The sequence below is a fragment of the Sciurus carolinensis genome, chromosome 2, assembly GCF_902686445.1.
Source record: "Sciurus carolinensis chromosome 2, mSciCar1.2, whole genome shotgun sequence".
NCBI classification, from domain to species: Eukaryota; Metazoa; Chordata; class Mammalia; order Rodentia; family Sciuridae; genus Sciurus; species Sciurus carolinensis.
The window spans coordinates 9,586,381-9,866,707 of NC_062214.1; the positions used below are offsets into that span (position 1 = coordinate 9,586,381).

Sequence of the window (280,327 nt, forward strand, 5' to 3'; positions counted from 1 at the left end):
AAAGCCCAGAATGCCTCGCCCCTCCCTGATCAATGAGGGCTTATTTAAATGATCTCTGAGGTCTTGGACCCAGGCCAATCAGCTGTCAGGGCTCATGATAAATCGCAATGCATTATTGATAATAATAATTACTGGGACATGCGCGTTCGGGCCTAAGGGGGGTAAATTTCCCAACTCCAGGAATTTGTGGCGGAGAGGGCAAATAACCGCGGCTCTCCCGGCGCCCCGATGCTCGCACCATGTCGAGGCGCAAGCAGGCGAAACCCCAGCACATCAACTCGGAGGAGGACCAGGGCGAGCAGCCGCGGCAGCAAGCGACCCCAGAGTTTGCAGATGCGGCCCCAGCGGCGCCGGCGGCGGGGGAGCCGGGTGAGTGGGGCTGGAGCGCCCGCCGCCGCACTGGAGTTTCCCGGACGTTCGCGGGACCCTCGAGGGCGCGGGCTGCGGGGAGCTGGCGGCTTCCAGCGCAGATTCTGGAACCCGGTTCTGGGGACTCCCTTTCAGGGAAGGGAGGCAGCCTCATTTCCCCCGCCTCCCCCGTCCGTGCAGATTTTACACTTTTTTTCTTCTCGTGTAAGTTTCACCCCCGGCTCTTTCCGCTCTTATTGTGAAGTTGACCCCCACTCTCTGCTGTCGCCCGCTCGCCCCAGAGGTTCTCCTCTCCTGGTCCTCCGCTTCTTTCTTAATTGGTTCCACTCCCCTAACTAGTAACCTCCCCCCCGCGGTAACTTCGGTTCCCCCTCCCTCTCTGGCGCCGCTTTTAAAAGAAAGAGACCCCAAGGCTCTCCTCCCTCTCCGCCACCCCTTGGGGGCCTTTGTAGGAGGCTGGAGGAGGGGCGCACCCCTGAAGACCCCCCGGAGGAGGGCGATCTGTTGCACGCGCCCCTCCCAGGCCAAGTGGGGGAGGGGGCGCGACCTCTGCCCACCCGCAGGGCTTGGGGTGCTGGCCACCCGCGCAGTGGAAGGGGCAGGAGCGCCCTGCGAGTTGGTGGGGAGGAGCACTCTACTGCCCCTTTCGCGTTTTTTCCCTTTTTCGGTGTTCGCCTTTCCCCGAGGCTACGCCGCCTCCGATCTTCGCCCTAACCTTTCGGGGCCTGACCTCCAGCCATCTTTGATTTCCGACTTCCTAAAAATAACCGCGGCAACCCGAGGGGTGCTGGCCCCAGGGGACCGGGCAGCCGGCGCGCGGCAGCCCCGGGTGGTGCACCCGCCTTGCTCCTGGCACGTTTTTTCTGGGGAGCCGGGTTCTCCAAACGTGCGCCCGCGAGGTGAAAGGGGCGAGGTCGGGCCGGGGCTGGGCGGTCGCGGCCGGAGCGAGTTCCCGGGGCTGAGCCGGCCCACGCTTCCGCGGCCAGCGCCTCCGGGGCCAGAGGAGTGCGGGACACCAGTGCGGCCGGGAGCCGGGGGCAAACTCCCCTTCTCCCGGTCACTTAGCCGAGGAGGCTTAGGAGCGAGTCGCTTTCCCACTATCTCCTCTCGGTCGCGGCCCGCCAAATTGTCGCCTGATAAATTTTGAGCCGTATGCGTGGGGGGAGGGGGCACTCCAGCCTTCTCAGCGCCTGCCTTCTAATTTCCCAGCAGTTGATGGGCTGTGCGTGGCAGCCCCGGACACCAAGAGGCCAATTCCGACTCTGGCTGTCCGGAGAAGACGGTGCGACTTCTTGGTTCCCGTACCCTCCTTTTTGTTGGGGAAGGAATGTAATTTTCCAGATTTATAATAGTTAAACTAAGTCACTGCGTCCCCCCACTCCCTAAACAAAATTTCCAGGGTAAATGAAAAATACGGGCTTGCCCAAGGGGGCGGCTGTGAGTTTTCGGGGCTTCTGATGGTCAGGGCAGGGCGCACTCGAGGGCGCAGGAGCCCGGGGTGGACTCCCTTTGTGCCTTGGTTGGGGGCTGGGGGGAGCGTGGAGAGGCTTCGTGGCCTGGCCCACCTGGAACAAAAGGGTTAACCCGCGGCCCGCCTGCTTCCTCCGGAGAGGAGGGGCGAGCTCCTGGCGCTGACCCCTCCCCTGGTCCTGCTCTGACCTCCCCTTCCCCCTTCATTTTGGGTGGGCGCGCACAAGTGGGGCTTTGCACCTTTTCGGGAAAGCTTGTTACCGGAGGGCTTCCGAATTTACGTTGGCTGGAGTTTAAGTTAGCGGAGCTGGGTTAGGATCTCCGGCCTGGCTGTGCGCTCCCACTGCGATTTGGGAGGGAGTTCGCTATTGATCCATAGGGTTGGTGCAAACCAGCCTGGCTGCGTTGCGCGCTGTCGCCCCCTGGAGGCGGGTTCTGAAGCCAAGCCCTCTGCTGGGAGGCGGGTCCCAGCGCAGACACTGGCTCACACCTGGTGAGTGGGGCCGGCCTGGGGGGGCTTTCGGAGAGTGCTGGGTTAGACCCAGGATGGGCACCCCAGGGGGATTTCTGCCAGTGACTTCCGCCAGTGCTGTCTGCCAGCTATTCATCCCCAAGGTTTTAGAATTCTTAGAAAGAATTCCTCCATCCTAGTATGAATTTGCAGAACCTTCGGTTGCCGCTTTGGGACGGTAGTTTTCCCAAGTGGGACTTTTTGGATATTTGCATTTGACCAATCTCATTATAGATGATAGGTATGACTTTAAGAAATTGGACCGGCTTTATTTTGCCACGCTGTTTGAGAATGCTGTTTTTGGGGGAGGAAAATGAAGTCCGGGTAATAATTAGCAGATCAAAAAATCTGCAGGTGGTCGGGGAGGGAGCTAACAGTACTTAGGAAAATTAGCATTTTCTCAAAAGGGTTTCAAATGCCCTTTGTGCTAAACTGGATTACAACCATCAACGATTAAGATTCCCAAGTTTCAAGTAACTTCCTAAAATGACCTACACTGGCTTTAGTGAGGTTTCAGGCCAACTTCAGTTGCCAAAAGGGAGAGGGGACTGCAATTTGGCCCACAACCCTTTTTTATTCATTAAAAATAAATTGCATTGTTAATACATTCCTTAACTGTAAGAACGGAGGCCTAACTCTTGTGCTCAACTCAGTTACACTTGTTTGGTTCATGAGTTTCCCTGTAGGTAGGGGCTGGGGAACCATTTTGGGAGGCCGGAGATGGTTAGCCTTTCCTCTTTTGAGATGTGAAGTGTTGGTGGGTGCCAGGGAAGTTGGTGGTGGTTTTTTTCTTTTAAGGCATTAGCACAGGGGCCATGTTCCTGTCTGGTTGTTTGAGCTTCAGTGGCGTGAACAGGAGGCTACCTTCATTTATTTTCCCCCTGAGCTTTTGGGTTCCTTATACAAGGGTGATAAAATGTTATCTAGACGATTTTAATTGTAGAAGTGTGTTGGGAATGTGATCAGTAATTTTTGTTAAAAATATAATGTTCCTAGTTTTACTATTGTGTCAGGAAGACGTAGTGCTGCTTATTGAAATAATTCCACGGAGACAATAGTCTACTGTGTGGTAGAGCCAGTCTGGACCTCAGTACAGGGTCTTTAATGCTCACAACCAGCTGTGGCTCCAGGTTGAGGTGACTTTGCCCGTGGGGCCTGGCCTGCTTGGTTTTTTAGCCTTGCCTTGCCCTAAATCCAAGGAGTTGCTGTTTGTTGTGATGTTGGAGCAGTTGGTGGTGGATGGGGTTATCTTCTTTCCAAGATGAGAAAGCCATGCCTAGTGTTTGAAGCTGGCTGGGTTTGGTAATCAACCTCTCAATTTTTTGAATATGCCCTTCCAAGCTTTAGCTGAAGAGGCCCTGGGGAAGCAAGTTGGAAAATATGTTGGTGCTTGGTTGGTTTCTCTGGGCCTCACTGCCCTGGAAAAAGTGATGGGGGAAAGAATTCAAGAAATTAGCTCCCTTTCTCAGCACCATTAGCCTGTTGTACTTTTGATTCTGTAAGGAAAAAAAACAAAAAACAAAAAACTCTAAACATGTTTAAAAGCCTCTAAATCCAGACAAGAACTGCCTTGCTAGTCACTGTCATCAAAAAAAAAAAAAAAAAAAAAAATTTTTTTTTTCCCCACACCCACGTCAGGTTTCATTCTGGAAGGATCCCCAGGAGGGGAACAAAGCCCCTGCCCTCATGGAGTTTGCAAATTTCAAAATGGGGCATGTCTCTAACCTCCATGAGCAGATAGATCACACACCTTAACAGCCTTTTTCGATCTTCTTCCTTTTCCACGGAGCCCCCCTGGACTTTGATCCAAGACTGATTGAAACTTTTAAAAATGTTTAATTAAGTAGAAATGTAATTTGGCATCTTATTTGCGATCTACAAGTTTTAAGTATTAAAATTAAACTGGTAGCAGGGTTCTTTCAGCTGACTCAACGCTTGGGGACATAATTTCCTTTTGTTTTTTGGTAAGCTCTTATCTTGGCAGTGGGGGAGGGTAGGCTGAGATGTTGTGTGCCTTAGATAATCTGCTCCTTGTCATTCTTCTAATATAGGAATGAGAAAGCAGATAAGCTCGAGTCATAATGCTTCTATCAAGATACACAGGTTTTAATTTTTAAGCGTTTTAGCGTCTCCAGAATTCGATTGGCCTCTAGCAGATTAACTTTCTTCCTTCACAATACCAGGAGTATTTTCTATCCATTTGGCAGTGATTGAATCTAAGACCCCTGCTGGGTTTACTGCATTCTTCCAACTTATTGGATAACTAGATGCTGAGAGATAACATTCCTAAAATTCGGGGTGGGGGTGGGGTGGAGGGATGGAAGAGTGAGTTGCTGTGTAATCCCTCTGAACTTTGCTTTTTTCCTTTCGGGTTAACTTAAGCATACCCAGCCATTGTTCCTAACAGAGTCCTCTTGCTCCTTGGTAAATACGCTCCAGTATGTTCCAGTGGAGGTGTGGATGCAGAAGTACTTTTTACTGCACAGGCAAACAGAACTGCTGCTGTTTTAAGACTCAAGTGGGATGTTGCCGTGGCTCGGAGGCTGCAGCAGAGCCGGGCTTGTGTATACAGTGAAGGCAGCTGGTTTTCGGGCTGTAAATCACTCTGGGAACCGGTGGATCCTTCCAGCGGAGGAACTTAACCTTTTTTGTGCCGTGGAGGCCTTCTCCACACGTTGAAAATACGTAGGATGCCAAGGAACAAATTAGACTGAAGTGTAGTTCCCCAAATGAAGACATTTGTGACACAGGATGGGCCTTCCATTTCTGCGGGTTCTGCATCTGCAACCACACACAGATTAAAAGTGTTTGGGGGAAAAATTGCCACTGGGTCCGCCATCCACAGGCTTTTGTTTCTTGCCCTTTCTCCCTAAGCAACACTACACAATGATGTCCCCAGCATTTACATTGTACTAGGGGTATTATAAGTCACCTGGAGAGGATTCAAAGTATGCAAAGGGATGTCCAAGTTATGTGCAGATGCTAGGCTACTTTACATAAGGGCTCTAGCATGCATGAGTTTTGGTTCCTGGAACGCATCCCCTGCTTGTACCCAGGGGCCTGTACTCACTAATACAGTAAAGTAACAATTACTAATACAATAAGGAGCAAGATCAGCATCTGGTCAGGTAACCCGCCGAATTGTCAGGTCGGTGCACCAACTGTAAGGCCATGTGAAAATGTGTAGTTTCTGTGACAGTCACAGGTTCTGCTGACACCGCTGTGGCATCTTCTTCACATGCTGAATTAAAACAAATGACCATTTTCAGTTCTTAAGGAAAGTATTTTTTCCTAATTTCATGAATCCCTTCTTAAGAATGCCTACTTTAGGGGCTGGGATCACGACTCAGGGGTAGAGCGCTCGCTCACCTGGCACCTGCGAGGCCCTGGGTTCGATCCTCAGTATGCATAAAAAAAAAAGGTATTGTGTCCATCCACAATTAAAAATTTTTTTTTTAAAAGAAAAAAACGCCTGCTTCAGGAGCTACGGTTTGTGTGGTTCAGTGATAGATCCCGTGCTCAGCCCATACAGGGCCCTGGGTTCAATCCCTGGCACTCTGCCCAACAGCAAAAAATCCTGCTTTGGAATGTACCTTCAGTGAGAGAATATCACTCCCGAAGCTATTAAAATCTTTACCAGGGAGGGGGACAGAAGCATTTATTGATATGTCTGGTTTGTGGTACTCCAAAGAAGCACAGTATGTATATTTATGATATTAAATTTTCATGGCGAGGGTAAATGGGGAAACTATTAAAAAACCTTGAAGTATAAAAAATAAAAATTTAAGAAACTGATCTAGAAGAAATTATAGCAGGGCACGGCGGTACATGTGTGTGATCCCAGTTACTCAGGGGGCTGAGGTAGGAGGATCATGGGTTTGTGGCCAACCTCAGCAATTTATGGAGAACCTGTCTCAGAGGGAATGTGGTAGAGCATTCCTGGGTTCAATCCCCGGTACCATGGTGGGGGTGGGGGACTAAGTCCCTTGTCTTACTGTCCTCCTTGACTAGTATCTAAGAATTCAGTACTTGCTTTTCTGTATGTAGCTTAGCTGTATGTCACCTTGAGCCACTTAATTATTTCTGAGCCTCAGTTTCCACATCTACAAAATGGGAGAGAAGATGCTTGTTTGGTTAAGTGGACTTGAAGATAAATGAGTTTGCTTGGGCCCTAAAGAATAGAGTGGAGAGCTCGACATTTTTGTGGGAGCTTTGGATCTCCAGAAGCAAAAGAACACAGGGAGGCCGACACATGAGGAGTTAGCTTGCCTGAGGAGAGGCTGCAGGTTTTGACTGTGTTTGATGCCCATCTAAAGGAAGCTGTGGGGCAAAGGTGGATACAGTTTAGCATTTTCTCTTCCACCGAGTTCCTGGATCCACCCTCCAGGGGGTGGATACCAGCAACTTTCTCTTGTATCATTTTTACCTTTTCCAGTGTACATATTTGTCTTTCTCTGTCAGCCCAAAGGGGAGCACATTGTATACACATCCTGTTCTCTTCCCTTTACTTCTCTTCCAAAATAACTCTTGGGCAGTCGCTTTATGGAGGAAGGGTCTACTTGGTTTTGGTAGGATACAATGTGTTCGTCTTTTGTATATCCTCATTTAACCAGAAACTTCCTGATGGTCTAGCGCGTGTCCATTTGTGTTGTTGTTAGTAGGAGAAATGCTGCAAGAAATACCCTTGCCTAGGGGAAGTAAATTCCTAACAAAGGAATTGCTGAGTCAAAGGAGAATTACGCTCAAATGAAGATGTGGCCTGATAACTCCCCGAAGAAGCTGCGTCCATTTGTGTGCACTACCTATGGGTGTCTTCTCCCCAGAGAAACTTTTTAAAAAGTTCTTTACACATAGTTCCCCAAATGACTCTTCCAGAAAGATCGTTCCAGTTATCACCCCCCCAACACACACATACACACACACACTACATACCCATAAGCACTGCATTCAAACTCCTGAATTGTACATATGGATACTGTTGATCTGGGAATTAATGAGTTTTTTTTTTTTTTTTTTTTTCCTTTGTTTTTTAACTTGACTCTTGATATGGAACTGAGTTTGAGTGGTATTGAGACCTTAAGTATTTGTGCTGTGTCCACCAAATGGAACCATCCCTGAAGTAGCCCTGTGGCATCACGTCCTAACACTTCCTGAGGCTGAGGGTGTAACTTGCCTGGCAGGCATGAGGCCCTGGGTTCGATTCCCAGGACTGCAGGGAATTGAGTGGGGGAGGAACACACAAAGCCCAGCATGGTGGCACACGTCTAATCCCAGAATTCAGGAGACTGAGGCTGGAGGATTGCAAAGTTCCAGATAAGCATGGGAAAATTAGCAGGCTCTGTCTCCAAGTGAAAAATCAAGAATTGGGGTTATAGCTCAGAGGCAGAGCATCCCTGGGTTCAGTCCCAGTGCCACAAAGAAAGGAAGGGAAGGGGGAATGTATGCATGTTGGAAGGAGGGACACTTTTTGGAGTTTCAGAAGTGATAGTAACAAGTATCCCAGACCCACATTCCTAACCAACACTGTCCCCCAGACTTTCCTGTGAGAGACAAAATAGTTATAAATGGCAGGTCCACAGTACATGCTGTAGGTGGTGAAGCGTGGTTGGTGAGGTGGGCTTGGGTGACCTTGCTCTGCAGTCCTTCCCAACTGAATTCATCACTTCGCTGAATCCAGGTTTCTACTTACCTACCTCACAGACTGCTCTGAAGGACAAGCCCACCACACCAAACCTGTTACACCAGCAAAGCAGACCTGCTGGGCGCTGTTGAGCCTGCCCCTGCCCACCCCTGGCCCCCACACACACCTCGCCAAACTTCACGTTATTACTCAGTCTGAAATTGTAAGAATGAAGTCAGTTTATTAAGGCTGTTCTTCAAGATCCAGCCTTCCTCCAAACTATTGGAAGCCTTTTCAGTCAAAATCCATGGTTTTAAGAAGTATGATCACTAAACGTTTACTAACATAAAAAGTAAGCGTTTATTTGAAAGTGGTGCGGATCCTTGCCTTGCCTGGATTTATGTGTAGGCATCATACCTAGTCTGCATTTTAAACAGATAAGTCATGTTACGTCCTGTTCCGCAGCTTACGTCGCCTGACTCCTGCAGCAAACGGAACTTAGGCCTCTTTTTTGCACTGTGGGTAGACCAGGATTTACCTTTGTCACTGCTGTCAACATTTTCTCTTTAAAAAAGAAAGTACCCGTTCACACTTGATACGTGGATCTTTGTGTGCTTGTGCAAATGTGTGTGTGGGTTAGGTTCACAAGCCCAGAGGTGCTGGGTCTGAAATGTGTCTTTTGTCCCGAGGCCCCAAGCTCTAGGGCCTTCTTAGGGTTGGGCCTGCCTGATGGGGTGGCAGGGAGTTGGTCGGAGACCCCTCCCCAAGTTCCAGATTCCTAGGACCCAGGCCTCTGGCTAGAGCACAGTCCTATAAGGCGAATTAGAATGTGTATGCTCATTCTAACCCTGATCTGGGTAGGATCCACTTACCCCCCAAATCCACAGGTTAGTCGTTTTTAAGAAGATAAGACTTAAACCAGGACTTAGCTTTCGTACACAGATGTTTCTTGACTCCTAGTGGGATTACATCCCGATAAACCCACGGTACCTTGAAGTTATCGGGAGTGGAGAATGCAGTTCCTATACCCAATGGACCGAGCATCCCGGCCTAGCCACGCCACGCTGCGCTGCTGGAGATCTGACTTGCCCCTGGTGATTCTGTGGGTTCCCAGAATTGGAAGAGAGGATTCCCAGGAAAAGGTCACAAATGCAGAATTCCAAGTACTGAATGTGTGTTGCTTTTGCACTGTCATAAGTTGAAAAAATAATGGGCTGAAGGATCCTGGATTGGGAATCGTCTGTTTAATTTCAGAAAATTAGAATTCTAATTCTATTATAACTTCTGTTATAATAGAAGTTGTAAGTGCATGTGTGTGGGGGTCCGTCATTCCTTTCCCCTACTTCCATACTTCTCACTTCTATAATGGCTTCTTTTTCCTTCTAAAGTCCTAAATGTCAAGACACTGCATTGGATTTTTCATAATCTGAGAGATCAGTGAAGTCTTTCTATGTTCATGTCTTCCTTGGGCATTGCAGACTTTTTTAGTGTGTTTCCCTCATTTGAAGATATTCCGGGATTTTCTTGTCTTTCCTATTTCAGTTCACCCAAGTATGCTGTGCTCTGTATTTCAAACAAATTTAGTGTCAGCCATCAGAATTGTTGGTGCCCTTAATTAAGCTTTTGTTGCCCTGGGACGGCAGGTGCTCGGTGTGTTGGTTGAATGAGTCGTTGACTGCCTTTCACTTCCTGTGGTCTGAAGTCAGGTCAGCAGCCATGATTTGAGCAAGTTCAATGTCCTTTTCATGGACCTCGTTGTGTCTGTTTGCGTCTGCAAGCTGACTCGAACAGGTGCAGGGGTTTGGGATGGGGATTATCGAATAAGTTAGAGTCGTTTCCTAGGATTGCCATAACCAGCTACCCCAGACTGGATGATCAAACCAACACATTTATTCTCTCACAGATACAGAGGCCAGGCCAGCCCAAATGTAGGTGATAACAGGTTTGGTTCCTTCTAGAGGCTCTGGGGGAGAGACATCTGCTGACTGCATGGCCACATAATCCACGCCCGCCTTTGCCTTTACAGAGCTGTATTCTCTCTCAACTCTCTCTCTCTGTTCCCAAACAATGATGCCTGCGTGAGGGTTGGGCCCCCTCGTTACAGTTACAGGGACCTTATGTGATAAGGCCCCGTGCACAGGTTGGTGGTGGAGTTGCCACAGGTGCTGGGTTTGGAACCCAAGGCCTCACGTGTGCGAGGCAAGGGCTCTGCCACTGCGCCCTGGGCCACATTTTTTGGGGGAACGTAATTCACCCCACACCTGCCTGGTTTGTTCCTCCCGACTCTGGATGCCTCTGTTTCCTGGACCCAGCCTTCTAGGAACACCCAGGAGTGCCCATCATGGCAAGTCGTGGTTCTTTCCAAGGTGTCACCCCACGTCCTTTTCTTGGGCAGAGTCTAAGCTCTTTCTCTCCTGTCGTCCTTTTCTTGGGCAGAGTCTAAGCTCTTTCTCTCCTGTCACAGGTGCTCCAATGAACCTCCCAGGCAGTGGCGATGAAGCCAGCGGGGACAAGGGCATGGTGAAGCGGCTGCGCCGGGAGGAGACTCACGTCTGCGAGAAGTGCTGTGCCGAGTTCTTCAGCCTCTCTGAGTTCCTGGAACATAAGAAGAATTGCACTAAAATTTCACCCGTCCTCATCATGAGTGACGGCGAGGGGCCAGTGCCTTCCGAGGACTTCTCCAGGGCCGTGCTGAGCCACCAGCCCCCCAGCCCAGGCAGTAAGGATGGTCACAGGGAGAGCAGCGGTGGCAGCTCGGGCGACGTGAAGGAGAAGCCGGGTGCGGAGCCGGTCCTGTACTTGAAGGCAGAGGCTGCCCTGCCGCCCGCACCCCAGGACATAAGCTATTTACCCAAAGGCAAAGTGGCCAACACTAACGTGACTCTGCAGGCCCTCCGGGGCACCAAGGTGGCCGTGAACCAGCGCAGCGCAGATGCGCCGCCTGCCCCGGCGCCGGGCGCCCACGGCATCCCGTGGGTCCTGGAGCAGATCCTGTGCCTGCAGCAGCAGCAGCTCCAGCAGATCCAGCTGACCGAGCAGATCCGCGTGCAGGTGAACATGTGGGCTGCGCATGCCCTGCACTCGGGCGTGGCGGGGGCCGACGCCCTGAAGACTTTGGGCAGCCACGTGTCCCAGCAGGTTTCCGCCACGGTGGCCTTGCTCAGCCAGAAGGCCGGGAGCCAAGGTCTGTCTCTGGATGCCTTGAAACAAGCCAAGCTACCTCATGCCAACGTCCCTTCCACTGCCGGCTCTCTGTCCCCAGGGCTGACACCCTTTGCCCTGAAGCCCGACGGGTCGCGGGTCATCCCGAACGTCATGTCTCGCCTCCCGAGTGCTTTGCTACCTCAGGCCCCAGGTTCTGTGCTCTTCCAGAGTCCTTTCTCTGCTGTGGCACTAGACCCCTCCAAGAAAGGGAAAGGGAAGCCACCGAACATCTCCGCTGTGGATGTCAAACCCAAAGACGAGGCGGTCCTCTACAAGCACAAGTGTAAGTACTGTAGCAAGGTTTTTGGGACTGATAGCTCCTTGCAGATCCACCTCCGCTCCCATACTGGAGAGAGACCCTTCGTGTGCTCTGTCTGTGGACACCGCTTCACTACCAAGGGCAACCTCAAGGTACACTTTCACCGACACCCCCAGGTGAAGGCCAACCCCCAGCTCTTTGCTGAATTCCAGGACAAAATGGCAGCAGGCAATGGCATCCCCTATGCACTCTCTGTCCCTGTCCCTGTAGATGAATCAAGTCTCTCTTTAGACAGCAAACCTGTCCTTGTAACAGGAACCCCTTCCTTAGGGCTACCTCAAAATCTCTCTCCAGGGACTAACCCCAAGGACCTCCTGGGTGGCCCACTGCCCAGCGACCTGCAGCCTGGGCCTTCTCCAGAAAGTGAGGGTGGACCCACACTATCTGGGGTGGGACCAAGCCATAATTCCCCAAGGGTTGGTGGCTTCCAGGGGAGTGGGACCCCTGAGCCAGGGTCCGAGACGCTGAAGTTACAGCAGCTGGTGGAGAACATCGACAAGGCCACCACCGACCCTAACGAATGTCTCATTTGCCACCGAGTCTTAAGCTGCCAAAGCTCTCTGAAGATGCATTACCGCACCCACACTGGGGAGAGGCCTTTCCAGTGCAAGATCTGTGGCCGAGCTTTTTCTACCAAAGGCAACTTGAAGACGCATCTCGGGGTTCACCGGGCCAACACGTCTGTAAAGACCCAGCATTCGTGCCCCATCTGCCAGAAGAAGTTTACCAATGCAGTCATGTTGCAGCAACATATCCGCATGCACATGGGCGGCCAGATCCCCAACACGCCTCTGCCAGATAGCCCCTGTGACTTTGCGGGTCCTGAGCCCGTGATGGTCGGGGAGGGTGGCAATGCAGGTGCCACCTGTCATGAGGAAGTCGAGAGCATCGACGTAGAGGAAGTAACCTCCCAGGATGTCCCCGCTGGCTCCTCAAAGGCCCCCGCACCCCTTCCCAGCTCCCACTTGGCCTCACCCACCCTGGGGTTCGCGGTGATGGCTTCTCTAGATGCCCCAGCGAAAGTGGGTCCTGCCCCTTTGGGCCTGCAGCGCCAGAGCAGCCGAGAAAATGGCTCTGTGGAGAGTGATGGCCTGACCAACGACTCAGCCTCTCTCATGGGCGACCAGGAGTATCAGAGCCGAAGCCCGGATGCCATGGAAACCTTGTCCTTCCAGGCAGTGTCTCCGGCCAATAGCCAAGCAGAAAGCATCAAGTCCAGGTCTCCCGATGCTGGGGGCAAGGCCGAGACCTCCGAGAACAGCCGCCCTGAGATGGAAGGTGATAGAGCTTTGGATTTCACTTATGTCCATTGTGGGCTCAAGGTCATCAAAAAGGAACCTGGGTTGAACTTTGCACACGGAATATGACCCGAAGCAGCTCCTCTGTAGGGCAATTAGCTTTTCTGTACTTTTGGGTAGAGGGACATAATAACCACCTCTGTCCTAGCCATGAACTGGCTTTTTACTAATAGTGGTTTATGCAAATTGGGTATGGACAAGCATCCTTTTTGTTGGTTTTGTTTTTGTCTTTGACCTTAAGGGGACATATGGGTTATCTTAAGCAAATCCCAATAGCAGTGGGCACTCCTTTTTGGCCCCTGAAATGAACTATAGTTCCTTGATTTTGAGGTCCTGATCCCTAATGGAATGGTCACAAGTCACTTATGAATGGGGAAGGTGAACCTGTCTTAAATGTACATATCAATTTGGGGCATGTATTGATGTCATTAATGGTAAGACAGGGTAACAGGTGCATCATAGAATCAAAGAAAGGTAGCGTCTGGGCATGCTTTAAAGGTAACTCTTGATGCAGAAACTTGAACTTGAGTTACGTGTATTCCTGGGTTGCCCACACTTCGATGCATACTGAAACGGTCAATGTTCCATTCATTCTTTGTGCAGATGAACAGTCCACAGGCAAGCTGCTGGTGAGGTGTCGCTTCCTGTAAGCCTTCTCCACTGGTTTAGTGGGCAGTTGTTTTCAGAGGTGTCTTGTTTCCGAGGATGAGTGGGTGCTGGATGATAAAGGTCTGGATTTTCTTCCCCTCACACACTAGGTCGTAGCAGCCTCCCATCAACGTTTATTCGAGCTCAGCCCACCTATGTCAAAGTTGAAGTTCCCGGCACATTTGTAGGACCCTCCACCATGTCCCCAGGCATGACACCTTTGTTAGCGGCCCAGCCACGCCGACAGGCCAAGCAACATGGCTGCACGCGGTGTGGGAAGAACTTCTCATCCGCCAGTGCCCTTCAGATCCACGAGCGCACGCACACTGGAGAGAAGCCTTTCGTGTGCAACATTTGTGGGCGAGCTTTTACCACCAAAGGCAACCTGAAGGTGGGTCTCGCCGCACAGGGTAGGTTCTGATGGGGCTTGGCATCTCCTTATTGGTGTGATTCACGATAAATCCATTGAAGGAATATTTTTTGTGTGTATGTGTGGTACTGGGGATGGAATCCAGGGCCTTACACATGTTAGGCAAATGCTCTACCACTGAGCTACATCCCCAGCCCGATAAATTCCATTTAAGACCTGGGAGGTGCTGGGGGTGTAGCTCAGTGGTAGAGCACTTGGCTTAGCATGGGGAAGGCCCTGGGTTCCGTCCCCTGTACTGCCAAAAAAATAAATTAATTAAAAAGTGAGGGAATGTATAAAGCACATCTCATAGATGATGGCTTTTGAAATATCTTTTTAAAAGAAGTGAATTTTCTGTATAACAACATCTTGAATGAAAAGCTCTTGCATTCTGTGAGACAAGAAAGCTTCATGTCTAATTGGTCTTGGGTTTTTTTTTTTTTTGCATTTCAAAGTGATGAATTTTATAAGGGATGCTACGTGGAAGCCAGACAGGATTTATTGTTACTTTAATGCTCCTGTCTTAATCCAGAATGGGTAGTTTACTTTACCCTCCAGTGTTGGATAGGCCCTAATTTCTTTTGACAATAGTTAAGGGCTGGGGCTGTAGCACTTGACTGGTCATGGGTTTCATCCCCAGTGCAGCCACAAAAAACAAAAAAGAAAAAGCTAAGTAGATCCATAGAATCTGGAAACAAACAGATGTCTTTGTTGTTAGTTGTGTGCTAATAGTGATCATTTACGTGTTGGCATAACCATCCAGGCTTGATGAGCAGTGGACTTCTGTTTCTGGGCCTGATAAGTTGAGATACATGCCGCGATTAAATATGTGTATTATATAGATATGTGTCCGGTAGCACTGGAGTTTAAAACAAACTAACCTCCAGGTTAACAGCCGTGCAGCGGAGCTGAGAAGCTGGGTCCTTGCAGAGGGTGGTCTGTATCACTGCTGTTGGCAGGAGCTGCCCGTGTCAGGGGTGAAGGAGTCCTGCAGGATGGGCAGGGGGTCTGTGGTGTTCCACCTGGCCCCACCTCTGGTTGCTGTCTAACCCTGAGCAAGGTGCATCCCTCTGGATCTTTCTCTCTCACCCCATGGGTAGATGGGTTCACTTCTTTATAGTTAGAATTAAGGTCGAAACTCATCTTAAAGTTGACCTAAGAGACTGCATATCATTTTAAAAATTAAAAGTACATATTGCAAAAGGGATTCTCTTTTAATTTTTTTAAATCTAGTTGGTAAGAGCTTCGTGGTAGCAGCCTCTCACGTCACCTTTTAGAACTAGTAAAAGGTTCATTGGTGTACAAGCTGCTGGTTGTTTGTGCAGGTAGCTTGCTGTGGCTCAGTCTCCCTGGCTACTGGGATGGCGGTAATGACAACTCCAGGGTAGTCCTGGCGCACAACCCAAGTGCTCTGAAAGTAGAGCCTTCCCAGCTACAGCCAGCAGCAGCAGCTAGCAAGGCACAACCAGTCTCTTCCATTCTGCCCCATGGGGTGGCCTGGTCTCTAGGGTGTCAGTAAAGATGTGCCGAGTGCCCGAGAAACCTGCTACCTTGTGCAAGGACTTTTAAACTCTTAAGCGAAGAATGATTTGAAAAGTTGAAATCCAGGTAGGAGAAAAATAATTATGGAAAGCATCCAGGTTGAAGAAAGGATCAGTGAGAGGTAGTAGGGTCTTTTTTTCGGAAATTCTTCATTGAATAGCATCTACTTCTCACCTTCTGTGGCCTTCTGTGGCTTTCCCAGCTGGATTTCTGTTTGTTTGCTTTGATACCAGGAATTGAACCCAGGAACACTTAACCACTGAGCCACAACCCCAACCCTTTTTATTTTTTTATTTTGAGACAGGGTCTTGCTAAATTGCTGAGGGCCTTTTAAATTGTTAAGGCTGACCTCGAACTTGCATTCCTCCTGCCTCAGCCTCCCAATTCCTAAGCTACTGGGATTACAGGTGGAATAGCAGAAATATTGGCCCTGACACTTGGAACAGTGCTTGGCAGGTAGCACGTGTTTGCAGAGTGCACACCGCAGAGACAAGAACACACCCACCGCCTTGGTTGCTCTAGGCGGGAGCGCTAGCCAGACACTGCCAGATCCTCTGCTTCCCCCACCCTGTATTTGATTTTTTTTTTTTTTTTAAACATAATCTACTTTCTAAACACAAAAGCATATTGAGACTCTCTTTGGGTAGAACCAAAGCCACGCACAGGCTGGTTTGGTCTTATGGGGAGCAGTAGAATATTGGCTGAAAACTCTGTCCTGTCCGCAGGTCCACTACATGACACACGGGGCAAACAATAACTCGGCTCGCCGCGGGAGGAAGCTGGCCATCGAGAACACGATGGCCCTGTTGGGTACGGAGGGGAAGAGAGTCTCCGACATGCTTCCCAAGGAGATCCTGGCCCCCTCCGTGCGCGTGGACCCCGTGGCCTGGAACCAGTACACCAGCGTGCTCAATGGCGGCCTGGCCATGAAGAACAACGAGATCTCCGTGATCCAGAGCGGCGGCATTCCCGCCCTGCCCGTTTCCCTGGGGGCCGGCTCTGTGGCGAGTAACGCCACTGTCTCCAAGCTGGATGGCTCCCAGTCGGGCAGCAGTGCCGAGGTGGAAAAGCCGGGAGTTCCTGACAGCGTCGCCAAACACCAGTTCCCTCACTTCCTGGAAGAAAACAAGATCGCGGTCAGCTAAGCGTCAGCTAAGCCCCAGGAGGACCTGCCTGCTAGCAGGAAGTGCCCATCCAGGTGAAATGGCTGGTTCCTGGGCTGGTTCTGGTTTTGGGTTTTCTTCAAGAACCCACCTCCTCTTTTCTTTTTTTCTGATATGCAAATGATGTTTACGGTTGTGACCTCGACCTTGGGCAGTCCTACAATCACGATTGTTGTTGCTATGCTGCTTTGCAAAAAAAGATGAAAACAAAAAAAGGAAAAATTGAAAAACAAAAATAGGTATACCAAAACAGACTAGAATTTTTTTTTTTTTCTTTTGGAAAGAAGCGGGTGTTGCAAAGTAGCTTTGTTACTTGCGACAAACTATATGTATACGTAGAAGCTTTGTACAACCTAGAGTGACTTTCCAAAGACTGTTGCCTCTTTCAAGGTGGAACAGTTGGAACTTACTGCACCCTGGCGGAAGAGACAACTACTTAGCCTAATTGGGTGGGGGGTACACTTGCCTCCAGGGCAACCATATGTGCATGTGCAGGTGGATGGACATGGTCTGCCCTCTACTTAGGGACCTTTTTTACATGACCTCCAATCCTATGCTCATCTTTTTTGTTTTGTTTTGTTTTGTTTTTGAATGTACTTTAAAAAAAAAAGAAAAAGAAAAACAAAAATCCTCAGGTTCTAGAATGAACAAAACCTTAGAACCTTAAGTAGGATGGCCTCGCGTGGACTTACTTTAGTCCTTAGGGAGCCGATGTGTGTGTTGCTGCTTATTTAAAGACAGTTCATTCGAAGCCCCAAGCGTGCCAGCTACTCCCACACGTCCAGATTCCTTCGTCTTCCCTGACACCAGGAGAGGTGGCACCTGTGCGGGGATTCTCAGGGGACGTGATGTAGCTCGCCAGTGCCTACTCTATCGAAGGACTGCATTCTCATTCTCAAGAAGAAACTCATGGAAGGGCGTACTTCCTATCACAGGCTCACATTTTCTTTCTTTTTTTTTCCCCCAATTTCCCCAGTGCAACTTATGCCAAGTAATAATGAAGATTTTTATTTTTCCCTGAGTTGCATGAAGGCCAACGAAGTTGAAACAGGCAAGTCCTGGGTGTGAAAGCTTTAATTTATCTACCTCATTTATTTTTTATTTTAGTAGCCATAGTCTCTATTTTCCTATTTTATGACCGCTGAAGTATTCCCAGGCCCCGTCTTAAACCTAAGAGTTAATTGGTGGGAACAGGTAGACATTCATGATGTCTTTGATTCCTTTTTGAAATCCCCCTTTGTGCATGTGATAATGTAGAGCAAATGCTGAAACATTGCTCTGGTGGTTGAATGAGGAGGGAGAAAGAAGGACCCAATGTTGGGGCTGAGGATTTTTTCCCCCGCTGTGTGGAAGGCCCTTATTAAAACGTGGATCAAGACTGTTACCCAAAGTTTTGTCTTAGTAATTGCACCTGACTTTAGGATCCCAAAAAAAAAAAAAAAAAAAAAAAAAGTTTTTGCCAAGTTGTGCCTTTCCTTCTGGAATTGTACGTGAACACAGTCATAGCGCCTGTTTACACTGTGACGCGATTATTGTTACGGAGAACACACCGGTGGCTCTCACTGCTGAGCTCACAGCGCCTAGTGAATGTGTGATCCATGGAGAAGCCCCTGTAGGACCTGCTGATGCTGTTTGTCTGTTTGAAAATAAATTTTGAATGTCTTTTTCCCCAAGAGGTGTGGATGTTTTTCTGTACCTCGAGCTCTGAACTTGAGAACTTGACCATCATTTTCAGTTGTCTTGTGACCTAAGTTCCTAAAGATACTCCTGGTTATATCCACAGTGGACCTGCTTCCCAGGCATACCTGGTTACCTCTACCTGCTGTTTTTATCCCCGTTTTTTGCACTGGGGACGTACTGTGCACTTAAACATTTATTAAGCGGGGAGGTCTTCTGTTACATGTCCTCACCATAATGAAACTATATTTAAAGGCAACGGAGCCGGGCGTGTTGGTGCACCTCAGGAGGATGAGGCAGGAGGATTGCTAGTTCAAGGCCAGCCTCAGCAATTTAGCAAGGCTCTGAGCAACTTGTGAGAGTCTCAAAAAATTAAAAGGGCTGGGGATGTGACTCAGTAGTAAAGCACCCCTGGGTTCAATCTCCAGTATGAAGGGAAAAAAAAGGGGCAAGAGTCACACTCGAGGGAGCATTTAGTGCCAAGGGAAGGTTCTCGGGTGGTGGAGAAAGTAAATGCACATTGGTGCAAAGGTCAGATCAGGTGGATGCCTCTTGGTAAAGGACCCTCTTGCCCACATTTGCTGCGTCTTCCCAGACCCACTGGTGAGAACCCAGCCTTAGGCCCTAGGAGGGTGTGAGGCATGGATGAGGTCTCTCGATGCCGAGGAAAGGCCTTTCTTTAAGCACAAGATTGTTTTCCCACTCACACATTTTTAGATATCTTTCCCACCTACCACCCGTTTCTGGCTAATTCTTTTAAAAAATATCTGAAATCCCTGCTCAACACGTAGCTGGATGTTCTGGGCAGAATAGCTTGCGTTGTGGAATCTGTTACCTTGTGTGTAACCCTGGGTGCTTGGAGTTAGGGTGAGGTTAGATGAGAAGTATTTAGAATTTGCCCTAGCTCTGAATCAAATGGATTTCTCTGGTATGACCTGTTGATACTGATAGGGGAGGTCACTGGATCAGAAGGCAGCTGGCCATGGACAACACCCTTATCTCCAATGTGATCTGAGCTTGTAAATATCCATTCAATGGTATGTATCACTATCTCCTGATTGTTGGCTTTAAAAATACAAAATTGAGGGCTGAGGGGTGTGGCTTAGTGATAGGACCCTGGCCTAGGTGCACAAGGCCCTGGGTTCAGTCCCTAGTACTGCAATAAAGTAAAATAAAGCTGAAAGTGCTAAAATGAATAAAAGGGTATTGGGCTGGGGTTGTGCCTTAGTGGTAGGGCACTTGCTTGGCATGTGTGAACCACTGGCTTCGATCCTCAGCACCACATATAAGGAAATGAGTAAAATAAAGGTCTATCAACATCTTAAAGTGGGGGGGGGGGTGTTGCATTTTAAGGTGGGCTTTCTGTGGGCCTGAAGCCAGTGAATTTTTCAGCTGGAGTTACTTTTTTTGTTGATTTCCTGCATGTACTTTGACCTCTGTCACTACCAATGGATAGCTTAGAACGTTCAGATGTGAGTGGTTGGAAGTCACAAGATGGCGGAAGCCTGCTAGTTTCAGGACCCTTACCTGTTGGGGAGGCCCACTGAGCCTGCCAAGGAGCTGTATTTTGGGATCTTGTATCATGTCCACAACTAAACACATGGCAGGCAATTCACACCTTGCTTCTTGGCATGCTGTGTTTTATGATCTCTGCCTCTAGAAGACATTCATTTAAAGGGGACACTTTTTCCAGCAAAGAACATCGGCTTCCTGAGTTATTTTCTTAGGTCCAGTCAATCCCTATTGGGGATTGGAAGCAGTTCTATTTTCTGCTTCCAAACAATTGTTAAGCACATAAAATACAGAAAGTCTCTGTTAAAAGAAAGTGAGCTGACTTTCAGAGCTATCTAAGTCATCTAATGTGCTGGGCCCAGCTGTGCATGCCTGTAATCCCAGCGACTCCAGAGAAGAAATTGCTGTAGGTCAAGTTTGGCTGTTGAGGCATGCTTTGGGCTTCTATGAAGATTTACTGAAACTTTATTACTTTGCTTAACTCTGACCAATAGCAACTTTGCATGTATTGCTAGGGATGGAAACCAGGGCCTCACAGACATGCTAGAATTCCAAGTATTTCTAAGAATGAAAATGAGTTTAGTTGGACCAGGACAAAAGGAGCATGAGGTAGTAATTTACCTATCAAGTAAAAGTGGGCCTCACAATTGAGGTATCAAGGTAAGACCTTGCACCGGGCCCAGTGGCGCACACCTGTAATCCCAGCAGTTGAGTGCAAAGCCAGCCTCAGCAATGATGAGGCGCGCTAAGCAACTCAGATCTGTCCTAAATCAAATACGAAAATAGCAGGCTGGGGAGATAGCTCAGTCAGTAGAGTGCTTGCCTTGCAAGCACAGGGCCCTGGGTTCAATCCCCAGCACCAAAAAAAACCCCAAAAAACAAAAGTAGGACTGGGGAGGTGGCCCAGTGGGTAAGTGCCCCCAGGTCAATCACCAGTATTCCAAAAAAAAGGTAAGATCTTGCAAATGTGCTCAAAAAAAGCACCGGCGCCATGCGAGGTGGTGCACACCTGTAATCCCATTGACTCAGGAGGTTGAGGCAGGAGAATCGAAAGTTTGAGGCCAGCCTCAGCAATTTTAGGGAGGTCTTAGGCAATTTAGCAAGACTCTATCCCAAAATAAAAGGGCTGGGGTGTGGCTCAGTGTCCCTGGGTTCAATCCCAAGTAGCAACAACAAAAAACAAAGCAGCATCAAGGATCAGGGTGTGGCTCCGTGGTAAAGGACCAAAGTTCAGGCAACTAAGAATGTTGATTTGAATTTACAAACATGCAAAACATGGGCAAGATCCACAGGGCAAATAATGAGCTATGAAACCCTGGGAAAGCTCATTTGCATTTCTATAAACAATCATTTGCATTACTATCCATTTTCTGCAATTTATACAGCCGCAAAATAGTTCAAAGATAGTGAAGGGCACAGGTAACCTTGAGGGGTATGCCCATCAGGTCCTTGTCACCGTTCAAGGTCTTACAGTTCCTCCATGAAGCAGGGACTGTCGCTTATTAACTGTCTGCAGCACCTGGAACCTCAGTGATGGCCCCTTCTGTTGATTTTTCTCCTCATGCTGAGGCAGCACCCCCATCCCAGCAAAAAAGATTTCCCTCCTGGGCTGGGGAGGTAGCTCAGCTGGTAGAGCGCTTGCCTCGCAAGCACAAGGCCCTGAGTTTGATCCCCAGTACCGCAAAAAAAAAAAAAAAAAAAAAAAAGATTTCCCTCCTAAACTTCTCGGTTCTCCTTTTGGAGATAAAAAGAGAACATTATTAAGCCCTAGCTATATGTTATTGATTGTAGAAAGCTGTTAACCTAAGGTGTTCTTAGTGGGGTGGAGGACAGGATTACTAAGTGTTCAGAGGCAAAGGCATTTAAAAATTCTTTAATGTCACCTTGTGGCTCAGTGGTTCTCAAGCCAGGGACAATTTTGCTCCCACCTTGACATTTCCCAACATTTGAAGACATCTGTGGCCATCACAGTGGCACAGGGCTGCTACTAGCTAGGAGTAGCATCCTTCCAGGGTTCTCTAACAAAGAGGTGTTCAACCCAATGTCAATGCTGCCAAGGCAGGGAAGCCACTCTGGGGAACACCTGGAGTGTCCATTCAGAGAGAATTCATTCAGGCAGAAGATTCTAGGCACCAAGAGGACTTCATGTCCTCTTCCCAGCCTAACTTCACCCAAAGCATTTGTTACTGATTCTGAGTTCCTGTTTTCCCGGCCTTCATCTCTCTACCGCCTGCGCCCTTGACTCCTGGCCGGCTTACCACCAAGCACTGCCTCCTTATTGCAGATGCAAGCAGCTGCCGCTAGCGTGGAGGTCTGAACACAAGGCTTCATGGGGGCAGAACTGAGTGTCTCAGGGATATTCTGGCTATACCTGACATTATGGGGGATGTTGTGTGAAGTCCATGGACCAGTTTCTCTGATTTCTGGAAAGCAAAGCAGAGGATGAACTAGATTGGCTCGTTTGGTTTTTGTTTTGTTTTCCTTCAGTACTGGGGATTGAATCCATGGGTCATCTACCACTGAACCAAATCTCCAGCCCTTTCATTTTTTATTTTGAAACAGGTCTAGCTAAATCGTCCAGTCTGACCTCAAACTCAATCTCCTGAGTAAACTGGGATCCGTGTGCACCACCATGCCTGGCTAGATTGCTCATCTCTCAGTGACCTTTCCAGGAGTCTAGGAGTCAAGGGTTTCTTGCATCCTGGACCTTTGGATGGAGAAAACTGTCACAGACCCCAAAAGGGGCTGTTCCTAAGAAAGCTGAACTATGAGACAGCATGATGGGGCCAGGAAGAGAGCTCTGCACAAGCCATCATGTGTCCCTTGAGGCACACCCAATCTAACCTGCCCATGTTCCATTACTGCCCAGTCCCTGCCTGCCTTGGGTTGCAGGGATTCCGGACAAAATGAGAAGATCTAAGAAGCACTTAATACAGTGCCTGCCACATGATTGATCCTCACCCAAGGTCTGCTCTCAACCACTCCTACTGTTGTGACTGTGTCAGTAGAGCATATACTGTACCATATTAAGTACTGTGACCTCCAGGTCTGCTCTGGAGGACCGCCGGGCCGTTCTCTTGTCTCATGGAAGCATCTAGATCTTTCCTAGATGAGATAAAAAACTTAAGAGGCTCAATTCCTGAGGGCTTGCCTTGCTGAAAGGCAGTTTTTTTAAAAATGCTTCCTCTCTGATTACAAAGTGCACTAAAGAACATTTGGAGAAGCAAAAGCAGTAAAAACCACCTATGATTTCCCCCTCTTTATATGCAGGTGTTACTACCCTTGAAGGGGCTTCGTGGGGTCTTCTTCAGTCTTTAAAAAATTTTGCTTAAGGAAAAAAAGTAAAGAAAAAAATTTTATTTAAAAATTGTATATCAAGAAAAAATTGTTGTGAAAGTAATATATGTTGACTAGAGAAAAAGCATATTCACAAAATGAAAAAAGTATATACTAATACAAAATGTTAATGAGAGAGACTGGGGGTCAAGCCTGGGGGTTGATTATGGAGCATGTAAAAGTCTCTTTACTGTCTGCGCTCATTTTCTGTAAATTGAAAACTACCGATGACTACTAAAACAAAACAAAAGACTATTAATTGAATTATGTTTAAAAATCCATCTGACCAATCACAGTGGCACATGTGTGTACTCCTAGTAACTAGGGACTTTTTGGTGGGGGGTGTGTTGGGGATCGAATGCATAGATTCTTAACACTGAGTACATCGCCAACCCTTTTATATCTTTTATATTTTATTTTGAGTCAGGCTCGCTCTCTAAGTTACTTAGGGCATCACTAAGTTGCCCAGGCTGGCTTCAAACTTGTGGTTCTCCTGCTTTAGTCTCCTGAGTGGCTGGTATTATAGGCATGTGCCACCATGCCCAGTTAATTTCAGAGATTAGGGAGACTGCGTCAGAAGGACCACAAGTTTGAGGCTTCCCTGGGCAACTTAGGGAGGCCCAAACAAAAAAAATCCATCTGGACTATTTTGGCCAGAGACAACCCCTGGTAATACTGTGGCATTTATCCTTGGATTGGGAATAAGTAATATTCATAGCCATAGTAGTAGCGATTGTAATAGGTCACTTCTTACCTGCTCTCCCAGCACTGAATCCTTCCCACACTCTGTCAAGGTGAGCCTCACAGAGCTTCCTCTGTGCCAGGCATCCTCCTTCACACATGATCACTCATGCACGCCTTCCCTGGATCCTATGAGGCTGTTACTGTCATTATCCCATTTTCAGATGAGGAAGCCTAAGCCCTGCATGCCTCCTAACGTGCCCTAGCCGGGAGGTGGTGTAACTGACATTAAGACCCTAGATGAGGGGACCATGTATGGTAGTGCGTGTTTTAGGAAACGGGGCAGTCTGAGGAAGGTGGCCATGGTGGTTCCTCCCTAAGGCCCAGAATTCCAAATCCTGAATGTATTTGGAATCAGGAACAGTTGGTGCCTGGAAGTGTCATGATAACTGTGGGTCAACTTCATGAGAGGTCATTTTTCCTGCTTTCTGCAGCATGGAAGGCCCTGCTTTGAGCCCATCCTAGCTCCTGGCTAACGTGTGGTTTTGTGCAGCTCCTCTGAGCTTCTGTTTCCTCACCTGTGAAGTAGGTTTGATCATTCACACTTGGCCTACACTTGAGGGGGAACACGGAACTCCGCATAGGTTTTAGGTTCTTGATAAAAACAATAACTCATGTTTATTGAATATACCAACTGTGGTTGCAGTTGATCTGAGGAGGGTGGGGATTTAAGGGACTGGCTCAGGGAGCGTTTATGGAGTGTTGGCTGTGTGTTCCACATGTGGAGCATCATTCTAATGCAGGAGAGAGAGCAGGAAGCAAAGGTCTATTGGCTGAAGAATGCTATTTCCTTCTCAAAGTTATATGCGGTATCTTCTAATGACATGCTTCCTTCCTTTGTTTAATGGCAACATTGAGGATTGAACCCAGGGCCTCACGCATGCTTGGCAAGTATGACTGAGCTAACATCCCCAGCCCTGACATACTTCCTTTCTTAAGCAACTTCTTTAGGACATAAGTCACACTTCTTGCTTGGGATTCTTACAGCTCCACTTTTCTTTACCCAGTGCCCCAGAAAATGGGATATTTGGTGGTTCCACCCTATATGGAGGCAAACATACTAAAAGGTGTCCACATCCAACATGAAATATAATTAGGTGTAACTATTTAAAGTTTGCTTTAGGTTGGGCATGGTGAATCATGTCTGTAATCCCAGTGGCTCAGGAGGCTGAGGCAGGAGGATCCATCGTGGGTTCAAAGCCAGCCTCAGCAACTTAGCAAGACCCTAAGCAACTCAGTCAAAAAATAAAATACAAAAAAAGGGCTGGGGATGTGGCTCTGTGGTTAAGTGCCTCTGAGTTCAATCCCTGGTACCAATAAATAAATAAACAAATAACGTAAAAGTTTGCTTTAGTTGGAGATTGGTTTATTATTACACTTGAGTCTTTTTACGTATTGATTTTTAACCTTTTTTCCCAAACATTTTTTTTTTTTTCTGTTCACAAAACTTTATCACCCCTTTGGAAATTTTGCGGGCTGTCGACATTATGTGAGTGCATGCGTGAATGTGGAAGGGGTCAGGTGCGTGCGTGACTGTGAATCACAAGGATAGATGGTACAGCCTGACTTCATGGTCTGAGGACTGAGTGTGGGGCACAAGTGTAAGTCCGCAAAAGTGGCTGGGGGCGTGAACGTGGGAATGAAGGGTGCCATTGGGTGTGATTGTGAATTTCAGAACTACAGGTGGAGAGTGAGGGTGTTGGTAGGACAGGGTGAAGGATGAGGGAGTCTGAAAAGCCGAGTGTGCCAAGGTGCATGTCCCTTTGTGACTGGATTCTTGGGGGCACACGTGTGTGAGATGGAAGGTGTATGGATGAAGTGACCAAAGGTGGGTGAGTGCGGTGGGTTGCGCGCGGGTGTGCAGTGTGTGTGATGGTGGATAGGGATGTTGCTGGGGGGTGAGCGTGGCAGGGTGTGTGTGCATGGGAGGCTTGTGTGAGCGTGAATGTGACTGATGGGGTGAGTTGGAAAGGTGTGCGTGACTGCGACTGCTGGAGATGGGTGGGCGGCGAGCTGGGCGGGCTGCTGGGGGTGCGGCGGCAGGGCGCGCGCGCGTACGGCGGGGCGTGGGCGGGGGGCGCGTGGCCGGGTGGGCGCGCGTGGGGGGCGCGCGGCGCGGGCCGGGGGCGGGGACACTGCGGCTGCCGCGGCGGCGCGGACACGGCCCGGCCGCCCCCCGTGGCAGTCGCGGCGCCGAGCAAGCGGGCGCAGCGCGGAGCTCGGGCCCATGGTGCGCCCGTGTCCGTCGGTCGGGCCGCGCGGGCGGCTCCGCGCGTGGCCCGGCGCTCGCGACCTCGCCCCTTCGCTGCGGGCCCGGCCCGCCCGCTGCCGCCGCCTCCTCCCCCGGGGCGGCGCGGCGCCGGCGGGCGGCGGCGCGGAGGCCGGACCGGGCGGCGGCCCAGGCGGCGCGGGGGGCGCGGCGGCCAAGGCGGGCGGCGCCGCCGACATGACGGACAACATCCCGCTGCAGCCGGTGCGCCAGAAGAAGCGGATGGACAGCAGGCCCCGCGCCGGGTGAGTGGGCCCGGCAGGCCGCCCCTCCTTTGTCCGTGTGCGTCCCGGAGCCCGGGAGCCAGGGAGCCAGGGAGCCAGGGAGCCCGGGAGCCGGCGCTCGGGCCGGCCGGGCCTGACAGGTTGGCTGCGCGCCGCGCCGGGCGCCATGAGTCTGCGGCCGGGCTGGGCCGGGCGGTGGAAAAGGACCCTCTGAAGCCAGGCTCCCAGCCTGAGCCCGTCCCTTTTGGGCCTGAGAGCCTGGCTGCCTGGCTCCCCTGCCCACCTTCCTTTGGAAACCCCAAGAAGCTGGCCCGCCCAGGGCTGTTTACGGGCGTGCGGAATTGGAACCGTCGTGCCTTTTCCTCCTTTTATTGTTTCGAGATTACTCCTGGTAGTTGTAATCTCGATTCTGTATGAAGCCTTGCTCTGCGCGTGGAACGTTGCTCGCCAGCGCAGACATGCTGCCTTATGGGGGAGGGCGCGGCCTTCGCCGCGGGGTCCCCCATCAGCGCCTCCAGGTCCCAGTCCGTAGAGGCTGCGCCGAGACCACCTGCGCTCTCGGCCTTAGGTGGACCGGAACTGGCAGCTGCAAAACGGTGGGAGGGGCTCCTGCTGGCCGATTGACGACACTGTCCCCATCCCCCTCCCCAATCTGGGGGAAGGAGCTCCCTGTTAGGGACGGGATTTGCCAAGTGCCGTACCCTTCCCGCAGCTGCGGACCGCGAGGGCCTCCTAGGTGTGGAAGAGGCGTGGGTTTTCTCTTCCTTAGAGAGACCATGGGTTGCTACTTTGTGCCTTGCCGCTTTCCTGTTCGGTGGAATGGAGGTAACTTGTTGAGGTTTCGAGGGGCCGTGGCATCGTCTGGAATAGACTTGCCTAGGAATGAGGGGTGGGGGAGCTCGTGGAAATGCAGATTCCCTGGCCTCGCCCAGACCCGCCAATCAGAGTTCCTGGGGGTGGGACCTGGAGATGTGCATTTTCACCGGCCGCTCAGGTGAGGGTGATGCCCATTGAAGGCTGAGAACGGCAGCTGGGCGGGGCCTGCGGCCTTCGGTCCCGCCCTCCCTGGGACTTCCCTGTGGCCGCCGCTTCTTGCAGCGTCAGTAGCTCGAGTGCGCAGGAGTGCGATGGGGCGGGTGACACCATAGGGGGTGTCACCCGGGGTCAGTGGAATTTTAAAAAATGTAGAAATATATAATATACATATACACAAGTACAATTATGTGTATAATTATATACACATGTATGTATATGTTATGCTGCCAGCAGCCCGTTGGGTCTTTGTCCCTGGCTTTCCTGAATCTTCCGGTGAGAACGCCTCACCGATGTTATCCCGAAGAAGGAGCAAGCCTGAGGTTAAGGGCCGCAGGGAGGACGCACGAGTGTGCCACCGCAGCGGCTGCTGTTCTGTTTTTTTTTTTTTCCCCACTTGGATTTTTTGTGGTGCTGTGGATCAAACCTGCTGGGAGCCTGCTGGGTGAACTTTCTACTGCTGAGCTACATCCCCAGCCCCCATTCTGTGTTTTAATTTTTACATTCACTTGCGCCCTATACCTGGAACAGTGCCTGGTGCACAGTCTACCCGCAGTAAATCCTTTAACGAGTTAAAATGATAGGCAGACTCTAAAACCGTGTCATGATTAATTGGTGCCACGAACAATTACTCAGCGCCTACTAAGTGCAGGGTCGGTACCAAGTGATTCCAATGCAAAGGGGAGTTAAACCTGCCCAACAGGTGTGGGTGCCCTAACTCTGTGTAATTACCTGGGGATCTTAAGGCCCACCCCAGTCCCCCTTCTAACAGTTGATCTTCTGTGTCCGTGGATTCAATAAACTGCTGGTTGAAAACATTTGAAGGAAAAACAAAAAAACCTGCTTCTGTACCAAACACGTACAGACTTTTTTCTTGTCATTATTCCCTACACAATACAGTAAAATAACAATGTATGTAGTAGCGTTTACATTGTATTAGCTGGTCTGAGTCATTTAGAGATGATTTAGAGGGGCTAGGGAGGATGTGTGTAGATTCTATGCAAATACTTTGCCATTTTATATAAGAGAACTGAGCATCCTCAGATTTTGGTATCTCAGGGGGATTCTGGATCCCACCCCATGCTTACCCAGGGATGACTGTATGTTTTTTGAAAGCCCCCCCATTATTTTAATATGCAGTCATGGTTGAGAACCTCTGATCTAGTGCATGAGAGAAGAATACAAGGAATTATTTTTAATTGATAATAGAAATATGCACTGTTCATGTGGAGGTCCAGAGGTTGTGGTGTACATAACTTTATACTTAAATAAATAAGGTTTCTGGGGCTGGAGTTGTGACTCAGAGGTAGAGCGCTTGCCTAGCATGTGTGAGGCACTGGGTTTGGTTCTCAGCAATAAGGTTTCTGGTTGGGATTGGGATGGAGGGTCACATCCCCTTTAGAATCTGCCAGTTGGAACTGATTTATTTTCTCAACAGTGGTGTGGACTCAGATTCAAATCATGCATCTGGAGTGCTGTGCATTTGCCTTTTTGCGGGGCAGGATTGAGGCCAGGCCTTGAACATGCTAGGCCTGGACTCCTACTGAGCTACATCCCCAGTTCAGTCATAATCTGCATTTGGGGAGTGGCAGTGTCAATGTGGGAATTCTGATGTTTGGAATACCCTGGGAAGCACAGAGAGACGGAAATGTAACCGGCTGGGGAGGGAGGGTATGTTAAAGGAAGAAGAAACTCGGCGTGGCAGTCAGACTCTGCTGGGCACCTGAGGTGAATGGCCCTGTGACTGTCCTCCCAAAAACAATGAGTTATTTTTGTTTTTTTTTGTTTTTTTTGAGGTCAGTTTCCCCATTTTGTAGACAAGGAAACTCAGATTCAATGGTATTAAATGTTCAAATGATCACAGAGATAATCAGTGAGGGGCATAAACTCGGACCCAGTCTACTCATTTGGCCTAATGTCCCATGTAACAAAGCCGTAGGGGGGCTGGCAGCAGTGGCCCAGGCCTGTCCCAGCCGCCTGGGAGGCTAAGGCAAGAGCTACTGTTTCAAAATAAAAAATTAGAAAGGGCTGGGGATGTGGCTCAGTGGCAAAGCACCCCTGGGTTCCATCCCCAGGACCAAAACCGAAAAACAAACAAAGCTGTAGGTAGGGATTTTGGAGAAAAATCAAAAACAAGGCGCCACACGTGCGAGGGGACAGTGTTACTAACACTTCCCGATTTGCTTATTTGCTGGAGGCCCTGTGGCTCCGAAGTTCTTTCCTCTCATGAGGAAGGCTCACATCTGGATACCGAGGAGACTGTCGAAATGGCTGAGTTAGGAAACAGGATTCCTGCGCCACTCTGCTGGGGGCCACTTTATGTCACCGTGTCCTTTGCTGCTGGTAGTGTGGAGTTCCCTTCTGGGTGGAACACCAGGGATTGGGTGTCAGGCACCTGGACTCAGGATTCAAGGAGTGGGGTTCAAGTTCAGGCTCTGCTCCTTACCAGCACTGTGATCTTGGGAAACCTACCTCACCTCTGTGGGTCTAGTCTTTTCATCTGTAAAGTGGGAATAAACTGAGCAATGACCAGGTTGCTTTGAGATGGGATGCGTGTGGAGTGTAGGACAGTAATGTTAATCTGCCTTAGGTATTTACTGGGACTAATGCTAATAATTAGGTGTGGGTGAGGTTTGCCTTTGGGGATCTCCAGAATTCTCTCTGGAGAGGAGGGCCTGCCTTGGATGGTGGGAAATTTAGAAATGTCACAACTTCATTGTTCTTTTCTGATCAAATTCAGGAAAATGAATAACTATGTACAGTATTTCCTCCCAGGTGCATGGAGCCCCGAGCCACCTGGGAGGTGCAGTGAGCTCGGTTCCGGCTGACCTGACACTTCGCCCTGCCATGATGATTCTGGGTTTTGTGGCCAAGTTGGACAGGGGGGATGCTTTGATGTTTGATGTACTTGGGCTTGGGAGATGTGGCAGGCTGCGGTATGGAGTAGGTTGAGAAGGAAGGGCTGATTATTTGGATATATATTCTGTCACTAGGTTTATTGAGGTATACTTTAACATCACATAAAATGTGCCCATTGTGAGGCTGCAGTGCACCGATTTTCTTTTCAAGGAAATCCTTAGAGTGGTACAATCCACGTTTTGAACATTTCCTGGCCCCCAAAGTCCCCTCCTGCCCGTTTTCAGTTAACCCCTTTGGCAAGGTCCAGGCACCACTGACCTGCTTTCCCTTCCGCAGGTTTGTATCACTACGGTCATGCTGTCCGGCTTCTTTCACTGAGCAGCGTCACCGAACTCCCTTTTTGCTGCTCACTAGGGTTGCATTGTGAGGATGTGCCACGCATTTATCCGCTGGCCACCACAGACGCAGGGAGGTTTCCAGCTCCAGCGTTGTCAGTAACCCTGCAGAGAATTTTCTAGTCCTCCATGGGCTGCTTCCTTCATTCCCCCTGTCCACCTGTGTTGTGGAGACCCTGCATGTCCGTCCTTCCCCGTCTTCCCTGCCGGCACCGAGGGTCCCTCCGCGATGTGCAGTTGCCTGTGGTTTGGTCCTGAACCTCCTCCCCCGCTGGCGAGGGCGTCGTGCCCGCGACCCGAATGACCACCTTACTCAGGAACCAACTCCTCCTCTCCTCCTCTGCCTCCTCTCTAGCCGGCCGAGGCCAGACTCACGGCGCGAGAACCTGCCCACGTCGCCCTCAGCACGGCCACCACCCCAGGCATATCCTCGTCCCTGTCCTCCCCGCCACTCCTGTCCCTGCGCCTGTGCTGCTGACTGTTGGTGAGGTGTCACCTGCAGCCGGGACTCTTGGCTCCTGATGCTCGGATCGTGAAGACGTCTGCTCAGAACCACCCTGTGGCTCTGGCCTCCCTGAAGCGCTGCCGTGTTTGACCTTCGCCAGGCAGCCTGTGGCCAGTAGCCCACTGACGACGGAGTGTAAGGGGCTGGGCGTGCAGCCCCGCGTGGAGTCCTTGCCTCGCCTGCGTGAGGCCGTGGGGTCCATCCTCAGCACCACCAACGCCACAAAGTAGCACCAATGAATTCCCAAAGGAACACACTTGAAATTAAATAAAATTAAAAGCTCAGTTCCTCGTGCACTCTCCGCCTGCAGAGTCCCAGCCCCAGGTGTGGCTGGTGCCTTGCGTTGCAGCGCGGCGGTGGCCCTGCCCGCCCCCTGCTCGTCACAGCACGCTCTAGCCCCTCCTTGTCCAGCTGCTCCTCCTGAGCGCCCCTGGGATGCAGGCTCTGTGCACATGCAGGCAGATGTTCTGCCTGGAATGTTCTCTCTGCCCCCTTCCCCTTAGGTTCCATTCGCCTCTCTGGGGTCCCATGTGAGGAGCCTTCTCTGATGTTACCTACTAGAGACCAGATCCCACTCCCGGAACCGCTCAGAGCGCCTGCTGCTCTTCTTTCTCACACAGTTGCGACTTGACATGTGCTGATGTAATCATTCAGCTGGGGACACCACGGGGCACTGCTAGTCAGCATGTTAATCCCTGTTCCACGAAGCTGGCATATAGTAGGAAGAATGACTGGGGCCATCCCCCAGATCACAAAAGGAGAGTGAAACCTCAGCTCCTAGGAATGGAGAGAGGACAGCCCCTTCTGGTGGGAACATGCAGATCTGTCTGCTGGTCTCACACTACTGCTCATTCCCCATCTTGTCTCTTGCTGGCTCAGAAATCTGCTGGTGAGTGGAATCAAGTCTGCCTCTCTCTCTCTCTTTGATTTTTTTATTTTTATTTTTATTTTTATTTTTTGGGTACTGGGGATTGAACTTAGGGGTGCTTAACCACTGAGCCACATCCACAGCCCTTTTCCATATTTTATTTAGAGACAGGGCCTTCAGTTGCTTAGGGCCTGGCTAAGTTGCTGAGGCTAGCCTTGAGCTTGAGATCCTCCTGCATCACCACACTCGGCAAGTCTGCATCTCTTAACGCGCAGTTTGAGAGTGTGGGTCGGCATTTGGGGGTTCTTGGGAATGGCAAAGAGATGACCTGGGGCCCCTTGGTTTGCCTTGTTCTCTTTCCCTCCACTGAAGGACGTGGGCTTAGGAGTGTGTGGTTTCTGAGATGACTTAATATCCTTTAAATATGAGACCCATGTTCTAGTGAAGGCTGTTTTAAGGGGAGAGTTATGTTTCGTGTTCTTGTATGATATGGTCGGTCAGGTGTGGCCATAAGAGGAGGAGAGCAGAGGCTCAGGAAATGTGACTTGTTTTTCTCCCAGGTCCGAGAGGCTGGAGGTAGCCATATGGGGATGGCAGCTGGGTGGTCAGGAGGCAGAAGATGGGCCAGGGGAGCTGCAGGTCATGGCCTTCAGTGGGGGTTCCATGAGGAAGCAAGGGGGGCGAGTGCCCAGCACAGTCTGAGCAGCTTGATTAATTTCAGTGGGCGCTGGCAGCAGGGACGGTCTCTGCGTGCCTGACCCTGGGATGGTCAAGGCCAGGGCCATGTGGGCCAGGTAGAGGAGGTCTGGCTCTTCGTGGGTCAGCCTGCTAATCAGAGCTGTGCTCCCCGTAGGCGCCTTTAGTACCCTGAAGAACCGGTCTGCACCCGGGGCATCTCTGCCCAGCCAGGAAGGTTTCTTAAGATGTCAGAACACCACAGAGAGGAAATGGAAAGAATCCTAGGAAGATGTACCAATGAAGGTGTAAGGAGTCAAGCCTTTAATGGAGAAGAATCATAGCATGAATCTTGGATTCGTCCAGAGGTTACAGCCCGTATGGTGTGGCAGGTAGGGCCTGGTTCCCAGGCTGTCCAGTCACCTGCAAAGGTGTTAGATTACAGGGCAAAGGGACCTTTCAGATGCGATGAAGTTCATGACCTTGAGATGGGACTCATCCCTGATTCTCCCGTGGGCCCATGGTAACCTCAGGGTCTTTAAAAGTCGGGGACAGAGGTAGGAGAGTGTCAGAAGGATTTGAAGGTGCTGTCCTGCTGCTGGAAGGTGAGGAAAGGGCCTGAGGAGGCCCCGGGAGGCTGGCCTCGTGGGCAGCTGGTGCTCTGGGACAGGCGAGGTAACCAGTTCTTCCCGGAAGGAACGCAGCCTGGGACACCTCGACTGTAGCCCCAGGAGCCCACTTTGGATTTTACTCCTAGAGCTGTCCCTCTGCTGGTGCTGGGCTTGCCCCAGGCTTCATGCCTCCTGGGCAGGGGCTCTGTCACTCGGGCACATCCCCAGCCCAGACATGCATTATTTTTAGCTTCTAAATTTGTGGTAGTTTGTTACAGCCACGAGGGGAAGCTGGGAGCGATGGAGAGACCTGGGCACAGGTTCTCACGCCCGTGGGGGTGGCTGGGTATCAACAGGAGCCCTGCCTGGTTGGGTGCCTCAGAGGCATGTCAAGGTCATACTTGGGCTAGGGATGTGGCTCAGTGGTAGACTGCTTGCCTGGCATCACATAAAAAATAAATAAAATAAAGTCATGGTGTCCATCTACAACTAAAAAAAAAAAAAAAAATTAAAAAAAGTCATTCTTACCCCGTATTTGAGAGCCCAGAACGTAAATCAGCGTGTTTGTGTGACTCACTACCTGCCGGTGGAGGAAGAAACAAATATTCACTTAGGACCTGCAGTGCTTTGGCCCTGAGCCAGCAGCTTCTCATTTATAATGCACAGTGGCCCTTGATGTAGGCATTTTAGGTCCTCGTTTTACTGATGAGGAAACTGAGGTTCAGAAAGGCCAGGGTGAGTGGCAGAAACGAATTAGAACCCAGATCAGTCTTGAAAACTGCTGTATTAAAAAAAGAAAAGAAAGATTAAGAATGTTGTTTGGGGCTGGGGCTGGGGCTCAGTGGTGGGGCCCTTGCTTGGCATGTGTGAGGCCCTGGGTTCAATACTCAGCACTGCATATAAATAAATAAAATTAAACAAAAGATCCATTGACAACTAAGAATATATATATTAAAAAATGTTGTAGATTATAATTTTAAAAATGATTTGTGTGTGTGTGTGTGGTTTGATGATAGGGATGGGACCCAGGGGTGCTCTGTAAATGACCTGCACCCCTGTCTTTTTTTTTTTCCTTGGTACTGGGGATTGAACCCAGGGGTGCTACATCCTCAGTCTTTTTATTTTTATTTATTTATTTTTTTTTGCGGTGCTGGGGATTGAACCCAGGGCCTTGTGCTTGCGAGGCAAGCACTCTACCTACTGAGCTATCTCCCCAGCCCTATTTTTTGTTTTTTGAGACAGCATCTCGCCAGGTGGCTGAGGCTGGCCTGGGATTTGTGATCCTCTTCCCCCAGCCTCTGGAGTCAGTGGGATTACAGGTGCGTATCACTGTGCCCAACCAACCAATCGATTTTTCACTGATACCTAAACACATAAAAACCGGGCATGTTAACAAGCTGTAATTCCTGGAACATGATGTGGCTTTGTTGCCTCGTGGCAAAGAGCTGGGCTCTAGGATTGGAGAGACCTAGGTTCATGGGCCAGTTTTGCCATTTTCTTGAGTGTGGTGGATCTGGAATGCTTGGAACTAGAAGTGTTTTAGACTTAAGATTTAAAAATTTTTGAGATATCTTGGGGCTGGGTCCCAAGTCTAAATGCAAAATACCTTGCACACATAACTCAAAGGTGGTTTTGTACAGCACTTTGTTTTTTGAGATGGGGCCTCTGTGTTGCCCAGGCTGGTTTCCAGCTTGTGGACTCAACAGCACTCGTCCTGCCTCCTCCTCCCGGGAGGCTGGGGCTCCAGCTGTTTGCCACCATGCCTGCTTTTCAATGTTCTATTCATCATCATCCTTCATGTCATTATTATTTTACTGGGGATGGAACAAAGGGTACTTAACCATGGAGCCACACTCCCAGCCCTTTTTATTTTTTGAGACTGGGTCCTGCTGAGTTGCTATGGCCTTGCTGCATTGTTGAGGCTCCCTTGAACTTGCAGTCCTCCTAACTCAGCCTCCCAAGCCTCTGGGATTGCAGGTGAGCACCGCCATGCCTGGCTGGGATTTTCCATTTGTTGCATGGTGTTGGTGCTCAGAAACTCTCAGGGTTTGGAGTTTGGCTGTTTAGGTGACAGATGCTCAACTTGTTTTTGTATAACCTCAAGCCACTCTTTCCCTCCCTGTGCCTCAGTTTGCTCTTCTCTAAAGTGGGTGTGGCCTGGGGACTTGGAGAATCTGAATTCCAGAAGTTCTGCAGCCGTAGGGGAGGACTGAGCCTCTTGTGAGTTCTCATCCTGGGTGACATGAAACTCTTTCAAGGACATGCACAGGGTCTTACGGAGCAAGAACTTTGGTCAGCAGTGGCCGCAGAGGATCCAGAGCCACCAGAAGTGGCCTTGGACCCACATCAACACACCTAACATTGCTGAGACTTGAGTGGCAGGGCTGCTGCAGGTAGCCATCCTCAGCGTTGTACCAGGACCAGGGTCTGTAGATGGAGGTTTCACAGTTCATGGGACTAAGAGAAACAATGCCAATGAAGGAGTTCTTTTTACAGATAGGACTGGTTTTTTGTTTGTGGTTTTTTTTTTTTTTTTTTCCAGTACTAAGAATTGAACCCAGGGGTGCTCTACCACTGAGCTAGATTCCCAACCCTTTTTTATTTTTTGTTTTTAGGTAGTATCTTGCTGAGTTGCTGAGGTTGGCCTCAAACTTGTGATCCTCCTGTCCCAGCCTCCCTAATCATTGGGATTACAGGCTGCACCAGCACACCTGGCCCGACAGATAGGTCTGTTCAATTTAATGCTCTGAACGTGTTTGTTTATTTATTTATTTTTCCTAATGGTGCTGAGGCTTGAACCCAGGGCTTTGTGCATGCCAGGTAAGCACTCAATCACCGAGTTACATCTCCAGCCACCAGAAGCTCGAAACATTTTATGGAAGGTGTCCCTTGTAATTTTTGGTGTAAAAATGCCCTTTCTCTTTGACGTGATGGAGGTAGCAGCTGGCATGATTCTCATTATTCACAGGAGTTCCACTCTATGAAGTCACTGTGAGCACAGTTACCGCGTCCCGACCTGTGGCCCCCAGGGGGTGGGGTTTGGTCTTTTCAAGCCTGTGGTCACATTTTCACCGGCGGATGGATACAGAATGCTGTCGGAGGGGTTTGTGTTGGGCTGCGCCCTGAGTGAACCCCGCTGTAGACGCACTGACGCTGTCACGTTCTGCCCAACGCTCGCGCTAGCTCTGCGAGGCCCCGGGTCTTCCTGGTCTTGGGACCGCCGGACAGTTCAGCTCTGCGCTCAGAGGCCGTGTCTTTATTTTGAGACAGGATCTCTCAGAGTTGCCCAGGCTGACCTGGAACTTGCCATCCTCCTGCCTCAGCCTCCTGAATAGCTGGGATCACATATAGGTGCCACTGAGCCCGGGGACCATTTTATTTATTTGGGAGCTGGGGTTGAACCCAGGGACTCACTCGTGCTAGGCAAGTGCTTTAGCACTGAGCTGTATCCCCAGCCCCCTGGGGACCATTTTCAAAGGTAAAGTCACCCAGGAAAAGCACAGAAATAGAGAAAACACAGCACGAAAGGGACCACAAAGACGACTCCCGTCTAGAGCTGAGAACGCAGCCAGGAGGCAGGTGGCCTGCGGACCTGCTGGGAGCCGGGCGCCGGCTGCTGGAGTTCTTTGCCATCGGCGCGTGTCCCGGCATGACCGTGGAGTTCGGAGTCACAAACTTAGGGAGTAGGTCAGTTCGCTGCAGGTTTTGAGGATCAGCAGTGTAGGGTCGTGAGTGCCCCAGGGGTCTTTGAAGGAGGCGCTGGGAAGGAAGTACAAGTGGGGGTTCAGTTTTTCTTTTCTTTTTTATTTTTTTTTGCGGTGCTGGGGATTGAACCCAGGGCCTTGTGTTTGCAAGCCAAGCACGCTACCAACTGAGCTAGCTCCCCAGCCCGGGGGGTGGGTTTTAAAGCCCTTTCTCTGAGGTGCGGCCTCCTCTTGGGTCCACAGGGTGCAGGGTGTGTTTGGGGAGACGCCAGGTCTTTCCTTCCGCGGGGAGATGGACACCTGCGCAGAGGGCGCAGCCCCGCCGACGAGAAGGGGCAGAGGAGCCTTGGCAGTGGGCCATCGGGAAGTGCTCTCTGCGCCCTCTGCCAGCCACCCAGCCCCGGGCCTCTGCTCACGTGGACATTAGGGATGCGTCATTACCAACCCAGGTAGGAGCTGGGTGCAGTGTGGGCCGCGTCCACCGGGCCTGCCCAGCTTTACTGCAGAGCTCTTCCCTGCCCAGGGTCAGCGAGGAGATAGAGGGACCGCTTGAACTTGACCTTGGCCGTATGTGCAACCTGTTGGAAAGAGGAGGCAAGGCTTGGAGCCCTCCTCTCTGGACTTGTGGTTATTGCTCAAAACACAAAGTTCTGGTCTCTTTACTCAGATGTGAGTGGTGAAAGTCAGTGACCCGGCCAGGCGTGAATGTCTGCAGCTTCACTCAGGAAAGTGAGTGAACTTTGTCTTTCAAAAATTATTTTTTATTTTTATTTTTTGTGGTGCTGGGACCACCATGGTCTTGCCTCGAGCTAGGCAAGCGCTGTATCACTGAACAGTCCCTCCAGCCCCCCTGACTTCGGTTTAATTTAGAAAGAAAAAGACTAGTTGTAATTTTTTTTTGGGGGGGGGGGCACTAGGGATTGAACCCGGGGTAAACTTTACTGAGCTACATCCCTACATCCTCCTGCCTCAGCCTCCCGAGTGGTTGGGTGCACCCCTGCACCCTGGTTCGTTATAACACTTTTATCCATGACTTACCTACACAGTTAGGATGGTGCTAATTTCATTCACTCTTGTTTTTGTTCTTTATTGCATGTGGTTTGAAATCTTGACATACAGGTGGAAAGTTTGGCCTGTGGGAAACATCACCAGAGCTCCTTGCAAAAATTTGAAGTTTAGATTAGTCGTTATTCTTAGGGTTCCTTTGGTTTGTGCCAAATGATGCTTGATCTCTTTGTAGTGTGTAGTATGGCAGGCCTTTTCCTTTTAGAATACGTTAAAATAAAAGCAGGGATTCAGTTGAAAGAGAAATAAGCAGTCAGTAACAGTTCCTGAGGCTTCTGGGATGCCTGGAGCCTCGCCTGGTCTTTAGGGGCAGCGACCCATCCCAAGTGGGTCTGTCTGAAATGTAGTATTCTTGCTATGAGGGGAAGAACGGGAGGATGTGGTGGTGCTCGTAGACTAAAAGAACTTTGAGTTTTGCCAACTGATCTATGAAAAGCACGATTTTCAAACAGTGGTTAGTTTTCCAGGTTGCCTGGGGTCTTAGTGCTGCTGCTGTGTTCATCTCAACGCAGTTGGAGGTCAGGACGGTAGGAAGGGAGCCCGTGAGGGAGGAGAGGCTTCCAATGGGAGCTAGAAAGGTGGGCTGGGCCGGAGATGGATGTTCCTCCTTCCCAGTTAAATCTCTGTGGCATTTGCTGAATGCCAGAGGACGGCCCGTTGGCCACCGTCCCTGCAGGAGTAGCAGCAGCAGCAGCAGCATGTAGTGCCAACCCAGACCTGGGAGGGCCTCAGCCTGCTGAGCAGGTTGCAGGGGTGAAGTCAGCCTCGGGCCCTAAGGCCGCCTCGGCCTCCATGCTGCTGACGCTCTGTCCCAGGCCCTGCATGACATCTATAGCATCCTGGGTCTATGCGCTAGATGTGAGTAGCGTCTTCCACGTGTCTCCAGGTGTCATCAAGTGTCCCCTAAGAGAACAAAATTGTCAGCTCTGGGGGCTCCTCTTTTTTTTTTTTTTTTTCCCAGAACTGGGGTTCCGTCCCAGGTACCCTCCACCACTGAGTATATCATTTCTTTTGAGATAGGATCTTGCTAGGTTACCCAGGCTGATCTTGAACTTGGGATCTTTCTGGCTTAGCTCCCAAATAGCTGGAATTACAGGCATGCACCACCATGACTGGCTCTTAGCCTGTCTTTAAAAAAAAAAAAAAAAAAAAAATCCTGTTGGGCCAGAAATTCGTGTTTGGACTATTGTTCTCGACTCTGAGGTCAGCTTTTTAATAAGGAAGCTTTGATATGAGAACATTTGGCAAAAGTGGGCTGCAGGGCACCCCACCCCCAGATCCAGGACCTCCCCGTGTGACTACGTATGGAGGTGAGGCTGTGGGATAGGTGGCGAAGGTGAGGGGAGACCTCAGGGTGGACCCTGGCCCATGTGACTGGTCCTTGGGGGGAATTGGGACACAGACATGAAAGGAGGCATCCGGCAAGGACACAACCCCCTGTGGCCCAGGAGAGAGACCCAGGGGAAAGCAGACCTGCAGACGCCTTGGCCTTGGTCTCCCCCCTCCAGAACCAGGGCAGGGTGGACTTCTGCAGTTGAAGCAGCCTGGTCTATAAAGCCTTGGCGCGCTAACGCAGGGAGCGTCTCCCGTGGGCGTGGTCTCTCTCAGCGCTGTTAACCAACCTCTGTTTTAAACTGACGTGGGTGAGTTCATTGGCAATTCGATTTAGACAGTGTGATCTTGAGAGCTGTCTAAAAACATGTTGTGTCTAAAAACATGTTGTGAAGTCGTGTGGCCTGGAGCTGAGCCCCTTCCCCACCCCTCTCCACCCCTCCCCTTCCCAGGAGCAACCTAGAACTCGCACTGTGTGCTGGGAAGGGCTGGCACCGTCCCCAGATGTTTCCTTGTGCTTAAAGCATTTGCAGCACTCACAATTCCTGACTATGCTTCCTATGGCTGTTGGTATTTCTTGTTACTTTTGTTGTACTAATTAGATGAGAGTAATAATTGCTAACCGCTGTTGCATGCTTATTAGGTAAAGCCAGGTACTATTAAAAGATTTTTTATAGGGATTGTCCCATTTAACCCCGTTGATGACCCCATTTTACAGATGGTAAAACCGAGGAACAGGGGAGTTTTTGGTTTTCATTTTAGAATTGTTTTGGTTTAGAATGATACTCAGGGGGCCGGGGATATAGCTCAGTTGGTAGAGTGCTTGCCTCACAAGCACAAGGCCCTGGGTTCAATCCCCAGCACTGAAAAAAAAAAAATTAGAATGATACTCAGGTCTTTCTTTTGGTTTTGTTTTGTTTTTGGTATCAGGGTATAAACCCAGGGACACTTAACCACTGAGCCACATCCCCAGCCCTTTTTTGATTTTGAGACAGGATCTTACTAAGTCACTTAGGGCCTTGCTGAATTGCTGAGGTTGGCTTTGAACTTGTGATCCTCCTGCCCCCGCCTTCCGTGCTTCAGGATTACAGTTGTGCACCCTCAGGCCCAGCATTCACTTAAAAAAACTCACTGTAATTTGAACCTAGGTAGCAAACACTGTTCCGAGGCCACTCCTATTAGAGATATTTGCAGTGTCCATTTAGAGCTGATGGTGTTTGTTGAGAGAAAGGCATTGGGGATTCTTGAGGCCTCGGGGACTTGGAGATATGTGCACGTGTGCCCTGTTAACCTTGGTGAAGGCTCGTTATTAGCAGAAACCATATGACAGAGGACAGTTCTAGAAATTTCGGATTGTCCCAGCAGCTCTACGTTCTTCAGGAACAGCAGTGACAGACACTCCTGTCTTGTAACAGCGGGCTCAGCTTTGCCTCTTGTCTTTCTGTTTCTCCTTTGCTGTGCTGGCGATGGCACCAGGGCCTTGTGTGTGCGGGGCAAGCTCTGCCACCGAGCTGCTCCCCAGCCCCTGCCTGTTCCTGAACTCTGTACCACTGGGATCGTGCAGGGGGGGCCCAGGAGTGCCTGGGTTTTGGTTCCATGTCAGGTTTGTAAGGCTGAACCCCGTTGCCTGTGGACAGCCCTCATTGTTAGTCCTTTGGGGACGTTATTAACGAAGTGTAGGCCTGGGTGGCTTATAAACACTAGAGATCGCCTTCCTCACCTTTCTGGGGGCCGGAAGTGCAAGATCAGGTTGCAGATGGCAGCTCTGGTGAGGACGTGTGATTCCCGCTCTGTCCTCACCCCGGAAGGGCCAGGGCAGCTCTCTGGGTGTCGTTTATGATTCCATTCAGGAGGCTCCACCCTCAGGACCTTACCAACTCCCAGTGGCCTCGCCTCCTGACCTCGTCACCTTGTTGATTAGGATTTCAGCCCTCGATGTTGGGGAGATGCACACATTCCGATGGTACCATCGGTGCAGGAACATGTGCACGGTCTCTCCGCCCTTCTCCCCTGACGGACAGCCGGCCTGTGTCCGGTTTCCGCTGCCCTGATCTTGGCCTCCGCCAGCAGGTCTCGTTGCTCCCCTCCTCGCCAGCACTTGGCCTTGTCTGTCTCCTTTCATCACCATTCTGATGAGCGCATCGTGGCCCTGCAGGTCTTCATTTGTGATTTGAGAGTGGCTTCCTTTTCCTGACCTGAGTTTACGTTTTAGATAGACAAGGCTGACTCGCGGTCACACCGAATCTCCCCTGGCAAAGCTGTCCCATCCCAGCGGCCTCTGCGCTCTGGGCCGCCAGGTGCCAGGCCCCCATCCAGTTCTCTCTTCTCGAGTAATCTGCAGGAGGAGGGGCACAGGGAAAGCGTATGAATTTACTTTTCTTTAATTGGAGAAATGAGTACGTGTGTGTATAAGAAGAATTGGAGAACAGACAAAAGCAATGGAGGAAATAAGTGTCGCTTTCCCTTCAGAGCCAGCCACAGTCAACACAAACATTTCAGCAGCAGCGTTTGCTTCCTGTTCTGTTTCTGTGTGGACATTGTCTTTTCTTTGTGTTTTTTGTTCTGCTTCTGCCACTTCGCATTTTAATGGTTTGGGGTATCTCAGTGTCTCTGCAGATGATGTTTTACATTTGTTTATTTATTGAGGTCCTGGAGATTGAACCCAGGGGTGCTGAGCCACTGAGCCACCTGCCCAGACCTTTTTATTTTTTATTTTGAGGCAGGGTCTCTAACTTGCTGAGACTGGCCTCAAACTTGCAATCTTTCTACCTCAGCCTCCTGAGTTGCTGGGATTACAGGTGTGCACTACTGTCCCCAGCTGTGAATGACATTTTAAATGACAACCTAGAAGCTGGGTAGCATGTGGGTGGGGGGCATTGGAATTGATCCCTAGCAACACACACACACACACACACACGTATACCCGAGCACAACATATTTGAGAAAACATCTTTCATTTACTTAACCAGTACCTTATATTTTCATCAGCTGATTAGTATTTTCACCTTGAAATAATATTTTCACCCCGAATGGCAGCTCTCCAGTGTAGTCAGTGCAAAAGCAAACAAAGGGAAGATTGGGGTGCCCAGTCCTGAAAGGTTCCTTGTGGTTGGGCTGCTAATCCCAACTACTCTGGAGACTGAGGCAAGAGGATCACAAGTTCAAAGCCAGCCTTTGCAACTTTGACTGTGTCTCAAAATAAAAAATTAAAAGGGCCAGGGGTGTAGCTCAGTGGTAGAGCTCCCTGGGTTCATACCCCAGTACTGAGAAGAAAGAGAAGTCATCTGTCTGGGGTTGTATAAGCCAGAACAGCAAAGTGGCACAAAACAGTTTTGTGCCTGAGTCCACAGAAAACCAGTGCTTGACAATCTTGGACTTGAATTTTGGACATTTCAGAGGATTGCCAGCTATCTGAAAGGGTATTCAGATCTCACAGCTTTATGCATTCACAAAATAGTTAATGGAATTTATAGCAGGAAACTAAAAATAGCGGCTGTTGATTCACCCATTCATCCACTCCTTAAATATTTACTGTGCACTCTTCCTGTGGCGATTTTTTTTCCTTATTTGGTACAGGGAATTGAACCCAGAAGCACTTACCACTGAGCTGCATCCCCAGCCCTTTTTAGTTTTTATTTTGAGACAGCATCCTGCTAAGTTGCCCAGATTGGCCTTGAACTTGGAATCCTCCTATCTCAGCATCCAAGTGGCTGGGATTGCAGGTGTGTGCCTGTGTGCCAGGCTTCCCTGGCAGTTTTAATGTTGGGAATGTAGTACAAACACCAGAGGCACAATTCTGTCAGCATGTTTACGCTCCAGGGACCCATAGGTATTCTTGGAAGAACTGCTTTTTCTTTCTGTACATGAACTTGAACCACAGAGCCTGGCTTCCTCGAAGAACTTAATTAGTTCTGAGGTGCCAGCCCTCCTGTTCTGGGGGTTTATTTTTTGTTTTTCGCAGTACTGGACGTGGAACCCATGGCTTCATGCATGCTAGACAGGCTCTGACCCTGAGCCACATCCCCTGCCCTGTCCTAGGTATCTGAAGTGGATTGCCTGTGGCATTGTTATGTTTCCCAGGAGAATGAGGCTTAGACGTTCAACAACAGCCCAAGACACACAGCTCTTACTTCGCTGCCTTTTGCCTCCCGGGCTTCCTCTGAGGGACTTTTTCAGACCACCTACTCTAAAGGAGCCACCTCCCGCTCAGTGGTGTCTTCCTATTTCTTTGTTTTTTGTTCCTACCCTGCCCACCTACAGAATATAGTCTCCAAGAGCAGTGCCCTTGGTGCTTGGCACAAAGGCTGCCATATAGTAGATGCTCAATAAATGTTCGATTGATTGAATCAGCAAGTGAAGACTAGGAGCTAGGGTTCCAGTCAGGCCTGCTTGCCCCAGCGCCCTCAGCTTCTTCAGCAACATGAATAATCCTAAGGGGCTCTGCGTTCTTGGTTCATGGGGTGGGGGCTTGTGGTGGGCAGTGCACATGGGAGCTTTTGGAGAAGGTGCACTGAGTGTTGGAACCGGGAGGAAAAACAATGGAACCCCCTTCTGCACAGAATAAAAAGGGGAATCTAGACACCTCTCCTCCCTCCTGCCCGCTCCCTTCCTTCCTCCCTGCCTGCTGCCTGGCTGGCCTTTACTTAGGAATGAGCTGCACTTGCAGCCTGCCATCTGCCTCTCCGCAGGCCTGGGTTGCAGGTCACTGAGTGACCAGGCCCGGGGTTATTGATCCCACAGCTGCTGCTTGTCTGAAATGCCCCTGCTCCTGTCCCAGCAGTTTCCCTGGGGCCGCAGGCAGCAGCATCCTAAGGTCAGAGCGCAGTGGCCGTAAGTGGCTGAGCCCTTCTCAGGTATGTCCTTAGTAGCTGTGGGCTGTTTAGTGGTAGAACCAGGGGCTTGTGGGACCAAGGCCTTGCACGGGAAGCCATGAGAGGCTGTGTGGCCGAGGAAGACCCGACACATCCAGCCTCAGAACCCAGCCTGAGCCTCTCACTTGGGACTCCGAACCGGTGTCCCCCTTCCGTGTTAGTGAGCTCCCTGTGGTGGAGAAGTTAAAGACGCAGAACGGGATTGTTTGTTTATGTTGCTGTCCTGGGAATTGGACCAGGGCCTTGTGCCTGCTAGGCAAGCGCTGTGCCCCTCAGCCGCGCCTTGGCCCCGTCACGACTTGAAGCCCAGCTCCCTGGTTACACTTAGGTAAGTTTCCTTTTGGTCCATGTCTTTAGCAGGTGGCTGTTGAGGGACATTTCGGTTCATTTGTGCTGTTGTGAATTATAAGCTAGTCTTCAGAGGATGCCTTGGTGCATAAACTTTCCCCTCCTTTTGAAGACTCTTCGAGGTCTGTGTTCTTAAGTTCCTGGGTTCAATGTCTTCCCAGGGCAGGCGGCCAGGGGTTCAAGGGCTCCAGCTGCATTTCACTAAGTGACTTTCTGAAGGACTCTGCCGTTGACACCTGCAGAAGCCTGGCTTTCCCCATGGTCAAGGGCCAGAACTGGGTGGTGGCTTCCCCGCCTGCCACGTCACACAGTGCCTGCTTTGTAGAGGCGCTGGGAGCCTGGCTCCTGTGGGTGCGGTCAGGTGGGTATTGAAGGTTGGTTGCCTGGTCTGCGAGCGCTTGGCATGTGTGTTTTTTGCATGAATAAAAGGACATCTTTCTGTACAGTCTCTGGTGGTAAAGCTGTTGGGCCTGCAAAACAAAACAAAACAACAAACAAACAAAACAACGGGGTTTGCAGGGCCGCATTGCGGGGCAGGGTGCCTTCCCTGGGCAGGACGCTGGGCAGGGTGTGAGCCCTCTGCCCGGTGAGGGCACTTGTGCAGCTGAGCTGGCGTCTTCCCTCCTCGGCACCTCCACTCCCTGTTTCTAGAGGTAAAGTCCTTCCCGGGAGCAGGAGAGTGACCTCTGGCACTTGCCAAGCACCTGTCTCCCATGGGTTCCGGAGGCTGTCTCGGGGCCACAGCCACGCCCCAGGCGGAGCCGCGGGCAGCCAGGCTGCTGCTCAGGCCTCTCCGGAGCAGGGGAAGGAGAAGCAGTGCCCGTGGAGGTGGCGGTTCCGCGGAGCAAGGACCGGGAGTGTGGACGCAGCAAGGCAGCCTGGGTTCAAGGTTGGGCTCTGCCACCTACAGGCTGCATGACCTTGGGCAAGTGAGTCCCCTCTCTGAAAAAGGAGCGTAAAACACTGCTCAGTGGCTTTGAGACCTGGATGATCCCTGTGCACAGTTCTCAGCCACCACCTCTGGCCGAGGGGAGGCACGGGCAGCGTGGTCACCCTAGTGAGGCTGGAGGGAGCAGCAGGGTGGGTGGGCGGCCTGTTTTGTCCCCATCGTCTGGATTGCTCCCAAAGCTGCCGTCCAGACAATGTAGAGGTGTTTCTCATGTTCCGTAGCAGGATGACCTGGACTCAGCCCGTGGCTGGGAGTGGTGACTCTGGGCCTGCCTTTGACCCTTAGCCTGGCTCCGCCTTTAGCTGCCCTGGGCGTCTCTTGAGAGGCAGTGTCCTCATCTGCAAAAGAGGTAGAATCAAGGCCGCCCTGGGGCCTGGGAGGCTGGGGCGGGAGGCTGGGGCCCCTGGAGGCTGGGGGGCGGGCAGTGCTGCCGAGGGCTTACTTTATGTTTCATGCAGTGCATGCAGTACATGTTTTTGCTTATCGTTCTGGTGTCTGGGGAATTTCCTCCCCTGGATTCTGGCTCTGGCCCGTGCGGGGGGACCACACCTTTTCACAGTTCACGGCCAAATGGTGAGGGGTCAGTGCCCGAGGTGAGGTAGGAGTGTGAGGGGCCGGGGAGTTCCTCAGCCTCCCACTTGAACTGTCGCACCCCGGGCCTGCGGTGGGAGGTGAGCCGAGGCTGCCTGCTGAGAGCGGAGTCACTGGGCAGCAGGGTGAGATTTTATTTTTTAATTTTTTTGTAGTGCTGGGGTCAAACCCAGGACCTTACACATGCCATACAAGTATCTACCACTAAGCCACATCCCCAGCCCTGGGTTTTAAAATTTAATTTTTTTGGTACCAGGGATTGAATCCAGTTTTGCTAAATTGCTGAGGCTGGCTTTGAATTCTAGATCGTCCTGCCACAGCCTCCCGAGCTGCTGGGATTAGAGGTGTGCGCCACCATGCCTGGCTGACATTTTATTTTTAAATACAAAAAATGAAAGTAAAGTTTATCATAGAGTCACATGGTTTATTGTTTAAAATGGCTCAGAACCACATTCACTGCAAAGTCAGTCTCTCCCTTAGCCACCCTGTCTCCCTCCCCAGGTGCTTATCAACTTCTGATTGTCTTTGAGAATTTTTAGGCATTTACCCAAAACCCACATGTGTCTTATATCTCTACACACAGGTTTTTCTTTTTTAGTCAATTGTTAGTCTGACTTACACAGTACATTATTTTTTCCCCACTTAATAATATGCCCTGGGCTCATTCCATACCACTGCGTAATATTCTGTTCCATTTTTAAATTCTTACTTTAATGCTTTTATAGCTTTAAAAAAGTAACATGGAACAGAGACACAGTGCCTTCTTTAGCTAGCCTACCACTGATGGACAGTTAGGTTATTCTAATGATTTTCTGTCCCTAGCAGCACTGTAGTGAATGACCTTGAAGGGGACATTGTGCTCATGTGGGACTATAGGGAGTTTGCAGGGCCAGAGTGATGGTGCATTGGTAATTTCGGTGACTGTCATGAGAGTGCCCTCCCTCGGGTGGTGCTGATTGAGACAGTATGTTTCAATCAGCTTTGGAAAGTACTACCTTTGTCCTTCCTGATCAGAACAGGTGTTAGTAAGCTTGTGACCTTGGTTACCATGATGAATAAAAATAATACCTGTGTGGTTTCAGTTTTGTATCGGTATTTAAAAACTGAGCTGGTGGCGCACACCTTAATCCCAGTGACTTGGGAGGCTGAGGCATGAGGATCCCAAGTTTGAGGCCAGCCTCAGCAACTTAGGCCCTAAGCAACTTAGCAAGACCCAAAATAAAAGATTAAAAAGAGCCAGGGATGTGGCTCAGTGTTTAAGCACCCCTGGGTTCAAACCCCAAGTGCTAAAAAACAAACAAAACTGTGTCAATTTGTGCTCCGGAGTCTGTTTGGTCTTTGTCTGGAAGGGTTGGGTAGCACTGTGTGGGGGGTGAGCCGACCCTGGCGGAGCAGGGGGCGTGCCCGTCCCTCAGCCCCTGGGTTGGGGTGTTCATTCTTTTCTGTTGCTCGCTGGGTCCGTCCTAGGCAAGCGCTCCACCCCAGCTGCAGCCTCAGCCCAGCCAGAGCACGTTTGGAAGGATCCACAGGGGCTGGGCAGAGAGGCCGTGCGGCAGGAGGGCTGGTGCGAGTGGGCCTTACAGGGGCTCGTGTGCTTGGACGATGAGGAACGGCCAGGGAGGCCTGGCGTCTGGTGTCGCTGAGCGCACCCACGGCAGGACGGGACTTGATCAGGAGGAAGGCCGGCAAGGCGAGCCTTGGGTTTGATCCGGTAGTTATGAAATCACGTGGGGTTGGGGCATTTCTAAGGGGAATCGTGTGCCCTGCAGGGCAGCAGAGCCGACCGCCCCTCACCCAGGACGCGCGGTGTAGCGTGCTGTGCGTGTTCCTTAGTACTGTTTCCCATGCTTACTTAACAGATTTTAAAATCAAAATATAGGATGATAAATTACCTTCTTTCACGTTTTTTCCTCCTCCACTTCCTTCCTTGGCTCTTTCCCTGGCACGTCTTTACCTCATTTTTTTTTCCCCCGAGGTGCTGGGGATTGAACCCAGGGCTTGGTGCTTGCGAGGCAAACACTCTCCCTACTGAACTGTCTCCCCAGCCCTTGTTCCTCATTTTAAATTTTTTAAAATTTTTTGTCATGGTGCTGGGGCTCAAACCCAGGGCCTCAGGCGTGCTAGCAAGCGCCTGCCCCTGAGCAGCACCGCGGCTCATGCGTGTGATTGCTGCCGTCCAGCACGTACTGCGATGGCCTTAGAGTTGGTGGCTGTTCATTCTTCTGTGTGGCTCGCTGGGTCCCTGAAGGTTTGGCTTCGACAGGGCTTTGCTCCCTGTCTGGCTGATCTGAGTGCCCTGGACCTCCCCGTCACCCCAGGCCAGTGTAAGCAGCTGGCATCCCTTGGTGACATTGCTTGGTCGGAGGGCCTGAGTTTCACTTGCCGAGAGCGGTCCCCACGACAGCGGCTTTTCTCATCAGGTGACGGGTGTACTCCTGGTTCTTCTCCAGCCCTAAGGTGCTCGCGGCCGTACTTCCTGAAGCAGGGCTTCTGTGCACCCTTCCCGACTGCAGATTTTACATCCTCCTAATTAAAACAAAGCGAGCAAGCAAACAAACTAGCCATTTAGATGTATTTAGAGTAAAGAGTGGAAGTTTCTGCTTGTTCTCTCCCTTGCGGTGCCCCTCACGCCCTGGGTGTCTGTACTTAACAGTTGGGTCACACTCCTGAGAGTGTGCAGTGGGAGCCACCAGGTATGTGCGGCTATTTAATTATAATAATGAAATGAAATGAAGAGTCATATTCAGGGGCTCAGCAGCCTCCCATGGCAATGGCTTGTGCCTTGGATGGCACCAGTGTGGACATGCCTGTCTTCACAGAAGGTTTAGGACAGAGTAGGACTGTCCACCTCAGGGCTATTGACACTGGGTGGATCCGCCTCCCTGGGGGGCTCCCCTGGGCTGTGTGGGATGTTCAGAGGCTTCCCTGGCGCCCCACCCCCCTTTGCCAGAGTCACAGCTGTCTCTAGAAATTTCCGGGGCCAGGGAGGGGCAAAGTCATCCCCTGCTCCTCTGAGAACCATTACTTGGGACAATTTTCTCCATATTGCTTTTAACTTTTCTTTATGCTCTTCCTGGATTTGTTGAATGATAATGCTAATACTATTTCTTTTTTAATTCTCTAGCTTCCAAAAATGTTGGTGTTTTTTGTATTTGTTTTCTTCAGTGCTGAGGATGGACCCCAGGGCCTCCCCCAGGCTAGGCAAGCGCTCCACCACTGAGCCACATCCCTGGCCCGGAGTGGATACTTATTGGGTGCCCGCTATGGCAGGGACGCTGGGAGCTGGTGTGGTCTTTCTGTGGAGGCCAGCTCCTTGGTACACTGGTTACCTTTCTCAGAAACATTGTTTCCTTGGCCCTTCCCCCAGGCTTCTGCTCATCCTTGCTTTGCAGCCAGGTTGCGTGAGACCAGGGCACTGGCCAGCAGGCTCTGCTGTCGTGACCATTATTTGTTTTAGAGTCAAATAATAAGAAAATCCACTTTTATTTTCCTTACAGTAATGGTGGAAGCAAGAAGCACTGTATCTAAGTCAGGCCTGTAATCCCAATGACCCAGAAGGCTGAGGCAGGAGGCTCTTAGGTTCAAGGCCAGCCTCAACAACTCAGCCAGGCCCTAAGCAACTTAGCGAGACCCTGTTTCAAAATAAAAAATAAGAGATCTGGGGATGTAGCTCAGTGTTAAAGTACCCTTGGGTTCAATCCCTGGTACCAAAAACAAACAAACAAACAAAAAACCCAATGTATCTAGCCTGACATCTTAACCTAGTTGTTATGACTGTTGCTACCAATAGATGGGAAAGTTGTTTCATGGTTTTTGTTTTTTAGTTTTTTGTTTTGTTTTTGTTTCTTTGATCTGGAAAGATAGCTTTCAAGAAATAATCTCTTTATTAACCCAATGCCTATGATGTGCTGGGTGCTGCCCCACGTCCTGCAGGTATGAATTCCCTAAGTCTCAAAGTAATTGAGCAAGGCAGGACTCCCTGTGGTTATTTCACAGAGAGGAGAGGCGGGAAAGGAAGATGAGTGGCAAGGCCACCCAGCCGGCGTGGAGCAGGCTGGGGTTTGCACTCCGTAGCCTGGCCACAGGGTCCTGCCGGTATAAAGCTGTGCTCACAGCTTCTCTCTCAAGGACGGAGGCTTGCAGCCCATCTCCCCGCCTGTCTGGAATGTGCAGTAGAGGTTTCCTCATCACAGCAGGTGACAGACAGTTCAGTTGGGTGTTAAGAAACAACAGCAGCACCCAGGATGCCAAGGTGACAGCCGCCACAACACAGCTCTGGGCAGCTGCCCCTCTGGGATGTCCCTCCAGGTGCTGAGCTCCACCGGGGAAGCGGGGTTGGGGCACAGATCCCGTCGACCGTAGGGAGCGGGGCTTCCACCTTTTCTGTTTGGGTCCACGACGTGGTGGACGATCTGATCGCTTGCTGTGTATTTGGCACCAAGCTCAGGGTTTCTACTACAGGACCAAAAATGTGTCAAAATGCGGGCAGGTGATAGTCGTAGTTGCTTTGTGATGGAGTTTGAGTCATTCCTGGATGAGACGCTTCTTTTCCAGGTTTTTTTCAGTCTTCTGCTTATTTTCACGTCTTAGCCCCAAACACTTGCTGACGTCTCTGCAGGGAGGAGGGGAAGCGGAGGGGCGGGCCTGGCTCTCTGTCGTGTTGTTTGACGTTGCCCTTCTAGTTAGGTGAGCGGAGCTGCTTTCCATTACTGGCAGGTGTGAGGTCACCTTCTAAAACAAATGTATGTAAGTGGGGGAGGCAACTTCACCCAGCCTGTTTGCAAATAAAACCTAGAGCCAGAGTTCTCAGCCTTGGCCCTCTTGGCGCTGTGGTCTGGAAACGCAAAACCAACAGGAACGTGTCTTTGAGGATGGTGCAGCCATGTGACAGTCAGAAATCCGAGACAGGAGATGTGGGTAGTAATTAATATACATCCAACTGAAATTGGCCTCATCAAAGTCAAATAAAACAACATATGACTCCCCAAGACGGAGGCGTTCAGACAGCAGACAGATCTGCATGCTCTCCTGAGGGTGTTGGGACACGTCCCGTGGCCCGGCCTGCCTGCCTGGTTGACCTGGTCTTCAGGCTAGCTCTTCCGCAAGTGGGAACCAGGTGACCACTGCCAGGTCCAGACTGGCTTTCGGCTACTTCAGCAGCCCCAGGGTGAAGAGCATTTCCTTCCTGGGATTTATGGCAAAGTCTCAGCCAAGGACCTCTTTGGTCCTTCCTAAGCCCATCACCATGTCCAGAAGGTCAAGGGCTCTGCTTGGCTGAGCCCCGGGTCCATGTTCAGCATCCTGGAGCCCAGAGGTGGGGGCTCCAGCTACACCTTCTTCTTGGGAAGAAGATGGAGGGAAATGGACTTATTGACCCAGAAGGAAAGATTAAGTGTCGGGTAGAAGGAAACTTTTCTAGGGCTCCAGGGGTGCACCGAGGAAGGACACAGGGGAGGGGGGGCCGCTGCTCAAGGTTGGAGTTGGTGGCCTTCAGGATGCTGGATGGCAGGGACATCACTGCTTTGAGGGGCCAGAGCTGGTCTGCACGTGCAGGGCCAGCAGGTGACAGTGACGGTGACGGTGCAGGTGGGGTGGCAAGGCACAGGTGGCAGTTGACATGTGCTGTGCAGTGGGCATGAGACTGCTGGGGTGAACACAGACCTGGAGCTCAGTACAGTGTCCCCATTAGGGGGACCGAAGTGACAGGAGAGCTGGGGAGGCAAACCCGAGGGCGGGCAAACCCGAGGGCGGGTCACCAGCATGGAGACAGTGTCAACGTTCTGGTGTGAGGAGGCCTGGGTGCAGGTGTCGTGTGGAGGGCCACAGGAAGGTGACCACGAGCCACTGGGTCCACGGCCGGGGCTGACTGCGTTGCTTCATGTCCTCATTCCCCTGTTGCTGACCAATGGCACCCATGCCTGGGAACCCCAGGAAGGCCTTTCCTTCCACCAAGGTCCCTCCAGCACCCTCTGCTGAGAAGCTGAGCCCTGAGCTGCAGTAGAACAGAGACAAAAGGAACTCTGTCCATTGTCCCCAGCAGGCGGGTCTCCCTATTTCCACATTTTTGGTGTTAATTTAACTATTTATCAAGATAGTTCTGCAACCCACCTGCCTAAAGTATCCAGTTCTGCAGCTTCCAGCACACCCACGGGGCTGTGCGGCCGTCTCTACAGTCAACAGTGAACGTTTCCTCCCCCCCCCCCCCCCAGGAAACCCCGCGCCCATGACCTGCTTCCACTGCAGCGCCCCCCCCTGCCCGGCAGCCAGGGGACCTTTTCAGAATAGAAGCAGGTCACACCCTTGCTCTGCTTATCACTCAGCGGTCCCTGCTGTGCATGGGGCAGAACCCAGAGTCCTCGCCCTGGTGACAAAGCCTGGTGTCACCTGTCCCCTCTTCTTCCCCAGCCTCGTCCTGTCCTCCCTCCCACTGGACTGGCCTTCAGGTGCTTCCTGTGTGGGAGGCAGCGTCCCACCTTGGATCTTCGCCCTTGCAGTTCTGTCTGCCTGGATTCCACGGCCCTGCATAGTGGCATAGCTATTGCTTCTTCTCATGTGGCTCACTTTGGCCGCCCCTTCTCCCAGAGCCACTCCCCATCCCCACTCTCCCTCTGGCCCAGGGCCTTATTTTCTTCTGGGTAGTCATTGGCTGCCTCCCGCTCCCCGGGGCTACTGACTCCATGGCGGAAGCCCTCGTCTGCGTTGTTCCCGACTGTAGGCCAGTGCCTTGCCAGGTACCGGCCACTGGCCCTCTGAGCGTGCAGGAGACACTCCAGGAACAAATGCCTGATGGGAAAGAAGCCGTGATTGCTTGCTTGTCGTTACTGTGACAGTTCAGAAAACACTGAACGGAAAGTGCAAGTTATATTCAGTGCAGGTGGAAAGCGAATGGGCCAGATGAGATCAGACTGAATGAGCTGGACTTGCAGCTGGTCACACTGGGCTCAGGTACCAGGGGCCATCCTCCAGCACGCAGCCGTGTTTTGCAGAGAGCTGCTACCTTAGGAGAAGGCGAAGGTCTTGTTCCAGCCTTTGGTCTTCACAGGACCCAGAATAGTAGTTTGTATCAGGTGGCACTTCCTAAACAGGCATTTACCACTATGAATTAATTCACCATAAAGCATTGAGTCTCATAGACGATGCATGCATGGAGTGAATGCAAGCGTTACCAAAGGAAGCAGGAAAAGTTTTCCCTACTCCTTCCTTCCCCGGGGGAGCTGGAGGCTTCAGCTTGCCCTGGAGGGTTCTGTACATGGAGAGCAGCCTTCTGTTGCTATATCCTCTTGCTTTTGTGAAAGAATGACATCTCTTGGCTCCTTGCCTTTCAGTTAGCACATCTTAAATGGAGCCATTTCATGAATTTCATTCCTTACCAATTGTTAGGAATTCCATTTTATGGGCAAACCTGTGAATTAACCCAGTCTCCCTTTGAGGACAGCTAGATGCCTTCCCAGTCTCTTGCAGTGCGTGGCTGCAGAGAGCATCCTGGTATGTGGTGCTCGTGCACACACCTGGAGGTTAATAATGGAGAGTGTGGCCAGAAAGTTTGATGTGTGGAAGCTTCTGCCAAAACAAAACAGAGAAAAACAACGTAGTTTAGTCTGATAGTATGCGGTCCTCTCCATTCTTCTCATTTTTCATTGGAAAACTACAGCCGTGAGATCTGTCGTCAGGGTTATCGCAGGAGGCGGAGAGAATGTGACTCTTAGAGGAGTCGGTCTGGCTGTCACTCGGTGTCGGCCTGTGGAGTGGTGTGCAGCTGTCAGATGCCCTCCCTTCCTCCCCCCCCCACCCTCCCCCCTTCCCCGCCTTCCTTCTGCATTCATGCAGCCTGGCTTCAGTGAGTGCCCACTGGTGACCAGTATGGGTGATTTGTGGCCAGGAGCAGGTGGGTGAGGGGCTGGGCTTCTTGAGACTTCTATGTGTGTCTCTGACCTTTGAACAACTTAGAAGGTGGCCGGCAAGACTGAGTCACCAGAAGCAGTACCTGTCCCTCTCTGAGCACACTCCACTCTCAGCCCGGGTTTACTGGAATGAGGATGCTATTTTTAAGAAAGAGCATTGTGTTTCATTGTGGAAATTTTGAGCGTCTGAGCAGGCAGCTTGCCGGCTGGCTTAGCTGTTGGGTCCTGATGCACAAGGACCGTATTGGCTCCGCTCTGTACCCCAGCATCCCACCAGGACTTGGCCCGCAAGAGGAAGGGCAGAAGGAGGGTCCAGAGGACAAGTAATTATGTGAGTCATTGTTGCTGCGTCTAGTCGGTTTCGTTTCAGTTGCCGACATCTTGGGGGTGGCGTGGGCAGGGCTGGTGTGCAGGGTTTTAGGGGGCTCCTGGTTCTCCAGGCACCTGGTTTACCAGCCCTCCTGGGGATGAGCTGCCCTTGATGGAGTGGTCCGGATTCCCAGGCTTTCCTGCACTTTGCCAGGGACTGAGCTGGGAACCAGGTGCCTGTGGGTTCTTGCGGACGTGTGGCCCTCGGGATGGCGGGCTGGGGCGGTGCTTGGGTGGGTGTTCTTCCAGCCCGCGCGCGTCTCCAGGTTCCGCTGGGCCGTGAGACATAGTCTTTCTGGTTTGCACCTCCAGCGTGTTGCTATAAAGGACAGTGGGGGTGGAGGAGATTCCTGCCCCTTTATGTAACACTTCCGGTGTAACCAGCAGCTCTCCCAGCATGGGTGGAGGAGAGACTGTGGGATAAGACCCACACCCGGGCTCAGACTCCATGCTGCCTCACCTCTCTGTAAACTGGGTGCTTTGTTTTGTGCTTCCCTCTCTAGTCTGCAAAATGTAAAATGTCACAGTGCTTTTTCTTTTTAAATGAATCCTGCTTTTTGAAATAGGTAGCATAAGTTTGGAGACAAAGAATACACACAAACACACACACACACACACACACACACACACACACTTTTTTTTTTTTTGGTACCAGAGAGGGATGCTTAACCACTGAGCCACATCCCCTGCCCAGTTTTTTTCTTTTGAGACAGGGTCTCATTAAATTGCTGAGGCTGGTTTTGAACTTTCGATCCTCCTGCCTCAGCCTCCTAAGCCTCTGGAATTACTGGGACAAAGTATCTTTTATCTGGACCATTGTTCTATTTTCCCATCTCTCTTAAGGACAAAACCTCAAATATGACTGTGTTCCTGACCCAGCTAGGACCTGAGAGAAAAGCATTCCGAGGGGAGTAGAGGAAGGCGTCTATTTTGTGGTTGTGACATTGATGTGGACCAGGCCTGGGAGGTCTGGGTGTGCCCTTGGTGTGTGGGCGTGGCCTCGGTGTGGGCCCAGCCTGGGAGGTGTGGGTGTGCCCTTGGTGTGTGGGCGTGGCCTCGGTGTGGGTCCAGCCTGGGAGGTGTGGGTGTGCCCTTGGTGTGTGGGCGTGGCCTCGGTGTGGGTCCAGCCTGGGAGGTGTGGGTGTGCCCTTGGTGTGTGGGCGTGGCCTCGGTGTGGGTCCAGCCTGGGAGGTGTGGGTGTGCCCTTGGTGTGTGGGCGTGGCCTTGATGCCTGGACTTCTCTTTCCAACAGGTGCTGCGAGTGGCTGAGATGCTGTGGTGGAGGAGAGCCCAGGCCGCGCACTGTCTGGCTGGGACACCCCGAGAAGAGAGACCAGCGATATCCTCGAAATGTTATCAACAATCAGAAGTACAATTTCTTCACCTTTCTTCCTGGGGTATGTGCTGGCAGGTCCAAACCCTTTTCTTTCCCCACCATAAATTGACGGGGGTCCCCGGACAGGTTTTGTGAACACCGAGTGTTTTTTTGCTGCCTTAGTCACTGGCCATCCATCTTTCCTGGCCTGAGCACCTGAAGGGAACTTCCTTCTCTCTGCAAGGCAGGGACACTGCCTGGTTGGTTAGAATACCTTCCCATTTATTTGATGTGTTGAACCTGAGAGTGGGAAAGGTATTTGGGGAACCTAGCATTATAATCAAAACATCAAATGAGAATATTGGCCAACTTCATTTTTTCCCCCTTGTCACCAAGAAACCCATGCTCAAGAGTATAGGAATATTGGAAAATAAAAAGTATATATATATAAAAAAAAAAAAAAACAGATAAATTTTAACCCTACCATCTAGAGAGCAACATTCTGTTTACGTTTTTGCTGGTAAATGTTTCTGGAGCCGATACCTGTGCATTGGTTCATGAAGATCCAGGGTGGACTCGCACACCTTTCCCCCAACACTCACCCAAATTCATGGCTGCTTTTATCCAGCATGGCTTTGCGTGTGTGCCTGTGTGAGATTTTGGGGATTGAACCCACTGAATTGCACCCCAGCCTTTTTATTTTTTATTTTGAGACAGAGGCTCACTAAGTTGCTGAGGGCTGACCTTGAACTTGTGATCTTCCTGCCTCAGCCTCCCAAGCCTCTGGGATTATAGGCACGTGTTACCGTGTCTGGCTTCCAGCATGGCTTCTAAATACAAGCCAGCTGCCTTCAGAAGGAGCAGCAGCAATCAGTTCAGATGCAGGAAGGAAAAAGTCTCCAGTGTTAGAAACCAGGCATCAGTAAGGAGGTCTGGGTGTTACAGTGTGGTTCAAGGTTGATTGGAGTGCTTTTAGGGGTGATTTTGACTGTATCCATTACTAGCTGCCACAAACCACAACTTGCCCAGATCTCTGTACCTGAAGACAGGAACAACTGTTCTCTCTCTCGGGAAATCTCACGTGCACTGGGTCACTCTCCTCTGCCTCCTAGCTGTGCCGTGGAACTGGTCAGGGTGTAATAGTTTTTAACTGCCTTAGCCTACAAGAGCCAAGAAACTTCTTGCATGCTCTTTGGTCAGAACTAGTCACATGGGATCAGTCTCAGGTCCAGGGTCGAAGGGAGCAGTCAGAACTCTCCCAGAACTTACCTGACCCAGAATAGGATTCCACCCTATTATTTTGTGGTGGTGAAATCATATTGTGGCCATAACTATTTGCCTTTTTGATTTGACTTTACAACATAAGCATTTCTTACTAAAACTGCTTTTGGAATAACATTTTCAGTTGCCAACCTGGGTTTGCGAAATATATAGTTTAAGAAACAAAACACAACAGAGTTGGCACCCCCTGCATGCCCCTCCCCAGGAACTACTGTCCTGAATTTGTTGTTTACAGTTTTCACTTTTGCAAGTGGAATGTTTGTGGCTCCTGTGTTTTGCCAGATAGCATGTGGAACCGCTTAAGCTGTATGTGAAAGGGGGCATGGACCGCTTACCCTCACGTGGGCGTGTTGTTAAGTGTTCGCTTCCCACTAACCCTTCCAAGCCACACCCACCAGGCGAGCCCTGAACATTTCCCCTCGACTTTCCAGGTGCTGTTCAACCAGTTCAAGTACTTCTTCAACCTCTACTTCTTACTCCTCGCCTGCTCCCAGTTTGTTTCTGAAATGAGGCTTGGCGCCCTGTACACCTACTGGGTCCCCCTGGTGAGTAGATCGGCCTATTCCTTGAGTTGCCACAGAGGTTTGCAGACCGTTCTTGGTCTCCTTCCACCCCTCCCTGCCCCACTCTCAGCAGCTGACCTTGTAAGGGAGACAGAGCCCACCAGTCTCCCAGGGATGTTAAGGTCAGACACCGCAGAGATCAGACTCTAGCAAAGTCCGGACTAGAGTTCATCAGACAGCCAGTCGGTTGGCAAATTCACTATTTCAACAAACCCTTACTGCTTCTATTGTATACGGCACAGTTTTAGACTCTGGGGACACATGACAATTGATAAGACTAATGCTCTGCCCTGGTGAATGGTATTATTTGAATTATTTTCTCAGATCATGGTTTCCTTTCATTCTGTGTGGGTATTACAGCGTGGGGTTGGAAAAGCAACAGAATATCTGCTTGCATTTATCCCAAGTGTAACAGAACCAGCCGGCCACTCCATTCCTTCTCTCACCTCCTTTTCTTTTTCCCCCCTTTTGGAAAATGTTATGGAGCACCTACTGTGTGCTGGGCACCATGCTGGGTGAGGGGTCACAGCAGTGAATGGAATAGGTAAAAGTCTGTTCCCTGGTGAGCCTGGAGTTTGGAGGAGACAGAGGTGAACACGTAAGTGTCACTGTTGCAGCTACTGTGGAGACAGGAGGGTGAGGCCAAGGCGCAGTGGGCGTGGCCTTAGTGCTGCTGTGTCCACGTGGATGGAGGTGGAGGGGCATCCTTACCCAGGACGCTGCCCCCTGAGGCATGATGGGAACAGGGTGAGGATTTTCCAGGGGCTGCAGTACCAGCCCCTGGGGTCAGCATGTGCTTAGGCACCGAGGATCAGAAAAAAGCCCACTGTGACCGAAGCACAGAGAGGGAGGGACTTACACCCCCTTTTCTCCAAACAGAGACATTATGAAATTATTTCTCACCCAGTGGGACTCAAGGGGAACCCTTAGGTTCTCACAAATCTTGTTACATTTTTTAATTAAGAGAAAGTTGTAAAGTTAGAAGACCTCCTTCAAAAAGCCTTGTTGTTAGCAGGTGGGCGACGGTAGGGTTTGGTGCAGAAGTACTTACAGAGTAGAGAGCCATGTGCTGAGCAACGTGGGTGGGTGTCAGGCACAGTGTGTGCCAGGTTATCAGATCTGTGGTGCTCAGAAGAGGAGGAGGAGGCTTCTTCCATAAGCAGCGGAGGAGCTTCTGGGAGGCAAGTACAGTTTTTTCCTGCTGAGTCACTTGTGAGTGAGGTAGGGTGCTGGGAGAACCTTCATCCAAGCATCTGTCTCTGGGGTAACAGATACTCCTGTGCCTGATGCTGTGCCTGATGCTGCACCAATGCCAGGCGCTGCCTGTGCTCCTCAGCCCTCGATGTAACCTCAGGAAGTTTCACCTTATCAGCTGAGATGCCAAAGGCAGCCAGGCTTATAGAATGAAGCCTCGGAATAACAGCGAGCCCGTGTCCCATCCAGATGCAGGCAGGTCAAACCTGACCAGGAGCTGCCAGACCCAAGCGTTAGAAACTTGTTTTACATGAAACACTGTCACTTCACTTGAGTGTTTCAGACCCAGGCATCGCAGTGCCCTTGCATAAAACCAAACCGTAAGTTACTTACTTTTAAAAATCTCTACAGTGTATGTGAAATGTCACTTATCACACTCCCTATGCTGATTATCTTTTTGTGATGCGGTTATTTGAAAGGCAGTACATTGCTGGGGGTGTGACTCAGTGGTGGTGCATTGGCTGGTGTGCTCGAAGTTCTGGGTTCATTTCCCAGCACCGCAAAAATAAAGGTAATACATCCACATGATTCAGGAAACAGACATGTCCATGGAGAAAAATATTCTGCTCCATAAATACCATCGTTTGTTCTTATCCCTCCTTACAGGGTTTCTGTGTGAACAAACCAGTACCAGGAGTAAAAATTCTTATGATTTTTTTCTTTTTTAGAAAAAAAGATAAGATATGCATAGTTCCAGATCCTTTGTTTTTTTCTCTTTAATTTCTAACACATCTTTGTTTTGGTTTTTAAATGTCGACAACTCATCTTCAATAGTAGAAGCACCAGGCATTGCGGGCCTGCCCGTCTCCTGGTGGTCTGTTCAGACCTTGTTGGGATGGGCGAGCTCTTGCTGTTTCGCCCTCATGCCTTCTCACTCGAGCCCCTCACCCACCCCGGCGTGGAGCGCTCAGGACGCCCCTTCAACTTGTCTTTTGGTCTCACCCCCAAACCAGGTCCCGCTGCTTGCTCTGCTGCCCTCAGAGTAGCTTCTGTTCATTTTTTCTTTCCCTTTTTCAAATGGTATTGGAGAAAAAAGCTGAAGAACCAAAAAAATTAAAGACCACATAAGAAGGGGATTAAAAATCACTTGTGTTTGCCTAGCTAGGTGGCACGTCTGTAATTCCAGTGACTCAGGAGGCTGAGGCAGGAGAATCCCAAGTTTAAGGGCAGCCTTAGCAACTTAGCAAGGCCCTAAGCAACTTAGTGAGACCCTGTCTCAAAATAAAAAGGGCTGGGGATGTGGCTCAGTGGTTAACCACCCCTGGCTTTAATCCCCAGTACCCCCACCCTCCCCCCACAAAAAGTCACTCATGCGGTCGCTACCCTTTCGTATGCACGGTAACACATTACATTAAACTGTAGATCCTGAAGAGGCATGTGTTTTAGAAATGGCATCCCGAGGTGACCACAAGGCAGCTGGATGTCCCCTGCACTCTTGCATCTCAGTTGCGCCGTGCACCTGGCCTGTGGCTCTCCTCTCGTGTTATCCATCTGCACAGCGTGCAGTGTGATCCCGTCATCCAGTCAGTTCTTGGGGTGCAAACATGTGAGCATCTCTCCAGCCTCATTTATATTACAGTTGGCACCCGTGGTGGGGAGAAGACTGGCCACGTCTGGCAAAGCTTTGCCCCTCTCTTCCCCTGGATTAACGTAGACGTGGCTGCACTGCGCAGCAGCCTGAACGGCTGAGGATAATTGGGCAGGAAATAAGAGCGGCTCTGCTGAGTTTTTTCAGAGGCAGCTATTGGCAGTTCCTTGCAGAAAGGACTGGAAAAGGGAACAGGACTCCTTGCTTGGCGACAGAGAATGCCAGACTTGTGCTGAGCAAGGTGCTGGCCTGCGTTCAGCCGGGCTGCGCAGTGGTTCAGACTGAACAGGACAGGGACTTACTCTCCATTTCCGTGGAGCGGAACTTGGCTTATCATAAAGGGCTTTGGGATTGTGAGTGTGGTGCTGAGTGTAAAAGGTGCTCTTCCCAGCGGGGGCCCTTCAGTGGCTGCCTAAGTGCAGCTGCACCCTGGCGGGTGGCCCAGGAGTCAGTGGCAATGAAGCAGCTCCTCCGTGCACGTCGGCGTGAGATGTGGACCACGGTTATCGTTACACCAAGAAAGTAAGTTGCAGAGTCACGTGGACCGTATGTTCCAATTTTCGTGATCACCCCCCAGCAAATACTTCTGCTACTACCTGGGTAGCAGCCAGGAGGGATCTTCCCCAGAGCCGGGTCACTGTGAGCTGGGACATGCCTCGTACCCTCTTCAGGGCTCTCGATCTCACCCGCCAGGACTTACACCACAAGTCACCTCAGTGCCTTTCTGGAAGTTGCTGAGTCACCAGAAACTAAGTAGATGACATCCCCGTGGTCCCTGGGGATAGTGGGAGGCCAGATGGCAGCTGGGGCTGGTGAACCAGGAGCAGCGTGTTGCGGGTGACTTTACTGCCGACTGCTGTGCCCTTTCTCCTGGCCGCTCTTGTCCCCAGCGGCAGCGGTGCTGGCGAGCTCCTGGTCCCGTGGCAGCTGATAGGGTGAGACAGGTGGCCTGGGGCCTGGTAGCGGGGCCGGGGTGACCCGGAGGGCACATGTCCTCTGAGGAGAGCCCAGGCTCCACTCCAGGGTTGTCTCCATGCTAAAGCGACACCTTGCGTTTCCAGGAGAAGCTGGGAGCCCCGATTTTCAGCGTGAGCAGTAGTTACCATTTTTCCTTATAGCTGCGGCTTCCCCCACGGCCTCTGCTGGGAGGGGAAGCCAGGCAGGTGAACGGCCTTTCTGCAGGTGCGAGCAGCCTCTGGAGGTCTTGGGCTCCGCGCCTTGGGCCCTTTTATATCCGCTCTTCCACCATGGTTGAGTTGGGGGTGTTCGTCCTGCGTTTCTGTTGTCTTTCCTAGGGACTACAGGAAAGGGGATTCCGATTGAAGACAAATTAGCACCTTTCGCTCAGGTGATGGAGGCTGATTTTGCTTAATAGATTTATTTTAAATTATCTTTTTAGTGGTTGCATTGTATTATAACTGAAAGCGATGAGTTTGTGCATACACATGACAGTTTGGTGACTCTCATTCTGCTGTGTCTCCCTTTCCCATCCCCCTCCCTCTCCTGGTTCCCCTTCCTCTGCTCCTTCCCCCCTTAAGAGATTTTTTACATAGAAGATCAAATGCACAATTCTCAGCTAGAACATATTTTGCGGTGTCTTCTGACCACACCCACAGGGCTCTCAAGTCAAATCTAGCCGTAAGCTCAGTGCTTCTGAGTGAAGGCCGGGGGCCATGTGGTTTGGGCTCAGCTTTTGCTACAGCTGACAAATGGTCTGCTTTGGGGCCAGAGGAGCCACTCCGTGGTGGAGCGCTTGCCCGGCATGCATGAGGAAGTGATCCACTTTAAAACAAGCCTTCTCTCCTTAGCCTGTTTCCTCATCTGTAAAACAGACATGGTCACGTCCACTTCCTGACTTACTAGGAAAATGAAATGAATTCCTGCAAGAAACAATCGTGGGACTGGAGGCCAGGATGGGACACACTACCACTGCGCCCCACCCCAGGGTCCTCGTTTTAATTTTGAACTTATTACTGTATGGACATTGCTGCTTGTTGTCTAGGTTAAGTTTGAGCTTTTAATAGCTCTTTTTCCTTGCTATTAATATATCAGGAAGAGAAATTCTTAGGAGATATCTGGAATTGCTTGTGTGATGACCAGGTAGTAAATCTAGATTTTGTCATTGAGATAAAATGTACAATAGCAAACAGTGCACAGTGGTTGAGTTTTCAAGTCTAAGTTTCGACATTTCTCAACACTGACAAACCACCTCAATCAAGATCCAGAACATTTCCACCACTGCAGAAAATGCTGTCTACCTTTCCTGGTCACCTTCCACCCCGATTGGAGGCAATTACTTCTCTGATTTTTATCCCCCACAGATTACTGTTGCTTTAGTAAATCAATCAATCTCTCTCTCTCTGTCTCTGTCTCTCTGTCTCTCTCTCTCTCATTCTCCCTGTGTTGCTCAGGTTTCCCCCAAACTCCTGGGCTCAAGTGATCCTTGAGGGCTGCCTCAGCTTCCTGAGCGGCTGGGCTTAGTCTATATTTGATGTACAACTTTACCAAAGAGGCTTAGCACCTTTAGAACTGCTTGTCTGTGTGATCACAGGATTTCCTTACAAGCTCAGACAGCCCCCTCCCCCCACGAAAACTCGTCCTTAAGTATCCGTGGATGTTAAGGATATCCTAAAGTGGACAGTTGGAATTTATTTCTGGATGACACTTGCATCCTTTTGTAGAGTAGTTTCTAGCCTAGGGAGTTCAGATGAGTCAGAGTGCGCGTGCACGGCTGTTGTGATAATTCAGGCGCTATTTATTTGCAGCACTTAGGTTAGTGAGTGGATCCTATCTTTGTATGAACACACAATTTTCATTAGCATCAATGGGATTTATCCAGGCCTGTGCAGAGAGAAATAGAAACTGGAACGTTTGGAAAAACAATCGGCAAAATCCCAGGTTCCGGCACGGAACAGCAAAACAGCAGGTGGAGTTGGGGGTGCTCCAGGGACCAGGTTTGAACTCCTTCCAGACCACGTTCCTCTCCCCTTCTTATGTCGCCTGGCTCTATGCTTTTATTGTGAAAGGTACTGGTTTTCCTTTGGCTGGAGTGTAGATTTCACATCTGATTGGAAACAGTAGCCATCCCTGGATCCTCTCCCTCCGTTGTAAGGACACGTGGGTCTTTGGAAGAGTTTCACAAAGCAGCACGTCCCTGGCGAGGTTTGCGTAAGAGATCTAAAGTCCTTTGAGTTGAAATTAATATGTTCCACCGATAAGCAGTGAGAAATGAGACCCTCAGAGGCTCACCGGGCTCACCCCAGGCAGTTAGTGCATCTGTGTTTTAAAAGTGACTGTCCTGCAAGCTTTCAAAGAGGGTGGGGGATGGCGGGAGAAAACCAGGAATGCATGTGAGAGCACAAGGAAAAGAAAGGGACTGTTTTGCTTTTATTGATACAAGAGGAAAAATCTGAATTGGAAATAGATTGTTGCTGTGGGTCCCTTTCCACTCCCCTGCCAGATTTTTTGGGTACTGGACTCAGGGGAAGGACCATGTTTTTGTGGCATGTTTTAATTTTTAATGGTTGATACTTATGTGACCAATACTTTAATATGATTTCTTTATAAAAAGTTAAAAAATTAAGTGGTGGTGCATGCCCATAATCCCATTGGCACAGGAGGTCGAGGCAGGAGGATTACAAGCTGGAGACCAGCCTTAGCAACTTAGTGAGATCCTGTTTCACAATAAAAAAATAAAGAGGGCTGGGGATGTGGCTAAGTGGTAAGTGGCCCTGGGTTCAATCCCTGGTACCAAAAAAACCAGAACAGAACAGTGCCTGTGTGCAGGTGTCTGTGGAGAGACGGTTGGGATCCCTGGCTTTTCACTCCAGGCCCTGCGGTAGTGTGTGTGTGACATCAGTGTCTCTAGGGCGGCCTTTCTCCAGGTGTGAGTAATCGTGTGTTCTCGAAGGGAGAGCCAGACAGGGTGCGTGTGGGGAGGTGCGTGTGGCACGATCCACAGGTCCTTCCCGCCGCCTTCTCCACCCCTGGCATCAGGAGAGTGCGGTGTTTGTTTTAAGCAGGGCTCACCCCCTGTCCCCTCTCGTTTCAGGGCTTCGTGCTGGCTGTCACGGTCATCCGAGAGGCGGTGGAGGAGATCCGATGCTATGTGCGGGACAAGGAGGTCAACTCACAGGTCTACAGCCGGCTCACGGCAAGAGGTCAGCCCCCGGGCTATGGGGCCATGGGTTGCACCTCAGTCACAGACGATGACAGTCATGGGAGCAGAGCTCAAGGCCCGGGCTGAGGGTGTGCTGTGTGGTGGGACCATCGCCCAGTCACTCTTGCCCAGTCACCAGCCCCCTGGTGGCTGCTTGGGCACCAGGGGGGCCTCTACCTGCCTGAGGCCTGGTAGGACTCCGGCAGCATCCCTGGGCCGCGTGCTCTGTCCCTGGCCTTTTAAGAGTTGGTCCCCTCAAATACTTGCCATGTGGTTACTGTCAACCTGGAATTAAATTCTGTGCCCCCCCCCCCCAGCTGGCCCTGCTCCCTGTCCCCTGAGGGCTGAGAAAGGAGGGCACTCTCCTGGCCCCACAGGAGGCCGTGAACAGCTTTAAAAGATAACCAGCTTTCAGCAATGATTACTTTATAGTCAAACATTGCAACATTAGTTTTTACAAAGGCAACAAATTTACACAAATATTGCATCCTCGATATCATCTTCGAAGGCATCTTATAAATCCTTGGTATTGAAGCATCCTGAGCATGACTTTGATCTAAGGACGGGTGACCAGGTAAACATCCATCGCTGGCCCCTTGTAGGACTTGTTGCAGATTTTCAATGGTGGAACTTTAAAACCAATCCCAGGACACCCCTGGAGAAGCCAGGAACGACCCAGCAAAGCTGACTTCTATTTGAAATGAGAGAATGTTCCCTCACATTCCCTCATGTTAGCTAATCATCTCAGTGGAGAAATCCAGAATCAGCTGTCCTCCTACGATGACTGACTCTACTTGGGAATCAGTGCTGTTTTAGGAGAGCTGAGGGGAACTGAGAATTCCAGAAGAGGGGCGCCCAGGGGCCTTGGCCCCCGGCCAGGGTCTGAGCTGCGTTGTGGTGTTCCAGCTTCAGTACAAGCAGTCTGTCCGTGGTTTCAAGGTTTTTAGTAGAATTTCCTCCCAGGAAAAATGTTGGGGTGGTATGTTTTGGGCTTGCACACCTACAGTTGAAACTTTCACGTGTCCCAAGGACATGGAAATGTTCAGTGCCTGTGAATACATTTTTGTGGTTGGTGGTCTTAGAAATTTGTAAGTTTCTGGGATGAGGGGAGATTTAGAGTCATCTAGAAATGCTTTATTAAGGCAAAAGCCACTGTATTTGGGATATTTTGCTACATAAGAAAAAAGCCAGGGTAATCTTTGTCGAAGGCTCTGGTTTTCCACGTGGGTAGTCAGAAGACCTTCTGGAGGGGCCTTTTTGTGGCCGTGTATATTAAATCCGCCCTTAATAACATATTCTTACTATAACCTCTAAAATGCTTGGCAACCAACAAAAGCCCCACCAGAGAGGGTGCGCAGGATCTCTTTAGAGCTCAAGAAAAGGGGCCTTGGGATCCCATTCAGCCGGAGGCCAGCCTCCTGCTAGGTCCTTTTCATATTGCAATGGCTTTTCCTGGGGATGATTTTCCTGTCCTCCCCTGAGCACCCCTTCCCAGCCCCCGCCTTAACTTCACTCAGTTCTTGAAAAGATGCTAAGGAGAATTGGCAGATGGCTCCAGCATTAAAAACTTGTCTTCCTTTGTTGGTGGCCTTTTGTGGCCGAGGGTCCCCATTGTCAGGCGGCTGTGCAGCGAAGGCAGCAGAACACACAGTTCTGGGTATCAGCCCAGGCCCTCGCTCTGCAATTTGTCTTGAGAGCCCAACAAAACCACGAGCAGCCTGTCAGCCTGGAAAGTGATGGAGGCGACTTTAGTGATTGGATACACTTGGGGGGAGGCCAAGGCAACAAGCCCACGCTGTGAGGCCCCAGGGGGAGGGAGAAAATGAACACGACTTTTGACTTTGCTGTTCAATTAATATTTCCTTAAGGGAAGCTTTCCACCAGCATCCTCACTGAGTACGTTCAGAAGCAAGATGAGATAAATGTGTGTGGACAGTCCTGAAGTGTCCAGAATTTTCAGAACACATTACCTTGGTCAGTGGGTTTCAGGCCGGGACGTCTGCCGACATTCCACATCATTTCCTGGTTCATAGTAGCAGTATTTGTACCAATATAGTTTTTTTTTTTTTTTTTAAATATTTTTTTAGATGTTGTTAGACCTTCATGTTATTCATTTATTTATACGCGGTACTGAGAATCAAACCCAGTGCCTGACACATGCTAGGCAAGCGCTCCACCACTGAGCCACCACCCCGGTCCACCCAATATAGTGTTTTAATTTAAACTTTCTGATGAGTAAAAAGAATAGTTGCACAAATCCTAAAAGAAGCTCCCGAGAGCATCCTCCCAGACTCATCCTTTGTTAACCTTAAGCACATCTGCTCTTTTTTTTTTGGGGGGGGGGGTACTGGGGATTGCTTTTTAAGTAGCCTCTCTACATACACACCATGTCATCAGAGTCGAATTGCAGACAAAATTCCTTCTCTTCCCTAAAAAACATTCCTTGCACATAACAGTGCAAATATCAAAGTCAGGAAATTTACCATTGATAGATGCTGCTCATCTCATTTATGGTCCTTACTCAAATTTGTCATTTACCCTGAAAATGCCCTTTGTGGATTTTTTTTTTTTTTTCTTGGTCCAGGAACCCATCCAGGTTCACTTGTGGCATTTCCTTCTCTCTCCTTGGCCTCTAACCTGGCACAGCTCCTGGGTTTCTTTGTGTTGTGTGACATTGATAGTTTTTAAAAGGACAGGCTAGTTTCAGGCCAGTCCCTCTGTAACCTGTCCTTTGGTTTGTATTGATCTGAGGTTGCTTCAAAGTGGGATTCACGACATGCATTTTTGGTCAGGAATTCATATGCTTTTAAGAATTGCCAAAGGTGCAGTGTCTTGTTGGGAGGTGGCCAGAGTTTGAGAGGCTTTAATTTAATCAGAATGAAAAGATTTCAGACTTGCTCAGACTCAGAAAAAAGAGCGATCTTAAACAGCCAGTTGAAAGCTCTGATAATGAGCATCTTTCCACTGAGAGGGAAGACGGACCCCAGTTCTGTTTTTGTTCTTTGGGCTGCTGGGGACGGACCCCCGGGCCTCACACAGCTAGGCAAGTGTCCCGCGCCACACCCCCAGCCCAGATAACAGTTTTGAAACTGTTTTTTTCTGTGTCCTTTATTTTCACACAGGGGGTTTGCTGTTGGGATAATTCTCATTTTCCATGGGCATTGACATATTTTAGTGGGAAGTTCTGAGTTCCCTCAGAACACACAGAGTTGCCATGGCGAGAGCATCTGTTCTGCAGAGCGGCGAAAGCCAGAACTTTCCTTTCAGTCCAGACTTTCTGGAATGTCCATCTGACAGAGAGCACATATGTTGGGAATATTTTAAATATTTTGGATCAGCACATATTCACAGGATTCAGTACTGGGCTAAAGATAGAAACTAAACAATTATATGGAGGTGTAACTGGAATTAATAATAGCTCATCCCGGCTGCGTTGAGCAAATCGACCCTGAGCAGAACAGGCCATGAGCATCTAAGAATGTTCTGGGGCCTCAGTCCAACAGATTTTAAAAATAGCTGCTTCCAACATTTTGCATCATCTTCTTTAGTTGATGGCAGGAGTGTGGTGGCCCTCACAAGGAATGTTCCCTTTCTTGACTCTGCTCTCCTGCTTCTGAGAAGTTTCTGGCAGCTGAAAGTAGTGGTTCCAAGCTTGGACTCTGCCTGGGTGTGAGAGTCCCGGTTGTACCTCTCCCTGCTAGGCGGGCAGATCCTGTAAGTTCCCAGCGACTCCAGGATTTTAATGGCACCCACTGTGGAGAGTTGCTACGACGTACCTCTTGCCTGAGAGGGACTTCGGGCTGTGCCTGTGACTGATGTAAACTGGAGAGAGCTCATGGTTTTGCTGCAGGGGTTGGTTAAGGGGTAATGAATGGAGGCATGGGCCAGGGGTTATGGGAGCCCATCCGAGAGGAGTGGACGTCTCTCTGGAGAGGCGACCTTTATCCTGAGTCTCGGAGAGAAGAGAGCAGGGCCTGGCCACATGATTTGTGAGGTCCATCGTAAAACAAGCCCATAGGACCTATGTTCAAATAATATGAAGAATTTCATAGCCAGGCGCAGCGGTGCGAGCCTGCATTTCCCAGCTGTGTGGCAGCTGAGCCAGGAGGATGGGAGAGTCTGGGTGTTCAAGGGCAGCCTGGCAATAGCGAGACCCTGACTCACTGTGATTTACTTAATTTGTCATGCTGGGGCTTGAACCCAGGGTGTTGTACCACTGGGCCACATCCCCAGCTCTTTTTTGTTTGTTTGAGACAGGGTCTGGCTAAGTTGCTGAGACTGGTCTTAAACTCGCCTCAGCCTCCCAAGGTGCTGGAATTCTAGGCTTGTGCCACCATGTCAGCAGAAAAAAAAAAAAAAAAAAAAAACTCGCAGCAGAGCTTTTGACCAAACACGGGACCCACGCCAGGACCCAGATGGCCAGCCTGCGAGGCCTGCCCTGGTTAACAGATCTCCCAAAAGAGCATCAGGTGGAGCCGAGACCTGGTGAGCAGGGAGCGTGGGCGGCAGGACCCCGGTTCTGGCTCCACCTTATTCTTCCCAGGTAGACCGTGTTTCTTGAGTCTTTCCCTCCTGGGAGAAAAAAGAAAAGCCCAGTAGGCCATTCAGGACCTGAGTCTCTGGGAAGGTGGATTCTGGGATCCAGGAATTTGTATATAAGGCCTGTATACAAAATGGCATTGGAGCTGTTTTAAAAAATGCTGCCCCAATTGGGAAGCAGGAGAAAAGTAGAGAAGGACTTCTTACCCTGAGCCAACCAGGTACAGGTAAGGTCTAGTTGGTGGTTATTATTATTACTTTTGTGGTACTGGATATGGAGCCTAGGGCTGCTCTACCACGGAGCTACATCCCCCATCATTTTTATTTTGAGTCAGGGTCTCACTAAGTTGCTGAGGCTGGCCTTGAACTTGCAATCCTCCTGCCTCAGCCTCCCAAGTTGCTGGGATTAGTGTGCCACCAGGCCTGACTAGTTGGTGATTTTAAACAATCCTATGGATGTGGCTTCCACAGATGGGGACACTGGGAAGGGGCAACTTCTTTCTCACCCATCACTAGGCCCAGGCTGAGGAGCTGAAGCATCTCAACTGATGAGCTAGGTAAGGACCGTGCTGTGGTGTTTTAAACCAGGCGGGCCTAAATGTAAACTCTTAGACTTTAAAGTCAGGCACCTACTATGTGCAGGAGCTGAGCTGAGCACTTTGGCAGTTAGTCGCTCAGTGACTGCTGTAATGCTTAGCATTCATGCATACGGTGCAGAGGGCTTTTACGGTTCGGGCATTTTAAAACACAGTTCTGAGTTCAAAGAAACCTGTCATTCTAGCCTTGTCCTCCTTCGAAAACCCTAGGGAAGCCATGTTAAACTCACGCTGAGAGCAGTTTTGGGACCTTTATGAGTTTTTGTAATTACGAAACTACCTTCCCATATGAATTTGGCCCTGGAAATGAAGCCGAAAAAAGAACTTGAACCAGTAGCAGAGCCAGAAAAAAAGTTTCGTACTCGGAAGATTTGATTGATCCCAAGCACCTAAAAAATAAGAAAAATTGGATTGGGCGGAGAAAGACTAATTAGCCAACAAATGACTTTTCTTTATTCGTACCTTCCCCACACCAAAAGTTTGATTCTGGAGAGTGCCGTGTGCCCGTCCCAGGTGGTGAGGGACGCGGAATTTGCATTGTCAGAATGCATCCCACCAGGAAAACCTTCCCCAGCCAAACACGTCAGTGGATAATTAGCCTGGAAAGAAAGCGCAAACAGCATAATGAAGGCAGTCGCCCCTGCTCCTGTCCTGCTGGGCACATCTGGACCGATGTCCAACCAAGTCCTGGTCCGAGGATCCATGCCCCTGGCATCTGGCATCTCAGCTTTCTCCTCTGCACGTGGCGTAAAAGCAGAGGAGACCTTTCCTCTCCCAGGTCTTTCTAAGCCCTTAGCCATGCTGGGCACCCTTTCCCAGGTGTAGAACCACCCATAAGCCCAAGAATCTCACCTCCCTTTGAAGATCCCCCCTTTTCTTTTTTTCAGTTTAATTCAAAATCTGCTCTGGACCATTATCTGGGATTGCAATTAATGTGACCGCATTTTGAGACCTGAGGACACACGTTTTTCTTTCCTTTCTTTAAAATTTATTTTTATTTTATTTTTATGTTTTTGGTGCTGGGGATGGAACCCAGGGCCTCTTACATGCTGGGCAAGCGCTCTGCCCCTTAGCTGCACCCACAGCGTGTGGCTTTCTTCTGGGGAGTTGTATTCTACTGGAGTTAATCAGAAGGTAGAATAGTGTTGGGGAAATGTGTTTGTTAATGGGGAATTGTTTAGCTCCAGTTAATTAACTGAATGAAATACCATTTATTTTTTCAAAGTATAAACTCTCGTTCAAGCTGGGTGAACATGAATATATGCTTTTTTGATTTGTAAAGGAAGCCATTGGCAGGGATGGGTTTTTGATGTCAAAGCAGCAAAAATACCATGATCCTCCACTTAGGATCCTGATTGCTGTTCAGTGAGCAAAGAATTTCCCTTCCCAGGCCTCCCTTCCTGAGATCCGGAGCATCAGCGTTTATGAGTCTTACTTAAAACAGATTTTGCCTTTTTTTTTTTTTTAAAGTCATATAGTCTCTTAACAGATGCAAAATTATTTCAATTCTATAAGGTTACGTTTTCCCGTTCCCAGTATTCAGTTTTACTTACTACATACAACTCAGGGGTGAACTGATCTGTTGTTTAATGAAAAAAACAAACCCTGAAAAAAAATCTCACATGCAAATGGCACTGCTATCTTTCCAAAAGCCATTTCCCCCCTGCTAGGGTATTAGCCTGCTTCATCATCCTGGGCACTGGAAGCTGGTAAGACTGTTATGTATTTATCTTAAAACCCTCTGTTGAATATGAACTTATTACATTTAAACCTCAGTCTTTTTTTTTTTTTTTTTTTTCTTTCAGTGTTTTAAACAAGAGCAACAGGAAGGGATAGTGTGTTTATAATTACACTTTTCAACCGTTTTCAAATAAGTCTTTTCTTGGGACTTGGGGAATGCAGACAACTGTTTGAATATGAAAATTTCAACTTTAAACCTCTGAACTCTGCTGGGTCTGCAGAGGTGTTTTAACGTCAACCCCAGGAAATGTACACAGGGAGCAGAATTTACAACTCATCACTGTCACAGTGAGATTAGAGAGTGAGTTAAAGAGTAATACATTAACCAGGGCTAGTGTATGGAGATCGTTGCTGGAGATCTAAAAAAGTGATCAGTGTCCCTCACATAATGGCCGTACACTGGAGCTGTTTGCGATCAAAAAATAGGCCCACACTTACTAGCGCCCTGGAATTTATTCAAGAAGAGAAATTTTTTTGGTAGGCTGTTCTGCAGTTTGAATTGTCATTTGCTTGTTTCAATCCAAGGGAAACATCTGGTTTCTCCCTGCAATGTGGACAAACTGCTCTTATTCTGAAGCTGTCATCCATGAAAGGCCCGGCTTGGGCTGGCTCGGTGGATTTGCTTATGAAAGGCTTGGGTCCCCTCTATAGAAACAAACAGCTCCAGTAGGTGGACGTTTGCTGCTCCTAATGAACCGCCCGCAAGGCCACTTGGGTGAAGTGGCGAAAGCTGGAAGGGATGAATTTACTGGAAGACATTTAGTGATTTAGGATGTGTCAGGGAGAGAACTTTCCGCTTCACTTTTGCAAAAATCTCATACCCAACTTTTATGCACTTACAAACTACGGGAGCTGGGACGTTAGCGGACCCACAGGGAGAAGCGCAGGCTTCTGCGGCTTCTGCCCTAGGACAGGGCCAGGTCTTCTGGAGTACTTTATATATATATATATATATATATATATATATATATATATATTTTTTTTTTTTTTTTTTTTTTTGGGTGCTGGGGATCGAACCCAGGGCCTTGTGCTTACAAGGCAAGCACTCTACCAACTGAGCTATCTCCCCAGCCCCCCTGAGTACTTTATAGAGAGGTCACGGTGCTGTGACTTTCCTTCCTGACCAGCTGTATGATTTGCAGGACCCCTTGTTTGAAAAAAATCATAATAATTTAAAGTTGAAAACAGTAGAACACTCACAGCATCAGAGTACCCAGAAAAACAGTCCTGCTTGTGTCTTAGGAGGCTCTCAGGGAGGTGGGATTTAAAAAAAAAATAAAGTAGGGCTGTGCCTGCTAGGTGTGTGTGTGGGGGGGGGTGAATGTGGGGGCAAGGGAGTGGGGGGACAGTATTTTCTTTTCTGCTCCAGGGCTGTAAGGAGAGCCCCTGCTGTCTTTTGGGATTTGTAACAATCACTGTAAAAGTGTTATTTTTTGTCTTTTCTCTGCAGACTTTCTTAGGAAGATAGGAAACTCTGCCAGATGGCTTCTCTGTATCTCGTTATCTTGTTCTTCCTCTTTTTGCAAGAACATTTATGGAAGACTCAGAAAGGTGGTTGATGGAAGGTCAGATAGGACAGGTTTGTGGCCCTTCACATCATCTGAAGAGTTTTTTCATCCTGGGAGTTGATCCCAGATAAGAGTAGGCAGCTGATCCTCGCTTCTAACCCGGGCCCCACTCTCTGGGTTGTCCTTCTCCCTTCCAGACTGCACCTTCCCTACCAGCCCAGGAGCCTCTTGGATGGGGATGTATTTTCGAGATGCAGTCGATCTTCATGCCTGGCTGGTGGAAGCTCTTGGTGAATGTTGGAATATAAATGTCATCATCCGCTTTGTCTTTTTTCCTGCTTTTTCTTTTTTCTTTTCATTTTAGATTTGTCTTTTCTCATTCAGGATGAACATGCGTGTGCATACACACACACACACACACACACACACTCACGTACCGCATGCAGTCCTGAACTACAGATTTTTTTTTTTTTGGGGGGGGTGCTGGGGGGTCGAACCCAGGGCCTTGTGTTTACAAGGCAAGCACTCTACCGACTGAGCTATCTCCCCAGCCCCTGAACTACAGATTTTTGACCACAAGGAAATGGCACCATGAGACTGGGAAGTCCAGATTTATGGTCGGCACCCTTCGTTGGTGAAATCGAGTGGGAGTCTAGAAGTCTCTCTTGTTGAAGCTGCAAAGCTGAGGCTCACCCCCTCCCAGATGCTAACACGTGAACCCCGCTAAGCAGCACAAGTGACCTGGTGAGGTGTGGCTCCCTGGCCCTGGGGTGGAGTGATAGGCCTTTGGCTGATGGGCAGGAATAGCAGAGTGTTCACATGAAGGATCGGCCTGCCGGGTGACTCAGAAGGATCTGCAAACACGGCGGATTAAAGGGTTTTTTGTTGAGGTAGAACAGATGGACAGGGAGAGGCACAGTTCAAATTAACTGATCGTAAATCAGGACTCTGTTGCAGAAGGGAAAACGTCTGGGCCTGGTCACTTAAAAAACCTGAGCCGATTATTTTTTTCTTATTAGCAAAACAATCTCATGCTTATGGTAAAAAATGAAGAATTTAGAAAACATCTATGCCAAAGAAAGGTTTAGATCCTGCACGTCTCCAGAAGCCAGGCCTTTCTGGAGAGGCCTCCTTGTGTATCTGCTCACATAGGGACAGATACATGGGCAATTGTTATTCAACCAGAGGTAAAACCAGTGCTTGCTTTTGAGTTGGATTTTAACACTTGTAACTCTGTCCCCAGGATCTGATCCCAGGTGTGGTTGTTCAAGTCAGGCCGGCAGCATAAATTTTAGTCGTAAAACTCAAAAGACAATGTGTAAATTTATGTTTGGGAAGTTGGGGCAGGCTTGGGTGAAGGAGCCTTCATTGGCACTGAGGGCCACATTGAATTTATGACCTTCCTCCAAGCAAAGCCTCCAGAGCCCACAAGAAAGAAGGTTCTGTTCTTGCCTGGTTCTGCGGTTGCCCCCTAGTGGAGAAAGAAGGTAGCTCAGTCAGTAAAAGAGTTCCGCAGTTTAAGAGCCTCTTTACTCACCTCCATTCCAGGGGCCCTCAGTATCTGCAGGCTCCGCATCCATTTTCACCCACCTTGGATCAGAAAGGTTACCTTGTTACCAGTGTGCACTGGGGGAGGTCTGCTGTGGTTCCTGCCTTGTGGAACAGTTGCAAACAGTTTTGTCACTCTCTAAACAGTATGATGTAACGACTTACATATAGCATTTACGTTGTATTAGGCATGGGAAGTAATCCAGTGATGATTCACAGTAATGAGAAGATATGGATATGCCAAGGTTCTGTGCAGTGTATAAGGGGCTTGAGCACCCCTGGAGTTGGGTTTCCTGGGGGGTCCTGGAACTGATTCCCTGCAGATGCAACTGGGTCTGATTGTTTGGCTTAGTGGATATTCACCAGTCTCTCTGCAAATATATTGACCAAAGCCTAAGACAGAATGAAATTTGAGACTTGTAGGTCTCCCTTACATTCCCTGGACTCAGCCACCGGATGGGGTCAGCATCAGTTTTAGGAAGTGAGGCACCACTCGGTGCTAAAGGCTCTCTTAGTAGTGCAAGTTTGAGAGATGTGTACCGGAAGTCCCCAGCAGCCGTTGAGGGTTGGTCCAGCTGGTCATCACTGGCCAAGAGCTTTCTAGAAGTCAGTAGTATTTGTATGTAGAACTTCTGGTGTCAACCCTACTTCTTATTCAAATAACAAAGTTTGATAAAATGCAAGGATTGGTTAGAATCAAACTCCGTGGAGATTACTGCAGAGTCCTTTGAATTGACATTATCTGAATGCTTTGAAAAATGTCAGTGGTAATAAATCACTTAAAATATGTGGCATTAATGAAAATGTAGAGTTCTGCATGCTGATTATTTCAGCAGTGTCTTTCCATTCTTTATGAAGCGACAGGAACTCAAGCTGGAAGTGCTCTGAGTTCCGGCTACTGCAGACTAAGCAGGTGTACCGGGGCATAGTGACCCTGGTCCCCAAGCATGGTCTTGCTCTGGGACATATTGTTTTTGAGGTTTGCTTACTATTTTCTTTTTTTTTTTCTGTCTCTCAGCTAGACATTTGCAAAGTAACAGAGTTTTTATGGACACCAGTAACGGTGAAGATTCTGTGGTGTTGTTCCCTTGAATGAGAATCTGACCCATCACCAGACTAAAGGTTCACTTCCTCTGGGTTTGCTCATGGGGTGCTGGACCCTCTGGCCCAGGCCGTCCCTTCCACCTCTCCTCTTCCATGAAAACTCTGTTCCTTCCATGAAAACTCGAGCTGTTAGCCATGAGCATGTTGAGGGCAGGCACACGGTTCTCTCATCCCTCAGGCTGCATTTTTATCTGCTCCTGGTAACCACAGTGTCTTCACATGGCTGATTCTGGTCTCAATTCTCCTGCAAAGAATTTGTTGACACCCACCCTTTCGAGCCCTGGCTGGCTCATTTGTTCCTTGCCTCTGCTGCCTTCTTCACTAGAATCTGAGTTCTGTGTATCCTCAGCCCTCAGAGACCTGGTATACAGCAGGCACTCAGTAAATGGGGCTTTGATGTCAAAGGGATAATCCAGTACCTTCTCTGTGCAGGGCACCGTTTCAGGTCCTTTGTGGCCCCCCCCTTCTGGCCCCCCCGGCACACTGGACTCCCTGCTACTGCCATTTCGCATGCGTCTGGCTGTCACTAGATCTAGATCTTGGTTGGCAGGCACAGCCCGTGGCCACCTTCAGCCCCTTGTTTGTTTTTGTGGGGCCCGAGGGCTAAGAATGGTTCTCACATTTTAAAATGTGAAATGTAAGTGTGCAAAAGTGTCAGAGCCTTTGGGAGAAGAGCCGCAGGGAGGGTGGAGGACCCTGCCTCTTGGCCTGGCAGCCTGGACTCCTCACCTTCTGGCCCTGACGACAGCACGGTGTCCACTCTGAGCTCGACTGCGGCTGGGGAGGGCACGGAGACCACCTTGTCTCTTCATCCCCAGAACACAACGCGGGTTTTCTCATCTGGAAGCTGGAAACAGACCTTCCCCTGGCGGATGCTGGGGTTGGGTGGAGCTGTCTGCGTGTTTATTAGCACTTAGCACAGCGTTCCTGTTTCATTTTAGCTTTGATCCTTGATTCAGATAAACACTCAACAAAAATCATGGCGTCTGATCATCATCGTAACCAAAGTGTATAGAAATTGTACTTTAAAAAGTAAATCAGTCATTTTGGTTTAGCTTTTTTTTTTTGAGCTAGTGTTGAAAATTGAAATTTCACTTTATCTCATGGATCTGACTCTTAATTTTGTCCCCCTGACCTTTTTTTTTTTTTTTTTTTTTTAGGCAAAACAGATTCCCTTGTGGCGACTTGGGAAATCTCGGTCACTGTGAGACAGGGATCCTCCTGGAAGGGCACGGGTTGTCTCAGTGCTCAGTGAGGTGGGCTCTGGTTGCTGTCTCTGCAGCGGGACGCTTTTCTCATGAAGCATCCGGGCACACCTCACCCCCTTGCAGGCTGGTGGCCTCTCCAGAGCTATGGGGAATTGAAACACTCCGTGACAGTGATGTGTTGGGCCTGTTGCTTTGCAGGGACGATGAAGGTGAAGAGTTCCAGCATCCAAGTGGGAGATCTCATCATTGTTGAAAAGGTGAGCGGGGCTGGAAGCTCGTCCTGGCGGGGCTGTGGGGTGGGTGTTGCAGAGTGAGTGTGCAGCTGCTTCTGCAGCCTGACGTGTAATTTGCACATCTGGTAGATGAAATTGAGTAATGCTTTTTGGATTCTATCCAACAGCTTTGCCTACGGGAGAAAAATCACTTTCCCATGAGATAAACACAGAATGTTTTTTCAAGGTTTGTGTATGTTGAGTAGCAAGAAATCCTGCTTATAAAATGCACAAATATAGCCAGGCATGGTGGTGCATGCATGTAATCCCAGCTACGGGGAGACAGGCAGGAGGATCACAAGTTCCAGGCCAACCTGGGCCACTGAGGGAGACCCTGTCTCAAAATAAAAGTGAATATGGCCAGGGATGAGCCAAGTGGTAGAGTGCTTGCCTCGTATGTGTGAGGCCGAGTTTGATTCTCAGTACTGGGAGGAGGGGGAAACTTAGACATCCCCCAAGTACAGGTTTTCATGTCCTTTTTGTATGTTTATTATTTTGGGTTAAATTTTTTTTATTTAAATAAAACCTCCCAGCCAGGTATGGTGGTGCACGCTTGTAATCCTAGCAGCTTGGGAGGCTGAGGCAGGAGGATCTTGAGTTCAAGGCCAACCTGGGCAACAGCAAGGCGCTAAACAACTCAGTGAGACCCTGTCTCTAAATAAAATGTAAAATAGGGCTGGGGATGTGGCTCAGTGGTTAAGGCTCCTGGGTTCAATCCCTGGTACCAAAATAAAATAAAATAAAAAGTAAATAAATAAAATCTTCCCTGTAAGTCTGCTCACCTCATCGATACTTAGAAATACTCATCTAATTCTCCTTTTGAGCAATATTAGCTTGCCTTTTCTGACTCAAACATTGTGCCTGCCAACCATTTTATGAGGTCAGGGGTGAAGTGTAACCTGAGAACAGTAAAATGCCCCAAAATGTATTTTTAAAAATAGCCCTGTTAATGTTTGTTACCTCAGCAAACACATCTCTTTTTACTGTGTGTGTCTGGAAGGTGTGAGATTTTTGGGGTGGCCCTGGAGAGTCTTGGAATAATATTTGATCAGAAAAGGATTCCGTGCTACCTTGTTTCTGTAGGAATTGAACTATGCCCTTTTAAAAGGATTAAATCCAAGAACCCAAGGTCGACTTGAGGGGAAACTCTGGGGCTGACAGCTCCTAGCCTGCGGGGTGTTGTTAGATGCACTTCTGCTCCTCATTCAGTCGGGGCTGCTGTCCGTTTCCGGTTTTTTTCAAGAATGGCTTTTGTCCATTCTTACCATTTCGCCTTCCCTATCCAAATCCCACTAAAAGCCTGACATCGATTGGGGAAAATTGGTAGAGGCAGAGCGCATGAGCGGAGGGTGCGACCAGGGTGTTTGCAGACGGCCGCGGACGTGGGCGCAGCCTGGCCTGGGCCTCGGCTGGAGCGTCAGCAGGTGCTGCTGCATTTGCAGGAAAACTGGGGGCTTCCTTTCTGAGATGGGGTTTCAAGAGGGGCGTGCAAGATTCCTCAGATTCAAGGCAAAATGACCCTCCAAATTTGTCTTTGACAGAAGCAGAAGCTTAAAAGAGGGGTGGGGCTTCGTTTGCCCTCCTGGCCTGGGGTGGGCGGAACCCCACCTGTGGCTGCTCACAGTGACAGTCTTCCTTTCCGTACCACAGAACCAGCGGGTCCCTGCTGACATGATCTTCCTGAGGACATCAGAAAAAAATGGTAAACATCTGAGATCCATTTGGAGCATAACCATTAACCTTTCCGTGGTAATTTGGCACGATAGTCATTCGAAAATGTCACTGAGGCGGATACCATTTTGGAGCCCAGAAGGTGAATCAGAAACAACTTTATAGTCTTTTAAAATTGAAAGTGTTCGATTTTGATCGTTAAGAAGATGGTTGGAGCCTTGATGACTGACATCCGGTGAGGCCACGCCCACAACAGAACCACGCCCACAACAGCCACGCCCACAAGCCTCCCCGCCCCGCCTTCCCCCCTTCTGGGCTGTGTTAGGCTCAACTTCAGGAGTTGCGGGGATGAGAAGTGTGTCTAACGGAGGCGAGGAGAGACCTTTCTCATGGAAGGCGGTACTGGTGGCTGTGTGAGGAGGCGGGCTCGGCTGCCACCAGCCCGCTGGGTGCCCCCCTGTGCTGGCGGGAACCCCAAAGCCTCCAGGGCCCTTACCTGTTGCCGTTGTTCCTGTTGCCGGGCTGCCTGCCTGCCTTTTATTTTTATTTAAGTTGTTCTAAGGACAAAAGTACCCCCGACATAATCTGGCCCAATTGGAAGTGTTTGAACATCTAAAAACGGTGCGCTCCTGTTCTTCCAGGTTGTTGGGGCCTATGTGATTATGAATTAACTGAGCGTAAGGATAAAAATCCATACGAATAATATTTCTGTAACCAGGATAGGGGACAGAGTGCACTAGATGAAAAAGTCCTTTTAAAAACTGCAGCACAGGGCTGGGGAGATAGCTCAGCTGGTAGAGTGCTTGCCTCACAAACACAAGGCCCTGGGTTCGATCCCCAGTACCGCAAAAAAAAAAAAAAAAAAAAAAAAAAAAAAAACTGCAGCACAGCCATGAATGGGTTCTGGCGTGGTGCTCACTGAAGGCGGCCTGGGGGCTGGGGCCAGGCGCGCCCTCGCCTCTGCACTCACCGCCGCAGGCGGACTGGGTGTGCGCTGCGCTGCGCTGTCTGCACATTGAGCACAGGGCCGATGAGCCTTCACGGCCTGGGGGCTGGCGCCCTTACCGTCTCCCTTTCTACACAGGGAAACAGGTTCAGAGAGGACACAGTCCTATTAGGACACGAAACCAGTAGGTGGCAGAGCTGGGACCTGCCCCGATGATCTGTTTCCTGAGAAAGGGGTCATAAGCCCTACCAGATGGCCTCAGGGCTAGTCACCCTGTGCCAGCCACTGAACCATGACAGAGTTCTTCCAACAAGCCGTGAAGGCTGTTTCTTCCCATTTTTAAGATGAGGACATACTGTGGTTTAGCAAGGTCGAGGACTGGCAACACACACTTGTAGTTCCAGAGACTCAGGAGGCTGAGACAGGAGGATTGCAAATTTGAGGCTGGCCTCTGCAACTTAGTGAGACCTTGTCTCAAAATAAACAGTCAGAAGGGCTAGGGGTGTGGCTCAGAGGTAAAACACCTCATGGGAGGTGAATGTGGCCTGAGAGTTTGAAACAGATCTCAGAGCTTATGGAGGAAGTGGGAAGGAAGGGATTTTTTTTCCCCCTTTTGGGTCATTGGCCATCAAAGGGCCATTTTTGTAAGGATCAGAATAGGAGCTGCTTAGAACTGCAGAGGAGAGGACTCTTGGATTTTGAGTAAGTAGACAATGCCCGACTTCCCTCCACAGGGTCTTGCTTCTTACGGACGGATCAGCTGGATGGGGAGACGGACTGGAAGCTGCGGCTGCCCGTGGCCTGCACGCAGAGGCTCCCCACGGCCGCTGTGAGTAGCCCTCCCTACAGAAGCATGCTGACCACCAGGTCCTAGCAGGGCTCTTGAGCTCTGATGCCCTCGAGGGCCAGAAGGGACATCACATGTGAAGTGGGGTGGTGGGGACAGTGGGGCTCTGGAGAACCTCTGTCATGCCTCAGTTCCCGAGTGTGATCCATGTACTGAGCTCCTTCCGGTGGCTCAGAATCATGGGAGAGCTGGACAGGGGGCCTGGCAGAACATTAAACGGGAAATCAGAGTGCGCACCCCTTCTTAGGGCCCCCAAAGGCTTGCTGTGGTCCTCAGGCCCTGACCTTGGCCTCTGTCCCCTCTCATTGTCCACTGCCCCTTGGTCAAGCATGCATCTTTCTGATACTGGCCCTTGCTGTTTTCTCCCTGGGAGCCCTGAGTCTGCCTGGTTGGGTGGGTCCAGTATGTCACGTGGATGTCATGCAGGCGTCCCGCACAGGTGTCTTGTTTTCTGGCCACTCTCACCTGGCATTCCTGCTCCACCCACCTCCAGGCAGACTCCCCGTGAGCCACTGACCCCCCCACTGCATGGGACAGTGGAGGCTGACGAGTGGCCACAGTATTGGCCAAATGTGATTGAAATGCCCAGAGACTGACTTGCCCACCAGTGTTCTGGAACGATTAAGTAGAACATGGAGCTTCTCCTGTGTTCCTGACATGTGGATTAATGCTCTCTGGTGGGAAAGGAGCAGGCAGGCGAAAGTTCTGTGCCTTCGTAGAGTTAGTGTAACCATGAACATGGCGACCCCACTGGTGATTTTTCATGGCTAATAAGCAATGAGGTTGCACCCTTTATAACTTTTCTTTTTTTTTTTTTGGTACTGAGGATTAAACCCAGGGGCACTACATCCTCAGCCCTTTTTTGAGACAGGGTTTCACTAAGTTGCTTAGGGCCTTGCTAAATGGTGGAGACTGGTCTCGAACTTGTGATCCTCCTGCTTCAGCCTCCCGAGTGGCTGGGATTATAGGCATGCGCCACCATGCCTGGCATGACTTAATTGTTAAACCAGGGATTCTAGAATAGCGAGTCTTTCAAGTTCAGTGTAGGAGCCCTGGAAACAGTCATGCCCATGAAATGGAGCCAGTGTAAGGCCGATTCTGACTTTTTCTGGTTTTCCTTCCTGGTGAATGTTCTTCAGATAAAGGATTTGGGCCTCAGGATGATGGAAAGATTCTGTTCCAGGACCCAGAAGCAAAGATGTCAGCATATTATCCTGCATGGGGTGGTGGTTGCTAGTGTGCTTGGGGAGCGTCTCCCAATTCATGATCACTCACTCTGACCCTCATCAGGTCCAGGCCTGGGCTGGGGCTCAGAGAGAGCTGTCTCTGCTGTCAGTCAGGGAACACTTGGCCTTGGTGACCTCGGGTCTGAGTGGGAAGCAGCATTCTAATAAAATTTTAGATGAAGAAAATTATATGAAAAGATTACCTGAGTGATACATGTATATATTCTTTTTATTATTATTAAACTATGTGTATGGAAAGATGTAGAATATGGTGAAAAGAGGCTCATGGCCTCTACCCCAACTTTTATCTTTTCCCAGAGGGGATCGTGTGGAGCAGGTGGTGATCTTTCCAGATGGTTCTGGAGTCAGTCCTACACACGCAGACTTGTTTGCGGCGTGGCTTACACAGACGGGATCACTGCGCTCTGTGATGTTTTCTCCTCCAGGTTTAATGCCTTCTTATCGGTACACAGGGGTTCCCTACAAACATGTATGCTGGCGGCGCCTCCTAGTTACTGGGCCCTGTTCCAGGGCTGGCCACTGGCCTCAACTCCAGACCCTTGTGGCCAAGTGCTTTTGTTGGCCCAGTCTGCTGATGGTTTTTGAAAGAGAACCCAGAACTCAAAAACCCAGGTTTTCATGTGAATCTGCACATTTTAATGTGGGTAGCTCACTAAAAATTTGGAACATACCCTCATTCTTTTTTCCATCTTCATAATATTCTAAGACCTGTGGATATCACAGTGTATCCATTTTCTGTCCCTTAATATTTACAGACAATTTTATGTTTAGAACCAGGTGTCTTGGGTTTTTTGTTGCTCTAGTTTTTTTTTTTTTTTTTTCTTTTTTGAGTACTGGGAATTGAACCCAGGGGCCCTTTACCACTGAACCACATCCCTAGTCCCTTTTTAAAATCTTTTTTTCTTTCTTTTTTTTTTTTTGAATTTTGAGACAGGTCTCACAAAGTTGCTAAGTTACTGAGGCTTGCGATCCTCCTGCCTCAGCATTACAGGCATGTGCCACCATGCCTGACTGGTATATCTTGGTTTTAAAGTAAGATTTAGCTAATAAGAGAATTCTTGCTTCCTTTTTTCTATAACTCTCCCAACTTCCCTTTAATAGGTGAAGTGAAGGAGAGGTAAAAAGAAACCTGTGTGGGCTGTGGTGTGTCTTCTTGGCCTTCTTGCCTGGCATGCACACGGCCCTGGGTTTGATCCTTGGTACTGCAAAAAGGGAAAATAAATCAGTCAATCCATCCATCAATCAACCAATCTTTTAAATGGCAGGACTGGGACATGCCAGAACAGGCTAGTGACAGAAGCTGTCCTTTTTGGGGAATTAGCTGTGTTGGCTCACCCGGACCTCTACAGGGCTGGCGTGCCCCTCTGCCTGAGCGCCCTGGCTTAGGGGGCACCTAGTCAGGATCAGCAGTAATGGTTTTGGAAGCATTTTGTTCGATGGAAGAGGAAGTAAGAAGAATCAGGAAAGGGAGGCGAGGAGAAGATAAAGAGGTGACCAGGGGAGCTGGGTATAGTGACAGTGAGGATGGCCTGAGGGTCCCCTGGTCAGACGTGTGTCCTCTCTGGAGGCCGCTGCTGCTGACGGCAGCTGTCTCCCACAGCATGGCAGGAGCAAGACCTCTCTGCCTAGAGTCTCCTTCCTCTGCACACCTCCCTTGAGATTTAGGGGTTGTGGCCGTTTCACAGGTAGGGAGACTGAGGCCTAGGGGCTTGGTCATGTCTCCAGACTCACATAGGGTCCAGGGAAGCTGGGATCTGCTCTTGGTTCTCTGAGCCGGTGTTTGGCCAAGGATCTGTCCTCAAGGACCTTCTCAGCAAATGACCTTCTGGTTACAGAGCAAAAACCTTGAGAAGAACCACCCAGGGTGGGTGCTGTCATCTTGCCATGTTCACGCCGGAGAGGCTGCATGTGTGTGCAGTGGCCTCCCCCTCTGTGGGGAGACCCTCAGCGGGCGCCTGAGACTGTGTAGTCCTGCGCAGGTACCACGCAGCTTCCTGCACGGTTGTACCTGTGATGACATTAATACCTAATTAAGCACCTTAGCCGGGCATGCTGGCAAACGCTTGCAATCCCAGGGCCTCGGGGGCTGAGGCAGGAAAATCACAAGTTTGAGGCCAGCCCGGGCAGCTTGGCAGACTCTCAGCCACTTAGGGAGACTGTGTGTAAAATAAAGCAGGACCAGGGATGGGGCTCAGCGCCCTGCGTTTAATCCCCAGCAGCCTCCGAGTTGCGCACAGGGAGACGGAACCGCAGTAACGGTGGCGTCGACGGGCGCTGAGAATCCGCTGTGGGGGCCGCGGATGTGGTCTCCCCAGGGTCCAGGCCCGGTAAGGTCTTCAGGCCGCGGGTCACCGAAACTCAGAAGGTGAGCCTGCCCGCGGGGCACTGTGGACCCGGGACCTGATGAGGACACGTTTTTGACCTTTCCTCTAACTCGTGACCTGACCTGGTGCCCGCTCCCCTCCTGCTCTCGGGAGCTGCCAGCCCGCGGGACTTTCCCGCCTGGACGCCCGCGTTTCCGCCCTGCGCTGGCTGCCCCGCCCTTTCCTCTCCAGCCCGGGGGCAGCTCCTGCTGAGGCTGCCTGTCGCACGTGGAGCTTCCGAGTGCAGTTCTTGCCCAGGGTTCTCTCTTCTTCTCATCTTATCTCCTAAGGTTGGCTGCTGCTGCTTCTTCGTCGTGGTCATCTTTTTTTTTAAGTCGTAAAATACATGTAACACAAAACCTGCCATTGTCACCATTTTTAGGTGTACCATTTGGTGGCATCAGAGGTGTTCATCTTACTGTGCAGCCACCCTTAGTGTCTGTCTCCAGAACTCTCCCTCCATCCTGCCTCCCCCAGCCCCACAGCCACCCTTCTCCTGTCTTGTCTCCAACTGACCACTCTAGGGACCTTGTATAAGTGGAAGCATACAGTGTTTGTCTTTTTAGGGACTGGCTTATTTTCTTAAAATGTTCTTAAGGTTCATTTATGTTATAGCAGGGGACAGAATCTCTCTCCCTTTTTTAAGGCTGAGTAATATTCCACCCTACTAGTATGAGGTTTGTTTATCCATTCATCCTCGATGGACACCTGGGCTGCTTGTATCTCTTTTGTGAATAACGCACATGGGTGTACACAGACCTGGAGTCCCTACTGTCATTTCTTTTGGACATACACCTAGAAGTGGATCTGCAGCGCCGTGTGGTAATTCTGTGTTTAATTCTTGCCAGGAGCGCCTTGCTGTTCTCCACAGTGGCTTCACTGTCTTACATCCTCACACAGGGCCCCAGGGTTCTAGTTTCTCCACGTTCCTACCGATATTTGTTATCGTCCGTTTTTGATTTTTAACTGTTTCGTAGCAGCCCTCTGGTGGCTATATGGTATGCACATTTTCTTTCAGTCCTTCCTGGGACCTCGCACACGTGGTGCCTGAGTGTTTCCTGGATGAGCTAGTGTTTCATTGGCATGAGCAAGTCTAGTTAGAGGTTAGCAGAGGGGGGTCTGCCGTGACAGAGGGATTCATGGCTGTGCGGCATCTCCAGCACCGTCGGTGGAGGTGCTGGGCAGGCGCAGGTTCCAGGGTGACACGGGGCTCTCAGGGCGCCCTGGGTGTTGTTCATAGCGACCCCAGAAACAACTTCATGGAGGTGCTTCCTCTTCTGTCTCCCTGCCCCGTGATTCTGAGAGCCCGTTCGCTGTACAGTTGCTCATGAAATCCGAACCTCTACGCTGTGTTAACCCGCCACTCCCCTTCTGTTGAACAGGATCTTCTCCAGATTCGCTCCTACGTGTATGCAGAAGAGCCAAGCATCGATATTCACAACTTCGCGGGAACTTTTACCAGAGTAAGTCAGCTTGCTCTAACAGAGCTCCCCACCCTGGAGTGTGCTGCGGCTGGGGCTTGTGGGGGAGGCCAGCGGAGGAGGCCGGCGGAGGTGCTTTGATGGGCTTTGGCCAGGGTGTGGTTTTGTTCAGGGGGTGCTGAGATTTCCTGACAGTGGCCCCACCTTGAAAGCAGACAGCTCCTTTCTCAGTCAGGGCGACAGGCCAGGATTTCCTCCCAGCCTTAGGACAGTTTGAGTTGCATAGAGCTGAGTGTGGTGTGATTGGTGTTAACAGATGTGTCTAAGCACTTGATCTTTCTGCCCCCTCCTGGTGGGTCCCTGTCTTCCTGGTCACATAAGCCCTACCTGCCATTTGGGGAACACTTAAGCTACCTTTAGACCTTTCAGAATACATGCTAAATTTGGATTGAAGTTATTTTAGGCCTAGGAGACAGTAGATTTATAGAAACTAAATTGTCTGTGGTCTCTTCCCCTAAGCCGTCAGACTGGCCAGCAGAGAACCTGAGTGATTTGCTTCCTGCCTTTTAGCTCTCACCTTGTGAAGTATTTCTTTAGTGTTAGAAATCTGTACTTTTTAATGTCACAAAGTAACTTTCACGCTTACTTCCATGAGAGACGAGAACTCCAGGGTGACAGTGGACAGGCCTGGCCCCCTCTCGGGTCTGAGCTGTGGGCTTCCCCGCTGGGGCCTGTGGATTCATGAGGGCAGCCTTTCTCCTTGTAGAGCAGAGCAGGCTGGAAGCAGCGGGGCCCCTGGTCGGTCGCCCCCCGCACCAGCGCGTTCTGCTTCCACGGTTTCAACACATCATGCATCAGAAATGTTCCGGAAAAAATTGGGTCCGTACGGAGTATGTAGAGACCTTCCATTCTCGTCAGCGCTCCCCGAGCGAGCGTAGCAGCCATGTGTGCAGCGTGAGTGTGGCGTTAGGTGTTCCAGGTCACCTGGAGGTGGTCTAAGCCCACGGGAGATGTGCACAGGACTCGACTGCCCTGGGTCCTGGAACAGACCCCCACAGATACCCAGGGACAAACGTGAGTCTGTGTTCTTTTCCAGGAAGACAGTGACCCGTCCATCAGCGAGAGCCTGAGCATCGAGAACACGCTGTGGGCTGGCACCGTCGTCGCGTCAGGTGAGACAGCAGTGCGAGGAACGTTGGCGTCACCCTGTGGGTGGGAGGTTGGTCGTGGGTCAGGTGGTGTTTTCCACGTGTCCCAGCATCTCTGGGGAGTTAAAGTGACATCTGATTGGGGCTGGGTCATGTACAGACGTCTACAGGGGAGGCCACCGTGGCCTGTGGGCTTCCTGCAGTGTCTGTGCTGGGCACGTTCCCTGCTGGACACTTCTAATCTGTGCCAGAAGTCGAGTCAGCCTGGCCGGTACCGACGTCAGTTTGTGCGTGGGGACAGCTGCCACGTTGGTGTGTGTGTGGGGGGAATGCACCGGAAAGGGCCGTGTCTGTCGGAAACACCAAGGTGAAGTGGAGATCCATGACCCGGGCGTGTGCTGGGTGTGGGGAGCAGAAGGGCTCCGGGCGCAGTGCGGTCTGCTGCCGCCGTGGGTAATGGCCGACGGCGAGGGGCAGTGGGGCAGGCACTGGGCTGCGTACTCCACTTCACCCTGAGGGTGGCCACTAGTGTCATCCCCGTTCTGCATGTGAAGGAGCTGAGACTCAGTGAAGCCAAGGAACTTGCCCAAGGCTGCACAGCAGGTAAAAGGCGGAGCTGGGGTTTGAACAGAGATGCTTTGCCCAGATGCAGAACTTACTGTGCAGCTTTAAACGTGGTGTCGTAGAACACCGCATCCATGTACTACGTATCCCTGTGACAGTGTAATTAGGTCGCACTCTGACCACCACTGGCCCGTCTCTCTCTAGGAGTAGTGGGGTTTTCCCTGCTTCAGTTGTGACACCCCTCTCCCCGCAACGTCCCGTGTTCTTTGCTTGAAGCTTTTCTGTGGCTCTGTAGTTCATCAGACCTCAGATCAGAATTCTGTGTGACCAGGGGAGGAAAGGAGGCCCACAAAGGACAGTGGATTATCACGTGTCACCACATACTTGTTTAAGCAGAGGTGGGCACTCTCTTGTTTTGTTTTGCTCTTTTTTTTTTTTGTCACATCTCTTACCCACTGTTTCATTTACATCCTGTCTCCGTACCCCAGATGACTAAAGTGTGAGGAATTGGTCCTGAAGACTCTGCTTGGCCACACCATCGGGTCTGGCTAGCGCTTGTTCACCTGGGCCCCGCCCACCTCAGCTCTGCCCCACCCACTACCGGCCCCGCCCGCCCCTTCTGCTCCTCCCACCTGGCCCCTCCCACTCGGCCCTGCCCACTCCAGCTCTGCCCCCGCTCACTCCTACCCCGCTCACTCCCTGCCCCAGAGCCTCCACAGTCCCTGAGCTGGTTGCTTTTCCTCAGCAGTTTTTGTCTTCTAGTTCACCATCTTGAAAATCCCACATAGACACCAAGCCAGTGCTGTGTTCTATCTTTTAAATTTTGCCCATGTGCTTGACATTGAATAAATACCCCACATGTTGATCGCCTTTAAAATAGTACTCATGAGTTTAAACATTTTCCTTTATGTTTACTGTTCATTTGTATATTCTTAAATATGTCTGTGAATTGCCACTTTGTATCCTGTGCCTGTTTTTCTGTTCAGAGTTACTATTACCATTTGTACCAGGGATTGAACCAAGGGGCACTTAACCACTGAGCCACATCCCCAGCCCTTGTTTTAAAATTTAGAGACAGGGTCTCACGGAGTTGCTCAGAGGCTTGCTAAGTTGCTGAGACTGCACTTGAACTTCAATCCTCCTGCCTCAGCCTCCTGAGCTGCTGTGATTACAGGCATTCACCACCATGCCTGGCCTCGTTCGTAGGGTTTTAAGAAAATGATTTGCAGTAATTCTCTATGTTGTGAGACTGTCATCCTTCTATTTGATTTTAATTGCAACTGCTGTTTCTCTTGATCTCTTGTATTTTGACCTCAAATTCTAGTCTTTATCTAGTCACACCTATGATCCTATTTTCTGTTATGGTTTCTGGTTTTTGTGCCATGCTTTAGAAAAATCTTCCCAGCTCTAAAATTACAAAAATATACACTGGCCTTGTCTTGCAGTGTTTACTTAGCATCATGTTAAAATATTTGATGCACCTGGAATTTATCTTGCATGGAGATAGGACAGCTGGCTAGAAGTCCTTCCTGGGCTTGAACCCTGACCCCAACACTCGTGCTGAGGTGGAGGTGGTGGCTGTGTGGAGCCGTTGGCTCTAGGGAGTGGGGATGCGAGAGAAGGCGCTGCACTTCCAGGTGAAGAAGGTCTGTGGAGAACACCTGCAGAGAGTGTGCAGGAGACACCTCACCATGCTGCACCTGTGTGGGGCTGCAAGGTCACAGGTGCCTGTGACGTGCACAGCTTCTCACCTGCAGTAGGGTGAGCAGTGTGTGCTTCCGTTCTTGCAGATGGTTGCGCATCTCTTTTGTTTAAAAACCTTATGGAAGGGCAGCACAAGCTGAGAATTACGGAAGTCCTGAATGTAACACACGTGATTTTAACACAGACCCCCATGTGACCAGAACCCATGTCAAGAAACAGGATATCATCAAACCCCCATTCCCAGAAACTCCCCTCGGCTCACTTCTCGGCCCCCTCCCCATCAAGGGTGATCACTGCCTTGGCTTCCAGCAGCCTTATTTAGCAAGTGCTCATCAGATAGCGCTGACAGTTCAATGACAGACATTTCCATTCATTCCCTGCTCCTTCTGGTGGCCTCGTTCTCCTTCACAGAGCCCCTGCTCCCTGCCAGGGTCCCAGCACCTTGAAGGCTGGTGGCTTACAGGCTGCTGAGGAGACGGCAGAAAATGGGAAAGCGTTTTATGCGTGTCCTCTGAAACTGGCAAAAAGGAAAGCAGCTTAGGTGGACGTTTGGAGAATTCTGAGATGAGGGACTAAGGCTGAAGTGGTTTGTCGATCTTGATCTCGGAGGTTAACGATGGTGAGTAGTCTGAGTTTCCAGGCACTTTCCCTGTAGCGTGTTTTACTGCCGCGTGCTTGTCTTGGTCTTAGAAACCAAGCCTCCGAGAGGTGAGGCTACTCACCCAGGGTCCTAGCCCTCTCCTGGGAGGAGGAGTGGGGCAGGCAAGGCAGGATCTTGAAGATGGATTTGGTTTCAGACAGTTCGGGGGGAGTACCTCGTGGAGTAGAGATGCGTTTTCCCTTGCCTGGATTCCTGCCTGTGCTTGGCTCTGTGGGAAGAGGAAGTGAGCCGTGTTCTGTGATCCAGTGACATTGCCTGCCCCACCCTTCAGTGGCCACGTGTTTTGGGGTGACGTGAGGAGCTGGGCGTTTTCTGTGACCCTGGCTGGGAGACCTCTGGCTGGGCTCTGGTTCCCTTGAGGTCTGGGGTGAATTGCCTGGAGCCGAGTGCCCAACTCCAGACCAGCCAGCAGGAGCGCGGCCAGTCCTGGGAGGTGTGCGTCTCTGCTCCCTCCCGAGTCCCCCGCCTGCCTCTGGGTCAACCCACTGTTACGTGGTGGAACTTTGAAAAATAAGAAAACGTGCCGGGCTGTGCTGAGGGTCCAGCTGCCCGGGCTGGCATCCCTCTGTGAGGACGTGGTTGCCGTGGTAACCTGACACGGGCTGCAAGGCTGAGGAGCACTGGGTGACGGAGTGGGCAGGGCTGGGGAGGCCTGGGGCCTGGCAGAGGAGGAGGCCGGGATATCACACTCCAAGGGGCAAAGACCCAGCTCGTGGAGTCCCCCCGCCCCCGAGCCTGTCACGTGGTCCTAACCTGGAGCAGGGTCCTTGAGACCTGTGTGTGGCCAGCATGCAGCCGCAGGCGTGGGTCTTCGCCTCATCCAGTGGGCGCTGTTTTCAGACCCACACTGGGGCGCGGCAGTGGCGTCTGTCATAAAGGTTCCTGAGCCCACTCTGGGGTTCACCTCGTCTCTTGCTGTGGATGAGGAATAAAAAATCATCACAGACTAACCCCGAGCCCAGGCAGGAGCACCCCTGCAGCCGAGCTGATGGGAACTTCGTGACGGGCCTAGCCATCCGCCTGCTCCTGGGAGAAGCCAGATGGGGGCTGGCCAGGGAATGGCGAGGGTCCTGTGGTCTGCGGTGAGGAGGACCCCAGAGCAGAGCAGGACCAGGAAGGTGACAGCAGGGGAAGGGGTCAGAGGGGGAGAGAGAGATTCATTGGGTCAGGAGCTGAGAACTGGGCGGGGACTTAGGGGAGGGGGTTGGCTGAGGGCAGGTGCCTGTCTCAAGGGGTGGCAGATTTTCAGCATCAGCTGCTTAGACCACGAGGAAGGTGGAGCCAATGTCACTGGATCTTCCACTTTCCAGGAAAAGCCGTGATCACCATTTCTTAGGAAAGTTCTGAACTCAAAGGTCGAGAACTGACTCCAGCTGCGGAAGCCGGTGCAGCCCAGCCCGCGCCTCCTCCCGGGCAGCCGGGCGGTGCCGGGTTTCTGGTCTTGTGGAGGCAGAGGTCTGGGCCTGAGTGCAGGGAGGCTTTGGGTGGAAAAGGCCATTTTCGGCAGCATTTGGTGGCACCGTGGTTGCTGGGCGAGTGTGGGGATCACGCCCTTTGGGTGCCTCCTGTTATCAGGCCCCTCCTCACCCTGGGCATCGGGGTCAGGGGGCTGCATCTGCCCTGGAGTGGCGGAGTGGCCACGTGGCCGGCCCCCGCCCCCCAGGCGTGGCCCCCACTGTCTGACCATCTGCTGGGGCCGTGGGCTGAGGGAGGGATTCCTGCGTTCACAGGAGCCTGCCATCTGCTGAGGAGCGGGCAGCTCTCCTGGCCTACCATCTGCTGAGCCTCCCACGAGGGACCTCATTGTGCAGGAGGACATTGCTGGCCTGGCCGCGTGCGGGAGAGTGACCTGGCCTCCTCCAGGGCTCTTTGTCCAGAGGCGGTCCCAGGGCTGCCTTGGGGTCAACTCCCTTACCCAAGACGTCTCAGAACCTCCTTGCATTTCTGCGTCCCTCTCCAGCAGTGGTGTTTCTGAGAGTGAGAGGAGAGAAGGGCAGGGGTTTCCTTTTTCCTGTGGAGACGGAATTCTATTTCTGGGACCTTCTCTGAGAGGTGACAGGGCCGGCGCCTGCTTACAAGTTTCCGCTCAGGTGTCCTCAGTGCCACTTCCTGCCTGGCGTTTGGCTCGGTGTCTTCCTCCGCCTTCCTCCTCTCCGCCTTGATGGTCGCACTTCTTGGCTTCCTTCCTTATTGTCCAGCCCCCCACTGCAGGAGGCTTTGTCTTGTCACACACTGAAAAGGGGAGACAGGTAAATTTTTTGACAAATATTGCCAAATTTCCCCCCAAAATACATTGTGCAGTTTACGCTTAAACCATCAGTGTGTCTGATAGGATCCATTTTCCTGCCTCTCGGCCAGGGCTGGACGTCGTCAGTCTTTGGAATTCTTGCCCACCTAGGAGGGGGAAGCGGGGTTCCTTCTACACTCTTTTGATCCTTCACTCCGTTGAGCAACTTTTCTGATGTTAACTGGCCATTTGTCTTTCTTCCATAACCTGGCTACTTTCGGAGAGTCTGAGGTCTTTCCTTGTGCCTGGGGGATGGATGGGGAGGGGCGGTTCTTGGGGAGGGATTTCCATTTGTACAGTCTCCCAAAGGACCATGGTGGACAGAGGGTCAGAAAGCAGCCAGACTCACCGGGAAGAATACGCCCAGGGAGAAGGGTGTGTTGTTCTGTTTCCATGATAGTGAACAGAGACTCGGACATCCTAGGCCCCCGGGAAGCCTCGAGGCTGATGGCCCCAGGTCAAGCCTCTCCCCGCCTCTCCTGCCCACAGGCTGGCACTGCCCAGTGGAACCCCGCACAGTGAGCGGGATGCTCTGCTCTGTGCTGTCCCACCACAGCCACTCGCCCCATGTGACTGTCAGACACTTGAAACGTGGCTGGAGGGAATGGGGGCTCCGTAGCTTACTTAATTTTAAGTGGGTGTTGATTTAAGCTGTTACATGTGGCTGTGGCTTGTCCTGCTGGTCATTGTAGCCATGGACCGTTGGTTGGCCCGGAGCCCGGTCGCTGACGTTCTCGTAGCGTGGTGTCAGTGGGGTCAGCGAGCGGGTCCGGCTGCTGCCCGCCGGCCGCCTGTCTGTTGATCTCCTTTGGGTCTGGCCGTCTCGTTCCAGGCACGGTTGTGGGTGTTGTCCTCTACACCGGCAGGGAGCTGCGGAGCGTCATGAACACCTCAAACCCGCGCAGCAAGGTGCGTGAGCTTCCCCGGCACGTGGCTGCCCCTCGCACGCCCTGAGCCGTGCGTGTCAGTGGCTGAGGGTCAGTTCCAAAAGCAGGGCCGCCCGTAGTGTTTTCACACACACACACACACGCACACGCACACACACACACACACACACGCACACACACACACCGCACAGACACATCCGTAGTCACACGTGCGTGAACACAGGGCTTTAGAAGCCCTTAAGCTAAAGCAAGCTGCCGAGAAAGTCCGTCTACAGGTGAGTGTCGCCTCCGCCCTGGCACCTCGTTCACCCTCAGGCGAGGGCTGGGGTGCAGCACGGCAGCCTGGAGCTCCCTCCCGCACTGCAGGAAAAATGAAATAAACCAGCCCTCACACAGCCCCCCCCGGGCGCAGGTGGCTTCCGCGGCCCTCCCTGGTGTCACTCCCGGGACGCTGCCTGGCTCCTGGGGCGGGGCAGGCCTGTGGGAGTCACAGCCCCCGGGCCCCTGGCTGTGGATCAGCATCTAAGGCTCCTGTCGTGGCTCCCCCACGCTGCAACCCTCCCAGCCCCATCCTGTCTCCAAGACTAAGAGTCAGAATGTGGCAGAACGACTCCGGCCAGGACTGGGAGGATACTGGGCTCCCGGCCCCCAACCCTCTCCACGGCGCGAGTCACCCACGCGCTGCCTCAGCCTCGTTCTGGGCCACGTCTTTATGAAGCTGTGGCTCCGGTGTGCTGGTTACGTTTGGGGGGACACGCCTGAAAATAGACACATGACCATTAAAACAATGACCTTCACTAATGCAGCGCTGGACCAGGGCCGCCAGGGCCGTGTACCCAGAACGTCCAGGCAGCGCTGAGCGAGCTCGAGGCACGGTGCCCACAGCGTGGACCCCGGTCGTGTGGGGGGCTGTGCAGATGTCGCTCAACTTGTTTCCACGTCTAAATCTTCTGATGTTATTAAAAAAAAAAAATGAAAGCAGAAGTCTTTGAGGTCCTTTGGGTGTCTTTTTTTTGGATACTGGAGATTTATCCCAGGGGCGCTTAACCACTGAGCCACATCCTCAGCCCTTTTTACTTTTTATTTTGAGACAGGGTCTTGCTGAGTTGCTGAGGTTGGCCTTGAACTTGCAATCCTCCTGCCTCAGCCTCCCAGGTTTCTGGGATTACAGGCGTGCGCCCTCACACTTGTCTGGGTGTCTGTTTTGACCTCTAGCCACAGAGGGTGCATGGCCCGCTCGGCGGGTGGGCTGTGGGCTACACCAGGTGATCGTGAGCTCTTGGCTCTTCACCCCGCAGATCGGCCTCTTTGACCTGGAGGTGAACTGCCTCACCAAGATCCTCTTTGGCGCCTTGGTGGTGGTCTCCCTGGTCATGGTGGCCCTGCAGCACTTCGCCGGCCGTTGGTACCTGCAGATAATCCGCTTCCTCCTCCTGTTTTCCAACATCATTCCCATCAGGTGAGCAGGGGCTGGTTGCCTTGGGCACAGTGAGATTTGCTTCCCGCCACTCATTCCAGGCCCGGGGCTCTGTGCTCTTAGAAGGCACCGGGCTCCTTTCCAGCAGTCAGGGTGAGGAGCGTGAGCCGCGCTCGGGCTGCAGCCAGGGCCGGCTGTCCCTCGGACCCTCCCGTCTTCTCCGAATGCCTTTCCTGGCAGCCCTGCAAGGGGAGGGCGGCCCCCAGCAAGGACTGCCTAGCATTTGGAGTGTGTGGAGCTCCTCAGATGTGAAACTTGCTCTGGGGGTCTTCATGCTTTGGAAGTTACGATTTACTTTTTCTTAGAAAGCCCACTGAGTACATTTCATTCCAAGGAATTAAAGCACAGTGGGCTGAATCGGTACGATCATTACCTCGAGTTGAAGTCACTGTGGAACTGCAGCTTCGGAAAGGGCCGTTTGGCCGACTTCCCTACATGCACCGAGCTGTGCAGTTTTTCTGGAGGGTGGTCCCGCACATACCAGAGCTGGAAATCAGCCTTGATCACCAAGACTGAAAATCTGGGACTGCAGCAACTGTGGATCCCAAAATTTTGCAGTAGCCCTTATCTCCACCCCCGTTCCGCTCAGTGACACACCCAGAAGCCACTCCTCAGGTCCGGACGTCCCCTTGTCTGTCATTTCTTCATAGATCCGTTATTCTTAGTTTAAAATGTATAAATGCAACATGCTCTTATGAAGATCACCATGTAAAATTGATAAAGCCTTTATGCTTTTCTTTTGTTAAAAATAAGTAATTTAAGTAATGGATTGTCAAGTAGGAAAAGTGAACAATTCACATTAGCAAAAAAAGAAAATAAAAATCACCTGCAACCAAGTGATAACCACTACTAATATTTAGGATGTATTTTTTCCCCAGATTGCTTTCTATTTTAGAAAAAGGAAATTCTGCTATACATAAAATCTGCATTTTAAAAAACACAGAGCAGCGTGAGAAACAATCTTTCTTGGCAAATATGCCTGTTCATTTTTTAGAATTGCATTATCCTATTTTCTAGGTGTGACAATTTTTTTGTCATTGCTGCATAATTGTATCTATTTTTCCTCTATAATAATTGATTATTAAAATTAAATATCATTTTCCCTGAAAGTTATTATACTTGCAATCTCTCGTATACTTGATATGTTGTTTTACATTTTGTCTTGATGCTTTGCATATTTTTGTCATCCAGTTAGAATTTCTTAAGGATAGAGACTGTGGGTTTGGGTCCCCCAGCACGGGGCATTGTGTCCTAACCACATGCTCTGGATGGTAATCTCAGGGAATAAATAAGTCTGCTTTATTGCTGGTGAAACAAGTCTTCCTATTGTGATCTTAAGTGAAGTCATAGATTTTTTTTTTTTTTCATACTGGGGATTGAACCCAAGGTTGCTGAACCACATCCCCAGCCCTTTTTATTTTGAGACAGAGTCTCACTAAGTTGCATAGGGCCTCACCAAGTTGCTGAGGCTGGCCTTGAACTGGTGATCCTCCTGCCTCAGCCTCCTGAGTTACTTGGATTACAGACATGTGCCACCACACCTGGCAAGTGAATTGAATTTTCATATGACTCAGGGCTCATCAGTAAAATGGCAAGCAATTTGGTTAATTTATGAAATCATCAATCAATCTGAAAATTTCTATTTTTTATAACAAATAATTTACTAATGAAGTATAACAAATACCAATATATTAAACAATATTTAAAACAAGTAGCATATACACAAAGGAATACTATTCAGCCTTGAAAAAGAAGGAAATTCTGACACATTTGGTGGTGCAGTTGGACCTTGAGGATATTCTGCTCTTGGTGAAGCAAGCCACACATAGAGCAGCAGTCGAGTCTGCTTCCACCACGTGAGGCACCTAGAGAAGTCAGAGTCTTAGAAATTTAAGCAGGATGGCCGTCGCCAGGGCCATGGGGATTGGGGAGATGGGGAATGAACTGTTTGATGGGTGTGGAGTTAGGGAAGGTGACAGTGTGGGATGTGGACGGTGACAACGGTTGTACCACAGTGTGCACATGCTTACTGCCCAGCCATGCGCTTAAAATGGCAGAACGGCACGGTGTGTTTAGAGTCCCTGCTGTTGGTACAGAGACACATACGGGCCTCTCGTACGTCCTGTTAACCTGCTCTGCTTTTCGGCCTAGCTTGCGTGTGAACCTGGACATGGGCAAGATCGTGTACAGCTGGGTGATTCGACGGGATTCGAAAATCCCTGGGACAGTGGTGCGTTCCAGCACGATCCCCGAGCAGCTGGGCAGGATCTCCTACCTACTCACAGACAAGACAGGTGAGCACCTGCCTGCCTGCAGCATCCCGGTGACCGGGCGCCACGCCCTGGGGAGCCGAGCTCGGGGGTCTCCCTCTGGAGTGGGGATGCGGCCGCCTTTTCTTCTCCTCACCGTGGTGGCCACAGCAGCGGCAATGGCTTCTGTAGGACCTGCGAGGCTCCGTGCTGGGGTTTGTGAGCTCGGGTTTATGCCCCTGCCAACCCTGTGCGTTAGGACGTGTTTCACTGATGAGGAATGGGGGCACAGAGTGACTGAAGGAGGCGTTGGACCCGAGTCCTGATCTCTCAGCTGCACCCAGTACTTCTCCCCGGTCAACTCCTGCCCGGCCATGAGGCCCTCGCAGCGGGAGGAACAAGATCAGGGTGGTGACCGTCTGAGCTTCCTCTGCTGCAGTTAGTGGCTGCAGGGTGGGAGGGAAGTTATTGCAGAGATCCGGGTAGCTCACCAAAACAGCCAAACCGGGGTTCAGGAAGCAGAGGAGCCAGGAACGTTCTGGACACATCAGCCTCAGTTCCCCCAGGCTGGTCCCTGCAGGGCTCTGCCGTTGGGTGACTTGACTACTCTTTCCATCGCGCGTCTCTCTGCGTAAGGGTCAAGCTGCTCCAAGACGTCGTCTGGTTGGCCTAGGGTGTGTCCTATGCAGCACTCTTGTCAGAGGGACTGACTGACCGTCCTCCTGGCCACCCCAGAGAATGGGCATGGTCACGTCTCCATGGTAACCTAGGAGGCCAGTTAGCAGGGGAATGGGATTCTAGGGGGACGAAGCACCTTTCCCGCTGCTCCAGCAGGGGCAGACTGAAGCCAGCGTGACGGGCGCATCGGGAGAGGGCGGGCGTGGCCACTGTTCTCCTCCGTCTTGTGTTTCAGGAACTCTTACCCAGAATGAGATGGTTTTCAAGCGGCTCCACCTGGGAACGGTGGCCTATGGCCTAGACTCCATGGACGAAGTGCAAAGCCACATATTCAGTATTTACACCCAGGTAAAGCCTTCCCTCAATGCGGCGCCCACGTGCTCCTTCCCTGAAGTGCCCCAGGCGGTGCCGCGTGCGTCTTAATGGCTGCCTTGAGACGCATCATAGCAGCGTAAGTTTAAACACAAAAACAGACGGTTGCTGGTTTTCACTGCAGCCACGGTGGGTGGCGTTCTTCGCTCCAGGAGGAAACCTGTACCCTTCAGCACTTGCTCTCCACGTCCCCAGATCTGTGTCACCATCAGTCTTTACGTTTTGAACAGAGTTGCGGTCGACATTTCCCCCTCTTCCTCGTCTCCAGGGTTAGCAGCCCCACTGAAATGCTGCTGGACACTGGGAGAAGCCGCGGATAAAATCGTTTGTCCTGGGCTGGGCTGCGGCTCAGAGGCAGAGCGCTTGTTAGCAGTGCGAGGCCCTGGGTTTGATCCTCAGCACCACATAAAAATAACCAAATAAAATAAAGGCACGTTCGTCCAGTAACCGGTACCGGAAGGAGCTTTGAGCGGCAGGTTACACTCCAAGTTGGTGAACGCGTCTGCCTTCCGTTTCCCCGGCTCTGGGTGGAGCAGTGGTCACTGATGGGCTTGGGCAGCGAATGTCGTGTTGTTGCCTTTAGTATCTTGTCTGTTCACCTTGGCAATCTTGTGAAAGAAGTGAATCTGTCGGAGCAGACTCATAACTTACTGCTCTCATTTTTTTCCCTACGTTTTCTAAAGCCAGTTGCTCTTTTTCACGCAAAGATCTTACTGGCAGGTTTGCCCCACGTGCCTAAATAGTAGACCAGTGGGTCGCCACCTCAGTGCCTCATCAGAATTGGTGGTGGTGGTGTGATTTGGGCCTGACGCTCTAGAGATTCTGGTTCATGGAGTCTTAAGAGTAAGTTGAGACAAATAGGCAAGCCCCTGAGTAGTTCTGAGGCACATGGGAAGATGGACTCCATTAGGCCAATTCTGTGCTGAGGCACTGGTTTGGAGGTAAAAATAGAATAACGAGGCCACTTGGCTTAAATTTGTCAGAATAGTGATTACATAGTCAGAAAGCCAGTTAAAATTGTAAATGAGGCAGGACTTGGTGGTGCATACCTGTAATCTCAGCAACTCGGGAGGCTGAGGCAGGAGGATTACAAGTTTGAGGCCAGCCTCGGCAACTTAGTGGGACCCTGTCTCAAAATATAAAAGGTCATAGTTCTGTGGTATAGCACTCAAGTTCAATCCCCAGTTCCCCTGCCTCCCCCACAGAAAGAACACATTATCTCTCTGTAAAGGTTAAAGGCAGAATCCCTGAACCCTTCCTGACACGGCCATGTTGGACATTTAATGTTCTGGAACATTTGCTTGCAGGACCCCCTGGGTTTCCAGGCTCCTGGCAGCGGCAGAGCAGGGAGGTGCGGACGTGAGGGTGGCTGTTAAATGAACAGTTAGCTTGGTAGAGTTCCCGTGGTCGCCCATCTGCGACTGGCAGGGAACCCTCGTAGTTCCTGCGGGCTCCGTGGGTAGGCGTTACGACTCGTCTCCACATGGATCTGTGGACCTTTTCAGAGATGTTCTTCAGCTCCTAGAAAATCACGAGGAGTGTCACCACGGGGAGGACGAGCCACACAGTCTGCGTTTCCTTTCTCTGTCTTCTCTGTGTGGCAGTTTGGTCCCGGGTCTCCTGTGCCTGGTCCTAGGCTCTGTATGTGGCCCTGGGGGCGGGCCCTCCTCCTGCAGCTGCTGATGGCTCCGTCTTGGCCTCCTGCCCGGACTGAACCCTGTCCACTTGGCATCACTGCTGTGGTCCCCAGGATCCTGGTGGCTTCCTGCATCCCTTCAACCTGCTTCTCTCCAGAGGCTGGTCTTGGTCGTGCCCCTCCCCTGCCTCGCTGCTCACCCAGGACGGGGGCCTCCCAGGTCCTGCCCTGCCACCTGCAGCCTCCAGGCGCCTCTTGGCCCTGTGGCACCAGGTCACCTGCCTTTGGTCTTCAGGCCCCTCTATGAGCCCGGCAGTAAGGACCTGTCCCTTGCCTGGCTGTCCACAGTGGTGTCCTACCTGCTTCCTGTCTCTCCCTCCAACCCAGGGGCACCCTGGAGCAGTGAGCTCCCTGGCTGGTCCTGAGGGTTCATTGTCCGCCTGTCTGCTTGTCAGCACTTGCTAAGTGTCCGCAGGTGTGCATCGAATTCGACAGCTCGTGGGTGGCAGTGTGTGCCTGGGAGGCGCCCCCTGCCGTTTCTGGGACTTTTGAGAGCTGTGGACGGACAGAAGCCGCTCGTTGCGGGATATTTGCCTATTTCACCTTTTACGGTCGGTCTTCGGCTTCACGCAGACAGCACCCTGTGTGGTGTGAAAAGTGGACACGTTTCCCGTCACGAGCTCACCTGCCGCCTGCTCCCTCCCTGCCCGAGCTCCTGAGCCGACTGGCCTTGCGGGTCTTGGGTCTGCGTGGCTCAGGTTGTGGGGCTCGGTCGTGCGAGGTGGGTGAGCTCGTGCTCGTGCAGGGCGCCCGGGAGGCTGCCGCTTCCTCTGCGCGTGTCAGGATCCTGCGGGAGCACACTGTGACTGTCTTGTGATAAGCCCGGGGCCTCCTCCTGCCTCTGTGACAGCCACCAACTGCACGTCCACTGTGGCCGCATTGAGCGCACGGTTCAGTGGCCGCTGGCGAATGTGGAGGATGGGGACCGTCTTGCCCTGCCCCACCCCCAGAGGTCCCCTGTGCTGTGGCACTTCCTCCCCGCCTTGAGGGCTTAGAGTGGGATTCCGAGCAGTCTTCCTTAAAGTGTGGTGTTTGGGACCCTGGGCCCCATCACCTGGACCACCTCTCAGAGGCCCTGGGCGTTTTACCCACCTGCAGTTTTAACGGGGGCCAGGTGAGTCCGGGGCGCAGAAGAGCTGCTGGGGGCAGGCCCCGCTTTCCTTCCCAAACGCCAGCGCCTGACCTGTGGCCCCTGAGGCGGAGTTGATAGGCTGCCCCCAGCTGCCCCGAGGGGGCGGGGAGAAGGGATCAGAGCACCCATCGTCTCCAGGAGCCATGCAAAACGTAAATGTGACCCCCGAGCCGAGGGCGGCCCGGGCCCCTCCACGCCTGTCAGGTCCAGCCCGGAAGGGTCCCGCAGGAAGACCTCCGATTCCACAATTGCTCCTTTTCAGTGTGTCCAAATGCGGCTCGCAGTTTATAAGTGTCCAGGTGACTGGTTTTAAGGCTGTGATTTAACTCAGCCAACCTCATAAAGACAGCAGGCAGTTTTAAGAGATTCCGGCAGGAGACTGCAGATTATTAATGCCAGGCTCAACAAACAAAAAGGAAATGGCCAGCCCACCGGGAGATCAGATCCCGCAGGCTCAGGCCAGGGGTGATGTTCCCTGGCTTATTTATTCATTTATTGGTAGTTTAAAAAAAATTTTTTTTAATTGAGATGTAATTTAAAAACCCGAAGCTTCACCCTCTTAAATGCGCTCGGGTCGTGTTTTTTAGCATTGCTTACAATACGGTGCAGCCAGGGCTGCTGACTTCAGAACGTCTTCGCCTCCCTGAAGAGAAGCTCTCGTCCCCTGGACCCCCACGCCCCCAGCTACCGGCGGCCACCAGGCCACCCTGTCTGCCCGGGTCTGCCCCTAAGGACTTCCATGGCCGCGGACTCCAGCAGTGTGTGGCCGTCCTCTGGCCTTCACACGGCGCGGGATTCTCAGGCTCTCCAGCTTGGAGCGTCTGTCAAGCACTTACACGATGATTCGAAATTCAAGTTTAAGTCGGTAGCCCTGGGTGCCCCTCGCCCCGGGTACATGCCATTTTGAGGTGTTGACTGATTGAGACATTTTTATATCATTTTAGAATTTCATTTTTTTTATATTCTCACTAAATAGCACAACACAATATTAATACTAGGTCAGTATACAAATATAGGGGCTATCCCCCAATTTTTTGCTACATGACCAAAGTATTTCAGGACTCCTGGTCTCCCCACCTAGAGTTTGTGTATTGCACGTTTCTCCCCCAGCAAGCGGAAGTGTCTTGGTTCCACTCTTGTCGATTGGCAGGTCTGAGACAGGAGGCGCCGTGGAAGGTGAGAGACTTACCCCACCGCAGACCCCTACCCAGGTCCAGCGAGCTTCTCACCTGCCTGGTCGACGTCAGTTCATATTTTTCAGAAGACATAATTGTCTTAATCTACGCACCGTGATCGGCGACTGTCGTTTCCTGCTCAGTATTTTGTCTCTGATACTCTCTGGGTCTGATTGAGATGGGAATTTGCTGATGTTTTCATGACCAAGTGTGAGTGTGTTTGTTTCCTTGCACCTCTGTGCACAGGATGCCTTCAGCTCGTCGCCACGTGCCACGTGCCAGGTGCTATTCTTACTTTCCGCGTCCACAGGAAGCATGAAGGCTCGGTTTATATTTTCTTAAAGAAGACTTTTTTTTATCTGTGGGTTTTTCTTGCGGACACAGAGCCTCCTGGGTCTTCTTATTCATTTAAAAGAAACGTGCTATTTTCGGCATCTTCTGTGTTCATTTCACTCCCCAGCCACTGGGGTCACAGGTGGGTGCCACCACACCGGCTTTTCATGCAGTTTTAAAAACAGCTCTGATAAAGAAGAAGAAGAAAAGCCCACGTGGAACAAAATATTGAAGTTTTAAGTGAAGACCAGGTCTCCCTTGCTCACTCCGGTCCCGGCTCTGGACTTGGGGTCCCAGTGTTTCAGGGTTCTCGGGATTCACGCACCTGGACTGGATCCTCCTTTGCCGCAGGGCATCCTGGGCCTTGTTCAGTAGCCTCCCCGGCCCTGCTGTCTGGTCGCCTGGCTCCCCTTTCTCCTCCCTGCTGAAACTCTCTCCAGACGTTGGCAAACAAGGGCAGCTCCTCCGAGTCGAGGGCCCTGCGTTGGTGAGCTGAAGCCGTCTCCTGTCACCTAGTCACGTGCTCACAGGCCCTGGCTCAGCCTGCACCCCAGCTGGTTCGCTCGGAGGCAGTAGCTCCCGGCCTGTCTCCCCGGGCTGTGGGAGTTGGCGCGTCGTCGGCTCTGGGCTGCTCTGGGGGTGGGACCGTCCCTACAGCAATTCTTTGTCTTTAACAGTGTCTGCCAGTGGCCCGCCTGGACTAATACCCATTAGTCTTACAAACGTTCCTGCGTGGTGACATTTTAACTGCACTTGGAAAGAAAATTGATTCATGATGAGCCAACGTTGAATGTGTGTATTCATCTTTCCTGAAACACTACCTGCAATTCTTGTCGGGCAGTGGCCCTGCCACGGGTCATCAGCGAGATAAGGAAGCCTACGCTTCCTCGAGTCTCAGTGGCTCCTGTGTTGGCTGTGATGCGTGGAATGGACTCCCGGTGTCCCCGATGCCACATGCCCGGCCAGGGGCCTTTGTGGGGAGAGCTGGGTTCCTCTCCCGTGTGTCCTGCGGTGGTGGTGACATCGCTTCTGACCTCATGCGGTGCTGCTGGCCCCCTCCCTCCCGAGGAGGACCAGGAGTCTCCCCAGGGCAGGAAGATCGGAACCTGCCTCTGTGGCTACCACATCTGTTTTTGTTTTCCCCTGGTATTTTTTAAGTAAGAAGAAATGTGTGTAGGTTAAAGGGCCTGTGGGAGGGGGTCGGAGGTAAACACTGTACAGCTCGAAACTCTTCCATATGGGGACCCCGGGGCCTGCTGAAGGCTGGGGCCCCCAGCTGACCGCCTCTGCTCGGCCTGGGAGCTCGGGAAGTGCGAGTCCCGCCCTGGCGTGCGGACACCTGAGGCCACGCCCTCTCCTCCCGAGAGGAAAGCAGGGCAGATGTTGGAGAAATAAATGATCGTCACCATGTCACACCCGTCACCGGTGATGTTGGCCGGGGATGTCATTCTCGCTTTCTGAGGCAGTCCCCTGACTTGAAGGCGAGGTTGTGAGCAGATCTGAAGTCCCTGCTCCTCCTTGCTTGTGACTTGTGTCACCCAGGACACACGGCCCCAGAGCTCTGTGCTGTCCCCTTTTGAAGTATCAGCGGAGGCCTTGCAGCTCTGCAGACCTGAAATCAGACCGCTTACAAGGCTGGAGTTCCCGCTGCCCGAGCCCGACCTCTCGGTCCAGCCCACTCTCTCTCCACCTCGCAGCCCTGGCAATTACTTTGTCAAAGGTCTTGCTGTCGCCCCTGATCTGAAGTAATGATTCGGTCCAGGTGCTGAGGAACGTGGGCAGAAATGAAGACTCCTGTCGGTGGCTGCAGGAGATACATCGATGTAGAACGTAAATCACAGAGCGACGGGAAAACACTCTTGCTTGTCTCTGAGAACTTTTCTGCAATCTCCAGTCCCCTTTATATTTTAAAGTTGAATTCTTTATAATTAAAAGCACTTGGCAAATAATGACTCATTGAAACCGGAGTTCTGATTCATTACCCTAATTATTGTTGCCATGCAGTGCCCTTTGACCTGGAAGTGAAACTCGTGTGCTCTTGACACCAGAGGTTAACAGAGCCGGAAGCCAGAACACGGTGTGTCCCCACAGTGACCAGAATAATTTAGTAATTGTCTAATTACCTGGGGAGTCTAATGCACTACTAAAAATAGTATTAAAAAATTAAACAAAAGTCATTTTCTTGTTTCTCGCGACCCATCTGTTCTCTATTTGGGGCAACTGCGTGTCACGGGTACCAAATGGGATTCATCCTGGAAGACCACGTAGCTCTTGTTGGATAAGTTTTTGTTTTGTTTGTTTTTAATAGAACGTAGAATCCAGAAGCTCTGTAAACATTTCTGGTTTCTAGGATTCAATCTGCTGCAAGCGATCTTTTGTCCCAAACTGTGACTTCAAATCTGGAACTGACTTGGCCAATGTGATATTCAATTCTCCTTGGGAAATGGGGGGAAGTTCGTATTGATTGAGAATTCCCTGTCCCCACCTCAGGAATGTCAAATTATGAATTTGTTCATTCATTTACCAAGCACCTGTGGCATGCCGGGCCCTGGGTACAGGGACACGGACACAGTGGTGACTTACTCTTCGGGGATAAGCTCTCTGCTCCTTCTGTGGAATGGAGAGAGAATCCTCAGGCTCAGAAAGCCAGTCTTGGGCAGTGAAGACGGTGACACTCAGGGTGCTGAGCAAGTGACTTGCAGTGGAGAGGGAGGTCACCCAGGGACTCTTTGAGAAGGTGACTTCCAGTTGAGAACTGAGTAAGGAGACAGAGCAAGCTGCTGCAGCGGCCTGGGGCGTGTGTCCAGGCAGAGGCCACAGCAGGTGCACAGGCCCTGAGGCAGATCAAGGAACTGAAAGGCCAGTGTAGCTACAGCATATGACCGAGGAGGAAGAGGGATGGCAGGAGGCTGGCCAGGGGGCTCTGTGTGCCACGGGAAGGCATCTCATTAGCAAGTGGTCTTAGCTGGGTGTGGTGGCACATGCCTGTAATCCCAGAGACTCCGGAGGCTGAGGCAGGAGGATCACAAGTATAAGGCCAGCCTCAGCAACTTAGCAAGACCTTGTCTCAAATAAAAAATATAAAGGGCTAAGGATGTAGTTCAGTGGTAGAGCCCCCTGGGTTCAATTCCTGGTACTAAACAAAACAAAGCAAAAAACAAGTGACCTTAACCTTTTCGTTTTGGTGCAGGGTGGACCCCGGGGCCTCTCTGAGGCAGAGCACGCCCTCTCGCACTGAGCCGCACCCCAGCCCAGTGCTTGCTGTTCTCCAAGGCAGTAGAGCCCTTCCTTCGAAGGCAGGCCGAGGTGGCACCTGGTGTGTCACCTGGTGGGGACGGGCTGCTTGCTGCCCTCCCCATCCTTCCACCCGTCGTGCTGGGCGTCCTCCAGGGCATTCCTGGGCCTCGGCCTGGAGCCGAGACCAACCCTCCAGCCCGGGCCTCCCACTTTCAGGAGACTTGAGCCCAGAGAGCCACGCTGCAGCTGCCCAGGACCCTCCTGGGAATGAGACCCGGTCTTCTGGCCTCCAGTGTTCTTGTTCCCAGTGCTGGAAACCATTTCCTGGCTCCTCAGAGGGGCGTCGGCTGAGAGGGTGGGGAGGGAGGGAGCCCGCGGCTGCCCCTCAGGCGGGGTGGAGGCTGAGGCCAGCGTGGGGGCAAACAGCCCCGAGAACATGACTCTTGACGGTGCTCCCCAAGCCCACCTCCGTGGGGGGCTGGGTCCCACGCAGCAGTGAGTCCCTCCACCAGGTTGACTTCTGCTTGTCACTGGTATGCCTCGTGGGGCCTGCCCGTTGTAGCTCCGTAGGGAACCAGCCGAGTCGTCACCTTCCATTGCAAATCTGGAGAAGGCACGTTTAAAGCAGTGGTTCCAAACCCAGGGTTTGGTCCCCTTTGGACCCTTGGTGACATCTGAAGATACTTGTGGTCTCCTGTCACCGGTGGGGGCTGCTGCCCCCTAGTGGCTGGAGGCCTGGCACAAGGTGGACTTCTGCAAGGACAGGGTGCCCCACAGTAGAGGATGGTGCGGCCCACGTGTTGGTGTTAGGGATGGAGAAGGCTGCCCCAAACGCCAGTGTCCCGTTCAGCATGCCGTGACACCGTCTCCAGAAGAGACTCGCACTGTCCCTAGGCAGCCTCGCCTGCGTTCCTTAGGTTGTGGGTTTTTTTCGCTCTTCGTTTAATTTCTGCCAAGCTTAAAAGATTAGATTCCCGGAAGTGAGGTGTCCTCTGTCACCTGGGTCACGTGGGTGACGCGGGCTGGGAGGGAGGAGGAGCGGCCCTCGCACAGCCTCCACAGCCTCCACAGCCGGCCTCCCCTCCGGCTCCCTGGCTCATTCCTTTCTCTTTCCTGCAGCAGTCACAGGAGCCACCAGCTCAGAAGGGCCCCACGGTCACCACCAAGGTCCGGCGGACCATGAGCAGCCGCGTGCACGAAGCCGTGAAGGCCATCGCGCTCTGCCACAACGTGACTCCCGTGTACGAGTCCAACGGCGTGACCGACCAGGCGGAGGCTGAGAAGCAGTACGAGGACTCCTGCCGCGTGTACCAGGCGTCCAGCCCAGATGAGGTAAGGGCAGCCGGAGGCAGGCTCCTGGTCACGCAGGCGCGTCTTCCTGCAGTGCTTCTTACACTTGGGCCTTTTCTGTCCAGTGTCCTCCTCTCCTTCCAAGAAAAGTCTGATGCTGATAATAGGAGCAATTTTATTCAGTGTGAAAAATTCAGAATATTTTGGAATGACGTGGGGAGGACGAGGAGTCCGTTGCCCCCTCCAGATTGCTGGCCCTGAGTGTTCGGGTCGCACGGCCCCCTCTGAAGTGTCCTCTGGGGGCCCCTCGCTCTGCGCTGCGGCCCTGTCTTGCGGGGTGGTCAGGAGCCCCTGAGGTAGGTGGCTCTGCTCCTGGTGGCATTCCCTTTGACCCTCAGCCGAGGTCCCGTCTGCAGGCGTTCACAATGCGGTGGCCGTTTCCCTTGCAACGGTCTGGAGTTCAGCAGCCCCGGAGGGACAGGGCCATCCGGTACCTTTTCATAGACCTACATGTGCGTTTTTCAAATGGGACTTTTAATATAGATAGGGTTTTGTGCCCACTTTCTTTCATTTACTATTTTGTCACTTCTCTTCCCCAGTTTTCTCAAATATGATTAACATAGCATTTTAGGGTTGCTGCCTATCGCGCTCCCTCTGGCCGCAGAGAGAGACACGACAAATGTCTGAAGCTTTGGAAGTTTATTATGCACAGTCCCTCTCCTACACTTCTCTTACTCCCAGCTTCCGCGCACTCCCAGCTTTCAGCTCAGCTTCAGCCTCCGCCTCTACTCTCCCACCCACCAGGCTTATATACACTTCAACCAATCAGGGGAGAGTACACGAGGTAAACGCGGACAGCTGCAAGCATAGGATAGGTACACGAGGGGGGCATGCTCTAATCACATCGTTAACTAGCCAATCATTGGAATTCGCTGGTTGTTTACTGTATAGCTGGCCGCTTTTGGCTCAGCGTTAGGCGCCATCTTGACCATGCCCAAGGCTGGGGGTCCCGGAAACCCCGACAGCTGCCTATGTACCTTGACATCTTGATCTGTTTTCATATTGTTAGAACTTAGATCAGTACTGATTTTTGTTATTTATTTAGGCACTGGAGATTGAACGCAGGGGTGCTTTACCACTCAGCTATATCTCCAGCCCTTTTTATCTTTTATTTTGAGACAGGATCCTACTGAGGGCCTCGCTGAGTTGCTGAGGCCCGCCTGGAACTTGGAATCCTCCTGCCTCAGCCTCCTGAGTCACTAGTGCACAGGCGTGCGCCCCTGTGCCTGGGTTGGTCCTGATTTTTAGCAACCATGTTTAGAAGCATTTCGCAGTGAGCGTGCTTACACCTGATATTTCTAGAAATGGTGTGGTGGGGCTCATCAATTGAACGGGTATTTGAGAGCTAATTGCATGGAGTCTCGTAGCAGCAGCCCCATCCCCAGGGCCGGGGACTGAGGCATGGGTGCCCGAATCTTGGGGTCCCAGCTTCACCCTCGGTGGCAGCTCCATTCTGCCTCTATGCCCCGTACCCTGGGACCCACCATAGGGTGGTTGGGGACCTTGGTAGGCAGGCAGTAACCCTGGTGGCCTGACTGGGTATTTCTAAGGCTCATGATACCAATTACCAGAGTGTTTCCAGATTTTTTACAAACCATTTTATTCTCCTACTGGTGCTGCGGGGATTCCGGATTATTTTGGGGGAAGGAGGGGCTTCCCTGAGTGAGCGAAGCCTTCAGAAGTCGGCTGATCTGCGGTGTCTGGGAGTCTGTTGGGAGGGCACTGCAAGGGCCTTTTTGGAACTGGGAACCAGGATGTGTCCTTCCCTGTCATGTCACTTCTTTCTCCTGGAGGTGTTGGAATTTGCCACCTGGGAGACTTCTCCTTGCCGTCTGCTCGGTGCGTGTCAGGGATGGCTCAAGCCACAGAGTCCAGTTCATTTGTGACCGTTGACATTGGAAACAGGCTTTTTAGGAGAGAAAAATGTTGCCGGCCCCTGACTTGTGAGCCGGGAGTTGTGCGCAGGGGGCGGCCGGCGGGGCCACCTGCTGCCTGCTGGGGCCTGACCGCTGACACTGGAACTTTTTGCTTTATTGTTGTGACTTCTTGAGGCTCACCAGGTTCGTGCTGTTGGGGCTCGTTTTTCCCTTGGGGAATGGGAGGGAGATGTCATGGGATGTCCTTCTTGCTTGTTGGTTGGCAGTACGGGGGTATGTACTCCAGGCCCCCCATGCCACACGGCTGAGGAATTGAGATGCCAGCAAAGGCGTGTTCTTGGCAGTTCCGCTGCAGGACCAGGAGCCCGATGACCACCTGGGCGGCCTTCTGCCTGAGGCGGGGGCCCAGCTCGGCTGGTGCGGATCCGCATCTCCGGAGGGCCTTCCCGCCGTCCCCACCGCGTCCCTCTGAACTTGGCTGTGTGTTTTCGGCCGTGCCAGGGTGGCTCTGTGAGGGCAGATCTTGGTGGAGTGCTTTGTGCTGCTCGGCTTCTTTTCCTTCCAGTGAATGGTACTTTGTCCCTTCTGTCCATTAATTGTGCTCAGATGCAGATTTGCCCTGTTTTTCTAAGATTCGGAGTCATGATTGGAAAAACAACAAAAAGGGCCATTCTCCTTTGTCCCTGGTGTCCTCACGGAGTCCAGCACCACCACCCTGTCGCTGGTTGGGCCTGTGTGTTTCCAAGCCCGTCATTATTTATCAGAGTTATTTCACGTCTATAGTAGAACATGTGAAAATATAGATAAGAAAAAGGAAGCTGCATCCCACAGAGGGGCAGCCACTGCTAATTTTTTGCTGATTATCCTTCTAACTTCTTCCCAAGGATTTGGCAAAACACCAGTATGTGCGCGTAGATACGTCACGGGACGCAAGGGAGGCCGACTCCAGCTCAGGCACGCTCAGAAGGCCGTAGTCTTCCCAAGTCCCTGTAGGATTCCAGGCTTGGCTGGGGCTCGCATTGTGCCTTTGGAATTTAATATCAGTACAAGCTGGCCAGCGGTGGCCAGGCCAGCCTGCGGGGGGCGCAGAGAAAGCCGCGTCCCATGTACCGCGGAGCCGCTGGAGCGATTGCTCCCAGTTGGTGGAGGACTCGTTTCCTGTAACAGAAAGCAGCGTTTCCTCAATGTGTTTCCTGTGCACATTCTACTTTGGAAGCCTTGAACTGGCTTTATTCAGCTGGGGCTTACTGCCCCGGGGTGCCGGGCCCTCCCTGCTGCCGGACAGTGAGTCCCCAAATGACGTCCCGCCAGAGCCAAGCAGGCAGGTCCCAGCCAGGCCGCCTCCTGTCACTTCAGGGTATGTGGCAGGGTCGGGGGCGCTGGGAGTGCAAGGTGGCGACACGGCTTTTAAAGCACTGCTTCTTGGGGTGCCGGGTCAAGGGGCGCTTCTCATCCAGCAGCGGGAACCCACCCCGGCTCCACCGGTCGTTTCTGTGCATTTATTCCTGTTAAACGCGGCTTCTTAAAGCTTTTAAATCACGAGTATTCACTACAGAAAACATAGAAACTGCAGATTTCCAAAGTGTTGATAAAATCAACCTTCAGTCTTCACCATTCTGAGATAACTACTCACCACTCTGTTTATATAGTGTGTGTGTGTGTGTGTGTGTGTGTGTGAGAGAGAACATGCGCCTATGTGGGTGTGAGCACATGTACATGCCTGTGTGTGTGTGTGTGTGCGCATGTGTGTTTGTGTGGACATGTCCCCACGTGGGTGTGAGCACATGTACATGCCTGTGTGTGTGTGTGTGTGGACATGTGCCTGTGTGGGTGTGAGCACATGTACATGCCTGTTGTGTGTGTGTGTGTACATGTGCCCGTGTGGGTGTGAGCACATGTACGTGTGTGTGTGTGTGTGTGTGTGTGTGTGGACATGCGCCTGTGTGGGTGTGAGCACATGTACATGCCTGTGTGTGTGTGTGTGTGTGGACATGTGCCCGTGTGGGTGTGAGCACATTACGTGTGTGGGTGTGAGCACATGTACGTGTGTGTGTATGTGTGTGTGTGTACATGTGCCCATGTGGGTGTGAGCACATGTACGTGTGTGTGTATGTGTGTGTGTGTACATGTGCCCGTGTGGGTGTGAGCACATTATGTGTGTGTGTGTGTGTGTGTGTGTACATGTGCCCGTGTGGGTGTGAGCACATTATGTGTGTGTGTGTGTATGTGTGTGTGTGTGTACATGTGCCCGTGTGGGTGTTAGCACATGTACATGCCTGTGTGTGTATGTGTATACATGTGCCCGTGTGGGTGTGAGCACATGTACATGCCTGTGTGTGTGTATGTGTGTGTGTGTACATGTGCCCGTGTGGGTGTGAACACATGTACATGTGTGTGCATGTGTGTGTGTACATGTGCCCGTGTGGGTGTGAGCACATTATGTGTGTGTGTGTGTATGTGTGTGTGTGTGTACATGTGCCCGTGTGGGTGTGAGCACATTATGTGTGTGTGTGTGTCGACGACACCTCCTGGTCATTTTGGACTGCCCTGCATTGCTCAGTGGTTTCAGAGCAGCGCGTTCCGTGTTCTAGGTACTGTGCCAGGCGTTCCACCAGCTTGCGACGCAGGATGCAGAGGCCATGCCCCCCTCCCCCGAGCCCTCTCGCAGTCCCTGCCTCAGGGCCTCCTCTCCCAGGTCTTCCTCGGAGGCTGCACTCTTACTAATGTCAGAGAGATTCTTTGCACATATTAGAATTTCCCGCACCCTCTAATCATTAAAATACTTTTGAAACACAGTCCCAGCATCTCCGTGCAGTTTGGGACCTTTGAGTAACTCGTTCACTACCAGCCTGTCGGTGCGTGGCGTGCTGTTGCCTGTGGCTCCGTGGAGGCTGGCGTGTCGCCACGATGTTTGCTGTGGGTTCCTGTAGCCTCGCTGGCATAAACCAGAGCCCACGTTTCAAGACTCTCCTTTGCACTAGCGTGCAGGACAGGGCCTCGCGCTGGCCCTCGGCTCCCAGGGCTGTTGCTGGCCTCGTTTCACTTCCAAGTTCTGGCCTGCTCAGCCCCGTGATTGGAGCAGATGGCCTGTTGCACCTCAGCCCCTTGTGGGTACAGAGGGGCTTGCACCTCCGACCTCGAGGTCCCCAGTGGAGACCAGAGTGAGGCAATAGCTGTGGTGCGGGCAGTAGTAGGAAATGACCGCCTGTGGAGCACCCGCTCCGTGCTGGCTCTGGGCCGTGGACCTCTCAGAACAGGGGTCACCACGATCGCGCCCGCTTTGCAGGTGAATTGTCAGTTGGCTGAGGAACATTCTCAGGTCAGTACAAAATTCCACACCTGAGCTCAGGTGACAGGTTGTGGAAGCGACTAGACGGCACTCGGAAAGTAGGAGAAACCAAGCTTTGTTTACACCGGCGGGCCCAGAGGAGACTCGCAGTCCAAAATTCTGAGACTCGATCCTTAGTTTCTCACAATATTTACAGGTTATTTGATGTCATCTTAGGCCCATCCTATCATTGGGACTTTTCTTCTTTTTAAAAAAATCCTAATCTCCGCGGCTGAAGGCTGTGCGGGGTCTCTAACCCAGAGCTGCTCACAGAGGAGAAACGGCTCTTTCCACAGACACCTGTTACGGTTCAGGAGGGAGCAGTCAGACTCCTCGGGCAGTTACTGACCATGCAGAAGGCAGGGCCCATGGCTATGAGGCTTCCTGGAGAAAGGCCGAGAGGGCAGCGGAACTGACCCTTCCCCAGGCCCGGGTCTCTTACCATGACGTTTTTGTCATTTCATTCCACAACCAAGTCCGGTTTTGCCATCACAAGGTCACAATCACAACAAAGGGCACTAAAAATATCCTGCAGAATCACCTCTGACTGTGTAGGTAGGGTGCGTATGAAACAAATGAATTTCCCGTGTAGCCTTGGGCTCATCCCCAAGACGGCTCATCATGAAGATACAGATATTCCAAAATGTGAAACCTAAAGCACTTCCAGTTCTGTGCGTTTTGGTTAAGGTGCAATGTCCACCTGTAACTGGTGTCATCCGCATCCGTCCGTCTGTTCCCTTCGTCAGAGGGTGCGTTACTGCTTTCCAGCAGCCACATCTGTGTAGGAAGGAGATTTTTGAAATAGTTTAGAGATTTTTTTCTAATAGCTGTAACTATAGCGCTGGTGGAGATGAACCCTGAAATGGAGCGTGCACACCGTTGACTCCATTGCATGTGGAAAGCGTAAAGAGGCTCCAGGGCACCCGGTGACCCGGTGCCGAGGTTTCCCCAAGGTGAGTCGAACAGCTCTCGCTTCTGCAGTGGAGGCCATCTTTTCTAGGCACATGGGAGCCTTGCCGGCCGAGGGAAGGAGCTCCTTCGCGTGGGGATGGGGTGCTCCGGGCCTGCCGTGGACCAACCTTCCCAGCTTGAACGGCTCCCTCTGGCCAGACCCAGACCTCCTGCCATTGTGCTGAGCAGGTGCCGGGAACATGGGCAGCTGCCCTAGCCACACCCAACCAAGGGCATGACCAGGCCCTGTGCCCCCCACAGGGGCCCTCCCAGCTTGCCCCCAGTGCTGTGGAATGCAGGTGACCCCAAGACAGGCGAGTCACGGGGTCTCTACTGGGACCGTACAGTGGATGACTGCTTCTGTCACCGTCTTGTGTTCTCAGAGGGGCACTGCTGACCCGTGGGACCAGCGTTCAGGCTGTACACCAGGCGTGGCCTCCCTTCTGTGTGTCCAGGTGTTCTCCTCCTCTGGTATTTTAAAATTGTTTTTAAACATACACGGAGTTTGGTTAAAAACCAACCACCAAATGGATCCCAGCACCCATCTACAGCCCAGGAGCTCCTGGAGACCAGGGGCCCACATGCCCAAATCCCTTCTCAGTACTGTCAGTGACTTGATTCTTTTTTTACAGTAAAAAAAACTGAACAATATTGCATAGGCGTGCCAGAAACAGCCTCTGTGGAAACAGAAATGGTTAACATTAAATAAAAACATGGTTGCAGGCTGTTTCTGCACATGCACAGTGGAGTGTGCTGTGCACTGATGAACCCATGGAGACAGCTCCTGGCACTCAGAACCAGAGAATCACATGTTCACCACACAAGAGGAAAACCAGGGTGGCGAGGAGGAAGTGTGTGGTGGGGGTGGTTCTGGTTTGCTTGTGGTTCTGGAGCTGACTGAACAGCCAGTCCATTCCTTCATAGAGTCTGTCCCCACTGGTGGCACATGTGGCCTGCATGTATGAGTTCCTGTGACTCAGTGAGTGCAGCTCCAGCTTGTCTGTGATTTTGGTGGCATATGGGAGGTCTTGCTCATTGGCAGACACCAGGAGGACAGTGTCCTGAAGCTGGTCGTGGGCAAGCAGCCTCCTGAGCTCCTCGTGGGTCCTGGTCACCGTGCACTGCAGAGATCCCACCTCGGGTGTTCTGGAAGTGGCGGTGCCCTGGCGGCCAGGTCTTGTCCTGCCCACGCTCTTGTACTGCCCACGCTCCTGTACCCGTTGCTCTCTACGTTGAAATCCATGGCGGGAACAGTGGTCTCGGATTCCCCTGGCTTCCGTTGGTGCGGGATCGTCGTCTCCCCTGGCACCCAGGCCCACCATGGGGATGCCATTTCATTTCTGCCGAAAAGGCCCTCGGAGAGGTTTGCAAAGATATTCCCATCCTCGTGGGCGGTTGGCAGCGACAGCGGCCGGAGGCCCTCGCGACAGCTGCTCCTAGCCAGGCTTTGTTTCCCATCCAAAGAGGCCGCGCTGATCGGAAGGAGATATTTAACGGCCATTGACGATTCTGCCCCCCGAGCTTAACACGGGGAGGTCCCCACGTGGGGCATCGCAAATGACGCCTGACGATAATCGTGCCCTTGGCGTCAGGTTACCTGCCTGCGCCGCTCTGGCGGTGGATGTGAAAGGTGCCACCTGTTCTGTACCTTCCCACCCTTGCCGCTGAGCTCAGTGTACGACCATCCTGGGAGCATGGGGCGTGGCTCGGGTGGAGCGAGGGCGTGGCTCAGGGGTGGAGCGTGGGGCGTGTCTAGGGTGGAGCGTGGGGGCGTGGCGGGGGTGGAGCGCGGGGCGTGGCGGGGGTGGAGCGCGGGGCGTGGCTAGGGTGGAGTGCGGGGTGTGGCTCGGGTGGAGCACGCGCCTGGCTGGCTCAAGGGCCCCAGCCCGGCTCCAGCACCACCAAAACCAGAAGAAGCCGCTGGGGGAGCTCAGGCGGAGGGGAGGCGGGCAGCCCAGGCCTCTGCAGATCTGCTTTTCCGTGACCACGTTCCACATTCCTGTCGCAGTGCGTGTACGGTGTGTGCAGCTCCCCTGAATGCCTCCTTGTCCCCAGAGCTCGTCTCCAGGCCTGGGACAGTGATGGCTTTCCGACATGTCTCTGCTGGACTTGGGTGTTGAGTGAGGAGGTTCTGGGGCAGTGGTGGACTGCCCCATCTCAGGGCTGTGCTGCTGTGAGCTCAGGGAACAGAGATTGGGACTTCAGGAGAAATCCGTGGTCGAGGTTGTTGATCACCACGGAGGCAGGGCTTGGCGTGGGATTTTGGTTATTCCCAGGGGAGTGGGGGGCTCTTCAAAGAAGGACTGGAAGCCTTTCAGGGACATTGTAGAAAATGGCCACTGAGCCATCCTGGATATTAGTTCATGCATGAATCTTGGATGCAGACTGGTGCGCATCCTGCTTCTGACAAGAACGCAAAGCCACCGAGGTGTGCAGGCCCGTTGCCCAAGCATACCGACTGCCCCAGGTTCAAAGAAATTATTAAAACTTGTCGCAGGTGGTTCATTGCCCACCCACAGTGATGACAAGCCCTTTCATGGGTGGCTTCTGGCCCAGGTTCTTCAGATGAGTGAATTGGGTGGGAGAGTAGTGGGCTCTGCCCTTTCGCATTCTCCTTGGACCCAGAGCAGAACGCCAGGCGGGGCCGACCTGAGGGCGTCTGCCACAGCTCTGGGTCTCCTTCCCACCTTGGGGATTCCTGTACCTTTCACCGTAATGAAGCTGCTGTTCTTGCTGCCGCTCTGACCCTCAGTTCCACCCTGAGTCCCCATGAGACCTTGACCCCGCTAAGGACACTGAGGCTCAAGGCTCTGAAATCTTCCCCATCACGCACTGTGGAGCGATCCCTTTACCCAAAGCGTGGCACCGCCTGAATCAGCAGCATCTCGCTTGGAAGGAGTGGGGCGGTTCAGTCACCCCTCCCTGTTCCTGGGCTCCACGGAGCACCCTGTCTACTCTCCCAGGGCTCTGAGGGATTTTGCGTGTTCAGTCAGAGAGGAACCTTAAGCGATGGCTGACTGTGTGCAGTTGGGAGCTTGTGGTGGGGTGGAATGTGCCCTCCAGGGCTCATCTGTTGGAAGCAGCCCCAAGTAGAGGAGGGGGAGTGCATTGGGACTGGGATGGGAAGGGACACCGAGGTCCCTCCCTCCATCGAGGGCTTGCTATGGAAGGAGGCATGGTTAAGAGGCGTTTGCATACAGGTCTCCTCACCCTTCCTGTCCATTCTGAGTGTTTTGGACCTGTGCTTCTGCATGTCCTCCTGTGCAGGTGGGGGGATCCACTGCTGGGTGGCAACAGGCAGACAGGGTTTCAAAGGCTTCTGCAGAGCAGTAGCAAAGAAAAAAAAAAAAGACCTTCTGTGGGTCAAAATTGAAAGCTACTTAATCCCAGTTAATTCATTATCAAACAAAATCGAACACTCTTGAAAATAACCTGCTAACGTGAGCTCCCTTAACGTCAGCCACAGAAACAAAATTAAGGCTCCAAGCATCGCCACCTTAGGATGTCGTCAGGGAAAGCAAAGAGGGACAGTCTCCTGGAAGCCCCGGGTTCACAGGCCTGGTGGGGGGAGGCGGCAGCCTTGGAACTGGGGCTACCACCTGTTCTGAGCTCCAGCTTAAGCCCTTCTAGGGGCCTGGCGGGTTGGCCAACAGGTGTCCCTGGAGTTCCAGAACCTGGAACTGGCAGTGGCCCTGTCCTGTGGCTTCCGCAGGGCTTCCTCGGTAAAAGGGACAGGAACTGATAAAATGCCGTGCTGGAGGTGGTCGACGCTGCGGGGCAGGCCGTTCCCGGGAGGAGCCACTGCGTGGCCTCCCAGCGCCCTCAGTGAAGAGGCGATGGTCAGAAGTGTTTCAGGCGTGCAGACGTCACCACGGCTGTCCCTGACTCGTGAGAGCTGGGCTTACGATTTCCAGCTTCTCTGGTGCAGAGACACAGCGCGGTCAGTAGACGCCACTTCCATTTTGGGGTTTTACTCTCTTCCCGGCAAGCTCCACGCGGTCCAGTCCTGGGCAGCAGCAGGGGCGCGGCTCCCAGTCACAAGAGGAGATGACCTGGCACACGCTGGTGCCCTGGGGGCCCAGCCAGAGTTGGGTAGGCCAGGTGTTAGATGTACTTTCCACTTACCCGGGTCTGTTTTTTTTTGGTGCTAGGGTCGCACACTCCCAGGGTGCCCTACCACCAAACTACATTCCCAGTTCCCCTTTTTATTCATTTATTTTTTCAGTCGTATTTGGAGAGGGGAGCTCACAGAGTCGCCCTGGCTGGCCTTAAGCCTGCAATCCTCCTGCCTCGCTGGGATTGCAGCCTGCCCCTCCACGCCCAGCGTCACTGAGGATCCTCTCTGCTCACGATGGCTTATTGCATTTCCAGTGGGGTAGCACCTCGGGTGTAGCCTCTTTCCCCTCCCAACCCTGGCCTAACTCCTGCCTTTTCCTTTTCCCCCTAGAGAGTAAACTTTATAAGAACAAAGTGGCGAGAGGTACCTTCTTTTAAGACACTGTGCTTTAGGATCTAGGTCTGAATAAGAAGACTGCTTGTTTGGCTTTAAAATTAGAAGCTGTCCTTGATTTGGCTCCTGTGGCTGGTAGGACGGTGGTTTGAAATGAAGCAGAGCTATTGTCTTGCAGTCCCGTAGGTCAGAGGTCAATAGGAGCCTCCTAAGGATGGGATCAATGTGTTCGCACGCGTGTTGCTCCTGTGGGCTCCAGGATGGCGGCGGTCCTTCCTCCTCCAGCTCTCCCAGGCTGTCCTCCCTCTGCCAGGTCAGCAGTGACCACCTCCTGTCATGTCTCTCTGGCCACAGACCCAAAAGGCTCCCTTTCGGGACTCGTGGGAGCCCATGGTGCTTCCTGGATCATCTGGGACGATCTGGCCCTCGCAGGTCCTTCTGGTCACGTCCGCCAGGTCCGTTTTGCCCTGCAAGGCCACAGTCACAGGTTTTGGGGATTAGGGCTGCTTTGGGGCCATTCCTCTGCCCACTCCCTCTCCCGTCAACCCTCAGGTGGCGACAGTGGGTTGGGGTGGCCCACCGAGGATGTGTGTTAGGGGTGTGCACCCTGATGCAGGCCCACGAGGTTTGAGGGAGTCCTGGACGCCCCAGGATCGGCCCTCTGCCGGGGTCCTCTCACCAGGCTCAGCTAGACCTCGCGGCAGGTCCTGTCTCGGCCCTCCAAGCTGCCGCCCCATCCGTGCCCGGCCTCACCAAGTCTCTGTCTCCCTCTCCTGGAGCTGGCCGCTCCTACCTCCCAGCGGTGGGCAGGGTTACTTGCCAGCTGCCTGCCCACCGTGGCCTCCCTCCTGTGCAGGCCGGAGGGTGGCGTGCGAGGGGACCTGGGGACCACCGTCTCTGGCCCCTCCCCACTGCTCCCCTCCTCTCCTTTCCCCTCCCCTCCCCTTCTTTCCCTGGAGTCCCCAGGCTACTCGGCAGCGGACTTGTCTTAATTTCTTCGTGGACTTTCAAGACGTGAAAACTGGTTACTTACATTTAAACGCCAGACGATTTCAGTCCAGATTTCAGGTTTTTCCTGAGAAACTGGAAGCTCCGGCATCGTGGGCCACATTCCTGCAGGGCCGCCGCCTCCACCTGTGGTCAGAGGCGCTGCCCGTGGCGGGGTTGGGGTCCTGTTGGTCCCAGCCCTGCCTGACCCTCCTCTGTCCCTCGCAGGACCTGTTGGTGCTGTCCTGGGAGCTTGGACTCGGCCTCTGGCCTTGAGGACAGGCCTGGCTGAGGCTGTGTGAAGGCCTCCGCTGCAAACGGTGTTGTAGTGGGTGGGACTTCACCCAGGCAGGTCCCCGGCTGGCCTGGCCTGGCCTCCGTCACTTCTCTGCTCCAACTTCCCTGAGCCTCGGTTTCCTCCTGTGGGGACCAGTCTTCTCGCCTGTGCCGCCGACTCCCTGCTGTGTGACCTGCAGGGTGTTTGTTAGCTGTGTCTCTGGCCACTTAAGGCCACAAGCACCCCTCCCCAGTTACGACAGCCCACATGCCCTCAGACATGGCCACGTGTCCCCCAGGGCAGCAGTGCCCGGCTGAGAACCCTGTCCATCCTCCCCAGTGGAGAGCGTGCCAGGCTGCAGTGCCCACAGCGCCCTCTCCTCCTGGGGCGCGTCGGGCTTAGCTCACATTCTTCCAGAGAGATCCGTGTGGTCGCTCAAGGCCGTACCTGTGGCATGTGGCCTGCTTTGGGCTCTGAAAGATCACATGAGCTGCGCCTTCCAGAGGGGCAGCTGGGAGTCTCGCAGACCCTGTGGTTCGGACATTGTCACGGACCGCAGGCCCTTGGGCCAAAGGCCTCGCTGTCCCCAGGTGCAGCGACGGCATGCCCGTCACCTATCCCTGCTCCCCGTCATGGCTGGGCGTTCATGTGGGTGTGTGTCTGTTATGTCCAGGTGGCCCTGGTCCAGTGGACGGAGAGCGTGGGCTTAACGCTGGTGGGCCGAGACCAGTCTTCCGTGCAACTGAGGACCCCTGGCGACCAGATCCTGAACTTCACCATCTTGCAGATCTTCCCGTTCACCTACGAGAGCAAGCGCATGGGCATCATCGTGAGGGTGAGTCCTTTCCAGGCCAGCACGGGAGGGCGACTCCCTGGGCAGAAGGAAGACCCGTTCACCAGGGCCCAGACCAGCTGGCCGCTCGGCCCTGCCGGGCTGCTCCGAGCGGTGGAGGGGACAGGTCTTGGTGGCACATTCTTTGGTGTGATGGACCATGTGTGTTGAAGCCTGCAGGAGATACCCACTTTACAGGGACGATTCCATGGCCTTTAGACCTTCCCAGTGTGGCACAAGTACCATTTCCGTCCATTTCAAAACGCGTCACGTTTTCTTCATCGTGTACAAAGCAGCCCCTCTCCCACCCGGCCCCTGGCAGCCACCAGCCTGCTTTCTGTCCCTGGGGATTTACCTGCTGCTGGTATTTCATGTAAATGGAACCACATCACAGTGACCCTTCGTCTCTGGCCTCTTTCCTGGCCGTCCCTGCTGTAGCGAGGGCCTGTTGCGGCTCTCGGCTCGGCTGACCATTACTCCACCATGCGCGCGTTTGGGTTGGATACCTCTTATCCAAAACACTGACGCCAGAAGTGTTTCGGATTTCAGATTTTTTTTGATTTTGGAATACTTGCATGTAAGTAATGAGATACCTTGGAGGCCAGACCCAGATCTAAATATTAAATTCATTTTTGTTTCCTGTGCACCTCGTACTCATAGGTCAAAGATAGTTTTATATTACGTTTCCAGTGCACTTGTCTCAGGGCACGTGTGGGACTTACCACTTGCAGCTCAATGGATTTTGGAGTTGGGAACATTCGTTTTGGGTTGGGGTGCATGACCTGAGCCACCTTGTGCTTACGTATTCACCCACAGGTGGACAATGGAGTTGTTTTACCCATTGGCAGTTGTGAAGAGTGCTGCTGGGAATATTTGGGGGCAAGGATTTGGGGTACATGCTGAGAGTGACACTCAGTCAGGCAGGGTCATGACCTGATGGCTGGGTCATTCTGTCTTTAACCTGATGACAAACTGCCAAGTTATTTTCTATAATGTTGCACCAATTTATTTTCCCACCCACAATATATTAAGTTTCCATTTTCTTCACATCTTTGCCAGCACTTGTTATTTTAAATTTTTATTTGTTTTGACTATGGCTGTCTTTGTGGTTATGCAGTTATTTCATTATGGGTTGTTTTTTTTTATTTGTTGTTTTTGTTTTTTGTTTTTTTTTGGCGGTGCTAGGGATTGAACCCAGGGCCTTGTGCATGCTAGGCAAGCACTCTACCACCTGAGCCATATCCCCAGCCCCTCCCATTATGTTTTTAATCTGCATTTTCCTAATGATTAATGACACTGAGCACTTTTTCATGTGTTTATGGCCATTTGTGTATCCTCCGAGAAATTCTATTCAACTCTTCTGCCTGTTTTTAAATCTTGTTGATTTTGTAAGGGTTCTTTATGTATTCTGGATACTAGACCTTTCTGAGAGCTGTAATTTGCACATTTCTCTTTTGTAGGTTGTCTTCTCACTTTCTCACAATGTCCCTTTATGCGCCAGCGTTTCTAGTCTTGACGAGGTGTAGTTTGTCCATCCTCGTTGTTGCTCTTGGCTTTGGCGTCATATCTGAGAATCCATTGCTCACTCCAAGGTCGTGAAGACTTATCCCTGCGTTTTCTTTTAGGAATTTTGAAATGTTAGCCTGTTAGGTCACTAGTCTGTTCTGAATTTCACACATGTGAGGAAGGGGCTGCATTCTTTTGCATGTGGCTATCCAGTTGTCCCAGAACCATTTGCCAGAGACTGTGCTTTCCTGTAGCTGCTTTTGGCACCCTTGTTATAATTAATCATTGTTAATCATTTTTCAATTCATGCCGTCACAAAGTAAGGGGACGAAAAGAGGGACCAGTGACGCCAGTCAGCAGTGTGCTTTTGCTACTTCAGATTTTTAAAATACTTTTTATTGACATACAGCACGCACAGGAAGTGCAGGCATGTAAGCACGCAGCTCCACCTGTGTTTTTGGGCGTGGTTAGGGAAGCTTCCGGAAAGGATACTTAAAACTAATCAAAACAGCTCAGCTCTTTCTAGCCCACTTAGACTCCCAACAGTCTTCATGGTCAGGTCCAAGGTGGCCGAGAGCCTGTGGCAGCAGTGAGGTCGGCAGCTGGAGAGGCAGGTAGGCCCAGCAGGGGTGACAGTAGCAGGGTCACTGGCACTGTCGTGGGTGACGGTTGACCAAGGCTCGTGTGCCCGTGGCTGCTCTAAGTGATGTGCATGGTAAACTGACTCACTTGCTTCTTGCCCTCACCCAGTGAAGCAGGTACCATTGGTAACAATTGACTGTTGACAAGCAGGGAATCGAGGTGCGGAGGGCGAGGAGCCCAGTGGAGTTCACACGGCTGGAGCGCCAGCAGGGATCCACCCCCAGGCAGCCTGGCCCCAGGCTCATGCTCTTTGCTCCTGGAGGGGTTAGGAGAGGGCTAGGAGGGGCCTAGGTGTGACGGAGGTGGGCCCAAAGCTCAGGGGCACCTGCAGGGTTGTTGGGTCATTGTGAGGCTCTGCTGCCTACAGGTGACACCTGTCATGGTTAAAGCGATGACCGGTGCAGTACCTGCTTGTCTCTGTGGGCCAGGGGCGGGCGTAGCCTAGCTGGGTCCTCTGGCTCAGGAGCTGGCCAGGGCCACCCTCATCTAAGGTTCCGCTGACACAGCATCAGTGCGGCCAGGGTTTGGGTCCTTGTGGGCTGGTGGACTGAGGCCTCTTTCCTCACTGACTGTTGACCGGGGACTGCCCTCAGTTCAGTTCCCAGCCAGCGGTCCATCAGGGCGAGCAGCTGGAAATGTGGACAGGTCTCCTCTTCCTGCAACCCAGTGTCAGAAGTGACCTCTCTGTGCCTCAGCCTTCGTCCGTGATCAAAAGCAAGTTGTCAGGTCCAGCCCATCTTAGGTGGTGGCCAATGAGGCTTGAACACCAGGAGCAGAGGGCACTGGGCACTGTCGCAGAGGCTCCGCCCCTCCCCTGCTGGGGTGGGGCCACAGAGGTGGCTCCCTGCCTGAGCTGCCTGCCCTTCCAATGATCCATGACGCACGGTGTGGACGTGATTTTAAATGTCCCATTCTAAGGGATTTTTGTGTCCGGTACCAGGTGGGTGCTTTCAGGCTCTGTGGGACATGTATCCTTGGCAACCTTGGGTGGGAGCGAGGCTCTTCCCACACGGCTGCTGCTTTGCCCACCGGCCAGCCCCACTCCCGGGGTGGAGGCTTCCTGGGGAGTTAGAGTCATTATCTCCTACAGAATCGCACTAGTTTCATTCCAGCCTTTATTCTTTGAGTTCTAGGGCCCTGGGACTCTGCCGAGGTCATTCCAGGGCTGAGTCATCGTCGGAGAGTCCCCAACACCCACCTCTAGAGCAGGCGAGCCGGGCACATCGCCCTTTCTTTGGTTGTAAAGGACTCTTGTTCCAGACGCACGTCAGGCTGCATGGGCTGCGGCGTGGCCCCGTCTTCCCCCACAGAACAGGGCCTTGCTGGAAGTGGGGTGCTCGCGGGTGGCGGCTGCTTCACTTACAGCAGGCGCCCGCCACCTGTTATTTTTCAGGATCAACATTCCAGGTTAAGGTGTTCAGAATATGTAAATATGTAAAGAAGGGAACATAAGCGGTTCATCTCCATTCAGTCTTTCTTCCAAGCGCGTATGACTAAACATCCACATGCACTTTTATAAAATTGGCATGGAACTTTTGACCAGGTTTCCAAACTTCCCCTCCCCACTTTGAATATTTTCTCTTATCATTAAAATCTAATTTTAATGTGTGCATGATGCTTTGTTAAAAATATACCACTATTTCTATATTCACTCTTTTTTTATTTATTTTTTTCCTTCAGTAGTGGGAATTGAACCCAAGGGCTCACAGCTATATTCCCAGGCCTTTTTATTTTTTATTTTGAGATAGGGTCTTGCTAGGTTGCCCAGGCTGACCTTGAACTTGGAATCCTCCCGCCTCAGCTCCAGCTCCCTGAGTCGCTGGGATTACAGGCATGCGCCACCACACCCGGCTAGTTACTTACTTTTCTTTCTTCTTCTTCTTCTTCTTCTTCTTCTTCTTCTTCTTTTTTTTTTTTTGGATGCTCAGGTTGTGTCTCATTCTTGACTACTAAAAGAAAATCATAACAGTGTGAGCGTCCATCCTTGCGGGCTGCCTCTAATGCATCCTTGTTATCTTGTTAATTTTTTCTCCTTTTCTGAACTGTCTCCTCATCTCTGATTTGGGTGGAAATCACACCCTGGGCTCTGGTGCCAGTTCTGCACTGTGCTCCTCTGATGTGGCTGTTCTCACCTGGGAGCATTTGGCAGTGTCTGGAGACACTGTGGACGTCACAGCCCCAGGAGGGGGCTGCTGTGGCCTCTAGTGGGTGGAGGCCAGGGATGCCGTGTGTGACCCTACGGTGCACAGGACGCCCTCACGACGTTGGCTGGACAGTCTGAGAAACCCGCTTCTACCGTGGCCACGCACTCACCTGTCATATGCAGTGGCTCTCCGTTCCTGATGTGAGGAAATTTTGGTCCCTTCCTGGACCTCCCCTCGGCGTGCTTCAGCCACGGTGGACAGGTCCAGTTTCTTGCCCTCCGGCTGCCTCCATCCTGCCTGGCAAATGTGTGTGAGGCGGGCCAAGTGCCTGCCGCCGCCTCTTGCACCTGCAGTGCTGGGTTTTCCTCTGCTGTCTCTTAAGCAGGCAGGTGAGGCTGGAGAAGCCGGTGGTTCTGGGATTCCCGCACCTGTCCTGTCGCCCGTTAGGTTTTGTTGGTACGAGATGTCCCACCACCTCCCCTGCTTCCCCGTGGAGTGATGGAGTCGGGCGGGTAGAGATGGTGCTACTGGCATGGTTTGGGTGAACAAGGCCTTTGAGCAGGTGCCAGGGAAGTCACAGTAGGGAAAGAGGAGTCCCACAACCGTGCCACACAAGCAGTCTCTACGTGTTCGGCACGGTCTCGCCATGATGTGGGAACGGAGTAAACTCGAGATGAACTGGGCGGGAGGAAGTGACTCACGGGAGGAGATGGGTCATTCTGTGTTTACGTTGGACGGGGTGGCCAAGCTCTCCGGAGCCCCGTGTGTAGCAGAGGAAGCCGGGTGGGGGCGTAGTTTCCTGCAGCCATGTTGGAAAGCACCTTTTGGGTGGAGGGGAAAGGGAAAAAAACCTGGGCTTTCACGTTCAGGGCCCACAGCCCAGCCCCCACCCCGCACCAGGGCCGGGAGCGCAGTCCACGCGGGGCGGGGTGCGCGTTGGAAGCGCAGGTGCCTCTTCTTGGCCTGGGGGCACTTTTATGAGTCAGTGTGTTGTTCCCAAAGATTGTCCGTGATTCCAGAGCATCGGAAAGTTATTTTGAAAGAGGACAGAGCACCCCTGATTTGCTTTGGGCATCTGTTTCACTTTCAGTGAAGACTTTGTGGGTGTTTGTTTGGGGCTTTCCGGGCGGCAAAATTGAGGCTCGGGTGTCACCGGCCCCAGCTGCCCGTGTCTGGAGTCCTGGAGGAGAGGGTGGTGGGAGTCAGTGATCGCCCCGCCCCTGCAAGCAGGAGCCCTCAGCCTCGGCAGCGTGGAGCCTCCGGCACGGCGGGCGTTCAGCTGCATCCCTGCGTGCCTGCAGGCCACCCTGCGTGGTGACAGTGTCCCTAGACCTCCTCCAGTGCCCCTGTGGAGAGTGCACCGCAGTCTGGCCGAGGCCGGGAGCGTGCTGCCCTCCCGTCAGCAGCACCAGCACTGAGGCCTGACATGGCCCTTGGCACCTGCTCTGAGGGTCGCTCCTTTCAGCCGCGACAACCCCTGCAGAAGAACTCAGCTTTCCTGTGACAGACAAGGAAACTGAGGCACAGAGGAGCACAGGAGCTCGCTCAGGCACGCACAGCCGGCCTGTGCAGAGGTGCCGTTAGAAACCGAGGATCTGGGTCATCGGGTCCTAGCGACGTCCTCCCGCATAGGGGTCTGGGATTGTCCAAGTCAGTGGTTTGGGACAGAGACATTTGCCACTCAAGGGACGTTTGCTCATATCCAGAGACGTTTCTCCTCATCACCACGCAGGGGGTGCTGCTGGCCTGGGGTGGGCAGCCACACACCCCACCAGGCTCAGGCCAGCCCCCCACGTCCGTCGGGCTGAGGTTGAGGACCCCGGCTGCATCTCGCCCTCCCTGTTGCCTCTGCGGACCACCGTCCGGTCTCCTGGTGTCCCGTGTGTGGGCGTCCAGGCCTCTGCAGCGGTGATGGCTTTAAAAACCAGTCTTGACTTTCCCATCGCACTTTTATCATGTGATAATTTCCCAGACGCTTTGAGTTTTCTTTTACTTTCTGTGGCCTCTGCCCCACAGCCAGGCCCGTCTTGCTTTTTATCTTTGTCCAAGTGACAAACACAGGCGTCTTCTCAGCACGCCCAGTCTGCCGTCCACCGTGGGAAGCGGGTCGGGGCAGCGGGAGGGTGTCCTTTCTCTCTTCATTCCTCGGCCCTCCCCCTGCAGGATGAGTCAACGGGAGAGATCACGTTCTACATGAAGGGAGCGGACGTGGTCATGGCGGGCATCGTGCAGTACAACGACTGGCTGGAGGAGGAGGTGAGCGGCGCCGAGTGGTCCCCGGCCGCTGAGTGTGTGCGAGAGGCTGCACTGCGCCCGCTATGGAGGCTGGTGGTCTCTGTCATGGTCATCTGTGGCCGCGGGACTGCCACCCTGAGACTGAGCTTAAAACTGCACACGTTAACTTCTCACGGGGTCTGTGGGTCAGGGATCGGCCTGGCTGTGCCTCGGGGCCTTCCGGGGACAGTGGTGGGGACCCAGCCCGGCTGAATCTCCTCTGAAGCCTCGGTGGGGCAGGAGCCGCTGCTGAGCTGGCTGGGGCTGGGGTAGCTCTCAGCTTCTCGGGCTGCCGTACTGAGGGCCGGAGGCTCTCTCCAGCTGGCGGCCGCCCCCGTTCTGACCTCCTGGGCCTCTCCCCGGGGAGCCTCACAGTGAGCAGGCCAGGGAGCAGAGGAGGGCAAGCGAGGTGGGAGTCACCATCTTTGGCAACCTAATCCCACAGGTGACATGCCCACTCCTGCTGCCTTCTGTGGGGAACAGGTCCCAAGGCCCAGCTCTCGACTGCCGGGCGAGAGTTCCGGACTGGGGGTTTGCTGGGGCCGCAGAGCGCAGCTTGTGAGGTGGGCCGTGGGCCGGAAGCAGGAGGGAGGCTCAGGAGTGTCAGACCACCTGCGTTCCACCTCTCAGCTCAGGGTGGGATTCAGGTCTCACGTCCAGTGCCATCCCGATTCCACGTGGGGATCGCACACAATGCCGCTGGGCCGGGCAGTCCCGCAGACGACGCAGGCCTGGGCGTGTTTTCCAGACAGGATTGTGCTCGACGTGTTGAACCCGTTGGGGTGTTCTTCACCTGTGTTTTGGGGGATCCCGCGGGAGCAGCCACTGCCCGGTCAGCATGCACAGACCGTGGTCATCTGGGACAGTGTGCCCGGGTGTGTGAGCTGCTTGGTTTTTCCTCCAAGCCAGCGCCCCGTATCTGTGTGTGAACACGTACGTCGACTTAGTTTTGAAGCGCGTGCTGTGCCAATCATGGAAACCCGCGTGGAGGCCAGGTCTGGCCCGTGGGCTGCCTTCTGCAGCCTCTCCCGGGAGCTTGGCTTGGGGACCACTGCTCTGGGAAAGCAGTCTACGTTCTCCCTGACCCCTTGGAAGGAACACACCACACTTCAGTGTCCGGTCCCACTGTGGAGGGAGTCAGGGTCTCAGAGCCGGGCCCAGCACAGCCCCCTGACCTCTGTCTCCTTGCAGTGTGGCAACATGGCCCGGGAGGGCCTGCGGGTGCTGGTGGTGGCCAAGAAGTCCCTAGCGGAGGAGCAATATCAAGACTTTGAGGTGCGTTGTCCCTGCAGCCCCGCCCCCTGCCGGGCGCAGCTCCCCCAGGGCCTCCTTGCTCGCCCCCCAGGCCCTGCTGCTCTCTGCCTCCTGCTCTCTTGCCCCACAGGGCTCCATGGCCCACTCTCCCTTCATCTGGGCCTCAGCTCAGGTGCTGCTTCCTCCAGGAAGCCTTCCTGGACCGGCTGTCTCAGGCAGCTCTTTTGGTCCATCACTGTTAACGCCCTCGCACCGCCCCGGTTCAGGTCTCTCGGCGTTCGTTTCATCCGTCTCCCTCTGGAACCAACTCTCTCTGAGGCCAGGGACTGTATCTGCCTGGCTCACTCACATAGGCATGTGACGTAACTTCCAGAACATCTGGAACAGATGGCGTTGTGGGAGCCCGAGTTTCTTCAGGCTGATAAACGTTGGGGCTGGAGGGGGTTGTGCCTCGCTGCCCCGTCCCCTGTCCCCTGCGTGTTCCCTGAGGCCCGGTCTTCTCCCGGCCAGACCCCTGCTGCCCAGAGCCAGCCTGCAGGGTGCTGGGGAGGGGTGGACGGCGCTCCCGCCCCCGGCAGTGACGTGTCACTGGTGTGCCAGGCCCGCTACGTCCAGGCCAAGCTGAGTGTGCATGACCGCTCCCTCAAAGTGGCCACGGTGATCGAGAGCCTGGAGATGGAGATGGAGCTGCTGTGCTTGACCGGCGTGGAGGACCAGCTGCAGGCGGACGTGCGGCCCACGCTGGAGACGCTGCGGAACGCGGGCATCAAGGTAGGGCCGTGTCCAGGGCGGAGCTCGGCCACACCAGGGCCCTCGCGCAGATGGAGGACCTCAGGGGTGGAAGGAGCCAGAGGGGACCAGAGTGCCCCTCTAGGAGCGGCCGCCACACCCTCTGTCCTTTCAGCCCTGGTTTCGGAAGCCGTCACATATGGAGCTGGCCCTCTCTGACCACCTCCCCATCGCAGGCTCCCGAGGGCTGGGACCGCGTGCCTCCTCAGGCTCAGGGCAGCTCAGCACCCAGCATGCACGCGCCGTGCGTGGTAGTCGGCTGCCCGGCCTGCTGGTGGCCGTCTGTCCGTGTGGATGGTGAGGCAGTGACTGCCCCCAGCAGATGCCACGTTCACGTTCACGCTCTCTGGGGAGAAAAGTCCAGCATTCTGTTCTCAAGGGGTCAGTAGAGGGTGCCAGATGTCCAGGCCCTGTCGTGGGGAGGACAGGCCTGTGCCCGTGTCCCTGCATGACAGACAGGCAGATGTCCGAGGGGGCACTGTGGCGTGGTGGACCATCTCTCGGTGCCGTCAGGAGGCTGAGCCCCGGGGTGAGGCCGCGGTGTGGGCAGCAGCCTGGCTGGACGCCGACCGCGTGCAGGACTGTGCGCTGCCGTGGGTGGGGGTGAGCCAGGAGCGAGTCCTCGCGCCATCGCGCCACCCGCTGTACGCAGCTGCGTGTGCTGTGCTTGACGCTGACGGGCAGCCCGGGTCTGTCCACACCAGTGTCACCACGTGTGGAGGGTGTTGTGACGTCCTCGCAGCTCGAACATCACTCGGCCACTGTGGTCCTGCAGGACCACTGTCATGCGAGCCGTGGTGACAAAGCACGGTACGTGGCCCACGCCTCTTTACTAACTGGCGGAAGCTCTGAGGAAGGCGCACACCCTGGCTTCACTCGAAGCGGCTTCCTGCGGCGTCCCGGGCCCCGCTTGGCAGACGTGGCTCCCTTTTGGCAGACGTGGCTCCCTTTTGGCAGGGCCCTGTGAGGAGCGCGCATTAGACCCAGAAAGAAACGGACCCACGCGGCCCAGCAGGGGCCTCGCACGCGTGTGTGCAGCGAATCAGGTCCCGCCATGTGCTCTGCCTCGCAGGCCTGGTGTGTTACGGGGAAGTGGCCTTCAGCACCCTGTTTGTGCAGCTTAGGTGGCAGGGCACCTGCCTCTGCTGCGCTGGGTGTTTGAACTCTGGCCCTGGCATGTCTGTGGCCTTTGGAGATCTGCTGCGTCCAGCTCAGCACTGCCCGCCCATGGGACCAGGTGCTTTGTCCCTGACTTCTCTGGTTGCTCTGGGGGTGGGTGACTCGGCAGCTTGATGCCTGTCAGGTCTGAGGGGTGACCCTTCGCAGGCCAGTGGTGTTTGGGCCTGGATGTTTTCTGCCCGGGCCTTCGAGAGAGGCAGAAACCCTGCCGAGTGGGCTCTCGCCTGGGAGCAGCACGGCTGGGTTCGGAGCTGTGTCCTGGCGTGTCTCCAGGTGCCGTCCTGTCCTTAGTGAGGGGCATTAGCTGTGGGATGCGCTCGATAGCTGTGTCCCTGGTTCCCAGACTCGGCCTCAGCTCCTTCCTGCTGTGGGTCTCTTACAGGGACCCTAGACCAGGACCCCTTGGAGAACGTTTTGTGTGAGGCCCGACACACGCCCAGGGCAAACCAGGCGCGGCCCACCCTGCACCAGACTCACTCCAGGAGGGCTCCTCCTGGCCTGGGTCCCCATCGGCTTTCCACTCACTTTGCGACCTTGGCAGGGGACTTGACCTCTCAGTGCCTCTGTGTCCCACCTCACAGTTATTGTGGAGGTGAAGCGTGTTGAACAGGGACAGCACTGCCAGGTGCCAGGAGCCCGGCGGAGACGTTGGCCGTATCTTCTTCCTGTCTCTTCCCCACCCGCTGTCCAGACTTCCTTTGTCACATGACCCCAAGACCCCTCCCTGTGGGGGGATTAATGGGAGAACAAAGGGTTAATGAGGTGAGATGGCAGAGCAGGGAGCATGTCCCAGCTGGACTCGGAAGACCCAGGTTTGGGACCTGGTGAGGACAGGGGCTTGCGTGTGGCTTTGGGCAAGTCACCTGCCCTCTCTGGGCCCACGGCTGTGAAGCGCAGAACAATCTGATAAGAGATGGAAGCACCTGGCGGCACAGTGATCCTCAGCCCCGTAAGGCAGAATCAACCCCGGGACGGTCTGCCTGGAGCCTGTGGAAGGACCACAGGGTCACGATCAGTGTTTCCTGTAGGACACAGGAGTGACCCCTTGTTGTAGTCCGTAGCTCACTTACTGCTTTAACTTCCCGAAGGGGGTTCTGCACCCACAGACTGGGCCTCGTGGTGTCTCTGGAGGCGCGTGGCCTCTGGCTCTTTCTAAGCGTCCCTTCCGCTTTTGCTGCCAGCCTGGCTGCTCGAGGCCCCGGAGCGCTGGGGCGGGCGCCTCCTGAAGTGTGGAGGGAGGCCTGGCGTGGGACGCAGCGCGTCAGCTCCGTGCTCTCGGGAGCACCGGGCGCAGGCACCAGCGTCCCTTTCCTGCTGTGACTTCAGGTGTGGATGCTGACAGGGGACAAGCTGGAGACCGCCACGTGCACAGCCAAGAACGCACATCTGGTGACCAGAAACCAGGACATCCACGTCTTCCGGCTGGTAAGGCATCTCCGTGCTGGGGCTGCAGGGGGTGCTTGGGTCCCTGACCTCGTGACTCAGCTGGGCCCTTAACGAGGGGCGGAAGAGGTGCTGACCCCCTGGTTTGGGGAACGGAACTGTGGTTGGTTTGCGGGGTTACCAAGTGCCCGGGGTAGGTGGAGGAATCCCTCTGGTGGGTCTGCGGAGGCGCTCACTGCAGCCCGGGCTAACACTGCGGCCTGTCCTGGGGGTGGTGGCGCCATGGGCAGGAACCCCCAGGGAGACGGCTAGGCTCCTACACATGGAATTGTGTTTGGGCTTCTGGGAGTTCTGCTGACCCTCCCAGGGCCAAGTTCTTGGGAAAAAGAACCATCAGGCCACGGATCCCGGCCTGGGCCTTCCTGTTGGGAGGCGTTTGGTCACTGGGGAGAAGCGAAGGAAGCTTCACATCGGGTGGGCCCTTGAGACATCACCTGCCCTGTACGTGCCCAACTGAGCCGGTGTCAGGAGTGCCTGGCTGCAGCGGCTGAGTCGGGTTTGCCAGGGAGGAGGAGGGTCCCTGGGAAGGAGGAGGGTCCCTGGGAAGGAGGAGGGTCCTGGGAAGGAGGAGGGTCCTGGGAGGTGCAGCGGTCCTGCGTATCTAGGGCAGAGCCATGCAGCCAGCCAGCCAGAGGGGTGCTGGGCGTGTGGTCTCTGCCCTTGGTCTGCAGCACAGAGGAGCGTCAGGAGGTCAGCAAGGTCTGGAACTTAGTGTGTGTCCTCGTTATTTGTGGATTCAGCACTTGTGATTTCATCTACTCGCTAAAATTTGCGACCACAGAATCGGTATCTGCAGCCCTTTCACGGTCATGTGAAGTGACGTGTAGTGTGGCAAAAACGGCGCCTGACACGCACCTTCCAGCCACGGTCGAGCGGGCAGGGTCTCCCTCCCCTGCCCCTGTCCACACTGTAACTCAGTGGCCTCGGGTAGCCCAGCTAAGTGTCACGTTTCAGCACTTTTGTGCTTTTCGTTGGCGGCTTGCCAGTTGAGGTGGCCCTCAGCGTGGGGCCTGGTACTGGTGGTGACCCCGAGCAAGGGGTCAGGATGCATTTTAGGGCAAACATACGGGTTCCCTGAGCTGCCCTCGGACGGAGCTGCAGTGCTGTGCGGTGTTAGTGGATCAGGAGATCTCGAAACAGACGCGAAACAAGGGCGCGTGTTGACCAGAGTAGCATGGGCAGAGCCTCGGGGGACCTGGCCTGTCCCCCTAGAGGAGCCCCTGGGTGTTTGGTGTTGCCAGCAACCTTGCAGAACACCGCTACCAAGACCACGAGAACCGGCTGCTCTGGAACTCCGGGTTCACAGGCTGGCCGCCACTGTTTTGTCCTGGTAGGATGAGACACGCCCACTGGCTTACAGGTTGTGCTTGTTGCTCTTGAGGGTCAGGTTGGGTCTGCAGAGCCTGCAGCACTTAACGTTGGTCCCCCGCAGAGAAGCAGGCCACCCCTGCTGGATGCTGCTTCAAGGACCTGCCCTCCGGCACACTAGCTGTGTTATCTTAGGCAGGCCAAGGACCCCACCATGCTGTCCCCGAGTGTTACCATTGGGCAGCTCATAGAGTCACTGTGTCAGTCAATAAAAAGCACCCAGCACAGTGCCGGGCCCGTCCCGCGAGTGCAGACAGCTCTGGTCCCAGGGGAGCTGAAGGCCATGGCTGGCCTGCTCTCCTTGGCGTGGCAGTCGGGATTTCATTGGCTCAGTCTGGTGGCGGGGGAGGGGAGGGTCCTTGGCCATCATCTCCTCTCTAGTTCCAGAAGCTGCTCTTCTTCTGTCACCTCCAGAGAGTGAGGCTCCACGCTCTGTCCCCTTGCAGGTGACTAACCGCGGGGAGGCCCACCTTGAGCTGAACGCCTTCCGCAGGAAACACGACTGTGCCCTGGTCATCTCTGGAGACTCCCTGGAGGTGGGCATGGGGACCCTCGAGTCAGGTCCCCAGGAGCTGCGGGATGGAGCTGCAGGGCGAGCTGTGGGCTGGGGGGTGCCCTCGGCCCACCCAGCGCTCCCTGCATCCCCCGCCCCAGGTTTGTCTCAAGTACTACGAGTACGAGTTCATGGAGCTGGCCTGCCAGTGCCCAGCCGTGGTCTGCTGCCGCTGCGCCCCCACCCAGAAGGCCCAGATCGTGCGCCTGCTCCAGGAGCGCACTGGGAAGCTCACCTGTGCAGTAGGTAAGTCACCTGGGCAGAGGCAGGCTCACCTGGGCAGAGGGCAGGCTCACCTGGGGAGTGAGCAAGCTCACCTGGGCAGTGGGCAAGCTCACTGGGCAGAGGGCAAGCTCACCTGGGCAGAGGGCAAGCTCACCTGGGCAGTGGGTAAGCTCACCTGGGCAGAGGGCAAGCTCACCTGGGCAGAGGGCAAGCTCACCTGTGGTGGGCAAGCTCACCTGGCAGTCGGGCCGTCCTGCTGGCCCTGTCCTGCTCTGCGTTGGGTTTCTTTTCTGTAGGCCAGCAGGACTGATGCTGGTCCTTTTGCATTCCTGGGCCACTTCACTTTGCAGGGGATGAGTTTTCCTCTCTAGGGACTTTGACTCGCTTTGTTGTTGATGCTTCCCTTTGAGAAGAGCGTGTAGGTGAGCCCAGGAGTCTCCGCTCCTCTGCCCCAGCCAGGTCCCTGCCATCCAGCGTGCGGAGGACCCCACACTGCAGAGCCGGGTCTGGGTTCCCGTCCCCGCTGGTAGTTACTAGAGAGGGGCCCCAGGTGGCTTCCTCACCCTCCGGGCTGGGTCTGCTCAGCAGTACGGTGGGAATAGTGGTGGCTCTTGGTGGCTTTCGAGATAATGCTTAAAGGGACCAAAGGGGAAGGGGTCAGGTTTGAAATGGGGCCACGGTGCTGGCCACTGTCGGTGATGCGGCCCCAGCCCACGGGAGGTGCGGCTGGAAACGCTGCCCTTGGTGCGTGGCCCTGCGGGGTCTCTCCTGCCCCCCTTCACCTCCGCTCTTCCCTCTGCTCTGTGTCCTGCAGGGGACGGCGGCAACGACGTCAGCATGATTCAGGAGTCGGACTGTGGCGTGGGCGTGGAGGGGAAGGTGAGCCGCCCGCCCTGCTGCTCTCCCTGGGGTCTCCGCGCCCTCTTTTCCCTCAAGACACAGCTTCAGTGCCCGTGGAGAGTCTAGGTAAGAATCACAGACCCCAGGCGCCTCCGCGCGCCCGGACCAGGACCCTCAGCACGGTAGTGTAGAGGTGGGTGCCGACTTTTTGTTTGCCAGGACCAAGCAAAGGGCGTGGCTTTTGCACGTTCCTAGATTCCAAGGGTCTGGGGAGTACACTTCAGACCTCCGTGGCTGCTGCCTTAGTCCTTGGGCCATGCGCTGGTCTCCTGGGCAGCAGGGAGCATATGGTGGCCGATGGTTCACCCTCCCTGAGAGGCCTTGGCTGGAGTTTGAGTCGGTGTGTTAGAGAGTCACTTTTGTCTTCCCTCCTTGCCAGCCATGTGCCTGCCTCTTGTCATTTGCTGTGCACCCTCTCATTTGTGATCCATTAAGGGTTGCAGGGGAGAAAATGGGTCGCCAGGTTCTTTGGAACCATGTATAAAGTGAGATTGCAGACTCCCGAGCGGACCGGAAATCACGGGGCCTTTGTTCCTCTCCCCTGTAGCCCTTGGGTTCCAGCCGGGGGGCGATGGTTTGAGTTGCAAAGGCACATGATTCTGTGAGATATGGTATTTGAAATCTGTGTCAATTTCTGGAATGCAGGTTTGAAGAAGCATTTTGAATTTAAGAGAATTCTCAGTAAAACAAAAACATTTTCTCTTCTGTTAAAAATTATATTCTGATTCCTTTGGGGTTTTTTTTTAGCATCTAAAGTAGTAAGTTCTTATGATGAAAACTTAAAATAATTTAAAAATAAAGTGCATCCTTTAAACTGCATCAAACTGGCAACACTGGGTCTTCATCCAGCACATCCTTCTGTGTGTACAGTTGGGTGCGTGTGTGTCTGTTGTATATACTGTACACACATTTTACACATGTACCTATCTATCATTTTCATGAATAATTTTTTAAATTAAAAACACACCATGCACTGCGTTATGCGGCTTGCTTAAATCCGTTACATCTTGGATCTCTTTCTGCATCAGAGAATGTACAGCCATCTTGGCTTACCCACTTTTTATTTTGAAAAATGTCGTCCATTCAGGTAATTTAAAATAGAACAGTGAACACCCATCTGCCCTTGGCTCTGATTTACCAGTCCTTAACACTTGCCATGTTCTCTCTCTGAACCAGTTGAAAGTAAATTGCACGCATAATCACGCGTCGCCCTGTGTGCTTCAGCATGGATCTCAGAACAGGGGTGTGCTCCCGAGCCGGCCGAGGAGCATCCCCCCCCCCCCAGATGTGACACCAGTGTGATGATACTGTAGGGAATTCACGGTTGCATTTCCCCAGTCCTCAAAATGTAGCTTAAAAAAAAAAAAAACCCAGGAACCAATCAAGGATCATAATTTCCTTCCTTAGCGTGTTTTCATGTCTCTTTAATCTTCTCTAATGTAAAACACTTCTCTCCCTTGTTTCTTTTTTTTTTTTTTTCTTTTTTTTTTGGAGGGTTTTTTTTTGTGACACTTTCTGAAGCACTTGGGGACAGTTGTGGGATGGGCCACTGTATTTGTTGGTCAGGTTGATCTGTTCTCAGCCCTGAGCCCTCCAGAAGGACAGTGACTCCTCTCCCTCTGTGTCACCCCATTACTGGTGCCCCACATGTACCTTCTAAAATTAGGGGATTCCACGGGGTGGTTGCACCCCGGGTGATTTCCACAGCTGTGACCGTGCAGAGCCGTGTCCAGCAGCTGCATCTCAGTGTGGGCAGCACCAGCTGCCCCTCGTGCTCCGCCCTGAGGGAGCTGGGTGGCAGCGGCATGCACCGAGGGATTCTTTGCTGCAGATGCACAGCGCTGAGCTCCCAGGAGTTCCTGCCAGGCTCACTGGGCCTCCACGTTGTAACCATCCATGACTTAGTATGTTCTTTATTTAAATAAATTCCTCTTTTTAAATCGAATTTAGACTTGGGCCACCAACTGCTTATAGCTTGAAACCAAAGAACCTCCGTATTGAATTTCTTCAAAGATCTCCTTACTGTGTCTTATTTTTTCAATTAAAAAAATGCGTCTTCCTTGACCTCTTGTGCTTCTGACAGTGCCCAATTTCCTTGGCTTTTAGGAAGGAAAGCAGGCTTCGCTGGCTGCAGACTTCTCCATCACTCAGTTTAAGCATCTCGGCCGGTTGCTCATGGTGCACGGCCGCAACAGCTACAAACGATCAGCCGCCCTCAGCCAGTTCGTCATCCACAGGAGCCTCTGTATCAGTACCATGCAGGTGGGTGGGCAGCTGGCACCTCTGCACAGGTGCAGGTGAAGATGTGCTGACCGTGGAAAAAGCCTGGGAATCAGAGAAGGCTTCGGAGCTGTTCCTGGGCCAGTTTAAATCTCCCATGTGGTGTGTTCCAGCTGATGGCCTTCGGGCAGGTCACTCCACATCGCTCTGTGGCCCTGCTTGCTGTGTGGATGGACGTGAGCTTTAGCAGGGGAGCCCACCTTGGGGCTTGGCATGGAGCGGGTAGGTGTCATTGGTGGCAGCATGGCAGTAGGAGTGAGAGATGCAGAGTCCAGCAAGTCCTCAGATCCTGGCTTCTCGTGTGCAGAGGCAGGGACAACAGGAGGAGCCCCGGGGAATAGCCTGGTTTTCTCCAGCACTTCTTGGACCTGGTTGTCTGCCAAGTGCTGGGTCCCTAGGGTCCTCGCCACAGCCCCACCCACTTTGCAGCTGGGAGGCCGAGGCCCAGAGAGCCTGAGAAGCCCGCGTAGGGACCCACCAGTGTGCTCTGCCCAGGCAGGCAACAGGGCTGGCGCTCACTCTGGGCCCCCTGAGGCGGAGGCCATCCTCTGGCAGTTGGTGTCTTCCTGGGTAGAAGGGGTTCTTAATCATACATGAAAGGTGTCTGCCTGGCAGAGCGAGTCAGGCGGTGTGGCCGTGGTCCTCGGGGGTCCTCCCTCTGCCTGTCGGGGAGTTTTGTGTTTTAAGTCTGGGTTGCATTTGAGCGGAGTCTTGAGGTACTTTTCATCACATGACCCAGAGCTAGACAGCTGGGGTGGCTCGCCAGCCCACATCTGCACTCTTAATTCATGTTCGTCTCTCAGCTGAGCGGGGAGGGGCTGCGGTTTCGCTGGGGGATGGGTGAGCATGTTCCTGGGCAGTGTCACCAGAGCTGGCCTGGCCAGTGGACTCCTGCGGGGCCGGGGGTCGCCATCAGGGTCATTCAGAAGGAAAGTTCCAGGCTGCTCCTTGTGCCGCCGAGAGCCTTAACCCTGTCTGCTGTGGAGCAGCCCGGAGTCACCTGGGAGCCCCCCAGATGGACGCGGCCTAGCGCTCATGCCATCCCGGAGCGACTTCGCAGCCCTGCTGGAGGGAGGGGCGCCTCCGCGAGTCAGCAGCCTCTAGGCACGTGGCCATCTTTCCCGTGTCCGGGTCCCGCCTGGGTGACAAGGCATTGGACAGGTGGCTCTGCTGGTGCTGAGGTTCTGGGAATGGGACCGGGAAGTGCCTGGCTGCCCACGGCCGTGGCACTGGGTGGCACCCGTAGCTGAGCTCCGTGGCTGGTGGGCATGGTCTCTGTGGTGCTCCGCCCGCTGCAGGCGCTGCCCTGGTTAGACGCCCTCGGTTTACCGGGATGGCTCGAGGTCCCTCCGTGTTTGGTTATTACGAACCCTCCAGGCGACGCTGGTCCCTGGCTTTCCCCTGGTTTTATGTGAGTGGACATGAGCTTGGAGACCGCGGTCAGCCTGTAGGCGTGTGGGGACCCTGGAGGCAGGTGGTGAGTCCATGAGTCATCCGCCTTTCCCGCAGGAGCTGATGCCTCCCGAATCAGAGAGCAGGCATTGCAGCGAGGGTTTACGTGCATTTTTTTTTTTTTTTTTTTTTTTTTTGGCGGATGGGCAGGTACCTGGGTTTGAACTCAGGGCTCTCAACCACTGAGCCACCTCCCAGCCCTAGTTTGTATTTAATTTAGAGACAGGGTCTCACTGAGTTGCTTAGCACTTCACTTTTCCTGAGGCTGACTTTGAACTCGCAATCCTCCTGCCTCAGCCTCCTGAGCTTCTGGGATTACAGGCGTGTGCCTCTGTGACCAGCTGTATCTTTTTTGTTTTTGTCTAATTGCAAAAGTAGCCTGCCACGTGGTATTTTAAGTTTCCCTAAACACTAGAAAGTAATGTGAGAAGCAAGCCTCACGTAAAGGTGGCCATGTAGAGCACAGGGCCCACCCCCGACCTGTCCCCACGCTGGTCAGGCAGTCACTCTGAGCTGTCGGGTGTGGGCCCTGGAGGCAGGGCCAGCTTCCTTCCCGCAGGTTGTTCACCTGCTCGCTGGCCCTTTCTGTGGTCGGTGGGCAGCTTCAGAGCTCAGGCTCTCGGGGGGCTCTGGAGATGTACTGAGGCCGTGTGCAAAGCCTTCCTGGCTCGGCACCCGGAGCTTTGCATTCTCAGCCGGGCTGAGCACGGACGCGGGAGCTGGATGAACCCAGTGTGACTCCTGCCTTCGGCATGTAGGAGCTGTGTGGTTTGGGGCAAGGCACTTCCCCTCTCTGGGCCTTGCCTTCCTCACCTGTGGAATGGGGATGATGTTAGCAGAGTCACAGGAGCGCCCACCGTGGAGTAGCCAGCACTCGGGCAGGCAGGGAGGTGCCCGCGTGGGCGTGTGGATGGACGCGGGGACCTTGCCACGCGCACGGTGACGCCTCCTTCTCCTTGGCACAGGCGGTCTTCTCCTCCGTGTTCTACTTTGCCTCCGTCCCTCTCTACCAAGGATTCCTCATCATCGGGTAAGAGCCGGGGACGGCGCTCCGGGGCGCGGCCTCCTGAGTGACCCTCAAGCCTTGGGCAGACGGGGAGGCGGGGTCCGTCTGTGTCCACCCCTCCACGCTGGCCCGGGCAGTGACGGCTCACCTGACAGGCCGAGGTGGCTCCTGGAGAGAGCGAGGGGCTTAGGGCTCAGTGACGGCCTGTGCCTGGGAAGAGCGGGGGATCCAGGCAGCCCCTGAGCGCGTCCGAGCTCCCGGGAGGGCCCGAGCCGTGTCCCCGAGGGCTTGTGCATGGGCAGCGGGCTGCCTGCCACGGTGACGGGATGTCACTCGGACGTTTCCTCCCTTCCTGGCCTGGATGTCCCGTCATGATGTTCCTTTTGACTCTGAGAGAACACCCAGTCCTGGTGTTAGCCCGGGGCTGTCCCTGCAGTCACGCAGGGCCTGCCCTTGCCCCTCGAGAACTGGTGAATGCCGGTCCTGGGGGGTCGACTCGCTGTGCTTTGCGGTTAGCTCAGCCCGAGAGCTCACGCTGGATTCTGCCTGCTTCTGATCTGAAAGGTGGAATGTCCTTTGTTGGGTCCTGGCAGACCACAGGCAAGCCAGATGCAGTCAGGGGTCCCCTGGGCTGTGCTTCATGTGACCGCCTGTGATCCGCCCCAGCTTCCCTCACCGCCCTCTCCTCACTGGCTCATGACAGCCACACCCCTGCCTCAGGGCCTTTGCGCTGGCTGGCGTGGTACCAGGGAAGCTCTTCCTGCAGGTTCTGGCATGGCCGTTTTTGCGGGGTGTACTCAGATGTCCCACTGCCCAGCCGCGCTCTGCGGTGGCACCCCCAGCCTACACCTGTGCTTCGCAGGCCTGCCTGCCTCCCGTTGCCTTTTCCTCCTTAGGGCTGAGTGTACTTAGTTCATTTGCTGGGTGACTCAGAGACCAGCCCGAAAGCTCTGAGAGCAGGTGGTGGTGTCTGTTTTTCACCTCGAGCTCTTGGGGCTCAAAGCCGGGCCTGAAGCATCGTGGGGGCCGGTGCGCAGCTCTGGAGGGGTCAGTGGGCCTCACCCGCGGCCGCTCTCTCCCAGGTACTCCACCATCTACACCATGTTCCCCGTCTTTTCTCTGGTCCTGGACAAGGACGTCAAGTCCGAGGTCGCCATGCTGTACCCCGAGCTCTACAAGGACCTCCTCAAGGTGGGGCAGGCCTTTCCTCCTCCCTCCGTGTCCCCTCCGCCCACCTGTCCTCTGCTGGCCTCCATCTTCTCCCCACTTCTGGCCTGTTGCTCGCAGACCCCTGGTGGGGACTAGAACACGTTTGCACTGGTGTCCCTCCCGCTGTGGGGGCACGGGGCACGGCAGGGGGTCTGCTTTTTTCTTAAGATCAGTGAGAAATGCCCCGTAAGGAACATGAAGCAGGGAATCGAGGTGACTTTGGCTTTTAAAAAGCCCCAAAGGTCCACTTTCAGCTGCAGCTTGTGACCTCCGCACGCTTCCTAAGCAGGCGGCTGGAGTGAGCGCTTGCGCAGCGTGCGGGACCCCCTCCGCTAGCCTTGGGGCGCTTTCTCAAAGGCTTATTCCATCTGCTGTCGGCTCCCTTCCCGGGAAGCAGTTGCTCATGAGTTCAGGTGTGCCCGCCTCTTCCCCATGGAAGCAGGCCAGCGCCTTGTGTGGTTAGTGGCAGGGTGACAGGAAGGCCCCTGGGGCCCTGAGCGGCCTGCTCTAACCTCTGTCTCTCCTTAGGGACGGCCGCTGTCCTACAAGACCTTCTTAATATGGGTTCTGATTAGCATCTACCAAGGTAAGGATGGGCCGAGCCGCCCGGCCGCCCCATGCTCTGATGTCCACCCCGAGGTCCCCTTCCTAGGGGTCCCTTTCCCTCCTGAAGAGAGAAGCCGGGCCCTGAGATGGAGGAGGGCGGGAGGCAGCGAGGCTTGGGGTTCTGCTGGGTGGGTGGCGACTCCAGCTTGAGTCGGGCAGTCAGACCCGCGAGCAGCCCCTGGTCACTTTGGTGGTGAAGTCAGTCCACCTGTACATCCCAGATGCAGAGTGCTCCACATTCCCGCACTTTCTGAGCCCAGATGTGACCCGCACGTGAGAAGTCCCATGCCTGACCTCACGCGACAGGTCATGTCCAGACCCAGGCGCACTAAAAACGCTGCAGGGACCACCTCCGAAAAGCGCGTGAGGTGCTTCCAAAACCTGATTTCATCTTGAGACGAGGGTGCCCGTCCCAGCGCACCTTGTCATGCGGAAGCAGATGTTTAAAAAATGTGGAAAGTCCAAAATCCAGAACACTCTGCTTCCAGTGTTTGGTTGGATAAGGGAAATTCCACCTAGACTAATGGAAACCTGCGGAGTTGTGGGATCCATGTAACTAAAGGTGTTTGTCTTCCGGAATATTCTGATACCTTTTCTGAAAGTGAGGTCAAGGCATAGTTCGTGGAAAACATGCAGTTACTTCAGTGCACCAGAGAGCGTCTCGGAGGCTAAGGGCGTCAGGAGGTCACCTGTAGGCCTGCAGGGAGAACATATCATAACCTTTCTTTGTGTTTATTTTTTCCTCATTCCTTTTATAATTTCAGCTTTCATGTGTGTTTTATAATGCACATAATATGTTTGTATAGTGCTTCCAGTCTCTGTATCTGGACAGGTGCACATAGAATTTATGAACAAGCACGTATATTTGGGGTTTCATTCTGAATGTTTCTTAACCCATGGGCAGTGTGATCAAAAAGTTTAGAGACCTCTGAGTTGTTGGCAGAGGATTCAGTCATCAAAACTTTTTAAAACATGTTCTAAAGAAGCAGATCAAGCCAGGTACAGAGGTATAGACCTGTATTTCCAGCCCCTTGAGAGGGAGGAGGATCTCAAGTTCAAGGCCAGGCTTGGCAAGTTTAGTGAAACCCTATCTTATTTATAAAGAAAAAAAATTATAAAAAGGACTGGGGGCTGGCTCAGTGCACTTACCTAGCATGTGTGTGGCCCTGGGTTCAGTCTCCAGCCTTGGGAACACGTAGGAAGGAGGACTACATCAAAGGCGGGGAGTACCTGAAGCGGGTTAGGAAACGCAGGCTCTGCATGGAAGTTGTCCGTCCCCAGAGGCCCTCCCTTCTGCCCTGTTAATGAAGGCAGTCACCTGAGAGTTGGGTGCCCAGCGTCACTGGCTGTCTCCCCTGAGTGCCACCCTTGGTGTCTCTGACCAGGCCCCGATCGGCCTGGCCCTTGGGGGCTGTGGAAGCCACCACGGCTCACGCTGTGCTTCCTGCCTTTCCTCGTGGGGCCGTGGGGTTCTCCCTGCTTCTCCCCTGGGGTCTCGATCGCTGGTGCCGTGTATGTGGTGAAAACACTTCACCTCCAGCACCGTGACCACTGTCCCGGCCAGTGGAGAGCACATTCCTGCCAGTGCATCTCCAGAACTTTCCAGGCTACAAATCTGAAACCCACTGAACAGCAGCCCCCGCATCCCCGGCCCTGTGCCTGGCACCCAGGTCCTGCCCTGTCTCCACAGCCTCGACCACTTCAGATACCTCCAGCAAGTGGGTGTGCGCAGAGCCGTCTTCTGTGGCCACCGCCAGATCATTGACTGTATTTCACGTGTGTGCGCGGTGGGCGTGAGTGTACGTGTGCATGCACGAGTGTGCGCGTATGCATTGGTGCTGGGGACAGAACCCAGGGCCTCGCTCCTGCCAGGCAAGAGCTGACTCTGGGCCCCACCCCGCCCTCCTTTTAAATGACGTGTTCACACTTCTGTTTGTCCCTCAACTCCAGACAGTGACTGGCTGGCTCTTTCCCTCCCTCTGCCTCCTTTTTCTTCCTGTGCAGTTAGATCACGTATTTGATAAGGTCAGAAAGGAACCTAGACAACTAGGTGTGCAGCCTCTGTGAAGCTCCCCGGGCAGCCTGCGGTAGCGGGCGGTGGCTTCCAGCGTGACAGAGCAGCTCTGGGGCAGCCGGCGCACGGCCCTGGCGGGGCAGGGGGGCCTCAGGGACGCTCCTTGGGTTTGCAGGGAGCACCATCATGTACGGGGCGCTGCTGCTCTTCGAGTCGGAGTTCGTGCACATCGTGGCCATTTCCTTCACGTCGCTGATCCTCACCGAGCTGCTCATGGTGGCACTGACCATCCAGACCTGGCACTGGCTCATGACGGTGGCCGAGCTGCTCAGCCTGGCCTGCTACATCGCCTCGCTGGTGTTCCTACACGAGTTCATCGGTGAGCCCCCGCCCAGGGCCGCAGCCTGGCTCCGGGGCCGCAGCCCTCCTCCCGCTGCCCGTGTCTTCCTGGTGCCCGCTTCTGACCCCGTGGCAGCTGTGCATCAGTGGTGCCCTTGAGCAGGGGTGCTCTCGGGGTAGAACACGTGTTTGTACTTCCGCCTTGTTCATTTTTGTGGTGCTGGGGTGAAATCCAGGGTCTGGTGCACGCTGGGCAAATGCTCTTTCACCGAGCTGCTCCCGGCCAAGAATGTGAGTTTCCAAAACCACACAGAGCCGGGCACCGTGCGCACGCCTGTAATCCCAGGGGATTGGGAGGCTGAGGCAGAAGGATCACAAGTTCAAAGCCAGCCTCAGCAACTTGGTGAGACTCCCCTAAAGTGATTCAGTAAAACCTTGTCTCTAAATAAGATACAAAAAAGGGCTGGGGTTGCAGCTCAGTGGTCAAGGTCACTGGGTTCAATCCCTGGTACAAAAAAACAAAACAAAACAAAACAAAAAAACAGAATCACACACAGAACTGGCCAGCTTAGCAGCTTAGAAGGGGAATCCTTTTAATTCTGCAAGTAGGGTGAACCCCCTTATCCATGGGTCCCACATCTGCAAACTCAACCAACCACAGAGCCCCAACATTTGGGGAAAAAAAAAAGGTTGGATCTTTACTGAACCTGTCCAGACTCCTCTGGCCATCGTTCCCTGAGCGATACAGTGTAACAACTACCACGCAGCCTCCACCTTGTGTTAGGCATCACAGGAAGTTTAAGGCCACAGGAGCCTGTGTGCAGTTCTGGGCAGAGACTGGGCCGTTTCACACAAGGCACTTAGGATCCGTGGGTCTCGCGTCTCCCAGGGGCGTTGGAGCCCATCCCCGTGAACACCCAGGGCTGACGGTGCGCTGGGCGTCTCCAGTGAGCTGCGCTGGGTGGGCTCTGGGTGGCCATCGAGGTCCCACCCTCGAGCAGGTGGTGACGCAGGGCGACAGGGATGGCCTCTCCACCTTCAGGCCTGGGCTGACTTTCCAGACCTCTTTTTGACCACAAAACCCCTTTGTTCCCATGAAACCGTGACCCAAGGTCCAGTCTGTAACAGCGGCAGAGCTGGCCTGCGGCACGGCGCAGACCCGGGAGGCCCCTCCTCTGCCTAAGTAGCCTCGCTGGACCTCAGGATACAGTTGGCTGCTCTGTACAGCCAACCTGAGAAGTGACAGCCGCCACCAGCAGTGGCCACTGGTCCTTGGGGTGGACACGCAGGAGCACCTGTCCGGTGCCAGCATGACAGGCAGACACGGTGGGCGGGCGTGTAGGAGGGCAGCTCTTCGTGTCCCAGGACGCGTGGCAGACTGAGCACAGGGATGGCAGACGTGAGCTGCAGGCAGACAAACCGGGCACGGGGTGGGGGGCCTCGCAAACTGAGCCCAAATGAAAAGTGTCACAGAGACTTAAGATGGGAAAGTCCCCCTGCGGCAGCGGAGAGTCCTGGCCAGGTTGGTGCCCTTCAGCCCTGTCCCCGGGCATCCCTGCAGGGCCACCAGGATGCCCCCTCCGTGCATGCTGGGGCAGTCTGCTGACCCCTGGGTGTGCCCTGGGGTCCCTCGAGCCCTTTCACTCGGCTTGGCTACCTCTTGAGCGCATCTTGAGGGTCCAGGCAGGAGGCAGCTGGCCCTCCTTGTTTTGCTCCTCGATAGTTCAGTTTCTGTCCGTACTTAAAACACCTCCAGGGTGAGTTTCTCCTTTATCAGTCAGCTGCTTCCTGCTGGGCCTCCCTCCGTTCCACTGCAGGACTCCCTGGGAGGCATGGGCAGCAGTGTAGCTGGACCCCCCTCAGCCCCAGAGATCCTGGATGGGGCCCCACCACCAGGGTGGCGGGTATGAGCAGGTCTCCCTGTGTCTACGGGGCAGGTGTGTGTACGGCAAGATGGATCGACAGCAGACCTCTGACAGTAAAGTTCCAGGGGGGCGTAGATTAGGGGAAAGTCTGCAAAGGCTCCTTAGTGGACTCTAGTAAGAAAAGTCTGAGAAACTCCGTTGAGCCTGGAACAGGCCTGTCCATCAGGGCCCTTCTGTCGGCTTCCAAGCTCCTCACGAAGGTAACAGGAGCGAAGGCCTTGAAGTTTCACGCTTGGCCTGGTTTTCCAGGAAAGCCTCCGCAAGTACCTACTCTGCGAGCAGGACGTGGCCTGACGTGGCACAGAGGTGGGGTCCCCACCACGGGAAGCCCAGGTTGGCTGGATGACCAGCCCCAAGGCTGGGTGAGCCTGTGCAGGATCCTAGACCCTAGACCCTGCATCCAGTAGGTGCTTAATCAGTGCCCACTGAGGAGGAGGCGTGGCTCTGGCGACTGTCGCATGAGACCACAAGCTGCCTCCTCTCTAAAGAAAACCTGAGACCCAGGGATTAGTGTCCTGCAGCCACAGAGGACGCGCCCTGTCAGAGTGCCCGAGGGCAGGGCTGGTTGGATGGGTTCTGCCCACCCAGCACCTTGCTGCAGGTCCACCTCATGGCTCTCCGTGAACCACCTGGGGGCAGAACTCTGCCTCTGACGTCCCTCTGCTCCCCAGTGACCGGATTCAGACTACCCGTCAGATTCCAAAATCAAAAACTCTAAGAATGTTTTCCCCCCCGTATTTTTCTTCTATTAGCATTTGAAAAAAATAGCATCTCACTGAGCACCAGGAAGCCGCGGGGAGGCCAGGGAGGAGAGAGTGGGACAGCGGAGCCGAAGGGCGGCGTGCTGCCCACCCAGGGCCCACCGCTCTGAGCCAGTGGGGGACGGGACTTGGTGACAGGAGCCTGCTTTCCCTCTGACGGGGCTGCAGCTGTCTGTTGCCGCGCCCGCCTTCTGGAACATTCCCTTGTGCTCACCGCTGTCTTCCTGTTGCTTGCAGACGTGTACTTCATTGCCACCTTGTCGTTCCTCTGGAAAGTCTCTGTCATCACTCTGGTCAGCTGTCTCCCCCTCTACGTCCTCAAGTACCTGCGAAGACGGTTCTCTCCTCCCAGCTACTCGAAGCTCACGTCGTAGGCCGAGGGCTCGGTGGAGGGGCCCCCCGGCCTCTGGGCTTGCCTGGTGGACAGAGTTGGGGTTCCATTTGTATCACCCGCCACCTGTGGATTTTGCAGTCATTGCTAACCTGTGCAGTTCTGGTGTGGCCAGGCTCTGTGCTCGACCGCGTCCCGACACTGAAGAAGCAGGAGGGAGGGTCCGAGGTCCCCCGTGTGCCTGTCGGAACCTGTGGCCCTGCCGGAGTGAGTGTGGACACACAGCAGCCTGGTGGCTCTGCAGAGAGGCTTCTGCGGGCCGCCGTGCAAGCTCCTTATGACTTGAATTTCGTTGTCATGTGATAAAGCTTCTGTCTCATCGAAGGTTGTAGAAGGCTTTTTTTTTTTTTTTTAAACAGTCCTATCATGTGTACTTTTAAGTCTTTCTCATCTTAAAAAGCAGTTTCAGGAAAATCTCAAGCTCTTAGTGTGGGTTTGCAAGAAAAAGACAGTGACATTTGGTGAAAGTTATTTAAACACTGATTGCATTTGGAAAGGCTTCCTGTCCTCCGAGGGCCATCCTGCCTTGGAGCATCACGGAAAGTCACGGAGGGGAGAAGGGAGAGGGACCCGAAATCCAGTAGTCATCCTGGATCTGACTCAATGGCCGGGCCTCCAGTTAATTTCACCTGCCACCTCGTAAAAGAGTTCCAGAGGTGTGATCCTGCTTCGTTAGGAGCCGGTGACAATTACCAAGCCAGTGGCCATCTGAGGACACCCCCTGACATTTTGAGCAGAGTTGTTTTAGCAGGAAACGTGCCACTGAACAGCCCCTAAGTGTGTCGACAGTGTGATAAGGCTCGGCTAATTCTTTAGACAGCGCGGCAGATGTGACTCAGATCCTCCGAGTCCGGAGCGGAAAGGTCAGGGCACGGGGCGCTTCTCTGCGGCAACCTGTTTCCTGTTAGGAGGAATTATTGAGGCCGAACTGACTGAGCGAGGCATCTCGCCGTGGCAGCCGTCAGAGGCGGGAGCCCGGTGGGCAGAGGCCCAGGCTTGGGGATCTGGAATCAGTTCCCTGCCTGCAGATTTCCAGGGGAACGTGCTGAAAGGCAGCCAGTAGTCAAGGCTGCTTCCCCGACGGACCGCACGCGGGTGTGTTTCTTATAAAGCAGCGGCTGCTGCCTCTGAGGAACGGGAGTTTGCGAGCGTTCCACGTGGCAGGGAGAGCAGGGCGTCTTGGGCTTGGGAGTCGCTGAGTACAGAGCCACGTGTGCGCACCCAGGGCATTAAGTCAGGGGGTCCTCGGGCCGAGTGCGGTCTCCATCTTGGATTTGCGATGACTTCTTTATGAGCACAAATGCTGCAGAGCTTTAGTGCCACACCGCCTGTGCTTCAGAGGTGTAGGTCACAGCATGCCTGCTGAGGCCTGCCACCTACCCAAGGGAACCTGCCTCTGAGAGTCGAGGACAGGAGGACCTGAGCTTTAGCGTGCTCTTGACAAGCCCTGGTGTTTTGTGTTGCCCTTTTAAAACTCCTGAGAGAGGCCGTGAGTTGCAGGTTATTGGCACCACTTCTGCTTGTTCTGAGTCTGTAGTTTTGCAGTATTTCCCTCTCCAGGTGGCCGCTTCTCCCAGGGATAAGGTCTTTCAGAAAAGATGTCGCACGTTGTGTGAGCGGTTGCTCAGGAGTAGGAGCTTCGTCCAGAAACAGAGGTTTGAGCAGGTTCACTTGCTCTCAGTGCTTATGTGTGGTTGCAGAGTCGGGGGGAGGAGCTGGGCGAGGGTCACACACCTGTAATCCCAGTGACTCTGGAGGCTGAGGCAGAGGGATCGCAAGTTTGAGGTCATCCTGGGCAACTTAGACCCTGTCTCACAAAAGTACAAAGGGCTGGGGGCGTAGCTCTGTGGTGGAGTGCTTGCTCGGCATGTGCGAGGCCATGGGTCCATCTGTGGAGGAGGAGAGGGTCACGTGGTGGTTTTGAGCCTGTTTTCTCACAAGTCAGCCTGTAGAACGGGGAATCGTCACTCTGGTGGGTTCGAGGCCTGAGCCAGCGTTGCTCACAGAGGCAGGCGGCGGCTCCTGAAGGTCGGTCATGTGGAACCCTTGCTAGAGGGTTGTAGCTGTTTCCTGCAGACAGAGGGAACAAAGCTGGTCTCTTTGGGCTTTTCCTTCATTCCTGATTTCTAGTGAGTGAATGCCTGATGTCCCTGGAAGGAAGGAGGCTTCGGAGTGGCTCGGAGGCCATGCTGGAAGGCGAGGGTGCCGGGCAGGGGCCTCTAGGAACCTCCTCCTTCTGTTGTCTCTGCCACGCTTAGGTAGGGGCAGTTTGGGGCAAGAAGGTCCGAAACCCCTGTAGAAGCTGCCATGTTGTGGGACCATCCCTCAGGAGGGCAGCCTATTGATGCCACCCACCAGGGTCCCTGCGCATCTGGGGATGTGCACAGTGGGCATCCCAGGAGACACAAGGGCAGGGTGTCCTGCCAGTGGAGAGCACACAGCCCGACTGCGGGAGTCACACAGAGTCCCAGCAGAGCCTGGAGTTTCCTCAGTGGTGGGGAAGCAGAAGAAACAAGAAGCAAGGAATCCTTGAACTGTTTTGCAAGAAAACCTCCTGAATCTGTCAGCCTTGAACACAGGATGCCGTTGACCTTTCTCGTGGTTCATCGACCTGGCAGGAATCTCTCTACAGCACCACTGACACCCTTGTCTGGGACTTGAGTCTCCAGCAACCCATTTAACTTGGGGTCTGAGGGCCTTAGGGCACACCGCCACCATCTGAACACTCCCCTAAAGCGGAAGTCAGCTCCCTGCGCCTCGGAAGGCAGGAGTCCCTGCCCGCTGAGAGTGGCCGCTGTCATTTTGTTATCTTTGGACCTTTTGGTGACGGTCAACAGTGGCGTGGGCAGGACTGGTTTGGTTTCTCTTTTCCCGCCCTCCCTTCCTCTGCGGCTGACAGTTTTGATCCTGACGTTGACAGCATGTTGCGCACGTGGATTGCCATGGCGCTAGGAGAGGGGATGCCAGCGTGGGCTGCTTGGAGGACATGCGGGGAGCATCTGAAGGTCGGAGGAACACCAGCCTCCGGCCTCCCCCGCAGCATGATCACCCGCCAGGCTCGCTCCCCGTGTGTGGAACCCATTTGGTGGCAGTAATCTTAAGTACCATGGTCTCTTTACCAGTAGATCTCCTCGGTTTATTCTCTGCTGAAAATCTAGGTTGTACCGACAGTACTTCCTAATGTATCTGAATTTTGTGCCCACTGGAAATTGACATGTTGATGCCTTCTTTCCCTGCAGACTTTTTTGTTTTTATACTCGGTCTTATTTTTACCGGGGTGGGCGGGGCATGCATACATACCTTCAGGGCCGCATTTTAAACTTTGGCCAAAACTTCATATATGAGCTCTGCACACTCTTCGGCTCCATTCTGTTGAAAGCAAACACCTGTCAGCCGTTATTCTCTTGAACCTATCTGTGTGTTGGAAATCGTGTGTGTGTGTGTGTGTGTGTGTGTCTATGATGTCATCTCAAGTTTTTTGAAGACCGTTTGGTTTTTATTGCATTGAAACTCCATCACTCCCAGCTCTGTTCTCGTTTTAAAAACATACAAGGAGCTTTGTAAATACAACCCATGTGGTTTCTCCTTCCTTTTAATGTAAAGCTTTTTGTTGTTTATGTATACTTGAAATATTTTCATTAATTATGTTCATTTCTCCTTGGAAAATGATGGACTGTGTATCGGAATGAACCCGAGTGGCCGCGCATGGGCCTCGCTGTCCCGCCTGGAGCTCAGAGCGTCCTCTCCGCTGCAGCAGCTCCTCCGTCCTGTCCCGCCTGGTCTGAGCTGAATAGCGCCGGCCAGTGTCGGGGAATGTCGTGTTTGGGCTAAGGTGGGGTGTGGCACTTGCCAGTGGGATCGTGGTCCTCGGATCTCTCTATTGTCACGGGGTTAATGCAGCCGTGTCCAGGTTGCGGTCCCCTCCCTGGGTCTCTGCCCGCAGCCCTCACCAGGACGGCGTCTGGCCTGGAGGGCAAGCCCTGGTGCCGCGTGCTGTGTTTAGCAGGAGTGTCCAGCTGATTCACATTCCCGACTGATGGCACCGTGCGATCCTCCGTGTTTCCGAGAGATTCCACTTCATTGTTGGCCAGTGTGGCCCGTTGCTGTTGCCCAATAAAGCTTGTGTACTTTCTGCCTTTGGGGATCATTGTACTTTGTATGGAATCATGTATTCTGGTGATGGAATAAGAACTTTTTGTACAAGCTCCTATTGGGCGCTATCTCGTGGTACACTAACAGGACAAGAACTTCTTCCCGGTTAAATTTCAATTTCAGAAAAAAAAAAGAACCCAGATCACCCAGATCAATGTCTGTTATTACCCTAGTCCTTTCCAGACATGTCAGAAATTCAAAGTGGTTGATTCCAAATGGGAAAAGTGAAAAACATAAAGTCGTATGGTAATCTCTCTCACACACACACACACACACACACACACACACACACACGGCTCGATGACTGCAAAGTCTTTTTTATTTTTTAAATCAAGGGATGGAGGATTTAGGAATGTGATCACTCACTTTTTAGGCAAAGGAGGTTCAGAAGCTGGTGTGTAAGGAGGAGGAGGACCGTGATTTGTTAACTTGACCCAGCGACCTCAGCCAGGAGTGATTTTTGTCACTCACATGAAAGCCAAAGTCACTGGAGTTTGTTGGGAGGGGGTAGGGTGTGACTGGCAACAGGTGGGTGGGGGTCCCGGGTACTGGCGGATGCCTTCCAAAGCACAGGGCACCTCTATGTCAGACTTACCCACCCACAGTGTCCACAGTGCTGAGGTCGAGGACCCTCATTTCCTGGCGTATCAATTTGACCATCTGTCTTCATTTGTAAGGGGGCCCAGTGGTGTAAACACCGCTGGGGAAGCAAATTCCGCATCCCGGTGGCCAAGTGCTGTCATGGGGTAGGCAGCTCTTGTCTCATGGGCTCCTTCCAAAGGGCCATTCTGCGTTGATGGATTAGAACGCGAATCGCAAGTTGCCCATTTCCGCCCGCAGTGGCTGCGCTCCCCGAGGTGGACACGTGCGCGGTCATCGCGATCGGCGGCCCGGCCTTGGCCCACAGTGAAATTCCATCCCCGGGGCTGCGCTGCGCGTCGAGGCCGCCAGGGGGCCCCCGAGGCTCAGGAGAGCTCGGGTCCCCGCTGCAGCCGGCCGCCGCTGCCGGTGGTTTCGGAATTGATTTCATGGCCATCGGCCCCGTTAAAAACAGACATTTCTTTGCATGTTGTTGACCAGAATATTTTGCTGGACTTGGTCTAAAAAAAAAAAAAAATGTGTTGGGCGGGTGAGCGATGAATATGTATTGGCTCCTGGATATTTGCATTTTGAATAATTGGCAGCTGGGCTCCTGGCTCAGGGGAACAAGGGTTGGAGACCAAATGTTCCAGCACCCGGCGAAGGAGAGCTGTGTTTGTTATGAAACTCCTCGGGATGACACGGAGCCCTGCGGTGTTTGCGAGGCGGCCTGGACATGATGGATTTGCTCACCTCAAAATAGGCCTGCGGGCTGCGGACGCTCCAGAGGTCGGGGGACAGTCCGGATTCCCTCGGGCGCGCTCACTTCCCACCCGACACGGGTTACATAACCTGCCTCGCAGTCGCCGGCCGGAGGGAGGTGAAGTCAATCATGAAACTGGAAATAGCCCCGCCAGACTCGGGGAACACCATGCATGAGGTCTCTCTCTGATCCCCCCTCTTTATTTTTTCACCCAAACATTGCATAATGTTACAAAAGTCAACTCTTTCCGTGGGATTTGATTTCATCCTCCTTGTGGCTGTGGTCGGAGGGGTAACCGGAGCCCTGGGGGCTGGCGGATTTTTGAAGGATCACGCAGTCCCGGCTCAGTTTTCATCCAGAGCCGGAGCCGAGAAAGACCGTCTGATACTGGGCTTCTCCGCCTGCCGCAGCGGCCGTGGGCGAGCCATCTGCGCCCAGCGCCTTCCCCGGGCTGCCTGCTTCAGGATGCCAGGACAAAGCCTCCCTCCGCTTTCTGCTGAGGCTCTGACTCCGATATGGTTTCCCCCTATATTTTGGGGTAACTGAGTCACACATGAAGTCACTGGCCCCATGACCTATGCTTGGTGACAAGCCAGGTCTCTTTTTTCTTAGAATTCAGCCTTCAGGTTCTGTTTGCTTCTCCTAGGAACTTGCTGTTCTAAGCCTCTGTGGTTCATTTTCAAGAGATTTAAGAGAAATAAACTTTTTCTTTTATTAGGTCAGATAAACCCTTGAATATTTTTCCTTTGAGAAAGATCGTGGAGGCCAGGGAGGGGCACGTGGGATAGACTGACGTTTTTACCCATTTGTTCACAAAATATTTACTGAGTGCCTGCTCAGCATTAGGCACTGGGCCGGGGGCCTGGCAGAGGATGAGACAGACAGTCCCCTCCCTCAGAGTGATTATGTCTTTGTATACATGTAACAGGGACAGTAAGCAACCAGACAGACTTGACATCAGGAGATGAGCCCTTCAGGGCAGGTAGACAGGGTGAGAACTGGGTAAGAATAAGGGTGGAGAATGTGAGGAGAGCAGAGGAGCAGAGGCCTGCAGGATGAGGAGCACCGACCCTTGGGACACCATGAACCGTGGTATGTGCAAAGGCCCTGGGGCAGGTAGGGCTAGGCACATACATGGCTTGAGCTCTAAGACCAAGAGGGAGTGGAGAGGGTGAGGTAGGGACAGAGAGGGCCTGCAGACCTTGGCGTTGGGTTAGGGAGTCCTGCGGCAGAACTGAACAAGCGTTATTCAAGCAGCCCTCCACCCGCAGGAACACATCCTGACTGTCCTCGTTCAGACTCCAGTGAAATCCCCTTCGCTGGAAGCTGCCTGCCATGCCCAGTATTTCTGCATGATTTTATTGGCATGGACCATGCTGACTATTAAAGGGAGAAGAAGCCAATCCTTGGATGAAATTTCCTCTTGCTTTACCAGCAAATAATACCAGCCTGTAGCCTGGAGTGCCATGGGCAGAGAGCATTCTAGAGCATTCTAGAGCCCTGGGAAACAAGCCACAGAAACCAGCTACCTCGGATGGGCAGGTAGGTCTGGAGATAAGAATAGGCAAGAAAAACGATCTGGGTCCCCTTGTCCAGAGCCGCGCTGCCTCCGAATGTGCCCCCTTGGGCCGCGTTCCGAGTCTCTGCCGGTGCCGTCAGAGGCGGCAGAGTCCAGGCCTCGCTCAGATCCCTCCCGGAGAAAGAGGGGTAACGAGAACAGGCTGTGGAGAAGAATGCAGTTAGTGTCTTAAAGATGGGCAAATATTCATTCTCATTTGTCCTTTTATGCGAAACAGATTTTTAAAAAGGCAATTGGAGGAGCTAATGGCATCCAGAGCCCTGCTGATGTGAGGGGCCGGGGGCGGGGGCGCACCAGGCCCGGGCAGCTAATCAGGCCCAGGAAAGAGGTGAGCTGATTACTCTGGAAACTGCACGGGCGTCTTCAAAGACGCGGCCAGTAATTAAAGTTTAAGATGCTGCTCTCTATGCACATAACTTAGCATAATTTTATTAGGCAGCTCATCACCACCAGAATTAGGGGAAATCAGGCCAGAGAACATTCGAGAGCCGGGCTGCCCTCTGTGGACGTGGAGGCTTCTGCTCTGCGTGGCTGCCTGAGGCTGGAAGAGGGCACCCAGCCCCAGAGCTGCCCCCCTTCCTGGTCCTGGTGGGGCGGGAGGGCTGGAGTTGGGTGGGCAGCCGGGTGGCGTGTCAGGGGCCCAGCTGGGACGGGGACAGCCCTGGCCTGAATGCCAACCCCCGCTCCCTGGCTGGGGATACGGGGCCAATTCCTTAGCGCCGCTGAGGTTCAGTTCAGAGGATCAGCAGCGAGGCGGCGACGCGGGCCCGGGCAGAGAGAGGCAGGGCCGCAGTTCTCACCGTCCCAGGCCTGAGTCCAGGGAGCTGTGGGTGGACAGAGCCATCATCTCCTCCAAGCTCCAGAGTCCTTCAAAATGGGCTTCTGCACCTGCTTGCCCTAAACGCTGCCTGAGGTCTTAGAAGATTCCAGGGTTTGAGCGAGCGTGTGGGGGTGGGTGGTAATGGGTGACTTTGGTCTCCCTGGGGTCCTGGGTCCTGGGTCCTGGGTCCTGGCACTCTGATCTTCACTCCCACAGGGTGTGGCCCTGCCTCCGAGGTGCGGGTCTGGCTGGGGGAGAGGGCGCCTGCCCAAGAACCAAGTCCTGGAGGGAGAAGGAAGGAAGCGGTAGAATTGGCGAGTTGTTTAAAGCATTTGCTTTTACATTTAAAAAAGAAATTGTTCGTAGAACAAAAGGCAGAATTTGCTTGAGTTCAACAAAATAAACCCCAAAGTTTGAGAGGAGAGATGGGGAGGGGCCGGCCGGTGCTCACGTGGCCAGGAGGGGCCGTCACTCCCGGCTCCTGCTCCCGCAGATCCTGAGGGACAGGTGGGCTTCCAGTAGAGCCTTAGCCAGCCCGGGGCCCGGCTCAAGGAGAGGGTTCAGTAAACCTGGGGACATTTGAACATTTTTTTAAAAATTCTGGTGAATACACATACCCAAACGCACCGTGGTAGCTACTTCAGTGTGCAGTTGAGTGGCATCGAGTCATGAGTCGGGAGTAGGTTCTGGAAGGCTCGGCAACCTGACCGCGGTGGGTCCTGCCTTTCTGCAGCCTCTCCCATTGGGGAGTGCTTTCCACCACAGCTCAGAGGCCCCTGGGGCAGGTGTGATGACCCCAAGGGAAGCTGAGGTGAGTCGGGCCCAGACGGCAGCTAAGAATGTTCTGAAGTTGAATTTTGACAGAGGGAAAGAAATCCACCTGCAGCGAGAGAGAGCACTCCCGAACAATGTCATTTAAGTCAGACGAAAGGAGCCTCCATTGCTGGATGAGAGAAGGCAGGAGTTAGGAAGTCCCAGGAAGCCAGGCTCGCTCGGTGGTCACTGGCAACCAAGGCTTCCTGGGCTCTCTGCTTTCCCATCCAAAGCAGCCGGCCTCATCCTCATGGTCCAGGATGGCTGCTGGAGGTCCAGCCTTCACCTCTGAAGACCCGGCAGCAAGAAGGGGCAAAGGGAGGGGGCCCTCTCCTTTGAGAGCGGTTTCCCATAATTCCCACACATCACTCCTGCTGACATCTTGGGAAAAGGACCACAGTGCCACCCTTGGCTTGCAAAGAGTCTGGGGAAAGTGGCCTGATGAAAGCCGAGGTTCTGTTTCTGAGGCGGAAAGGGAGAATGTTCAGGTGAGTAGACGGTGGTCTCTCTACTAGAGACCAGGAGAGGTGGGTCCCCAGGAGCCCTTTGCCTTAAGCTATTTCAATTTTACCATGCACCCCAAATTAACTAGAGGTCAGAGGTGTGTGTGCTGGCGACAGGGGAGAATCTCCATCCTGGGAGAGAACGGAGCCGCCTGCGGATCTGCCTGCGGATCTGGTCGAAGACACATTGTTTCTTTATTTCCCTTTCTTTCCATTGAATCTTTTAGTTTTGTCTTTCCATTTTTTTTTTTAAAGTGGAAGTACAGCCCACAGCAAAGCGGATCAGGGTAGCTAATGCAGGGTGCCCGGTGGCCATCTCTGCTTGGGTGTGTACCCTGGAGGCCACCACCAGGGTCACAGGGACGTGTCTGCAAGATGCTGGCCATAGACCCGCAGTGAGCCAGGCCTCACACTCTGTGGGATGGTGAAGTGGAAAAGACCCAGCGGGTGGTGGGGATGTGGGGGAATCAGAGCCCCCTACACTGCCGGCGGGAAGGTGGGGTGCAGGTACCGTAGAGAACAGTGTGGCGACTCTTGAACGTTTGGGAGCGAGTGGAACTCACAAAACACACACAGCCACCCTGGAGGCTCGGTCGGCAGGGATTTTGAAAACAGCCCTGTTGAGCTGTAAGTTACACACCATCAAGTTTCTCAGTTCAACAGTTACCCAGCAATTCCACTCCTGGATAGACCAGGAAAGAAGAAAACACACCCACATCAAAAGTTGTACAACACACACAAGAGCAGCAAGATCCCCAAGTGCTAAATATTCACAAGAGCTAATGTGGACACAGCCCAGATCTCCATCAACTAGTGGAAGGATCAATGGAAACCAGCTGCTGTACCGTGGAATATTATTCAGGCATAAAAAAGGAAAGAAGGGTGGGACATGCTGCCACACCATGAGCCTCAGAAATATTCTGCTCAGTGGAAGCAGCCAGACACAAAGGCCACACCCTGTGTCATCCCATTTGTGTAAAATGTCCCAAAGAGGCAAATCCACGGAGGCAGAAAGTGGATGGGTGATTGTCATGGGGAGGTAGGGAGACCAGAGCTGCTGATGGGGCTTCTTTCTGGGCTGGAGAAAGTGTTCTAAAATTCGATCGTGGTGGTGGCACAACTCTGAACTTCCTGAAAGTTGTTGAATTATGGACTTTAAATGAGTGGTGTTTTAGTCAGATATTTCCCCACGGTGACTAAATGACCCGACCAGCACAACTGTAGAGGAGGAAAGATTTAAGCTCACGGTTTCGGAGGTCTCCGTCCCTAGAAGGCCGGCTCCATCCCTTGGGGCCCGAGGTGAGGCAGGACATCATGGTGGGAGAGTGTGGGGGAGGGAAGCCGCTCACATGGTGATGATCAGGAGGCTGAGTCCACTTAACAGATACAAATGTGGACCCAAAGCCACGCCCGCCACTTCAGCACCCCGCGGTAAATCCACCAGGGATTAATCCCCGAGGGGTTAAGACTCCCCCACCCCATCGCTTCTCCTCTGACCTTCCTGCACTGTCTCACATGTGAGCTTTTGGGGGCCACCTCACCTCCAAACCATAACGGGGGTTTTGCTGTGTGTCACCTACATCTCAACAGAGCTGTTTACACCACCCTGCTGAAGGACCTTTCAGAGTGGCCGTCCCAGTTTTGCATTCCACACGGTGCGTGTGGCTTCCGGCGGCTCCACATCCTCGCCTGCACTTGGTGTTGCCCGGACCTGCTTGAGCCAGCTCGCGGCTGAGCTCGCCCGGGTTTAAGCTGCATCTCCTTCGTGGCGATAACAGGGGACCTCGCTTCCTCTGCTCCACTGCCACCCTCCTGTGGCCTTGTCCCCTTTTTAAGAGTCGGTGTTGCCTCGCTGTGGGTGCTTCTCCTGGAGCAGGTCTGCAGGGAGGCCCCCCGTCTGCCCTGCGCGGGGCGCGTTCCCAAGGCACCTTTCCTTGTCTCTTCTGTCAACCAAGGCCACACGCCGTGCAGGTGACGGTGGAGCCAGCTGGGCCCGGCTGCGGCCTGCCGGGCAGCTGCCTCTTCTGTGCCACACGCTGCCTCGGCCTCGGGCCTCCAGGTCAGAGTGGTCACCTCACTTGCCTTCAGCCACCGTGTCCCCCGTGGCTCCTGGGAAGCGGCGTGACGTCCGTGAGGTGACGGATGAATGTCAGTCTGCCCCTCTGTCCGACTCCCCTCCTTCCTGGGGCCCGTCCTCCCTCCCCCGACACACTTCCCGGGGAATTGCCACATTCTCTGGCTGCTGTCATTGTGGCTGTTCCCACCGTCTAATTATGAGCAGAGCCAACTCAGGATGGGGTACAAGCCTCAAACCCTGAGTCACTGGGGATGTCGTCACCCTGGGGGAAGGAGTCCCTGAGCTGTCTGGAGGCACCATCTGACGTCCATCATTTGCCTTTACTGAGCACCTACTGGCTGCCAGGAAGCTTCCAGGCACTGCCTGTGGCGGCCTTGGCGTCTGTGGGCCCCACTCTCCAGGACAGCGAGCACCTGTCGTAGGTGGAGGGGAGCCTCCTCAGGTTGCTCCTTGCGCCCTCAGAGAGGCTGCCCTGGGCCCCGTCCGACGGGGCGGCCCTGCTGTGTTCTCCTGCAGGACGAGGCCCAGCCTCCTTCACTAGACCTAAACTCTGTGGGTCTTTGACGTATTTGCAATTCTGAGAGTCTGGGCAAAGGGGACACGTAACGGGTGTTCAATAAATGTGAAATAAATAAAGGGAGAAAGCAAATAAGGTAGTGGATGGCGCCATGAAAGAATTCTATGGTGAAATTGGATCGGTGCCACTGGAGAGGCTGAGCAGCCTCTGCGAGGCTGTTTTAGACTTGGCGTTCACGGACGGTGTCCTTAAGGAGATGACTTTGGAGTTGAAATCTGCAAGATGAGAGAGGCTCATAGTTTGAGTTTATAGCTGTGAGGAATGTGTTCCAGGCAAAGGAGATGCACACACAAATGTCCTGTGGTAGGAGAGTTCACAGCATCCAGAACAGAAACCAGAGCAGAGGCAGCTGCGCTGGTGAGTGTCATGGGGTGGGTCTTGTTGCCAAGTAGGAAGGCATCTGTCCAAGCCCTAAGTCTGCCCTCACCCCGCCAGGCAGCTGACCTCCGACCTTCGGAGGTAAGCATGGAGAGTGGCTCCACAGTGCACCATGTGGATTCCCATAGCCAGAGACGTCATGGACGTGGCTTTTGCCCCAGACCACATTGCTTGTCGCAGTACAACTGGCTTCTTTCTCCAAGTCCAGGGCTGTGGCTTTTGGTGGCAGACTCCATCCATGAGAAAGGCTTTCATTCTCAAGAGACTCTCCCATGGGCCTGGGAAACGCCTTGCAAAGAAAAGACAGCTGAGCGCTGGGAGACGGTGCGGCCCCGTGTGGGGCGTGGCACGGTGTGCACGTCTCCTCCAGTATCCGCTTCAGCTCCGGTTGCTGCAGCAGGGATCAGGCGGGGCCATTGGCTGCCAGGATGTGGCGCCGCCACCGACTGGCACTGCTGCTTGGAACGATCAGGACAAGGAGGTGCAGGTAGCAGAAGCAGATGCACTGCCGCTGGATCCCTGCAGCTAGTTTTGCGCCCTGGGGCTCCTCCGTCCCGGCCCCCACCCCATCACCCCACCTTGCACCTCTAGAGTCAGATTCCTCCTGGGAGAACCTGGTGGGCGGAGCTCCGGTCGTGGCAGGGCGTTTTGACTGACAGCCCCTCTAAGACTGGCTGCCAAGGGGGGGGTCACTCCTTGAAGAGGTTGTTCTGTTCACCCCTGAAGAAGGGGGCCAGTGGAGGCTTGGTGGTCAACGAGTAACACGTGCCCACTACAGTTATGACCTTGACTTTGCCCCCGAACTCTTGGGTCAAGACTACCAGCTCCCAGTCTGTCAAATGAACCCACCGAGTTCCACACCAGGGTGGTCTCCTTCCAACTGCTCCAAAAACGGTCCCAAATCCTCTGACATCTACAGCACGCGCGACCCTCAGCCAATCAATGGCGAGCGGGAGCAGGTACAGACCAATCAGAACTGAGCCTGGCCCTGGCCTGGAGGGAGAGGGCGTGGCCGGCGGAGGCCCAAGCTGCCCGCCGGCCTTCGCTCTCTGCCGGCAGAATTCTTCCAGCTGGCCGAGCTTGGACACGGGGTCAAGGTGCCCTTTGCGGTCTGGAAGATGCTCTTGAAGTTTGGTTTGTGCTGTCACCATGGAGCTCCCCTGGGAAGCCACCTGTCACCCCACCGGGCAGCTTAGAGCCCCCTGGTATTGAACCTCAAAGGTGGCAAATCAAGTCCTGAACCTCGAGGCAAAAGAAACAGGTGTTGGCGACCATAATTAAGGTTGTGGCCAAATTGGAGGGAAAAGTCATCTTTCCAGGCCCCGCGGCCTCGCGGTACTGGCTTAGGGCAGGTCTTAATGATGGAGCGGAGCAAGCTCTGTTCTGCCTGTTTGGGGCTGTCCCGGCCCAGCTGTCAGCTCGGTTTACCTTCCAGGGTGCTGACGAGTGCATGGTGGTGTATTTGCACTCGCGTGTAACCTGACACAACCACCCTTCTCAAAAGTTGGAAACTAAATTTGAGGTGCTGAAAGAAATATTGCAATTGAAATCATGCTTTCGGGAACATTTATATGCCTTGGAGTGAATTACTATCTCGGGGAGAAAAGCCCCTTCTCTAAGCACAAATACATACTCTTCACATTCCTCTTTAGGCACCAAGGACTTTAACAGCAGCATAAGTCAGATTTTACAGGCCACATATTTCAAGTATGGAGTTCATTAAATGTGTGAAATTTGACATTTGCTTCAGGGCGTGGCTAGGGTCCCTAGTAATGAATCACAAACTGTGTTGGGCTTTCTGATCGAGTTCAATATGCCGATGCCCCGTGGAGCTGCCCAGGAGGCAGTCCTGTAGGACTGGCTCTCTCGGGAGCCCTTCCATGCACCAGCTTCTCGCCAGAGATGTGGTTCCACCTGCCTTATTCAAGGTGAGAAGCATGGAAGATAAATCCTTCCAATTGACTTTGGAGTTGTCAGTGTATTTATTAAGCCAATGACCATGACTGAGCCCCAGTTTTGCTGGGTTCCAAGGATTCAGTGGCAAATGAAGCAGTATCTGGCCTGGCAGAGTTTCGCAGTTCTGGGGGAAAACAGATCTGGAACACTTAATATATTCATTTTCACAGTCCTGGGGATTGAACCCAGATGCTTTACCTCGGGGCCACATCCTCGGCCCTCTTTGCTTTTTATTTTGAGACAGGGGCTCACTAAGTTGCTGAGGCTGGCCTCGAACTTGCCATCCTCCTGCCTCGGCCTTCGGAGTCCCTGGGATTTCAGGCACGTGCCATCATGGAGAATACTTAATTTAGCCCACAATGTGCCATTGCCAATGGTAAGCAGTGCTAGGGAGGGAGGTCTGGGATGTTCTCATGCCCCGGTGTGAGGGAGAGACCTAGTTCTTTCTGGGAAATATCGAGAAGGTCTTTCTGGAAAGGATGGTTAAATTGAGACGGGCTGGATGAGAGCTGGAGGGGTGCCGGAGGGAGAGAGGACAGTGACAAGAGCTGTCCTCAGCCAGCGGACATTTGAATGTTGACTGACCACCCAGAGTGCTCTTGATCAGGCGGAAGGACCGGGAGAGACTTGACGCTTGTGTCAGTTGAGATTCATGGCTGCAGGTGACAGAAACCCAGACCACTGGGAATTTACAAATCAGGTACCGGCCCGGCTGGGTCTGGGGTGCGAATGCCGCCAGGTGTCCGTCTCCCTCCCGGCTCTGCTTCAGCTCGCTTCCTTCTCAGGCGCGCCCCCCGGTGCCCCCCAGCCCTGCTCACGCCCCAGTTTTCCAGGCCCAGCCAAGAGGCCAGGAGACTGTTTCCTTCTCAGTGGTTCCCGTGAAAGTTCTGGGTCCGACTCTCTCTGGCCTGGGTCACGCAGCTCACTCGAGATAACTGTGGCTTGGAGGGTGCAGCACCCTGGTCTGCCAGGCCCGGGTCACCTGCCGTCTGTGCAGCTGGACAGACGTGGGGGCGACCTCCACCTGAGCTTCCAGAATGGGTGGGGATGAGCTGTCCCCTGGATGAAGCTGGCGCTGGTTTGAAGAGGTGCTGGGAAGGCACAGGAAACGAGAGCAAGAGTCAATGGCTGGGGCGGCCTCACACGACAGAGCTTCCTCTCAGCACGGGAGACAATCAATAATGTGAAGAGAGCCTCCGAGTGGAGAGAATCTTTCCACACTCACTGCAGACAGAGCGCTCATCTCCAAAGTTTATAAAGAATTTAAAAAACTTTACACCCAAAACACAAAGAACCCAATCAATAAATGGGCTAAGGAACTGGGCACACTTCACAGAGGATGTACAGACGATTAATAAATATATGAAAAAATGTTCAACATCTCTAGTAATTAGAGAAATGCAAATTAAAACAACTCTAAGATTCCATCTCACTCCAGTTAGAATGGCTGTTATCAAGAACACAAGCAATAATAGATGGTGGTGTGGATGTGGGGAAAAGGTACACTCACACATTGCTGTTGGGGCTGCAAATTAGTGCAGCCACTCTGAAAAGTAGTGTGGAGATTCCTCAGAAAACTTGGTGTGGACCCACCATTTGACCCAGGTGTCCCACTCCTCGGTTTATACCCAAAGGACGTAAAATCAACAAACTACAGTACACTGATGCAGCCACATCAATGTTCATGGCAGCTCAATTCACAATAGCTAGATTGTGGAACCAACCTAGATGCCCTTCAGTTGATGAATGGATAAAGAAACTGTGGTACATATACACAATGGAATATTATTCAGCCATAAAGAAAAACAATATTATGGCATTTGCAAATAAATGGATGGAATTAGAGAATATCATGCTGAGTGAAATAAACCTGTTCCAAAAACTAAAGGTCGAATGTTTTCCTTAATAAGTGGATGATGATATATAATGGGGGAGTTGAGAGAGGAATGGAGGAACTTTAGATTATGTCGAGGGAAGGGGGGGTTATGAAGGATGGTGGATTGAGACAGACACCATCACCCTATGTACATGTATGGTTACACGAATGGTGTGAATCTACATGGTGCACAACCATAGAAATGAAAAGATGTACCCTATTTGTGTACAATGAATCAAAATGCAGACTGTAAAAAATAAAATAATTAAAAAAGAAAATGTGGGTGGGAAAGAGCTGCACAGCCGTCGGAACCCCGGTCCCAGACGAAGGCTTCCAGCCAGGGAGCTGGGGCTCTTCAGCGGTGCTGCAAGCACAAAGCAGCCTTCCTGAGTGTTTGCCCGTGTCACGCCTGTGCTTGGAAAGAGACGTCCCCTTGCCCTCCACGTCCCCATCCCTGAGAGCGGAGGGGAGGGGCACAGAGCAGAGAAGGGAGGCTTGAGAGAAGGGTGCTCAGGTGGCAGGTGGCAGCGCGGAGAGGGCGGCAAGGGCCCGGAACCAGCGGGGCTGCAGACCCGAGGCCCGAGGGCAGATGTGCTACCAACTCTTCAAGGAGACACTTCCTCGGAGAGAAATGCAGGAAATAATGGAGTAAAGTGGACCAAATGGTGAAACTTTTCGTTGGGGTCTCCATTAACTAGAATCACTCTGTCAGTCACAGAAATTCACCTCCGACTCATTTAAAACTGAAGAAAGAGGGATGTGGTGAGGGGTCATTCTGTAGCTTCAGGCACAGCTATGTCCAGGGACTTGAAGATGCTTTAAATACCAGTTCCTTCTTGATCTTACAGTTCTGTCTTCCCTTGAGCTACATCTCTCCTCAGGGTAGCAAGATGGCCCTTGGCAACTCCTGACCACCTTGTCTCCCAGCAACACCAACACAGGGAGGCAGAGGCAGGGACAGAGAGAGCTCGGCCTGGGTCATATGGCCGACTCTGAACCAATTCCTTGTTCAGGGGTGTATCGTACATGCATGGAACCTGCGATGGATTGAGTGGAGCCCCCCAAGCACATGGACTCAAAGCTGGGGAGCTGCCAATCCCTGGTCCACCAGGAAAAGGCCTGAGTGTGGAATTACTAGAGAAAGGACAAAAGGAATGCAGGGAAAGCGTGAACAGACGTGCACCACAGGGAGGTTCACCATCACATGGGAAAGGCTTGGACACCGTGGAGCCGTAGGGTGTCGCTGAGCAGCCGTGGTGTGGAGCTCCGAGCGGTTCTTTGGGACGACACCCTCAGCAGTCCTAAGGACGAGAGGGGAGGCGGAGGGAGGAAGTGGACGGTGGAGGCAGCTGGAAGTCCGAGGCCGGGCAGCAGCTTCCACGGTGGAAGAGAGAGACCCTGGCGGACGTGGGTGGGCAGGGGCCGGGGTGTGCGTCAGGCCGGGGGCCCAGGAGGCTGTGGGACACTTGGTCAGGGAGCCCTGCCCTGGCAGGTGGTGGTGACTTGGGAAGGACGTGACCCTCGGGGAAGACAGGGCCCTGGGAGGGGACGGAGGGGCCTCGCGCTCCTCGGGGAGCATTTGGGGGCCAGTGGGATCCCACGGGCACTTGCGCGCTGACTCCGGAGGGCGGGTCCCCGGAGCGGATGCCATTTTCCACAAAGCTTTCCAGATGTTTGCTTTGTTGGTTTGCTTTATTTATTTATTTATTTTAAGTGGTAACAACAAAGGAAACTTAAAAAAAAAAAAAAAAAAAGAGCAGAACAGAAGCCCAGGGCATGGAGGCTCTCAGGAGAGGGCCTGGGAAAGGCCGGGAGGCTGCAGTGGGCGGGGGCACCTGCCCAGGTGCCCGGGCCTCCTCTGCCCCTCGCCGTCCCATGCCCACGGCCTTCCCTCTCCCCGGGCCCAGGCCCTTCAAACCCCGCCCGATCCCAGCAGCTCTCTCCATAGCCACACGGTGACCCGAGCACCCCACCTCCGCTCCATGCACAGGGCACACAGGGCTCCCTGGGAGCAGCCGGGGGACGGCGTCTTCCCTGTCCCTCCTGCTCAGAGGCAGTGTGGCCCTGTCCCCACCCCAATCCTCAGTTTACATCTATTTTAAGCACGAGCACTCGCAGGCTCCTGCCCTGAGCCGAGGCAGGCCTGGGGAGGAGACACCAAGCCTGGTACTCAGCAGCACTTCCAGCCAGGAGGTCAGAGGTCACTGTGGTGGGCCGTGTCTCTGCTGACCCGAGAAACCACGGTCCCAAGGCGGCTTAGGAAGCTGGTGCACGTTCCTGCGACGAGCCACGGGGCTTCTGCTCTGTGGGGGCAGCGGGGCCCTTACTGAAGGGACCAGGGCCGGGGCTGAGTGTGGGCGCAGACACCTGGACAGACAAGTAGGGGCCTGCGTTCCACACGGGACGTCGGTGAATTTTGAATTTCTGATAGACAGTGAATGATTTTTTTTTTTTTTTTTTTAGCATAAACCTGTCCCAATTATGGCATGAGACACACTTACACTAAACGTGGCTTAAGTGACAGGGAGATCTTTGCGTGAGGAGGAAGCGACATGAAGCCCTCCGCCTTCAGGGGTGGCTGGACTCAGGCGTTCGTGGGTGGTCAGCTGCCCTTCCTGCCCTCCTGGCTCCGCTCTCCTCTGGGGTGCCACCCTCATGCCCTCGCTGGCTGATGGCAATTCCAGACTGGCATCCTCAGGTCTCAGGAGGAGAGAGTGAGAAAATGCGTGTGTGAACGAGACTCTGCTCCCTTGCCGTTCACCCCACAGTCTCGGGTGACTCTCACTGGCCGTGTCAGTGGCTCCAGGAGCTGATTGCCTGGACCTGGCCATGCGTCTGTCCCAAGGGCTAGGGATGGAGCCAGCCCCTTCCTGACTGAGAATCAGAAAGGTCTGATCCCAAATAAAAACTGAAGCATGAATTCCAGAAAAAGATAGACAGGGGTAGGGGCGAGACCAGGGACTCTGCAGAGGGTCCCTCCCGAGGCCACATGGAGCAGCAGGACAGGACGGAGCCTCGGGGATGGCCTGCCTCCTGCTCGCCCAGGCTCTAACGTTTGAGGCTGGGGCGGCTGGTGGCAGGCAGCTGTCCCCACCCCCTGCAGTTCCCATCTCGTGTTTTAATTAGTTTTGCTCTTAAAGCTGATTACAGTGCAGTTTATACTGCCTGCCTGACTACACATTGAGTCAGCACCATGAAAAAGTCACTTTGAGAGAATCTGGCCAACACGAGCAGGCTGGTGGCTGGCACGTCTGTCCTGGGAGAGAACGGGAGGGAGGGAGGGGAAAGGTTGGTGCAGTAAACAGAAGGCACGGCAGGTCAACCTCCCCAAAGTGCTGCCCGCCCCTGCTGCCAGGGCAGGGCCCAGGTTCAGGGCCTCTCTCTAGGTCCACAGCCCTGGCCAGGGCTCCCCGACACAAAAGGGTGGGTTACAGAAAGTGCTTTTAAGAAAATGTGAAATGACTTCCAAATGGGGACAAGTCATGGGATCTTCCCACATCTGTCCTGCTGGGAGAAGTCGCTGTGCGCTCTCGTGGGCTGGAGGCCGGGGGACTGGCTTCAGGCAAAAAGATTAAGAAGTTGGCATCCACTTGGCCCTGAAAACAGATGCATCTGAAGTTGCATCAAGCGCCTGGTTTTCCTGTAGAACTGGGGTCAGCAAGCGCTCTTTTAAAGGGCCGGCTAGTAAATATTCTCAGTTTTGCAAGCCATATGGTCTCTGTTGCGACCACTCTGCCACTGCAGCGTGAAAACAGCCAGAGACAACCTGTAAGCAAATGTGCGTGACCGCGTTCCAATAAAACTTTATTTACAAAAGCAGGCAGCGGACGAGATTTGGTAAGTTTGGCTTAACCAAAGAAATTGTAGGAAAGGTGCTGGGTGCTCAGTGGTAGAGCACTTGCCTAGCATGCAGACGGCCCTGGGTGTGATCCCCAGCAGAGAGAGAGAGAGAAAAGAGGAGAGGAGGGGAGGGGAGAAAAGAAAGAAGAAATTAATTATGGGACAGGTTAATAACGTTGGTATTTTTTTAAAAATAACTTTACTAAATTGTAATTCACATACAGTGAATGGATGTTCGTGGGTTCAGTCCAATCCGTTTTCACCCCCCCCCCCCCAGTCCAAACACAGAGCTCCCTTTGCCCTTTCCAGGGTCTTGCCCACCCGGTGGGCCGGCTGCCTGCACCCTCTGCGTGGAGTGGACTGGTCCAGGTTTTCTCACGAATGGGCTGTGTGGCGTGTGCTCTTTTGACCTGGGGATCCTTCTGGTCTGTGCAGAGGATCAACGTGGCTGCTGTCATGACTTTAAGGGCATCTGTAAGGACTTTGCCACTTCAAAAGGCAAAGGTGGAACTGAAGTTCTTTGCCCTCCAATGTGAGCTGGACCTGGTGACTCGCCTCCAAGGAGCAGGATGTGGTGGAGGTGGTGGCGAGTGACTTCCACTGCGGGTCACAGCCTCCGCATGCTCTTCCTCTTCAGCTGAACTTTGAAGCCAGCAGGCAGCCATGTTGTGAGCACACTCAAGCAGCCTGAGGAGAGACCCAGAGGTGGGGCTTGGGGAGAGGGAGGCACCAAGGCCTCCTGCCAGCAACGAGCACCGACGTGCCAGTGGCGTGAGGGAGCCACCTTGGAAGTGGCTTCCAGTCCTGCCTTCGGATGCATGTGGCCCTGCTGCCATCTTGATCAAACCACAAAGAACCCTCAGCAGCTCTGGAATTTCTGACTCACTGACATTATGGGAGTGTTCGTTGTTGCTTTATGATATTGAATTTTAAATTTTGGAACAAATTATTAGAGATTCCTATTATGGCCACTGATGCATGACTTCATTCACCTTCCATCCACTTTCATTCATCTGCGTAATTATTCATTCATGGAACAAATATTGCTTTCCTGAACAGCAATGACTTACCAACTAATACTTCGGTTCTCTTCCGAGCGTCTTCCTTGGTATATCCACTGCAGATGAGGAGACTGACTTTCTGAAAGGTCCAGTCACCTGCGCCCAGTCCTGTGACCAGTACGTGGAAGAGCTGGATTTGAACCCAGAACTACTATGCTCACTGCTGCACCGGGGGCCTCTCTGCACTCTGCCCTTGCTGGTCCCCAGGGGGACGTCCATCAGAACACCTGTAGGTCTACCTGATTCCACGCCTGTCGCTGCAAGACCTGTGCCCACTCAGGGCAAAGGCTGGATCTTTTCTGTCTGGGAGTGGTGGGCCCAGAGCAGGACCTCAACAATGTGTGTCGATTGACTGACTGATCCGCTGGAGGGAGGCAGGGATGTGGCTGCCGGGCCAGCCCAAGCCCAGGGCACCCTGGAGAGCCACAGCACTGCCCTTGGTCTGCCCTGGAGAGGCTGCTCTCCTGGCTGCTCGCTGCTCAGAAGGCAGAGAGCCGCGGCACCTCTGCCGCCTGGCTCGGCGCGGAGTCCGGGCTCTGTTTACCTTGGAAGGCCCAACCTCTTTTGTAACGCTCACTCATTGTTGCTGGGAGCCCAAAAATACTTTTATTAATGGAAAAACAGGGATGGCTCCACAAAGAAATATTTGGACAAGCCCAGAGGAGCCGGTGGGAGGGTCCCGAGCACATCCTCAGGAAGCGTGGGCTTCTTATCTCCCAGGGAGCCCACGGTGGAGAGGGCAGCCCGCGTCTCCCAGCAGGGCGCCTGCCCTGTCTCCCCAGTAGGCTCCTGGGCACGGCTTCCTAGGCTGGATGGTGCTGAGGTGGCTTCTGCAAGGTGGCCGAGTCCCAGCCCTTACCCGGCTCTAGATGCAGCTCCCCGGGGCCCAGTGGCTTTATTCTGGGCCTTGACCGTGTCCAGGTGTGCTCCATGGTGCAGGGCTTACTGTGGTCCCAGGGGCCTGCCAGTACCTCCTGGGATTGGTGGTTGGGCCTTGCTCTGCTATCTGCATGGAGACCAGTTGGCTCAGGTGGGGGTGTCCTCACACAGCCTCGGGCCGGGGCCTTGGGCTGGTAAGGTGTGGCAGGTGCTATTTTAAGCACCCTGACATGTGCTGACTTAATTCTCCAGTGGTTCTTCAACTGGGTGGTAGGATTCCCAATTTGCAGATGGGGAAACTGAGGCACGGAGAGGCTAAGTAGACCACATAGCTAGGGAGAGGAGGAGCTGGCGTTGGGAGCTAGGTCAGCTAGTCCTGGAGCCTGACTCCAAACTCCACCTCTGGCCAGATTCCAAAGCACGTGTCTGACTGGGTCCCCGTGTCTCCATGTCATGATCCCCGTCACTCTTAAAATCCATACTGGTTAAGCAGCAGGCTTAATCGTTGTACTAACGATCCCAAAGAGCAGTGACTTAAAACATTAGCTATTCTCTCTTACAAAAGAGTTTGGGTGGGAGATTCAGGGTGGCTACGAAGGCTCCATGATCTTCGGAGACCCAAGCGCCTACGTGGCTGCTCCGTCTTCCTGAGGACAGTTCCTGTTTCATGGCCCCAGATGGCTGCTTGAGCGCCTGCCATCGAGTTGCATTTTAGCAGGAAGTAGAGAGCATGCTCCGATCCCAGGGTCCTCCGCTTGTGGTCCAGGCCAAGTCACTCAGCCTCCCTTGTCATCTGTGAACAGGGAGATACTCAGGCTTCTCTCAGAGGTTGTGAGGACTAGACAAGTGAAGTGAGTCAAACTCAGAACAAGGCCGTGGGCGCTCCGGTGACTGTTGTGAACATGCTCCGGAGGCCCTGCCCCACCCCCCACGAGGTCATGCCACTCCCGTGGTTTTGTGGCTCCCCCGTCCCCCACAGAGCACTAGACTCTGTCTTGTACGGTCTCTTGACCGCTATGCCCTGGCTTCATGGAGAGTCCCTGAAAACGCCACTGTCTGTCTGGACCTCTCACCGCCCAGTCCAGGGCACATCACAGGTGCACAGAAACCTTGTCAAACGCGTGAAGGAATGAATAGGACCAGGGACGGCAGGCTCGCGCCTCACAGAAAGGTCCTCAGGGCCTTTGCACATGCTGCTGTCCCAGCCCTCCGCAGCCAGCTGGCTAGCTTCACTGGTTCTGCCAGGCTTGCCTCTCTGTGAAGCCTTCCCCAACTCCTGGCTGAAACAGGCTCCTCCCCATCTTCTCTGCCTTGCCCCCATGTCAGTTTCCGGCCCGGCAGAGTCCTTGGTCCTGCCTGTGTGCTTCCCTCCTCTCCTCCGCAACAGTCCCTAAGGGCTGCGTCTGTGCTGCACCCCGGGACCCAGAGTATTGACAGCGTGTGTCCAACGCATAAGCACACGAACGAGGTCGTGCAGTTGCCTTCAGAATGCGAGAAGAATCCCAATCCTAGGCGCCCGTCCCTGCCATTAACAAAAGGAAAGCTTGCCGCTCGAGCTTCCCTCTCCAAAAAAAAAGAAAGAAAATGCAAACGCGACTCCCCTCCCCCGGTCCTCCTGCCCGCAGAAGGCCGGCCAAGCCACCGCAGCCTCCAGAGCCACCAGCCAATCCCCTCTCGCTCCACGTCAGCTCTCCAGCTTCTAGGAACGTCGTCCCCATCTCGAGGGCCCCGGGCATTCCGAGGGCCGCTGGCCTGTGCTCACATCCAGGAGGAGCAGGCCCGGGCGGAGGGGAAACTCGCTGTCAGCAGGCCCATGAGCTGGCAGGCAACGGCAGGGCTGCCTCCAAATGCCTCGGAAACCTCCCTGTTGGGTCACATTCCGGCCTGGGGGACCCTGGGATTACCGAGGTTCCCGCTGGCAGCCAGCGGCCATGGGGAGGTACCAAGATTCAGCACTTCTGGGCTGGAAAAAGCCACGCCGAGGATTATTTTGGGAACAGCCGTGAGCAGCTCAGCGCGCAGCTCGGAGGGAGGCTATTAAAAGCAAGACAATGTGCTCTGAGGTGGACCAGGCCCCAGACGCCCGCTCGCTGCCACGGCCGCGGAACTGGGCGTTCTTTCCGCATGAGGTGGACCTTTCCCTGCCTGGGGAGTGGGGAGGGGACACAGCTGCCAGCCGCCGCCCGCCGCGCCCTTGCCAGCCACAGCTGAGCCGCTCACCCGCCCCCTGCGCCATGTGACGGGCGGGGGTCCTCCTCGGCAGCACGGCAGGTGGCCAGGACACCCTGTCTGCCTGTCACTCATTCATTCAACCCACCGCCCCGGCCTGGGGTGGGGCTCTGCAGCCAGCGGCCGCTGCCCAAATTCTCACTCGGTCCCCTGCTTACTCTTTGGTGGCACTGGGCCTCCATGTCTCAGTTTCTTCACCTGCAAAATGGGGAGAATAGTGGACTTCACATCAGAGAGTTGTCGTGAGGCGCGCCGGAGTCGGTCCATATGGAGGGCCTGGGGAGAGCCGGCCAGCGCCGGCCGGAGCCGTCCCTCGGGAGACATGAGATAGGGCTACTTACTGAGGACCCACCAGTTCCAGACATGGTGCCAAGCCCCAAGAAAGACAGACATGTCCCTATTTTCCTAGTCTAGAGGGGAGATGAGTCATAACCAAGTAAACAAAACAGATGAGACAATCTCTTATTCTGTTATTCACTCAACAAACATTTTCGAGGTCCAGCCGTCGGCCGCTTCCCATTCTAGGCACTGGGGACTCGGGAGTGAGTAAACAAAGTCCTGGCCTGTGCCGGGAGGCTTCAGCCAGAGGCCAGGGAGACAGACAGTGCGCAGACGAATGGGTCCTGAATCTGCTAGGCCACCGGGCCAGAAACCTGGCTGGGTGTCGTGATTCAGATTTCAGGATGGGGCTGCGCTGTCGGCAGAGGAGCCTGATTCACAGATGAGGGACGTGGGAGAAGGCTTTTTAGGGTGACGTTTGAACTGAGGCCCAGAAGGCAGAAGAAGCCAGCCCCAGAGATCTGGGGACAAGAATTCCAGGCCAAGGAGCGGCTGGAGCTGGGAGCGGGTTGGGGAGGGGATGAGGGCAGGTAGGTAGGACCAGGCCCGGAGGCCCTGCTGTTTTCTGTTGCTTCTTCCACACTGAGTGGCTTCAAGGAGCCAGTGTGCTCCTCCCGGGGCCTGTGGGTTGGGAGCAGCTTCCCTGGGATCCAGGTTCTTTCTGGAGGCAAGTCATGAGCCACTGGAGGCTCCATGGACCTTCCAGATTGGCTGTCGGCAGGTGGCCTCCGTGCCTCAACACGTGGAACTCTCCAGGGGGCCGGCTGCCGTCCTCTCCGCCTGGCAGCTGGCTTCCCCCAGAGTGAGGGATCAGGAGAGCGAGACAGAAGCCACATGTCCTTTATGACCAACCTCAGAAGTCACGCTCCATCATGGGCCACACCCCCACACTCTGCGTAGGGGAGAAACACCAAGGCAGGTGGCCGGGCCTCTGCAGGCGGCCACTGAAGTCACCGTGCGGAGGCCACATTATATTCTGGGAGGGATGGGAACCTCCAAGGTGATATAGGTGGTTGATCTGGGTGCTTGCATGATGGCTGTATGCAGTGGCAAGAGGGCTGTAATTGCAGCTGTCATTAATGGGCACTTCCTGAGTGCCAGGCACTGGGTTGTGCCATGTCAGTCGAGTGGCAGCAGATCCTCCTGTCTCCCTCAGAGGAAGCCATAGACCTCCAGTTTACAAACGAGGAAGCTGAGACTTCTCTGAAAGAAATGGTACGTAAGGCAAGACTGGGAACCCAGTAGAGTCACCCCAAGTAAGCAAAGATTGGGGTGACAGGAGAGAGGACAGCCTGGTGAGAGGCCCAGAAGTGAGGCGAGGACATGAAGAACTAGGGGACTCCGGCTAAGTGAGGAGGGTGGAAATGTGAAGTTCAAGAGTGTAAGGGGCTGAGCACGGTGGCCTCACCTGTAATCCCGGCATCTCAGGAGGCTGAGGCAGGAGGATTGCAAATTCAAAGCCAGCCTCAGCAACTTAGCTAGGCCCTAAAGCCACTCAGCAAGACTGTTTCTAAATAAAATATAAAAAAGGGCCAGGGATGTGGTGCAGTGGTTAAGGCCCCTGGGTCCAATCCCTGGTATCCCCCCACCCAAGATAAACAAGTGTAAGAGGCCAGGTGGGCGGGGGGCCAGGTTTCCCAGGCCTCCGTTAAGCACATGGGAGATTTTGGACTTCACCCTGAAGGTACTTGTGAACCAGTGCAGGCGCTGGCTTGGAGAGCGAGATAGGGTCCAATGTCCCCTGGCGACTCTGAGCATAGGAAAGATGGTATTGGTCACGCAGGAGAGAGCAGATCTCAGGGGAGGGCCGGGTCAGCAGAGGGGACAGCAAGGTCACTGTGGAGGTGCGCAGGAGGGAGAGGAGAAGCCCCAGCGGAGAGAGCCGGGTTGGAGACTCTTAGGCAGGGAGAGGCTGGGAGCTGGGAGGTTTGAGGGCCGTGGCAGTGGAAGGGGAGGTGGAAGGCAAGCGTGGCCGCTCCCGGGTCCTGCGGAGGCAGCTGGAGGACAGAGGCCCTTGGTGCCGGCCCACAGCTGCCCTGCCACCCTCTGCGAGCTTCCCTGCCCTGTGGACATGGCGCCCGCTCTTACTCAGGCTGCCGCCTCGGCACCGAAGGACCCCATGGAAGGCCAGGAGTGTCCCCCACGCCACCCCGCACTTGGCCAGAGCCAGGCCCTCAGAGTGAGCCGGGTGGATGAGTAAATCTTTAATGGGGAGTTTCTTCTTTTAAAAAATGTTTTTATGAGTGCATTATAGTTACACCTAATAGTGGGGTTCATTCTGACAGTCGTACGTGCGTGGAATGTCATTTGCTGCCCTTCAGGCCCCGTTCTTCCCCCCTTCTTCCCCTCCTCCCTGCTGGTCTTCCTGCTCTTTATTACTTTTTAAGTGGTGCTTAGAGAAGTTCGTGAAAGTAGAATTCACCCTGGTGTGCTCACCTGTGCGCATGGCATAATTTGGTCAGTTTCATTCCAAAGTTTCTCCCTTTTCCTGCCCGTCCTCCCTCCCCGTCATCCCCTTTCCCTCCCCCCGAGCCCCTTCTGTTTCCATGGGATCCCCATCTTTCCCCCGTATCCATTCTAGCTTTGGTATACGAGAGAAAACATTCAACCCTCGACTTTCCGACTCTGGCTTATTTCACTTAGCGTGACGGTGGCCACTTCTGTCCATTTACTAGCAAATGCCACGATTTCCTTCCTCCTTATGGCCGAGTAAGACTCCCTGGTGTGTGTGTACCACATTTTCTTTATCTGTTCATCTGTTCACTAGCACCTGGGCTGGTTGTGATGGGGCGTTTCTAGGAGAATTGAGAAAACACTTGAGAGGCAGGGGCAAGAACATGGGTTCTAGAGCCAGGTAGCTGGGGTTCAAAACCACCTCTGCCACTTATTGGCTGTGCAACCTTTGGAGAGCTGCATAACCTCTCTGTGTTGCAGTTTCCTCCTCTGTAAGGTGCTCATCACAAGATTGTTTTGGGCATTCAATGAGTTAGTGCTTGTCACATAGCAAGTGCTCCGTGCATGTTTATTTCCATCCTCGATAGGTCAATAAACCTTGAAATTCTGACTTCCATACCCCTGCGTGGGTCCCACTTCCCGTGTTCGAGACACATGGTAGTCCAGACCGATCTTCAACTTCACCTCAGTCGGAAGGGGTTGGCAGCCAAGGCGAGCGGCAGGCATGGAGATGTCACCTGGGCTGTGTGTGTCCTGAGGTCAGGTGCCTTCGCCTACGCTGCCTTTGAAATGTCACTGGTGTGGAATCAGGGTTTGGGGGCAGCATGTGCTTCTCCTTTCTGAGGCTGCAGGAGGGAACCTGTTGATCAAGGCCTCCCTCAACCCAGATGTGCCTGCAGCCTCCGGGCTGGTCCTCCCGGCCGCCTGGACACCCTCTGTTTGCTTTGATTGGGTTTCTCCTGTGCTTTTTCCTCACATGCTGGCGAATTCGCACTCCAGCTGAGAGCCTCTATTTTGGGGAGTTTTCGTGGATAATTTAGTGGGCGGAAGCTCCCCACCCACCCCCCTGGAAGCATCCCTTAAAAAGGGAGAGTGCTCGAGCAAGAGAGAAACAGTGGGTGGTTCAGTTCAAAAGGACAAAATATTCCTTGCCCTGGCCCTGGGAGAGGAAAGAAACCGTCTGAGGAAGGAAGAACAGCTAACTCGAGAAGCCAGGCTGCAGCTCGGGAGGGCAAATTAGGTGACTCAGCCTCGGCCCGCTCCAGCCCGAGAAGGAAAATCGCTTCACGGTGACAGAGTGGGCTCCAGAAAAATGTGGCTGATGCTGGCCCTACCGAGTTCCGAAGGGCGTCCCCCGCACGGTGCCCAGCACCTGCGGAGACGGGTCGCGCCTCCAAGGCCGAGCTTGGGTGGGACCGAGTCTAAAATTATCCCCGATAATGAGCCTGCCAGAGGAGGGCCCCGCAGGCTTGCTTCCTGCCTCGCTTCTGGCCTCTCAGACCTCGGCTCCTCCGAGGGAGGCCTCTGGGAGGCAGGGGCTGCCGCGCCAAAGCACGGTCTCTGCTGCCAGCCTTGGGTTCAACTCGGGGCCAGAGTCGCAGGCCGTGTGAACATCCACCTGCAGAGCCTTGGTTTCCTCATCTGTCAGCGGGACGCGCAACCTCAAGCTTAGAGGAGGAGGAAGGAGGCTGATCCTGCAAGGGGCTTGCTTCAGGCCTGGATGTGATAAAGGGAGGCTGGAGGCTAGAGAGCCAAGGCAGACGGCCTCACTCCTGGCTTAGTCATGGCTGACGCCTTGACCGTGAGAAGGTTTTTTAAAAGATATGTATTTTTAGCTTTTATGATATGCCTCACCGTTCTTAGCACTTCAATTAAATAAGCTCATTTAATTTTTACATCAACTCTGAGTGGACAGCGTTGATAGTGTCCCCATTTAACAGAGTGGGGAGGTGATGATGTGGCCCAGCAAGAGTCTGGTTCCTGAGCCTGAGCTGCACTTCGGCTCTCGGCTTGTCGAAGCCAGTGCCACCCAGGGGATCTTTCTGGAGCCATGGCAATGTTTTATTCTGTGCTACCCAGTTTGGTAGCCACCAGCCGCATGTGGCTTTGAGCATTGAAATGTGGCTTGTGTAAAGAACTGACTTTTACATTTTATTTGTTAATTACTTTTAAACTTTAATAACTGCATGTGACCAGTGGGTACCATATTGGACAGCACAGAGCTGACCCCTCCCAGTTTCAGTATATTATTTTACAAGGGGATCGTGAGCTGGAACTTAGAGATGACCCTAGTTTAGGGCTGGCACATAGTAGGGCTGAGTTAGGAGGTGCTATCTGACAGTACTAAGTATAGCAACTGTCTTTCAAAGTCATGAACAGAGAGTGGCAAAAGCCAGCTGAGCTTCATTCATGCCTCAGGTGACCGACTTGTCCCAACTTGCTTGGGACTTCCTCAGCTTTCAAACTGAAAGCCCTGTGTCCTGGAATCCCAGGCAAACCAGGAGGGTTGGTCAGATAATTGGGTAAAGAGACCTCAGGGCATGGGGCTCCCTTGGTTGGCTCCACTGTGAGGAATCCACTCTATGACTTGGCAGGCTGCAGCCACCTGCGCTCTGTGGGCCTCAGTTTCCCCCTTGGAAAGAGGGGAGAGGCCCTTTTCTTGCAGGATGACCGCAAGGCACTTAGCAGCTCTGAGATCTGGTTTACTGGAGAGGCAAGGAGACTCCCTTACCTTGAATGGCTTGGCACACAGTAGGCAGACAGATAATGGCTGTTCCCTTTGGGGGAATAGCATGACGTAAGTGCTACTGCTGGAGGCCTCTGTGGTTGAGGCAGACCTGGAAAAGCATCCCCTGGGTGGGGGGCAGGACTTTCTCAGGCTCAGTTCTACTTGGCCTTCCAGGACAGTGGTTGTGTCTGAGAGTTGTCCAGAGAGGCCATCGTGGGCCCATATGTGGAAACCAGCGTGGTCCCTCTGATGGAGCAAGTGCCCTCGAAGTGCCTCCTTAAGTTCAAGTCTTTCTGTGAGAGAGTGGGGGGAGGTGATGAGTCACCAGTCTTGGTTGCTACCCAGTTTTGTCAGAGCTCACAACAATATCTGCAATGTCCATTTGCAAAGCTGGCTTTATCTGTGGGCCCAGAAGTTCCCATCCTGCATGCAGGTGAAGAGGCAAAGCTAGTCAAAGTCCAGAAAAGGCATCTTGCCAGGTGCACACCCCGCTCCCGGCTGGCCTGCCCGGGTCTGTGGCCCATTGATGGGGGCTGCGCGTGGCAACCCATGGGTCTTCTTCTGGATATTGCAAAGTTCATGACATCCCTTCCCTTTATTTTCCTGTTTATCCGGAGCATGTGTAAACACATGGGTTGCCTGGTTTCAGCGTCTCTTTGGCCATTTCATCTTTGCTGGAGCCTCTGAGTATCACTGGAAACCTTGGATTTTCTAAATGAATCTAAAAATAAACTCTTTGAAAAAAAATCTTGAAGTTGGAGAGTTGACACAAGGCACAGTTATTTATTTCTTTCCTTCCTCCTCCATCTCCTCTTCCTCCTCCCCACCATCCCTGAACACGCCAAAATCTGGGCAGCCAGAAGCCAGAGGGACTGGGAAGGGTCCCTGGGCAAGTGTCCAGGGACCTCGACCACTTGGGGTGTCGGTTTGACCCCTGGGCAGCTGACTCTGAGGGGTGCCCGCTTGGAAAACGGGGGGCTGTGGAGTGTTGGGCCTGATTTATTAAAAGCCGCAGCAGGGAAGGCGGTGGCCGGCGATCCTTGCAAACAGCCGCCCGGAGCTCCTGCAGGGCTGACTTGGACAGTCGCGCGCCCCCGGCCCCTCCTCCTCGCGGTCTCCCGCTTCGCTCCCTCTCCCTGACTTTTCTCCCGAACAATCGGGGACTTGTGCTGGCGGCCGAAGGAGCCGCGGAGCTGGCTGGCCGCGGAGGAGGCGACGTCATGGATTCCTGAGTGTGAAGTTTGCAGGAAAGCCCTGAGTTTTGGAGATGGACGGGATCCAGTGGTTTCCATGGCGCTGGATAAACAGGAGGAAACAGTGAGGGAATCCCGTTATTTTACTGCATTGAAAGCCTATAAACACGGAGCGCGGGGAAGGAAGTCGCGTTGCCTCTGGAGTAAGCCGATCGCGGAGCCGCCGACTCGCCGCGCCGGGAGCCGAGGCGCGCAGCCCGGCCGCTCCGAGCCAGGCTCCACGGCCATCGCAGCCCCGCGGGCGTGCGGCGGAGCGGACGGCGCCCTCGGCAGCCGGGCCCACCCGACCCCTCCCCAGCACGCGGCAGCCCGGTGCCCTCCAGATGCAGAGAGAGGCTGCGTTCAGGCCGGGGTACTGCCATCCTGTCCGCATCATGGGGTCTGTGGACCAAGGTAACTGCGCCCGACCCGCTCCAGACGTTGCCCCCCGCGCCTCCCGGCCCCGGGCTTCTGCTCCCGTCCGGGGCAGCACTGCGAGCGCCGGGCGGAGGCGGCATCTGGGGACCCCTGCTTGGGACCGCGCTTCCCCCGGGCACGCAGGTAGGGTGGCCGGGGCGGGAGCTCTGGGCAGCCGACTTAGCCAGTTCGCGCGCGGCCGGGAAGCGTCCCCGGGCGGGCGTCCCTGGCGAGTCTGCCCGGAGGACTTTCCCTGCGGGAGCGGGAGGGAGTCTCGCTACTAACCAACCGCTGGCTGCTTAACCTCCAGCGCTCGGCTTGTGACAGCGAATGCCATTCGGCCGCATTGTTGTGGTGGTGCTTATTATTATTATTAGCTTTGTTTTCTTTAAGAGAACGGCTGGACATTTCAATATATAGCAAATGTAGCAAGGAGACTTTGCTTGCTAAAAGGCGGCCGATGCTCTGGGACATTTGAACAATATTCTTCCTTTTTTATTTTTTATTTTTTGATGTGCCTGATGGCTGGAGTCCTCCAGCCCCCTCTTTAAAGGGCAAGGTACCACCAGTCGGTTGGCGATCCGGTTACCCTTGGCTCTCCCTGTTTCTGCGACTTTCCCTCCTCCTGGGTTTAGCTCTGGAATCAGACTACTTGGATCCTACGGGAGGGGGCTGATGTGTAAGAATATGATAGGAAAACGTCCCACCTGGCGGGGGTGTGCAGGGGTCCGGGCTGCCCAAGGAGGAGTCCGGCTTTGAAGTGGGAGAGGCAATGCCCCTCTTTTTCGGAGGGAGCCCTGCTGTGGGGGTGGGGGTGCTGCCAAGTGGGCAGGGCTGCAAGAGTTAAGTGGAATAAATTCGTGTAGGAGGAGTTAGCCTCTGTCATAAAATCAGAGTTGAATGTAGGTTTTGTGCTCTGCGTGGCTGATTAAAGTTCTGGGGGGTTGGGGGGAGAAATGACAATTTCAGTAAATAAACCTGAGGGGCTCTTTTTGAAAACCAGATTGGAGTCAAATGCCTTGGGCTAGGTAAATGGTGCGCTTTGCCACAGCGGACCTCCGTGGCATATTTTTAGCTGAGTTGCACTTTTGAAAGCAAGATGCTGCCAGCACTCTGGACGTTTTGACTGGTGCTGGTTTATCCTGTCTTCTGCTGGTGGTCAAGCAGCAGAGACGTGATGACATAGTGGCAAGAATCTCTTCTGATATTGCATCATCTGTAAAAGGATGCTGTCAGCCGGCAGGATGGTTTTTACTGCCTTGCAAACCGAAACCGAGGGGTTGATGTTTGGGTGGTGGGGTGGGGGGACAGACTAACGCCAAATTTAGCCCCATTTGGAGAGAAACAGAGGGAGGGAGGGAGGAGGGGGAGAGACAGGGAAGGGGAACTTAGAAGAGGAATTGGGCTTCTGTTTAACTGTGTGATCGAACACAAGCCTCTGGTTTTATTGGAGCTGCTGGATCTCTGCTTGGAGTTTATGAACTTGCCTCTGTTAAGGTTTCGAGGTACGTGTGTCGTGTGCATGTGCGTGAGCACCCTCCCCAGGCCACGTTCGTGTGCAGGACTGTGGGTGTGTGCCTGCCACTGTGTGTGTGCACACGTGGAGACAAGGGCACCAGATTGTTCCTGGGAACCGCACTCGGCGTGCTAAGGCAACGGGACACACAGATTGCAAGTCTAGGCCCCAAAGACAGCTGGCTTGAAATGGGCTGGCCCAAATGCGTCAGCCGCACCCTGCATCAGGGTCTTGAGGGGAAAGGACTAAAGTCCCTTACTCTAACGCCAGCATGACTGGAGACACAGATCGACAGGGTGCCTGCAGATGGGTGAAGGCATTAAGTAGAGGCTAGAAATGTTTGCATGGCAAGAAAATAATGAACTTGCTGTGCAGCTTTGGGCTGAGGCCCTGCGGAAAACTGAAGATCTGAAAGAGGTGTGTTCAGTGTTATCTGACGTGAGATGGTGGAAAGTATTTCAGGAATAAACAAACCCAGGGTGAGCTTCGCTTGCTCCCAGGCCCAAGTTTGCTGACTTCTGCTTGGATTAGAATTTCTGGTTGGCCACATCACAACTGTGTGATCTTTGTCAAGTGACGTAACCTCTCTGTGCCTCAGTTTCCTCATCTATAAAATGGAGCCAATGACATTTCTTCCCTTATAGGGTTGTTGTGAGACTCACAAGCACCTAAGATGATGTCTTGCTCATGGTTGATGCTCCATAAAAGCTAAACAGCAATTCCTATTATAGTGAAGATGCAAAAACAATAACCAGTGTTGAATAGGAACAGGACTGAGTAGCAAGGACTATTTGAGTAATGCGATACTTCATACCTCTCGAGGTACTTTTTAACTACTGGAGCTGTGTAATGACAGAGCCTGGCTTCAGACCCTAGCTTGCAAGGCCTTGATTTCTTCATTTACAGAAAAGGAATAAGGATAGTGTCAACTTCATAGACTTGTCGCCAGCGTGGTGTGAAATCATGCACGTAAAACACCTAGCTCAGCGCTTCACGGGCGTGAGCACTCACTAAATGTGAGGATCGTCTGGCAGTTGCGCACAGCAAGACAAGCTTTGCCCAAAGTCACAAGCAAATTAGGAGCACACAGTGGGCCTCAGTTATCTGCGACTGAGAGCCAGCTTGCATTCGGCACTGACTGGGTCGGTCTGGGGCCATGTGCCTGACAAGCACTATGTCTTTCCATCCCCGCGGCAGCTGTGTGCCCCAACTGTTGCAATTGTCCCCTCCTGGAGTGGGGGGGAGTGGGGCACAGAGAGGGCAGCAACTGCCCGAGTGTTGCCCAGTAAGGAAGGGATGGAGTCTTAATTCAACCCAGGCTCCTGGCCACACGCTTGACTGTCTCTGATTCTCCACTTGCAGTATCCTAATTTTTAAATGCCACTTGACAGATGGAGTGTCGAAGCGGGGGTCAGACCTTGGCTCCTGGTTCTTTCCTCACTCCCAGGTTGTACCTGGACTTGTTCTGGAAGGGAAGGAGAGACATGGAGGGCTGGCGCTTCCTTGTCAGGGGTGGGGAAACCGAGGCAGATCTGATTCCTGAGCTGGGGGGCGGGCCTGGACCTGCCTGGCCTCAGGAAGCCAAAATGTCTGTGTTTCCATAGAGGAAGGGAGTCCTCAGCCAGTCAGCGAGGAGGCCCAAGCCCGGCTCCACCTTCTGTCCTCACAGGATGGAGCCAGGGCCCCTCTGGGGGCCTCCCTCCTGGTCCTGCCTGGGCTTCCCAGAGGCCCCTCCTCTAGGAAGCCCCCCAGCCCGCAGCGCCCCTCCCCGCAGAACTCCAGGGAGAACCTCAGAGCGGAGATGCTTCTCCGACCAACTTTCCAGCGCTCTTTCCTCACTGGGCTGCAGGTCCTGGAGGGCAGGGGCCCACTCTCCCATAGCTGCGAGTCTCCGGTGGCCCGGGTGACATCTCGACCACCCCAGAGACAAACAGCCTGAGCTCTGAGTTGTGTTCAAAGCCTGCCTCTGCTGCTGGCTGGCTGCAAGATCTGGCTCCAGGAGCATCACTGTGCAGCGCCTCAGCCTCCCCATGTGTCACGGAGTGACAGTAAGATCACCCAGAGGGCTGTTAAGAGCACCTGCCACTTTCCATTTACCGTTGAAGACACTGGGATGGAGCAGGGAACCAGACAAGACAGGGTCTGTCCTCGCAGGCTGGGTTCTGGGGCAAGTGAGCTGAGAAGTGGCCAAGGTGATTGCAAATGGCTTGTGTTAGGGCCTAAAATAGGAGAGAGGACCTGTGAGTGGCCTGGGGTGTGTGTGCGTGTGTGTGTGTGTTGCTGGAGGGCGAGCGTCCGTCTCCTGTGGCTGCCGTAACACATCATCACGAACCAGCCAGCGTGAAGCAGCGGAGCCCCTTCCCCACGCTCCGAGGCAGGATCTGAGATGAGGGCGTGGCGGGATTGCTCTCTCTGGAGGCTGGGGGACCTCCTTTCCTTCTCGAGGCTCAGGAAGTCCTGGGCCTTCTGAGGCTTGACGCTGCAGCCCTGCCATCTCTGCCTGTCCTCCTGGGGCCTTTCGCTGGTGTGTTTTTCTGTTCGCTTTTCTCCTGGTAATGACTAGAGACATTGGGTGAGACCCCTTAGCTGTAGTGTGACCGCATCTTAACTCGGTCACATCTGCAAAGATCTTATTTCTTAATAAGGTTCTATTCACCTATTCTATTTGGAGTTAGAATTTGAAAATATGTGTGTGTGTGTGTGTGTGTGTGTGTGCATGAGTGTGCATGTGCGTGTGCATGTGTGTGTGCGTGTGCGCATGTGTGTGTGCGTGCGCGTGCATTGTGCGCGCGCGCGTGTGTGTGTGTGTGTGTGTGTGTTTATATATAATTTGTTTGGGGTCAGGAGGGGAGAACAATTGCACCCACAACAGTAGGACTGCCATCCAGCCTGGGGCACTTCCTCTCTGTGGAGACGTCTTTTTTTGGTTGATTCCCTCCTGGTAAGGAACCTGCTTATAAATGGGGAAATGCTCACAGGTGCCCCAAGGACACACGTGTGTGCAGTGGACAGCAAGAAGCCCAGCATGGCTGGAACCGAAAGGGTGGGGGCGTGGTGGTAATGGATCACGGAGTCGGGCCGGGGCAGGGTCCCGGGAGACCTGGCAGGGAGTTTGAAATTCATTGTCAGGGCCCTGGGGAGCCCTAGGGAGTTTGCAGCAGCAGAGTGTGTGGTCTCTTTAATATTTCCTAAGGGTCACGCTGACAGTGAAGTGGAGAAGAGCCTGGAGCCAGGTAGGCGTGGACGCTGGGGACGCAGGCAGGGGTTCCTGGGGCAGAAGTGTCCTCCCTGTCCTCGGAGCTGGGTGGTGCGGGGATGCTCAGTCCTGGGCACTGAGGGCAGGAGCGTCCCTCTGTGAACGCAGGGCCACCTCCGGCTGCATTCCTGGCAGCCCCGCCCAGCGGTTCCGTGTCCCTCCTCTTCCACCCTCTGCTCTCCCTGGGAGTTGTTCGGTGTTTCATCTTGGTCCAAAAACGTCCCTTGGCAAATCCACCCTCAGCTAATAACCCAGGAAGAGCGTGACTCAGAAATGAGTATCAGACTCCTATGGGACAAAACCAGCCCCACCGTGGCAAGCGTGATGTCACACCGCTCTGTGCCTCTGTCTCCTAACGGAAGTGTGGGAGCCAGTGGTGCTTCGAGGTTTCACGGAGGCCTGCCAGCGAGGCCCTTGGAGGAGGCCCACAGGCCAGCCTTCCTGAGCTGCCAGGTTGACTGTTATTTTATTGTTAAATTCCAGTTACGACTTCCCTCTGACCAAATAGCCTTGCAGAGCCCGTTCTGAAGAGGCTAAGTCCACACGTGCCGCATCTCAGGGCTCCGGATGACGGACCTCCATGCCTAGGCCGCGAGCCCAGGGGCGTAGGCGCCCGGCTCGGCTGGTGGGTGCAGCCAGTGGAGAGGGAAAGACAGACGGTGCCTTTGCCCCTGGGAGTCAGCTGGAGATTCTTCTGTGAGGAGGAGGCGCAGGGCGGGCGAGGCCACGCACGTGTGGAGTGACTGAATGTCCAGGCGAGGGCACCGCTTTCCTCGGAGGAGGGGGCAACGCGTTCCAGGGCCGAGGTCTCCCGGCGGCTCCGGGTCCTCGTTATGCCCTGACTTCAGAGATGGTGAGATGGATACTGTGGCCAAGAACACGGTGGGAGAGGGACAGAGGAGGTCAATGCCCGGGTGTGGCCATCAAGGAAGAGGGCCTGGGGGCTGGGTGACGGTGGGCTGAGGGCACAGGTAGGTGGTTGAGAAGTGGCAGGGTGGCCCTTCCTAACCAGCGTCCTGCCTGCTGACTCTCCCTGCACGTGGCTGCCCGGGAGGTGCCCACCTGGCGGAAGCCACAGCCTTGCTGGTGGGCGCTGGTGGCTTTCCCTGGTCCAGCAAGGGTGGGCACAGAGGGGTGGAGGGAAGGCCGAGCTGTCCTCGACACGGTTCCACCAGGCAGTGGGGATGTGCCAGGAAGCCAGAGCCAAGACAGAGCCAGGACCAAGCGGGTGCTCAGGGAACAGGACCAGGAGACTCGTCTCAGGCCCAGGCATCGGAAGGGGCAGCCACCACAGCTCCAGCCCACAGCCACCAGGGGAGGCCTGATGGGTCAGAGCTGCTTTTTCTAAAGGAGCAACTGGACATCTGGATTTGCATCTGAACTTTCCAAAGTTAAAAATGTTAGTTCGGATTTTTAAGAAAGGAGTGGGCTGGCCGAACGCGCTTGCCCGGGCTGGGTGTGGCCCGGCCCCTCTAACCTGCCACCTCCGCTGCTGTCCCAGGCGCATCTCCGCACCTCCACACTTTGATTTGGAGAAATCAGAATCAGGAGAACCCTGCTGTTTCAGGTGGTGTCCACTCGCCATCCATGTCTGCCTGCTGGTCTGGGGACCACACCAGCTGCCTCTTGCCACTGTCCCTTCTTGGGAATTCTTTTCTCACAGCAGAAAAGTCCTGCTCAGGCTTTGAAAGATGCCAGCAGGGAAGGTGAATTGGACTGGAGGTCAGGTGTCGCGTCCCCCTTAGAAGGAGCTCCTTGGAAACGCCTTTGCCAAGTTCAGGGACAGGGGGTGAGGCATTTAGGGGGAAGGAGTAAGGGGACTGCAGGAGACCCCGCAACTGAGACGAACCACAGTTCAAGGTGATGTTTCAAAGTCAAAAACCAATGCCAGAAATCCACGCCACACGAAAAATCTGTGCCGCACTAATGGCTACGGCCCCCACCCCGTGGGCAGGGCAGTGGGTGCCGCACCTTTGCCCTCGGCCCCAGTCTCCCGGTGGCCCGCTTGGTGCTGCTAGCCAGACTGTCTTCCTGAAAATTCCAAGAGTGTGTTCAGCATGGGTTTTGTGTAGGTGTGTTCACTTGGCTTTTTGAAAACATGGTGCAGGAATGCCTCGTGTGAGAGCCGAGTGTCTCCCCGCCTCCTGAGTTCTGCCTCCTGAGTTCCACCCCCCCTTGGCTAGAGCCAGTCCAAGGCCATTCGGTGTCTGTCTCTGGACGAGGCTGTTAATACCCACAGTGACAAGAGCCAGGCAGTGCCTGCGCTGCGGAGAGATGGTCTTTGGAACCTGCTAGTCTTAAAACTTCCACCACCTGCCTTCTAAAAACCATGGTGTGCTTGCTCATAATCGGGGGTTGTCAGGATGGGGGTTTGTGATGAGAAGTTTTCATTTTTTTTTTGTGGTATAGGGGATTGAACCCAGGGGTGTCTGCTACGGAAAGATGTCTCCAACCCTTTTTATTTTTTATTTTAAGAGAAGGTCTTGCAAAGTTGCCAAGGCTGGCCTCAAGCTTGCAATTCTCCTGTCTTGGCCTCCCGAGTGACTGGGCTCGCAGGTGTGCACCTAGGTGGTACCCACCTGACAATAGTCTTTTTTCTTTTCCTTTGGGGGAAAAAAATGTGTAGGCAGAATTTCCCTGAAGTCACAGATTCGGAGGAAATGTTGTTTATATAAAAATGGTTGTAGGTATTATTACCACAGTCGAGGCTGGACACAAATATACAAAACATTGTTGATTTTCACATCTTTGTCCAAGCTGCGACACTGAGCCACGCAGGTTCTCCAGGTGATGCAGTTTTACCTGCTGATGGCTGTCCCGGGGGGAGGCTGTGGGGATCACTGTCCTTCCATTCATTCTTCAGCTACTTTTTAGAGAGCACCTACTGTGTCCTGGGTAGAACTTGAGGGTCTGGGGACCAGCCAGAGTTGCCAGAGAGAGACACAGGATACCCAGTTCAACTTCAGTTTCAGGTAAACAATGAATACTTTTTTAGCTTAAGCAAGTCCCATACAACATTCAGGACATATTCCTGCTAAAGAAAGCATCAGTTGTCTAAAATTTAAATTTCACTGGGTAGCCTATATTTTTATTTGCTAACTCTGGCCACCCTTGATACTCCAGTAAGAAAATCAGATAAATCCTCCTGCCCTTGTGGGTTTTAATATCAGAGTTCAAGGAACAGGGAGTAAACAGACAAAGGTAAACATAAATAAAAGATGCTGTCGAGAGGGGGACCAGGGGACCGTCACACAGGGTGAAGGACCAGGGAGCGTTGCTTCTACTGGGAGTGGCAGGGAGGGTCTCCCTGAGGGGGTGACATTTGAGCTGAGATTCGAGGCCAGGCAGTATCAGAGGGGACAGTGGTTGTGAAGGCCCTGTTGGCACTTTCAAGATCAGGTGTATGATCAGGGTAGAGAGAGGAAGAGGAGGAGCCAACAGCAGCACGCGGTGCCCAGGAGAGCCGCGTGGGGCAGCTGCTGTCGGGCCCAGTGACAAGGTCTGTGGTTTTTATCCCAAATGTAATGAGAAGAGATGGGGACACAGCTCCATAGTGCAGGGCTGCCTGGGTTCAATACCCAGAACTGCAAAGAATTTAAAATAAAATAAACATAATGGAAAGCCCCTGGAGGGTTTATGGGCTATGAATTTTATTTTGATTTACTTATTTATGTATTTATTTTAAATATCTGATTTTATTATGTGCAGACTCTATTCAGATAAAGCACCCACTCTGAAAACAGCAAGTTCTAGTTTTCCTGGGAGCTCCCAGAAGAATGTAAATTGGTACCAGGGATTTTTCCCAGGGTGCTTTACCACTGAGCCACATCTCTAGACCTTTCTTAATTTTTTACTTTGAAACAGGGTCTCGCTAAGTTGCTTCAGGCCTTGCTAAGTTGCCGAGGCTGACTTTGAACTTGCGATCCTATGGCCTGGGCTATGAACTTTAAAGGGTCCTTCTGGAGGCTCAGTCTGTGTTCAGAGGCAAAAGCAGCAAGTCTGGGGGAAGGTTTCTACAGCTGTCCTGCTGAGAGGCGCCCAGGCTTGGATTATTGGGGTGAGAGGAAGAATAGGGACGTATGTGGCTGAGAGATGCTGTTACAGGTTTTTTTTTTGATACTGGGGATTGAACCCAGGGGTGCTCAACCACTGAGCCACATCCCCAGCCGTATTTTTATATTTTATTTAGAGACAGGGTCTCATTGAGTGGTTTAGCCTTGCTGTTGCTGAGGCTGGCTTTGAACTCCCATCCTCCTGCCTCAGCCTCCCAGTGGCTGGGATTACCGGTGAGCACCACCACGCCTGGCTTCGTGCTCTGGTTTGAACATGGAGCTGCCTGCATTGCCGAGGTTTGCAAGTGGGGCGGGAAAGGAGAGGACTCGAGGAGCACGCTTGGTCTCTGTCGGGAGAACAGGATCCCTGAGAGGGCAGAGAGTGTGTTGGGGAGGAGTGGGAAAGGACCACAGGGCTTGGTTTGGGACATGCTCACTGTCAGGTGTTCTTGGACACCCAAGCAGAGGCACTGAACTGGCATTTGGGTCTGTGAATCTGATTTCCTGGGAGAAGACCAGGTTGTAGATAAAATGAGCTTTATGCCAAAAAGGTGAACAGGAGGGTGGAACCGTAGTGGATGGGTCCCTCCAGACTGCAGTCTCCAATACTTCACCCCCGCTCCCACCTCAGGGCCTTTGCACATACTTTCTCAGCTGTCTGTTAGTTCTCTCCCTCACCATTCCCTGGCTAACTTCTACTCGACCTTCTGGGTTCAGCTTAAAAATCCCCTCACTGGTGGATGAAGCCTCCCCAAATTCCCTGCTACACGGGGTTTCCTTGCCCAGCTCTGCCTCACCTTCCTTTCCATTCACGGTGCCATCTCAGTTTGTAATTGTGCTTTGGATAGAGGCTGGTTGAATTGAGCTGATTTCTGGGCGATGGTGACATTTCAGTCCCAGTGGCTCCCCTGGCTCCCCACTGCGCTGTGTGGGAGCCTGGGAAGACTCTCAGGCCAGGGCCTGTGCTGGGAGGCCAATCACAGGCAAAGAGAAGAGACGCCCAAGCCACCCAGCCTGGTGGCCTCTGTGAGTAGGGGTCACACATTCTGCTCTTAAGAGCAGTTATTCATTTTGGAGTTGAAAATATGCCTCCCCGCCCTGCTCTTCTTGGTGTCCTTAGAGAGGAAGCCTTCTCCCTCTCACCCTGCTGGTTCCAGCAGAAACCCTGCTACCGGTCAGAGCCTGGTCTGCACCTGTTTGCTTGGAAGGGCCCTGGTTGCTTGGGTAGAGAGCAAGTCCTAGAAGCTTCCAGGAGATACCCGCCGTTCAGAGGGGCAAGCAGGTAGTTAGAGTGGTATTCAGAATGTCCTGAATAATCAATTTTTCCTAAGGCTGAAGTTTCTGTGGCACTTGATCAACTCCATCAGGTGTTTCTTGTCTGTCACACTGTCATACTTGAACCCAAGGCCTCACGTGTACCAAATAAGCTCTACCACAGAGCCGCATGCCCAGCCCTGTGCTTGATCAACTGTAAAGTGATGTTCCCTTTACTGGTTTATCTTACTATTGGGTGTCTCAAGGGGAGGTTGGGGGTGTTAAGAGTTTAGCTTCTTGTCCTAGCAATTGGGTGGTCAAGGAAAGAGGCAGGGAGGAGACTCTCAAAGAGAAGCCTAAGGCTCATCCACACAAGGATGCAAATATTCACTCAGCCTCCACCCACCCAGCCTCCACCCATCTGCCCATCCTTCACCCACCCAGCCTCCACCCAGCATCCACTATGCATAAACTAGGAAAGAGGCCACCATGGCCCCTGCCTTCATGGGTCTCATAGGCTAGTGGAGATAAAATTCCACTTCTTTGTGGGGCGGTGGTACAACTGTGTTGATAGTTCTACCAAGATTATGTTAAGAGCAGTTACCCTGGGACTGGGGACACAGCTCAGTGGTAGAGACTTGCCTAGCATGCATGAGGCCAGGGTTCCATCCCCAGAAGAGGGATGATCTGGGCAGGCTCAGCCAGCAGGGGTCCACTAGCTCAGAAGCAGTTCATCACTGTGGGTGGAGGGAGGGGAGGGGATGGAAGAGGGGAGGGGGGAGGGGACTGATGCTACCAGTTTATCTCCTTTTCCGCAGTGGAAGGGAAGGTTGGTTCCCCCCTTTATTTTTACCTAATTCCAGGGCCTTGGGTCCCTATCATTAAGACCCACAATCCATTTCCTGCTACATACTTGGCTTTCAGTATCCTGTCAAAAGTCATCCCCTCCTCCACCTAAAGTTCTCAGTCGGCCTCTCAGACTCTTGTAGGATACACTCAGTACACGGGTCCTCCAGGCTAGGAACAAAGAAAGGGATTTTTTCCCCACGTTTTTTTAAATTGGTGCATTATAGTTGTACATACTGATAGGATTGTGGTTCATATTCATATGTGCGCACAATCTGATGATATAATTTGACCAATACCTCCCCAGCACTTCCTTCCTCCCGCCTCCTGCCCTCTGCTCCCTTTCCTCTCCTGCTCTCCCTTTGATTTTCATGAGATCCTTGTCCCCTCCCAGAAAGGGATTTCTTTATGCTCTGACAACCAGAGAGTGCTTCTCAAGACTCTGAAGCATGTCTAGAGCCAGGCCCAGGCCCTTGCAACGGAGCTAGACTCCCCTCTGGTCCCAAATTGGAAGCATCTCTTGAGCTTTTGCAAAATACCGGTGCCTGGGTCCCCTGCCCAAACATGGTGATTACATTGATGTCTGGCGGGACTCAGGTATTTGAACTTTCTCCTCTTTTATTAGTGCTTTTACGTAGAAGTTGGATTCTTTCTGACAGCATCGTATAGGCATGGAATTATATACTTGAACTTTTTTAAAATACATTTTTTAGTTGTAGGTGGACACAATACCTTTACTTTATTTTTATGCGGTGCTGAGGATCAAACCCAGGGCCTCACGCGTGCAAGGCGAGTGTGCTACCACTGAACCCCAGCCCCGGCCCCGTATTTGAACTTTTTACGGCACTCCAGGAGATTGTAATGTGGAGCCTGGTTAAGAACCGCTGGCCCAAGGGCAATGGGCAACCCTGTTCACGGCTGCACCTCTCTGCATCCGGGTGATAAGTACAGTGCAGGCCAGGACTGTGCCTTGCTGAGGGCTGCGTTGCCGCATCTGCAGCTGCACCAGGTACCTGGCAGGTACTCAGCAAACATTTGTGGAAGGAATGATGATGGACAGCTCTGCACAGATCCCCTTTGTGGAGCAGCGGTGGCTGGTGTGGCTGGTCGCCAACACGTATCCTGCTTCTTACCGGCGACCCAGGAGCCAAGAGTGTAGTCGCCGCAGTCAAGCCAGTGTTCTCAGGGGACCTGCGCACCTCTCCTGCCTAATCTTGTGATCCTCAACACCGGTGGCACTTCAGATGAATCCGAAGTGAATGGCTTTGGATTACAGCTTGGGCCCAGGTACCTAAAGTGTCCCAGGTGGTTCTTAAGTGCTGTAAGAGCTGAGGACCACGGCTCCAGTCTTCTTTTCTACCTATGTTTCCCAACTTCAGAAATGTGAAGTCAAGAGACCCCTAGAAGTGATTTATTGGAAGGATGGCACTGGATTCTCAGGTACCGCTTGCCAGTCTGTTCATAACCTTCATTTTTTTTTTTTTTTTTTTTTTTTTGCCGTGCTTGGGATCGCACCCAGGGCTTTGGGCTTGCAAGGCAAGCACTCTACCGACTGAGCTATCTCCCCAGCCCGTAACCTTCATCTTGGTGCTGGGGGTACAGGTGGGTGGTAGAGCACTTAAGCATGCCTGAGGCCCTGGGTTCAATCCCCAGCACCAATGAAATCAAAACAAAATATCCCCCCAAGCAAAAAGTGTCTGCTCCAGAGCCTGTAATCCAGACATAGGGAGCCAGAGCTCAGGGAGGGACCTGGGAATTCATGTTGTAAACAAGCACCCAGGTGTACTGGTTCCCCGCCAGCCACAGCCTCCAAGGGCACACACTCCCTGCTCCGCCTCCCACACACCAGACCACGTCCAGCTCTTGCTCTTTCCTCTCTTGCTCCTCACTGCCAGAACACTCTCCCTCTTCCTCAATCAGGCCCCTTCAAAGTCACTTCCCTAGGGAGGCCCTCCCTGGTCACCAAGGACCTGAACGAAGCCTCCCCGGCCCACGGCCTTCATTCTATTAGCGTGGTGAATTCTCTCTTGGCGCCCAAAGGGGTAGGGGTCTTTGTCTCCTTATCTCCTTAGCCGCCCACTTCTAGGACCCAAGGGCAGCAATGGCTGGGTCATGCTGGGCCCCAGCGCCTGGCACTGGTAGGTGGCCGGAAGTATGGCTGCAAGGTGGGCCGTAGCTTCAGAGCATCTGCGCCTTCCCAGGCCCCCGGGACGTGCAGGCAGTATGCAGATCATCGCCACAGCTGTGGGCACACAGGAGCACCTGGGGACAGGAGTGAGCTAGAGGGGAGTGGCTGCCCACTTCCAAAGGAAGAGAAAGGCAGGGCAGGGATCAGTGAGTGGTCCCTTACAGCCAAAGTGCAAGTGGCGGCAGGTTTCTCCTCCAGACCGTGGGTTGGGCAGGGCGCGCCGCGCGCACCCCAGGAAGGTGGGAGGCCGCGACCGCCCCAGCTGCCGGCGGTGGCCCCGGCCGGCGGCGCCAGCGGGCGGCCTCCTTCCTCCCGGCTCGGGCAGCTCGGCCGCCGCCCCTCCCCCTGGCCCCGCGCGGCGGCCCCGCCCCCGCCGGCCCGGCCGCGCTGTCCCCGCCTCCCCGCCCCCTCCGCGGGCCGCAACAGGTGCCTCCCGAGCAGGAAGCTCGCGCCGCCGCCGCTCGGCACCCGGCGCGTCCAGGACCCGCTGCGCCAGGCGCGCCATCCCCGGAGCCGGCGTGCTTGCCACGAGGAGAGGGACCCCGCCGATCGCGCTTCCTCCCGTCCCGGCGTCCTGCCGCCGTCGCCGCCCCCGGCGAGGGCCCGCGGAGCCGGCGCCCCTGCCTCTGCCCCCAGCCCCGCGACCCTCCCGCCGTGCCGAGCGCCATGGACGCCCCGGGGCCACAGCCCGACCCCGACGGCGGGGACGCCCCAGGCCGCGAGCCCGGGGGCAGCCCCCAGGACGAGTTCGACTTCTCCATCCTCTTCGACTATGACTATCTGAATCCCATCCCAGGTCGGTGGGCGTGAGCCTGGGGACGGGGCACAGGGCCTCTCTGCTCCACATGCCAACTTCCTCGGGGCCGGGAGCAGGGGGTGCCTTACCCAGGTGAGAGGGAGGGGAGGCGGCGACAGTGGCTGCGCCACCTTTAGGGGGCGGTAGGCTCACTCGTGCCCCATGGGGCGACAGTTTCCAATTACTTGTGACGTCGACCCGAGGGTCGCTGTTAGCAAAGCAAAAGATGGCAGGTCCCCACGCCGAGGGACTCTGTTGGCCTAGTGCCCGGCAATGGAAGTGATTTAGCTGCCTTTGGAGGGAGGAGGTGAGGGAGCAGAGGACCCAAGTCAGCGGCTAGAAAGAGCTTGTGACCGGTCTAGGCATCCTGTGCGGGAAGCCGCCCTCCTGGGCACCAGGGTTTCTGATTGACGGCTGCCTCACCACCTCCCCAAGCAGCGTGGTTGTTGGGGACTTTGTGTTGAAACTAAGGAAGAGGCTGTCTGTGTCTGCGCTGGAGGGTGGTTGATTTTGGTGGTGTGAGGCGGCCCATTTCCTCTCTGGGTTCTGTTGCTGCATTTTCGAATCACCCCAAGAGGTCCATTCCGAGCTTTATTAAGTGAACTTCTACCCCCAGTCAGAGTGGATAGGGACCCTTTGGGGTCAGCAGGAGTGTGGATTCAGGAAGACAGACTATTTCTGCCTAAACTCCTGCAGTCTGTGCCTGCAAGTGTCCTGAGCCTTTGGGGCTGGGGACTGGGAACTTCCCCAGGCTGGGCTGCAGGCTCTGGTCTTGGTGTCTTTGCACCATGTCACAGGAGGATTCATCAGAAGGAAGGGAAGGAAAAGGTGCTACCCTTGGCCTCACTAGTTTTCTGGTTAGCAGGTTGTCCTGGAAAAAAAACAAACCCCCAAGTAGGCTTCCTGATTTCGATGCTTGTTACCAGCCGCGGGCAGCAGGGCAAGTAACTTCCAGATGTGCTGGGGGCTTGTGTTCCCAGGCTGGGGGAGCAAGCCCCTGTGTGTGTGTGTGTGTGTGTGTGCGCGCATTGGGGGGTTTGACTTGGTGGCTCTGTGTTTCCCGGAGACTCAGGCACCTGGGTAGAGAAGTTTTAACTTACCACCTGGGGATCCTCACCAGCCACCTTTGATGAGGGGCTGTGCTTTGACTCTGGGTATCACTCTCCCTTGGATCCCAGGAGATGGTAATTAGTAACAATTTTGTGTTTTGGCTGGAGATGGAAATAATCAGCCAGCAAAGGAGATCTGTGTTCGGCAGTTGCAATCTGGAGGACATCCTCTGCTTTGAAAAGATACAATTAAGAATCTGCAAACCATCCATGTTAACATCAGTGGTCTTTCTGTTCATTAAGATTAAAGTCATGTTTCGCAGGGTTAATACTTATACCCCTCCCAGATGCACAATCAGCTTTTTTTTTTTTTTTTTTTTTTTTTTTTTTGGTGGGGTGGGGTTAGGGAGAGGGGGAGGATTTCCGGGGAAATAGTTTCCAAGCCAAATCTGGTGGGAGGTACTTTTTATAGTTTTTCTTGGCAAGTGGTGCTTGGTGGCCACCAGATGGGTATCTTAATGACCACAGTGAAAGCCCAGGAATCTGTTTTTTCTTTAAATAATAAACTTTATTTTTTTGGAGCAGTTTCAGATTTACAGAAATGTTGTGAAGGTAACACAGAACCCCCACCTGCCCAGCACCCTCATATTGTTAGCATCTTACATTAGTATGTACAGTTGTCATAATTAATGAACCCATATTGATACATTGTTATTGAAATCCATACTTTTTTAGATTCAGGATTTTTTTTTTTTTTTTTTAAACCTTGACCGTTCTGAGGAGTACTGGTTAGGTATGTTGTAGATTGTCCCTTAATTTTTTAAAAAATATTTTTTAGTTGTAGGTGGACACAATACCTTTATTTATTTATTTATTTGTATGTGGTGCTGAGGTTCAAACCCAGTGCCTCACATGTGCTATGAATGCTCTACCACTAAGCTACAACCCCAGCCCCTGCCCCTTAATTTTTAAAAATAAGATTTTTCTTGTGATTAGAATAATCATATTAGAATAGAATAATATAATAATAATATTAGAATAGAATAATAATAATAGAATAGAATAATATTAGAATAGAATAATAATAATAATAATAATCATATTAAATAGAATAATAATAATAATAATAATCATATTAGAATAGAATAATATAATCATATTAGAATAATCATATAATAATCAATCCTTATTAGAATAAGGATAATTGGGAAGAAGACTGCTAGGGTCAAGTGCCGTATGGCAGACATCACATCACAGGTACCTGCTGTTGATGGTTTGTCACCACTGGTGTTGGCCTGGATCACCTGGCAGAGCTTGGTGGCTTTCTGCTCTGGACAGCCACTCCTTTCCAGAGGGTGCTCTTGGGAAGGAAGTTCTACGTGCAGTTAAGTTTCGCTCTGCGTCTGTTAAATGATGCCTCTCTGCTGCAAGGAGCCAGCACAGAAGAGTCAGCCCCCAGGAACAGAAGGGACGTTGTGAGCTTTGAGAGGCCGAGATGAGTCGTCCCAGACGTGGGTGGGGCTGTGGCAGTCGCTTTTCTTGGCTTCTGCGTGTCGGACCTCTGAGAGCCAAGGAGAGCCTTTGCCTTGCTGTTGGCTTGGACCCAGCGATAGCACGCTGGTGATGCACGTGGAGGGTTAGCCCAATGTCACTGTCAGAACTTAGGGAAGGTTCGGGAGGCCGGGTTCCACTTTATGGAACTTTAGTGTGCAGTGGACCTGGATCAGCCCAGTTAATGTCCCTCTGACCCTAGCAGGCAGGCACTACTTCATCCCGTTTTACAGAGGAGGGTGAGAAGGCACGGGAAGGTGAAGTGCTCTTCTCCAGAAAGCGGAGCTGGAAAATGGCAGAGCTCAGGTCTGAGCCTGCTCAGGAGCCTGGGCTCAGAACTCCAGGAGGCTCCTTGCTGCGCCATTGATAAGAGTTACATGCACAGCTGTCTTAGGCCCCTGGGATCCTGGCGAGGATGGGGTTGTAAACACCAGCAGAGTGGTCCTGAGCCAGTCATTTGATCTCTGGGCCTCTGTTTGCTTATGTGTAAAGTGACTGAAATAATAGTACTTACCTTAAAGGACTATTGCCCACCTTGAATGGTTGACTCATTTAAATCGGCGCAGAGTGTGATTCATCACTAGCATTTTGTTAAGGTCTTGCTTTTTTTTAGTAGAGGTGCTCAATTAATGAGAGCCATTATTCAATTACTCATCCAACCAACCGATAAGCACCCACCATGCTCGACCTTGGGAAGACCATGGAGGAGACCTAGTGCCTCAAATGTGCCTCTGCTGTTTTCCCTTTGCATTGGCTGATGCCTCCAGTAGAAGGTTGTCCTTTAGTGTTGGTTTAGGATTGAGGGGTATGTATTTAATTATGCTGAGGAGGTATCCATCCATTCTTCTTTCTTTGGGAGTTTTGTTGGGAAGGAGAGTTGAATCACATCAAAGGCTGTTTAGCGTCTGTGGGAAACACGATTTTATTCTTCTGAGAACTGTTACTGAATTGGCTTATGTTGATAGATTGCCTAATATTGGAACGTTCCTGATGCAAACTCTCTTGGTCACCTGGTATTGTTTTTTGGGGTGGTGACATCTGTTTGGTAATATTTAAGTTTTTTTCAGTAATATTCACTTGTCATGCCCTTTTCCCTGTGCAGTCAGCTTTAGGTTTCAGTCCTTCTCTGTGCTCAGGAACAACTTAGTATCCCGAGCAGAACAGTCTTTAACACCATGCCGGAGTCCTCTGTTGAAACTTCTGGCCCTGCTGTTTTCTTGTGGGCTTGTTTCTAGGTGACTTTCTCTGTTGTGTCAGTGGGAATTGGGCTGTTTATACTTTCCATTTCTACTGGAGTCAGTTTTGGTAAACTATTTTTCTAAGAAATTATCCATTTCATCTATCTAGGTTTTCAAACTAGAGGTGTGCAAAGTGCATGCATGTCTTTTTACTACTATTGTGTGTGTATGTGTGCATGTGTGTGCCGTGGGGTCCTGACCACTGAAGGTCCCACCCTGGAGGGGAGTTGTGTTGCTGTCAGATGCTTCAGGATTTGGATTTCCTTGGAATTCAGTGGATTCTTACTCCTCCCAACTCGTAATACTTTGAGAGAGACAGGTGGGTACTGGGAATCATGGTCACCTCCAGAAATGCTGGATCCCCTATGTACTGGGCTGGGGATGGACGTGATAAAGTACTCATCTCCAATTTGCCCTAAGAGGTCTGGTGCATCCCTCCTAAATGCTAAAACATCTGGCACCAGCTTTGACATTTCTGTGAGGCTGCAGACTCTTCCTGATCACTGCTTGCTGGTTTGTGGAGTCTCTTCCTGTGATCCTTCAACTGTGCGGGTCAACAGCCCTTTGAAAAGGTGATAAAAGCTCAGATGCTACTCATGCACACTCCCGTGAGCATGCACACCCTGAGGAATGTGTGCACACAGCATGTGTGCCTGAGCACCCTCCCTGAGTGCTGCCTCTCCGCCCACCCCGACCACGTGTGCCTTGCACCCCATCTCAGGGGCAGTTGAGACCTTCCTCTGGCCCATCCCCTGATGTCGCCAGTCCTTCGACTTGGGAACACCTGCTCTCAACCCTGTCACGGGGGACAATGAAAACCTCATTCTTTCAGCAAACATACTGAATGCTGGTTTCATGCCAAGCCCTGTGGGTGTAGAGACAAATGAAATGTGGTCCCTGCCCTTGCCTGGTGCCTGGGCCCGTGTGGGACACAGCCTGGTAAACAAATAGGGACAAATGAGGTGCTGTGATATAGTAACTGGTTTTTTTGGTGCTTGCTAAATATAGGGCTGCACACCAAGCGAGCAGGTTCTCTGAACACACGTGACACAGACATTGCTGTCGGAGCCAGGCTAAGGACAGGCCTTAATGAGCCTGTCTCCAGGTGCAGGGGAAGGTGGCGAGGGCTGGACTTGAGCGGGGGTCCCTGCAGGGAGCAGAGGACCTTCATCCTTCTGTTCAGGTGAACCTGTGTCACTTGGGCTTCCAAATTAAAGGCCCCTGTCCGTTAGGGGTCTTAGACTTGGACTGGGAGCAGAGGCTATTAAAACCTTAAAGCAGTGTCCTAAAGGTCAGTTCCCAAGGCTTTTTGCCCTGTAAGGTGGCGGGTTACGCAGATGTGAAAAATGCACTAGGACTTGCCAGTGACCGTCACTCGGGCTGTGCCTTAGAACCTCCCGGGCTCTGCTCGGAACTGTGAAATCAGGCTCGTGGCTGAGGGTCAAGCGTTGGTAAGTGGAGGGGCGGCGCTGGGCCTGAGTCCCTGCCCTCAGCACTGCAACCATGGCCAGACCGCACCCCCACAGCGGCGGGACCCTGTTTGGAGCTTGGTCTTGAGCAGCACGTTCACGCCTTACAGCCGATGCGCCCGGAGTCCACTGTGCTCCCAGCTCCCTGGGGGAGTGGACTTGCTTTGGAACTTCAGCCACAATAGAAGTGGGAGCACACAGCGCATGGAGCTCGCATGGAGCTCTGCTCTGCCGTTTCTCCTCCCCCTCACTGGATGTCGCACGTGCTCCCGTGGCCAGCTGTGCCTTTGTTCCCTCCAGTTGTGGAGGCCACTGACGGGGCATCAGAAAGTCCCGGCCTGACGTCCCGCCTTCGTGGCTTTCTTCCTGGGTGGCCTCGGCTAGGCAGAGGCTCTGGCATCGCGAGCATGTAATGCAGTCGCCGCGTAAATGGGTGAAGAGCGGCAGCATTCCTTCCTTCTTAGAGGTGTGCTGGCGGCCCGTGATCTTTGCTCTCAGGCTCTGTTTTCTCATCTGGGAAGTGGGCTGGCGGCGCCGGGGGCTCTGGGGTCACCTGAGGCTTTAGTGAGGTGGGTCATTCGCCTTTGCAGGGGCTCTGGGATGTGGGTGGTGGTGGCGTGGTGGTGACCCTCTGAGGGCTCTCCCTCTCCTGAGTTCTGGAGGGCAGGGGCTGTCGGAGGAGAGAGGCCGCCTGGCCCCAGCGGACCCTGAGCTGTCAGATCACTCGGGCCAGGACACGAGGGGTGAGCTGGCAGCCCCGCGAGGCGTCTCGGGCCTGCTGGGCTGACCTCAGGACTCCCCTCTTCCTACTCAGCCCCGAAACTCTGCCGGCTGCAATTGCTTCCTCAATTGTCCAGATTGCGCGACAGGAAGGTTCTTGCTCACTGATGGGGGACCTCCCCACGTGTCATACCCTGGCCCCAAGGGCTGCCGAGCCAGGGCCTGGAGGGAACGGCCCTGAAGGTGCTCATGACGGGTGTGGCGGCTCCCCGAGGGACTTCCTCCAGGCTGCACAGGAAGCCCTACAGGGCTCGGCTGAGGTCGTTGCAGGGCCAGAGACAGCTCAGGGAATAAAGCAAGGCCTCCGCACACCGCCCTCCTGGGTCGGGCCTGGTTGTCCGCTCCCCGCCCGGAGCCAGCCCGGTGCAAGTTCCTGAAATCGAGAGGAGCACCTTGGGCTCGCCCCCAAACGTTCATTGTGAACTTCTGCCAAAATATGCAACGTACAGATAATGGCCCCATCCACTCCCACGTGCCTGTCACCCAGCTTCAGCATGATGATTGGCTGAGTCCATATCTCTGGTCCCCACCCAGTCTCCTCCCCACCCTCAGCTACTTGAACTAAAATTCCAGATGTCATAATGTTTTATTAATAGACTAGTAGGTGTCTCTCAAAGACGAGGACTCTGGAGGCAGACATGGGTGTCCCTCGGTCTCCTTAGGGGTTTGTTCCAGGACCGACGCCCCTTACACCGAAATCCTCCCGGGCTTGTACAGAATGGTGTAGCATCATGCCAACCTACCTGTAGATTCTAACTCGCTTCTAGGTCCCTTCCAGTACCCAATGCAGTGTAAGTGCTGCGTAGACAGTCGTTACAATGGATTGCTGAAGGAATGAGGATGAGAAAAATCATCTCGAGTGTTCCGTCCAGTTTTCCCCTGGATACTTTTGATGGTTTCCTTTCTTTTTTTTTTTTTTTTTGATGGTGGATTACTCCACAGAGGCCCAGCCCGAGGCTACGCAGCCACCTGTACCATTAATAAAACTAAAGATAGCTACTTAATATCCAGTATCCGGTGTTCAAATGTTTCCGCTTGGTCTCCACAGTGTCTCTGTGGAGTTCATCTGTTCCACCAACATCTCAGTGATCCCCACATTGTGATTGGTTGACATGACCCTGAATCTTGTACCCCATAAAAATGCCCATCCGTGTGCTGGCTGCTGGTTGTTGAGGAGCCATGGCCATTGTTCGCGTGCATTCCTTAACGCCCTGGATTTTCCAGTGGCATCTCTGTGATGTCTTTTAACGTGTTCCTCTGTCCCCTGTTTTTCCTAGAGCCCTGTGCCTTGGACCTCGGGTGGCTTTTGTTGTTGGTTTTTCCTCTGTTTCTTTTACAGAGGTCCGACTGCCAGCTACCAGCAGAGCGGGGAGATTGGCTTTTTCCTGAGCTGGCATTTGGGACCCTCCTCCTTTCTAATCTGAGGATTTGGGGAAAAGCTTTTTTTTTTTCTTTTTCCAGCTGGGCCTGTTTCAGTTAATGAAATGCCAGCATTTCCCATGTGGATTTTAATTGAGTCATGCCTGGGTGAGCTTTCTGAAGGCAAGAAAGTGGCCTGCGAAGCTCAGGATTTGCAGAGGTCCTTGTCAAAACAGACCTGCTTGGACTTGCCTGCAGCACAGGAATGTTCCGGGGGGGAGGGGCTCTCAGCCTGAAAGGAAGGTGCCGTTGACCTGCAGGGTCCTCAGAAGGTGCACTGCGGGTCCGACCTGCGGTGGGCGACTTCCCCTCGGCTCTGCTGCCGAGGAGTAGGAGCAATGTCTTAATGACCAGGCCTGGCAGGCCACCGATGAGGATGGCCCCCTCCGGGAACATGGCACTGCAGCGAAAGCTCTCGGCGAGAAGTATAAATAAAGAACCCGCCAGTCAATAAGGTATTAATTTTAAATCTCTGTCCCTGGCCAAGCGTGACGTGGGCCCCACCGTCTCCAAGGGGAAGTTTCCACTTGGATTTGAAGTTGATTGAAATGAAAGTGGGAATCAGCTTTTCAGATGGTGCCATGGGATGGGATCAGTAAGGGACGCTGCGCCTGGAGGTGGCTGGAGCTGGGGCGGACCGGCGCTTGGCAGGGTGCAGGCAGGGGGCCCCTTCTGCAGACCTTCCCCGGGCAGGCGGGCTTCCTCCTGCTTCTGCAGAAGGATTATCTGATGTCTATTTCTGGTCAATTTTTCTGACCAGATCTTTCCTTCTCCTTTTGGTGAGGAAGCCACTCGAGCCCTGTTCTCTGTTGTGTCTCGCACCGTCTGGTTACAGACAGACTCTCCAGATCACGAGTGCCACCTCAAATGGCTGTCTCCGTTAGGGACCCGGGGTGGGGGAGTTGGACAGAGCGCCCGTGTATGCACACAGCAGCACTCCCCTGCCGCGAAGAAGACGTGCCACCGCACACAGTAGGGCCAACCGAGATTAATGTTGAGCAAAGGGAGAGGGGCGTGTCCACCTGTGTGATGTGAACTTGGCCTCGAGACCAACCAAACTTGGGTGACGGTGACCAGATCCCTAGAGAGAGAGAGAGTCTCTGGCCGGGTTGAGCTCCAGGATGCCAGTCGTGCCCTCTTTCTGCGGCCTGGGGGTTCCCCTGTGCCCGGAGCCCTTCTCTAGCACAGAGGTGCTGACTGCCTGCCTGCCGGGCAGGTTCCTGGGGTCCTGCACAGCGCTGTTGGGATGGGGGCGCGGGAAGGTCTCTGGAGTGCTTGAAAGCAGGAGGCCCCCACAGTGGCTTTAAGCCAGCAAGAGACAGCCCTTCCCTCCGGATCTGAAGATGGCCATGAGCCCGGGTGCCGGCCAGATGCCTGGGCCCGCTGCCCCCACCCACAAAGTGACCTCGAGGCCCGCGGGTGGTGGGTTCCACGGTCTCTCTCTCCCTCTCCTGCGCAGCACTGCAGCGTGGGGCAGGTGGCCGTGCCAGCAGCCGTCTGTAAGGCGGCGGGTCGCCCTGGTCCTGTGTCTGGGACGCCTGTTCCCCTGGCCATCTGCTGAAGGCAGGCACTGTCTGAGCTGGTCAGGTCGGCAGCCCCAGCTGCTCCAGGTGGCCTCCTCCAGGGGCTCCACCTCGACGCGACAGGCCCCTTTCCGACATTTCTGGACCTCGTTGATCTGGATGGAATTTCGCAGCTTTCAGGGCCCAGTCTGTATGTGTCACCTCAGAGCGGAGCGAAGGGCGTGACAACCTGAATTTCCGTCCTCAGTGCACATGAGTCATCGCTGGGAATCCAGCTACTGTGGTGCGCGCTTGGCCAGGAGCAGCGGGGTCTGGGGGCTTCTTGCAAGTCTGCGGAGTGATATGTGATACCTTTGTGACTTGGAAGCAGCCAGTGGCTTCTGAAGGAGGCTCTTGGCTGTGGGTCCTCCGAGCCAGCCCGACGGAACCTCTGCCTTCCTGCCCTCGTGGTCCCAGGCAGCCCGTGTGCAGAGGGCTGGGAGACCTGTCCAGAGTCCACTGGCTCCTTCCGCTGCCTTCTCCCCTCGCTGCAGGCTGCAGGCCACAGTGCCAGGCTGTGGTGTCTCAAAGCAGGGCCGGGGAGGCCACCACCTCAGGGTGGGCGCTTAGGGTGGGGGCACCTTGGACAGGGCTGGGCAGGCCTTGGTCATCTGAGGGACGTGCCACCTGGACAGGCCCTGACTCCTCCAAGTCATTCGAGCCCCCCCACCACTGAGCTCTGCCCCTCCCCCAGGACAGGTGCCTCCTTGTAGGTTCCTCAGTGGGGTTTCTGTTTTGGTCAGTCTATTCTGCTTCCTGAAAATTCCTCCCGCTGGTACTTCCACACAGAGAGCCTGTGCCCTTGCTGTTCCTTTTTTCAGAAGTTACTTACTATTGGCTGGTTGGTTGTTCTTGAGCAGGTCTTCTATGAGGGTGGGCAGGAGGCTCCTGGAGGAGAGGCCCTGGTGGAGGCCACCGTGAGACCTGAATGTGACTTTTAAAATGACCCTTGACTCAGTTCTCTGCAAACGGAGGGAATGAGAACATTCCAGAAGAATGTCTTCAGTTGTGAGGGGCCCTTTAGTTGTGAGGGCCCCCAGAGTAGTTTTCTGTCCTGGGGGAACCTCCTTTCTCTGTTTCAGGGTTAAGGTGTCACTATCCAGGAAATGGCCTCTTTCATGAGAAATTGGGTAGTGTTCGGGACCCCAGTAGAGCAGCCAGGTTGCCAGGACTGAATCCTAGCCCAGCCACTTAAAAGCTGTGTGACTTTGCACAAATTACTCACCCTCTCTGAGCCTCATTTTCCACATTAAAATGGGGAAACTATATTATATGCTTCATGGGGGTTCTTGTGAGAGAAGCGTGTTAATATGTTAGATGAGTGCACTTGGTCTCCCTGTGTTGGCTCTCCTCACTTTTGTTATTACAAACAGCTCAGTGAGTCACCATCGCTTTGGTAAGATTTAGTAGATCCCCAGGTAGTCTGGGGACATGGAGTGGGTGCCGCAGGCTTTACCTTCCCCACACACTTGCGGAAGTTCAGCAGGATCTGTGATGAAAAGGAGACTTCCCCAAAGTGCTGACCGATCCATTTTATTTTTATAAAACTTCTTCCTTTGTTAAAATGCTTTTGAAGGAATCGGGGCTAAGACCAGTCACACTTCTGAGTCGCTGTGAAACAGGGCCACTGCCGCAGGAAGGGGCAGAATTTCCACTTTTTTTCCGCAGTAAGAGGTCCCGTGGGCCTGTTTGCCCCGCCCCATGTGCTTGGGGCTCGGTGGCCCCTGTTGCCCCTCAGGACCGGGCGACCTCCACTCGCAGGAGGGTGCTGGGCCCCGAGCTGCGCCTGCGCCGTGGGCAGTGCATTCTGAACCCGCGACAGCGGGCCTCCTGCTCATGGGCCGCTGGACTGGCCTTCCCGGCAATCTCGTCCTGCAGTTTTGGGGTGTGTCCAGGGTGCTCCCCAAATATTCACGGGACCTAGATGTTCGATAAGCACCCAGGAGCATGACAGGGAAGAGGGGTGACAGCCGCTGCAGCGAGAGCCACCTGCCGGGGCTGGCGGAGAGCCGCGCGCCCTCCTGAGTCACGTGGGCTGAGTAGGGCGGCCTCCAATGCCTGGGCCTCTGGCGCGCGGCCTCCTGTGCGGCTGCGCCCAGCGGGGGCGGCTCTGCCTTGCAGGAGACTCTGGCATTACCAGGAGACATTTGGTTGCCACAGTGGGAGGGGCAAGTGCTTCTGGGGGCAGGGACACTGCCAGGCGCCCCACATGCCCCACAGCAGAGTGCTACCCAGCGCCCGAGCCGGCAGTTTTGAGGTCGCGAATCCCTGGCCGAGGTGGGTGCACCACGCTGCCTGGGGTCCGGCTGTGTGAGGTCCGAAACTTAAGTCCACCTCTCTGTGCCTCAGTCTTCTCGTCTGTAAAAGGGGGATGGACTACCCACCTTGCATACGTTCGTGCGATTAAATAATCCACTGCAGTCACGTGCCTGCAGCAGGCCTGGAACCTCTCTGACCAGGCCCCACCTGCCTCCAAAAACCTCACAGTTCAGGGAGGCTGATAGAGACTCCAGAGATGGACTTCGGTAGGGAACCCAGCAGGATCTGGGAGGGTGGAAGACCTGCCTGGTGCAGCTTGGGGGATGGGGCACCTACAGGAAGAGGTGGCTCAAGTTCAGCTGTGCCGGCAGGAGGCTGGCACGAAACAGCGTGTGCCAAGTCAGGGAGGCACGGAAGACCAGGGGGGCCACCTGCACAAGCCATCGCTGCCCCTACCTTCTTCCTGCCTCTGGCACTGGTGTCTCAGGGGTGGGCCAGCTAGCTCCCAGGCAGGTGGGCTGGTTTTAGACGGTCCACTGTGGGGACACCAGGCATGATGGGCAGGCGTGGGGTCTCAGTTACGGGTGACTGTGTTCTCAGCGCCCCTCTCCCTAATCCTTGATGTTCCCTCCCCCGCCTCCAGGGCTTAACTCACGTAGACTTCCTGGGGTGGTGGCAGTAACAAGGGGGCTCTGGGTTTGACAAGGCTCATCCACCCCCTGCTCAACATCTGTACACGACACTCAACAGCTGTACACACGTTGGAGCTCAGTGACATGGAAGGGTGGCAGGGCTGCTGCCTCAGGCTCCCAGTCTTTGGCTACCCCGCCCCCCAGTCTTGCTAGCATTTTGTGACTTTTATTTTCATTGTTTTTTTAACCCTACCTCCTGCTATTTATGGAGGTGACACTAATTTTCCATTTGTGGTAGCAGTGTTAAGTTTCCTTTTAAAATAAAAAAAAATCAATATGTGAATGAATTTAAATAGAAATATTAAGCTAATAATACTTTCCGGTGCTGCAAGATGTTTGGAAACCTCGAGAGGATGTTCGGTGGTTCTGAGATGCAGCTAACTTCCAGGATGGGGGCACGGTGACGGCCCCTGCCAGGGTGCCTGTAGTTCCAGGAGAAGCAGTGAGAACTGTCAGCCACTTAGAGAAGTATTTTAATAATGCGCTGTTGGTGAAATTCGCTGTCAGATACCCAGAGGACTGAGCAGGAGATCGTTATTAATTACCTTCCTATCCCCCACTTGCCGTTAAAATTCAGTCTCGGGGAGAGGGAAGAAAAAAAGACGAGAAAGACTCTGCCGCCTGGATTAATTAAAACCAGTGTAAATGCGTTAACACTTGGGAGCTCAGCAAAGGGGGCCTGTTTTTCGGGGCTCCCAGGGAGTGCCAGTGACGTGTGCTTTGGTGCCTGCATTTCTGGGACTGTCCACCACGGCTCCGGGTGTGTTTCTGATAAGCTGCGACGCAGTTTCTCTGATAAGGCCGGAATTTTTGCGAGGAGGCTTTTCATGCTTGGTTTTTGCTGGTTTGCCAGAGCAGTGAATTCTCAGAATGTTGTTGGACATGGATTTGGTGCTGATCTGCTTCTTGATTAAAAATCTGTGCTCCGTTACCTGCCAGGAAGGCATGTGCGAGGGTGCCTGTGTGTGCGTGCCCAAGTTCAAATACAAGTTTACCCTGGCTGCAACTTCACAGGAACTCCAGACCCTGCAGACTCTAGCTAGAAAAATCAAAGGGCTTCAGAGCCAGAAGTGACAGAGGAGATGGATTCCGTTTCGCACTGTTCTGTTCTAAATGAGAAGCTTGAGGCCTGGAGTGGGTGGGGGACTTTTCCAAAGTCACATAGCTAGTTAGTGGCAAAGCAGGACTTGAGTCTCAGTTTCCTGCTTCGCAAACCCGGGTTCCGTTACCACGTCTGATGTTCTGCCCCTCCCCCAACCTGTAAACTACAATTTAAAAAATATTTGGAGCATTGTGTTTCTTTTCTACAAGTAATGCGGCAGAAAAGTCTCCTTTCTGCCTTGTCTCCATCCTTTGGTAACTAAGCACCTCTTCCTGGGGGAAGTCATTGCTGCCTCTTCCAGAGAAAACCTGTGTTATCTGTGTACTGTGCCTGCGTGCGTGTGCGTGCGTGCGTGTGCGTGCGTGCGTGTGCGTGCTCTCTCTCACCCTTTCATACGGTGCACGCTGTCTTCGTCCCACCTTTCTTCTTTAATACCGAGTCTTTGTGGTCGTTCTATATCAATGCAGACAGACCTTTCTCCAGCCGTTGCAGGAATGAACCAGAACGTAAGCCATTCCCAACGGATGGACTTCAGCGTGCTTCCAAGCTCTTGATTCCAAGCAGGACCGCAGGAATTTCTTCTGCGGTCTTCCTTTTGCAGATGACAGTGTCCATGCAGGATAAACTTCTAAAAGTGGCATCGCTTGGTCCTCAGGGCTTATGTGCTTGGAGTGTTGGCAGATATTGCTAAATTACCCTCCCTAGACGAGGCTGCTTCCGTTCACCTTTGGGTTTGGTTATTAGCATCTTGACTGTAAATGTTTCACAGAGGCTTTTTTGACATTTGTTTTCTGAGTTCCTGCTTTGTGGCAGGTCTGATCTGGGTGTTAGAGATACAGTGTGGGGCAAGAGAACCCGCATGGCATTTACCGATTGGTTGGGGGACAGGTAGATGATAATTAGATGACCCCACAGTTATCCAACTGGAATCTGAAACAGTGCAGGGAACGGAGCAGGGACCTCTGAGAGGCCTGAGCTAGTCTCGAGGCCAGGAAGCTTCTGGGAGCCTGTGGTACTCTGGTTGAGCTTGTGGGCACCGGTGAGCTTTGACTGTGTAGAGAAGGGGTAAGGAGCATTGTCGAAACCAAGGGAAGAGCATGTGCAAAGGTCCTGAAGTGGGAAGGAAGTAGGTGCTTTCCCTAAAGTCCAGTTTGGCTGGCATCCAGAGAGAGGGAGGTCAGAGAGAGGAAAGAGGAAAGATTAGGAGATCCCCAGCCAGGCTGGTCTAATTGAAGCCATTCATCTTTACCCTAAGAGCTATGGAAGACATTCTGGGGCTTTTACCTGGACTGGAGGCACCAGACAGACCCTCTGAGGTCTGTTCAGCTAAGCTAGACTGCATTTCCTCCAGGGTGGCCCCAAAAGGACAGAAGGAGGTTGAGGATCCCCTGAGTGTCCACGCTGGCTCCCCAGGCATGAGCTAGTCTGGCAACTTCAGGAAGAGGTCCCATTTCTGGCTGGACACAATTCCCTCATTTATTTATTCTCTCAACCACTCAACAAATGTTTGTGGAGGGCCCGCCAGTGCCAGGCACTGTGGTAGGCACTTGGCAAATGGCATTGAACCACAATAGACATGGGTCCAACCCTGGTGGAGCTTAGTGTCCAGGGCAGGGTCGCAAACTTCCACAAAGGGCCAGGTAGAAATATTTTAGGCTCTATGGTTTGTACAGTCACGACTCTCAGCTTTGCTGTTGTAGTGAAAAAACAAGCTTACCTAGGTCCTGGTTAAACAAACAGGCGTGGCTGTGTTCCAATAAAACTTTATTTACAGACATAGTCTGTGGGCCAGGTTTGGCTCATAGACTGCAGTTTGCCTCTCCTGGCTCAGCAGGAGGAGTTCCCCAAACAGAGGTGTCTGACGTGATGTGAGCTGGTAGAAGATGTCAGTGGGGGACCGATGGCAGACGGGGGGGGGGGGGGAGGTGATCTTTCTGATGGGATAATCAAGGGACATGCTGGCTGGGCAGACGCATAGAGGAATTAGGGAGGCAGCGGCGGGATGCTCTGCCGGGAGAGGAGCGGTTCACTCGAGGACTCCGAGTCAGGAGTGCTCGAGAACTAGACATGCTGTCAGCCGGGCTGCTGCCGAGTCAGCGTGGGGAACAGTGGGCCGAGGTGGCGTGGCGAGACAGACGGGGGCCAGGCTGTGTTCCTGCCTCAGGTCCCAAGGCTTTCTAGAATGGGCGTTTCAGAAGCTATGGCATGGAGGCCAGACTGTAGGGGGAGAGGGAGGGCATGGGGAGACCACAGGAGGTGACCACAGTCGTTCAGGTGGGAGCAGAGTGGGCTTGGACCAGGGTGGACACGGTGGATGGGGGCGTTTGAATTTGGTTTGTGTTGGCAGCAGGGTGGTGAGGACTTGCCGATGGCTGGTGCAGGGGGCTGAGCTGAGGAGCCAAGGCTGACCCAAGTCACCGGTGGAGAAGGCGGAGCTGGGGGCCTTGGAGGTGCAGGGGGTGAGAGGTGATGGGACAAGCAGGTCCCCTGCACAGGATCCCCCACCTAGTCGGTGCTCTGGACTCTGCAGGATGCAGTGAGGGTGCAGGTCAGGGAAACAGGATGTCTGCCAAGGAGGGTGACAGTGTGAGGTGGGAACAGCGAGTCCCCTGGGTGACAGACGGATGACACGGGCCTTGTTCCTGTTTCTGAATCAATCCACTTCCTATGCTTGGTGTGATCACCTGGGGTTCAGATGCAGGGCGCTGGGGGGTAGCAGAGCCCATCAGCCCGCTGTGCACCTGCAGGTACAGTGACATTCTGCAGGTACAGTGACGAGCTGGGCCTAGAGCAGCCTTTTAAACTGCGGATCAAGACCCACTGGTGGGACAGGAAATCTGCTGACTGGGTCCTGACCAGCAATGACCCCAAAGAGCCCCAGTTGGGAGGGAGGCCCCGAGTGAGCCCTAGGTAGGAGGGGCGCCATTGCAGTGCGGGTGTGTGGGATGCTGTGAACTGGGTGTGAGAGCAAAGGCGTGTCTTCCAAGGTTCCATGGAAACCACAGCCTGGAGCCAGCAGCCCCACCTGGCCATGCTGGGGTCTGGAAGGAGCCCTCCACCTGCACTCAAATGGCTCCTCTCTCTCCAAGGGGTTTGGGACACAGGCCTCACCTCCTGGGGAGGCTGCAGCTCTAGCCAGAGGTTTGGTGTGGGGGGCTTAGCGGAACTCGGTGGCAGGAGGCGACCCAGCCTGCGATTGGTGGCTCGCACTGGACTTCTGTTTTAGAGGCTTATAAGACCCTCCTCCCCTTCTCTTTCCAGAAGAACCGAATGCACATAAGGTCGTCAGCCCACACTCCGGAATCTACCCCGATGATGTCCCGGACTATGGCCCCAAGCCCTACAGCCCCCTGGCCAGTTTCCCTGGCGAGCCCCCCGGCCGATTCGGAGAGCCGGATAGGGTAGGGCCCCAGAACTTTCTGAGCCCGGCCAAGCCAGCGGGGGCCTCGGGCCTGAGCCCTCGGATCGAGATCACTCCGTCCCACGAACTGATCCAGGCAGGGGGGCCCCTCCGCGCGAGGGACGCCGGCGCCCCGGTGGAGCCGCCGGCCGCCGGCCCGAGGTTCACGCTGCCCGTGCCCGGCTTCGAGGGCTACCGCGAGCCGCTTTGCTTGAGCCCCGCTAGCAGCGGCTCCTCTGCCAGCTTCATTTCCGACACCTTCTCCCCCTACCACCTCGCCCTGCGTCTCGCCCAATAACGGCGGGCCCGACGACCTGTGTCCGCAGTTTTCAAAACATCCCTGCTCATTATTCCCCCAGAACCTCGCCAATAATGTCACCTCGAACCAGCCTCGCCGAGGACAGCTGCCTGGGCCGCCACTCGCCCGTGCCCCGTCCGGCCTCGCGCTCCTCGTCGCCCGGCGCCAAGCGGAGGCACTCGTGCGCCGAGGCCCTGGTCGCCCCGCGGCCCGCAGCCTCGCCCGAGCGCTCGCGGAGCCCCTCGCCGCAGCCCCCGCGCGCGGCGCCCCGGGACGGCGGCCCCCTCGGCCCCGCGGCCGGCCCCGCCGTGCTCATGGACGCGCTCAGCAGCCTGGCCGCGGACTCGCCCTGCGGGATCCCCCCCAAGATGTGGAAGACCAGCCCCGACCCCGCGCCCATGCCGGCCGCCCCCGCCAAGGCCGGCCTGCAGCGCCACCTCTACCCGGCCGTGGAGTTCCTGGGGCCCTGTGAGCAGGAGGAGCGGCGCAACTCGGCCCCCGAGTCCATCCTGCTGGTGCCGCCAACCTGGCCCAAGCAGCTGGTGCCGGCCATCCCCATCTGCAGGTGAGCGGGGCTGCGGGCCGGGCGGGTGAGGCGTTTCTGGTGGGTGCCGCGGATTTAAATGCCGGCCTTGCGGCTGGCCAGCCAGGAGGCCCTGAGAAGCAAGTTGAAGCCCCGAGCCACGGAGTCCCCATCTGTAACAGGGTGTAATTAGTGTCTGGCCCACCGGCAGATGATGATGAGGACGCCGTCATGCCACACCTGTGATTGCTCACGTGGGTCCAAACCCTGGATTCAAAAACTATTTATCAGCCGGGTGCAGGGGCACAGGTCTGTAATCCCAGAGACTGGGGAGGCTGAGGCAGGAGGATGAAAGTTCAACCAGCCTCAGCGACTTAGCGAGGCCTTAAGCAACCAAGTGAGACCCTATCTCAAAATAAAACATAAAAACAGGGCTGGGGATGTGGCTCAGTGGTTAAGCACCCTTGGGTTCAATCCCCAGGGTGCTGTTTATCAGATGCCTACTGTGTGCCAGACTACTAAATAGGGAAATGCCTACCTTTACGGATCTGACATTCTAGGGGGCACAAAGGGGGCAAGCTTTCATATATGAAGTCTGCCTCATCGTAACAGGAGTCAGTGTGTTGGCATCTGCCACATGCTTCAGTATTGTGCTCAGTATTATGGAGACCCTGGAAGAAGTCAAATGCATAAGCCACAGACCTCAAGGAGCTTAAGATCTTGGTAGGCTGAAGAGATGTGTATAATAGCAGCATACAGGCTTTGGGGTCCCTGAGGACTGAATTTGAGTCCCAGCTCTGCCCTTCTGCCCCTGTGTGATCCTGGGTGTCTTTGGTTCTGGCTGGGCTGTTGCTGTGTCTGTGGCAGACATTGCTAATCAATTAGGACCCTCTCATTGAGCACCTTTTTGATGCTATGCCCAGATCAGACATCACTAATCAATTGGACCCCTCACAGTTTTACAGAGCCCCTTCTGGCCTTGGTTCATGCCCTGTGATATAAGGATAATAATGGTGCCTACTTAATAGGGTCTTTTTCAATGACTAGTTAGAATGACGTGGGTCAAACTCTTGCATAGAGCCTGCACGAAGTAAGAGCTCAGAAAGGGGCTGCCGCTGTTACTCAGGGAAATCTTATTCTTACAAGGCAGGCATTTCCTCTTTGAAAAGCCTGTGCTAGGAGATTGAGCTCACAGTAGGCTTTAGAGTACTGATGGTGACAGTGATAACCACCCACATTTAGAGTAATGACAATGACATTGATAACCACCCACATTTAAGGATGCCTGCTATGTACCAGCACAGTTCTAAGGATTCTATTATTTCACTTAATTCTCGCATGAACCTGGTTTGGCATTATTTTTTTAATCTTCATTTAGATGTTAAAGAAAAGGAGGTACTGGGTGGTGCTGCACATCTGAGTCCCAGTGGCTCAGGAGGCTGAGGAGGAGGATCACAGGTTGAGGCCAGCCTCAGCAACTTAGCAAGGTCCTAAGTAACTTTGTGAGACCCTGTCTCAAAATAAAAAATAAAAAGGGCTGAGGATGTGGCTCGGTGGTTCAGCCCTCCTGGAAATCCCCAGTACCAAAAAAAAAAAAAAAAAAAAAAAGAAAAGAAAAGAAAGAAACGGTGACTGATGGGAGGGCAGAGAGTCCTCTCTCTGCTCTGTCTGTGGGATGCGGGACTGGAAGGCTCATGCTACCACAATGCTCCCTGTGGTTTTCAAACTGAAATTGTTTTAGCAAATGGAAGCCTTTTTCCCTCCCCATATAAAATAGTGAGTCGAAACCCAGAGTGGAAAAAGGTAGAGCTGGGGTTTTGTTGTTATTATTTATTTATTTTGCTGGGGGCGGCACGCAGGGCCCCATGCATGCTAGGCAAGTCTCTGCCACAGAGCCGCACCCCAGCCCTGCTGCAGCTACTTTGATTGACGTGGGGATGAGGGCGGCTGAGGACCTGCCCACTCACTGTGCTCGGTCCTACTCCAGACCCAAATAGAGCACAGGGAGCGTGCAGCCTAGCACTCCCCCGAGCAGGCTCTGAGGACTGCAGTGCCACCGTGGGTCATGTGGTGTTCCCTCGAAGAGGAGCTTCTAGGTTAAGCGGGGTTCTCCAGGTGCCCTGGGAGGTCTCCTCAGAGCCTTAATGTGAGCGGATTGTGCAGTGATTTCAAAGACCACTGGCGACAGAGTTCTGAGTTCTGTGCCTGAAGTTTTCCAGGACCACTTTAGGAAATGCCCTCAAGACCCGTCCCGGGAACAGACAGAAACTTGGACTCAGAGCGGTGAAGTGACAAGCTCACCATTACCAGCTAGTTAATGACCAAGTTGGGAACTAGAATCTGGGATTCCTGACTGTCTTTTTCTGCTCCAGATCCGTCTCCAAACCATGATTTTATTTATGACTTAGAGTAGGGGGGACACTGATATGAAATAGGCTCATGATAAATCTGAGACTTTATTGTTTGTTAGATCCTTCCCTTTCCAATTCTGCAGCTTGATCTGAGAGGCTCTGAGTGTTAGAGTCCTTTAGTCCCTCGCAAGAACCGATTTGTTCCAGCCAGTGAGACATTTGCAAAAATGTTCTGTAGGATGGAGAGAATGGAACATTCAGGGAGAAACCTCAGGGTGACCTTTGTTTCAGGAGGACAGCTGAGGACAGCTCAGAAGAGGCCTGGGGTTTCAATGCAGGCATCCAGGCTGACTCCAAAGGCCCAGTTCTTAAGACTGTATCTCAGTGTCAGATACCGATTTCAGAAGAATTGGTGGAACTCCTGGATATTCCAGTGAATCTTTAACTCACTACAATTTTTTGATACTTTAGGATATTAATATAGGGCTAAAGTGATTTTTTGGTCTTATTTTGCAAACTTAAAAAAATTCCACTTGCATACAGGATGCAAGTTAGTAAGAGTATTTAACAGGTGTGGTGTGGTGGTTCCACAGGGAAGCTTGGTTTTGTCACCAAGGTGGAAATAAAGGTCCTTTGGACACCCTAAGACTGCAGGGTAATGAGACCCAGGAAGGGTGGGTAGAGGCTGGGTGGAAGGGTGGGTAGAGACTTTGCAGAGTGAGGACAGTGTCCTGTGTATGTCTTGGCTCGTCTGGCACTGACAGAGCCGATTGGGGGCTCCTCCCTCTGACCTTCTCCCCGGTACTGTGATGGCAGAGGAGGGAGGAGCTGGCTTCGGGGCAGGTGCTTAACTAAGTTCTCTGTGATGTCAGCTCCTCACAGCCCAAGCTAAGTGGGAAAGGACACGCTGACGGGATTAAGGATCTCTGCCCCATGTGAAGACAGGACGCCGGGGTTTAAATCCTGGCCGTGGCAACTCCAAGACCTCGAGCACACATGGGCCTTCTTGGAAATAAAGATGCACATCATTCAGTCACCTGCCTGTCTATCCACACAAGCATCCTCCCCCCACTGCTGAAAATTCACAGAGAACTGTCAAATGTCCATTGTTCTAGAGACATTTCATAAATGAGCATTTCTTGGACCTATTTTAAATAAATTAGCCAGATGAGAGGCAGTGGGCAGCTGTGGTGTCCTGGCCTTGGAGTCAGGAGACCCAAGTCGGAGCTTTGCCCGAGTCCTGCTCCGTGGTCTTGGGGAAGTACCTTCATGTTCTCTGAGACGTGTGCTAGCAGATCTTTAAGACCTTGGTCCACTCTTTAGTGATGTCTTTCTACACATATGTCCAGTGCTTCCATACACACTGGGTGGTCTTGAGACTCTAAGGAAATGAAACTTAAGGCATTGCCCACATGGACCTTACAGACGCGAAGCTGTGTAGGGCTGATGCCGTAACCATGGCAGGTGATCTATAGGAAATAACTGCTTGACTCCGATGATATGTTACTGGAAAAGTAATTGCAGTCAACATTTATTAGCACTTTTGCGTTATGCTCTTTATGTGATTTCCACGACCCTGCTTTGCAAGTGATGACACTAAGGCCTGGGGCCGGGGAGGCTCCAAGTTAGGCAGGTCCTTGGAGGGGAAGTGGGGACTTGAATGGGTTGCAACTCTAGTCATGTTACTGAGGTGTGCCCTCTGTATCAGGGGGTCTCTGTGGTCAGAGCACCCATCCCTCACTGACCCCATAAGCAGTGATGTGGCTGGAGGTGTCCTCTCCCCCAAGTGTACTTGAGCTCATTATGATGTAGGAACAGGAGCTGTTCCGGCATATATGCCACGTGCTTCCAAGAGACTGTGGATGACAGAGGTGAAGTTCTTGCTTAAAGTCTCAGGGCAAGTTCATGACATGTGTGGCTCTCCTGAATGCCACTTAGATATTCCTCCTCCCATGTTAACTCTCCGGAAAGGGGTGTTCTTGAGTGGTGGGAGGTGCTGTCCTTCAAGGTCCCCGGAGGAGAAGCAGAGACAGCATAAGGGACCTCGTTAGAACTAACACATAATGCAGCTGGCCTCGTGCATTGAGAGGCCTGTCACACTGTCCTCGTCAGGATGGATGAGAAAGTAAAGGAAAAGCTAGGTCACCTGAAGAGCCGCTGTCATGTCTGAGTGGCACGTGGCCCCTCAAATCCTGTTTTTATTCATATTGCACTTGATGCAGTTTTCAGGAAAAAAGAAAAAAAGGGGCCATTTACGTTTATTGTACAGGGGGATGGATTCTGGTTTACCATGCACGTGACTGATTCTTTTTCTTCCTCCAGCATCCCAGTGACTGCGTCCCTCCCACCCCTTGAGTGGCCACTCTCCAATCAGTCGGGCTCCTATGAGCTGCGGATTGAGGTGCAGCCCAAGCCACATCACCGGGCCCACTATGAGACGGAGGGCAGCCGAGGGGCGGTCAAAGCCCCCACGGGAGGCCACCCTGTGGTTCAGGTACGGACTCACATTCTCCTGCCTTTGCCTCCCGCACGTGGCCCCAGGTGGCTCGCTTCTGCTGAGCTGCAGCTGTGGGTGTGAGACTGACTGGACCTCAGCCTCTTGCTCTTGAGAGGGACGAGAAACTTGAGGCTGAATTAGTGCCAGAAGCTCAGGTGGCTCACAGGAGCCCAAGAGGAACCTGCTTGAGCCGGATAAAGATAAAAGGGATACTTGTGTGGGAGAATTCTTCCCTTCCGAGGGAGAAGCAGAGTCTTGCAGAGGTTAGTGTTGGCAGAAGGTTCCTGAAGTCAGCATCTTAAGTATCAGATGTGAGTCTATCAAGGAAAAACAATTTACGCTTGAAAAATACAGAAAAGAAAGAATTAAAACTGCATTATCTAAAGTGACTCTTGTTAGTATTTTGAGGATTGCCTGTTGTCTTTTTTTCTATTCACAATCTCTGTGACTGTTTATATACTTGATGCTGTAGTGAACCTGTAGTTTGTACTCTGATTTTTTAAAAACTTTACAACCATGAGCATTTTCCTTTCTTTCTTTCTTTCTTTTTTTTTTGCTAATTAGTATCCTTTATGTCTGTGGTTTTCAATCTTAGATCCTCCCCGCCATAAGTACAGACCTGTGGGTTTTTTTTTCCCCCCTCTAAAAGAATTAGAATTGAAATATTCTTAATTATACAGTCTGGTTAACCAGGGACTACAGACTGGTACCCACCAATTAGCTCAGTCAACCAGAATCTTTAATATATTTCAATTAATGTAACTTTTTTTTTTTTGTATTTGCCTTAAAGTGCAAATATTCTATGACAAGAAGTTACTTCTTCATCTATCATGTCCATTGGCACCCTGAGAATGGTTCTTAAGGAACTCAGGTTCTGGAGTCCCCAGAACTGCTTAATTAGAAACGGGAACAAGAGCCAGGCATGGTGTGCACGCCTGTAATCCCAGCAGCTCTGGAGGCTGAGGCAGGAGGACCTCAATTTCAAAGCCAGCCTCAGGAAAAGCAAAACTCTCAGTGAGACCCTGTCTCTAAATAAAATACAAAATAGGGCTGGGGATGTGGCTCAGGGGCCAAGTGCACCCGAGTTCAATCCCCAGTACCACCCCCCCCACCAGCCAAAAACAAAGAAACTGTAGCAAGAATAGAGCCCAGACAGACAGAAGCCTCAAGACCAGACACTTGGGGTGTGTTCCCTGGTTAAGGACTTTTGTGACAATGAAGATCTTACAAACCCTGGGAGCGCTTTTCCTAAATCTGACGCCGTAGTCCTCTATGAGGCTGTTCCTGGTCGAGAGTCTCACTTTCCTCTTTCATATCTAGTGGGTGCGACCTCTCTGACCCTGGGATGACCACACAGACCAGATGTTGTACAGACTGGGTTTTGCTCCCCTCCCCAGGGCAGTCGGTGCTTCTGCATCACCTTGAACTTGTGTAAGCTGGTTCACTCTGTGCTGGTTCACTCTGTGTGGTTCACTCTCTGGGTCTGGGTGAGGGTTGGCTTTGGGCCTGGCAGGGTGGGGCCCGAGGGGCCTTCGCTGCCGAGCATGTGCTTGCTTGTGAGGCCTGGCCTTTGGGGGCGCTTGGCGGGGAGCTCTCTCCGCTCCAGGGAGCTGACCTGGTAGGCCAGCCTGCCCACCTCCAGCCTTTCTGTTCCCCTTTCTGCCTCGGGGCAGCGCAGCCTCTCCCCAGCTGACTCATGCGCCCTCGGTCAAAGCCGCCGCCTCTTTGATGCCTGGTTGTGGGACTCCCGCCGCCCAGGCGCTGGACTCTGCCTGCCTCGCTCAGTGGCCCACTGCAGCTGCGCAAGAGACGCTGCCCAGGCAGCGAGCCCCCCGCCCCCTGGGCTTCCCCGCCCCTTGGGGCGGGTCTACTGCCCCGCTGCCTGGGCCTGGAATCAGCCGCCTTATGCACCTTGCCCACGCATCGTCTTTGTGATGGGCTGGCTCGTCAGTTTCCAGTTACTCTGCCACCCCTGAAAATTGCTTTTGGTCAAAGAAAGTCTTGCTGTCATTAGTGATCTGGGCTCACCTATTTGGGGGTGGGGGCTTCTTGGCCTGCAGGTTGCTCTGAAACTGTGTATTTGAGTCAAAGCTTTTGGTGGTGAAATGGAGAGAGACTCACTCAAGGCAGATTAGGAAAAGGAGCGTATTTGAGAGGTTCCTGGGTATCACTAAAACCAGGGCGGGAGATTGGGTGGGGAACACCCGAGGCGGACATTCGGGGCTGGGGGTTTCTTTGCTTGCTTAGTCCATTCAGCAGGCGGCTGCTTTCCGTTAGTACTTGTTGAGCACATGCTATGTGCCGCATACCGTCTTGATGCTGACCTTCAAGGAAGAAAAAGAAGTCATGGTTTCTCCTATGCTCTTGGTCTAGTGTGGAGAGTCATTGCCTAAATAATTCTGCAAACAGTGGAGTTATGAGCAGTGGCAGGTGGCATGGAGAAGTGTGTGGAGCTTTGGGCACGTAAAACAGAGGCGTTAACACAACAGAGGGAAGAACATTAGTTAAGAGTCTCTGGGGAAGAGACTGGGCTGCACACGCATGGGCCAGTGGCATGTGCAAATGCCCAGGGACAGAGGGAAACAGACCACAGCAGAGGAACTTGAGGATGCCAACGTAACTGGAACATAAAAGGCCAGAGGGAGAGGGAAGAGAAGTGGTGAGGGGCAGAGCAGGCAAGACCAGGGCCCTGGAGGAGACCAGGAAAGGGACAGTCTGATTCAGGCTCTGAAGACCCCACTTTGATGGCTCCCTGGGGGTAAGGCTAGGAGGCTTTTTCCAGGGTTCCAGGCTATGTGCTCTACTCTCTCACTGATCATCCCACAAAGGTTTAATGAGCACCTACTGTGGACCAGATGCAGTGCTAGATTCTGGGGTATGGTATGAACAAAGTAGCCAGAGACTTTTTTTTTTTTCTTCCTGAAGTCAGGGTGTAACCCAGGACTTCCCGTGAGCTAGGCAAGTGCTCTCCCACTTAAGCTGCACCTCCGGCCCCAAAAGCCAGAAAATTCTCACCCTCGAGAGCTACATTTCAGCAAGATGATAAGAAACCCTGAGAGCATTTACCCCACGTGCACGAGGCCCCCTTCTGAGTGTGACTTCCCAGCCCTCACGAGGGCCAGCGCAGCAGGCTCTGGTTAGCCATGGCGAGGCCGTCCAGCTTGTACCGGTCAGCGCTAATGAGTGGCAGAGCCGGGGCTCACATCCCGGGCTCCACCTGCCACACAGCTTCCGGACCGCGCCGCCTGGGCTCCCCGCAGGCAGCTCTCCCTGACCTCTGACCGGTGCACAGAAAGCCCGGTGCAGATGCCCCCCCCTCTTGCCGGCCACTCCCTCCCCCCGGTTTTACATGCTGCCCATTCTAGCCCGGCCACCAGCTCTCTGGGGCCCAAACCTTGCTTCTTAGGGAGATTCGCTTGGCCCTGTCTGGGCAGCTGCCACCCCCTGGTCCGGGGGACCACAGCCAGGGCATTTGCACCCTGAGAGGAGCTGGGCTCAGCCGGGCAGTGCGGAGGTGAAGACAGATGCGGAGCGAAGCCAGATCGAGAGGAGCCGGGGCCGAGGTGCGCAGTTGCTCTGCCGCTCTGCTGGAATGAGAGGCGCGGCCCCAGGTTTTAGCGGGGGCTTGCACTGTACCTCGGGGACTGGAGCCGTGGAAAGTTCTAGAGAAGGCAACGGGCTGGGTGCACAGTTCAAAAGATGCCTGCCATCTGCATCTGAAGTCCCTGCCCCTCCCAAGGACTTGTCTCTCTCCTGGCCTATAACTTTGAGAACCCAACGTATGCTTTAAAAATTTGTAGTCAGGTCTTCAAAAGATACAAAGTGGCATTTTTTTTTTTTTTTTTTATCACTTAGAGGCTGTGTTCTCTTCACAATGAAATGTGCTGGCTTTTTATTTTTAGCATAGGAAGTCAGTTTTAAAGGAAACTTCTTTGAAAAATGAAGAAAGAGTGGACTTTGGGATGGCTGCGGCTCTTCACCTTTTGGTGGGAGTGACAGCCCGCCTGAGCTCTGGGGCCGCCCTCTCCCTCCCGCAGGGGCAGCGCAGCCCGGGTGTCCGGTTCCACGTGCTTCCGCGGTGGGGCCTGGGCCCCCTCCGCATCTCCGCGCTGTTTGCCTGTCCTGTCCGGTGCAGCCTCTTGTCTCCTCTAGGTTATCCGTCCCACCCTTCTCTTTTTTAGCTGTCACATTGTAGATCTTCATTTTTTTTTTTTCACATGCTTAGTGGTTTTAAGCTCCTTTTTATATAAGAAGGAAGTGAGTATAAGACCATGTCATTCTCTCTCTTTAAATACGAAATTGAAAAGGTTACCCGTGTCCTGCTCCGCTGTTCCTTTTTTTTTGTTTTGTTTTGTTTTCCTTTTCTTCTTTGAATGCCACTTGGTCTTGGAAGAAAGTTTGTTCTAAAACCTTAAATGATTTTATTTTATTTTTTTGGTACTGCGGCACTCGACCACTGAGCCACATCCCAGCCCTATATTGTATTTTATTTAGCGACAGGGTCTCACTGAGGTGCTCGGTGCCTTGCTGTTGCTGAGGCTGGCTTTGAACTGGAGATCCTCCTGCCTCAGCCTCCCGAGCTGCTGGGTTAAATGCATTTCAAGCTCGAGACTCAGCGCATGGCGAGTGTTTGTGGAGGGCCTGCTGTGTGGCTGGGCTGTGCCAGGCACCACTTATGCCACGCAGGTGAGAGGGCAGAGCACCCGCCCTGACGGAGCTCAGGGGCTGCTGGAGGCCAGGGATGGACCAGGGTGCTTGGGTGTCACTGCCACGGAGACTGGGGTGCCTCAGGGAGGCCTGAGACCAGGTGAAGGCGACCTGGGTCTGCCGGCTGACAGCTGGCCTCAGGTGTGACAGCTGATCAGGGCCCATCGGGTGGATTTACAACTTGGGTCAACTGCCTCAACCAAACGTGTTGAGACGATACTTGGAAAACCTACTTTAGAGGGAGGGTCTCGCTGAGGAGGTGACTCACCAGCTGGGACCTGGGGCAGGCGATCCAGCCAGTAGAGAGAGAAATGGCCTCTGTCTCTGCCTGTGTCCCTGCCTGTCTCTGCCTGTGACTTTGGGTAGCGAGAGTGCCGCACAGCACGGCACAGGCCAAGGCCCTGAGGCAGGGAAGAGCTGTGTCTGAGGACCTGCAGGGCATGTCGTTCCAGCGTGAACCTGATGGGCTCAGCTGCACCACAGGCCAGGGCCAGAGGCTTGGGTTTTCACCCCGCGCCAGGGGAGAGCAGGCAGTGCCAGGCTTTGAGAAGGGGAGGAATACAGTCCTTCTTAAAAATGAGGCTTATTTTCTTTTCTGGGAGAATTCTGATTTGCCATTTTCAGGTCACTCAGGGTTTTCTGTGAACTAGGGTTGAAGGAGTTGGGGAGGGGGCAGGGAGGGTTTGTCAGGCTGTGGCAAGGCCAGGACAAAGACCAAGGTGACGAGGACAGGCAGTGCCCCCGGTGCTCTGCAGGACTGCAGGTGTGAGGCAGGGACCCTCCCTCGTGGATGGCGCAGAGAGGGAGGTGGGACGTGTGCTCGGGGGAAGCTCCCGGGCTCACTCCAGGGAGAGAAAGTGAGAAGGACTTCAGAGGCGTCACGGCACAGGTGCCAGGTCAGCGGGTGGCTGTGCGTGCCTGGGGCTCAGAGGCAGAGCTGTGACCCTTCCAACTCCCAGGCCTGTGGAACACCGGGCCCAGGCCCCCTGCTCCATCCCCTGAGGGCTCAAGGACTTAGTTTCTCCACCCTCTGGGGCAGCTGGCCTCACTCTGGGGGCAGTGACCTGTGGAGAGAACCACAGAAGAGACTGGGTAAACAGGCTCACAACGTGACGAGCTCGTGGGTACCAGGTGAGGAAAGGAAGTGAGTGAATGGCCACATGGAGGGCGGTGGGGAGGGGTGGGGAGTGGGGCATATCAGTATACGCCTCATCTCAAGGAGGGGTTGCTATTCAGACCCTGGGGTTGTGCTCCAGGCAAATACCCTCATATCCTCTGTAGTTAATGAGAAATGTGCTACTTCAAGGTTTTTCAGATAGAAAGGGAGGTAAGAGAGGTTATGTTTGCTTGACTTTTAAGGACTATCCAGCCAGGGGAGGTTCACCCTTGCAGCCAGATCCACGTAGTGTATCCTATGAAGTTGTAAATCTCACTGAGCTGGAATGAGCCTGGAGTTCTTTCTGGGGGACTGGGATTCTTAATTCACTGGCCTGACGGGTCTGTAGGTATCAAATGGGAAAGGGAACCACACAATTCTCCTCTGCAGAGCCTTCGTGTCCTGTGCTTCAGGACGGTGTCCTCAGTGGGCCTTGGTAGACATGCCCTTGTTCAGAGCAGCTCTGCAGAGTCAGGCTTCGAATGTTCCACAACTCTTCAGCTTCCGGATGTAATAAGACCCCAGCGGAGGGCGAACTGGGTAACGCCCTTGTCACCTCATCTTTCCTGGCCACCTCCAAGCCCTGTAAGCACAGTCTACAGGGAAGTTCCCGGCAGAGGGTGGTGGTTAGTCCTCCTCCGTCCTTCAGCTGGGCCTCTGCCACTCTGGGGCGTTTGCACGGAAGGAGTGATCAGAGGCTGGCCTTGCAGTTAGAGAACAGTCAGAACACGACTCGATGAGCTGTGGCGCTCGCCTGCAGGGGTGGTGCTTGACCCTGAAGAGGAGGGATTCCCTGCAGAGGTGGCGACCTGGTTGGTTACCTCTCCATCCAGGCAGCAGTGGTGAGCTGTGCCTGGTGAGGGGCGGGCCACACCTGTCCAGGCTCCTGCCTCCCAGCAGCCTGGAAGAGTCACCTGGTATAAAATGGGTTACAGGGCACCCACGCCTCTTCTGTTGGACTTCAGCATTCATATGACCCACGGCCCCCTTGAAGCCACCCCTGGGAAGGGAGAAGGAAAGCCCACAGGGCCTTTTCCTTCGCAGGTGAGGCTGGAGCGGGCACGAGCGGCCTGCTCGGGCGGCTGGCCAGGCACGCTGGCTTGTTCCATGTAATTTTGCGCTTGGGGCGCTTGCCCCTCTTCCTTTCCAGACATGCGACGGGAGGCAGGTCTTGCTGAGGCTAGTTTTTCTTGATCCGCTGCTGTGCCGGCCTCTGTACAGCTTCTCTGGGTCTTTCTGAGGGGCTGGGATGGGGGCCCTGCCTCTGAGTGGGGAAGGAGGCTGTCCTCCACGGTGAGGCCACTCGCCCATCGTTCCTTTACTCAGAGTCTTTGCCGAGCACCTGCCATGAGCCAAGGTGCAGGAGCAGGAGAGCACAGACAGGCAGAACCCGCCCCTGGGCAGCTGCGACTGGTGGGGGAAACAGGACACTCGGAGACATCAGAAATTCAGTAGCACGGCCGAGGGGGAGAAGTCCTGCAGGCAGAAGCTACCAGGGCAAGAAGAGGGAGTGGTTAGGGAGGGCTTCTGAGGAGGTGACGTCCCCAGAGGGAGGTGGGGAGTAAAAGAAGTAGGGGACGTGGTGGAGAGGGCTCCAGGCATGGGGACCACCAGGGCCCAGCTGGGCACCTTCCTGGAGCAGTATGGCCATGTGGGATGGGGCATACGGAGAGACTGACCTTTGCACACTTAGGGGACTGTGCCCAAGAGGGAGGTTTCAGCAGGACACTCTGGCTGTCATGCAGAGAACAGACTCTGGGAGGAAGTGGAGACAAGAGGTGGCCCAGGGGTCCACGCTAGGGGAACAGCTGCTGGCTTGGGTGGGAGAAGTGCTTGGAGTCAGAGTACATTTTGCAAGTTGGCCTGGCTGGAGTCTCTGAACCTGGCTGGGAGCAAGAGGGGTCTCATCTGGGAGGCAGTGACCTCGGGAAAGGCTGAGTCCCTAAGGTGGGGTGACCCTGCCTGTCCCCACTGAGACTCCTCCTATTCCCGTAAGGAAGAGGTGACTCGAGCCAGCCTTTTTGCTGACAGATGGGGATGGGCGAGGCTCAGCAGGGTGTGGGCCACGGGGATCTGCAGGCCCACTGGGGCACCCTCTCCGCACGCCCTCACCACCCTCTGCTCTTGCCAGTCTCCTGGTCAGAGCTCTGGTGATGGAGTAAAAATGTGTTAGAAAGACCTGTCCAGACCCGAGCCCAGGGAGCTGCTCCCAGGGCGAGCGGGCGGAGGAGAGTGGCGCAGGCGCGGCTGCTGCAGTACGGGCCGCGCATGCGCAGGCTGACGATGCTGCCTCTACCCGTCAGCGCGCGCCCAGGTGAGGCGCTGGAGCTTTCCAGCCACATGGGCAGGTAGCGTGGGGGTGACCCTCCGCGAAGCACGTCCTTCCAATGGAGGCGAAAAGCAGAAAGCGTCCAGAATTTTGATGCGACAGTTGCTCCCAAAGGGAGAGGAAGCCCGAGGCTTCTCCTGGCTGCCAGTGAGAAGGTGGCGGAAATGTCATCTGTCCCACAGACGAGCCCTGGGCGCTGCGCCGCACAGGGCGGCGTGGTGGAAGGACAGGAGCGGCGCCCCTCAGGGTGACCTAGTTAGTCTTCGCAATGACAGGCTGAGTAGGCGGCAGGATTACTACGCTCATTTTACAGGCGAGGAAACTGGGGCACCAGCAGCAAGGCAGCTTGCGATGTCGCCCCGTCCCCAGGTGGCGGTGACAGCGCTTGATTTGGGCGTAAGTGGCCGAAGGCAACGCCCATTCTGAGCCGGTCTTGCTACCTGTGGGAAATGCAAGGAACTGGCAGCAGAGTGCTCTGGGGACCGGGGCTGCAGCCTCTGCGGCTCTAAGGTGATGAGGACTCGGTTTTTCACACTTCTTCGCCAGGAGTGGTCGGGTGCTGAACCACGGTGCCCAGGGTGGTCTTGGGGGCGGCCCCGAGGTGGTTCTGTGGAGGGAGGTGGCAACAGGGCTAAGCTTAGTCCTGGGCAGGCTGTTGCTGGCTTCGCTCTCCCAGGCTGGGCTGTGGCCCGCTCTCCAGAGGTCCTCTGTTTACATGTTTGGGTGTTGCGCACACAAATTCCATCCTGTGACCCCGCGGGAGTCGGGCTCAGACCCTTCCTCTTGTACAGGTGGGTCAGGAGGCACCTGACCTTGACATGGTCCAGGTCAGGCATCTGCTTGCCCCCAGCCAGCTCTGCATGGAGCCTGGGCGCAGAGCAGGGCCACACGGACTCATGAGGGACCCCCAGCGAGCCGGGCTGGCTTCGGGCTGGGCTCCTCTGCAGCAGCTTAGAGAAGCGCTTGGTGCCCCGCGCCCTGGGCAGTGGCCCCACCTTCTTCACGCGGGACCTGGGCTCAGCCTGGGGGCAGGCAGGGCTTGCTGTGGATCTCCAAGCATCTGTTGCAGGATGCCACAAGAGCAAGGGGCCTGTGACCATGCTGGAGAGCCCTCCAGAGGTCCCTCTCCATCTTGCCCTTACCTATGTGCAGGTGGCGGCTGTGAGTGAGGAGCTCGTGCGTCCCCAGCCGGCCCGGCTGCCTTCCAGTGCCCTGCGGGCTTGGTGGGTGTGGCCAGGGCCTCTGCAGGACACGCAGCATTTTCTAATCTGCAGATGCTGGCACCTGGACAGAGGGGGATGGGCGGGAGGTGGCAGTTGCGGCCTCTGGTGGGGTCTCTGGATCCTGGGAGGCAGCGTGGGCGTTAGACCTCTCCATTCAGAGCTTCCCCGGAGGCCAAGGCAGTCTCTGGCAGTAATCGCGCCCCTTAGTGACCTTACTCTGTGACCAGCACGTCACATAGAACAGCTCAGGCCCCCACGCTGTCCCTGCTCTGTGAATGAGGAAACCAGGGCTTACAGGTGTTGAGTGACTCCCCTGAGGAGCATGCTGTCACCTGTGACTGAGCTGGTCCTGTCAAGCTTTGGAGGGTGGTGGGGCGATGGAGCCCAAGGCCACGTGCATGTTAGGCGAGCGCCGAGCCTCGGAGCTCCCCCGCCTGTAGTGCCATTATCAACCCCATTTACAGATGAGGAGACCGAGGCTCAGGGAACCCAGTGCCTTTGCCAGGTCACCTGCCCAGCAGAGGGGGTGACTGAGTGCCAGCCTCGTGTGGGGTCACTGGAGATCTAGTTAGCACAGTGAAGGCTGAGATCGGGGCCCCTCCCGGGACCAGGACACACCTTGCTCTTGTTTCTTAATTTTCTTTCCTCTGAACCATCCTGTTAGGATTAGGAAAAAAGGGAGCATTTGTTCTCAGGTGGGAGGGTTGGCTTCATGCCCTGCCCCCAGCTGAGAGGCTGATGCCACGCTGGTGTTAGGAGGATGTCACTGTGACAGCTCTTGTCCCCACACACCACCGGGACGTGGGGATGGCGAGCACCCGGGTCCACGGGTGAGGAGACAGCCTGGGGGTCAGAGGGTGTGCAGCCCCGACGGGCCTGAGTTCGCAAGCACGTCTGGGGGCCCCTTGGTGGAACCATCTGCCCTGTGCTGGAGGGTCCCCAGCTGCTGCCCGCCCGGAGCCGGTTCTGAACACTGACTCGGGTTTGCAGATGTGCACACGCACACAAACCCACACAAATCGTACTTCATGTGTAAACATACGTGTGAGTGTGCCTAATATGCTTATGCACACACGCGTGTCTGCATTCCCTGCGTTTATTTTTCCTTGTTAAATATAGGAAAACATGAAAAGGGAACCAACACACACCCGTGGTTGCCTGGTGTGAGCTCGTATCTGTTTCCTGTGCTTCCACACTGACGCTCAGCACCGAGCTCCCGCCCTCCTGACGTAGTTGAGACTTTATCAGGTTATTCTGATGACACTGGATGGGGGTGGGCTGGGCATTGCATTAAGTGTTCTCCATGTGTAAGTGGGTATAATCTTCCTGATATTCCTAGGTAATGCCTGGAGGCACAGAGAGGTTAGGTAACTAGCCTATGGTCGCACAGGAAGTGGGTGAACCATGAGCTGAACCTAGGTGGTCTAGCTCAGAAGCTCACACTCTTATCTTCTTAGGCCACAAAGAAGAAACAGAAATCTTCAGTGATCCTGAGATAATTTCCCAGACGCTAGGGACTTGCAGTGTTGCTTAAGTATTTTGAAGCAGTCAGGAAATAAATACCGTCCATGCCAGCCGGCAGCGTCCCCTGCACCTGGCTTCCTTCTCCCCCTCTGTTTGGCTGGTGTCACGACCCTGGGCTGCTGTTGATGCTCCCAGGGCCTCTGGGAGGAAGAGACCCCAGCGAGGCCTGGGTGACCCGCCCTGGCCTCTGAGATGTCGGTGTCCTGGGGAAGGGGGCGTAGCTCCCTCATGCAGGTGGTGCCGATCTGATCTGCGGGGGACGGTGGTGGCACCTGCCCGCCATCCCTGCCCTCACACTGAGTGGCGTGACTGGACAAGAGGAAGGTGCCACCCGGGCCTCGGTTCGCCAGCAGCCCACTGGAGCCAGGCTCCTGGTGCCCCAGGGCCAGGGGAGTGTGTGAGACCGGCTTGTTCAGTGCTGTGCACTCTGGTTCCGTTTACCATTAATTCAGGGGAGGCGCAGTCGGACGTGGAGGGCAGGAGGGGCGCTGGCTGCCAGGTCTCCCCAGGCACCTGGGTGGCCACCCCTTCCTGGTCCCTGGGGCACAGCTTCTTGCTGTTCTGGCAGACACAGCCTGGGGAGCCTCCATCAGGGGATGTTCGTTAACCCTTGGTTTACCTGGTCCCACTGAGTGACGTGAAGCAAGTTGCTCTCCACGTCTACCACCTGTCCTTCCTCTGCCTGTCAGTCAGTGACCCCTGCACAGCAAGCTGAGCAGAGGGTGGCTCAGCACAGCTCAGGACCTGGGAGTAAGACAGAGTACCCTGGGCCACCAGTGGTTTTCCCGGAAAATGTTGGAGGGGAGAGAGCAGCCAGTGCAAAGGCCCTGAGGCAGGAGCTTGCTTGGTGGAGCCAGCAGCTCTGATGCAGGAGTCGGGTGTTGACAGTGAATGTGTTCTTTGGTTCCCATGTGAGCTTTGCTGGGACATCTCTGAGTCTTTTTATAAGACTGTCTTTTTATAGAGGACCTCAGTAGCCCAGGGAATGCCTGTGTGTCACTGGGTGCAGGTGCATGGGTCGTGCAGTACCTTGCAGATCATACGGGGCCACTCACATCTGTTATTTGTTCTGATGATGTTCTGACCTGTAAAGGCACAGAGGAAGGGGTGTCTTTTGCTCATCTGCACAGAGGTGCTAGACAAGCTAGCAGTGGCCCTGGAGGTCTGATTCCTTAAAAGAGAAAAAGAATCTGCATTTGGATGTGTCGAGGTTGGGGCTCAGCCCTCAGTCTCTGCGGTGGTGGTTCTGCTCATTTACATGACCTCCCTGACACCTTTTTAATAGTTTATTTAGAGACAGGGTCTTGCTAGGTTGCTCGGGGCCTCCCTAAGTTGCTGAAGCTGGTCTTGAAGTTGCCATCCTCCTGCCCCAGCCTCCTGAGCCACTGGGATGACAGGTGTGTGCCACCTCTCCTGGCTCCTTCCTTACTTTGGGTGGGTTCTCTGCTCTCGCTGTCCCTAACCAGCCTGCCTGCTCAGGATGCTGGGGCTGGGTTGGGGAGCACGGCAGGCTTCCTCCTCTGCCTGCGCCTTGCTGTGCAACCTCAGCCCACGTGCCTCTCCTCTCTGAGCTGTGGGAGCCTCTGGGTTGCTCCGTGAGCTCTTGCCTCCAAGCTTGAAGCCGTGACTTGGAATCGCGGAGTCCCCGGGTGGAGGAGCCCTCGTCAGCTCTGCTCACCTGAGGGCTGAGGTGGGAGTCCTGGCTTCTCTTCAGCGGGACAGGCTGATTCTTTCAGGGCACTTGAACTTGAAGCTTTCTTGTTCTCTTCCTTTTTAAGACAGTGACAGAGCCACACTTAGCACTGGGTTGAGTGCAGGTGAGCCTGCGTCCTCCTCTCCTGGGTCCTTGGCTCCTGGGGCCACACCTTTGGCTGTGCCCAGGTTGCCTGTGGGGACTGCCATTAACTGGCAGATGGCCACGCGGAGGCTCAGAGAGGTGATGCGTTGTGAAGATCGCAGCCCAGCTGGCGGGGCTGGGGTGGGGTGGTGGCAAGTGTCACAGGGCTGGTGAGACACCCAGGGTCTCCAGGTACCGGCTTGCACCAGCTCGTGTGGCCTGCCACCCTCTCAGCCAGGTCCTGTTATCTTACAAACCAGGAAACGGAGCCCTGGATACTGCAAAGTGGCCAGTGGAGGAGGCTGAGTGTTCCTCACAAAGAAGTGACCGGTGTCCGAGGTGCTGAGATGCCAGGGACCCTGCCCTGCTCGGGCACCTATGGTTCCTGGGAGCCCAGGGGGCAGGTTCCCCTGGCCGGCCGCCCTGGGCTGGGTGATTGACGTGCAGGCAGGCGGCTGCGCTGTGGCTTTCCTGTGCTGAAGGAAGTGGAGGAAGGAAGTGACAATGATTCAGAGGGACCCGTTCGGCTCCAGCTTCGTGCCTGAGCTCTTCGGGCCTGCCTCTGTGGTCCGTGTGACCAGGGCTCCCCGGGGCCAGCAGAAGTCGTGACATGGAACAGGCGCAAGTTAGCGTTTAATGATTAAGAAGGAGGAAAAAAACCCTTATTTTTCACTTTCCTTTTTTAATCGAGAAGCCTGCCCTGGGTGTTCCCCTGTGGTTTTTCAGTCAAAGAGCCCATTGTCGCCGAGCCCCGAGCTCCCCTTGGGGCCCGGCTTTGCGTGTGTCTAACTTTAACTTTGAACTACAGCTTTTGGGGTTGTGCGAGGCGGGGTCCCGGGCCGGCCCTGAACAGGCGGCAGTCTTGTTCATTGTGTCCCCAGGAGTCCGCAGCTCCTTCCTGTCCCTGGGCGGGTCCGGCCGACCCCTCTGGAAGGCTGGTGTGGAGGGCGCACCCGGCGGCAGCACCCAGCTGGTGCGCAGGCGCCGGGACGCAGGTGCTTCAGTGCATCCGGGGCTTCCGCCAAGGAATCCCGGGGCGGGGTCCCAGGGAGCGTGTTGCGCTCGGGGCACCCAGTAAGCTGGAGGTCCCCCGCCCCCGCTCTGCTTTCGCGTTTTGGGGAGGCTTCTGGAGTTTCAGGCTCGGGGAGCAGGCCGCTGGGGGCAGGGGCATTGCCTCCCTCTGCTCTGCCAGGTGCAGCCCGGGAAGCGTATCAACAGGGAGAAGCTGGGCTTTGGAGAACTTTGTTGGGGATCCGGGTGTGAGTCCTGCCGGGGGCAGCTCCTGACGCCTCTCAGGTCCGGATGGGGGTGATGTGTTAGTTCTCCCCTCTGGAACCCATCTGTAATTCCAGCTGAGCTGCTGAGACGGCAGGGGTTGGGCCACCTCCTTCTGTCCACTGGGCCTCCTGTCTTGGAGGCTAGGTTTGCAGCAGCGTTCATACAGTCAGTCAACTGGCATTCATCACCCATCAGCCGTGCACCCTGGATAGGGCGAGAAATGAGATCAATTCCTGCCTTCAGGGAGCTCTCCAGCTGCTAGAGACTCAAACAGGAATAATGGATTTGGGGGAGGTAGTTTAACAAAGAAGTTAATAGAAAGGGATGGAGTCGCATGGCCTAAGTTCATATCCTGACTGACATTTTAGCTGTGTGGCATTGGGCAGGTTGCTTTACCTCCCTGTGCTTGTGAAGTGGGATGACAGCCCTACCCACAAGGGAGACGATGACCGTAGGGGTTAAGCAGCACGTGTCCAGTAAGCTCGCAGTAATTCTTATTTGCTTGCTGAGATAAGAGCAGAGGAGACAGATAAGGCCATGGAGGAGCAGCGAGCGTCTGGGGCCCCGCTTGCCCTGCCTTAGGGAAATCTGCTTCCCCCGGGAGAGGACATTTCCCTGGGGTGTGGTAGAACGTGAGGAAGAAGGTTCCAGGCTTTAGGAGCAGCCTGGGAAAAGGGCAGATGAGCGGACTCCACGTCATGTGCCCGAGGCTTGGGTCTGTCCACGGGTGGGTTTTGGTCTGCTCACGGGCGACACGGGTTACTAACATTGAAAAAGTGCATCTGTCACTCAGGTTCCCAGTTGGTGGTGGCAGTCAGAAGAGCGGCAGCACGGACCCCTTCCTACACAGGACAGGGATGTGCGCCCTGGTCCTCCAGGGTCCACAGGAGCAGCCAGGCCTGTCCAGTCCTTAGCAGCCCTCGCCTGTTCCCTGGGGAGGCCTGGTAACCTGGGCCGGGCTTTGGAACTGGCTCTGGGGACTGCTGTGGGACCTGAGCTTGGACCTTGCTGCCTGGAATGTCCAGGTATCTGTGCGAAGGTCTCTTTTTAATACAGGGAAGATCTTCCCAGTGGCCAGGCTGGCCTCCCTCCTGGGTTCCGTCATCCTTTCTGCAGACTGGGGGTCTGTGCTGACCCCAGACTTTCCACAGGGAGAAAGGAGGGACAGTTGAGGCCCAGATGAAGTTCCTGTGCAGATGAGTCCCACCGGGAGACCTGGCCGGCGGCTGGTTTGAGCTCTGGCGGGAGCTGGGAGCAGAGGTGCTCCCTGTGGGCTTCCGGCTCAGATGGTTGCGGAATCTAAGGCCCGTGCTCCTGGACGGGGAGCGAGCTGGTTTTCCGGGGCCCTTCCAGATGCCGTCTTACTCGACGCGAGTGCTGTAGAATTCATTTGATTCCTCCTGTCGGCACGGAAAGCCCGCTCAGAAGCGGACCAGGCAGATGCCCAGAGAGGATCAGAGACACTGCGTTTGTACTGCCCAGCCATGGGCTGCGTCTCAGCTTGCCTGGGAGTCTCCCTACCTCTCCCCTTCCTGCCTTTGTTTTGTGTGGTGCTGGAATTGAACCCAGGGTGCTCTATGGAGCCACACCCCCAGCCCTTTTTATTTTTTAAGATAGGGTCTCACTAAGTTGCTGAGGCTGGCCTTGAACTTTCAATCCTCCTGCCTTAGCCTCCTGAGTTGCTGGATCGCAGGCGTGCACCACCGTGCCTGGCTTCTGCTTTCGTTTGAGCTGAACGCCGCGGGCACGCTCTGCTCCCATCAGGGCTGGCGGGGATTCTGGCCCCAGAGTGAGGAGTCACCCTCCTGGTGGTCATCACTCGCAGCACAGTGCCCGTCGAGTGACTGGGTATTCACTTGGGGGCGGTGCTGGCCTGGTTCTGAAGTGTGGCCACCTCGCAGGAGGGGATGCACCCGTTCGTGGTCACATCTGGGACCGTGTGTGGCCAGCTTCTTGGTAGCTGAGGACTTGGGAGTCAGGGCCCAGAGTTGGAGTGGGTCTCGCCCATCCCCGGGGAGCAGGGTTTCCAGACTTCCCTTTCCCTCGGAGGGTCGTCCTGCTGTGGTCACTTCCCCTCCCACGCTGTGGGCCTCTTCCTGGTGGCCAGGCTCCAGCCCCTGCACCCTCTCAGGCTCTGGGCCTGGGGAATGGGAGCCTCTGCCCTGGGAGCCCAGGCAGGTCTGGAAGTCGCTGTGGAAAGGCTTGGGGTCAAGAGGAGGCCAGGGCCGGTGCCTCTCCAGGCGAGGTTGAGCTGGTGGCAGGTGTACTTCTGCCCACCTGAGAGCAGGCGGAGATACGGGACGCGGGAGCAGCAGGGCCGCCCCAGCGCGGCGGGCCGGCGGGCGGGGAGGCTGGCGGGCTCTCCAGGGCCTCCCACTTAGGTGCTTCTGAGCTGTGCGCCTCGGGCACTCACATGGCCTCTCTGAGCTCTGGTGCTGGATGAACAAGCCAGCTGTGGTGACACAGGCAGCCCTGGCGGTCTGGAAGGGGTTGCAGTCGATGACTGTGCGCCAGGACCTGTCGGCAGGTCTTCCTGGGCACAACCCCTGCCCCTCACCACGGCCTGGGTGAGTGTCCATTATCGCTGTATTGTAGGGACAGGGGCCCGAGGGCCAGCCTGGTGCTTCTCAGCCTGACGGGTCTTGGTCTGAGGCGCAGGTGGGGCCCGAGGACTCCAAGGCCCCAGCCGCCCACTCTGCGCTGCGCTCTTTGCTGGGTTTGCACCCGGGCCAGTGGGCAAGCATCCCTGTGTCCCTCTGGGTGCTCCTCAGAGGTTGGGACTGCCTGTAACATCGGGGCGTCCTGGCTGTATACCCACGGCTTCCTGGGGAGATGGCGAGCACTAGAGCAATGGAGAGGAGCGAGAGCCTTTATTGAGCTCTTACTGTGTGCTCACGCCGGTCCCCAGAGCTGCCTGGTGTCCCCTCTCTAGGACGGGGGTGTAAGTGTGTGTAAGTGCAGGGGTCGGAGTGACCTGCCCTGACCGCAGCCCCTGAGTTCAGCGGGCGGGAATTGAGCCTGTGCGGCGCCCCACAGCCCCTAGCCCGCTGGGTCTGCTGCTTTGGGGTCTCTTCTTCTGGTTCCTGGTGCAGCCCAGGTGCAGGTTGCTTCAGTGACTCTGCAGATGCCACATGGCTCGCCAGTGGCCTGGCCCGGGAGGCAGTGCCTGGCTCCCCGACTGCCCCAGGCCGCCGGTGCCCCGTGGGGGCTGCAGCTCTGTGCGCACATGGGCACATCGAGGACAGGGACCCAGGGATACACGAAGGGAACATGCTGGGCCTCGATGGGCAGCCGATGGCCGCTTGGAGGTGGTTGAAGGCGACCCCAGGAGGGACGCCTCTTCGCCCTTGAGACCGGGCGCTTCCCGCCCCTGGCGAGATCCTGAAACCTTCCAGGAGGCCCGGCCAGCAGGCTGCCCCCGAGGGCCTCGGGTGACAGAGAGAGGGGCCTGGGGCGGCACAAACCCTTTGAACTGTCCACGGCTGCCTCTTATCTTGGCCCACGGGTGGCTCTGGGCCGGAAAGGGAAGCGGAGGGGGGAAGGGCTTTCTCGGGCCTTTGTGTTCGGTTCTCCTTAAAAGCGACCAGCAGGGTTTTGTCGTCTGTTTTCCACTTTTCAGCGAAAGGATGATGGATGGCCCCTGGCGTCGCCGGCGCCCACCACACGCCCTGGCACACGCACGCAACTGGGCCCGCCCACTGCCGCGTCCCCTCCGTGCCCCGCCCAGGAGCCAGGGCTGCGCCGAGTCTCAAAGGGCCCCGGTCGCCCGGGGATCTGGCCAGGTCTGCACGCGGGCTGCGAAGTCCCCAGGCCTGGCAGCCAGGCCCTGCCAGGCAGGAAATGCGTGTGATGGGTTAGAAGCGGAGCCCAGCCCCCGCCGGCGAGTTGGCGTGGGCGCCTTGCCTGCGTTGCACGGGACGGGGCTTCCGCCGGCTGAGTGCGGGGTTGCAGGGTGCTCGTGGGGTTCTGGGCCCCGGGTCAGGAGCAGGGTCCAGAACACGGCAGGATCCCGGGTGTGGGCAGCAGCCGGGGGCAGCAGCGCTGTGGGGACAGACGTGCCTTGGCCCTGAGCAGCGTGGGCTGGCTCCCGAGAGCTCATGGGGCGTCCGTGCTTGCGAGGTCATGAACATCCTGGCATCTGCCTCTGCTGTTCCGGAGCTCTGGGCAGTGGTGGCTCTTCCCAGCCCCATGCCAGTGACGTCACACTGGTGCTGGAAGCCACACTGTGGGAGTGGGTGGCACGCGCCCCAGGCCTTCCCCGTGGAGCGGCTGTGACACTGGTACCCATCGCTGCAGTGCCCGCAGACCCAGTCCTCTCGGGGGGGACCCAGGGACACCAGCAGGCACGGTGTCCAGCACCTTCTCTGATGGACTTTGATGCCAGTCCACTGCTCAGCTAAGTGGGCCTCCCTGGGCAGAGGGCACGTCTGATAATTTTGTGTTAATCAGTATTTTAAAAACCTTTTTTGAAGTTATAGATGGACAGAATGCCTTTATTTTATTTTTTTTATGCAGTGTGGAGGATGGAACCCGGTGCCTCACACATGCCAGGCAAGCGCTCTGCCACTGAGCCACAGCCCAGCCCCTAAATCAGCATTTTTAACATTAATAACTGTCTTAATGGCACCTTTGTTCTATGGTGTGGTTTATGCACACCTGTGATTTGCAGCTGGTGGTCCTGATTTCCTCCTGATGGTAGTGACATGAAGTTTCTTTTGAGATAAATTTCTGTAAGTAGAGATAGGAATTGAATGCTAAAGATCTTGTAACTAATAGTTTAGTAAAAGACCAGGACACAGCTGGAGAACGTCTGGTGTATCGTTGTCCCTGGGTGTCCTTTCCTCCCCCTTCAGAGATCACAGTTGTCAAGAGAGCAGGTCTCGGAGGCAGACCTGCCAGGTTGGAATCCTGGAAGCTTTCTTTCTGGCTGTGTGATCTTGAGCAAACTGCTTACCCTCTCTGTGCCCCAGACTGGGGCTCTGGAGTGAGTTGGTAGACATCATGGTGGCACAGTGACTAGCCGCTGCTGTCGTCGTCATTGCTGTGATCAGTCGTAGTGTCCATTTACGGTGCCCATCTCCCTGGAGTGGCTTTTTTTGGTAAATAGGCTTGACAAATATTTGTTGCCTTGAATTTAAGATTTTTAGAAAGCTGCCAGGCCTGGCACCTTTTAACCAGGAAAAAGCAATTCGGAAACCAGACAGAAAGCAAGCAGCAGTTTTATTTCTAGCAGCACCGTCGTGGCTCCTGCGTGTCAGACAGTCCCCCCGCCCTCCCGGGAGTGACTCTCCAGATGCTCGTCTGGGTGGTGAGTGGCAGGGCGGGAGACTGGCGCGGCCTGGTGTTTGGGCACGCGGTCCTCGGGCCTCTCCTCTGCTGGACGCCGGCTTCAGGCAGGCTTCGTTCAGCAGCCACGCGCACCCAGAGTGCCGGGGTTTGCACTGGGGTGGGAAAGGGGAGGCTCCCGGGCATGGGCGTCTCGTTCCCACACAGTGCAGAGGAGGAGGGCAGGACAGGAGCGAGGACAGATGTGACGCGATGGCTGGATGGGCTCGGGGCTTGTTTCAGTTGCATTCAACAGAAGATCCCAACTAGCAGTTCTTAAACACCTAAGAATTCCCCAGGACCAGTTGAGTCACATTCCTAGCCTTTTTTCTTTTTTCTTTTGAGGCAGGGCCTTGCTGAGTTGCTAAGGTTGGCCTCTAACTTGTGCTCCTCCTGCCTCAGCCTCCTGAGTCACTGGGATTACTGGCGGGCACCACCATGCCCCACACGAATTCATTGTCTTACGTAGTACTTCTAGAGATGGGCAGTCCGAAGTGCTATGAAGTCACCAGGAATCCAGGTTCCGTCTATCCCTGTGTTCAAGGTCACCTCGTGGTTCAAAATGATTGCTGGGATGGCAACCATCATGCCCCCATTCCAACCAGTTAAATTGCAGGAAGGAAGGGAGGCAGGGCGGAAGGGGCCTATCCCCAGCTCAGCTTCTGCTCAGGAACCTTTCTACGATTCCTCCACACGCTTCTGCTTACATCTCATCAGCCAAATCTAGTAATGTGGCCGTGTTCCTATGCAAAGAAGGCTTAGAAGTACAGACTCCTGGCTGGGCTCACGGCCACCCAAGATAAACTGGATCCTGTTTCTAAGGAAGGGAGAATGGATAATGGATGAGGGTGGTGATCTCCATGGATAGCCTTAAAGAGGTGGCAGCACATTTCTGTGGCCTCAACTTGTGAGCGATGGCCTTCTTTCGTTGTCTGGACTCCACAGCCTGTGTCTGGAGAGGGGACTGTTGAACTTGTGGGGGCCGCAGGTCCGGAGGATGAGAGGGCCAGCTGAGTCCCTGTGGCAGGTGGCGCTGGGCACCTGGACTCTCCTTTGAGAGCGCATCCTTGGAAGGGGACCCTGGCTTCCTGCAGCAGGCCCTGCCTGTCCTCCTGGCTCCCGTGGCTCTGGCGGCACATCCCAGGTGCTTCTCCTGTAGTTTGGAGTAAGTGAGCTCAAGCCTGGTCTCCTCAGGGGAAGAACCTCAGGCCTCTTGCTTTTCTGGACGGTGTGGCCGGCGCACAGGCCGGGAGCCGCGGGGCCTGAGGCCTGGGCTCTCAGCAGGGTAGCACTTGGGGCTCAGGGAGGTGCTCCCGGTCCTGCTTTGTAGGGAGGCCTTTCCCTGGAGCGAAGGAGTAAACCAAGGTAATATATGTCCATTGCAGAATATTGGGATCGATCACGTGCAGATGGCAGTGTCTCTGGGCACTTTGTCACTGCTGGGGCAGAGGTGGTTGCTGGCATCTAGTGGGTCCCGGGGCCAGGATGCTGCTCACATCCTGCTGAGGACAGGACGGGCCCCACCATAAAGACTCAGCAAAGACCCTGAATCAATACTCAGCCACCGCCATGGAGCTCAGACTGAGAAGTCCTGACCTCCTGGTGTGACAGCGGTAATCCCAGGTGTGCCCAGCCACGTGGCCTGCCTGTGTCCCCCCAGTTCCTGTGTTGGACGCCTCCTCCCTGATGCAGTTGTACTGAGAAGTGGGTTATGGGGGCTCTGCCCTCGCCCTCGCCCTCGCCCTCTGCGTGGATCAGCCTGGCCTCTGGGTTCCTGGACTGCAGGGTTGGTCTGGGAGCACCGTTAGACAGCGGGGGCTGCACTGAGCTGCCGGTCATCCGAGGCAGCGGCTCGCCCCAGGGCTGTGCTTGGCTAGGGCCCCTCCCTGAGAGGTGCTGCGCTCTGAATGAACGTCTGATCGTGCGGTGAATGGACTCGGAGCTGCCTCCATTGAGGAGGTGAGTCAGGCTGGACCAGCCCCAGGCCTCCACCACGCTGCCCAACGGCCAGGTCTGCACAAGAACAGGCTCCTTGTTCCCGGATGATGCGATCTGTTGATCTGCCAAGCGGCCCTCCTCCCGGCAGGTCGCGCCGGGGGCCGCGCCGTCTAGCCGAGCTCAGTGGGTGCAGTTACGCAGAGCGTCTCCAGCCCACCCTTTGAAACCCAAGAAATCGGATCTTAAAATCCCAAAATAGAGCGCAGAAAGGTACACATCACGTCTGCCTCCCCCTTGGCCCCTCCTGGCAAAAGTGACTCAGAACTCTTGGTCTGGCTCCAGAGAGACCTGTGCGCGGGCGGGGCTGGCGCTGCCGGGAGGGCGCACCTTCCCGCCGGCCGGCCGCGCTCCCCAGTCTGTCTTGCACTCGCTCTTGAGGCGTCGTTTCCAGCTTTGGCCGCAGTGAAAGCGGAGAGGCCGGAGCTTATGCCTTGTCCAGATGTCCCTGTCTTTGGTGGAACATTTATGTGGAGGCCAACAGCAGTCTCCCAGGGACCCTTTATCCACGTGTCAGACCGGCTTCCCTGGGGTCTGGCGGGGCAGATCACGCCCCAGCACAGGCTGCCGGGCAGGGACAGGGCCGGTCAGGGCCGGGTGCCTGCAGGGGGTCCCAGGAGCATGCTCCCTTCCTCCCTCTGCTGTCCCCTCCTTGCCAGGAGGGAGAGGCCAGAGACAGTGAGACCTTGTTCCGCAGTGTCGGGTGCTGAGCCCACGCCCCCGCAGAGCCGCGGAGGTCCTGTCTGGCCTCGGCGAGCACGCGGGCGGCAGGGACACAGCTTGTGCCTTGCTGTCACCTCACTGTCCCCATGAGGTTGCCAAGTTGCTGTCGCTCTGACTCAGTCTGAAGATCGTGAACTTCATTTTTCCAGCCCGTTTGTCTCCTCTGCTGCCTTCCAGCGCGGTTGGCCGGGTATCACATGTCTCTTTCACAGTGAGCCGCATTCCTGCAGGCTGGCTCGAAGAGCGGCGAACGCAGGCAGACTCCACACTCGGGGTTCCCTGCCAGACACGAATAAGGCTCCTTTCTCAGGGCACTGGAGCTACTGATCCACGCAGGAGCCGAGGACCCAATCTGTTCATTTGTTTATTCAACAAATATTGATTGAATAGCCACCATGTGCCCAGTGCCACTTGGGGAATAGGGCGTAATGATGAGCAGAAGAGGCGGTGTAAGCTAACACTTGCCTCTACGAGGAAGGACGTGAGCAGCACCGGAGAAGCTCTGTATGGCCCCACTACTGAGAGACGGCCCTGCATTTAGGCAGAGACCAGGAGTATCTCAGAACCAGCCATGAGAAGACCTAGGGGAGGAGTGTTCTAGGCTGAGAAATGGTACGTGCAAAGGCCCTGAGGTAGGGACAGACTTGGTCTGTTTAAGAGGCAGCAGGGAGGCCCATGTGGCTGGACCCTTGATGGAGAATGGGGGAGATAAAGCTGGTGACATGGGCAGGGACCATTTTGTAGGTTATAATGAAGATTTGGGATTTTATTCTAAATGCAGCTGAAGATCATTTTATCTTAGAGCTGAAAGGTATCGAGATTATTTCTCCCAAGAACCAAGACAGAGAAGAGGAATTTAATTGCCGACAGTCACCCGCCCACAGGTGAAAGAATAGGAACGGAACTCAACACTTCTCGACTGGCGTCGTGCAACCCCTGGGTCCTCCCGGCGACGGGGTGGGGTGTGCACTGTGGTCGGCCCCGTGCGCAGAGGGGAAACCGAGGCCTGGAGGTGCAAACTGACCTTCCCGGCCTGACACCGTGAGTGCTGTGCTGGGGTCAGAGGCTGGACGGCCGCGCGCTGGCCTTGGACTTGGATGTGGATCAGGCCCGGCTCAGCGCGGGGAGCAGAGCTGATGGGGACGCCTCCGGCTTCCTAACAACAAAGGAAAGCCAGCTGCGGCCTCGGTCGGCCCCGGAGGCTTGCGTGTTTAATCCAGGACTTGCCGGCTCCTCTCCTGAGTGACTCAGTCGCTCCCGGGTGCAGGGGCCGTGGAGGAGGGGCGGAGGCTGGGGAACCCGGCCGAGCAGCGCTTCTGTGGACGGAGCTGGGGGGCAGGCGGGACTGAGCAGGGAAGATCCGCGTCTCTAGCCCGAGGCCGGGGCCAGAGGTCCAGTGTGTGTATCCAGAGGCCCTGGGACTGCGGGCGGCGGGGCCTGGGTGCAGCTTCCGGCCCGAGTCCCCTGGGTGACGACGTGCTTCGCCCCATCGCTCCACACCGGGTCTCGGGCTCCTCGGGGTTTCCAGTGTGGACATGGTAATTGGAAACAAATTCAGCGTGCTCGGGGCCGTCGGGTGTCGTGAGCGTGCTTGCTGTGTGGTGATTTGTCTGTTTCTAATTTCCAGTGATGTGAGAAATATCAAATGACTTGATTCTTAATTTAGCACACTAAGGGAAACGGACGCGGTTTGTTTTCGGGCCCGTGCAAGACGCCTCTTTCTCTTCTTGTGGCTCCTCATGTGATTTTGAAATGCGCCACTGCCAGCAGGGCAGCCCGTCCCAGGGGCCCCTGCGGCTGGTGGGACCCCTGCCCGGGTCAGGGGAGGTGGTCGGGGCACGCGTGCTCCGGCGGGGAGCCCGTCGTCCATTAGCGAGTCCTGCCTGTGCTGAGCAGGACGGGCCCTGGGACACACTGGTCACCGTGGACCTGGCCAGGGAGGGCAGCATACCAGCTCTGCCTCGAGGGGAGGGAAGGTGCACAGAGAGGGCGCTGCCCTGCCCGCTGGGCCCGCCTGCCGGGCCTGCCCGCCCTCCTGGGGTTGCTCACGCCTGAGCACCGTGGGCAGTTCTGGGTTCCACGGGGACAAGACAGGAGCTGCTGCCCTCGGTGGGGGAGGCAGAAAACAGTGAAGCAGCCCCCACGCCACACCTGACGGGCGTCGGTGGATGTTGACATGTGGAGAGGGGTGGAGGGGGCAGCCTGGGAAGCCTCCCTGTCGAGAGGGCCTCCAAGTGGAGGGAGGGGAGGCCTGTGCGCCTGGGGAAGAGCCGTCCAGGCAGAGGAAGGGCCTGGAGACCCCGGCGGGAGCGTGCCTGGTGCCTGCCTGGTGCCTGCCTGGCTCGGCTGAGGACAAGGCCAGTGGCCAGTGGCCAGCATGGCTGCCACAGAGGGAAGCAGGGATGGATCAAGTAGGATCCTTGGGAGTCAGGCCTGCACTCTGGATTTGGGGTCCAAGGAAGATTTCTGCTGTTGAGGGGATATGAACAGAAAAGGGGCAAGCTTCAGGAGCAGTCCCGAAGACCCCTGTGCCCTGTGCAGAAGACTGTGTGACTGGAGGCCAGGGTAGAGGCAGGGAGGCCAGGGTAGAGGCAGGGAGGCCGGGGTAGAGGCAGGGAGGCCGGGGTAGAGGCAAGGAGGCTGGGCTCCCTCCTCAGCTGGGGGACCAGGTGGAGAGATGGCGGAGGCGAAGGTGGTGGAACTGAGAATCAGAGCTGATGGGACTTTGAGTATGGGCTGAGGCGGGGTGGGGGGGGGCTTTTGTTGAAGGCTGGATGCAGCTTGTTAGGTGGATGTGGAGCGCTTGTGGGGACAGATGGGTCACACTGTGCACGAAGCTTGCCTGGCCCACGTGTGCACAGCTCACAGCTGCCTGCACGGAGGGCTGGGGTCAGGGTGGCAGGTCTGAGCTTCGACTGTTTTTTTTTATGAACTTTATGTAGTTTTGTATGTGGTGCGAGAATCGAACCCAGTGCCTCATGCATGCGAGGCTCCAGCCCTGAGCCACAACCCCAGCCCTGGGCTTCAACTCGGACATTCACAAAAAGTGCAGGTTTGGGACCCGTGTGTGTCTGTGAGCATCTCCCGTCCGCGTGCTCGGGCCGCTGGGAGTTGCCATAAAACACACCCCCGTGGTGGCCTTCCCCCTCCAGAGGGAGAGCTTTGAGGACATACCAATTTCCTAATATTCCTAATTCAACAAAAATGCTACTTAACATTGTTACTGTTTGATTTTAGTAAAATTCGAAACAGTGTGTTTGGCCAGGTGCCGTCTGGAAAATGAATCCCAGGTTTTGGGCGTGAGCGGCCCAGCCCTGCGCCCGCGCCTGCTTACAGCCGGGGGGCGGGGGACTTCTCGGCTTGCGCGGGCCAGGGCCGGTGCCTTCCGCTCTGAGGCTCCATCTCTCCCAGCTGAGGGTACCTGGTGGTCTGATCCTCTGGATGCCGGCCAGGGGCAGTGGGCCTGCGCCCAGGCAGCCGGGGACCCCACGGGAGCAGCACCAGGCTGCCCGTCCTGCTGCTGAGTGGGCGCTCTGTCCCTCGGGGAGGTCACGCTCTCCCCGCTGGGGATGTTCTGGGCTTTGCTGGACGTGAGCATGGAAGGTCAAGGAGTCTGTCCTGCGAGGTTGTCTCAGAAGACAAGATTTCGCGGCGAGGGAAGTAGCCGCACTTCCCAGGAAGGAAGCGAAGTGTAAAGAACCCCAGACGGGCACACCTGTGTGCCCAGAACGGTCTGGAGGGCGGATTCAGATTCCAGCTGGACCAGGGGAAGTGCCTCAGGGTGTATTGCACAGGATGGGGACCGTCATCGGTGATGCATTGTGTGATTTGAAATGGCTTTTAAGTAGGTCTTAAATATTTTTGAAATAAAAATAAATAGGCAGAGCTATCTGCCTGATTCAGCTTGATTTGAGCAGTCTGCAACATGAACACAAAATCCCACATTGTACCTGTCGATATGTGTTTTACACGGTTATCCTGTCAATTAAAATATTGTAAAAATGGAATGAACGATCAACTGTGAGTAAAAAGGGAGAGTTTGCAAGGATGTGTGTGAAAATGCCCCTTGTCGGGAAGGCTGTGTTTTATGATTCATGTTGTCTACTTTTCCTGTAATGAATGAACTATTTTTACGTTTATAACAAGAAAAGGGAAAACAAGACTCAAGAACCGCTGCGTCTTCCCTCGCACTGGGACCGCTCCAGGCTGCCGGGCCTGGGCCGCGCCTGGGTCTGGGGCAGGAGCGAGCGACGGGCTTTCTGTGCACCGAGGGTTGGTGGAGATGCCTGGGTCCTCCTCTCACCCGCTTGGACGAGCGCATGCAGACTCCGGGGCTCGTGGCCTCTTCCTGCAGGTGACGGCAGCTGGACGCAGGGCGCAAGCCCAGCTATGAGGCTGTCCCCAGCACCTGGGCGCTGTGGGGTCGTGGGCCAGTGGCTCAGCCTCGCCATCGTCTGAACGGGGCGGAGTGTTGTTACAGAGCCTGGATCCTGGTGGCTGCAGGTGGTCTGACTTTGAAGGACAGCCTTCACACAGGACGACGCAAGGTCTGCTTGGGACGAGGAGGGATGGCGCTGTTTGTGAGCTGACTCCGGGGCACGGGCAGGGGACGTTGAAGTCGCACCCAGCTTGATCTTCCTCAGAGCTGATTTGAAACAGCCGAGCGGGCGCGGGGCAGAGCAGCCTGGTTGAGGTCTGAGGCGTGCCATCGGCTGCAGCGTGGGGCACCCCACTGTCCCTCCAAGCACCCCTTCTTCCCGGAACTCACAGCAGCAGAAGCCCTGACTCTCCCCCTGGCTGCAGGAAGTGCGGTTTCCCTTGGAGGCCACTCAAGCTGCCACCTCACAGCAGGAGACTGATAGACCTGAAGGTGACCTAGGTCTCCCTGCAGTGGGGTCGAGGAGCTCGGGACGCTGAGGTCGGATCATGTCATCTCGAGACTTCCACGTGCAGAGCCAGATGGTTCAGTTCTGTGAGAAGCCAGTGAATGGCCAAGGGCCCCACCAGGAGCTTCTGCTCCGAAGCTGCTGGCCACCGTTCCTTCTGCAGATGTTGGTGGCCGTTCTCGGACAGTGTGACCGAGGTTCCCGTTGCTGGGGAGCCCTGTGCAGGTGGAGGAGAGGGTACTGAGCCAGGCCACAGCTAGCCAGCCAGAAAGCACTTTGGATGGTAACCAAGTCGGCAGCTAGCAAAGGCTTCACCTTCATTTCTCCAGGAAAAAGCCCGGCTTTGAAGCGTTTGGTAATTTTTGTGGTGTAAATGTTACCATCATGCCTGGGAATTTAAGTACCTAAATGATCCAAGGGGTGTCAGCTGGTTCTGAAATTCCTAAACAATTGACACTCGGTTCTTGCAGGGTTTAAAGAGTTGGAGCTGGCATCGGGTAGGTGCATGCAAATATCATGGTTTGGGAAAGACTCGAAGATCTGAAAACTAAATGCACAGTGGAAGAGTCATCCAGGCAGAGACAATGGCTTGTGCAAAGGCCCTGAGGTCAGAATGGGCTTGGTCTGTCCAGGGAACCCAAGGAGTGCTGGTATCCATGGAGCCTGATGGGATGGAGGGAGGAGACAGAAGGTAGGGTACCACTGAGTTTGGGTTTTATGCTAAGGCTGCAGGGAGTTTTTGGAGAGTTAACCTAGGGAATGTCTGGATCTGATTTGCATTTTAAAAAGAACGTGGAGCTGCCCTGTGAGTATTGCTAGAGGCAATTGGGGCGCTGATGGTCACCCACTGATTCGGTGGCTTGAACTGGTGTGTCAATGGGAGGAGACAGCAGCTGGACCCAGGGCCTCAGGGGGGACAGGTTTATCTCCAGGTGTTCCCTGGCTGTTTTCCAGAATCCACCCCGTGCCTTCTGTCAGGGGAGCAGGAAGCAGCCTCGAACCGTCAGGGCTCCGTCCGTCCTGCCTGCTTTTCTTCTCCGTGTGCATCTGCGTTTACCACTTCTGATAAGTCAAGCGGAAGAGATGAGCAAACATATTTATCTTGGGTTCCAATGAAAGGCAAAAATAACGAGGACAGAACCTCTAGATGGCCGCCCCTCTTCCTCTTGATTTCTGCCACCTGGCCTTCAGATAAGGGCTTCCTCACTGGACTTTCATCTTCCCGCGCCCTGGGGTGTGTGCCAGACGCTTATGTAAATGCTGTGGGTGGCAGCAGCAGATAGGGGAGAGCCTGGGCGTCCAACTCTGCTCCTCTCCCGGCCTGTGCATAGTAAAGAGGGGGACGGACGTGAGAGTCCGTCTGTCCAGGCAGGCTCGTGTCCAGTAGGACTTTTGTAATGATGGGACAGTCCTGCTGTCCACTGTGGTCATGGTGGGTGAGCATTTGAAATGTGGCTAGTGGGACCCAGAAACGGAATTTTCAATTTTGTTTGATTTTTTAATTAGAATTTTTTTTCTCAGTACTAGGGATTGAACCCAGGGGCCCTCTACCACTCAGCTGTGTGCCCAGCCCTTTTTGTTCTCTAAGACTGCGTCTTGCTAAGGCTGACCTTGATCTTGTGATCCTGCTGATCCTGCTGCCTCAGCCTCCAGAAGAGCTGGGATCGCCAAGCGGGCGATTTTGTTTAATTCGTGTATGGTTGTGGCTAGTGGCTCCTGTGCTGGGCAGCACAGTTCTGGACCGTGAGAAGTCACCCATCACCCTGGAGGCTTTCTTTGTGTTTTGACATGTGACTGGAGATCCTCCTGGGTTTTATGGAACTTTGGAGAAGGGTGAGACTTAGGGAGTTGTCACTTGTCAAAGACCCTTCCAGTTTGCAGAGAAAGGATGGACGCGGGAAGGGATAACGTCATGGGCCTAGCTTTCTCTGCCTGGAGTGGCAGGGACTCCCCATGAAAGTTGAGGCCAGCATTCTTCACATAGGTATTTATTTAAAACTAGTATTAAACTGCCCAAGTTTTCGGCAATGCATTCTTCCTACACTGTGGTGTATAGAGTCAAAGTCCCTCTCAACCTCCTTCCCGATCCTGAGCTCCTCCTCCACCCATTGGAGGTGGTTACGGCGGGGTCAGTTTGGTGCATGTCCTTCCATACCTCGTTCTATTGCATCTACATAAGTATAAGTGGATGAGTGGGAAACATTCTGCGTTGTTTTATAAGTTGTAGGTTTTGACACTTTTTTTTTTTCTTTCAACAATGTATGCTAGACCTTTCTGGGTCCCTTCATAGATCTCTATATTGTTTTTTTAAAAACTGTTGCTTAGTATTTCGTTGCCTGGGCCTGTCATATTAATCCAGCCTATTGATAAAACTAATTGTTCAATATTATGTGTGTTTTAGTAAACTTTCTTTGGTCCACATCCGCTCAAGAGTGCACGCCGAGTCTTGGAATGACTGGGTCAGAGAGTGACTATTCTGAAATTTGTGTGTATCCTTATTGGCACTGTTGTTCCGGGCTCTTGACAGTAGTTCTGCTGGCTTACATTCCTATCAGCTACCCAAGACCACCTGTTCCTCCACCGTCTCCAAACTCGATAGCGTCAAGTATCTCCGAGTGTGCCAGTCACAGGGAAGGTGGTGTCTTGCGGTGGCTGAATTTGCATCTGTCTGCTTCCTGCCTCGCAGAACCTCTCCTCTGCTCATGGCTGTTTCCCAGTGGATGGTCCATTCTGATTCCTGGCCGTGTTTCTGCTGCGTAGTTCTTAGTTCATCCAGCTCCCGTGGACTCTCGTGCCTTCTGTGTGCCAAGCCGTACTCTAGGGGCGAGGGATTTTGTGTTCAGTGAAGTAGACAAACATCCCTGCCCTCAAGGATGTGGCAGTTTATTTGTGGGAAGAAGACCTGGGTCAAAGAAATCAAGAGAAGAGGGTGCTGGACTGAGTTCGAGAAAGGAGGAGGGGGAGGAAAAGCCACAAGAAGTGGCATCCACGGTTGTTCCTCCTGACTTCCCGGCAGCCACGCCAAGGGCCGCTTCCGCCCAGGTTCCTTTCTGTCCTCACTGTGAGTCTGCACTGCCCACCCGCGGTCGTGGTGGTCGGCAGCCCCCTCCCCCCCAGGATTCCCTCTGCTGCCTGGAACTTTCTGATCGGCCTGGTTGTCAGTCTGGAGCCGCCGCCTCTGCATATTCACGCTCTCGATTTCTCTCCGCAGCTCCACGGCTACATGGAGAATAAGCCTCTGGGGCTGCAGATCTTCATCGGGACGGCCGACGAGCGGATCCTTAAGCCGCATGCCTTCTACCAGGTGCACCGGATCACGGGGAAAACCGTCACCACCACCAGCTACGAGAAGATCGTGGGCAACACCAAAGTCCTGGAGATTCCCCTGGAGCCCAAGAACAACATGCGGGCAACGTAAGGCGGCCGGGTGCTGTGGCTCGTCGTGGGGAAGCTGCAGGGGTCAGGAGGTGGGATGGGGACGCTGTGGAGGTGCCGAAGGTGGGGCTCTGTGGGGGGCCTGTCTGTCCACCCTGGGCAGGGCACCTGTCGCGGGACCCGGGGGCCTTCAGGAATACACAGGGCCACAGCATAAAGAGTTGGCCCGAGGTGGCCGAGGGGCCAGGACAGGGCACATGCCAGAGCTTTGTCTCTGCTTCTGTTCGTTGTGGAGGGTTTTGTGGCCTCAGCCCTTTGTGGCAGTTTTCCAGTCTGGGGACAGCCGTACTCATCTCTGTTTCTAAAGTGTTACATGTGGATATTTTCCTGTGTCATGGGAAGGACACATGAATCTCTGAGTTACGCTGTTTGTGCCCATTTAAAAATCGAGTTTGGCTTAGAGGGCTTATCAGGCAGCAATGCAGAGGGGCCAGCTCAGAAGTCAGCATGCCGTGATGTAAGGTGGGCCGGGCTGCACGTGCCCTGGGGCTAAAACATCTCTTCATGAGAACATAAATCCGAGCATATAGGAGAACTGCAAGAAGGGTCCAGAGCACTCCTGAGGGATGGTGCACTTGGATTTACCAATTGTTACCTTTTTCCCTTTTGCCAAATTTATCTCTTCCTTTCCTGTCCTCTGTCCATCTCTCCCTGAGCTGTTTTGAGAACTAATTGCAGGTTTTAGGCCCTTTAAATACCTCAGTGGGCCTCACCTAAGAACAAAGATCTCTTATGTAACCGCAGCACATTGTCACATTCAGAGAGGAGGCATTGGTACCGTCTTCTGACCTGTGACACCGTCCATAGCCAATCTTCGCCTGTTGCGTATTTGAGTTTTTCAGATACTTTTGAGAGTAGAAGCATTGGCATAAGAAAGTCCCCTAGAAAAGTCATTTCCACTGGGGAATTTCTCTAATTACTTTGTAAGTTTTTTCTGCACCAACATCTTGGTGCACATTCCTGCTGAAATCCTGTGGGCCTGGGGCAGTGTCCCCAGTGGCTGGCTGCAGCGTCATCTCGGACAGCTGCCTGAGGCGGTTTGGGGTGACCCCGGCTGCTCCCCATGACCGGCTTGTCACCCGGATCTCATCCTCCCGCAGCATCGACTGCGCAGGGATCCTGAAGCTCCGGAATGCGGACATCGAGCTGCGCAAGGGCGAGACGGACATCGGCAGGAAGAACACGCGCGTGCGCCTGGTGTTCCGCGTGCACATCCCCGAGGCCAGCGGCCGGATCGTCTCCTTGCAGACGGCGTCCAACCCCATCGAGTGCTGTAAGTGGGGCTCCGGGCGCTGCCTGTCTGTGGAGGGCGGGGTACGCCAGCGTCCACCCTGCGAGGGCACTGGCCTGCGGGGATAGACAGGACCACAGGGTTAGCAGTCGGCCCACGGTGGCCAAGGGGCCGGGACAGGGAGTGCCAGGGTTTTATCCGGGCTTCTGTTTACTCATGGAGGGTTTTGTGGCCTCACAGGAAATTAAAAAATAGTACAGCTAATGAGAGCCTCGAATTTGTTTAGAGAATTCAAGACGTGTAAGTGCTGTTCTGGTCATAGGAGGGTCCCTGCAGTTGGCATGCGGTCCTTATACGCAGTGTGCCTGTCTCCTTGGCCTCCTCTGCCCTTTCAACAAGGCCGTCAGCTGTAGGACAGCACCTGGTGTTGCTTGGGCTTTGCTTCTGCCACTCACCCTGCCAAGTGCTCCACTCCCCAAGGCTCATGGGAAACAGCAGTCCTTGGCCCTGGCTGCTGTCCTTGTCCCGTTTGCAGATGAGGAGGAAGGACCTCGAGAGGTTGAGTAGCCAGCGCACACAGCCAAAGGGTGGCGGGCTGGGGCTTGATGCTGGAGGAGCCGAGCTCCGTCCCCCCGCCCCTGCTGTGGCTCTACTGAGGACTGTCTGGTGGCAGGTGCTGGGCACCCCAGGGCAGTGGCGTAGCTCCTCTGCTCGCCACCAGCCTGCGGTCTGGCAAGGATAAAGACATCCCTGCTAATAGTTGTAAAGTTGCAGGAGCAACTTCAGAACTGAGCCTGAAATGGTTAAGAACTGTCACCTGGAAAGACGTGGAGAAGGAAGCCCCACTCGGTTCCTCAGGCTGCAGGAGTTCACTGAGCTTTTTTGAGGAACTTTGCAGCAGATCCTCTGTTGGGCTTTTGAAAACTTAGAAATTATTTCGAAAAGCACAAAGAAGGAAAAAAAAATACTGTTTCAGAAATAAAAATCATTTATATAATATTTTTAGTTTTCTTCAAGACTCTTCTATGGTGTGCCGGGTGCGATGGCCCATGCCTGTAATCCCACCGACTTGGGAGGCTGAGGCAGGAGGATCACAGGTTCAAAGCCAGCCTCAGCAACTCAGGCCCTAAACAACTCAGTGAAACCCTGTCTGTCAATAAAATACCGAAAAGGGCTGGGGATGTGGCTTAGTGGTTAAGCACCCCTGGGTTCAATTTCCTATATCAAAAAAATAAGTCTTTTATGTTGTTATAATCATGTTCCATGTTAAATTGTGTTTCAGGACTTTTTTTTCTTTTTATTGGACATTTGGCCACAGTAGGTATCATAACCAATTTCCTACAGAGGACGGGGAAGGTGGTAGAATCAGGAGCAGTGGGTTGGGGGCAGACAGTAGGACTGGAGGAGACTGGGGATCAGTGGCAAATTCCCCACCTGGGCTGCTGTTACCATGCTCCAGCCAAGATTCTCACGTGGGAATGTGGACTCAGCATGGCCAGATCTTTAAATTGTAAAACACAAACCAAAAGTCTCCTGAGGTTTTATTTACTTATTTAATTTTATTTTTGTGGTACTAGAGATTTAAGCCAGGGGCGCTTTACCACTAAGGCATATCCCCGGCCATTTTTATCTTTTCTTTTGAGTCAGGGTCTCACTAAGTTCCTTAGGACCTTGCTAAGTTGCTGGCTTTGAACTTGAGATCCTCCTGCCTCAGCCTCCCAAGCTACTGGGATTACAGGTGTGCACCACCAAATGGCTCTCGATATTTTAAAGATGGTGACCGGGCTGGGATGTTCCTTGGTGGTGGAAACTGTGGTCAGCATGCACAGGGCCCTGGATTCAGTCTCTGGCACACTCATACAAATTGATAACAAATGGCAACAAATTTAAAATACTCTGTGGCTCAGGCAAATCTTGCCGGTGGCTTCTGTTAATCAGAGGTGGTCTTGAGCTACAGTTGAGTGATGGGAAAGCAGGATTGTTTCAGCAGAAAGGGCTGAGGAAGACTGGTCCTTTGGGTGAGAAACAGGTAGTAGCTGCTCTTCTCTGGGAGAGCAACCATTGCTTGGTCTTGGTTGGTCTTTGGAAATGGCTAGAGGAGGGCTCTGGTTTCTTGCTGCTTCCTGGGTGGCCAAGTTGGTAATGAGTTTGTATCCTGAGCTAGGAGAGGAAGGCCCCACAGCAGATAACCAAGGGGACAGGTGTGGAGCCCTTGACATGTAGGAACGTCGGAATTCCCCTCACTGAATGTGGGTCTCGGAGGCTCCTTGGTGCTTGACATCTTAGGAAGCTGTGGGGAGGTGATGCAGGCTCTTCCCCAGTGATCTGGGGGATTCTGAGCAGATAAAGTCTTCACTTTCTGGCCCGAGCAGGGCCACCTGCCCAAGCCTGTGTCTTTTCTTTGCTCCTCAGATCAACTTTTCTGGCCTCAGTTTGAGTCTTTAAGAATCATAATTGAACCTTACTCCTCCTACAAGGTCACTGGGGCATTAGAAAATTGTTTTGAAGCTTGAAAATGTGCTTTCTCTTCTTTTCTTTTTTAAAAGCACTACACTGATTCACCTGCCTTGTTCTAGAGATAAGAAAACGAGACTTTCTTGGTAAAGTGATTCACCCACTTTTACTCTGTGGGTGGCAAAGCCTGATCTCCCAGCTTCCTAGTTCTATGAAATACCTGCCTCTCTGAGTTTTCAAAACTTTCTGGTGGCACCACCCTGGGCTCCCTCTTGTCCTTTCTCCCTCTCACCCAGAATCTCCACCGTTTTTCTTTATTTCTTTGTTCTGTTTTCCTAGCCCAGTGTCAGGTAGTCTATAAATGCTTACTGACCAACTGACTTGCTGTGATATAGTCGATAAGTATCTCCTGACAGTCTGTGGATGACATGTGTGGACACCATATGTGTGCAGTAAGTGCTCCCGGCCGTTGACAGTGCGTACCTGTCCGAGGGGTTGACTGGCAGGGGAGCAGAGTGGGCTGGTACTTATTTGCAGGGTCGGCTTGTTTGCTTGGAAGTTGCCTTTTGTGTACCATCTCGGGAAACAAGGGTGAGTTCTCAGATTCTAGAAGGACATGAACTGACCACCAGAGCCCGTCTTGGGGCTGATCGTGCAGAGTGCTTCTCTCTGTTCATCCCCAGGCCAGCCTGCCTGAGGGCCAGCCTCACTTTGCACAGAAGGGTGCCCCACATCTCCTGTCTGTTTCCACTGGTCTCAGTGATACCAGGGCACTGCCTCTCCTCCTGCCTCGCCCCCTGCCGTATTCCCACCCAGAATGTGGAGTCTCCCATGCTCCCGACCTCGGAGCGCCACCCCCACCCCCGTCTCCACAGGCACTGTCCACCCCACCCACTTTCCTGGGATGGGGCAGAAATCAGAAGGGGCTGCTGGGGTCCTCCCACACAGCAAGCCTCCCTCCGCCTGGCTTAGTGGCAGCCTGGCAGCCCTCCTCGCCAGCGCAGCTGCCTGCCGCCTGCACCCAGGCCACTTCCCTGGCTCCTCGGTGGTCCCAGCTTCAAGTCCTTCTTTGCACAGTGGCCCGGTGGGCCTTGCTTCCTGCCGTGTTGGTCTCCTAGGCCTCTTGGGCAGCTACCACTGGCAGCTCAAGCTTGAGACATTTATTCCATCTGGGTCCTGGAGGCAGATGCCTGAAGTCAAGGGCCACGGGTGGCTGTGTTGGGACACCAAGGGAGAGTGTCCCAAAGCCCTCCCTGCTGCAGGACCACCTGGTGCTCCTTGGTGAGCTCTGCGTGTAGATGTCGCCCTCTGCCTCGTCCTCTCCTGGTTTTCTCTGTCCTTTTCGGGACACCCTCACTGGATTAGGTCATCCCTAATGGATGGTTTCTTAGCCATCTTTGCCTTGGTTATATCTGCAAGGACCCTGTTTCCAAGGAAGGTGTCAGATGGACATGAGGCTTGAAGGGGGGACACTGGCCACGACCTCTCCTTGGATGTTTCTTGACTTCCCTCCTCCCCCTCCTCCTCAGTTCTCAGGGCACTGGGGTCTTTCTCTGCTGACTCCTGACTGTCTTCTCTGCCAACTCGGGCTCTCAACCTGGGCTCTCCCCAAGGGTCCCTGGTGAGATAGCTGTACCTATATAACATCTCTCTGTGAGTTGTATAGATTGTAACAATGTTTTCTATATATCATACAGGTACATTAAATTATAGATACAGGTCCCCACCTTGGAGACCCTGAGGCTCTGTTTGTGGGGTGCAGCCTGGACATGGACACTTTCCAGGGGTCCCCTAATAAGTCTCATGTAGGGCCAAGTGGAGTCTGCCGACCCAGAGCCCTCCCCTCCCTCCTTCAGTCCCTTATCTAGGGCCCAGGTCAGTCCTGCATGGGAAAGTGTCCTGGCTACAGGGTGTGGGGCCCCTTGTGCTCCACAACATTAGCCTCCCCGGTTAGGGCTGGACCAGGTGTTTGCAGGGCCTGGCGCACAGCGAAGCCTCTAGAATATTGATAAAGTGAGAGGAACCAAGCTTTTCGAGCTGCCTGGTGGGGAGACTGCAGGCACCAGCTCCCCGTCCCGAGAGAACCTACCGGAACCCCTCCAGCCATGACTCACTGCAACTCGGCCTGCACCTGGGCCTCTCCATGCGTTGCATTTCAGAAAACACCTAATGCAGCCTTAAACCAGCCCCGTGGGCTGCCGCCGCTGGGAAGGCAGATGCACTCCACTCAGGTTACAGGAGGGCGGGGGCGGGGGCGGGAGGTGAGTTTTCTCCTGTTCCTCCTTCCCCCTCCCTCTGTCCTCCCACCCTTATCTTTTTTACTGAGGCGTAATCGAGATACTGTAGATTGCATAGATCATAAGCATCCAGTTGGGTGATTTTTGACAATTGTGAGTGGTCACTATTCTCAGCCAGACCCCGAGCACTCCATGCTGCTGTCCCTTGGGCCAGCACCTCTTCCCACCCCACCTGCAGAGGCAGCCACATCGATTAGAACTTGTTGGAACTTGCTAGAATTGATCCGTATGGTGGACGCCCTTCAGGGTCCCGTTGTCTGTGCTCAGCTCTGTGTTTGGAGACCTTGGCACTGTGGCAGGGTCAGTGGTTTGTTCTTCTTCATTGCTGGGCAGGACTGTAGGAACAGAGCAATTGTTTGTGCCACTGATTTTGACCTTTGATTTGTCCCCAGGGCTTGGGACTAATGGACACGGCTGCCCAACATTCCTGCTCAGGGCCTTTTGAGGGTGGTGCATTAGCTCTCCAGGGTGGACACCAGGGACGCTCTGCTGGGCCGGAGGGCGGAGGGGCTCTTTCATCCTTAGGCTCTGGAACACTCTGCCCCTGGTCCTCACCCACGTTTGGCATCCTCTGTCTTTTCAGTTTGGGCCATTCTAGAGTAACGTGGGATCTCGTGGTGGTTTTGATTTGCTTTTCCTGATGACTAATCCTGGCCCCTGTTCACGGGGTGCCTGGTATATCTGTGAGCTTTCTTTTGCCCGTTTTTAAAAGCTGGCTCCTACTGGTGTCATTGTTGTGTGGCCGTTTTTAACCTGTGGCGGCTGGAGTCCTGGTCTGGTGTGGGTGTCCGCGTCGTCTTCGCCCCAGCTTCCCTGTTGTCCGAGGGGTGTTCTGTATGAGGATCAGCTCCCCCGAGGAAGCCCCATGTGTTCTTCTTTCTCCAGGGATCGGTGCCCATCTAAAGGCGCAGAGATGGCCTCTTGCATTTTCCTCTGGAGGCTTTTGGTTCTGGCTTTGCTGATCAGGGACGTGGTTTCTTTCAGAGTGGTTTCTGGGGTGTGTGTGTGACAGGGTCAGGCGGCACTCCCGGTGGAAGTGCAGTTTCTTCGGGTCTTTTTCTTCCCCTTAATGCCCTCGACACTCCCCGGCTGCTGCCTGGGACATGGAGCTAAAGCTGCCTGGGACATGCTTGCTTTAGGAAAACCCCAGAAGCAAGTGAGCCCAGAGTAGCATATTGACCGTTCTTCTCTTTGTGATCAAGAGTTCTCCTCGCCCACCTGCTCCTGCCGGAAGTCAGACAAGTCACGTCGTTCTCTGGGGCTTCCGAGCACTCGTTCTTTCTGCTTAAAATAGATTTGGAGTGCAGTGTGCACTGTTCTGGGTACCAGGGACCCAGCAGAGAACAAAACAATGTCCCTGCGTCCCCAGAGGTCACAATCTAGTGGGGAAAACAGACGATAAGGAAGCAAGGCAGCGTCTGAAACTAAACCACAGGGACCGAGTCCCGGGGCTGGGTGGGGAGCCCAACGTGAGTCTTGCTGACCTGAGAGGCCCCGGGGGGGAGGTGGCAGGTTCACCTGGCCCCGGGTGAGGGGGAGTGTGGTCCCGGCGAGGGTCCAGCAAGTGCAGAGGCCCTGGAGCAGGGACAGGCCCGGGAACACAGAGGAGCCACGAGGCTGGAGTGGAAGAGGCAGGAGAGGAGCAGAAGGGGGCTGGAGACACCTGGGACTTGGGGTTTTATTCTAAGCAAAATGGGAAGCCTCGGGAATGAATAAAGATCTGATGAAAGAGGAAGGGGTGCGAGGGCCGGGAGGGAGGCGAAGGAGGGGGGCCACTGGGAGGCGAAGGAGGGGGGCCACTGCCACCATTGCTCCGTGAACCGGGTTCCTGTCCCCCCTTCATGGATGGGAGGGGAAGCAGGGGAACGCGAGACCACCTGTGGTCACTGCGCTCACAGGGGCCAGGCGACTGAGCATCTGCTGACTCGGGGCCGAGCTCCGTCACAGCGACAGCTGACTGTGGGCCAGAACCTCAGCGCGGAGTCATTTCACGGTACATCAGCAGGCAGCTCAGGTCCCCAGAGGGCCCCCTCCCGCCCCCGGGACTGGGAGTCCCTCGAGAGTGTGTGCCCGTGGGTCTTGGATGCAGTGTGGGCACTGAGCATTGGCCAGGCAGGAGGTTCGCCCACACTGGGGGCTGCAGGGGAGGGGGCTGCGAGCCACACAGCCAGCTGCCCGAGGCGCCCGGGCCGGGAGAGGGCTGCCCCAGAGATCGCAGGAAAGTGTGGGCAGCTTGTCTGCTGGTGGATCTGGTCACTCGACTGGCCCTTCCCTAGGCCAGTTCTGTGGGAGCAGGGAAGGCACTGCTGTCCCGGGCTGCCCCGGGGTGCCCACAGGCACACACGTCAGGTCGCACCCACCTGCGCCAGGCCCAGGAGGCGGGTCCTGAGGCTTCCTTCGGTGGGTTCACTCACGCTGTGTGGAGTGGTCGTTACTGAGCCCTGACGCGTGCCCCCAGGAGCACACCCAGCAGGGAGCTCAGAAAGGACAAGCGGCTTGCTCTTGTCCCAGCTCAGGGGAGAGGGTGGAGCCGGGGTGAAGCCCAGGCTCCTTTCTCTGTGCAAGTTGTCCAGTTCCCTCCATGAGGGAGAGCTCATCAGCTAGGAGGGGGTTCATGCAGCCCTCAGGGAGGGTCTTGTCATATGGAGATGTCTGGAACATTCTAAGGGGCAGTGCTTGTTGAAATGGTAGAATAATCATCTGATCAGGAGGGGAAATACCTCTGCTCAGCAGCGGTGCCATGGAGATGGGAGGAGAGGAGCCAGGTCTCCTGGCTTGGGTACCATGGGCCACTTCCGGGAGGAAGCTCAGGCCCCCTGAAGTGACCCACAAGGAGGTGGCCTCATGTCTTGCACTCTCCATTCCTGTGCTGTGAGTGTCGACAGCCCCTCTCGGAGCTGAGCCCGCACTCGGGGGTAATTTAGTCCCTCTGTCATACCACCCCCAGGGAAGACCTGGGGACCAGCCAGCGGGGAGGCTGCGGGGCTGTCTGCTGGCTCCACTTGCAGCCCCCAGGGCGAGGCTGAGTCAGCACTGTGTGCTGGGCCAGGCCAGGCCCGCAGCCAGGGACAGGGACCCGAGGCTGAGACAAGGAGGGCTCGCAGCGGCAGAGCACGGCGGCCAGCTCCTGGGCCAGGTGGTGACCACTGGGAGGGCGGGGGCCGCTCCTGGCTGTACCAGCGGCTGGCTCTCCGCAGGCCCTGCTCCGGGTGTTTTTCAGGGTGGTGGAATCCCACAGTCCGGGTCCAGATCCCTGCTTCATTCATCTGTGAGCTCTCGGGGACGCCCCTTCTCTGGGAGACTGTGTCCCCGACTCCCGAGTGGGAGCAAGTTCTGCTTTGTGGCCACAGCAGCTCACAGGCCCTGAGCCCGGAGAGAGGCCTGAGCTCATTCAGGCGGAACAGCTCTGAGCTGCGGCGCCGTCGTTCCCGTGGAGGCTGGGGGTCACGCGCCTTGCCCCTAGTCCCAGCACCAGGTCGCCACTGGCCAGGGCTTGGGACTCGGCGGTCACCCTGCAGCACCTTTACCAGAGCTGACGTCACCTTGCGATGTGCCTGCGTGATGACATTAAGAGTGTGTGCCTGGGGCCTCGGCTCCAGGTTGACAGAACCGCCCTCTGCAGGACGGCTTTCTGGGTGGGCCTGCCTCCCTGCTTCCCTCCTGGGTTCTTGGGTCGGCCATCATTCCTGGCCACCCAGTCCTGTGACAAGATGAGCTGTGCACAGGCAACAGGGTCCCGCTGGCAGGCGCTCGCAGGCCGCCCGGGGGCGGCTGGTGTGGGCTCCGCCTGGGGCCCCGCGTGCTGGCGCTCTTCCCTCCAGGCCAGCGCTGTCGTGGTGAAGATAAACACCGGTGACTAGACCAACAGCACCGTGGAGTCAGGGCTCATAAAACACAAGACCCTGAGCCGCTTTATGATGTGCCAGAAGCTGGAGCAGCAGCCGAGCTGGGAAAGTCACGCTGCCGGGGCTGCCCGGGAGCTTAAGCAGGGGCAGGGGTGCCAGTTCAGCAGGCCAGGCCCCGACTCCCAGGGATGCCGTTAAACCCAGGCCCTTGGTTTGGTTAGGAAGCTGGCTGCTGGGGTTCAGATGGTCTGGAGTCTCAAAGTGAATGCAAACTGGAGAGTCGGCAGGGCCCCCGGGGCATGGGCCTCCTGAGAGCCCTGCCTGAGGCCCTGGGCACCCCAATCAGCAGCCATTTGTGGCGGAAGTTGCATCAGATGGCGATGAGGGCCCCGGGGGGGGGGGGGGTCATGCTGGTTGCTGTTGCCGCCCCCAGTTCCTCTTTCAGAGGCTGATCGGATTTGTTTGCTTGCCTCTGGGCTCTCTGAGGACCCGGGCCTGCCCCAGGAGTTCCCCTGTCCTCAGGTGGCCTTTCAGTGTGGAGCTCAGCTCTCACACAAACGCGTGGAGCAAGTCACCTGGAAAGGTTGTCAGGAGGCACATGTCCTGCCCCTGCTAAGGTCCGGGTGTGCCTGGTGGCCTTGTGCAGTTTCATGAAGAGCTTGCCCCAGCCTGGTGATTCTGCTGCCTGTGGCAGCCAGGGTCAGGGGACCTGGCTTGTGGCACAGAATCCACCAAGAGCCACAGTAGTAACAGGGCTCTGGGAGTGCATGGGCGGTCACACAGGCTCAGTGAAGGCCAGCCCAGGGCTGCGTGTTGAACCTGCAGTTTGGGCACCAAGCCTGGCCAACCCCATGGAGGGACTTGCTGTACCAAACAGTTAACAGGCTGCAGTTCCCTGGGTGTGCTGAGCTCCAGGCCCCGGCTGAATGATCTTTTATGTCAGATCTTTTATTGTATCTACACACACGGAACACAAAACTTACATTGTAACCATCTTAAAGTGTGTAATTCAGTGGGATTTAGGTTCGCTCGCAGCTTGGCCCCGCCACCAGCTCTCTCTAAGTTCTAGACCGACACCAGGCACCATAAAAAGAAACCCGGCACCTAGTATCAGTCCCTCCCGTCCCTCCCGGTCCCTGGTCACCACGGTCTGCTCTCTCTCTCTGTGGTTTGCCCACTGGACATTTCAAATAAATGGGATCGTAGGACACCTGTCCTTTTGTGACTCGTCCCTTTCACTTAGCATAGTGTTTCTGAGGTTTTAGGGTTTTGTTTCTCTACTCGACTGAGTATTTTTTGCCTGGTTAGATACCTTCTATTTATCCCTCCACGGGCAGGTGGGTTGATGGCAGATATTTTACCGGCTGTGGTCTGACCACGTCCACGTACTGATACCTATGATCTCTTGCCGTGTGAAGCAGGCCCTGAAGAGCAGTGTCACCCAGGAGACCTCTGTGACTCGGAGAAGTGACCACAGCAGGGGTGCAGACGCAGGACTCGCAGCCCTGGCTGTCTGTCCCAGTGTGTCCTCCTGCTGCTCTTAGCACTCTGCCCTCGCCACCCTGCAGCAACCCGCCTGGCTGTGGCCCCTGGAATCGTCAGGATTGTCATTTTGCTGCGGGGAGGAGTACAGGAGATGGAACCCAGGGTTGCTTTGCCACTGAGCCACATCCCCAGCCCGTTTCTTTTGTGGTGCTGGGGATTGAACCCAGGGCTTGTGCTTGCAAGGTAAGCACTGTACCACCTGAGCTATCTCCCCAGCCCAAGCCCTTGTTGTTTTTTATTTTGAGATAGATAGTTTGGCTAGGCTGGTGTTAAAACTGTGATCCTCCTGCCTCAGCCTCCAGGCTGCTGGGATGATAGGTGTGTGACGCCATGCCCAGCAGAACTGTCTTTTAATATATATGTATTTTAAATACGGTCTGCACTGGGTTTCTACCCTGGGACTATTCAAGTCACATTCTCTAGAGCTGTCACTTAGTCAGGGATAACGTAGTGCCCTGCCCTCCTCCCTCGGGGACATTCGTCACGCCTGCAGACGCTCTGGTTGTCACGGCTCAGGGTGGGGTGGGGGCAGGGCACTGGCGGGTTGAAACCCAGGAAGCTGCTGAGCACCCTGCAGGACCCAGAACCGCCTCCGCCACAGAGGATGGCCCAGCCCGAGCGTGGCTGTGTGGAGGCCAGGACCCGGGCTGTGGAGCAGGCCTGTGTGTCTGCTGTGTCTCAGTCCTGGCTCACTCCAGTGCCACCAGGAGGTCCAGGAGGGCTGAGGCCCTGTGTTTGTGGCCTGGCTCCTGATAGGTGCCTCTGCCCAGGCTTTGAGACGCGAGGCTGGCGGGACTCTTCTGCTCCCTTTCTCTCTTGGCTTTCCTTAGAAAGATAAGCTCCCTTCATGCACAGACAGGAAAGCAGCCTGCACCAAGGCCGTCGGTGGGTGCTCGAGGCTGTGTGGCTTGCAGGGAGAAGCCGTGAGGCCGAGTCAGGAAGTGGGCGAGTGTGCCCAGCAGGGCGGTGATTCACAGAGCAGCGTCCCTCCGGGCCAGCCTCCCGCCCAGCGCCCAGCCTGCCCCGTCCAGTCCCGGCTGGGCTGGCTGGCTGGCTGCGGGCCCCAGGCGGGCTTGCCCAGTAGCGATGACTCAGGTTTTCCACCTGTAAACCGGGAGGGGCGGCCCTGGCCCCCTCCCCACCCTTCCCCGGTGCCCAGAGCCCCTGCAGCCCCCAGCTTCATCAAAGGCCGATCTTCAAGGCTGGGACGGCAGCTGCTGTTTTCACTGCTAATAAATCTCCATTTGTGGCAGCTCAATTAGGAAGCCATCACAGAACTCCAATATTGAAAGAAAGGATTAATAACCCCGCCATGTGGGAGGAATTAGCAGCTTCTGCTGAGAGGCCTTTTACTGCATCCTCGAGCGAGCGAGCGGGCAGTCCCTTGGAAGGGGTGTGGCAGGCTGGTCTCTGGGAATAGTCAGAGCCAGGGACGGGACTGTGCGGGTTGCTGGGTTGCACCTCCGAGCTGCAGTGTCTGGGACCCTCTACTGCTGCTCCCTCAGGGTGGCCCCGGCAGTCTGGCCGGGAGGGGATGCTCCGCTGCTGGGCCGCCAAGCCTGCTCGGGCAGGAGGCAAGGGTTAAGTTTGGGCCTTGGGCCTCACGCGGCTGCTGCCCAGGCTCCCGGATGGGGAGGTCTGTAGGCCTCTGGCATGGAAGGGGCTGGCCTGCTGCCCAGTTCTCTGAGCTCTGGGAGGAAGGCCAAGAGCTGGGGCTGACTCACCAGGGGGCGGGGGGAGGGCAGCCTCCTGGCTGGGCCGGGAAGGGGCGAAGAGGTGGGGCCCCGGCTGTGGCTGAGACCTGCTTGTCACCTGCCCAGGGGAGCAGCAGAGGCAACCGTCTGCGTCCTCTGCTGCAGCTGCCTTCTGCAAGGACCAGTGGCTGCTGAAGGGGCCGAGAGATCGGGCTCTGGGGCCGGGCAGACCTGCTCCAGAGGGTTCTAATCTGAGCCTCACCATATACCACGTGGCCAAGTGGACCTGATCTCAGCTTTCGTTTCTACCCAGTCAAACGTGAATGAGTTGATATTTCCTTCCTCAGAAGGTGGCTGTGGGCGTCTCAGCGTTGGAGCCTCATTTGGTGCTTGGCAGAGGCCTGCCCTGGTCCTCCATCTCGCTCTCACTCTGGCTGTTGGTGAACGTACTGAGGGAGACACCAAGGGGTCCCTCGAGCCACATCTGCGCCCCCGCTTCCCCCCGCCCAGCGCAAGCCCCTCCTGCAGGTGCCGGCACTGATTCTGGCCTAGGCCTAGAGCAGGACTGAAGGGAAGCCCCCGTCTCCTGCGGCTGACGTCCTAGTGGAGGACGTCAAGGGAGATAAGCTAGAAAAGCTGCACACAACATACCAGAAAAGGAAAGTTCTCTGAAGGGCAGACAGTAACACAGGATGGAGGGGGCCTCCGACCACAGCTGTGGGGGGCTGCGGTTTCACGGTGGGGCCGAGGAGCCCTCGTAGAACGGGGGCTGCAGGCAGCCCGGAGGGAGCCGCCAGCGCTGGGGAAGAGAGTGCCAGAAGGTGTAAATGCACGGGTGTGTTGTACAGAAGAGAGAAGCTTCTGGAAGGGCGGCAGGGGCAGAGTGATCGGGGCTTCTGGGAAATGAGGCGGTGGGGCGGTCCCGGCCTGCGTTAGAGGTCGTGTCAGGAACCAGAGCCGATTCCGGGGTGAAGAAACAGCACGTCCTCCAGGAGCGGGTCTGTGTTCAGCGGGTTTTGCAGGAGAGAGCGAGGCTAGCGGAGGAGAGGACGGCGACCTTTAGAAATGAGTAGGAAACAGGCGTCGGCCATGGGATTCATGTCGTTAGAGGAGAAGCAGCCGCGGCCACTCAGGCGCCTTGGGGAGGTCAGCACCTGTGCAGAGACCCCTGTCCTGGGGGGTCCACGTGTGCGTGGTGGTGGCGACAGCCGTGGGCGGGGAGCGCCCTGTTGAATTGCCGGGCTCTTCCGAGCAGCTGTCTCCCTGTCACAGTGATGTCTCTCCTCTTGCCCGCAGCCCAGCGGTCCGCCCACGAGCTGCCCATGGTGGAGCGGCAGGACATCGACAGCTGCCTGGTCTACGGGGGCCAGCAGATGATCCTCACGGGGCAGAACTTCACGGCGGAGTCCAAGGTGGTGTTCACGGAGAAGACCACAGGTCAGTGGCTCGGAGCGCCCGCCCTCTGGGTGTGCAGAGGGCCTCCTGCCCCCAGCACAGCGGGTCCCGGCCGAGGACGCACACCCTGCTCTTTCCCTGGCTGTCTTTGGTCGTGGGGGCGGCTGCCTTTGCCTCGGTCGTTGGGTGGATGCTCAGGTTGTCTCCACCTTCAACTCTTCCCTTTAAAGTTTTATTTTTCCACAGACACAAATTTTTAAAACTCTTTTCCTATTTTTAAGAAGAAAGGCCAAGTAGCATGGTGATTAAGCTGTCGTGCTCTGGCCCTGAATATCCTGTGTTCAAATACAGGCTAAGCTACTTGTTTGCTCTGTGACCTTAGGCAAATTACCTAACCCTTCTGTGCCTCCATTTCTTCCTGTATAGGATGATAATGACCAAAGTTCTTACCCATAGAGTCATCATGAAGGTTAAGTGAATTAACACGTGTTTGGTAATTACAACACCGGGTTTATCATAAACCAATTAACACTGGCTACTTATGCTTTTAGTACAAGTAGTGCTGTGATTAATCTTCTTATTCTTTGAGATTAATCTTGGGCCTGAGTCTCTTTGTGTATCTTTTTTGTTTACTTAGGGTTGGTTCCTAGCAGTAGAGTTGTTTTGAAGCCTTTGAGCACATATTGCTAGGTTGTCTTCCAGAACTCTGCAAACTGAAACTTGTACCACGTCACTAAGAGTTTCTTCCCATCCCAGAAATGCCATCTTTTTAACTTTAAAAAAAATGGTGTGGAACTGGCGCCCACTGTGTGCCCCTGCTGAGCAGGCTGACGTCCTGTTTCTCAAAACCCTGGAAGTGCTGGGCGAGGGCAGGTGCTGCCGCTGCTCTCCTGGGCGTCGAGGCGACTTTGTTTTTGAGGTGCTCCCTGCCGGCAGTGGTTTGGGTGGAGACGCAGCTGGCAGGGCTGTGGGTCCCCTTTTGTACCTGGAAGTGTGGAGTGCCTGTGCCCCTGGGCCTCCCTGGATCAGCCACAGTCCTGCCTCTGACACAGCAAGGGGTCCCCAGGGCTGACCTGACTGGGGCGCAGCCGTGGAGCCTTCGTGCACAAGGTCCCAGTGGAAGTCCTAGGAGTTGACTGACTTCCTAGGGCAGCCTCCGGCCGGGGAAGGAAGAGTGTAGACAGCAGGCTGGGGACTTGTCACTTGCCTGGGCTGAGGAGGTGTCAAGGCAGAGGAAGGGGACAGGGGAGGATCAGCAGAGGCAAAATCCCTGGGAGCCGGGAGGCCTGGGGTGCGGGAAGGGCTTTGGGGGATGCAGGTGCAGCACGCAGTGAGTGACAGAGAAGAGCTGGGGGGAGACGGAGGTGACAGGTGACGGAGGCAGCCTACGCCCCAGGCAGCATCCGCAGGGGATCCTCCGCACCGAGGCGTCCAGGAGCCCCTGCCCTCCCCAAGCTCCGTACAGCAGCTCTGCCCAAGTCGGGTTGACCAAAAATGTCTCCAGACATCGCCACATGTGCCCCCAGGGCGAAGTCGCCCTGCCCAGACCCGCTGCTCTGCAGTTTAGAGGTCACCAGCAGGGCACGGAGAGGAAGAGATGAGGAGAGTTCCAGGCTGGGGACATCCTGAACCCCACCTGGTCTCACCCGTCCACACGGTTTCTGCCGGTCGGACACCTGCGCATCTCCCTGTGGTTCTGCAAACAGGTGTGGACGGGAGCGCGGGCCCGGCCGGGCCGCCCTGCTGGCTGAGGCGCCCTGTGCACCACGCAGCTTTTTTCTGTACCTGTTTTCCGTCCTGCTTTTTTGTGTCATGGTCATTTATTCAGGTACTTTATATTCCGAGAACCTGATTTTTGAACGGTTGAGTTGCATTCCATCACCTGGGCCAGAGCTACTTGATTTAACCTTTGCCTTTGTACTCAGGCCGCTTCACGCTGGGAAGTGTTGGGAAGAAAAGGCAGAGGCCAGAGCGAGAAGTCTCCCAGGGCCAGGGAGGCACGTGGCCTTGGCTCGGTCTAGGTGTAGGCGAGGTCATAGGGAGTCTCAGTGGGTTCTTGAGCAGGAGAGTGGCACGAAATGTCAATGACCAGGTAACTCTTGCCTCTCCAGATTAGACGCCTCTGCGTCGCCAGGAAACCATCCTGCTGGCTTTGACAGGAGGAGCTTTGCTTTTTTTAAGTACCTTTTGGCAGAGGAGACGTGGTATAAACAGGCCCAGGCTGATGGAGCCTCTGGGCTGAGGGAGCCTGAGGGAAGGCCTGAGGCTGGGCCCCTCCAGGTCCTCCGGAGTTGGGCCTCAGCGCACGTTCAAGTGTCCTGGGGTGCAGTGACTTTGGGCCTCCTGGGGCATCAGTTAGTGCTGCTTACCGGCTGAACCGCTCTCTGGGCCCCACACGTTTGCCTCCAGAAGGGACCAAGGAGCAGAACTGGTTTCAGCTCTGAAAAGCCATGTGATAAGGCTGATCCATAGCCCCGGGAGCACCATGGTGGCCCTGGCCTGTGAATCTGTAACTGTCACCTTGTCTGGCCCTGCGGGCACCCAGAAGACACATGGTGACACTCAGAGAGGTCTTGCTGGTGGGTGATGCAGCCTTGTCCTGCTCCTGGACCTCCCAGGCCTCGGTTTCCCCTCTGTGAAGTGGGACAGTGGCTCCCTGGAGGGGGTGCCTGTGGCGGCCATACCACTGTGCAGTGTGCTCCCCCCGGATCGTGGCTCCAGCCATGCTACCCCAAGCCCTTGCTGGGCCGGGCACTCTGTGGGGAGCATGCTATGACCTGTCACTAGCATGGTTTCAGAGGTCAGATGACCTAGGTTTGACTCGCTGATCAGCATTTGGTAGCTGTGCCACCCTGGGCAAGTGACTATACTTCTCTGTGCCAACGCTTCCTCTGTTGTCAAATGCAGGTGATTTACTGCTCTTGGGAGGTGAGGGGAGGTGGTGAGACCCTTCAGGGTGTGCTCTCTGCACAGGGCTTGGCCCAGTGCAAATGCTCAGTAATGTTGGCTTTTATTATTATTATCCTTATGCTTTGGCTGTGGAAGAACCAACACAAGTTTAAGAGTTCACCTCATTGGAACCAAGAGTCATTAAAAAACAATAAGAACTCTGGGCCTAGCCTGGTTCTAAGCAAGTAATCCGACTCCTCGTGACGGCCCTCCAAAGTCATGGTGAGACTAAGCACAGACAAGTCTAGTAACTTGGTAAAGGTCACACAGCTGGCCAATGGCAGTGATGACATTTAACTCTAGGCAGCCTGGCTCCGGAGTCTGCACCCTGGGCCTCGAGCTGTTCTGCTCCGGGGACGTTGAGAGCCAGGCTAACTCGCCTGAAGAGCTTCAGCTTCCTGGAAGCAGTGGTTCCCTGGAGCCATCTTGTGATGGTAGAGGCCTGTGAACTCTGTGGCTGGCTGGCATCAAGGAGCCATTTCTCAGATAGGAACCTCTGTGCCTGCCGCAGATCCCAGGTGAAAGCAGCTCTCGGGCTGAGGACGGGACAAGCAAGGGCATCTGAGTCCCCCCGGGGCCCGAGAAGGGGTGGCTTCCCTGGGTGGGTGTCCGGCCCCAGCAGCTCTGACGGAGGAGCCTGCTGGACTTGCAGGCGCTGGGCCTGTTCTTCTGACCCCACGAGCTCCCCTCCCCGCTTGGCCGCCTCCGGCGGGGGAATCCCTGTTGCTCAATTTCTTCTTTCCAAAACCCATCCCGGCGCCCATCTCCATGGACACGCTGGCCGGCAGGGGCTGCGGGCGGGAGGAACAGCCCGAGTTTTCCAGGGAAGGGGAACCCCAGCTGTTTCTCGCATTAGGAAAGGTGACAGCCTCCTGGGCTAATCTTAGCCCCAGCGCTAGGTCATCAGCACCACCAGCTCCAAAGTTCTTTTTATAGCGTCAACTAAAATGGGATGGGCAGTTTCCACTCCAGCGAGATGACTCTGGGAGGCTGGAGGGACGGGGAGGGGGCAGGGGCCCTCAGCCGCGCGGCCCGGTGTTTTGGAAAATGGCATCTTATTTATAGCAGCAGTAATAATAACGGCCATTATGTTGTTTCTGTCCCTACTTTTAATTATTTTCAGGGCCTGCGCGATCTGGCCCTTGCCCCTGACCTCGCAGGGCGATGCCCCTCTTGCTGCTCCCGTCCCCTCAGCCCACGCGCCTTTCTTTTTCAGGACGCTGCCTGTTGGCTCTCAGAGTGTCCTTCCACTGTTCTTTACAAAGCTGTGGTCTCCTGTGCTCCAGGTCGGGGGCCTGGTCCACCCTGCCTGTCGCCGTCTGGCTCTCTTGGCGCCCAGGTTGCCGCTGCAGCCACCTGGCCCGTCAGCCACCTGGCCCGTCAGTCCTTTTGCTGCCTGGGCTCCCACACCAGGTGCGGTTCCCTGAGGGTGGGACTTGGCACTGGTGCCCTGCCCTCGGCGTCTGCAGCAGTCCCTGCACAGAGCAGGTGCAAGTTCACCACGTTCAGTGACAGTGACGTCCCTTCTGTTGTCACTCCAGCTGGGACAGGCAGGTGGCATCTCCCCCGCTTCACAGATGGGGTAACAGGTTGAGAGAGGTCATGCGGGGGGTGCAGAGCTGGGGACCCCCGGGCAGCTCTGACCTCAACTCGGGCACCTTTCCTGGGTCCTGTCAGAGGAAGCCACAGAGCAGTCAGCGTCTTTTCTCTTGCCACTCCTCATAATCGCCGAGAGCCACTTATCTGTTGCCTGAAAGGTAAAAGTGGCGTGACCTCCCCGGCATGGTCACACGGGGCCGCCCCTGACGTTGCTCGGAACCCTGACCCTTGGGCCTCAGGCGGAGTCGGGGGTCCCAGCAAAACATTGCAAAACAGGAAAAAATCTAAGGGCACAAAAATACAAGTGATGTTGCGGCGGAAATGGGGTTGCCATGGCAGCGGGCGCCTTGCCTGCCTGGGCGGGATCCAGTGTTTGGAAGGTCCGTCTGCGTGACACAGGGGTCTGGAATGTTTCGACTGGTAAGTCCTCCATGCAGGCCCGGGCCCTGCCAAGTGGCTCCCCGGCTCTCCGTGTCCCGCGGGGGCGGAGGTGGGAAACGGGCCGACCTGGGATTACTCAGCTCTGAAACTTAAATTGTTAGAAGGGAGCTTTGTTTTGCTGGACTGTTCTCTTGGAGCAGCCTGATGGCAGAAGCTCCCATCACCTGTCGAGAGGGCAAATTGATTTTTTAGAAAGGAGGCGTGGGTGGTGGAATTCCCTCTTTCCCACTGAGTCATCGTGTCCTGACATGAGTCATTTTATTACTTGGAGGTTCCCAAAGGTTGTATTTTGAGCTTTGTTTAATAAATAGAAATGCATGTGCTTAAAATATATTTCTAAAAAATTTTTGCTAAGTAAGTATTTTTCCATGAACCAGTCTCCTAGGAGAGTGAGTTGGCGGTATCTTCGAGGGGACCTCTCCCCGCCACCTGTCTTTCCCTGGGTTTGATGTCACTAGGGTGGTCTTTGGAATAATAGCCCTGGGATGGGAATCTCTCTGTTGGCTTCTCTCTGGGAAATGTCAGACTCAGGCTGGGCGGGAGCATGACTAAGGCGCTGCAGACCTTTGCCCTGTGACTCACCACCAAAGTGTCAGCTACCCCCTGGGCTTGAGCCCATTGCTTGCAGCTTGGCTGGGGCACAAAGTGTTCCCCCAAAGATAGAGGCCGGCCTGCAACTCCGAAGCCCTCTGGAGAGAAGATGGTCTCATTTTCAGAAAGCCAAACATTTGGCCTATCTTGGGCCTTCCTGCACATAGGATCAGGCTTTCAAGCAAAAGGATCTTGCAGTCCACCCTCTTCAACACCTTTGAAAGAGGCTGCAGAAAAATGTTTTCTAATTAACTTGGGCCTGAGCATTTCGGCCACCGGACGTCATTCTTAGTGCCAGAGCCTTTGTGTGAACACCCCGCAGGCTTGGCCAGAAGCTTGGATCAACCTTGTGCTGTGGTCCTCAGGACTCAGTTTCCTCACCTCTAAAAGTGAGGAGGATGGTGTTTTAGCAACAAAAGGATTCAAGGAATTGAAAATGCCAGGCAGTTAGTAGGTGCTCGGACAACGCCGGCCGCCGCCTCTGGACCGGGAGCTCGGTTTGCTCTGCCCGGTCTGGAGGGGAGCGTGTGTTGATCCCGCTGGGGGGTAGAGCCTCTCTGGTACTCAGCTCCTGGCCTGGAGGCCTGGCGAGTGGCCCTGCCTCCCCTCCCCCACTTGCAGATGGGGAAGCTGCGTCACACGGTGCGGTTGACAGGCTTCCTTGAGGTGACAGTTCCTCAGTGGGGGCAGAGCTCCAAACCCGAGTTCCCAGGTTCCCAGAGCCTCTGGCTGCTGACGCTGGGGTCACTGGATGGTGGCTGGCGCAGAGCAGAGTGCTGGGCTGGGAGTAGCCGGGGCCGACGGTGGCCCCCGGGACCTGACCACACACGGCCTTTCTGCCTCCCCCACTCACGCAGCCCCCGTGCTTCCAAACCCATCCTTGGGTATTTATTGAGCACCTATTGTGTGCAGTTCTGTGCCTGGTACATGACACATGACAGGTGAAATCCCTGCCTGCAGGGGTGGATAGTCTCAAACTGCTGTAGGAGCAGCACTTAGAGATGAGCAAAGTGCTACCCGAGAACAGGGAAGCCGGGTCACAGGCGTGACGGAGTCGGGAAGTACAGGACGCCCAGTTAAACCTGAAGGTAAACAGCGAGTCGCTTTAGTGAAAGTATGTCCTGGGCCGTGGCAAGAGGTTTGAGACATATTGTTTTGTGAAATTCAAACTTAACTGGATGTCCCTTGTTTTTATTGGTGAGATTAGGCAACCGGGGTTGAGAGGTCAGGGAGGAACTTTCCCAAAGGAGCAGCTTCAAGCAGAGCCCTCAAGCTGGGGAAAGAACCGCAGTCCAGGGGAGCGGGATGCAGGAGAAGGATCTGTCAGGGCCACGGTGGCATCGTGTGGATGTGCTCAGGTCTTGGAGGAGTGGAGAGCAGAGGGGGCCCTGGCCCCTCGTGGCTGGTGGTCAGCCCAGAGAGCCAACCCCAGAGAGGTTGCTGGGAGGGGTGGGCTGTGCTGGGCCCTGTGGGCGTGGCTGGGGTGTGGATTTTGCTCCCAAAGCAGCAGGTCGTTGCTGGAGACTCGTCTGTGGCGTTGACAGGCTCTGGTTTGTATTTTCGAGACCGTTCTGGTGATCTACACAGAGGGACAGGGAGGGGTACGCAGGTGGCGCTGGGAGGTGGGCCAGCCACTGCTGCAGTTGTGGGGGACGGGGTGCTTACAGGGGCGACGGTGGGACAGGAGGAGATACAGTGCCAGGAATCAAGACCTCAGGAATCCATCAGGTGGAGTCCCCATGGCAGACGTGAGGTGCCCCTGAGCTGAGGGGATGTTCGTGATGCCCCAAGCCCAAGCTTCCAGGGCGGACCTGCTTTTCTGCTGGTCAGCTGTCATAAGGAGCAGAGCAAAATGACTTCAACCATCTTTATTTAGCTCGTCTTTAAAAGCAGAGCCCGGGCTGGGAGGCATCAGGCATGGCCGGCTAATGCGAGCTGACACTTCCCTTTCCTCCCAGGTCCTCAAGCCCGGTGGCATGCACACAGCCCCGGGGCGGACACGTCTGCCTTCCTCCGTGACAGCCTGCCCGCCTGCGTGCCGACTCCAGCCTGGGGCGTCCAGGCTGACTGCTGGCCAGCTGCTCCCGGCCGGCCCTCCTGCTTCCTGTCCGCGTGCTTCCATCCTAGCTGCGGCAGAGGGCAGAACGACTTCAGGCCACCTCCCAGCAAAGGGCTCTCGCTTGCTTGCCTGCGGGGCTTCTCTCGAGCTGGGCTGTCCAGAAGCCAGCGCCGGCTCTGCCATGCTGACAGAGTAGCACCCACACCCCTCAAGACCAGCCCCTTCTCCCGAGCTCTGGTTCCTCACTTTGCCCCTCTGTGACTTGGAAGGGCCGTTTCCATGCTGGCTGACAGTCCCTGTCAACTCAGGATGGGGCAGGTTGGCCCAGACATCTGCCCAAGACACCCACGTCCTTTGCTTCACCCCAGACCTGTGCAGCAGAAGCCCACTGGGCCACTCAGTGCTGCTTACACGCAAGGGTCTGCCCAGCGCCCACCTGAGCAGGGCAGGAGGTGGATGGAGTCCCACCAGGCTGCCGGGCCTTGAGGTGGTTGCACCTGTACTCTCAGCTCCTTCCCCTTCAGTTGATTAGCATAAGGGACTCTTTGAGAGGGGCTCAGAGGTTCCTCTCTGCCAGGCCTCTTACTGGAAAGGCCTGTGGGTCGGACGTTTCCTGAGCTCTGACCGTGGGCCTTGCAGGGGGCTACTGAGACCAATGTGGCCATTTACTCAGCTCGTATTTATTAAGCGACTCTTACAGGCCAGACACTCTGGTGACTGGGATAAGGCAGAGGATGAAATAGGTGTGGCTCTGCCCTTGGGGAGTTCAGACCTGGAGTGAGAAGAGACAGCCACTCTGCGGGTGGCTAACGTGACGGCAGAGCGTGGGAGAGGAGGAGAAGATGAGAGGTGGCTGCCGGGGACCCTCGCGGGTGGAAGGGCCTGGGCACAGGGGCGGTAGTGGCATGGTCAGGGCGTGCAGACGGAGCAAGCTGGCTGCAGGTGGGAAGGCCAGCGGCTGAAGCCGACTGGGAGAGGAAGCTGGCCTGTGGGGGGGGGCCCGCCCAGCAGAGTCCTCTTCTCTCTGCAGCCCTGTCAGGATGTCAGGCTGCCTCCTAGTCTGGGGACCCCCCAAGGGCAGGAAAGGTGCAGGGCTCCTCGGCCCCGGCGGCCTACTGATCGGAAGCAGCCTCCTCCGTGCTGGTAGTCCCTGCCCGGCCTCCACGCAGCACTGGGCTGTGCGGGGTCCCGGGAGGCGAGCAGGTGAGCAGGTAGCGCGGCGCCCGATGACTCGATACCAACAAAGCTGCCCGCAGTCCTCCCTGTCCCCCCATCCCCAGGTGGCCCACGCCGTGAGCGCTGGCCTGCCTCCCTGGAACCCGCCTGCTCTGTAGTGTAAGGGAAGCGTTCCCAGGTCGGAAAACGGGGGTCTGCCTCATTCCCCGGGCCACCTGGTGTCCCGACTCCTTGCGAGCTTGATGTTCCTCACTACTTTGCGGCGGCGATCCACTCAGCGTCCCCTGTCCTTGAGACTCTCTGCGGCCGTTTTATGTATTAGTGATGAAGAATGTGATGCGTGGAAACAAAAGGAAGACCCTGAGAGCCGCCAGAGCCCGGGGCAGGGCGGCCACCAGAGCCCGGGGCAGGGCGGCCGCCAGCTCTCTCCTCCCAGCGTGTGACGCCAAGTTCTACAGTGACGGCAGCGGCACAGACTGGCGTGGACCTTCGGCAGGGCACCTTCCCTGGCCGAGTACACGTGCCACCATTAAGCCGTGGCCGGGCACAACTCCTGCAGGCCAGCAGCAGCTTTGCCGTCTTTGCCCATAAAGAAACTGAGGCCCCGAGATGTGTGGCCCCGCAGGCAGTAAATGGTGGCAAGAGGACTTGACCCTGGCACAGTGGCTTCAGGCTGGGTGTGGGTTCTGCTCCGAGCATGGGCTTGGCCTGCCCTAGGACACGCGCACCAGTGGACACAGGCGTGGGAGGGGAGGGCGGTGCAGCCGGGAAGGTGGCCTCGAGACCTTCTGTAAACCACCTGGTTCCCTCAGTGACAGTCCCTTGAGCTGTGTCTTCCACGCTGTGTGACTCTAAATGGAGGAGGAGGCTGGGGTCAGCTTTCACTTCCTGCTGGGACCTGCTGAGAACTGAACAAGGAAGGTGTGCTGTGTCCCCAAGCGTCTGACCCTAAAGGTGCACAAGAAAGCAGAGAGCCCCGGCTTCGCTCGCCCACCGTCCCCTGTCTTCGTGCCCGTGACCCCTCTCACTCTCCTTTGAAGTTAAGGCAATAGAGTAAAAGATCCGCTTTTGAAAGCAAGGAGAGTCAGGCACGGTGCCACCACCCGGCAGAACAGGTGCTGTCCCTTGAGAGTCCCTCAGCCCACACCTGCTGGCAGGGGTGTGGGCAAGTGCAGTCAGAGGACTTCTATTGGATTCCGATTCGAAGATGCGTGTTTATTCCAATATTAACATGTGGCGGAATGTGTGCCAAACGGTAAAGCAGTCAGTGTTCGACTAGTCTGGGGCCACCTGTCATGATCATCGTCCTCACCGACACGCTGGGCATCTGATTCAATCCTCCCGAGGACCCTGTGAGGCAAAGGGATATGAGACCCTTGTATTTTGGATGGAAGGCAGAGAGAGGTCTAGTGTCTTATCCGTGGTCACACAGCTAATTGAGAGAATCAGGGATTCGAAGCCAGCTCTGTCCCAAAGTTGAGGGTACCCAGGAGTGAGGAGTCCTGAGGTGAGGCAGGGGCCAGGTTCATCCTGGCTCAGGGGGAGGCTCAGGGTCATGGTCGGCCTGTGGCAGAGACTCCTCTTGCACCCTGCAGCCTGCTTCCCTGCTCGGACCTGCTGGGCCATGGGAGGCCTGGGGCGTGGTGGCCCAGCCTTGCCATGGACTGTCCTGAGGAAGTCTGGTTCAGGCTCTGCCGTGGCTGACCTCCTGCTGAGGCTTCCAGGTGCCTCGCCTCCTCCCCGAGAAGAGCCCCCGAGGACCGGCCTTCCCTCCCCAGGGAACCATGCTTGGTGCAGAAGCAGTTCTGGTGGCCGCAGAACTCAGCCACCCGGTGAGAGCCGGAGAGAGGGTCACGACCAGACGCTGACCCATATTGCTTCCTCCGTGAACGTCCAACTTGATCTCTGGTTCGGGGCTTGCTTCATAGTGAGTGCATGAGGACCCCCTTTTGGAAGGGGACCTATCTGAGTAGCTGCACTCCTGATGGTGACCTCCATCGAGAGGGGTCACGTGTCTCTGTTGGGTGACCTTCGACCCGTCTTTGACATGGAAACGGGGATTGAGAGTTTTGTCCGTGGAAGGACCAGGCCCTGAGGACTTCCGTTCAGGCACCTGATGTCCACCTGTCTGTCCTTTGCTGCTTCCCTTTGAGCAGTGTCTGACGCTCAGACTCTTTCTTGACCCCCTCAGCAGCCTCTGGAGCTGCTGACTCTTTGGTGTATTCAGTGCATTTAGTCTTGAAATATTCCCCTGCAGCGTGGGGGGCAGACTGCGGGGGATACATTGTCCCTCCCGCAGGGACCATGTGCTGTGGTCAGATGGGCACATTCCTTGCCTCTTCCCTTCATCTTTTCTCCTTTTCATTTTTGCAAAGTGCTGGGGATGAGACCCAGGGCCTCTGAATGCTCAGCTGAACTCCTGGCTCCTCTTCTCTTTTGACACAAGCTCGCCCTTGTCCCCAGTCATTTCAGGAATTGCACCGAGCAAGAACTTGGAGCCCAAGGCTGCAGACCTGGTTGTTACAAAGGGCTCTTCCAGGTGGCATTTACCTCGGTAGCAACCACAGGACTTTTGGTTAACTGTGGTGGTGGCGGCAGTGGTGTGGTGTGTGTGTGTAGGGGGGGTTTGTTCCAGTAGGTTCCAACGATGCTTTGCAGCCCAGATTTCTCTGGATGAGCTTTAGAGACGAGACCACGTGGGTTCAGATCTGAACCATCATGGAAGATGCCAACTGCCGTGCTCTAGAAAGGGCCGGGGGTTCTGTGGTCAGGTGTCGGGGGTGCCACATACTGCCTTGGGGTGCCTCTGCAGGTGAGTGCATGGAAGCCTGGAGCTGCCCTGTAGTCAAGAAACCCATTTGACTTTGACTCAGCATTTTCCAAACCCTTATTAGCTTGTAGAAGTTTTCCCCTGCTCATAAAACCCTTTAATATCCTTCAGAGTCAGTGTTCCACAAACACCCTGGAAACACTGGTGGAAACGATTCGTTTCAGCTGAAAACTGCCCAGTGGCCAATGTAGGTGGTCAGCGAGAGAGGCCTGTGATTTGCAAATGCAGGGTTGTGTTTGGCCCAACTTTTTGGCCCCAAACTGGGGAATGAGCACTGGGCTCCCGGGAAGGAGGATTTATTGTTGAGCGAAACCTCCTCAGTTGGTGTGACTCACATGCGATCCGGGCCGTCTGTTGCCGGAAAAGTGTGGGGTGGGCTCCTGTGTTTCCACGCACCCTGGTGACTCAGGAGCCGGGACCCTGTTCGGGTCACAGGGTTCCCTCCCAGGACAGAATGTCTAAACCACCTGTGTTCTCAGACAATGGCTCAGGCACGTCTGGGACAGTCAGGGACCCGTAATGAGGCCCCTGGGACACTCTTGGCATTTGCAGGACCTTTCGGAAATAACCTTTGGTTGAACAAAGCATATAATCAAGTGTAATACGTAACAATACTTTTTTTATTTAAAGAAAGAAAAGTAATTTTCAGATACAGGGGGAAAAAAAAGATAATGATGTAGGATTCTGAGCAATTTCTAATTTTTTCCTATTTTTTATTGTATGGTTTTCTGTTGTCAACATGCCTTCCGTTCAGGAAAAGAAGCATACATACGCACACGTGCACACTGGCATGCTTACTGAAAACACCCATAAACACGCTAAGCCTCAGGGGTGAGTTTGGGGCCTGAGCCTTGGTTTCTAGCAATTTCTCCACGGTCTGTCATTTTCTGCTTTCCAGATGGGCAGCAAGTCTGGGAGATGGAAGCCACGGTGGATAAAGACAAGAGCCAGCCCGTAAGCCCTGGGATGTGGACTTCGAGACGGCAGGGGTCCTGAGCCCCCGCCCTGTCATCCTGTCTGTCTTTTCCTTGCTCCCCCTCCCTCCTTCCTTCCCACACAGTGGGACCTGACAGGTACTCAGTAAGTGCACACGGAACCCACGTGTGAGTTGAGTCTTTTCCGGGCGCTGGGTCCTCTGATTTGGGCTGTGGGTTCTTGGTCTTGATAGTTGATGCTGCAGCCTGTTTCCTTGCTATAGCCAAATAGCTCATTTCCCCTGAAATCAGACGTGTGAACGCAGGCGTGTCGAGAGGCCCTCCTGTTAGGTGGGATGCTGAATGCGGCCAGGGTCTTGGTGGGAGTCCGGACCCTGCTGCATCTGAGTCGTGACGACTCCTTCCTTCCAGAATATGCTTTTTGTGGAGATCCCCGAGTACCGGAACAAGCATATCCGCACTTCCGTGAAGGTGAACTTCTACGTCATCAATGGGAAAAGGAAACGAAGCCAGCCTCAGCACTTCACCTACCACCCAGGTGAGGCCTCCCCTCTGGCTCCTTTTCCAGCTGAGACAGCAGAGGCTCGAGGCACGGGACTCAGGACTCCTGTGGTCTGCTTCCAGCTGGGCTGCCTGGGGCTGGGGACTCAACCTCTCTGAGCCTGTTTTCTCATCTGTCAGATGGCAACTTCTTTATAAGAATTATGAGCCAGATGCCCATAAAACCCTGAGCTCGGTGCATGGTTAGCGGATGTCAGTGATGTCAGCTATTATTATTTTCCTCTGGGTAGGGGAGGGAGAAGGGCCTGAGTAGACAGGTTTTGAGGGGTGGGGTTTTGCAGATGCCTCCTGTCCCTGTCTTGGACTTGACCACTCTAGAGGTCAGAAGTGGACATGCCCTAAGGCCTAAAGAACCTTTAGTTGCTGTGCAGTGGGTAGGCTCCTGGTGACCAGAGAAGCCACTGAGTGGATAACCAGACCAGGAGCTCTCAGCTGCACAGGCACATGTTCCTAAGAAGCGTAGTGACTGCCATTTGTCATTCATTCATTCATGTGTCCCCATAGTATATGAGCTCCTGGGACTGTAGATATAGACCCAGGAGTGAAACCGAGGAAACCCCGCCCACTTGAAACTGGCCCTCTGCAGGGGCGGGATCTGCTAATAGAGAATATTGATATTATTGGTATGTCAGATGATGCTAAGGCTGCAGAGTAGCTGGTTAGGAACAGCCAGGAAAGTGGAGTTCTATGTTGACATATTTGTCTTCAAGCTCCTCCTTGGGAAGTAGGCTAGAAACTTCTCAGACTGGCAGAAGATCTGCTGGCTACCTGTCCCAGACCTGAAGCCCGCAATCTGGGACCTGAGTCCCCCGGTCCTATCCTCTGTCAGTTTTTGACCCTTAGACCCAGGGGACACCTGGCTTTGGAGGCCTGTGTCCCTGCAGGACACCTGTTCCAGCAGTGATGTCACTCACGGTCAGGAGTAGCGGTCAGATTACCCAGGCCACGTAGGACCCTAACGGTGGGCACCGCTGGGTGGACTCTGGGCTGCAACTCAACCATTTCTTCTAATGTAGCGGTTTTCAGGCTCGTTTTGTGGCGCGGGCTTCTCGTGGCCAGGAGGCTCCTGGCCTGGCCTCCGCATGCATTCTTTGGGCTGAGCAGGGCTGAGTGAGCCCTCTGGCCCCCAGGTGCTGGCCTTCCAATGGCCTCTTGAGAAGTGGTTTCGGTGGTTGAGTTGGACCTGCTGCCCGCTTGCCTCCTTCCTGTGACCCTTGCACTTGGGAGGCCACCCCAGGCCCTGTCCTGCCACTGGTCATTTGCTCCAATGAGAAGAAAGGTGGGCCCAGGGAAGCTCCAGCAAAGGTGTTGGAGAGGAACTGTTTCTGGTGATTTGTGCCAGGCAGCGGTGACAACGTGGGCAGTGGTACATCGCGCGCTGTGGCTGGCTCCCAGCGCCTCTGCAGGTCACTCGCTGGGCTTGGTGCCTTGCACAGGGGTCTCACTCAGTCCTCCCACCAACGCCACTGAGTAGCTGTGTTTGTTTCCACCAGCTAACAGACGGGGAAACTGAGACCTGGTCTTGTTTCCCCAAAGTTCCACAGAACGGAAGAGGGTGACAGTTGCTATTGGTCATGCCTTCCTCTGGGAATAGCTGAGTGCCCATTAAGAACAGCTGCTGTTTGGGTTCCAGAGACCCAGCACTGGACAAGACAGACCAAAGACTTCCCTGGGCAAGCTGCATTCTAGAGGAGGTGGTCAGATAATAAAGCACGTAAGACAGAGACCGTCTCTCAGATGGTGACATGTGGCAAGAAGGAAGACAGGGACAGGGAGAGGAGCTGCCGGGGTCGGGAGGGGAGGGGACATTTGGTCTTCAGATGACATCTTGAGAAATGATGCTGTTTCTCAAGAAGCTGGGTTGTGACGGTCCCAGGCCTGAGTCAGACCTACAAGCCATCTTTCCAGTTTGGAAAGACTGTCACTCGAGATCATGGCCAACCTGAAGTTTCCAACTTGACAGGACAGATTGCTCAGGGAGCCTTTGGCCCCTGGCTAGTAAGTGGTAGAGCCAAAGCCTGTGGCCCACCCACATGGACACCCAGCACCTGTCTCTCGCCTCTGTCCACTCCTCCTCGGGACACACGGCAGGTCCTTGCAGGTGCCGAAGCGTGTGCTTTCTCTCCTTGCAGTCCCGGCCATCAAGACGGAGCCCACCGATGAGTATGACCCCTCTCTGATCTGCAGCCCCGCCCCCGGGGGCCTGGGGAGCCAGCCGTATTATCCACAGCACCCGATGGTGGCCGAGTCCCCCTCCTGCCTCGTGGCCACCATGGCTCCCTGCCAGCAGTTCCGCTCAGGGCTCTCGTCTCCCGACGCCCGCTACCAGCAGCAGAACCCCGCGGCCGTCCTCTACCAGCGGAGCAAGAGCCTGAGTCCCGGCCTGCTGGGCTACCAGCAGCCGGCCCTCATGGCCTCACCCCTGTCCCTCGCCGACGCCCACCGCTCGGTGCTGGTGCACGCCGGGTCCCCGGGGCAGGGCTCGGCCCTGCTCCACCCCTCCCCGGCCACCCAGCAGGCACCCCCGGTGATCCACTACTCGCCCACCAACCAGCCGCTGCGCTGCGGGAGCCACCAGGAGTTCCAGCACATCATGTACTGCGAGAACTTCCCACCAGGCGCCGCCCGGCCTGGCCCGCCTCCTGCCAGTCAAGGGCAGAGGCTGAGCCCCGGTTCCTACCCCACGGTCATCCAGCAGCAGAATGCCACAAGCCAAAGAGCCGCCAAAAACGGACCCCCAGTCAGTGACCCAAAGGAAGGATTACCCGCGGGGGTGACGATCAAGCAGGAGCAGAACTTGGACCAGACCTACTTGGATGATGGTAAGACTCTCTGCTTCCTCGTTGCCCAACAGGGGCCCCAGCAGCTGCCCCAAAGCCCACTGAGCGGCCCAGGTACCACCACTTTGGGCCTCAGCATCTTCATTTAATTAAGGGGCTTGAATAAGATGGCTCGTGAGGCTGTAGCTGGGGTGGGGACAGCTTTAGATGCCCCTCCAGCCATCCCAGTAGAAAAAGTCAACGAGAGTGTCTCTTAAGGTCATGAACTGGGTCCATTTAACTGCCTCCACTCTTTCCGATTGCCAGATTTAGATGGAGGACAGGAAAAACAGAGAGGAAAGAAAGCTAACCTCCTTTTGTTCCTATAGAGAAAAATCCCACTTTATAGCAGGTCTTTGTGCGTGTGGGGGAGGGGTGGGGAAGAAGGAAGGAGTGCGGACATTGAAAGGGGCTCTCAGAGGGAAGCCGGAACAGGCAGGCGGGCAGGCTGCGGGCAGCCCTCCGCCATGTGCCGGAACAGAGGCGCATTGATAGGAGGGCGGCCGTGGCTTCCGTTGTGGCGAGTGCGGCCGATGGGCGCTTGGGCGAGGAGAAGAAGAAGGAGGCTTTGTGTGGGTCTGAAGGTGCCCCAGGCTGTTGGCAGGAGGCCTGGCCACAGGCACACCTTGTCGGGCCAGCTGTGATGTGGCCTGGGTCTGGATCTCGGGGAGGAAAGGCCAGTCCTGTTGATTGGACTCACCTGAGATCAACAGGGTGCGGCTGCAAGATAGAGGTTGGGGCAGGCAGAGCGGCCTTCTCCAGGGGCAGGGGTACAGGAAAAAAAGAAAAGGGGAAGATGGGTGACCGGCATTTCCTGATGGGAGAGGGACACCCGGAGGGCTGGCAGCTGCCCCAGCTCAGCTTGCATGTCACTGTTGGAGGAGCCCTGACCCAAAATGTTTGGGACCAGGGGTGTTTCGTATCTTGGAATATTTGCATAAGACTCTCCCGAATCCAAAAATCTGAAAATCTGAAATAATCCAAAATCTGAAACTTTTTGAGCATCGCGTCAGTGCTCATAACATTTTGAATTTTCGGATTGCAGATGTTTAATCTGTACTCTGACAACTCAATTGTTTAGGGAAATTAACTTTCAGGGACCCAACCAAGGAATAGGAAGCGAAGCAGAGACTTTCAGAACAGCTCCAGTCTGGGGAAGAACCAGGTGTGAAATTTCAGACCCTCCAGTGTTTGTTGATTACTTTCCACAGCCTTGAGGGACTAGGGTAGCTGGGGTTCTGGGACTTCTAGTAATTTCTGTGTCCTCTATTAAAACTATCCGCCAAAACATGTCCCCAGACCTCATCCAGCGAAGGCCTCTGGGCCGCCTCCCATAGGATCACACTGCCTCACAAGCTTTAGGAGGCTGCCCTGATGGCGCAGCGGTGGCTCTGAGCCTGGGAAGTCAAGCGGGGCGGGAGTTAGGGACGCGGTGCCCATTCTGAACGGGAAGCGAGTGCACAGCCCTTCCTCGGACTTCACATCCCGGACGGCTAAGATCAAGTCGCGGTGCCTCTTTTAAAGGGGATTGCCAGTGTAGAGAAGGAAGCAGTAGGACGCCCCGGGGACACGTCTGTAACTGGACCTCTCCACGTGCCTGGGTGACTACTGGAGACGAGGTGCTTTATGAATAAATGAGTAGCCGGGCAGGGCAGGAGCTTTCCCAGCGGACAGCTGACTCGCTTGGCCTCCAGCAGGGAAATGTGCGGGCCTCTCCCACCCTGCCCCTGCGCCTCGTTAAAGAGCAATGGCGAGCGCTTCTGTTAGGGAACCTCCACGTCCGGGTGGGTGAGAGGCCACCAGAAGGCCTCAGTTGGTCCCGATCCAGAGATGGGTTTGCGCATGTCACAGAGGAAGCCGCCGAGCGTGGAGACCGAGGGCCTCCTGAGGCCTCCTCCAGACAGGATGCTGGCAGCGTGGGGCAGGTGCTGCGGATGGGGCGCAGGAGGCTCTTCCTCGGAAGGAGTCTTCCCGGTAGCACCTTTGTACGACCCGCCCTTGAGGTTTTGGGAGGAATCCATAGCTTCTGAAAGGTGAAAAAAAGAAACTGAATTGAACCGAGGTTTTAAAAAGTGCGTTTGCTGTGGGCTTGGAGCCTTTTCTGTGCTGGTGGGCGCCAGACCTCTCTAAAGCAAGGAGCTGTAGCCTGTCAGAGGGATTTGATGGCAGCAAAGAGGGCCGTGGCGCCCTCCGGCAGCTGGGTGCCCGTGGTCTTCAGTGCACTGAGCAGAGTCGGCCTGGCCCCCGCCAGCACCGACCAGAAGGGATGTGAAGGGAACTTGGCGTCGGGAAGCCGGAGCTTCCTTGTGCCCATGCTGCGTTCAGGCCCTCAGTTCTCTGCCTTGGGTTCCTGGGCCTGGGGCCACAGGGAGGAGAAGGTTTCCTCCAGACTCCCCCAGACTCCCCCAGAGCGGCGGGCGGCTGCTGGGCGGTTAGCGCGCACCACCGGCCTCGCCCGGCTCTGTCCGGCATGGCCTTTCGTGCTCGGTGATGAGCCACGTGATGGCCACTGGGAATGCAGGTGCAGCCTTGCCTCCATCGCTGGGATTTCAGCTCCTCCCAAGAGGCCTCCCGGCTGTGTGTGGAGCGCTCACTTCAGATGACCCTCTGCGCGGATGTGGGAGCCAGACTTCACGGTCTGTTGTTCTGTGTTCACTTCTGACAAGCAGACTGACTGGTCACGTCTCCGCCTGGCTGAGGCACGTCCCGGGCTTCAGCTCCTGTCCCGTCCTGTGGTGTGTGCGTGCAGGGCTCTCCCTCAGGAGACGCGTCTGGCGCACCGAGCGCGGCCGCGTGGCTGCACCATGTGCTTCCCGGGCGTGGGCTTCTCGGCTTCCCTAGGAGCTTGCCAGAGCTGGCTGTCCTCGAAACCTGGGTGAGAGCCTGGCTCCCACGTGTGGGGGCCGGGAGGGTCTGCGGCGGGAGGAGGGGGCAGGCGGACGGCGGAGAGCGGAGGCTCCGTCCTGCACAGATACGCACTGAGCTGGAGATGGGCCGTGCCCCTCCTGGGGTCCAGGCTGTCTCCCCGCCTGGCCCGTGCCCCAGAGCGCCTCCCGGGCGTCCTCCGCCTGCTCACGGTCTCTCCCCGGCTGGCATTCCTGCACGCAGACGCCGCTGTCCTGGCTGCTCTGTGTTCTTTCTGGGAGCGCCAGGAGCTGCTCCTGCTGTTCCCCTCCAGAGGCTGCGGTGCTTGGGAAAGGCTCTCGAATAGCACAACGGGTGCTGCTCTGGGGCACGGTGCCCACCCCGCCGCCCACCCCACACAGCTGCGTCCTCAGGGAGCTGTGGGAGCAGAGGATTTGCTTGCTCCTGCCTGTCTTCTCCCTGATTTTGTCCCCTCTGTGACATCTCTTGTCCTGAAGCCCCCGACACAGCTGGGGCACCCACAGCTGCTCGCAGTAGCTGGACCTGATTCCCGCCCTTCCTCCCTCCCAGCCTCCGCAGCCTTAACCCTCCTCCTTCCCTCTGCCCTTGGCCCTTGACCTCTCTGTCCTTCCCCCACTGCCCATAGCCAGCTGCCGCTTTACGCCAGGCACTTCCCTGAGCCTCAGGGGCACCTGGTGAAAAAGCCAAGCAGGGTCCTTATTCCCGTGGGGTGTTTTTGATAGGGGTGGACGTTAGTATGTAAGGTAATAAACAAGGGACTTGCAGACAGCAGAGGAGGCGCTGAGGGAGATTGCTGTAGGGCGGCTGGATGGGGGTCCCTGCAGACCAGCCAGGGGGCTCCGAGGAAGGGCGCTGAGAGAGAAGGAACCGCAGTGGCAGAGCCCACGAGGGTGGAGGCACAGTCCGGTGCTGGCAGGTGTGGGCCACAGTGCAGTGTGTCTGACCCCTGTCTGGAGTCCACTCTGGTCGCCCCTGTGGGGGGTGATTATGGGGGGCTGGAGTTGGGAGGAGGGAGGTGAGGCCTCTGGCGTGTCCAGGAGCTCGGCAGGTCCGCGGCCATCTCGGCTCCTCGGTGGGGTTTTGTTCTTTAGTCTCATTTACTGGTTGTCAACCTCTGTCCAAAACCTTAAGTGGACGATCCATGGTTCACACGTTCTTTCAATAATGAGTACGTTTTGAGGGACTCTTACCGCAGCGCGCTGTTCCCGGGCTGTCTCGCTGCCGGCTGTCCTCCTGAGCCTCCGCTGTGCCTGCTGCGTGGGGGAGCTGGAGCGCAGGAGCTGGGGCAGCTCTTGGAACGTGTGCCCCAGGGCCGAGGGACTTCTGCACTGCATTCTAGACAGAGCCAGCCATGGAGAAGGCGAATCCCATAGCGGGAGGGTGACGGCCTGGACGTGAGCACTGTGTGTCCTTCCACTGTGCGGCTTCTGGACACACCTGGAATCGCCAAAGGGGCCTCACCGGGCCTTCTCGTGGCTTCCTTGCATACAAAGGAGGGGATGGCTGTGCACTTTAACACGCCCCCCAGCAAGGGCCAGCGGGACACACTGGAGAACGGGTCACAGGCGTGACTCCGGGGCGCCTTCGGGAGCCACTGCTGAACGGGGCGTCCCGAGGTCACCAGGCCACCTCACCACCAACTCTGCCACAGGCTTTGGGGTCATGGGTGCAGCCCAGCGGCCTCGAGGCACAGCCACAGGCGAGAGGACCCAGGGGAGATCCTTGACCCCATTCTAGAAACCTCTAGAGAAAGGATGTGGTCTGGTGCTGGCTGGGGTGTGCTGGGGACGTACACGCCGTGTGTGCGAACGTGAGAGTGTTCACCCGCGTCGGAGAGCGTCGACCGCTGCTCACCGTAAAATCTGCTTCTCGTTCTTCACGTCAAGTTCTTAAGAATCATGTGCTGAAATATATCGATGGAATGAACTTGAGTCTTTTGTTCTATATTTAAATATCAAAATATGTGTACATCCAGAAATCAGTAGCCTGCTCTGCATGTGTCGCCAGGGGGCCACACGGGGATTGTGCCTGCATCCGTGTGTTGCCAGTGCCCCAGAGGCCCACGTCCTCTGTCCCTCCACAAGGTGCCCACTCTCCTGCCTTCTAACCGCAGAGGTTCATTTTATTTTACAAACAAAAGCCACACGGTGGAACTCTCTTGCGTCTGGCTTCTTTCTGTCAGCTCCTGGGCTGTGAGATCCGTCCCTGTCCCTGGGTGCAGGGGAGCGTCTTCCCTTTCCCCGGGAGTCTCTCCCTCCCCGTCCTGTGGGTGGTGGCTGGGTCATCTCTAGTTTTATGCCTGAAATGGTGTGCCCGGGCTTGAGCTCTTCTTTCAGTGCCCAGGGAAGCACATTCCTGCTGAGCACCTGGTCGGAAGTGGAGCCCCCAGGTCTGCAGAGTGCTTGTCCCGTTTGACCGCCACAGCGACCGGGGTGGAGCGAAGCCTGCGGAGTGTGGCCGTCTCGTGTCTTCCCGCCCTGGGTCCAGCCCCACTTCTAGAGGACGTGTCTGTTCACCAGGGATCTGAGCGCGGGACCCCTGTCTGTGGGGTTGTCAGGGTCCCCCCTGCTGAGCCGTGCCTGCCGACCCTCGGCCGTCTCCACCTCTGTTTGGGCACCATGGAAACTCTCCCGCTCAGGCTCCTCTGCTGCCAAAGTGCATCTGGGTCAGGACTGGGAGTCGCCATCAGAATCCGTGCACGTGGGGCCGCCATCTGTAAGCAGGTTGGGGGGCAGCAGCCCCGCCCACCTCAGGTTTCTCCTGGCGTCTTTTATACTCTTACCTTTATTTTGGCCACTCAGACACGTGGGCCTCTGGACTTTAGAGAGCACCTGATGAACAGGCAAAAGCCCCAGAGAAGGAAGCATCCCGCAACTCAAGGACTGGCTTTCAGGTGGCAGAGAAGCCAGGTAGATGTTCCGTTCACCTGGGAGGAGACAGGCCCAGAGGCTGGGCCCCAGGGAGCAGCGCTGTCCACCCGTGGTGAGCCCTGGGCACCGTGGAGGGCCGGGCACTCTCCCTGCATATGGTGGTGGTGCTGTGGGCTGCCAGGTGGCTTGGCCCACGGCCTGCAGTGTGGTGGCCTGGCCTGTGTGGCTTCTTCCTGGCTCGTGGCATACCTGGTATCCCCTCAGCACATCCCCATCAGACCTTAGATGCCAGCTTCGGCTCTGCTGTTGGCTGCGTGACCTTGGCCAAGTCACCAGTCACCTTGGGCCTCCATTTCCCCATCTGCAAAGTGGGGGCTCACAGTCCCCCCTCGGCTGTGCTGAGGAGCAGATGAGGTGGTGCAGGTGGCGCGAGGGAATCCTTGACAGTCGCGAGCTGCTGTTGTGTTTGCCGTGAGCTTATCGCCTCGACTTCTCGTGGAACTCGGCTCAAAAAATTTAAAACATACCTTGGCGGAGAAAACACTGGCTGTTGTCATCTTTGGTGACGGGATCCCTCCCCTCCATGCCATCTCGTGGGTGGAAGTGGGGCAAGCCCAGGGCAGCCCGCAGCTCCGGGAGCGTGAGGACTCGCGTGGGCGAGTGTCCTGCTGTGATGCCCTGGAGGCGGGGCTCGGTGGCCCGAATTCTGCTGTTGGGCCACAGGCAGAGGGGCCTCGGGCATCCCGGGGGGCCCTTTACCCGGAGGCTGGCAGTGCCAGTGTGTGAGAAATGGGTGAGAAGGAGGAGAGGCGCGCCCTCCAGAGGGCAGGAAGCGGAAGGAACCGGGATGAAAAGCTTTGTTCAGCAGGTCAGGGTCCCTCACTGGGGCCAGGCGGTGCCCACGGCAAGTCTG

General features: G+C 54.4%; 3 protein-coding genes across 6 annotated transcripts in view; all 3 read left to right on the forward strand.

The window, feature by feature from the left end:
* Positions 1–239: 239 nt before the first annotated feature.
* On the forward strand, positions 240–16,734 carry Sall4 (spalt like transcription factor 4). Of its 2 annotated transcripts, none has more exons than XM_047541504.1 (4): positions 240–369; positions 10,435–12,771; positions 13,550–13,830; positions 16,116–16,734. In XM_047541504.1, exons 1-4 carry the CDS (start codon positions 240–242, stop codon positions 16,533–16,535), a joined length of 3,168 nt encoding a protein of 1,055 aa, XP_047397460.1. In that variant the 3' UTR covers positions 16,536–16,734. The 2 variants fall into 2 exon arrangements, with proteins under 2 accessions (XP_047397460.1, XP_047397461.1); XM_047541505.1 differs by having other exon boundaries at positions 10,435–11,457.
* A 9,227-nt stretch (positions 16,735–25,961) lies between these two features.
* Atp9a (ATPase phospholipid transporting 9A (putative)) lies at positions 25,962–151,680 on the forward strand. Of its 3 annotated transcripts, none has more exons than XM_047538716.1 (28): positions 25,962–26,333; positions 55,640–55,784; positions 57,415–57,528; positions 64,440–64,548; positions 76,989–77,047; positions 78,713–78,764; positions 80,414–80,508; positions 85,519–85,599; positions 86,654–86,729; positions 92,754–92,830; positions 94,107–94,267; positions 96,437–96,579; positions 97,448–97,560; positions 106,277–106,489; positions 119,051–119,212; positions 125,665–125,757; positions 126,967–127,050; positions 127,630–127,800; positions 130,324–130,422; positions 132,255–132,344; positions 132,463–132,607; positions 133,401–133,465; positions 135,593–135,748; positions 138,184–138,248; positions 139,307–139,415; positions 139,962–140,019; positions 142,229–142,432; positions 145,316–151,680. In XM_047538716.1, exons 1-28 carry the CDS (start codon positions 26,047–26,049, stop codon positions 145,450–145,452), a joined length of 3,363 nt encoding a protein of 1,120 aa, XP_047394672.1. In that variant the 5' UTR covers positions 25,962–26,046; the 3' UTR covers positions 145,453–151,680. The 3 variants fall into 3 exon arrangements, with proteins under 3 accessions (XP_047394672.1, XP_047394673.1, XP_047394674.1); XM_047538717.1 differs by lacking the exon at positions 25,962–26,333 and adding an exon at positions 45,377–45,506; XM_047538718.1 differs by lacking the exon at positions 25,962–26,333 and adding an exon at positions 54,332–54,349.
* A 38,579-nt stretch (positions 151,681–190,259) lies between these two features.
* The window catches only part of Nfatc2 (nuclear factor of activated T cells 2), a 116,324-nt gene continuing 26,256 nt past the window's right edge, over positions 190,260–280,327 (forward strand). Inside the window, 11 exon segments of the mRNA XM_047540288.1 lie at positions 190,260–190,629; positions 207,012–207,421; positions 207,423–207,476; positions 207,478–208,013; positions 212,645–212,816; positions 243,014–243,216; positions 244,338–244,510; positions 257,600–257,740; positions 270,242–270,297; positions 270,690–270,816; positions 272,972–273,661. Of these exon segments, the coding sequence (XP_047396244.1) occupies positions 190,500–190,629; positions 207,012–207,421; positions 207,423–207,476; positions 207,478–208,013; positions 212,645–212,816; positions 243,014–243,216; positions 244,338–244,510; positions 257,600–257,740; positions 270,242–270,297; positions 270,690–270,816; positions 272,972–273,661 (2,692 nt within the window). The 5' untranslated portion in view covers positions 190,260–190,499.

Excerpts from the sequence above, each read along its gene's own strand:
- Atp9a (XM_047538716.1), top strand. The coding sequence starts at position 26,047 with ATGGTGCGCCCGTGTCCGTCGGTCGGGCCGCGCGGGCGGCTCCGCGCG. Across the intron at positions 127,051-127,629 it reads AGCAATATCAAGACTTTGAG|GCCCGCTACGTCCAGGCCAA; the intron begins GTGCGTTGTCCC and ends CTGGTGTGCCAG. Across the intron at positions 140,020-142,228 it reads TCTGATTAGCATCTACCAAG|GGAGCACCATCATGTACGGG; the intron begins GTAAGGATGGGC and ends TTGGGTTTGCAG.
- Sall4 (XM_047541504.1), top strand. The coding sequence starts at position 240 with ATGTCGAGGCGCAAGCAGGCGAAACCCCAGCACATCAACTCGGAGGAG. Across the intron at positions 370-10,434 it reads GCCGGCGGCGGGGGAGCCGG|GTGCTCCAATGAACCTCCCA; the intron begins GTGAGTGGGGCT and ends CTCCTGTCACAG. Across the intron at positions 12,772-13,549 it reads CAGCCGCCCTGAGATGGAAG|GTCGTAGCAGCCTCCCATCA; the intron begins GTGATAGAGCTT and ends CTCACACACTAG.